Source organism: Hippopotamus amphibius, chromosome 1, assembly GCF_030028045.1.
Source record: "Hippopotamus amphibius kiboko isolate mHipAmp2 chromosome 1, mHipAmp2.hap2, whole genome shotgun sequence".
Lineage (NCBI taxonomy): Eukaryota > Metazoa > Chordata > Mammalia > Artiodactyla > Hippopotamidae > Hippopotamus > Hippopotamus amphibius.
The window spans coordinates 94958115-95201907 of NC_080186.1; the positions used below are offsets into that span (position 1 = coordinate 94958115).

The window sequence follows — 243793 nt, forward strand, 5'->3', positions numbered from 1 at the left end:
TTACTGACTGTGACCTTGAGAAAGTTGCTTACTCTCCCTGTGCCTCACTTTCTTCATCTGTAAAGTAGAAGAAAAATATCTACCTCATTGAATGATGAGGTTTAAATAAATGAATAAATGAAGGTGCTTAGACTGGAACAATGGCCACTACATAGTAAGTGCTCAATAAATGCTGATATTGTTATAGTGGAATTTTATTATTATGGAATAACTAATGATATCAGCAAATATATGGAATAAGAGAAATATAGATTCACAAAGCTTAAATTGATAAGGTAGAGAAAACAGACATTTTTCACATTACAAAGGAATTTTAAAAATCATAACCAGTAAACATGTTTTAGGATGAACAGCGCAGGACTTGACTACCTGACAGGTAAGAAGTAGCAGAGAAATTTAGAATTAAAGTCTTAGAAACCTCTGCCAATTAAAGATCAATCAGAAATGAAAGTAAAGGGATTCTGAAAATATAATATAGCCAGATTTGATTAACAACCAAAAAATCAGTTTATATACCACTTTTCAAGAAAACATCAGTGTAAAGTTAAAGCACATCTGTATTTTTCAATACCAAATGCCCATCTAATCAGCAAAGACACATGGGAGCCCTTTCCTCCTGTCTCTGTCCTTTCTCCACCACATAATCACCACATCCCCCTTTTACTGACAACTTCTATCTGGGAGTCAGCGACCTCACTCTTACTGTAGCCCAGGCTTATCAAATTAGTGCAAGGTCAATATATTTGGCCCCAAAAGGGTTTCCACAACTGCAGGTGCTTGATTAGCTAAGATATGTGTTAAGAAATCAAGTCTGTGCTAATGATAAACCCCAAAATTGAAGCAAATCACTGGATAATTTTGATAAAACTTGCTTTTAAATCAGTTGTTTGTGCATTTACCTCAGTTTCCTTTCTTATGTGTTATTGGAAAAAAAAATTTTTTTTCTTTTATTTTTTATCATTCACATTATTATTCTGTTTTTTTTCCTGTTTGTTTTTGTTTTGTTTTTTGGTTTTTTGTTCCATAGTAAAACCATCAGGATGAGATTTTAACACAGTCTCCTTTGGTCAAACTGACTTGTCATGTATGTTGTAGTCTTCTGGTTCCCACGAAGCAACTTCCCATCTTTTCTTAGCTAGTATTTTGAAGCGTGCCAAAGAAAGGAAATGATACTGGCTGTCTCAACATACCTTAAGTCTTGGCCCCCTTCCCTCTCAAAAACAAAAAAAGAAAAATAGGCTTTTTATAAAGATAGCTCTTAGGACTTAAAGGAGAATTTTAAATGAGTAAAGTTAAATGTAGTATTAAAATATCAGACTAAATGGGCCCACTGCATATTCCTACTGTACTCTTTTCAGTTTGAAAGTGAAAAACCATGGATATGGAGTAAGATTCTGCTTAGAACAATTTGTGTTCTAACAAACTCACTTTTTAATAACAGATCTTCCCTATCCACTTATTTAGGAAGTACTCTAGTAAAACAATTGTTAAACCCTTAAAAAATATTTTTTAATCTTAACCAATTCTACTGAAAACTGAATATTACTTCTTAGAAAGATTGTACAAATAAAAATTACACTTTCCAACTGGGAAATTATACTGGATTGCATTAGTCATGATAATGACAGTAATTGTCTATGGGCTATTTATTTTAAATATATTAACTACATCAGATTTAATCTAGAAAGCCCCTGAGTTTAAGTGTTCAAAGAATATGTAAGCTAAATGTTTACATCCAGTCCATCCACGGATGGATGCCTTTGTTGTTGTTAAAGATCTTTGTGCTATTTTAAGAATCTCCTTGGTTAAAGCTTTTGAACACATTGAAAAATCTATACGCCTCAGACACTTGGCTAACCAAGAAGGTCAGGTGAAGGTTACAAGAGGCATTTCTCCAACTCATCAGTCTGAGACCATAAATATACTTAAGTAAAAAAGGAAACAACATGACTATAAGTAAGCTGGACACTCATTGTTACCATAGTGCAAAATTCAAGGTGTCCCCTAGTACACTTCACATTTTCATCATTGGCATCACTTGAAGTGCATTGAATATATACGACAATGAGTCAAAAAGTATCTGCACCTGGCTGTAGATATAGTATAAATATATTTCTTCCCTACAAGAGCATATTTTCTATACGAATCTTAATCCTTCCTTCCCTAAATTTGCTTGAAGTACCACCATCCTCTCTGTCATGGAGGTTTAGAATATTGGAGTCTTTTTTTTTACTACTTTCCTTATTCCATCACCATATGCAATGAGTTGCCAAGGCCTATTGATTCTAGCTTTACCATAACCTCTTTTATGAGTCTTCTCTTCTCTAATGACTCTGCTAAAATACCAACTCAGAGCCTCATAACCTATTGTCTGCAGTGCTGTAATAACTAGCCTTCTAACTGGCCCCTGCATTAGCCTCTCCTTAGCCCAATCTCTCTTAAATATGCCTGTCAGATTAATGTTCCTAATGAACAACTCTGATTTTTCATTCCCTTGCTCAAATGCTTCACAATCTATGAAACAAAGTCTAGACTATCCAGCCTAGTATTTAAAACCAGGTTCTGGCCACAGTCTATGTTTCCAACCTGGTTTTTTTCTACTTCTTTTCATAGTTACTTTTCCCTTTGTTTCAACTCAGACTCTTCTCCTCCCTAACTTTGTGCTTTCCTGCCTCTCTCCCTTGGCTCAAGTCGGAAATGCCTTTCCTTCCTCCTCTGCATTTGCAGATCCTACGCTTCCTTCAAGGCTCAAGGTCTAGCTGGATGCTACATCCTCCACAAAGCCTTCTCTTAATGTCTCATCTGGAAGTAATTGCTTCCTCTGAGGTATACTGGTAGTTATGTAAATGCCTCTTTCTCAACTTTCTTCTGTTTTATTTTCCCTACTCTCAACTCCTTGAGAAGATCTAATTCATTTGCTTTTGTATCCTTTAATTGAATAGTTGCATAATGGTCAACTAAACAAATAAGAATTAAAGAAGAAAAAAGAAAGAAAAAGAAAGAAAGAAAGAAGAAAGGGAGGGCGGGAGGGAGAGAGGAAGGAGGAAATAAATCCAATAAACAAGAGATATTTAAAGCAAATACGAGTTTCATGTAAAAGAAAACATGACCTAATGCACAAAAAAATACTGAATGATATTATAGCTAGACACTAGAACATTGGAAAGGAATAAATATTTATATCTAGGTAATAATATAAAATAATTTTTCTGAAAAATATCTCCTCAAAGTATTTATTCTAACTGGTGCGAAATTTTATGAGGTGTTTTTAATGGACAAACATGTCTAATCCTTTCATTCCTACCTTCTTTATTATTAACACTAGCCAGTGCTGTTGATTTGGCTCTAGGTAGTTGAAATAACACTTGAAGCATTATCAATTCATATTTAGGCCAACAAGTATAAAATTGAATTTAACTGAAACACTGTCAATCCAAATATAACCAAACCCATCACCTGGTGATTTATTTCCTGAAAAAATAGAGTCAAAGTCTGTTTTTCTTGTACTCTAAACTTTTGAGATCACCTTTAAAACAGTATCAAACTGGGACTTACCTGGTGGCACAGTGGTTAAGAATCCACCTGCCAATGCAGGGGACATGGGTTCGAGCCCTGGTCTGGGAAGATCCCACATGCCATGGAGCAACTGAGCCCGCGCACCACAACTACCAAGCCTGCGCTCTAGAGCCTGTGAGCCACAACTATTGAGCCCATGTGCCACAACTACTGAAGCCTTTGCACCTAGAGTCTGTTGTCCTCAACAAGAGAAGCCACCACAATGAGAAGCCCGTGCACCACAACAAAGAGTAGCCCCCACTCACTGCAACGAGAGAAAGCCCATGTGAGCAGCAACAAAGACCCAACACAGCCAATAAATAAAAATAAATTTATAAAAAAAATCATCAAATTCATTTTTTTCACACATGCCCAGCAAAGAGAAACAGTCACTAACTATTGAATGAATGACTCTACAAAATAAGAGTGCTAATAGAATTTATCAGCAACTAACTCTGAGTGATAATGCTGTACTCAGAAATCAAACCAATAATGAGCTGGACAGAAAATAGGTGCTCAGTAAATATTTGTTTTGTTAAGTTTAATTAACATAATTTTAGAGCTGGAGAGGACCTTAGAGATGATTTGCCTTCTGGTAATTGCTCTTTCCTCTATGTGTGCATGGTGTTTTTGCATATGTTTATTGAAGCACAGTATTAGCAAGCATTTATTTAGCTTTCGTCCATGTGAACTTCTTGAAGGCAAAGACAGTGTGATGACCCACCTTCCCCAAGTAGCCTGATGTTTGGCAGATTGTAGGCACTCAAATGCTTGCTGAGTGAGTGAGAGAGCGAGTCTAGACCTTTGACAGCCAATGTGGCAGCCATTAGCCACACGTGGCTATTTAAATTACTTATAATTAAATCAAATTTAAAATTCATTTTCTTAAACCAGCCGTGTGTCAAGTGTTCAGTAACCACATGTGGCTAGTGACTACCGTATTGAACAGAGCAGAGAATATTTCCATCATTGCAGAAAGTTCTATCGGACTGTGCTGGTCTAGACTATTTCCCTCATTTTTCAGAAAAAAAATGAGCTCAGGGAAGTTGTCACCAGCTCAAAATTAAACCATCAGAAGCAGAACTGGGATTAAACCTTGGAACTCCTAAATCTGTGTTCCTTGTTGTTAAGTCATAATTCTGATTCATTCTAATTTTGGGGTAGTGATATTATGAGAAGTGTGGTCTTTATCTTATGATCGCCTTAGAAGCTATTTACGCTTTTGTATTGTAATTGGTCAATTTGCAGGTTTTATAAACAAAAATTGAAACTGGTAAAAAAAAAAATGTACCTGTAAGTTCTATGTACCTCTGGCATAAAGGAGAAAATAACACTAATTTAAAAAATGTTTTCCAGGTGCCTAGCTAAACAAAATATTTTAATATTCTGTTGCACCAACTTAATTAGAAAATGCATAAAATGGGTTCTGGTGTAATGGTTGCTTTTTGTCTTCATTTCTTTAAAGCATTCCTCTTTGGTTTACTAATTTATAAAAGTTATTTGGATCTAAATCAACAAATTAATAAGCTTTGTTCAAATTTGAGATTCAAGGTCGGTTTGGTTTGAATTCTTAGAAGATTTTCTCACCTGCTTTTCAGAGCATCAGTAATTTCTAAAATGCTTTTGGAGAAAGATCCTTATTTTCTACAACTTCCACAATGTGTTTGTTTATGAAATGAGTATTTAGTGTTCTCTGGAAAGAGAAATCTAGTACTGCCCAATAGAAATAATTACAAAGAAGTGAGGAAGTAATCATTCCCATGGCTATCCTAACATTAGACTATGAAGGAGACAAGGAAAGGAAGGACCAAATCAAAATTTAAGGATCCCCCAAATGCTATCAGTCAAGAGCACCTAGGCTATCACACTTGCTCAGTGAAAGAACCCTTCTTAATTCACTCTAGTTACATCCTAACTGGAAAGAAGTTGTTGGATAAGCATTGTGGTTTCTGATAGAAAAGTGTAAAATTTAGTGTTTGTTTTTAAGAACCACAAAGGCAATTTGCTATCTTTCCATAGAAATTTGAAAGAAGTAAAAAGAACTACTGGTGAGATCAAGTTCTAGAATTAAAGGAGGCACCTCAGAAAGTAATCTGGTTCTTGCATTGAAAGCTTTTATCTTTTCATCATACAGATTCGTATTCAAGACAATTACATGTCAGTACTTAGGTATCAATAACATCCTTATTCAATCACAGAACCAAAAAAGGAGAGTGTGTTTTTATTGCCATATTTCCTTTCATGTGAAATTAAAAAGATTTTGCTTGGCTGGGAATGTTATTATTCAAACTCCTGTGTCATTCTCCTGTAATCATTCCTCAACAATGCAAGTATAGTTTGGTTTTAGACAATGGAAAATCAAGGAAAGTATTTGATTTACCATTCTTAGAATATATGCTTTTGCAAACAACCTAATATAGGAGTGCTTCCCCAAAATGAATAACATATAGAAAAAAAATATATCATGAACTCCCAATGTTAATTTATTATATAAGATTTCATAAATGTATATTAAACATCAAATTAGATCTTATAACTTTTATATAACTATAAAACAATATAATTTACAAATTAAATGTATCATAATATTCTAAACAAACGTCTCAAATTAATGATAATAGTTGAATATTCATTCATTCAGCAAACATTTATTTGAGGATCTACTCTGTTCCAAGCACAGAGTATATAATACTAGCTGGTACAACAAACACATCCCAGATTTCAGTAGTTTTAAAAATTAAGTGCAGTGAAATAAGCCACTCACCAAAGGACAAATACTGTATGATTTCATTCACATGAGGTACCTAGAATAGTCAAATTTATAGATACAGAAAGTAGAATGGTGGTGGCCAGGGGCTGGGGGACAGGCACATAGGGAGATATTGTTTAATGGGTAAAGAGTTTCAGTTTGGGATGACAGAGAAGTTCTGTAGATGAATAGTGGTGATGGTTGTACAACAATGTGAATGTACTTCATATCACTAAACTGAACACTTAAAAATGATTAAGATGGTAAATGTTATGTTATATATATTTTACTACAATTTTAAAAAATAGTTTTTAAAATCACACACAAAAAATTAAATGCTAATTTCTCACTCACCTCACAGCCAATATCCTAGTCAGTAGGTTTGGGAGAGTGAGTGAGGGACTCTGCCATAAGCTACTAATAGAAACACCCAGGCTAATAGAGGCTTTCTCATCTTCAACACTTGGCTTTCAAAGTGATCTTAACATCAACATCCAGCCATCAGATGGGGGAAGAGTGAAAGAATCACACTCTTTCAGGAGGTTTGTATGGACCAGGCCTGGAAGATGCACGCATTTCATTGACTGGAACTCGGTCTTGTGGCTGCATCTAATTGCAAAGGAGATTGGAAAATACAATCTGTGTACTCAGGAAAAAGGGAAAACAGGTTTGGTAATGACCTAGCACTTTATGCCATAGTCCCACCATTCAGTCATAAAATATCCATTTTACCCTTTTTCCCCAAATAGATAATCCCCAAGAAAGATAATCTAAAATCTCACCTGGTTACTTCATCAAGTTCAAAGTACAGGATCTCCAAGTAATCACACGGGCTTCTCCATCAGACCTGGATATAATTCCACATTATCTTGTGACCTAGTGATTCTCAACCATGGAGGATACTGTCCCCCAGGAAACATTAGGCAAGTTCTAGAGAAATTTTTGATTGTCACAACTGGGAAGGAGGAAGATGCTACTAGCATCTAGTGGGTAAAGGCCAAGGATGCTACTAAACATTGTACCAGGCACAGGACAGTCCCATTCCCCACCCCAAAGAACTGTCTCATCCAACATGTCAATAGTGCCAAGGATGAGAAACTCATTGTGACCTATGGGCTAATAAGATATCTTCCCCAGCCACACCCAGTAAGTAATGATGGAACAAATGTATTGCAGTAAATACTTTCAGGTGGGACAGGGGAGAAAGGGAGACACTAGTCCCCTGCAAAGATGAACTTCTGCACGAGGCTTTGTGATGGCCCTGAACTGGCAGTTGGGTAAGCTCCTAGGCTAGACCATATTACTCTTTTCTGCAAGGAGCCCCACCCCTTTGTGCATTGTCCTCTGTGGTCACTGTCTCTGACCTCAGGAAGTTTTTCCTCTAAGCTCACATGTGACGTGGGTGTCAGGAATCATGACTTCCTTGTGAAAAGTACAGCTTTTAATACAGGCTCATGAATTTTTTAGCAATACAGTCTCTCAAAGATTGGAAGACTTCCAATCTATTTGCATCCAATCAGTTCCATAATGCCGATAACACTAAAGTTCTTCCCTAGAGATAATTCTTGATCCTAATTTATTTCCTTGCCTTTTCACCCCATGCTTCTTTTCATCTCAGCTTAAAACTCCGAGAGTTCTATGTGAAGGCCACACCCTCAATCTAATCTTTGCTTCATGGCTGAGTTTTAATGGGCCCTTGTTGCTCAAAAGCTTTTTCAATCTTGTTTCCTATTCTTTGAAGTACAGAGCAGTAGGTTTTTCCAATGCCTTGAGTCTCCAAATTGCTGTACTCTCTATATTCCTCTTTGGTTATGCTTGCAAAACTCCTTATTATTGCATGAGTTCATCTCATCTTTCTAATATCTTGCTAAATGCAGCCAGTAAACATAACCTACTAACATTCCATTTTCAACCTCTTCTAGAGCTATGGGCTTTGTAGGCACCTTACTTGCCTTCTGAATTATCACAGGCAACTCTTTCAGCAAATCTCTTGCCGTGGGTTTCCATTTTCCAGCTCCTAATAATAGTTTCCTTGTTGCCCAATGTCTGTCTGACTAGCTTTAGATTTCTATGACAGCACTCTACTTCTGAAACAACTTTTGAATTAAGGTAAAACTAGTTGTTATGGCAACCATACCTCAAAATCACAGTAAAACTTTGTTTTTTGGTCACATAACAGTCTAATGTTAGAATGTTAGTGTTCCTGGTTAGGTGTGGAGGAGCAAGAGAATAAAACTTTGCCATACAGTCATCTAGGGACCCAGGCTTATACAGGCTCTGTCATCTTCAACATGTAACTTCAGAAGTTTCCCTTAACATCAAATTCCAAACAGCAGATGCCAGAATAGAGGGACAATCACTTGTGGGAGGTTTTATGGGCCAGGCCTGGAATTGGTGCCCTCTCTTCTGATCACATTCCATTGGCCAATGGAATGTAAGTAAAAGCAGAGTGTGTATATTCCAGGAAGTATTCTTAAAGGGAGGGAGCATACCTCGCTTCCTTCTGAGCACGACTTTCTCCCTTCCATCTTCTTGCTGGCTGGAATGGACAAATGGCTGGAGCTTGAGCAGCCAACTGAGACCATGGTCTTCACCCTAGACTATAGTGTGAAGACCAGATGTTAAGGATGATGGAGCAAAAGAGCTTGGGTTTCTGATGATCATGGAGCTCTCCAACCAGCTCTGGACTGTTGACCTCCTGTCTTTATTTAAGAGAGAAATGAACTTCTGTCATATTTAAGCCACTGTTGTTTTGAGTTTTATTGGGAGCTGAATCTAACTTTAACTTACATAACTATTCTCTAACTGTTTGGTATGGTTACTTTTTCTTCTGCCCACTCCTTTTAGTTGGAGCCCACTAACACTTCCTTCTCACAGTAGAGGGTACTATAACATGTGTCAAATCTCTGATACGAGTAGTCTTAGCATATGTCTAGCACCTTTATTGTTTTACCTGAGAAGCAAAGCACTTAGGATTAGTCCATAAATTAGTATCATTTCAAGAAACACTTATTGAATATCCACTAATGCCAGGTATCAGGCTAGATACAAGAGATACAAAGATAATTAGAAAACCATCCATCCCTGTCTTTGAGGAAATTTATTGTAGGTATTGGGGTAGATACTTAGATCTGTTGCTTCAACTTCCCTTCCATTATTTCTATTTGAAGAAGTTGGAAAGCTAAAAATTACATTCCTCAGACTCCCTTGCCACTCAAATTCTAGGTACAACTAAGGTCTGCCAAATAGATGTACTTATGCAAAAAATAGGTGCAAGGGAAATTCAGGCTATCTTCCTGCTGCTGTGGCCACTTGCAAGCAAGGTGTGATGACATGTTTGTGGCATCTAGACTCTTCGTATGGACTCCATGGTGGCAGTAGCAGCAGCAGCAGCAGTGTCCTGTTGTCGGCTTCTCATCCCAGCTACATTCTAGCCTAATGCTGTAGTAACCAGAAACCCCCAAAACCTCAGTGCCTTAATACAGCTAAGTTTCTTTCTCACTGACAAAAGTTAACTGCATGTACAGCAAAGGAGACCATCAACAAAATGAAAAGGCAACCTATGGAATGGGAGAAAAGATTTGTAAATCATATATCTGATATGGTATCAATATCCAAAATATATAAAGAACTCATACAACTCAATAGCAAACAACAAAACAAAACAAAACAAATCCAATTTAAAAATGGGCAGAGGGGGATCTCCCTGGCAGTCCAGTGGTTAGGACTCAGCGCTTTCATTGCTGGGGCCCAAGTTCAATCACTGGTTAGAGAATTAAGATCCTGCAAGCCCCACTGCACTGCCAAAAAAAAAAAGTGGGCAGAGGAATCAAGTAGACATTTTTCCAAAGAAGACATACAGGTGGTCAATAGGTACATGAAAAGGTGCTCATCATCACTAAACATCAGGGAAATGCAAATTAAAGCCACAATGAAGGGACTTCCCTGGTGGCACAGTGGTTAAGAATCCACTTGCCAATTCAGGGGACACGGATTCGAGCCCTGGTCCGGGAAGATCCCACATGCTTTGGAGCAACAAAGCCCGTGTGCCATAACTACGAAGCCTGTGCTCTAGTGTGGGAAGACATTCTGGAACCTTTTTGAAGCATTGAAAGTGTTGAAGTATGTGGGCCGAGCGATGGGATTCAGAATGTCCTGCTTGAGCAGTGGAGGAGCTGAGGGTGCGGGGCGTGGAGACTAATATCACCCTGTTTGGTCCTGAGGGATGGCTGGTTAGCCAAAGACGGGTAAGATTCCTCAGAGGAGGAACAACCTAAGACAGGCACAGCCGCAGAGGGGCCAACAGGGTTGGTGCATAGAACCTTCCTTATATCACCGTGTTTGGCCCTGGAGGATGACTGGTTAGCGAGAGACGGGTAAGATTCCTCAAGGGAGGAACAACCTAAGACAGGCACAGTCGCAGAGGGGCCAACACGGATGGGGCACAGACCCTTAATCCTTTTGAGAGACGTCTCCTGCCCCCAGGGCTGTTTTGCTCTCCACCCCCAGCTCAAATCCACACCTGCTCAACTCAGACCCAGGAAGTAAACAAAGATAATTGCCTCAATCATGTGAGGCCTTTGACTGTTTATGAGTGTAACCTGAGAATGTTAGCCCACGAACTCAATAAAAGCAGCCTGGGTTGAGTCAGCGGGGCTCTTGATCCCAGAGGTCTTGAGCCCCCCGGTCCCACTTTTCTCTTCAGTCTGTGTCTGTGTCTTCTTCAAGCTTGCGGCACCCGTCACTCGCCTCGAGTCGCTGAGCTGGTCTCGGCACTCTAGAGCCCGTGAGCCACAACTACTGAGCCCATGCACCTAGAGCCCATCCTCCGCAACAGAGAAGCCACCGCAGTGAGAAGCCCGAGCACTGCAACAAAGAGTAGCCCCCGCTCAGCACAACTAAAGAAAGCCCGTGTGCAGTAACGAAGAGCCAACTCAGCCAATAAACAAATTAAGTAAATAAGGTAACTTAAGAAAAAAATCCACAATGAAATATCACCTCACAGTTATTAGAACGGCTATTATCAATAAGGAAAGAAATAACAAGTGCTGGTGAGGATGTAGAGAAAAGGGAACCCTTATACACAGTTGGTAGGAATGTAAATTGACACAGCCGCTTCAGAAAACAGTATGGAGGTTCCTCTAAAGATTAAAATTAGGTCTACCGTATGATCCAGCAAGCCCACTTCCGGGTATATACTCAAGGAAAGAAAATCACCATCCTGAAGAGATATAGGCACCCACATGTTCATTGTGGCATTATTTGTAACAGCCAACTCATAGAAAAAACTGTGTCCATCAATGGATGAATGGATAAAAAAAAATGTTTTATATATATATAAGATTCAATGTAAAAGAAGGACATTTTGCTATTTGCAACCACATGGATGAGCATTGAGGGCATTATGCTAAGTGAAATAAGTCAGACAGAGAAAGAAACATACCATATGATCTCACTTATATGTGGAAACTAAAAAAGAAAAAGCAAACTCACAAATACAGAGAACAGATTGGTAGTTCACAGAGGCAGGGGATGGAGGGCTAGGCGAAATGGGTGAGGGGGATCAAGAGGCACAAACTTCCACTTAAAAGATAAGTTATGGGGATGTGATATACAATATGGTGACTGTAGATTTACTGCATTGTGTGTTTAAAAGTTGCTAAGAAAGTAGATCTTAAAAGTTGTCATCATGAACACAAAATTTGTAACCACGTGAGATGATTGATGTTAACTAAACTTATAATGGTAATCCTTTCATAATGTATACCTATGTCAAGTCATTATGTTGTACATCCTGGACTAATACAGTGTTACATATTGAGAATTTCTCAATAAAACTGGGAGACAAAATTTATTGCTGGTGTGGGCAGTTGTTCTCCATATGCTGACTCAGTGATCTGGGCTGCTTCAATCTTGTGGCTACCACATCTTAACACAAGGTTTCCTCCATGACAACTGTAGCAGGGAAGAGAAAGTCTAGAGAATCACTCAAAAGCTTGTCACTGTCTCATCTTGGAAATGACATATTACATCTCACATTTTATTGGCTAGAGCTAGTCACATGGCCCTACTGAACTGCAAGGGGATTGGAACATGTAAACTCTCATATGCCCAAGAAGTAAAGAAGGACCAGATATTAGTGGCATCTGATAATATTTGCCACAAATGATGTCACTTGAATTCAATAGTCTGTTGACTTCTATTCCACCAGCCCTTCCAAGGGTTTCAGAAGCACTGAACTGCCTGACTGATATCCCTTTGTTTCAGGTTTCTACAGGGAACCCTGGCTGAATCAGGTGTGCACTGGTAGCTTTCTGTCCCCTAAACTCCATCACTCTCCACCCTTTTGTGCCTTACTCTGTGATTCAGGAGGCCACCCTCTACCAACTGCATCTTCCAGGTTCCTTTGCCCTGTCACTTTGGTTGGTTTTAGATTATGGGAGGTACCAGCAGGAGATCAGAAAGCAGGAGGTGAGAGAGGTCAGGATATTTATCCCCGCTCCTTTCAACTCCCCACCAGACTGTGGGTTCCTTACTCTGCAGTTCTGTAAAGAATCCTTTCATTAAAATTTCCTCATTTAAGTACTACGGGTATGATTCTGTTTCTTGCCTGGACTTTGACTCATACACGCTGTTTAACGATGAAACCATGAGTCTTAAAAAGAATACTAGACTCTCTTCCTTCTTTCAGTTTTACTAAAGCTGGAGATCTTTATATACTTCAAATCCATGTTTATATCATTCCATGTTTTAAAACTTCAATGGCTCCCTGTTATATTCCTGTCACCACACCCCACTCTAAGTTGCAACCAGACTGAACTATTTTCAGTTCCTCCTGGAACATGGTCTCTCTTCCTCTGAGCCTTTGCACATGCTGTACCTTCTTCCTGGAAACTGTCTCCACCCCCACTCTCACCATTCAGACATAAGCCCAGAAAGTTTTCCACAACCCTACTTATCCTAGTTAGATGTACTGTATTTCTGCAGCAGCCTCTATTCACTCACTGTCACAAAGAGACAGAATTCAATGATACATTGTACCACAACTGCCTGCTTACTTACCTGTGTCCTCCAGTAGATCCTAAGATTCAGAACAGAGACTGCATCTTGGATCTCTAGGACCTATCAAGGTGCTTGGCACATATCAGGCACTCAATAAATCTTGGGTAGTTCCTAAACGTCGTTGAAAAAGCTTGAACCCTCCTCCTCTAGCTACTGTCCTTTGTCTTTTCATTCACTGACAAAAACCAGAAAAAAATTTGTTTAGTTACCCCCTCATGACTACCGACCATTCACTTCCCAGACTGTTACCCCAAAACTGGGTTTGCCTCTTGGTGGGTGTCATGCCAGAAGGTGCAAAGAGAAGGAAGGATTTATTACTTGCAGCAAGTAAGGAGAATACTGGGGATCTTTCCCAAAGAAGTATCTCCCCAACAGCAAAACTGGAGAAGTTTTAAGCTAAGGGTACACACATATTCATGAAGGGGCTTGAGCAGAGGAGAATTCAGTGTAGGATTGTGGCAAAGGTGGATAGAGTCCAGGCTTTAGTTGGTTGAAGTCAGAAAAAGTGTACATCAGCATTCTTTAGGTTCTGATCAGTCTGGGGTCTCAGCATGTAGTTATTATTCTCCACCTGGGTGGGGGGGCCTTTGTTCCTGCCAAACTCAAAAATACATATCAGATTGTAATGTGTATCCTTGAGGAGGAACTGGGACTCTGTTTTATTGCTAAACTATTGTTTCTCAACCGCGTTCCCTCTGCTCCTGCATTCCCTCTCTTCCCTTAAGATCATTAATTACTGACACCTGTTCAAGGGCAGTTATTGCTGCCAGGCTTAGATCCCAAAAGGGCTTAAGCCAAAAATGGCTTCTCTTCTGTCAAGAAAACCATGCCTGGTTCTCTTTCTCCAGGGACCCCCCTACCCTATCTGCTTACCAGACCATTTTTATCTTACTTTGCCATCACCTTTTATGGAGGCTTCTCTTGCCAAGATTACCAGTGACCTCCTAGAACTTCAATTTCATAGATTCTTTTTAGTCCAAATCCTCCAGGATTGCTCTGAAGCACTATAGACTACCCTCCTCTACTCTCCACAGATCATAGACCTACCTCTCTCTCCCCCCTTCTCTAGTTGATCTACTTGTGTATCTGTATCATAAGCCCCTGTGTGTTTTGTTCATTTGTATCTCTAGTCCCTAGCACAGTGCCTGGCACACAGTAGGCCTTAATAAATACAAATGTTGGGACTTCCCTGTTGGTGCAGTGGTTAAGAATCTGCCTGCCAATGCAGGGGACATGGGTTTGATCCCTAGTCTGGGAAGATTCCACGTGCCACGGAGCAACTAAGCCCATGCACCACAACTACTGAGACTGTGCTCTAGGGCTCGCATGCCACAACTACTGAGCCCACATGCTGCAAGTACTGAAACCTGCACGCCTAGAGCCTGTGCTCTGCAACAAGAGAAGCCACCTTACTGAGAAGCCCACGCACTGCAACGAAGAGTAGCCCTCCCCACAACTGGAGAAAAGCCCACACACAGCACCGAAGACCCAATGCAGCTAAACAAAACAAAAAAACAAAACAAAAACCCAAATGTTAAATGATTAAAATTCTTTCTTGACTTCCAGGCCATTTATCTTCCTTGATCTCCTTTTTCTCTATTTGTTCTCAGGTGCCTTCACAAGCTCCTCTTCCTCCATCTACGCATTAAATATTCTTCAGAGTAACTCATTTTTATCCATTCTTGGGACTTCAGCCATCAGGGCATGCTCTAATTCCCAAATGCATATTTTCAGTCTTAACCTTTCCCCTGAGCTAAGGCTGCCCTTCTCTCTCTAAATGTCTCACAGTTCAAATAAAGACTCATTATCTCTTCCATTCCCAAGCTGCCCTCCTCCTGCTTCCAAAGCAGTCAACAGAACTAACATCCATCTAGTTTTCCAAGCTACAAACCTTAAAGTCTCTGTTAACTCTTCCCACTGCCTTTTCCCCTTGTCCTGCTGGCGAACCATCTATATTCACTACCAAACCCCCAGCCCCAAACTCCTAAACTCCAGGTGTTCCACCTGGAACGCCTCCCCTTCTCTCACACCCCACTTTGTCCCAAATCCTATTCATTCTTTGAAATTTAGAACACTGGTTAACTTCAATTAACTGCTTCCTCTTCTGAGCTCAAGACAAACTGCTTCTTTATTCTAAACAAACACACGCTAGGTTTTGTTTTTTAACGACAGATTTATATATGTCGCTCTCACTAAATCGTAAAACTCTCGAGGTCAGGTTTTTTGTGGTTTTTGTGGTTTTTTTTAAAATAAACCATTGGGCCTAGACAGTGACTAACATTTTAGGCGATTAAAAATATTTTTGCCTGAATGAATGCATGAATAAATGAGTGAATTGGGAACAAGCAACTCTTCAGTTGCAGCCTTTCAGAGAGATTACTGGCGAAGGTTATAACTCAGGCTGAAAACACGAACATTATGTAACCAAGCAGGAAAGATACATTGTAACAACATATACGTGCCTAAGGGGGCAGGTAATTGCTATGCATGTATGGAGATTTTTAGTTTTATGCTTTTCGGTTCTCGGCATGGACAGACACATTTTAGAAAGGAAAGTATTTTCATTCCTTCTGCACTCTTTTATCCTGGATGACAGGAATAAAAGAATAAACAAGAGAAAACGCCTGTAGCATTGCAGTGCCTGAGTCCTCAACACATTTTAATCCTTTCTTTTTTCTTCCTCGTTTTATATTAGAAGACTCCTGAATCTAGAGTACCTAAAAGAAATTTAAGTTTTAGGATTATCCATTTGACGAAAACAACGTCGTGGAGATTCTGATTAACCCTATTAACCCAGGACTCTCAAACCCAAGGGGGGTAAAATATCACTGGGGGGGGAGGGGGAGAAAGGAGGCGGAGCAAAAACTGAAAGAAAGGCCGAGAGGAAGCTGTAGAAGGAAGTTCCTTTTTGGTCGGATTTGTCTTTTTTTAACCCCAGAGAGGCGTGACGCCCTAACTGCCGTCGCGGGTCAGTTTCCCAGCGAGGCGCCCGCCCGCCCCGAATTTCCTCGCCGCCCTCCCGCTTCCGCCCGACCGTGCGCTGCTGGCCGCCGCCGCTGGGGGCGCCGCCGACGCTGTGGCGCTGAGGAGGCGGCGGCAGCGGCGGTTCTCTCGAGCTTCGCCTCTCCTCCTCCCAGACGGGCGGCGGCGGCGGCCAGCTGCACACCGAAAGGGTGCCCACCGCTCAGGCGAGCTGCAGCACGACCGCTCCCCGTGGGCGGGCGGGGTCCGCGCCGCGGCCGCCGCCGCGCTCCGGCCCGGACTGCGGCGAGAGGAGGAGGCGGCGGCGGCCCCGGCCCCGGCCAGCCCGTGGCGCCCCCCGGCCGCGCCCCCGCGCGCAGCTCGCGGCCCCGGCCATGGGGCTGGGCGGGCCCGGGGCTCGGCCGAGGTGAGGCGGAGGCGCCGGCCCGCGCGCCCCTGGGGGCCGCCCCCGCACCCCGCTCGCCGGCGTCTGGCTCTCACGATGATGAAGAAGAAGAAGTTTAAGTTTAAGGTGGACTTCGAGCTCGAGGAGCTCTCCTCGGTGCCCTTCGTCAACGGGGTCCTGTTCTGCAAGATGCGGCTGCTGGACGGCGGCAGCTTCACCGCCGAGTCCCCCAGGTAACGCGCCCGCCGCGCCGCCCGCTTCTCCGGAGCAGCGGCGCCCTCGCCTGCCCCGCAGGGGCTTGTTGGATGGGCAGCATCTCTTTCTGTGGCCCATCTGCTCCAGGAGGGCGGCGAGCCTCGTGAGTTCCTTCTCTAGGGACCTGTCTGAGGTCAGTCAGGAGTGTATCGATCTGCACAAAGTGCTTCGCAAATGTGTTCTCGGATGAGGTAGCCACCTGCGCTCGTGATTCCAGATGGTTCCTGGTATCTGCTCTTCCCTCCTGAATTCTTCAGCAATGGGAGCGATGGTCAGAAGGGAGAGGATGCTTCTGGTTTCTCTTCAGACCTTTCCATATTTGTGAGATGCAAAGTGAAACTTGAGCTGTTGTTAAAACAAAAATAACCCAAACTGCTCGAGTTCCAAGAGCACCCGCTCCGAACAGAAGCCTGTGCTTTTAGCCTTTCTCCTCCCTGTTAGTTACTGGAGGGTTCGGGAGCCCAGGATGCAGCCCGGGTAGGCCTGGTCAGGCTTGAGTCAAGTGTTCCCTGGCAGACAGGACAACAGTTTGTGCCTCGTCTCAGAGCTGCGTGTCCAGTTACGCCCTAACACTCACTGAATTACCCGTCTTGAAGTGGCCGCTAGCAGCTCTTGGTATGCAGGACTTAGAAGCAGGAGAGCCCAGACCCTGCTCTCATTTTGAAATGAGCCCCCGGGCACTCTCAGGGAGCGTCGTTGGCAGCTTACAGAATGAAATCAGGAGTGGTAGGGATCCTTGAGTAATTTCAGGGCTGTTTGTAGGTTGACAGATCTCCCCTAGGATGTGTTCCTTAAGAAAAGAGAAAATTTGCGGAATTTTTAAAAATGAACTTTTAAGTTCCTGAGATCAAGGAATAAGGCTCATAGTTAAATACTTATTTGCGTAAATATGCTGTTCATGGACTTTATTTTTACCCTAAAAAATATTCTGCTTTCCTCTTGTCTGTCATCCCTGTTAATAATGTAAAGGAAATAATGCCCATGGGTTGTGGAACTGGGATCAGAAAATTGTCCGCGGTGGCAGTATAGAAGCCTATGAAAGCCAAGAAATGCAAATGTCTAGTTGGCCAAAGCAAAGGAGGTATGAAGCAATATTCATTCTCAGAATTAAAAAAACAAAAACGAAAAAAACGATCAGCTGAGGATAGTTTTTTAAATTAAACTAAGATGGCACATCTACTACAGTCATTTTTAACACGCTGGTAAGAGAACAATGTAACTCAGAATGGTGGAACAAATATTATACCAGCTCTTAAGGTGTTGAAAGCCAAAGCCAATTCTTGAATGTTCTGTAGGTGCAAGTGACAGTGTTACCCTGTTCTGCGGCGAAGTCCCACCCGCCACTTCTGGCAGTTAGACCAGCTCTTCTGGGCCAGTGGTGACACCTGGTGGTCAGGGTACTTCTCTACTCCTTTCTCCCTTAGATGATTGGTTTGACTTGCTTATAAATCAGTTATTCCGGTGTTGCAGGCAGTCATTTATTCAGCAAATATGTATAGACTAAACCCTTTAGATATATCTTATTTAATTCTCACAGCAAGCCTATGAGGTCAGGATCCCCATTTTGTAGATGAATAAACTGAAACTTAGCATAACTGACTTTCCCAAGGTCCTCACATCTGGTAAGTGAAATGCCAAAATTATAATACAGGTCTATCTAATTTCAAGCAGATTGATGTCAGATAACGGAGAAAATTGTGTGCTGAATAGGGAGCTTCCTAGTGGTTTTAATAAGCAAGGGGTGTAATTTGATTTGGAATTTGCAAGATTGGAAAGGAAAAAACAGAATATCCTGGATTAAATTTACCCCTTTCTCTTCCAACTGAAATGTGAATTTAATCAAAGTCAGTTAGGTTAAGAATAGTGCTCTGCTATTTACAATAGCCAGGACATGGAAGCAACCTAAGTGCCCATCTACAGATGAATGGATAAAGATGTGGCACATATATATAATGGAATATTACTCAGCCATAAAAAGGAATGAAATTGAGCTATATGTAATGAGACCTAGAGACTGTCATACAGAGTGAAGTAAGCCAGAAAGAGAAAAACAAATACCTTATGCTAACGCATATATATGGAATCTAAAAAAATGGTACTGATGAACCCAGTGACAGGGCAAGAATAAAGATGCAGTTTTAGAGAACGGACTTGAGGACACAGAGGGTGGGGGGTGGGGGTGGTAAAGGGGAAGCTGGGACGAAGTGAGAGAGTAGCATTGACATATATACACTACCAAATGTAAAATAGATAGCTAGTGGGAAGCTGCTGCATAACACAGGGAGATGAACTCAATGGTGGGTGATGACTTAGAGGGCTGGGATAGGGAGGGCGGGAGGGAGTCGCAGGAGGGAGGGGATATGGGGATATATGTATAAATACAGCTGATTCACTTTGGTGTACAGCAAAAACTGGCAAAACAGTGTAAAGCAATTATATTCCAATAAAAAAAAAGAATAGTGCTCTGTATAACTAACCAAACAACACCCTTATAGTTTGGAGGGAAGTGATTCATAATAAGAAGCGTGTTCCTTATTGGGTAGAGGTAGTTGGTGTAAAGCTAAAACCAAGATTTTGGAGGCAGATCTGAACCTAAATCCTAGCTCCACCATGGCATACCTGGGTAAGTTACTTAGCCTCTCCAAGCTTGCATCTATAAGATAGAAACCATCACTGGCTTATGAGGATTTAGTAAGATGATGCATCTAAAACAGCTATCACAGTTCTCTGGCACCCAACCAACATTTAAAGAGAAGACAAGGAGATTGTTTGAGAGGATTTGTTTCCTTTAGGTGTTATACTTAATTCTTTTCTCCTGGCAAATTGAAAGCGTTGATTTGAAAAAGATACCTCATTTTAGAAAGAAGAAGAAAAAAAAAAAAACCAGAAATACCTAAGGATGTGAATTATTTAAAAATTGCAGAACTTTTCATTTTTGGATACCAGTCTAGGCAGTGCATTCTAAATAAATGCTGGGTTTTACTTTTTTAAAAAATCACCTGTGCCTCTCATAAATCAAATATACTTAACACTTAACATTTCTTCCATAAAATATGCAGTGAACTCATAGAAAAGGGTTAACTTAGCAAGCCCAAGACTGCTTTCCTTAGAAAGGCCTGCTTACAGTGTTTTTGCTGACATCTGGGAACCTGAATGTTCAGCAGTTACCGACCCTGACATCAGACTTTAGAGTGGCTCATTGTGCCTTGACTACAGTGTGATTTGTGCTGAATACATGCTGGGAGTCTGGGATTTTGGCCTGTGCTAGGCAGAGGGTGCCTATGTGACCAGCCTGGAAGTGGAAGTGGGGATGGGGAACCCTTAGGTACTTCATCTCTAATGAGCTTCCTTGGTAGACACATGTGTTGCCACAGTTTGATGATGAAGACATTGTGTTCTCTGGGTGACTCCACTGGAAGAGGACTCTTGGAAGCTTACACTTGGTTTCTCAGGACTTTGTTCCGTGCACCTTTCTCCTTTGCTGATTCTGTTTTGTATCCTTTTGCTATAGTACATCTTAGACATGAGTATGACTTTATGCTGAGTCCTGTGAGTCCTCCTAATGGATCACTGAACTGGGGGTGGTCCTGGGGACCCTTGATGCATGAACCTACATAAAATAATAATTCATTTTGTTAAAGAAAAGCCTTGGAGGTACATAGCAAATTATAAATATATTGAAATATATTTCATTTTATGCAGAAACTAAAGATGCAGGTCATTCATTGTTTACTAAATATTAATTGAGCATTTACCAAGTTTCTAGCTGTCTGTCAGGGGCTATGAAAAGTACAACAGATATAAAGTCCCATAAGGCAGTTACTTCTACTTAATGAAATTAGGTCATGCATGTATAATTGCTTGGTAGTAGGAGACTATGATTTAGTGCCTAATCAATGGGTCAGAAAATATGTGAGTATTGTTGAAATTCTGAAGGTAAAGAGTATTCACAGCTGTGAAGGTTACTGAAAACCACATCAGCTTTTCAGTTGTGCATGCTGGGAGGGTGGTTTGCATTGACAAGTGTGGGTGGGAAAACTGAGCAAGTTGGCGATAGGAGTTGGTGATAGTTCAGCCTGATTGCCAAGAGAATTCACATTAAACTTCTAGCAGAAGATAGAGACTTTGAATGCAAGAATTTACTTTCCACTGTTCATAGGATAAAAGCTAATCTAAGATTATCGCACTAGGTTGTAATGTGATTAAAGTGGTATTTAAGCTGGCTGGTGGGCTGATGCTCTTTGGATTCAAATGGGGATAGATTAGAAATGAGGAGACAAATTAGGAGTCTATTAAAATAACCCAGGCAGAAGTGAATAAGAACCTGAACTTGGAGGCTTCTCATGGAAGTGAGTGGTGAAATGATAATACTATGACAAATGCCTGGATGACAGGACAGAGTAAAGAAGTCAGGAAGAATCTTTGTTTTGTTTTGTTGAGGGGAATTTATCAATATATATTGTTGGGGATGATATGAGGAGGTCAGTTGTATGTTTAACATACTACATTCAATGACAGCCTGATAAGCAGTTGGAAACATATTTATTGTGGATTTCTTAGATTCTGGTCTGTTGTAAGTAAGCCTGCTTACTGAATTTTTCATCTAAAATTTTCCTGACACTGTTTTGCCGTTTTAAAGATTATTCGTGAAAATTAATCTTAGAAGGATCCAGTTCCTCCTGGGAAGGTGTATCCAGTGAAGAGGTTGGAAAAAAAATATAAAGACTAAAAGGTATTTATTTGTAATAAATGTTATTAAAATGGTCAGATTTTTACATACGATAGTTAATAAAATACTCAGAAAATACATTGTATGATTATACTAATCTAATAAACTGAAGCCAAATCATTGCCTAATAAAATAGTTTTGAAGACCTTTTAAAAAAGATGGACTATTACATTAAAATCTTTTCAGAGTGCTCTTCCTTTGTAAAAGCATTCAAATCACTTTTGAGGTTTCCTAAGACTATCAGAACAAGTTTAATAATTCCTGGTCTGCTTTAATAAAGATCTAATAAAAAATATTTCCATATTTTTTAAAATTTCCAAGTTTGCTTTGTTTTTTGGTTTTTTTTCCATCTTTTTTTTGTGTGTGTGTGCTCATGGCTAAATACTTTTCTAAGTTTCACATAAGCTTGTGGCAGAAAACCATGTGAATTCAGGGAGTGTCTGGGAAGCTAATATAATGAGCACATCTGTATTGGATTCTTTTACTCTGTAAACAAGTTGAAGGGATTTTTTTTCTCTTTGGCCAGAGTATATCTTCATGTTTTCAAGAATTTAGTTCACTGCACATTGTGTACTTCTTTTTAGTAACTTTTTTCTTTTTGCAAAATAACACATATTCATGTGGAAAACTTAGCAAATAGAAAAACAAAAACAAAAATTGCATGTAAATCAACCAACTAGAGATAATCACTGTTACTGGTATTTTGATGTATAACCTGGGAGTCTTTATTGATCCATATACACACACATATGTACACATGTACACCCTCCACACACACTTATCACATACTTTTTTTAAAAAACCAAAATGGGATCACACTGTACTTACATTTTTTTTTCTCATTTAGTGTATCTTCCCATATCATTAAGTATTCAATTACAGACTTATTTTTAATAGGTGCATACCATTCTGTTGTATGGATTTCCGTAGTTTGCTGAACAAAGCCCCTTTGAAATAGTCTTTCTTCTTTGTTTTTTATTAACATTTTTATAAGCACACTAAATTGAGCATCCTTAAAGTCAGATTTCATGCACATCATTGTTATTTTTTTAGGATTAACTCTTAGAAATAGAATTATTGAGTCAAAGGGCATTTTTAAGGCTTTTGATATATATATGTTATCAACTTGCCCTTTGATACCTTAAATTGACTTTTTTAAGATGAAAAAATTACTGATAAATAGCAAATACAAAAAATAATCAGTGTTAGAAAATGCTGTTTGACCATATGGCACAAAATTATTTATATCCTGACCAGAAATGAGGTCATCTATTCACGTTATTATAATAGCTGTAATAATGGTAGCTAACACTTAACTGAGCACTTTGCCCATGTGTCAGGAACTTTTCTAAGCCTTTATATCCTCAAAATAGTCCTAAGAGAAAGGTACTATTATTACATTTTTATTATTATTACTACTGCTATTACTCTCATTTTATACCTGAGGAAACAGAAGCACGAAGAGGTGCTGAAAGTTAACACAGCTAGTAAGTGACAGGGCAGGGAGGCAGTCTGGCTCCAGGGGATGTCTTAATCACAAAACTCTGCTGCCTCTCAAATTTTATGTTATATGTTTTCTCATTCTGATGTTTTAACAAAACAGTAGATAATATATATAGTATGACTTTTTCTGAATGCTAGTGTCAGAAAACTGGTTGCCATGCGTGACACCACTAAACAAGTCATTAGACCTGATCCCTTTAGATTTGCCCGAAGTTATTGTATACGAAAGATGAGAACCGTAGTACTCATGCACATACTGTTTTTTTTCAAGGTGTGACTTTCCAGTTGTAAGTCCTCAAAATTGTTTCATTACTTGATAGTTGCACCTCTTAAACTGTTATTAATACCATTTTACACCAGTAAGTTAATATTCACTATCGTATCACTAAGCCTTGCACACTAGGCAGTTTATAAATATTTATTGAAAGAATGCAGATATTTAGAGAAAGGATCTGTTGTGGCTTTGCTAAGGATGACAAATACATAGAGATTCCCAAATTAAATATATGGGGAAGTCATGTGGGGAAGTATAGGCTGTTCTTTGTACACAGCTTATAAAGAATTAATGTTCAATTTGGGGTGTCAGCCTTTGGGGGATATTATCAAGTAGAGATCCAGGGAACTGTACTAAGATTCTGAGGAATCCTGAATTGTGTTAATAACAGGAGACTGGGATGAGTCTCAAGGGAAGATGATGGTATTTAAATACTAAAAAATGAGCGTTATATATGTATATTTTACATTCCTAATTATTTATTACAAAATCCCTTTTATAGATGTGTTACCTCCTATTGGGTTAGAATATATATCAAGTTATGTAACATATATTTGAAAATTAGCAAATGCCTTAAACTAGATAGAAATTTATTTCTCTCACATATAAAATCCAAGCTGATGTGGTAGCTCTGATCCATCAAGTTATCAGGGGCCCTGACTCTTTGTCTGGTGCTCTGTTATGCCCAGGGTATTGTTCTCTTCCACAGGGACTAAGTTGGCTCACCCCTCATCCGAATTCCAGCCACTGGGAAGGAGGAAAGGGGAAGGGAAGGTCCTTTTTGCTCATAGCCCGTTGACGAGAACTTGAGCACGAGGATTCATCTAGCCCCAAGGAAAGTTGAGAAATGTCTTCTTTGCTGTGTGTCCATGTGCTCAGCAAAAGATTCAGTTATGGTAAAGAGAATGGGGAAGACGGTTATCAGAGGACAGTTAGCCTGTCTGCCACTTCTCTCTTTTAGAGAAGAGAAAGTTGATCTGCAGAAAAGCAAGATCACACATCAGTTTGTTCAAGATCACATGTCAATTAAATGAAAGATATTTGAAAGACTGTCCCATAAAGAGGGAATAGACTTATTCTGGGTACTTTAGAGGGAAGAACCAGAACCAGTGGGGAAATGTTAAAGATGACATGTTTCTATTCAATATAATAATAGAAAAAATAATCTCTAACATTTAAAAAGAATACAGTAGTTAGAGAATAGGCTACCTTGTCCATTTGTCAAGAGTGTTATCCTTGGACTTCCTAGGTGGCGCAGTGGTAAAGAATCCGCCTGCCAAGGCAGGAGACATGGGTTCGAGCCCTCCTCTGGGAAGATTCCACATGCCACGGAGCAACTAAGCCCGTGCGCCATTAAAAAAAAAAAAAAAAAAAAAAAAAGAGTGTTATCCTTTATTAGAAGGATGGGTGACCTAGATGATTCTTAAGGCCCTTTCTAACTCCAGGATTTCTATGATTAAGCTTTCAATTTTATTTCCTAATACTGCTCTTCCTAAACATCCCATTTTAGCCAAGACTGGTCAGTTTATATTAGTCAAATATGTGTGCATTTTTGTCTCCTTGGTACTCTCTCCTGTTTCCACCTCTTCTTTACCATTCTTTTTAGTTGATTGAAATTCCAAGCATTCTTCAAGATCTATATCAAATGTCTCATCAGCTTATGCCCACATCTGTCACAACCTACAGTCTACGCACTGCTTTCCTCCAACACTTACTTCACATACTGTGTCCTTAATAAATATTGGTTATTTGTTGAATGAATGAAGTTTTTTTCACCATCCGCACTATGATTTCACCTCTTACTCAGTTCCTGTAGTTCTTGTTTCTACCATTCATTTCACCCAAATTTGTTCTTTTAATTACCCATAAAAATTTTCCATGCAGTATAAAATTTACAGTAGTAGAAATAAATATAAGAAAAGGAAGGAAGAAGTGCTTAACTGAGTTGTTGTTTTTTGTTTTTGGGGTTTTTTTGACAAGGTGGGTTAGGGAAAGTGTCATGGAAGATCATTTTTTAGCAAGGTTTTGAAAAAAGTCTAGCTGGAGAAGGAAATGGAACAGTAGAAGGAACAGTACACACAGTGGCAAGAAACAGCAGCGTGATGTGTGCTGAAAGTACTGTGAGTATAGAGGTGTATTACTGCTGCCACATAAATAGCATTTCAAGGAGCCTGGGCTTGCTTGGATACTCTAGGGTCTAGGGAACCAAGACCAGAGGAGTGACTTATGCAAAGTTAGTGGGTTAGCTTAGGGCTGGAATTTAAGAGAATTCTCATCTGATGACCTTAGCTTTCTCAGTAGGAACCAAAAAAGATGAAGTGAGGGATATGAGGAAAATGACAAAAGATCAGAAAATCTTCTATAAAGAATGAGCGAGGCAGCTGACCAAAGACAAGGCCCAATTGAAATTTAGAACATGAATTTTAGTGATGGCAGCATGCATGTTCGTGCATCTTTCTCTAGAGAAAGTCTAGAGAGTGGGCGAGGTCCAGGGTATAGGTGTTACTGAAGTGATGTGAGGATAGGCATAGGGCAAGGAACTCTGGGTCTAGAATGTTAGGTTATTTGCATGGTGTTAAAATAGCCAGTATGATTGCAGGTGTTGGAGTGAAGCGGGGCGAGGGGAAGATACTTCTGTGTGACGTTAACTAGGAGAAGAGTGTGACATAGCCAGATGTCATGTGCCTCAAGCTGAAAGTAGAAGAGTTACAGCCTGTAAGTGGCACTGAGGAATTAGGAAAATGCTGGCACTGCCTCCTGTGGAAGGTGGGGATGGATAACACTACCCACTACAGGGCTTCAGCACAAGTAGTATGCTCACGAGATAGTCAGGTTTCAGTTAAGCACTGAGTGGGCTAAGTGAAGAGGTTGAGAGTGCAAGAGTTTGTTAATCCTGGAACCGGGGTTTCAGGTGGTGTGGTAGAATGAGTTGGGAAAGAGAGTAGCAACAGAAGAAAGAATCAGGGTAAGGAAGAAAAGAACTAGGAATGAGCAGCCTAGGGATTTAGGGAGAATAGGTGACCAGGACTTGCATTGTAGTCTTTTCCTGTGGATTACACGGATGAAAAGTATACATAGAACTGAAATGGCCTTAAGATTTTCAGTATGGATATAAAATAATTTAGTGTCATATCCAAGGCCCAGGTAATACAAGACAGGTTCTCTAGCTGCCACTTCTAGGAGAGTAAGAATGAGATCATGTTAAGTTATACCTTTCACTTCCTAGGAGTCCTTGCCTCCTTTTATTTTCTGTATCTTTGTCTTTCTGTTTCATACCCTCCACCTACAGATTTCATCTTCATTCTCACTAATCTTTTCACGCTCATTTCCGGGATCAAAATATTCTTTCTGTTCAGCGCCAGCCCGTTTCCGTATCTTTGATCCTATCTCCATCTAACTTCACTCTCTCTCTCCCTCTGTACGATTCTGATCCAAACTTCATGAAAGAATGATCTGCATTTGCTGTCTCTTAAGCATTCCTCCTCTCCTCTCAGACTCACACTCTGACTTCCATCCCAGCACTCAGCAGAAACTGTCCCCGCTCATATCATTAGCCATGTCTAATATCTAGTCATTATTTTCTCATTTGTGGCTTTGTGCTCTATTTAGAATTCTGTGATCATTACCTATTTCTTGAAACTTGAGTATCTTGACTTCCAAGAACCTTTTTCTCCACTTTAACCTCCCACTTCTCTGCTTCCTTCACTGAATTCTGAGGGCACTTCTTCTCTTCTCTCTCTCTCTCTCTCTCTAATAAACTTTACTTTTAGAGCACTATTAGCTTAGCAGTAAAACTGAATGAAAGCACAGAGTTCCCATGTACCCCCTGCTTGCGTTCCTGTGTACACACACACACACACACACACACAGAGCCTCCCCTGCTATTAACATCCCACACCAGAATGGTACATTTGCTACAATTGATGAACCTACATTGACACATCATCATCACCCAAAGTCTGTAGTTTGCATTAGGGTTCACTCTTGGGGTTGTATATCCTGTGGGCTGTGACAAATGTATAGTGATATGTACCCGCCATTATAGTGTCATACAGACTAGTTTCAGTGCCCTAAAAATCTGCTGGGTGCAACTCATTCTCCTTCCCTCCCCCTAACCCCAGGCAACCACTGTTCTTTTTACTGTCTCCATAGTTTTGCCTTTTTCACAATGTCATATAGTTAGAATCATACAGTAAGTAGCCATATTCAGTAGGTAGGCTTCTTTCACTTAGTAATATACACTTAAGTTTCTTCCATGTCTTCATAGCTTGATATTTCATTTCTTTTTCGCACTGAATAATATTCTGTTAGCTGGATGTACCACACTTTATCCATTCACCTACCATCCACTGTGTGATTCCACTTGTATGTCATACCTAGAGTGGTCAAATTCACAGAGACAGAAAGTAAAATGATGGTTGCCAGGGTCTGAGGGGAGGGAGGAATGGGGAGTTGTTGTTTAATGGGTATAGAGTTTCAGTCTTACAAAATGAAGGGGACTCTTGGAGATTTGGTGCACAACAATATGAATGTACTTGAAACTATTGAACTGTGCACTTAAAAATGGTTAAGATAGTAAATTTTGTTATATTTTTCCACAATTTTTAAAAATGAATAAATATCTTGTACCCTTCCCCCAAATTGTATTAGGCCAAGCCAATTATTTACCTGTTAGTATATTCAAGTAAAGTGAATTAGGATTAAAAAGAAAGTTTTCTCTTTTTCAAACTTCGTAATTTAGGGACATTTTGCCCGGAATTTTCTGCAATAGCATTGATGAGTCCATTTAGTCATTCTGCCAACTAATATGATTTAACAAAACATAGGCATATTGGCTTATTTGGTAATTAATTTTTATTTAACAGTTTTAGGAAATTCCCTCTTTTTTTTTTTCCCCTGCTTGTGTTTCTGCTTATTTAAGCCATTATTTTTGCTCATTATATGTCTTAAGATATATCTTATTTGTCGCTCATCAAGTATCAGCATTTATTGATAAAATTATCTAGTTTATCTTTTATCAAATATATTACCTTGCATGTAAGTGTCCTGTGAAATAGTATGTATGTTGCTTATTTTCATCTTTTGCATGAGCTCTTTTCATCATCTCAAATGATATTCTTCATAATAGTCATTACTGTAAATGTAGGTATAAAGTAGAATTTTTACCATCCAGGAACCTACAGTTGAGTGGGAGATACTGACACATATATTGTTAAATGCAATGTAGGGCAGAGTGACAAAGGCCATAGTAAGTGTACAAATAAAATTGTATGGCAGTTCAAAGGAGGAAGGGAGCTGTTAATTCTGAGAAAGTAGGGAAGACTCCTTAGAAGAGGCTGTATGTGAGCTGAGCTTTGAAAGATTAGTAAGATTTAACCAGTAGGGGGGAAATGGGATGAAAGTGTCAGACATTTTGACTCTAATAATATTTTGACTTGTGTTTATTATCAAAAACTTTATGAGTGGTACATCAATACTGAATTTTCATCAAGAAAGCATTTTCTAATGCAACTGCTTTAGAAAACAGACTGGCAATTCCTCAGATGTTAAACAGTTACCATATGATCTGGCAATTCCACTAATGTACTCCAAGAGAAATGAAAACATCAACACAAAAACTTGAACACTTAACACATGAATAACACAAGAGTGGCAGGGGGAGGATAGAAGCGCTTGGCTGACACACAGTGAGGGCAAACAAACTGAAAGGTCGGATTTTGGAGCAGAGAAAGTTTTATTGTAGGACCATTTATAGGCAGGGTGAGGGAGGGGCGTGTTTAGTTGTTGTGAACTTCTTGGTGTAGGAATCCTTTGTTCTTGCTGCTGTCCAAGTAGGTCAGGTCATGATGTTCCTGTAAACCTCCAACAAAACAAATGTTATTCTCTGTTTTACAACTTTTTATCTCTTTATGAATGGATTTTTAAAGGTCAGAACCTTGAGAATAGGCTATCCTGAATATTTCAGACTATATGCAACATCATTTTGCAAAAGGTAGAGAGCCAGCATGACTAGGCACAGGCAACAGAGCACAAAGCTTAAAGCAAAAAGAACAAATCTAATAAGGAATCAGGTTTGTTCTTCCCCATTACACACTGACCCTCCATGCAGTCAGGTCCACCTATCTTAATTGGCCCTCCTTATCTTCTGTATTTACAGTTCCACATTTGAGGATTCAACCAGCCACAGACTGTGGGGTACTGTGGTATTCACTATTGAAAAACATCCACGTATTAGTGGACCCATGTGGTTCAAAACCATGTTGTTCAAAATGTACATGAATTTTCATAGCATTACTTATAATAACCAAAAAGCGGAAACTACCCCACTGTCTGTAAACTGATGAATGGATAAATAAGATGTGGAATATCCATACAACGGAAAACTTTGGCAAAATACAAAGAAAGTACTGACACATGCTACAACATGGACCAAACTTTAAAACTTCATGTTAAGTGAAAGAAGCCAGTCACAAAAGACCACATATTTTATGATTCCATCTATATGAAATGTCCAGACTAGGCAAAGTCTACAGAGACAGAAAATAGATTACTTGTTGCCTAGGATTGGGAGGTTGGAGGGAAATGGGGAGTGACTACTGATGGGTATGAGGGGTTTTTTTTTGGAGGTGATGAAAATGTTCTAAAATTGATTGTGGTGGTGTTTTCACATTCTGTGAATATATTAAAAAACCATTGGAGTTGTACATTTTAACTGGGTGAATTGTATAGTATGTGAATTGTATTTCAATAAGGCTATTTAAAAAAGCATTTTCTGAAAAAACTGCATTAAGCCAATCTAACTCCTTGGATAATTTTCTATACCAGTTTATTGTTTTATTTAGCAGATATCTGTTGAGTGTCTACTATATGCCAGGCACTATTCCAGGCATTTGAACTAGTTGTTATTTTTCACTTCAATCTTTATTTTATGAAATTATTTTCCTTGATGTTTATTCTCTGTATATTTTACAATGAACATGAGTTATAAAACAAGTGTAAAGATTATAATATCTATCTTAATTTATATTAATCTGCCATAATCTGTATAGTGGCTATTATTTTTATAAAGTCCAAATTTTCAGTATCAGATTTTACATTATCTAAATTCTGTTAAGAATTCTTCATTTTTGTGGCAATTTATAGTCAAGAGCAGTCTTTATTGTGTGTTACTTTAGCCAGTGAGTTATTTTAGCTATTTTTATGTTTATTATTGCTACCATTAATATTCATTATGAGTTGGATAAAAGACTTGTAGAATTTTTCTTTCTTAATTTAATAGAACATTTTGAGCATTGCCTTCGCACTCTGTATTATGGTTTAGGGCTCAAAGATGTTCAGGGTCAATATGTCCTGCTTTGGGGTAGGAGAAAAACAGACCTGATAAACAGAAGCCCAGAACCATAAAAGTGGACAGTGTTGAGAACATGGTGGCTAGGTGGTAAAGCGGAACAGAATGTTCGGGGCCTGTAGTTAAGGACAAGGCTGCATTGGGGGCCAGATTTTGGCAGGCCTTGGATGCCATTCTGTAAAGACTAGATTTTATTTAGTAGGCAATATGACCTTGAATCCCTCTTTTTTTCTGATTCTAAAATTAATTCAAGATCACTGTAGAACATTTGGAAACTACATAAAATCACGAAGAAGAAAATGTTACCCATCAGAGATAATTACTGTTAACATTTTGAAATATACCTTTCCAGTTTCTTCCAGTTTACTTTTATCTTGCTTTTTTCTTTTACTGAACATTATGAAATAAGCATTTTCCATGTTATTAAACATTATAGCATGTTATTTTAATAATGCCTTACATACTGTTCTTTCATGAATGGACTATAAATTAACAATTCTTCTGTTTTGGATATTCCTATTTTTTTACAATTTATTCCTTCTCTTGCCAATACTGAACTCTTTTCTGTAAATATTTGAATGTGAGGTGCAAGCAAGGTCTGTGATGATGTGTGGTAGACAGCTGAGAGCTTATGTCTAAAACTGAGCATGGTAGTCAGGATTTCTTTCATACCTAAATCTTAAGATAATCCACATGGGCAAGATAATTAAAGCCCAAGATAGCATATAGAACAAAACCTGAGGGTCACAGGATAGAACCTTGGTAGAAGAAGACATAATTAAGAAAAATGAGACCAAAACATTGGAGAGGATTTGGCACCACAGAAGCTAAACAGAAAGAAAGAAACAAACAAAAACTTGAAGTAGGGTGTTCAGACCTACCCGAGTGGAGAGATGGAGTGGTGTGAGAGCTGCTCTCTTTATTTGACAATCAGCAACTCTTTGGTGAACTTTTTTTTTAATTATTGAGGTGTAATTGACTTGCAACATTATATTAGTTTTAGATGTACAACATAATGATTCGATATCTTTACCTGCTGCGAAATGATCACCACAATCAGTCTAGTTAACATCCGTCATCACACAGTTACAAAAAAATTTTTTTCTCGTGATGAGAACTTCTAAGATCTACTCTCTTAGTAGCTTTCAGATATGCAGTACAGTATTATTAACTACAGTCATCATGACCTCATGACTTATTTATTTTATAACTGGAAGTTTGTACCTTTTGACCCCCTTCACCCACCCATCACCCACGTATCAGTGAGATCATACACTGTTCATATGTCTCTGTCTGACTTACTTCACTTAGTATAATGCCCTTAAGTTCCATCCATGTGTCGAAAATGGCAATGTTCTTATTCATGAGTGGATAATATTGCAGTGCGTGTGTATCTCACATTTTTTTGTTCCATTCATCCATCGATGGATGCATAGCTTGCTTCCATATCTTGGCTATTGTAAATAATGCTGCATTGAACATGGAGCAGGGATGCAGATATCTTTTTAGAGTTAGTGTTTCCTTTTTTTCCCTCTCACCAGATAAATACCCAGAAATGGAATTGCTGGATCATATGGTAGTTCTATTTCTGATTTTTTTGAAGAACATCCTCAGTGTTTTCCCTAGTGACTCAACCAGTTTACATTCTCACCAACAGTACACAAGTGTTCTCTTTTCTCCACACTCTCACTGACATATGTTATTTCTTGTCTTTTTGATGATAGCCATTCTAACAGGCGTAAGGTGATATCTCATTGTGGTTTTGATTTGCATTTCCCTGATGATGAGTGATGTTGAGCTCCTTTTTGTGTGCCTGTTGGCCATCTGTATGTCTTTGGAAAAATGTCCATTGAGATCCTCTGCCCATTTTTTAATCAGATTGTTTGTTTTTGCTGTTGAGTTGTATGAGTTCTTAATAGATTTTGGATATCAACCCCTTATCAGATATATGACTTGCAAATACTTTCTCCCATTCAGTAGGTTGCTTTTTAATTTTGTTGATGGTTTCCTTTGCTGTGCAGAAGCTTTTTAGTTTGATTTAGTCCCACTTGCTTATTTTTGCTTTTGTTGCTGTTGCTTTTGGTGTTAAATCCAAAAAATCAGGGGCAAGACCAATGACAAGGAGTTTACCACCTATATTTTCCTCAGTAAGTTTTATGGTTTCAGGTCTTACATTCAGTTTAATCCAGTTTGAGTTCATTTTTGTGTATGGCGTAAGATAGTGGTCCAGTTTCATTCTTTTGCATGTGACTATCCATTGATGAACTTGAGAGAATAATTTCATTAGAGTCATAGGAGTAGAAACCAGTTTTCAAGGGGTTAGGGAGCGAACAGGTGGTAAAGCTGCAAAAGCATTGTGTGTAATTGTTCTTTTGCAAAGTTTGTTTATGAAGAGAAGGAAAAAAGTAGAATTAGGTAAAAGGGGGAAAACAGGAATAAACAATTTTATTTTATGTTTTTATTTTTAGGGTAGAGATTTGAACATGATTATAGGTTGGGGCAAAGGAATAGTGTAAGAGAAAAATAGGGATACAAATATTAAAAGGAAACTCATGGTTGAAAGTCTTTTCTTTTGTCTTAAAGAAGAATATTTTGTTCTGTCCTGAAACCTGTTTATTGGTTTCAGAAGAAATTCTTAGTCTTTTCCTAATCACATGCTGTTTCCAAGCATTGTGGCTTAGTATCTAGCTTACACTCGAGACTTACTTTATCTTAATGAAATGGGGAACTTCCCATAGTATTGATTTTGGACTTTACATGTTTACTTCATTTCATAATAGTGAGTCATCACTAACATAGCATTAGAGTGAACTCATTTAGTGACAATTTCTTTCTAGTTACAATTTTATATACTTCCTTGTTCATAGACTGCAGCCACATTTCAATAGCAGTTTCTGGGAATTGCTCTAGTGCTGGTGTTTAAACATAAAGTTATTAACATTTTATCTCCTATTGTTATCTTTTGAGGCCAATTCAGAGTCTTTTAAGGTATTTTTTTTATTATTACTTCTGAGTACCATCTGGACAAGAAGGTCTCCCCATTTTGGTCATTCCTTATGGTTAAGGAATGACTTCCAGAAAGCTCAAATGAGTATCTTATTAGGATTGTCCTGTGGACTTTACTGTTTACTGCATGTACAAAGCAGAAAAGGTTTTAGAAATAACAGCCCCAGGAAGGTAGTTAGAAAAGATTGTCCATAGTCCTTGCAGAAGTTGGTTCCAAAATTTTGCTTGTAGGCTAAATCAGTAAAGAATGTTTTATAAGCAACCATAAATTACCTTAATAATCTCTGTTAATGCATTTCTATTAATGGAAAAATAAACAATCATTGTTAGTAATACAGATAATATGGATTTGTAATTACATGCAGTTGAGAACTGTAAACTCTCTTATTATATTAATAAGACATAAGTTTTCCTGAAGCAACCAGGAACTCAGTAATAACTGCAGTATTAGCACTGGCTATTTCCTAATTTGAGAAACTGTAAGTCAGTACCAACTGATAGTAAGTCAAGAATCTGCTAAGATAACCCTTATAAAACCAGCACACAAAATAACTGAGAAGCTGTGTAAAATATTTATTGCAATTTCTCTAACGCAGCTACTCGGCTCCCACTGGGGTTTCCTTCCATGTGAGGAATGGTATCACACATGTCAAGTAATGCAATGTGATGCATAAACGTGTTTATACTGATTGTGATCAAAGTCAGCAGGAGATAGCTCAGCAGGTCTGTGCTACTCAAGAAATACCCCACCACATATTCTCAATACAGTCCTTTTATATACAACCTCCTTGTAATCTCGTTTCTTTGTTGCTGCACAGATCTCTTCCAGTCTGTTCCCCAGACGTTCCTTCAAGTGGAGTTAGCTAGAGTTAGTTAGCTGTGCCTTTGATTTTAATACTTCACTTGCATGAGTTTTTCCTCATTACTACATCATTATCATTATTTTAAGAGTAACCAAGATAGCCAGAGTAGAGCCTTCACAGTGCATCTTTAATATTATTTTGTCACATTCCTGCTGTGTCACTGGCTCATTTCACTCTGTATCTCAAGAATGTAAACATTCTGCAGTTTTCTCCTCCTCATCTATATCTCCAAATAGGTCTTGAAGGCCTATACATGTTCTTCAGAATCCACTATTTAGCATCACAGTACACTATAGAGTCCCCTTTCAGTAATTATACTTCTGCAAGTACCGAAGGAATACTTTTTTAACACACAGCAAAACTTGGTTAAAGTCCTATTTCTCTTGCTCTCAGTATCTTTCATTTGCAAGGCAGCTCCAGATGTGCATATAAATGTCCCAGGAGTTTATAGGAACAAGAGAATAATTTTGCCCAGGGGCTCAGGAAACATCACAGAAAAAGTTTTTGAGTGAAGTCTTGATTCGTAACATTTTGTAGTTCACACAGTGAGATATGTATATATACACACATACACATACAGTGATGTGATATATATATATATATATATATATATATACACACACATAGTGATGTATATATACAGTGATGTATGTATGTATATACATTTTTTAATTTTAAATTATCCTTTTTTTTTGAGTGGCTTAAACAATAGAAATTTATTTTTCACAGTTCTGGAGGCTAAATGTTCAAGATCAAGGTGTGGTCGAATTTGGTCCTGGTTTGCAGATCCCTGCCTTCTTGCTGTGCTCTCAGATGTCCTTTCTCTGTGTGCCTGCATCCTTTGTGTCTCTAAGTTACCCTTTACAGTAAGTTTTTATAGATTTTATAGATTCAGGAAACATGTTTACCAATTTATATAGTATATAAATATCTCTATATAATTTATACTAATGTGTTTAGCTGAATTCGAAGCATTTCATAAAAGAGAAAACTTACGTAAAGGAAGGTAATTTGTGCAACATGATTTAGTGTTGAAATTAGACTTGAGCCCAGGTCCTCTGAGTCTGTTTGTTGTCCTTTCTATATCATGTGGATGAAGTTGGGTTTTAGGAAAAGGATAGGAAGCAATTGGGAGGGCATCCAAAGGGAAAGAACTTCATGCAGGCAGATGTGAATAGAGCCTGAATAGGGAGTAATGGATAATTCAGTTTGGTGAGGTCAATGAAGGTAATCTGAGAGGATCATATTTCAGAGGCTGAGAGCAGACCTTGGAGGGGTAAATACTTAGTTGAAGAATTTGGCCTTTAGTCTTCAGACAGAAAGGAGCCATTCATTTCTTGATCTGGAAACTGGCTGATTGAATAAGTGATTGAAGAAACTGTTTTTAGCTATTATTTTCATACATGCCTTTAGACAATTCAGAAAGGAAAAAAAAACCTACTTGTTCAAAAGTAAAATATTTTTTAGTGAACAGGTAATCTGCTGAATTGAATTCTTGCCTTTTTTTGATTCTTAAGATCTAACTATTAATTCATTTTTCTTGTTCTTGCACAGTTCTTCAAGATCTTATTCAGAAAGGGTACCTGTGATAGTTTTTTGCTTTGCTTTGTTTAGTTTAGTCCTTGCATACCTAACAAAATATTTTTTTTTCCTTCACGCACAATACAGTTTTTGGCGAGATACGGAATCCATAGTTCACATCGGCTTCTGAGTTCTATAGTCAGTCTCTTGTCCCTTTGTTTTTAAGGGTGGTGGAGGACATATTTTCATTCCTATGTATATATAACCTGATTTTAATTTTTGATATCTTGAAGGACTTTTACCTGATGAAAATTGGGAAGTTTTGGGTAGTTTTCTTTTCATTAAAATTTCCTAGGGACTTCCTAGGTAGAGCGGTGGTTAAGAATCCACCTGCCAATGCAGGGCACGTGGGTTTGAACCCTGCTCCAGGAAGATCCCACATGCCTCAGAGCAACGAAGCCCGTATGCCACAACTGTTGAGACTGCGCTCTAGAGCCTGTGAGCCACAACTGTTGAGCCCATGTGCTGCAACTACTGAAGCCCACACACCTAGTGCCCGTGCTTCGCAACAAGAGAAGCCACCTCAATGAAGAGCCTGTGCACCACAATGAAGAGTAGCCCCTACTCTCTGCAACTAGAGAAAGCCCATGTGCAGCAACGAAGACCCAACACAGCCAATAAACAAATAAAATAAATAATAATAAATAAATTTATTAAAAAAAATTCCTAGACTATAACGTATAGTCTTAAAATTTTAGTATGGGTCTTGCCTTAAATTAGGATTTTTTTCCTATTATTTCATTTTTTATTGTGCCATTTTTGTCTTTACTGTCCTTTCTACAAAGTAAAGAAATGATGCTATGTAGAATGTGTATAGTTACAGAAAAATAAATGTCACAAATGATAAAATATTTGTCAGAAATATTCATTTTGATTCTACATAGCACCTAATTCAGCAGTTGTTTCTCAATGAGGAAGTTGAGGCCCAAACAGGTTAAATGACTTGTCCAAAGTCACTTATATGGTTTATACTAGAAAACATCTTGATTCTCAGTCCTTATCTCTTTCCATTATGCCATCGTGCTTTCCTTTTGGCTGGCTGATAAGCTGAAAAATTATGAATAGAAAACTATATGTTAGAGAACAGACTTGTGGTTACCAGTTTGGGGAGGGGCATTGTGGAAAATTAGGAGATTGGGATTAGCAGATGCAAACTATTGTATATAGAATGATAAACAACAAGGTTCTATTGTATAGCCCAGGGAACTATATTCAATGTCTTATAATAAACCATAATGGAAAAGAATATGAAAAAGTATATATATGACTGAATCACTTTCCTGTACACCAGAAGCTAACACAACATTGTAAATCAACTATACTTTAATTAAAAAAAAGAAAGAAAACTATATGTTAACTGACAGGTGACCGGGTGCTAGTCTTCCTTTTTTATTCTAATTGTATTAAATGTTTAGAAATGTGATCCAAAAGTATATAGAAAGAATGATCTGTGAGTATATATGAGGGAACTTAAAGAATACATGTCTCTTTAGGTAAACATAAATTTGTATTTGAGTTTAAACATTTTTACTCAAAATTATTATTAACTAGTCAATTATCATACTATAAAAATGGGCATAATTTTACATACTTTTTTAAAAATAAAATTTCTCATTAGGACATCTGCCAAGTCACTGAACGGCAGTCTTTCTGACATGAGCCTTCAAACATTTTTTTGTAATGTGTACAGCAGATTATTAACAAGCAAACATTTATTTGAGGACCTAGTATATACCAAGCAGTACTGTTTCTTATATGAAATTTCTTATTAGAACGCTTCTGGGCAATGAACAGTAAATCTGTTGACAAACTTACCTGCGCTGGAGCTTGTTCCTTTCTCTTCCCCTCCTCAGGATGCAAGAAGGAGCCCCTTCTGTCCAGGGCCTGTCCGCTCAGCTATTGTCTGAATCCCCCCATCTTAGCAGTGGGGTCCCCTCTGGCACCATCATTCATGCCCTCTCAGATATTTGACTTATTCTCTTTACTGGTTCTCTCCTATCACACTAAAGCATGTTAAAGTGAAATCCTCCCTCTACCCCATATCCCCATCTGGCTACCACCCTAATTTTTTCCACTTTATTACTAAAATACTTGATATTGATCGTCTGTGTTCCCTGTCTCTACTTTACATAGTAATCTGCCTTTGCCCCCACCTTTTCACCGAAACTGCATTTGTCAATGCTATCAGTGACTTCATTGTTGCTTGTTTTAATCTTACCTGACCTCTCTGCCTCATTTGATTTTGTTGAGCAATTCCTTCTTTAAAAATCTCTTGCTGATAACATGATCTCCTTTGTTTCTCTGTTGACACTTGAATTCCCTTTGCCTGCCCCCCTTCGTCTCCTATATCTTATGTATCAGTGTTCCAGTAGAGTTCCAGACTCTAGCATGGTGGCACATGGAAACATGCTGGTTCCCTGATGTGGAAGCTCTCAGGAAAAGGACCAAAAAGCTTTCCTTTTGGGTTTTTCTGAAGTCTTCATTATATAGTCTGGATTGTCTAAATCATTGGTCAATGGCTATTGATACAACCTTAAAGCGTCTCTCCCCTCCACAGAAATTAGGGAGTGAGACCGAAAGTTCCAGCCCTCTAATCACATGGTTGGTTCTCCTGGCTACCAGCCCCCAACCTCAGGCAGGATCCAAAAATCGCTTCATTCACGTAACCAAAAGACACTTTAATGAATATCAACAATTAGGACATTCCAAAGGTTTGGGGAGCTGTGAACCAGGAATAGTGGATGGATACCAAATATATATGAGAAATATATTTTGGTTATCTGAATGAACAAATATATATTTCTGACAAGTTATAATATCTCAGGGACTCTCAGGCTCCTCAACCTCAAGATGTCCAAAACTGGATTGTCTTTCCCTCACTAATACTACTAGCAGAATGAATGAATATATGATTGAGTGACTGCATGAATGAAAAAAGATCTTGTGTTCAGTTTTTTCCACTGAATGATGGTACTGTCCACTCAGTTCCTCAAGCCAGAACTACCACTGAGGTATGATTCACTGATCCTTAGTGTTGTATTTTAAAGCCACAGCTTTATAGATCTAATTTATCCTTGGAGTCTCAAAATATTGTTTTTGCCTCAGTTCAAAAAAGGTTCATTTTTTCAGGAATCTATATCTTTTATAAAATAGAAATCTCCATTAATGTTGAAGAAAATGCTCTACTCCTAAATTTAACCATTATTTCTCTCTGGAGGGCAAATGTCTAAGTGGACTTACAACTACTTATATCCTTGATTGTAACACTTTATAATATTTATTATTGAGGTCCATTATAAACCAGGCATTGCTCCAAATACTGAGTGTAATAATTCACTTGGTTTCCCCCAAATTCCCATGAGGTATAAGTACTGTTACCATCCCTGTTTCACAGAGGAGGAAACGGAAATGCAGAGAGTTTAAGGGTGACAACCAGCAAGTAGCAGAGATAGGATTTGAACCCAGGCAGACTGGCTCTGGATATGAGCTCTTAATGTGCATGCAATAATGCTGTCTGGCAAAACAGCTTGCATTCCTCATAGCAGTTTTTGGTCACTGTTTTTAACAAGTTAAAAATGCTTTAACTAGCACAACATTGTACAGCAACTATACTCCAATAAAAATTAATTTAAAAAATACTAAATAGAAAAAAGTCCAGGAAAAAAAAATTGAGTTACTAAGATATGGCATAATTTTGTATGTGCCTAGAGTATACATGTGCAAGTTATTCTTAGACTACTGAAGTCAAACTGTACACTTCAAATATATGCAGTTTATTGTATGTCAATTATATCTCAATAAAAGTTCTTTAAAAAAAGAATAGTAAGTAATGTGGTTTGCTGGTACAGTAACTAAGTAGTCATAAAAAAATGGATCCATAATTTTCATTTCATTTTATATTATTTTTATTTTTTAAGACTTTTTAGATTTTCTTTGACTCTTTTGAAGCATACACAATGGCCATAGCAACATTTATCTTCTGAGTCCCCTGCTTATATATTTCACAGTCAGCAACTTTATCATTTTATCTTACACATACTTGGCTTTCCACAGTATCAACACAAATCATTTTCTGTTGCTTTGTTTCCTGAAAATAGTTAAGCAACCGTATAAGACTCATAGGAAACTAATGAGTCACATAACGGAAAGCATTTACTAATGTGACTTTTGTCTCAGTTGCCAAGTAGTCTGAGTTTGTTTCCATGGTAACCCATCAGTATAACAAACTCACAAACTAACTTGGCCAATTTTTTTTGTTAGTTTGTGTAGTCTGGATAGCTTTCTGACAGCTCTGTGTGCGCATGTGTGTGTGTGCATTAAAGATTACCACAAAAAAATTCTGAGTAATTGCCTTAGGCACACAAAAATCTTTTTATTTGGATAAATTGTTTCAAACTCCAGGGCTATTATTTTGATAGTACAAAATCTAAATGAATATTTAAATTAACATTTATTTCTACTTGAGTTCCAGTTGAGAAAGAGCATAGTCAGGAATATCTTAGGCTTATAAATTTTAAAAATTCATTTACAATATTGGTCGTTTGAAATATGTATAATCATAGGAGAATCTGCTAGAAACAAGGCAAGGATAAATGAAATTAGGACCACATCCTGGGGGATGAGGACTGAATAAGATGATGGAGGAGGCCAACTCAGCCAGTTCCTGCCAGCCCCTTCCCTGGGTGGCAGTGCTCTAGGGCAGCGAATGGTGGACACTGACACTATTCAGGGGAACAAGTCAGGCCAGGTCATACATGATACCAGGCTTTCACCTGGAGGCTATCAGGGAAAGATTCCTAGAGGGGGTAATGACTAATCTAAATGCGTTAGAATTAAACTGGTGAATGTGGTAGTTGAAAGGGTGAGTAGATAGTATACGAGGGGAAAAAAACATCATGAACAAAGGCATACAAATGAGAAATAGTGTGAAGTAAATAGAGAATGACAATCAGTACGAGACAGAAAGGGTCAAGTGATGAGACTAAAGATAGGCACCTAATCATGCAGATGCTGTGTTAAGGAGATTAGACCTAATCTGAGATGGGAAAGCAGTGAAGGATTTTAAACAGAGGACCGACATTGCCAAATTTGTATTTCAGAAGGAGCTCTCTGGTAGCATGAGGAAGGTAGGTTTGAGTGGGGGCCATTTAGGAAACTGTTGCCATATTCCAGGGAAGAACTGTTGAGGGAAGGAATTAGCGTAGTGGAGCTAGACACAGGAAAGAGTTTGATTTATGAATAGTTGTGAAGTAATATAGGGCGGAATTGGTAGCTGGGACTGTTCATTTGTGGCCTATGAATTTATGTGTTCAGTCCACAAATATTTATTGAGTGTTTACTGTGGTTGACAGTGTATTGTCCAGAGTGTTATACAAGTTCTTATTCTCTGCCTTCATCATTTTGGGGTTTCTCCTCCAATAAGGATTCTTTATTGTGACACATTGTGAGTTAATAGATGAGTACACTTTTCATATCCCAGTTCATCCCAATCTGATCTCTTGGCTCATTAGACTTTCTTACTCTCACATAAGAACATGTTCCAGTCCTAGCTCATATGTCAGTCTGCTACTTGGGAGGCAATAGTCATGTGTCTAGACAGTCTCTTAATCCCTGGCAAGTAGGCCTTGAGTTTATTTGTGACTTCATTGGGTGAGACTATACAAGTCATGAAAAATATGATTAGGTTCCAAAGCATTTCATTCAAACAGTAATTTTTTTAGCTTTATTGAGGTATAATTGGCAAATTTAAATTTATATTTGAGGTGTACAACTTGATGTTTTGATATATGTATATGTTGTGAAGTGACTGCCATAATCAAGCTAATTAACATATCCATCACCTCACAGGTACACTTAAGATCTACTCTCTTAGCAGATTTCAAGTATACAGTATAGTAGCGTTAACTGTAGTCACCATGCTATATATTAGATCTCGAGAACTTATTTATCTTGCCTAACTGAAGTCTATATGCCTTGACCAACATTTTCCCATTTCCCCCACTTCCTAACCCTGGCAACCTCAATTCTACTCTGCTTCTGTGACTTTGACTGTTTTAGATTCCACATGTAAATGAGATCATGCAGTGTTTGTCTTTCTATGTCTAGCTTATTTCACTTTGTATAATGCCCTCCAGATCCATACATGGTATCACATTTCCTTTTTTATGATGGACTAATATTCATATGTATCTATATATGTATATATTTTTCACATTTTCTTATCCATTCATCTGTTGACAGACACTTAAGTTGTTTCTATATCTTGGCTGTTGTGAATAATGCTGCAGTAAACATGGGAATGCAGCTATGTCTTCAAGATACTGATTTCATTTCCTGTGCATGTATACCTAGAAGTGGGATTGCTGGATTGTATGATAATTCTGTTTTTTAAAATTAATTTTTATTGGAGTATAGTTGCTTTACAATGTTTTGTAAGTTTCTACTGTACAGCAAAATGAATCAGTTATGCATATACATATATCCCCTATACATATACATATATTTCATTCTTCTGCATTTGGATAACCAGTTTTGCCAGCACCACTCTCCTTTCTTCATGTGTGTTCTTGGCACCCTTGTCAAAAATCAGTTGAGTGTACATAGGTGGATTTATTTCTGGGCACTCTGTTCTGTTCAATTGGTCTATATTTGTTTGTATGCCAATACCATACTGTTCTGATTACTGTGGCTTTGTAATACATTTTATTTTATTTTTTGTTTGTTTTTCAAAACGACTTATTGTGTCATATTTGGTACCTTATATTTGACAACAAAAAGGAAATTACATCTGTAACTGCAGGAAAAAGAAGCTGGTCTGTTATTGAAAAAAAAAATCTTGGGCACTTTAAAAATTACAAAGTCTCGGGCTTGCCTGAAACAACTGAGCAAGAAATATATTCTTAGAAGTGTAGGGCTTCAAGTATTACGATACATCAGTAATACATTTTAAAATCAGGAAATGTGATGCCTCCAGCTTTGTTCTTCTTCCTCAAGATAGCTTTGGCTATTCAGGGTCTTTTGTGGTTACATGTGAATTTTAGGATTGTTTTTTCTGTTTCTGTAAAGAATGCCTTGGTATTTTTGTAGGATTGCATTGAATCTGTAGATCACTTTTGGAAGTACAGACATTTTAAGAATATTAATTCTTCCAGTCTATTAACACAGGCTATCTTTCCACTGTGTCTTCATTAATTTTCATTATCAATGTTTTGTAATTTACAGTTTAAAAAGTTTTTAACTTTTTGGTTAAGTTTATTCCTAAGTAGTTTATTCTTTTTGTTGCTATTGCAAATGAGATTGTTTCCTTAATTTCCTTTTTGGGTAGTTCATTGCTCGTGTGTAGAAAATACCCTGATTTTTTTTAATGTTGATTATTTATCCTGCACCTTCACTGAATCCATTTATTAGTTCTAATCTTTTTTTGTTGTTGAGTCTTCAGGGTTTTCTACACATGTGATCATGTCACCTGCAGGTAAAGATAATTCTACTTCTTCTTTCTAATTTGGGTGCTTTTTATTTCTTTTTCTTATCTAACTGCTCTGGCCAGGATTTCCAGTACTATGTTGAATAGAAGTGTTGAGAGTGAGCTTTCTGGCCTTGTAGTAGATCTTAGAGGAAAAGCTTTCAGTTTTTCCCCATTGATTATGATATTAGCTGTGGGCTTTTCATATATGGTCCTTACTGTGTTCAGGTAAGTTCCTGCTACACCTATTTTGTTGAGTCTTTATCATGAATAGATATTGAATTTTGTCAGATGCTTTTTCTGCATCTATTGAGATGGCCATGTGGTTTTTATCTTTCATTCTGTTACTGTGGTATATATATAACATTGATTTTGCATATGTTTATCCTTTTAATATTTTGTTAAATTCAGTTTGCTAGTATTTTATTGAGAATTTTTTGCATCTATCTTTGTTGGGGATATTGGCCTGCAATTTTATTTTCTTGTGGTATTTTTGTCTGGCTTTGGTATCAGGATGCTGCTGCTTATAAAATGAGTTTTAAAGTGTTCCCTCTTTTCTGTTTTTGGGAAAAGTTTAAGGATTGGTATTTTTTGAGCATTTGGCAGAATTCACCCGTGAAGCTAGCTGGTCCTGGGCTTTTTTTTTTTGTGGAGAGGTTTTTGATTACTGATTCAATCTCCTTATTTTTTATTGGTCTGTTCAGGTTTTCTTTTTCTTCTTGATTGTTTGGTAAGGAATTTATCGATTTCTTCTGGGTTGTCCAATATGTTGGCATGTGATTGCCATAATAGCCCCTTATGGTCCTTTTTATTTCTGAAGCATCTGTTGTAATATCTCTACTTGCATTCTGATTTTGAGTCTTCTCTCTTTTTTCAAATTTATCTAGCGAAGTGTTTGTTGATTTTGTTTACTTTTTAAATACCCAACTCTTGTTTTTGTTGATTTATTTCTATTGTTTTTCTATCCTTTATTTGATATATGTCCTCTGTAATCTTTATTATTTCCTTCACTCTTCTGATTTGGGGCTTAGTTTCTTCTTTTTCTAGTTTTGAGGTATACAGCTAGGTTTATTTGAGAGCTTTCTTTTGTAATGGAAGTGTTTATTGCTATAAACTTAGTATGCTTTTGGTGCAATCCATAAGTTTTAGTATGTTGTGGTTTTGTTTTTATTTGTCTTGAGATATTTTTATAATTCCATTTTGATTTCCTCTTTGAACTAATGGTTGTTCGGGAATATGTTGTATAGTTTCCACATATTTATGAATTTCTCCCAACTTCTTACTATTATTGGTATCTAGTTTCATGCCATTGTGGCTGGAAAAGAAATTTGGAGTGATTTAGATCTGATGAAATTTGTTGACTTCTTGATCCTGAGGAATGTTCTGTGTGTACTTGAGAAAAACATGCATTCTTCTGCTGATAGAAAGTTCTGTATATGTCTGCTGGGTTCATTAGGCCCATAATGTTGTCCAGTTCTGTTTCCTTACTGATTTTATGTCTAGATAATCTAATCATTATAGTGAGTGAAATATTGAAGTCTCCTGGCAGGAGAAGGCCTTTACCTGCCAAAACCAGTCTGTAAAGACTGGAAGAGGTGTATTCTCTTTCAGATGCACCATGCAAGGCTATGTGGATCACAAAGAATCAGGTAAACATGATATCACCAAAGGAACTTAATAAATCTAGTACCAACTGAGGTGCAGGCCTGCCTTCTCAAAGCAGCCCTCCTTAGTTTTGGGGCTCCATCAGAGTGCACAGCCTCCTACCTGGAACCCAGGACTCCCACAAAGCCACTTTTGTTTGTGAATGTCTGTTTCTGTGAAAGGATGAGGGCTAGGAACCTCTTACTCTGTCTCGCTTCATACAGTAATTTTAAATGAGGGGAACAGGACTCTGGGATTCCTGGAGCACTTACCATGATGTGAATAACATTAGAATTCTACAGATTCCTTTATTTGGGAGTGATTAGTCCTAGGCTGTATCAATTAGGATTTGGTTCAGTTGCATATAACAAAGCCCCAAATAAGCATTTTAAATAATAAGGTTTATATATTACTAATAAGAAAAAAAAATCAAATTGTACACTGTAAATGTATGCAGTTTGTTATATGTCAATTATATCTCAATAAAAGTTCTTGAAAATAAATAAATAAATAAGTTTTAAGTTTGGAGGAAGACAGGGCTACATGATTATTGGGACCCATCTTCTGTTTCTGTGCACCATCATCATCACATTGCTTTTCCTCAAGGTAGCTTTATGGTCCAAGGTGGCTATTGACACCCTAACCTTTGTCATTACAGTTTTCTAGGCAGAGGAAGGAAGAAACGAGAAAAGGTGAAAGTTCATGTCTTAGCTATCTTTCTTTTCTTGTGCCTTTCCAGAAGTCACACCGAATGACTTCCATTTATATCATTATTGTACTTAATCCTGTGGCCACCCCAAGCTGCAAGGAAGAATGGGAAAATGCAGCCTTTTAACTGTACACATTGCCATTCTGAATAAAATCAGGTTTCTATTTTTAAAGAAGAGAGGAGAGTGGATACTGGATAAGCAGCTGGCAATCTCTATCACATATGCACCTGGGCAATCCATTGACTAGTTTAGCTAACTAGGTAAGCTGTTGGGTAACCAGCCTACTGGTGAGTACCATTATGGACAGAGGTCAGAGGCCTAAAGCCTCTTCTAGAAACTACGAGTACTAGGTGGAGATTGCTAGTAAATTAGTAGATATATTGATTCAGTGACTAAAGCAGGAGACTTTACATTTATGTATTCTCGGTATATACATAGTAAAGGCCATAAAAGTAAAAAGAAAAGGAAACTAGGGACAGAGACATAGTCACAGAAGTAGAAAGGGACTAGAGTATTTCAAGAATGTATAAGAGGGACTTTCTAGGTGGCGCAGTGGTTGAGAATCCGCCTGCCAGTGCAGGGGACACGGGTTCGAGCCCTGCTCTGGGAAGATTCCACATGCCACGGAGCAACTAAGCCTGTGCGCCACAACTATTGAGCCTGTGCTCTGGAGCCCGTGAGCCACAACTATTGAGCCCGTGTGCCGCAACTATTGAGCCCGTGTGCCGCAACTATTGAAGCCCACGCGCCTAGAGCCTGTGCTCCACAATAAGAGAAGCCACTACAATGAGGAGCCTGCACAACTCAATGAAGAGTAGCCCCCACTCGCAGCAACTAGAGAAAGCCCATGTGCAGCAACAAAGACTCAACGCAGCCAATAAATAAAATAAATAAATTTATTTTTAAAAAAAAAAGAATGTATAAGAGGAGTTAACCACGATAATAAAAAAGAACTCATTGGATTTGGCAGTTAATTGCTCACTGGTAAGCAGTTTCATTGGCGTAGTGGAGGATAGAAGCCTGACTGAGGGCATGCAAAAGTAACTGAGAGGTGAGGAAATGGAAGGAAAATGTCTACACTGCAGACAGGTCTTCAAATTCCAGTTCCAAACAAGTCACTTACTTTCCACATTTCTTTTATCTATAAAATGGAGCTAATAGTACCTTCCTCATGAAGTTGTTTTGAGGACTGAGTTAATACATGTAAAGTATTTATAACAATGCCTGTTGTATAATAAGCACTCAGTAAATGCTGTCATTGTTGTCAACATCATCTTCAAAGAGCTTGGATCTGAAGGGAAAGAGAGTGCTAATAAGTAGATGGGAACATAGGGTTATAGAAGTGTATTCTTTTCCCTTAAGTTTTAACATCATACCCTTTATGAAAACTTATTCTTCACCTCTATTCTACACTATAATGTCAATTATCTACCTGTATTTGTAATGGTAAAGTTTTTTACTCTCTCGTTTCTTCCCAAGTCTACCAGACTTAATGTTGTCTTCCTCCACTCTCTAGCCAAACTAGATCAATGTTTCTGTAAATACTCCCTGCCTACTTGTGTATGTTTTTAAGAGAAACCACCCACATATGAAGTTTGTGTGGTTTCTTTTATTTTTATTACTCAGGCCAAAACTGCCCTCCATTTGTGGTAGTATATACCATTTGGTATATAAAGGCTGCTACATTATAGGGTGTTTTAAACTAGGTAAAAATCTAAAGATGCGTTTCTGTAATTAGTATTGCTGAGGAATTGTTTCACAAATGAATGAAAAGTAACAGAATACAAAGCAAAGTTTTAGGGTTTTGCACTGAGTATTAATGGATTTTTTTATACTTATGACATAATTTCTAGAATAATTGGCTGAAAAACATTTTAAGATACCATTTAATTTTCATGTATTAGCCAGTGAAGAAGGTTCTTGGGGTTTTTCTTAAGCAATTAGAAAAAAATGGCTTGCAATGTTGTATACTTTTGTTCCCATTTTCACATTATTCAATACTTGACAACTTTTTTAATTTGGTTTTTATTTTAACCAAGTTATAAATGCATATAGTTTATTTTTTTGTTTTGTTTTGCTTTTTTTTGGCCACACCTTGCAGCATGCAAGACCTTAGTTCCCTGACCAGGGATCGAACCCATGGCCCCCTGCATTGGGAGTGTGGAGTCTTAATCTCTGGACCACCAGGGAAGTCCCTAAATGCACATAGTTTAGAGTCTAAGTTCTACAAGGCATATTGTGGAAAACTTCAGCCCCCAACCACCTCCCTATTTTTCACATGGTCTGACAGGGAAGGAGCAAGGGAATAAATACACCAAATTCTCTCTTCTCCTGCCCTCCATCTTTCTATTGTTTGTCCCTTTAGCACATTCAGAGGCAGAGGGCAGGGGAGCCTGGTTGATATAGTCCATAAAGGCCAGCCTCCTGGGCCATGGCAAAGGGTAGAGTGGATCTGCAAGAACAGAGTATCAAGTCCAGTAGTTTTGATTTCCATGAGTACTTTTTAGTTTTCTGTATGTTCCTTTTTTGTTTGTTTGTTTGTTTTTAATTTAACAGCATCCTGTTCCTGTATGGTAGATATACTTTCTTTCTCTCTGAGAGTCTTTTCTTCTTCCAGCATAGACTTTGTTTCATTCAAGTTACTTTTTGCTATTCACTGGTCTCTTTCACTTTAAGAAACTTTCTTTGAGTGTCTGCTCATTTTAACTATGAAGCATTAAAAGTGGGTTAGAAGCTTTGTGCATATGGAGGGTGCACATTGACTCAGGTTTTCACTGTAGATTGTTTTGTTAGGAACCCTCGACATCCATCTCATTTTCTTTGGGGCTGGTTGGATTCCCCAGGGAATATTCTTTCCACATCTTGAAGAATATGCCCCTGGCTCCAGCATTCTGAGGAGCCAGGTTAAGGGAAGAAGACTGGAGGTCTCAGCATTCATTAAGTCATCTTTCATCCCCCTCCCCACAATATGGTCATGCTATCATGCCATTTTCAATACCTGCCCTCAGATCAGGTGTTTCAGAGATCCCTTTGTTTTTCCTTGTCAGGAGAATGACCTCAGTCTTCTGCAGGAGTCAGAGGATCTGAGGTTCTGTTTCTAAAACAGTGTTCAATCAATCTTTCTGCCTTTTGCCCTTCCTTCATTTTACTTCAAGATCAATTTTAGATTCCTGCTCTTGGTTTTCACTGTTACCAGCTTAAGGTTCAGCTTTCTTCAGTTTGCCTAATCAGTTATCACTTGTCTGTCACTGGACACTTTTTTTTTTTTTTTTTGGTCTTCTGTCTGGTTCTCTTTGTCCTTGTGTGACGGTGACTTTAAAATTTTTTTTTAATTTAGAAGGTTTTGGGGAGGGAGCAGAGGCTAATATAGGTACCCAAACTGCCATCCTTAATCAGAAGTTTTAATGTAATTTTATCATAAAAGTAAAATAACAGGTTTGTTTAATGTTATTTCTGGTTCTTGATCATTATATCAGTGGTCTCAGTGACAGGAACAACAAAGTGCCTTGAAGCTCAGCATACTCCTGAGGAGTCCAGGAGTACTGGGACATTGGTATATCTACATACCTTTTTTGGGAAGCTCCAGAGGCCACGGCTGACACCTTGATCAAGTCTTGAGGCCAAGAGATGTTGAGAGGAAAACAACAATAAAAAAAAATCTGGTTTTATTTTTTCTTGCTTGTTATTCTCATTATTATTCACTGATTTTTTTTTTAATTCGCTTATTTTTGAATATACAGGTTAGCTACTGCTCATCTTACTGTGAGTACCTCAGGTTGACTGACAAATTCCTTCAGACCTATCCTTTGCCAAACAACTCTCCATCTTCCTGTGTTGTGACTGCACAGATAAATTGCACCCCTGCTGGATTGCTAGGGAAACTCCCCTAAGAACACATATACATCCTCTTCATATCATAATTTCTTAAATGACCTAAAGCTTCCTAATAAAAAAAAGCAAAACAAAGTTATTACAGTTAAACCTATGATAAAATACATGCCTTCCTCTCTGTTTGCATGTCTCTTTATATGTGTATAAGTAAACATACATGCACTCACCACACACAAACACATACTTGGTTTTTTGGTTTTTTTGTTTTTTTTTAAGAACTTTTATTGAGATACAGTTAACAGACAATAAACAGCATATATTTAGAGTGTACAATTTGGTATCCCAATCTCCCAATTCATTCCCCCCCAACCCTCCCCACTTTCCCCACTTGGTGTCTATATGTTTGTTCTCTACATCCATGTCTCTATTTCTGCCTTGCATTTCCTCTTTCATAGTTGTTAGCATTTGCCTTATGTATTGAGGTGCTCCTATATTGGGTGCATAGATATTTATAATTGTTATCTCCTCTTCTTGGATTGATCCCTTGACCTTTATGTAATGTCCTTTCTTATCTCTTGTAATATTTTTTATTTTAAAGTCTATTTTATCTGATATGAGTATTGCTACTCCAGCTTTCTTTTGATTTTCATTTGCATGGAATATCTTTCTCCATCCCCTCACTTTCAGTCTGTATGTGTCCCTAGGTCTGAAGTGAGTCTCCTGTAAGCAGCATATATATGGGTCTCGTTTTTGTATCCATTCTGCCAGTCTGTGTCTTTTGGTTGGGGCATTTAGTTCATTTACATTCAAGGTAATTATCGATATGTATATTTCTAGTACCATTTTCTTAATTGTTTTGTTTTTGTTTTTGTAGGTTCTTTCCTTCTCTTAAGTTTCCCGCTTAGAGAAGTTCCCTTAGCATTTGTTGTAGGGCTGGTTTAGTGGTGCTGAATTCTCTTAGCTGTTGCTTATCTGTAAAGCTTTTGATTTCTCCATTGAATCTGAATGAGATCCTTGCTGGGTAGAGTATTCTTGGTTGTAGGTTCTTCCCTTTCATCACTTGAAATATATCGTGCCACTCCCTTCTGGCTTGCAGAGTTTCTGCTGAGAAATCAGCTGTTAACCTGATGGGAGTTCCCTTGTATGTTATTTGTTGTTTTTCCCTTGCTGCTTTTAATAACTTTTCTCTGTCTTTAATTTTTGTCAGTTTAACTACTATATGTCTTGGCGTGTTTCTCCTTGGGTTTATCCTGCCTGGGACTCTATGCGCTTCCTAGATTTGGGTAGCTATTTCCTTTCCCACGTTAGGGAAGTTTTCAACTATAATCTCTTCCAATATTTTCTCGGGTCCTTTCTCTCTCTCTTCTCCTTCTGGGACCCCTATAATGCGAGTGTTGGTGCGTTTAACATTGTCCCAGAGGTCTCTTAGGCTGTCTTCAGTTCTTTTCACTCTTTTTTCTATATTCTTTTCCACATCAGTGATTATCACCATTCTGTCTTCCAGGGCACTTATTCGCCCTTCTGCCTCAGTTAATCTGCTATTCGTTCCTTCTAGTGTATTTTTCATTTCAGTTATTGTGTTGCATATCTCTGTTTGTTTGCTCTTTAATTCTTCTAAGTCTTTGGTAAACTTTTCGATCTTTGCACCCAGTCTTTTTTCAAAGTCCTGGATCATCTTCACCATCATTATTCTGAATTCTTTTTCTGGAAGGGTGGTCTATCTCCTCTTCATTTACTTGTTTTTCTGGGGTTTTATCTTGTCCCTTCATCTGGTACAAAGTCCTCTGCTTTTTCATTTTCTCTATCTTTCTGTGGCTGTGGTTTTCAGTTCCACAAGAAGAAATACTGCTGATACTGCTTGGTACTGCTGTCTGCCCTCTTGTGGGGGAAGCTGTCTAGGAGGCTCGTGGGTGCTTCCTGATGGGAGGGACTGATGATGGGTAGGGCTGGGTGGGCGGAGCTCAATAAAACTTTAATCCGATTTGGTGGGTAGAGCTCAGTAAGACTTTAATCTGCTTGTCTGCTGATGGGTGGGGCTGTGTTCCCACCTTGTTGGTTGTTTGGCCTGAGGCTACCTAGCACTGGAGCTTACAGGCTCTTTGGTGGGGCTTATGGTGGACTCTGGGAGGGCTCACGCCAATGAGCACTTCCCAGAACCCCTGCCACCAGTGCCCCTGTCTCCTCGGTGAGCCACAGCTGCCCCCACCTCTGCAGGCAACCCTCCAACACCAGCAGGTAGGTCTGGTTCAGTCTCCTATGGGGTCACTGCTCCTTCCCCCTGGGTCCTGGTGAGCACACTTTTTTGTGTGCCCTCTGTTTCCCTCAGTCCTGTGGAGGCCCTGCAATCAAATCCCACTGGGTTTCAAAGTCTGATTCTCTGGGGGTTCCTCCTCCCATTGCTGGACCCCCAGGATGGGAAGCCTGACATGGGGCTCAGAACCCTCACTTTAGTGGGTGGGCTTCTGCAGTATAACTGTTCTCCAGCTTGTGAGTCACCCATCCAGCATTTATGGGATTTGATTTTAACACGATTGAGTCCCTCCTACCATCTCTTTGCGGCTTCTCCTTTGTCTCTGGATGTGGGGTGGCTTTTTTGGTGAGTTCCAGTGTCTTTCTGTTGATGATTGTTCAGCAGTTAGTTGTAATTCCGGTGCTCTTGCAAGAGGGAGTGAGCGCACGTCCTCCTATTCCACCATCTTGATCCTGTCTCCATACTTGGTTTTTAAATTATATTTGTATTTGCACTTCTTGTTCTTGGATTTCTGTGCAATGATGGAGAAATCCATAAAACCAATCCCCATCACATTCACTGTCCTCAGCCTTTATGTAAACTTACAACTTGCCCATCAACTACTATCATCCTATAGAAGTAACCTCATCTATTACTTTCCTGAGAAAATGAAAACTGTTTAACCTGGGCTCTCTTGCCTTTCCTTTTTGCTTTGTCCAGCTTTGTCTCTATTTTTGCCCACTGTCTTTCTTTTCTTCCAGTGTTAGAGGAATAATTATCCTTCCTTTCTGAGAGAATGGTAGAGGGAACAGCATGTACAGAGGCCTGGAAACTTGAAAGAGCAGAGTTGTTGGAAAAAATAGACAAGTGGACTTTTGAGTTAAATGAGCCTAGTTTGAATGCTAGTTATGCTACTTCCTACCTAAATGACCTAGAGTTAACTTCTCTTCTTGTACTTCAGTGTCCTTACCTATAAAGAGAGGATAATGCCAGCTACCTCCTAGCGTTGTTGTGACATTAAATAGCATGTGATAAACTATCCATAAATGGTAGCTGCTGTTGCTCTTATGGCTGAAATAGGAGTGAAACTATGACAGTAGTTCATTTTAGAATAAGCATTGTTTATATTTCTGTCTCTTACACTAACTACAAACTACAAGGGTGAGTCAAAAATTATCTGCACTCTGGCTGTAGAATTTATTTTAATTAACTTTTAGAAAAGACAAATACATCATTTTTCAACATAATCTCCTTGCTTTTCAATACACTTTGTCCACCTGTCAACAAGCTTTTGTATTCCCTCATTAAAAAATGTTTTAGGCTGAGCAATGAGCCACAAATGCATCGCTGTCTTCACTTCTTCATCAGAAATGAATCTTCGTCCCCGTAGGGCTGTTTTCAGGGGACCAAACAGGTGAAAGTGCGATGGAGCAGGAGGATGCTTTAACACCTCAAAACGAAGTTTTGCAGAATGTCGACAGTGTGGGCAGAAGTGTGAGGACGTGTATTGTCATGCAAGAACACAGCATCCTTGTATAGCAGCCCCCTGCATTTAATTCAAAGTTTAGGCTTCAGCACAAACTTTTTGAAACCTAAGTCTGTCATGGATTATTTCATAAGCAGAGCCATGGATGATTTGCAAATGATTTGCCACATAATCCACTGTCACTCTTCTGTTCGACAGAGTCATTTCACATGCATGCTCAATATTGTCATCAGCCGTGGATGTGGATGGGTATCTGGCTCCTTCTTGATGGCTAACACTTGTGTGACCTTCCCTGAACTTCTCTATCCATTCATACACACTTCTTCTCAACAAAACACTTTTCCATACTGCACACAAAGTCTTTGATAAATAACGGCACCAGGTACACCCTCAGGCTACAAAAAAATGAATCACTGCACACTGCTTTTCTTTCACACAAATCACAAGTGGGGCATCCATTTTTGCTCACACCACAGTTACAAATGAACTGATATAACACTTTCACACCTGCACAGCCGTGACTGGGGAGACAGTAGCCTTGCACGGAAAGCACTGATAAGACAGTGTGGCCAACAGAAGGTTTAATATAACCTGAGTACAGATGACTTTTGATTCACCCTCGTATAAGCGCTATAAGGTTAGAAACTGTCGTTCTGATCTTCATATTTTAATCACCTAGCACATTTCATCACATCTAATATAAACAAATCTCTATTGTGTGTTGCATGAATGAATAGTGAAGTGTCAGTTTACACTGATTAAATTGATAAGTAAATTCACTTTTTTTTCAGTTTCCTGTGGATAATCAAAACTTTCTAAAGATTTTCAGATCACATTGTTAGGAATTTGTTTTCTTCACGTTTCACTGTTTCCAAATACTGGCTTTTCACGTATCATGTTTGCATTATAATCTTGAGTGAAAGAGTGTATGTGCTCTTTAACATGTCATCAATACTAAATTAACTGGTTCTTTTTTTTTCCCCTTCAGGGAGGTGGTGCAAGCAAACTGTGTTCACTGGAGAAAGAAGTTCTCATTTATGTGCAAAATGAGTGCAAGTGCCACCACAGGCATCCTAGACCCTTGTATCTACAGAGTATCTGTGAGGAAGGTATAAAAACAGCCTATTGCTTCTCCCCTTTCAGAAACCATGATTGGTTCCATAGTCACTGACTCACTTTATTTAGCTCCACTTTATTGTTAGAACTGTTATATGTAATTTTGCTTCACACTTGCAGCAGAATTTAAATTACTATGACAGATGTGATGAGGAATCTGAAGTTATAAATTAAAATATTATTCAAGAACCTTCATCTCATCACTATACTTATAATTATTAATCTTATTTGTATTAGTTTGGGAGATATATGTCTATATCTCTTCTTTACTAGGCACTGTTTTCAGGGACTTTACATATTTTGTGTCTAATAACAACCTTGAAAATGTGTGTTATTTTTTCCATTTTCAGGAAAACCAAGGCTCAGAGAGGTTACTTGTCCAAATTCAATTAGCTAATAAATAACAAAGTAGGAACTCAAGCACAAATCTTTTTTTTTATATATTTCCTTTACACTTATTAAGTTGAAGCATATTACCAATAATCTAAAAAAATTGCAATCTCAGATTGTTTCAGATATATATATATATATATATGTATGATCCTATCTTTTCTGGGTGAAAAAGAGAAATCCATTAGGAATCCACTACTGGTAAATTAAACTACTGGCTTTAAAATGTCAACTTCATGTTTTACATTTTATATAAATTTTTTGAATTACCAAAATAATAACATATATATGTTAAGAAATTAAATAGAGAACTATTTAGAATGAAAAGCAAGAGTCCCTTGCCTCATTCTTTTCCACTACAGTTTTGCATCCTTCTCTATCGAATAAAAACTTGTATATTTAGCTTTTTTTGTTTTTTTTTTTAGTGAACTAATAGCACTCTGATGTATGTGATTATATTTTAGTTTCTCATATACTGCTTAATTTACTCAGTTAAAATATATCACAAGCACATACATACTGTGCTTTTATTTTAAGCCTTTAGTGGAAATAAACCTGTAAAATAGTCATTTGGAGCAGCAGTAGTTGAATTGAGCTTCTTTAAAGGAAGGATGGTGCTGTGAAGTGTACATGGCATCATATTGACCTGGGTTTGGATCCCAGATATATCATCTATTAACTGTGAAACCTTAGGCAGTTCTCCTGACTTTTAAAAAATCATTTTTCCTCATCCACATAAGGGTGTAATAACTTCCTTATGGAGTTATTGGGATTAGCCAAGATATAAGTAAATCATTCTGCCTTCTTCCCTTGCTACCTTAATTCCTGCTGTAGCTCTCATATTGCAACTTTTTCTAAATGGAGTTTAAACCATAATTTTTGAAAGATGATCTGTCTTTGAATTTTAAGAAAAAGAAAATATGTAACCAATTTATAGTAAAACATAGCTCAGATATCCTTTTTTTAACTTTTTTTTTTTTTTTTTTTTTTTTTTGCTGCTTAAGGTAGGGCTTATTCAACTGAAATAAACCAGTTCCTCAGACTATAATGGTTTGGTGTATTAGTTAAGGCATATATGATAAGCGGCTGAAACAGAGACCCAAATATATAATAGACAAAGGATCCAGAGCTGGTAGAGCAGCTCTGCCATGTTCACTGTATGGTGCCCATTTTTAGATCCAAGGAAGTTGCTCTAGTCTTGTTATATCTCCACCAGTGAGAAAGAAGAAAAAGCCACAAGCAAACAAATGCATTCCTTTTTAGAGTGTGACTCAAAAGTGGTGCTCATGGCTTTTGCTCATGTCCTACTGGTTAGAACTTAGTTACATGGTCACACCAAACTGAAAGAAAAGCTGTGAATGTAGTCTGTAGCTGAATGGCTGTCCGATTCCAACATTAAAGAAGGGGAAAATAGATATTGGTGAACCACTGGCATTCTTTTACCATGCTTGGTAAAGGGAAGTATTTACTGAACTTACTCTACCTTATCCTATGTAATTATTATTTAACAGTGAGAACCCATAAAGAAAAATTGGTAAAGACATCTGTATAAATATTTTCTGCATTGCAAAAAATACCTTAAGATAATAATGCTTAACCAAATATCTGGGCACCCCATGACCCAGTCAAGTTGACACAGAAAATTAACTCACAGACTTGAAAGTAAAAAAGCCCTTTGTTAGATTGCTAGGACTGCTGTAACAAAGCACCACATGCTGGGTGGCTTACAATAATTTATTGTCTCACAGTTCTGGAGGCCAGAAGTCCAAAATCAGGATGTCATCAGGGCCATGCTCCCTCTGAAGGCCATGTGTCTCTCCTAGTTTCCTAGCCTGAGACTTTCCTTGGCTTTAGCTGTCTCACTCCAGTTACAGGGCTGTCTTCTCCCCTTGAGTCTTTATATCATCTTCCCTCTGTGTGTATCTATGTTCAAATTTCCCATTTTTTATTAGGACACCAGTCATTTTGGATTAGGACTTAATTTTAACTTGATTACCTATGTGAAGACTCCCCTGTTTCCAAATAGGGCCATATTCTGAGATACTATGGGTTAAGATTACAGGCCCTAAGATTATAATAAACTGGGGGATTTATGCTTCTGAAATTAATGGACTGGCTAGTTACAGGCCAACCTTCCCTCTGAGAACAACCAGAAAAGCTAGACAAAATATTGAAAATAGCTGCTTGAAGGCATCAGAAGCTGCCTTCAGTAAGGATTTAAGAGGCTTAGAATCATAGTCCAGGGAATTGTAAAGAGATGAGCCTGACATTTGGCATTGCTCTTACCCTCAATGCATTTGCTAATTTGTAAGCAGTAGCTGGGGAGCTGAGCCAAAGCAGTGATGGAGAGGCTAAGAAGCTGAGCTGAGATTCTGGCAATTTTACAGGACTAAAGGGACAAAAATGGAGTCCAGGGCACACCAGCAGAAAGAGCCTTGGTAAATACCCCAAGCTTTTAGTTGGGGCTCCCTAAGAGTTTCAGCCTAGAAGGAGTATAGTAGCTATAGATTAACCCTTATAAAAACTGAAATTCAGCTTCTAGTCAGCTCAATCACTGCTTGGATGAAGGTTGGCTCAATCCCTGACCTTACTGTTTGCCAGAGGCAAATGTGTGTCTTCTCTGGAGAAGAATAACATTACTCTGAGCCTAAAATTATTTCCTCAAGTTGTCATGCACAAAAATTACCAAGCATACTAAAAGACATGACTACATGACCAAAAGGAAAAATAGATAATGAAAACAGACCCATGGAAGATATAGATTTGGAGAAGATCTAAGACAGACTTTTTATAGTAATGTAATTAGCTGCCAAATGGGAAATTAGAAAATTTGAAACTATTTAAAAAATCAAATTGAATTCTAGAACTGAAAAATACAGTAACTGAAATTTAAAGCTAAGTAGATGAAACTATATTTCAACAGATATATTTAGCAGCAGCTTTGTCACAACTGAAGAAAACTTTGGAAAATAAGACAAAAGAAAATATCCAGACTAAATCACGGAAAGAAAAAGGGTGGGTTACACAGAAAAGAGTGTAAGACATGGGAAACAGTGTAAAGGTCTGACACACATACATATATATATATATATATATATATATATATATATATATATATAATTGGAGCCCTAGAAGGAGAGGTGAGAGATTGAGAGATTGTGGCTGGGAATCTTCTAAAACTGATGAAAGATATGGAGCCACATATTCAAAAGTGCTGTGACCCTCATGCAGGATAAACAACAAATCTGGCATATTTAAAGATAGAAGACCAGCCTGGTTGGAACATGGGAAACATGGAAAGGGAAGTTCTTGATGATGAGGTTGGAGGCACTGGATCAGGTAGGGCCTTATAGGAGTTTAGATTTTATTCCAATTATATTTAGAATCCATTTGAGGATTTTAATAAGGAAAGACATGATCTTCTAAGATCACTTTTGCTGCTATGCGGAGGATGAATTGCAGAGACCACTTAAGTAATTGGGATAGTTCAGGTGAGGAATGCTTACGTTTTGGCATGGAATTATAATAGTGGAGGTGGTATGAATCAAGATGTATTTTGGAGGTAGACTTCCCACTAATAGATTGGATATGGTGAGTGTGGGAAACAAAATTGAGACTAACTCTTAGACCTTTTGCCTGAACATATGGGTAGATGATTGTGCTATTTATTGAAATGACAAAAACTCAAAGTGGAGCAATTTCAGGGACAGATAAATAGAGATCAGTAGGCCTGTTTCAGCCAAGTTAAATTTGAGATGTCTATGAGACATCAAGTGAACATGTCATGTAGGCATTTACAATACTAATCTGGAACTCAGGGGAGAAGTTTGGACTAGAGATAAAGATTTGAGAGTCATCAGCATACAATATTTTTTATTTCAAGCCATAGACCTGAATGGGATAAGCGAGAGAGAAAGTGTAGATAGAGAAGACAAGAGGCCCTAGATCAAACAGTTAGAGGTAGTATAAAATTACTTAGCAGGTACAAGAAAGGAGCAAGAATTCATATATATCACTTCTTATATAATTTTGGCGAGATCTTAATCATACTGCCATAGTACAAAAAAGAAAGTAAGAAATGTAGTCAATTACTTTATTTTGGGTAGCCAACACCCAACTAAAAATAGAGGAATAATAGTTGGTGTACAACTAGCATTCTTTCCACAGAGGTTGAATAAAGGAATAGGTCTTGCAAAGGAGAGCGTGGAACAGCCAGTGAGGTAGGAGTAAAAGTAGGCAATTGTGGCACCTTGGAAGTTTAAAGGAAAAAATTGTGTAAGGAAGGAGGCAGAGGGGCGAAGCCTATTCAGTGCTGTTGTGCAGTTAGGTGAAATGAAGACAAAAGCTTTGGCTGTAATAAAAATGGAGATCACTGTAATTCTCAGAGCCATTGCAAAGGGGAAATGAGGGCAAAAGCCCAATCAGAGTACATTAAATAGAGAGTAGGATACAGCAAATTTTGGTAAGTCTGTTGAAGAGTTTGGCTGTAGAGGAGAGTAAAGAAAAGAATTAGCTAGTAGAGACAAGGATCATCTGGAGAAAGTTTTGCTTTGTTTAATGAAAGGTGCTATTAAGGGTATGACAATGACTTAATAATGAAGGAAAATTTGGGAATTCATAATGGAGTAGATCTGGTGGCCTGGCCACCGCCTCACTAGGGATAGGGAAGGGGAGGGATAGCAAATATTCATGAAAAATAGAGTTTACCATAGATTATTTCTCAACTTACTTAAATTCACCTCTTTAAAGATGGAAATGGTAGATAATGCATTTGTACCTGGTTTATGAAAGAAAGATAAGAGACAACCCCATTCAGAAAACACATTTTTAAAAGTGAGTGAGGAGAGGAGAATTTGGCCCTAATTTTAATGGCAAACAGACAGAGAGAATACGTATATTGTATGCTAAGCAGCGTTCTAAGTGTTTTATGCTTAATTCTCACATCTCTGTGATGTCCTAAATCAAGGGATTTGGCAAATTAAAGTAGTTATAATTTTAAAGTAAAATGTTAAGACATCTTTTATTATTTTTCAATTTTGCCAGGCTTGTTCACCTTAGATAAGGCAGTTTCTACTATGTTACCATAGAACAATGCTATATATATTATGTGGAAAAAAGTAAGGTATAGAACAGTATGTGTAGTGTGCTATCATTTGAGTAAAGGGGGAATAGATACACACATCTTTTGGACAATTCCTAAAAATTGATAAGTGATTGTCTTTGGGGAGGGGATTTCAACTCTTGCTGAAATCTTTGCTTAATTAAGTAAGTAATTTAACCTTTCTTTGGTGACTTAGGGTCTTGCAGTATGTCCAGGACATTTTTTGGCAGTTTCTTCTTCAGCAAATAAATTAAATATTAGCTTTGTCTCCTTTGGATTTCAATTAAATTCTAAATAAAAATTCTGGTTGTTTGCAGGGGGTGGGGGGGCATCCGAATAGTTGGATTTAAGATCATCAGAAATTTAGTGTATACTTGCCAGCATGTAAATATCTACCTCATAATTATTTAATAATTATGATATCCTGTGATATCCTTATAGTGTTTTTTATCTTTGGCAGGAATTAAAAGGTGGTAAAGCTTATGCAAAGGTAAGTTGTTCTTTAACTCATTTGGAATTTGTATTATCACTTATTGCTATTTATAAGCTTAAAAATTAAATAGTTTGCTTTTCTAATTGCTCTTCAAGCTTGGCTCTTTCTAAATAAAGTAACTTGGAGATGGGTCCAACAATAAATTAGAGGCAATTTATTATTATTTATTCTTTCTAAATGCTGATTATAGGAAGTTATTCTTAAATTTCAGCTGCCTTACTAGAGGGCTATCTCTGGTTTATATTAAACAATAGCAACTGTTAATTCAGTTTCCCTTGGGAAGTATTGTCAGTCCCACCCAACCCCCAGTGAAATAGGACCTCTGTGCTCTCTTAACACCCTATATACTGTCCTTTTATACTTTCACTAGCTATATGGAATTACTGATGAATGTGCTCAGTTTTTTGCTGGATAGAAGGGATTAATAATTAATAATATTACCAGAAACCCACACACCCTCTTTTATTTCTAAACCTCTTTAATCTCTAAACCACATAGTCCTCTTTTTTTTTTTTGGCTGTGCCACACAGCTTGCAAGACCAGGAATTGAACCCAGGCCACAACAGTGAAAGCCCAGAATCCTAACCAGTAGGCCACCAGGGAACTCCCCACACACTCCTCTTTTTTTTAAAGAATATATTTTTTTAAATATTTATTTATTTGTTTATTTGGTCACACTGGGTCTTAGGTGCAGTTTGTGGGCTCCTTAGTTGCAGCATGCATGTGGGATCTAGTTCTCTGACCAGGGATCGAACCCAGGCCCCTCTACTGTGCCACTAGGGAAGTCCCCATACTCCTCTTTTATTTCCAGTCTCTGTGAAGTTATCTCCATCAATCCAGTCATCTAAGCCAAGAACCAGGGCACTAATTTCAACCATGAAATCTACCTAACTCCCTAAAACTAGTTGATTACAATGTCAGTTAGGATGCTCTTTGCTACAAGCAACAGAAAACCCTCCTCACCTAGAGATTTTTTTAATCTCGCAAAACAAGTAGGTATGAGATGGAGCTATATCTGTGAGATGGAGCTGCTCCAGGATTGGTTAATCCACTGACTAAAGAACATCATCAAGAAGCCATGTTACTTTTCTTTTTTTTTTCTTGTGTTCTCTATGTGATGGCTTTGTCCTTGGTGCGCACCCTTCATGGTAAGGAGCTGGCTAGCTGTTCAAGTTTTAGTCAACACTTTCACAGATGGCAAAACCCAGCTGCTTCTTATGACTTTTTTTGAGTGAGAAAACTTTTCCTGGATGGCCCCCAGAGGATTTCCCCATACCTTTGATCGGCTACAACTGGATCATATGCCCACTCCTAAACTAGTCATGGGCAATAGGAATGGATTGCCATGGTTAGCTTAGACTAATCACAATTTAACACTCAGCTGGAGATTGGGTTACTTTCCTTCTGCACGTGGATGAGCTAAGAGTAGACACATGAATAAAATCAGGACTTGTTAGCAAGGAACATCAGGGCATTGAATGGTGGGTGGGCAAAAAAACAAGGTCTGCTGTGACTGACAGATTTTCTTGATTTCTCCCTTCTAAAAACCTTTGGAAACCATTTCTTCTCTCCAGTCCCAAGACCACTGCCTTAGGTTATGCCTTCTTTATTTCTTACTTAAAACCTGCATTGGCCTCCTATCTTTTGTTCTCTGCCTCTGTTGTCTCCCTCCAGTTCACCCTCTATATTATTGCCAGAGGGATTGTTTTAAAATTCAAAGACAATCATATCCTCCCCCCATTTTTAGTCCTTCAGCCCCTCTCTATTGCCTGTAAAGGAAAATGAAATGAAATGTCTTTAACCTAGCATATTAGACCCATCTTAGTTTGCAAATCATCTGTCTGCACACACCACCTACACACACACTCACTCATCCTTATGCTTCAGACATACTGCCCTCAGAATCTTCCTGGAGTGTGTTGTGCTGTTCTAGCCTCATTGCCTTGTGACTTGATATTTTCCTTGCCATGCATGTGCTTCTGTCAACTCACGTATCATTAAAAACTCAGCTTAGTCATCCCTCCCCACTGAGAAATTTTCTTTCCCTCTCTTTCTTGTAATTGTGCCTTCCTTTATTACAGAACTTATACTTTTTATAGGAATTTGTTTCTTTTTTATCTTCCCTTATTAAAGTATGAGCTCCTGGAGAATTAGAGTAATATACATTCCTAATACCTAATATTATCTGGAGTGAAGATGCTCAAAATTATTTGCCAATCAAAGGAAGATCTGCCACAGTTATACCTAGAATTTATGTACATATGCCATTTTAATGAGACAGTTATCTCAGTGAAACCAAAGAGAAAATCATAAGGAAATATAGACTCTCTCGTACCATATTAGAATGTAAGCTCTTTCAAGACAGTTCTTATCTGTCGTGTTCATCACTGTTTTCCAGTCCCTAGAACGGGGCCTGGCACATAAAAGGTGCTTAGTAAATGTTGACCTTAGTGTGCTTTCTTAATGGGGACTGACCGGATTCTTTTTTTAAAAAACTTGCTTTATGCTTAAACTGTAATACCAGCATCCCAACAGTGGATGGTAAGTCAGAGGGCTGTTGATTATTCAAAAAATATGTATTAACTGCCTACCATGTGCCAAGCATTGTTCCTGCCACTGTTCTAAGTATTAGAGATACAGCAGTAAACAAAACAGACAAAAATCCCTGTCTTAGAGGAGCTTACATTCTAATGGAGGATTGAGGGAGGGGGACAGACAATAAACAAAATAAATATGAAGTGTGTATATATGTGATGTGATGATGACTACTAAGAAAAATAAAGCAGGTAAGGGGTGGAGGGTGACAGCTACAGGAGAGGGGAGGGAGGAGACAGGCATGCTTTCGAATGGTCAACGGAGGCCCCTTTAGAGAGATGACATTTGAACATAGACCCTAATGCAGTGAGGAAGAAAGCTATGAGAAGATCTAAGAGTCTATCAAGCAAAAGAACAGTAAGTGCTAAAGGCCTTGAGATGGTCTTGGCATTTTCAAGGAAAAGGACCTCGTGGCTGGAAGAGTAGATAGGAGGCAAGGAGGGAATGAAGTTAACAAGGTGGCTCTGGACAGAGGAAACACTGACAGTCAATACAGACAAGTCTTTCGAGGAGTTCTGCTCTAAAGGGGAGCAGAAGAATATTACAATAGACTGGAGAGAGATGTCAGGTGAGGTTTTGTTTTCTTTTGTTCTTTACGATGGGAGAAAATCCAGCATGTTTGTGTTCTGATGGGATTGATCCAGTAGAGAGGGAAGAATCCCTGAAGCGATGAACTTGAAAAGGCAGGAGGAGAGTGGATGGGAGCACAGCCAGCTCACTTACAGTAAGTGGGAAGGCGAATTCATGGGCACAGATGCAGGTGGGTGAGTGGATGTGGCTGGCAATAAGAGCTTGTGGAAGTTAAGTGCTCTTTTGATTGCTTTTATTTCTGAGTGAAATACGAAGCAAGGCATCAGCCAAGAGTATGGATGGAAAAGGTGTTGGAGGTTCAAAGAGAAAGGATAATGTGTGAAATAGGGCCTGTGGATGATGTGTGATCACACAGTCACAGGAGTCTCCCCATGTTCATTTGGATGTGGCTTTGCCCTGGACATATCCAGGCTTTTCACTGATCTCTTGGACCCCTAAAAGAGGCAGTAAGACCAAGAGTAATCATGTGAAGATTAGGTAGATGTTACCCGTGGCTTGATGTGTTCCTGACTTACTGCCTTTGGAGCTTGTGGCCCTACAACTGGTTTCTTAAGTTCTTATTCTTCATTCTTTTTATACCAATTAAAAACTACTAAAATAATACTCCAGCCTACAATTAAAATCTTCATTTTGAATGCCATTCATATGTGCTTCACTGAATGTTTTAAAGCATTAAAGCAGGCAGCTTAAACTCACAGCAGGGTTTGAAGTGTATAATACTTTTTATTATATTCAGGGAGATGTGCTTAATTTTTTGGGGGGTGGGGATTTATTTACTTATTTATTTTGGCCACGTTGGGTCTTTGCGGCAAGCAGGGGTTACTCTTTGTTGCAGTGTGCAGGCTTCTCATTGCAGTGGCTTCCCTTGTTGTAAAGCACAGGCTCTAGGCACATGGACTTCAGTAGTTGCAGCATATGGGCTCAGTAGTTGTGGCTCGCAGGCTCTAGAGCTCAGGCTCAGTAGTTGTGGTGCACAGGCTTAGTTGCTCCACGGCATGTGGAAATCTTCCTGGCCCAGGGATCAAACCCGTCCGTGTCCCCTGCATTGGCAGGTGGATTCTTAACCACTGTGCCACCAGGGAAGCCCGAGATGTGCTTAATTGCCACCTCAAAACATTTTTTTGTTAATAAGAGACTATATACACTTAATCATGTGGAATCAAGATATAATGATATAAGGGGGATGATTTTTTGTACCACTTGGAAATGAGAAATAGGGTTGAACAACAGAGGAAAGACCATAGGGTAATCTTTGGTAGCTGCAGAAAATGGGGACTGAACCTGGGTAGTAATAGGAGGGAGGAATGGGTTTGAGCAGAGCTTCTGGGTAACATCAGAGAAGGTTGGTGTGGGGCAGGAAGGAAGGAAGGAGGGATGGAGGGAGGAAGGAAGGAGTCTTCATAAAGAGAAATTTAGCTCAAGGGGGACCAGTGAAAGTGTGTGATATGCTTAAATCATTTCGCTCTTGGGTGGAAAGTGAGAACTTAATAATCTTCAACTGCCTGCAGTCACCAGTGGTTAACTGGGAAAAGAGCCAGACCAAAACAGGGAGAGGCAAGTCTGATCAGTTTTCGCTGTGGGTGTGCAAGTGACCATGTTGGTCTGCTGGTGTTTCCCATAGTGCGGTGTGAGCACCACTGCTATTAGCAGTGATTTCTATTGTTCAATATGCATTATTTTCATGTTAACAGTTATATATTTTAATGGGTACAGAAAAAATATATGTAGCAATCAAATCTGTGATTTCAGAGATCATATTGCTTAAGACAAGAGTAGAATAGGTAATACATTTTTACAAAAAGTGAGCCAACTTTTAAGACACATTAAACAAAGAATAGAACAGGTGTTGTTAAGTTTGCAAGAATTGCAAATAACTGAAGTTTGAGACAACTTGGCTAGAGCATGGGTTGAATGTTTATTTTAAAGAGAATATGATAGAAGCCTAGCAAATATTCAATTAATATAATTCTCTTTCTTTTCATAGCTGGGCTTTGCAGATCTCAACCTGGCAGAGTTCGCTGGATCAGGAAGTACTACTCGTCGCTGTTTACTGGAAGGCTATGATACCAAAAATACAAGACAGGATAATTCCATTCTTAAAGTAAGCACATTTCCAGATTTACATGTCAACAAATGAGATTCTCTGCCTTTAAATAAGCATAGGTATATACTGTCAAGGGCAAGATAGGAATCAATACTGAGATCACAAGCTGACCACATCACTGAAATACTCACCACCTAGGAGGAAAAACTATCCAAACCACAGAAGCCCTGAAAAATAACGAGTGTTCACGTTCGTGATCCTAAGGTGTTTCTCTCCAGTGCTGTGAACATTCAGGCACGAATACACACAATCACTACAGCATAAGGGCTCGTTGAGCAGAAGGCGCATCATAAATGAATACCTTACAATGTTCATAGCTCCCAAAAGGTGATTTCCAAAGCAGCTGTGGTGGGCACATGCGGTGTGTCTCAACAAGTGATAGGTGGAACTCACTTTGGGCATCTACCCCTCTGTTTCCAAGTACCTTTCAGGAGCCATGTAGTCTGGTGAACCCAGAGGGAACACACACTTCAGAGAGTTGGTGGGAGCATTAAATGAAACCAGTAGAGAAAATGTAAAGTAAAACTCATTGGATGAACCTTTTGCTGTATTTTAGTTGGGTTACCCCATTATGGTCAGTCCTCTAATGACAAGAAAGGAAAATAATCCTGAATAAAAACTGAATGGTCAAAAGTTAGTGGACAGAGAATTACCCTATACCTCACAGTTTTCGGACTCTCTTAGCTTATGCCTGGCACTTAATAGATTCTTAATTCATCATTGTTATTATTACCATTATCATTATTATTCCCAGAAGAGCATAATAAGATCCTATGGCTAGAGAGAAAAAGATGGCGGCGAAGTAGAGAGACGTGGAGTGCATCCCTCTCCACAGATGCATTGGGAATGCACGGAAGGACACAGTCATTCCCACAGAGAACCAGCTGAACACCAGCAGACGGCCTCGGACACCGGAAAGGGCTGCGGAGAACCTGACATAGCCGACTGAATATTCGTCTACTCCAATACTTGGACATTAGTCTGAGGCTTGGACAGTCTTCTATAAACACCTCTATCACCAGGACAAGCAACCCCAAAAGCTTGGACAACCATGAGGAAACAAAGAAACACCATGCAGGCAAAGGAGCAGGAAAAAAACCCACAAGACCAAATAAATGAGGAGGAAATAGGAAAAATGCCTGAAAAAGAATTTAGAGTAATGATAGTAAAAATGATACAAAATCTCGATAACAAATTAGAGAAAGTACAAGAAACAGTTCATAAGAACTCAGAAAAACAAACAGCAATGGATAACAAAATAACTGAAATTAAAAATACTCTAGATGCTCTAACCAGCAGAATGACTGAGGCAGAAGAACGAATAAGTGAGTTGGAAGATAGAATGGAAGAAATAAACGCCACAGAGCAGGAAAAAGATAAAAAAATAAAAAGACTAGAAGACAGCCTCAGAGACCTCAGTGATAACCTTAAACGTACCAACATTCGAATTATAGGCATCCCAGAAGAAGAAGAAAACAAGAAAGGGTCTGTGAAAATATTTGAAGAGGTTCTAGTGGAAAACTTCCCCAACATGGGAAAGGAAATAATTCACCAAGTCCAAGAAGCACAGAGAGTCCCATACAGAATAAACCCAAGGAGAAATACACCAAGACACATGTTAATCAAACTAACGACAATTCAACACAAAGAAAAAATATTAAAAGCAGCAAGAGAAAAGCAACAAACAACATATAAGGGAAAACCCATCAGGATAACAGCTGACCTTTCTACAGAAACTCTGCAGGCCAGAAGGGAATGGCAGGATATACTGAAAGTCCTGAAAGAGAGAAACCTACAGCCAAGAATACTTTACCCAGCAAGAATCTCATTCAGATTTGAGGGAGAAATCAAAAGCTTTCCAGACAAGCAAAAGTTAAGAGAATTCAGCACCACCAAACCAGCCTTACAACAAGTGCTAAAGGAACTTCTCTAAGTAGGAAACACAAGAAAAGGAAAACACCTACAAATACAAACCCAAAACAATTCAGAAAATGGTAATTGGAACACACATGTCAATAATCACTTTAAATGTAAATGGATTAAATGCTCCAACCAAAAGACACAGACTGGCTGAATGGATACAAAAACAAGACCCTTCTATATGCTGCCTACAAGAAACCCACTTCAGACCAAGGGATACATATAGACTGAAAGTGAAGGGATGGAAAAAGATATTCCATGCAAATGGAAGTCAAAAGAAAGCTGGAGTAGCAATACTCATATCAGACAAATTAGACTTGAAAGTAAAGACTATTAAAAGAGACAAGGAAGGGCACTACATAATGATCAAGGGATCCATCCAAGAAGAACATATCACAATGGTAAATATCTATGCCCCCAATATAGGAACACCTCAATACATAAGGCAAATGCTAACAGCTATAAAAGGGGACATCGACAGTAACACAATTATAGTGGGAGACTTGAACACCCCACTTACATCAATGGACAGATCATCCAAACAGAAAATAAATAAAGACACACAAGCTTTAAATGACACATTAGACCATCTCGACTTAATTGATATTTATAGGACATTCCATCCAAAAACGACAGACTACACGTTCTTCTCAAGTGCACACGGAACATTTTCCAGGATAGATCACATCTTGGGTCACAAATCAAACCTCAGCAAATTCAAGAAAATTGAAATCATATCAAGCATCTTCTCAGACCACAACGCCATGAGACTAGATATCAATTACAGGAAAAAAACTGCAAAAAATACAAACACATGGAGGCTAAACAATTCACTATTAAACAACCAAGGAATCACTACAGAAATCAAAGAGGAAATCAAAAAGTATCTAGAAACAAATGACAACGAAAACACAACAACCCAAAACCTATGGGACGCAGCAAAAGCAGTTCTAAGAGGGAAGTTTATAGCAATACAGTCCTACCTTAAGAAACAAGAAAATGATCGAATAAACAACCTAACCTTACACCTCAAACAACTAGAGAAAGAAGAACAAAGAAACCCCAAAGTGAGCAGAAGGAAAGAAATCGTAAAGATCAGAGCAGAAATAAATGAAAAAGAAAGGAAAGAAACCATAAGAAAAATAAATAAAACTAAAAGCTGGTTCTTTGAGAAGATTAACAAAATTGATAAACCATTAGCCAGACTCATCAAGAAAAAAAGGGAGAAGATGCAAATCAACAGAATTAGAAATGAAAAAGGAGAAGTCACAACGGACACCTCAGAAATACAAAACATCATGAGAGACTACTACAAGCAACTATATGCCAATCAATTGGATAACCTGGAAGAAATGGATACATTCTTAGAAAAATACAATCTTCCAAGACTGAACCAGGAAGAAATAGAAACCATGAACAGACCAATCACAAGTACAGAAATTGAGGCAGTGATTAAAAATCTCCCAACACACAAAAGCCCAGGACCAGATGGATTCACAGGCGAATTCTATCAAACATTTCGAGAAGAGTTAACACCTATCCTTCTCAAACTCTTCCAAAATATTGCAGAAGGCGGAGCACTCCCAAACTCATTCTATGAGGCTACCATCACCCTGATACCAAAACCAGGCAAAGATGTCACAAAAAAAGAAAACTACAGACCAATATCACTGATGAATATAGATGCAAAAATCCTCAACAAAATACTAGCTAACAGACTGCAACAGCACATTAAAAAAATCATACACCACGATCAAGTGGGGTTTATCCCTGGGATGCAAGGATTCTTCAATATACGCAAATCAATCAACGTGATACATCATATCAACAAATTGAAGGATAAAAACCATATGATCATTTCAATAGATGCAGAAAAAGCTTTTGACAAAGTTCAACATCCATTTATGATAAAAGCTCTCCAGAAAATGGGCATAGAAGGAAATTACCTCAACATCATAAAAGCCATATATGACAAACCAAAAGCCAACATTGTTCTCAATGGAGAAAAACTGGAAGAATTCCCTCTAAGAACAGGAACAAGACAAGGGTGTCCACTCTCACCACTGTTATTCAACATAGTTTTGGAAGTGTTAGCTACAGCAATCAGAGAAGAAAAAGAAATTAAAGGAATCCAAATTGGAAAAGAAGAAGTAAAATTGTCACTCTTTGCAGATGACATGATACTATATATAGAAAACCCTAAAGACTCTACCAGAAAACTGCTAGCACTCATTGATGAGTTTAGTAAAGTAGCAGGATACAAAATTAATGCACAGAAATCTCTTGCATTCCTATACACTAACAACGGAAGAGCAGAAAGAGAAATTAAGGAAACTCTCCCATTCACCATTGCAACCAAAAGAATAAAATACCTAGGAATAAACCTGCCTAAGGAGGCAAAAGATCTGTATGCAGAAAACTTTAAGACATTGATGAAAGAAATCAAAGATGACATAAACAGATGGAGGGATATACCATGTTCCTGGATTGGAAGAATCAACATCGTGAAAATGACTGTACTACCCAAAGCAATTTACAGATTTAATGCAATCCCGATCAGATTACCAATGGCATTTTTCACAGAACTAGAGCAAGAAATCTTACGATTTGTATGGAAACGCAAAAGACCCCGAATAGCCAAAGCAATCTTGAGAAGGAAAAATGGAGTTGGTGGAATCAGGCTTCCTGACTTCAAACTATACTACAAGGCCATAGTGATCAAGACAGTATGGTACTGGCACAAAAATAGAAAGGAAGATCAATGGAACAGAATAGAGAACTCAGAAGTAAGCCCAAACACATATGGGCACCTTATCTTTGACAAAGGAGGCACGAGTATACAATGGAAAAAAGACAGCCTCTTCAATAAGTGGTGCTGGGAAAATTGGACAGCAACATGTAAAAGAATGAAATTAGAACACTTCCTAACACCATACACAAAAATAAACTCCAAATGGATTAAAGACCTACATGTAAGGCCAGACACTATCAAACTCCTAGAGGAAAACATAGGCAGAACACTCTTTGACATACATCAAAGCAACATCCTTTTTGACCCACCTCCTAGAATCATGGAAATAAAATCAAGAATAAACGAATGGGACCTCATGAAACTTAAAAGCTTTTGCACAGCAAAAGAAACCATAAACAAGACTAAAAGGCAACCCTCAGAATGGGAAAAAATAATTGCCTATGAAACAACGGACAAAGGATTAACCTCCAAAATATACAAGCAGCTCATGCAGCTTCATACCAAAAAAGCAAATAACCCAATCCACAAATGGGCAGAAGACTTAAATAGACATTTCTCCAAAGAAGACATACAGATGGCCAACAAACACATGAAAAGATGCTCAACATCACTACTCATCAGAGAAATGCAAGTCAAAGCCACAATGAGGTATCACCTCACACCAATCAGAATGGCCATCATCACAAAGTCTGGAAACAACAAATGTTGGAGAGGGTGTGGAGAAAAGGGAACTCTCCTGCACTGTTGGTGGGACTGTAAGTTGGTACAGCCACTATGGAAAACAATTTGGAGGTTCCTTAAAAAACTACAAATAGAACTACCATATGATCCAGTAATCCCACTCCTGGGCATATACCCAAAGAAAACCATAATCCCAAAAGAAACTTGTACCATAATGTTTATTGCAGCACTCTTTACAATAGCCAGGACATGGAAGCAACCTAAATGCCCATCAACAAATGAATGGATACAGAAGATGTGGCATATATATACAATGGAATATTACTCAGCTATAAAAAGGGATGAGATGGAGCTATATGTAATGAGGTGGATAGAACTACAATCTGTCATACATAGTGAAGTAAGTCAGAAAGAGAAGGACAAATATTGTATGCTAACTCACATATATGGAATCTAAAAATGGTACTGATGAACTCAGTGACAAGAACAGGGAAGCAGATACAGGGAATGGACTGGAGAACTCGAGGTATGGGAGGGGGCGGGGGGTGAAGGGGAAACTGAGAAGAAGCGGGAGAGTAGTACAGACATATATATACTACCAGCTGTAAAATAGTCAGTGGGAAGTTGTTGTATAACAAAGGGAGTCCAACTTGAGGATGGAAGATGCCTTAGAGGACTGGGGCAGGGAGGGTGGGGGGGAATCAAGGGGGGGGCGTCAAGGAAGGGAGGGAATATGGGGATATGTGTATAAAAACAGTTGATTGAACCTGTTGTACCCCCAAAAAAAATAAAATAAAATAATAATAAAAAAAAAAAAAAAAAAAAAAAAAAAAAGATCCTATGGCTGATTCTTAAAAGGCAATCAGCACTAGAGAACAGCAGCATTTCAGAAAGCATTAGCAAAGCCTTAAATTCTGCTCCAACGAAAAACACCATTTCCAAATAATGGTACTCTGGGTATTCATTCATTCATTCAACGTTCAACCAGAATTTTTTGAGTAGCCATAGGTTTAGGGAGCTTAAGGAGCATAATCCCAGCCACGTGGCACGAGCATGGATTGTGACATCAGGGCTCTGTGTTTGTGCTTAGATTTCTGGAGCCCTGTGTAAGCATTTCACCTCTGCCCTGCTGTTTCCTCCTCTGTAAAAGGGGAATTTCAGTACTTGCCCCAGGGGGCTGTTCTTGAGGTCCGAATGAGTTACTGTATGTGATTTTGCCAGCACTCTTTAGTTGTATGGAATAGAAATCCCTCAGGTTAGTTCATGTCAAAGAGAACTTTAGTTCTAACACAGGAATGTTTCACAGAGCCCTAGGATGGAAAGTTGCAACCAGATGTGAACTCCCAGGAACTGAAGGAGCTTTCCAGGCCTCTCAGGGATTGTTCTTGGCTCTCTGCATTATCATTCTGTCTGCAGACCAGCTTCTTGTGCTTACTCACGGCTTCCCTGCCCTCCCTTAAACTTTACCTCTAAGTAGCATTGGCTTGCTATGACATCAGCAGAATCTGGGAGGCGGAGGAGGCTGTTTTTAGAGACCTTCTCTAAAATGTCTTGACCTGGTAGGTTGCCCAAAATGTGTTTGCAGTAGTATCCTCATAGTATATGTTGAGGCAGGGTAGATGTTTTACAGATGCTAAGTTTTCCTTCCCAGAAGGTGTCAAGAACATTAGTTAAAGTAACGTAGTACCTTGAGAGAGAGGCTGATCCATCTGGTAGGTAGAGAAGGGCATTGAGTACTTTTAAATTTTTATAGCTTTATTGAGCTATGATCCCCTTACCATACATTTCACCCAAAGTACACAATTTTAGTATATTCACAGGCATGTCCAACTATCGCCATAATCAATTTTAGAACATCTTCATTACCCCAGAAAAGAAACCTCGTATGTGCCCAAATGCAGTCACTTCCCACTTTCCCCCAACTCTCCTCCCTTTCCCCCAGCCCTAGGCAACCACTTATCTACTCTCTGTCTGTGGGTTTACCTATTCTGAACATTTCATATAAATGGGATTATAGAATAGTGTTTTTGTGTCTGGCTTCTTTTAACTTAGCATAATGTTTTCAAGGTTCACCCATGCTGTAGCATGCATGTATCACTACTTCATTCCTTTTTGTGAATAAATAATATTCCATTGTATGACTATACCACATGTTATTTATTCATTAGTTAATGGTCATTTGGGTTGTTTTAACCTTTTAGCTATTATGAACAGTGCTGCTGTGACCATTCACATACAAGTTTTGGTGTGGGCATATGTTTTCTTTTCTCTTGGGCATACATCCAAGAGTATGTACTCTTGGAGCAGAATTCTTGGGTCACATGGTAACTCTGCTTTTAACCTTTTGCAGAAGTACCTGACTGTTTTTCAAGTGGCTGAAATATTTTACATTCCCATTAGCAGAGTAAATGAGGGTTCAGACTTCTCCAGATATTGAGTCCTTTTATTTTTTAGCTTCTTAGAATGGGGAACTGCATAGATAACCCTGTGCTTTTCATATTTCAGATGCTGCTAATATGCATGTAGAGACTTGCATTAAGCATTTAGTCTTCAAGATAAATATGTATAGAGATCCTCCAGAGGAAATGCCTCTTACTGTGGGTGAAAGGCCTTGAATAGCTTGGGGTATCAGGAAGATCAGATATTTCTAAGCCTGACATAATGTACAAGCTTTACAAAATCATTGCTGCATGAATGAATAAAATCATGAATGACAAACAAAATCATTCATTCATTCATTCTGGTCCAAAGCTAGAGCAAAGGCCAGAAGCATTCTACTCTTACAGGCCTCCAGCCAGGCACCCCTGGAAGCATCATTATGGCCAACATGTTGGAAGAAAACATTCCAGACACTTAAACACCACAGGAATCTGGAAGGAAAGACAGATAAAATAGAGCAGGGCAGCGCACACCCAGAGGATTGTTACTGATGAGGCCCTTGCTTTTCCTTTCCATCTTTTCCACTCTTATTTTTGCAGTTACAAAGTTTTGAATGTTAAAAATTATTTTTGACCTGTGTATAAAGCAGCAATTCAGTATTGGATATAACCCAATTCAGTAATCATTTTATTTAATACTTTCAAAATAGGAAATACCGGACTAGGAACTGTGGAAGATGCATAGAGTAGCAGAATGTGGCTTCTCCTCTCGAGATTTTTATAATTACAATATTTCTTTTTCTTATGTTTAGGTTTTGATTAGTATGCAACTGATGTCTGGTGACCCGTGTTTTAAAACGTAAGTTGATGCTCAGTAAATGAGTTATTTATCTGAAAGTGCAATAGTGATTTATTTGTTTAAATTTTCACATTCATATTTTATAGTGTTTGTAGGCTAATACCAGTGAAGGAATAGTTCCTCTTTTAGGAAATGGAACTGACCCTCATAGAAGTTACTATTACTTAGTACCAAATATACTCTCCACAGTCTAAATTATTTAAGCTATGGGTCTTTTGTCATCTTCAGGTTTTGGGTGAAATTATACAAATTAAAATTTTTAATTTGACCTCTGTGGACTTATTTCTTCAATAAATACCTATTAACTGCCATGTGCTAGGCCCTAATCTAGACACTAGAGAAACAGCAGTGAAAAAAATAGATTAAGTCCCAGGCATCTTGGAGCTTATATTCTAAGACGAAAACAGACAACAAGCTAACAAGTAAATATATGATATAAAGATGGCTATGAGTACTTTGGAGAAAAATAAAGCAGGGTTGGAGGGCCATGGTGGGGAGAAGTATTGCTGTTTTATATAGGCAGGAGGTCCTTCCTGGTAAAGGTGATATTTGAGCAGAGACCTGAGGGAAGTGGGAAGCAAGCCATGCAGATATATGGGGAGAGAGCATTTGAAACAGAGGTGACAAGGACAGAGGCCTTGAGAGAGGAGTGTGTTTGGCAGTAACTGCCAGGAGACCAGTATGTCTCAACAGAGTGAACGAAGAAGTGGGTGATAGGAGACGAGACCAAATGATAAAGGGTCTTGTAGGCCATTATAATAATAGTCTCATAGGCCACTTATAATCTGAGTGAGATAAAAAGCTACCGGAGGGTTTAAAACAGGAGTAAAATTATCAGACTTACGGCTACTAGATAGAAAATAGACAATTGGTGGGAGCAACAAAGGGGCCAAGGGCAGAAATAGGTAGATGAGTTAGGAGGCTGTTTCTTAATCCAAGTTTGGGGCCTGAGTAACTAGAAGAATGGTGTAAATTTATTGAAATGTGAGAGCCTACAAAAGGAACAGGTTGGGAGCTTGGGTATTAGGTGTGTTAAGGTTGAGATCCCTATTTAACATCCAGCCAGCAATTTTAGGTAGGCAGTTGGATATATCAGTATAGGATTCAGTGGGGAGGCCCAGACCGGAGATATAAATTTGGAAGTCATGATATCATGAGCACATAGATACTAGTTAAAGCCGTGAGCTTTGGTTAAATGACCTAGACGAAATGGGTATAAGTAAAGAAAAAGACCACAGACTGAGGTGTGGGACACTCCTGCATGTTAGACGTTGAGGAGATAGGAAAAAACCAGCAAAGTAGCAACCAGTGAGACAGGAAGAGGGAACCAAAGGAGGGTACTGTCCCTAAACCAGGTGACTAGCGTGTTTCAAAAAGGAGGGAGTGATGAGTTGTATCACACACTACTGAAGTAGGCCATGGAAGATGAGGGCTGAGAATTGACCTTTGGATTTTGCAGTATAGAGACCATCGGTGACTCTGACAAGCACTCGTGGAATGTTTTTAGACTACAGCCACATTGGAGTGGGTTAAAGAAAGTTCTGGAGGAGAAAATTTGGAGATAGTGAGTATAAATAATTCTTAAGAGGACTTTTGCTGCAAAAAGGGAACAGGAAAATGGGGTCATAAGAGAATGTGGAATTAAGGGCAGCTGTTTGTTTGTTTGTTTGTTTTAAGATGGGAGATTGCACAGCATACTTGTATCCTGATACGAATGGTCCAGTAGACAAGGAGAAATGTGCAGAAGAGAAAAGGGACAATTGCTAGAATAGTGTCCTTGGAGTGTCAAGAGTAATGAAGGCAGAGAATATGGCTACAGATGCAGATATAGGAGAAGCAGTAACATGTAGAAGTTATTTTCAAATTGCTCCTGATTTCCTAGTGATATAGGAAACAAGGAAATCATTGAAGAGCAAGAATGGGAAAGATGGAGGTGGGGGTTTGAGGAAAGAGGAGGAGATGTGTAAAAGTCTTCTCAGAGAGTAGGTGAGTGGGCTGAATGGGAAAAGACAGTAGGATGCCTGTCAGCAATCTTGAAGACAGTAATTAAAAATGAAAGTTAATCGGTATCATTTAAATATCTGAGAAAAAATGTATTTAGAAAAGTAAACAATTACTTCCCTATGTATCAACTTCATGTTTTTAATAGCATCATCCATATAGTTCTCTACTTACATAGTGTTTTATAAAGATGAAAATATATATATTTAACACAAATGAATTCTTGATTAAAATTATGCATTTTCCTATAACTTAATCTTTATGTGCTGTTTTCTCTCAAACCATAATTTCCTGGCTTCTTTTTTTATTTCCCGCTCTTTTGGGACCAAACAATTTTTGGTTTCTTAGGTAACAATATGTTTTCCTAGTGGTGTCAGTTTAGGGTGAAAGAGAAAATGAGCAGCAAAACTTAGTAGAAGAAAATGCATTCATTCTTCCTTCTTAGGGCCTTTTTATGAGTGTTCCCTTTCTGGCCCTTTTTCTGCTGTTTTATCTCTCTATTTGTGAAATTCAGATACTGAAGAGCTCAAAGATAGATTATTTTATGTTCTGTATTACCTCCACACGTGTAATTCTGATAATCTAGAGTTTATATTTACAGAGAAAGACTTTTATAACTCTTGGAATAAACAAGCTTTACCTAATCCCAAGATACATAAGAGTATTTCTCAGGAGAATCAAACCCCCAATATTTGTTTTCTCTTTTGAGTATCTGAAATTGTGCAGCTATCAGTAGAAAAGGGACAGCTCTAACATATCCATACTGAGTATGGATCGAATAGAAAAATGTTTGAACTGCTGATGTGAAAAGGAAATTATTTTTACCAGGTTGTATTTGTGTATATCAAATATGTAAAATCACAATACTTCAGAGCTGAAAAGAGTGTTGGAAGTTGTCTAGTCTGATGACTTTGTTTCCAGAATATTTAGCCACAAAAATCCTTTGCACAAATATATTATGAATCCCATATATAACATTTTTCTATTGAGAGAAAAAAAGGTGCAGTGCCCTCCTACCCCCCCCCCCCCCACTTGAAGTCCCTAAGGGAGCTTCATGAAGCCAGTTTTAAAACTATGAGTATAATCCAAGTTCACTTTTTACCAATGAGGACCCTAAGGCACAGAGCAGTTGAGCGACTTGACTGAGTATTTGTCTGGAAGACAAAGATGTAAATAGCTGCCGGAGAGGGTCATTGTACTATTCTCTCTGCTTTTGTCTGTCTTTGAACTTTTCATGGTATAAGTTTTCAAAAACCTGCTAGAGAAGCAGACAAGAGTATAGCAGATTCTTAGTACTCCAAGTTAAATTCTAGTTTTGATATTATATGAGCAGAAGATCTGTGAATTAGATCAAACAGTTTTTCAGAAACACAAATTTTATGCTAAAGCCAGTACTTATGAAGAAGACAGCTGGTAAGTCAGCCTCTAAGCACTTGCCCTAAACTCTGTTTTGTAGTTCTCTACAACTCATCAAATATCCACCAGCTCTCTTAAAAGAATGAAGCTGACTCTGAAAAGAAAGCCAACTACTAATGCTGATGCAAAGGGTATTTTGAGAGAGACATTATATACTGTACTGGCATTTAATGATTTGGTGGCAAAGCAGATCTAGGGAAGATGTAACCCTCTTGAATAGCTAGGGTTCTGGAGCATTCTATATTCTAGAAGGAAGGAAATTACCACTTGTGAAAATGATGGCAAAATAATGAATATTACTGTCTCCCAATTTAATTCTTGAAACAACTCTGTGATGTATTATCAGCTCTGTAATGTGAGGACATTGAGACTCAGAGGTTAAGAAACTAATTTGTCCAGCGCCCCAGGATTCACTCATTCAGTACATGTGCATTGATTGCCTACCGTTTCTAACATTTACCAAACTCATTAAGACCAACCCCCTGCTCTGAAGGATTCACTATTTATATGGGAGACAAACAACATATCATGTTATTGAGGCATAGAAGATAGAGTCCTTAATTACTCTTCCTTGAAAGCCAGGAAAGTTGTCACTGAGGGGGTGACACTGAGCTAAGTTTTAAAGGATAAATAGGAAATAAGCAGGGGAGGTGGGTAGAAACATTCCAGGAAGAGAAAACAGCTTGCACGACTTTATAGCATTGTTACAGGGCATGGAGAGAATATTTATGAAATACCAAGTAGATAGTAATCTCATTTTTAGGAGGTCATTTTTCACATACTCGTAACATTACGTGAAATTAAAATAATCCCATCACTTTCATTCTGAAATTGAACTACATTAAACAATTTCTGATAGGAGATATAAAAGCATTTCAGAACAGAAGGGGTAATAGAATTAAAAAATGACACATGATAGGCACTCAGTGATTATTTATTCAACACAGCTTTGTCTAGGGAGACCTAGATTTCAAATTCTAAATTTGCTAAGGTTTTAGATTCTAGATTTGCCTTAATGTCAGTCCCTGTGGTTGATGAATTTTCTCCATAATGTTTAGTTGCCCCAGTATTAGAACAGTTAGTGCAGATGGCTGAAATTATCCAGGGTTGGGGTTCTTCAGATTTTTTGAGACTGCAGAACAAGGGGCACCAAACTGAAGGTATTGCTCAAAGTGTTATGGCCGTGAAGTCAGGCTGGACAGGAAAGAGTGGAGCCAGAGGGAGACTGATGGAGAGGGAGAAAGAGAAGAGGCCACACTGGGAGTTCTGAAGGGTTGTAAAGCAGGTCTAAGAGGTAGAGGGATGGAGACGCTGTAATCAGGCCACCTGTGAAAGGAAAAACAAAGGAACTGGCGTTGAAAAGATAAGAATTTAGGGAGTTCCCTGGTGGTCCAGTAGTTAGGACTTGGCGCTTTCACTGCTGTGGCCCTGGGTTCAGTCACTGCTCAGGGAACAAAGATCCCACAAGCCATGCAGCATGGCCATAAAAATAAAAATAAGAATTTAGACAGGCAGGCATTAGTCATCATCATTGATTACTGACTGTGACTACAGACTCCATTCTTTGTAAATGTATTTCTTTTTCATGTTAGTATTTCTTATAGAATATTGAATGCAGCAGGTTTTTTCACCAAGCTGTTTGACATTGTTTAAAAATACAGATTTTGGTCATTGAAGAGGCAGGTCTAGGCCAGACTGCAAGGGGCCTTGTATTGCCACTCTGAGGAGTTTGAGCTTTATCCCAAAGGAGCTATTGAAGTGTTTTAAATCAGAGAGTAACATGTTCATATGCACATTTCAGAAAGACCACAGTGAGAGTAGCATGGAATAAAGGTTGGCAGACTAGCTAAGAGACTCTTGCAGTTATCCAGGAAAAGGTGCAAAGGCCAAACTCAAGTATTTAGTGGAGGCGGAGAAGGGGTGAATAGGAAAAATATTAAGAGAGAATCTGTGGGGTTTGGAAATTGATTGGATATGAAGAAAAGTGAATAGGAAGGAGACAGAGGCAATATCTAGAATTCTGGTTTTGGTGACTGGTTTTTGTTTTGTTTTGTTTTTTGGGGTTTTTTTGGTCCATGCCATGTGGTTTGCAGGGCCATGGCAGTGAAAGCCTGAAATCCTAACCACTAGGCAACCAGGGAACTCCTTTTTTTTTTTTTAATTGAAGTAGAGCTGATTTACAATATTGTGTTAGTTTCAGGTTTACAGCAGAGTGACTCAGTTGTGTATATTTTTCATATTATTTTCCATTATGGGTTGTTACTAGATATTAAATATAATTCCCTGTGCTATGCAATAAAACCTTGATGCTTATCTATTTTATGTATAGTAATTTGTATCTGTTAATTCCATACTCCTAATTCATCCCTCCCTTTCCCCTTTGGTAACCATAAATTTGTTTTCTATGTCTGTGAGTCTGTTTCTGTTTTGTATATAGATTCATTGTATTAATTTTTGACTTCACATTTAAGTGATATCATATAACGTTTGTCTTTGTCTGACTTCACTAAGTGTAAATAATATCTCCAAGTTCATCCATGTTGCTGCAAATGGCAGTAGTTCATTTTTTATTTATTTATTTACTTATTTACTTATTTATTTATCTATCAGCTGCATTGGGTCTTCATTGCTGCATACGGGCTTTCTCTAGTTGCAGTGAGCGGGGGCTACTCTTCATTGTGGTGTGCATGCTCCTCATTGTGGTGGCTTCTCTTATTGAGGAGCATGGCCTCTAGGTGCGCAGGCTTCAGTAGTTGTAGCACACGGGCTCTAGAGTACAGGCTGATAGTGGTGGCACACAGGCTTAGTTGCTCCATGGCATGTGGGATCTTCCTGGAGCAAGGATTGAATCCGTGTCCCCTGGATTGGCAGGTGGATTCTTAACCACTGTGCCACCTAGGAAGTCCCAATATTTCATTTTTTTATGGCTGAGTAATATTCCATGTTCTTAAGCCAGTCATCTGTTGATGGGCACTTAGGTTGTTCCCATGTCTTAGCTATTGTGAGTAGTGCTGCTATGAACACTCGGGTGCTTATTATGTCAGAGAATGTTTTGTGTATGTTCTCTTCTAGGAGTTTTATGGCATCATGTCTTATATTTAGGTCTTTAAACCATTTCGAGCTTATTTTTGTATATGGTATGAGGGAGTATTCTAATTTCACTGAATTTCAACCACTTGTTGAAAGAACTGTCTTTTTTCCATCATATATTCTTGCCTCCTTTGTCATAGGTTAATTGACTATAAGTGTGTGGGTTTATTTCTGGGCTCTCCATTGTGTTCCATTAATCTATATATCTGTTTTTGTGCCAGTACCACACTGTTGTGATTACTGTAGCTTTGTAGTATAGTCTGAAGTCTGGCAGGATTATGCCTCCACCTTTGTTCTTTTTTCTAGGATCGCTTTGCCAGTGTGGGTCTTTGTGGTTCCATATAAGTTTTAGGAGTATTTGTTCTTGTTCTATGGAAAATGTCATGGGTATTTTGATAGGGATTGCTTTAAATCTGTAGATTGCTTTGGGTAGTATGGCCATCTTAACAGTATTCTTCCAACTCAAGAGCATGGGATAGCTTTCCTTTTCTTTGAATCATCTTCAGTTTCTTTTATCAGTATTTTATAGCTTTCAGCACATAAGTCTTTCACATCTTTGGTTAAATTTATTCTTAGGGTTGTTTGTTGTTTTGGAGTTTTTTACCCAATTTTAAACAGGATTGTTTTTTTTCACTTTCTCTGTCTTATATTCCATTGTTAGTGTAAAGAAATGCAACCGATTTTTGTATGTTAATCTTCTATCCTGCTGTGTTGTTGAGTTCATTTATTTGTTCTAATAGTTTTTGTGTAGAGACAGAGGCAATATCTAGGATTCTAGTTTTGGTGACTTTTGGATTATGATGGCATTCACAGAGATAGGGAATATAAGAAGAAAACAGGTTTGGGGAAAGAGTATGAGTTTTGTTGGACAAAAATTTGCAGGATAAATATTTTGTATATCTCAATAGGATATGCAGTTTTGAAATTTAGGAGATCCTGGGATAGGAATAATCTATGAATTAAATAGGTTTAATGTCAATATTAAATGTGTATATCCCCAAGGACCTGAACAGCCAGGATTGAACTAATACAGTAAGATTTTAAGAATTGCCATATAATGGGTCAACCTCATGATCCCCTTTCAACCACCTTCCTATTTTATTTCAAGTGACCAAGGGATAGTCTCTAGGAAGATGTGATTTTCCTCTTGATATCAACCTCAAAAGATTAGGGATGTTCTCTGGAGAAAAAAAACATTCTTATTATAACTCAGTCTTGCCCCTCCCTGCTTCATAGCTTCTACATGGAGATAGGAGCCTTGAATGAGCCAGTGAAAATATATCCATCATCTACTCCCAGAGAATCCAGCCCAAAATATCAAATCTAAGCAACTAGGGCTCTTTATAGATTCTCCCTGAGGCAGGTGGACTGTTTACAGGGAAGAAGGAAGAAAATAAAATTACGGATGATTTAAATTAATGGAGCCAACAAGAGATCTTAGGCACTGGAGCCCGAGGCATGACGTATCCCCTCCAAACTCAGCTACAAAGGGACTTGTGCCATCACCTCAACCTCACAGATACCTCCCTACCAGGCCTGGAAGTCGAACTGACAGTTGAAGCGCCCTCCACTGACACTGCTGAGAACATATCTCCTCTCTTTTCCCCGAAGCAGTTCCCTTTCTGGTCTCACTTTTTTTGTTGTGTAAAAACTGCTTTTTCCCCGGTGAATTTTATTCAGGTTTTGGGGATGCTCATACATTATTTGTTGATTTTTGTCACTTTCATCCTCAAGGAGGCAACATCACCAGGCACCTTACTAAGGCTGTATACTGACTACACAACCAATCACTAACAATATTTCAAACTTTCAGATTCACCATAAATCAAGTTCTGACCCTTAGAAATGTTTATTTACAGGCCTCCTTCTACATCAATGTCTATACCAATTGCTGGTGAATCTGAATCTCTGGAAGAAGATAGAAAAGGTGGAGAGACTCTCAAAATTCATCTTGGGATAGCAGGTATGGATGTGTCGCTTACTGGTTTTTCAGTTTGTGAGAAACAGTACTACCCTAAAAGATTCCCAAAATCCCTCCCAGATTTAAAATTCTGTGGGTATATATGACTTGAAATGGACCAATAATTATCAACAGTTTTAATTATTCAATTTTTGTTTAAGTCAGTGCTTCATTTTGTCTAAAGGGTGTGTTATCCTCTGACCGATTAAAAGCTAAATGTTGCAGTGACGCTCCCACCCGCACCGTTGTATGCCTCTACTCCCCACAGATACCACCGGACACTACAGGATTGTTCGCATTCCACATGCCCAGCAGCTTCTGCCAGTCACCTCTCAGGTGGTGCTTCTCTTCCATGAATCACGTACCCTCTGTCAGTGGTTCCCAAACATTAGTGCACATCAGAATCACCTGGTGGGCTTGTTAAACCATAGATTGCTGACACTGCAGCAGAGTTTTTGATTAATTAAGTCTAGGTTGAAGCCTGAAAACTGCATGCCTGTTTCCAGGTGATGCTGCTGCTGCTGCTGGGCCCCTGGCCACACCTTTAGAGCCACTTCTCCAGGCAAGCAGCTGCTCATAGGCTGCGCCCCAAGTTAAAAGCAGGTGGGGGAAATGTCAGGTTGGCTGGGTAAAAAGCACTTATGAGCTTCCTTTTTTCTCCCATGCCATTTGACCAGGGTTATTATTTGAAAGAATGAAAAGAAAGGTGTAGTGATGCAATTAACATTTTCACCACTTTTCAGATTACAAAGATAAGATTTCTTATATGTAATGAGGATTATAAAATTTCTTGATTTGGGGTCAGTGAATCCTTTGTGTACTTTTAACTCTTTCATTAGCTTCTTCTCTTCAATATTTAAATATTCTGAATTCTTTCTCATATTGGAAACCAAACACTCAGCCCTATACCCTTCTCTATCTACAGCTCTTCCATAGGCACTCTCCTTCCCCCCACCATCCCCCACCCTCTTTCTCTCACACTTTTTATAGCCAAACTTCTAGGAAGAGTATACTGCCCATTTATTCCTAAACACACGTGTGGTCTGGCTTCTACATTCTGCCCTCTCTTGATGATGTCTCCAAGAACATGACTGTTTGATTCTGTGGGCATCTCTTCTGCTCTCATCTGAAAAAATTGGCCATTTATTCTTTCTGGAAGCTTTTTATTCCCTTGGCTCCCACCTCTTTTCTCTAGCTTCTCAGAGGCTTCTTTATGTTCTTCCACCTTCCTCTTAAAATATTGATACTCCCCAGGGTTTGGTTCCCTCCATTCACTGTCCCTGTGCTGTCATCTGTACCTGGGATTTAACTATCACATAAACATAAATGTGATCATGTAAATATGAGTTAAAATGTTTGATTTATAAATCTGTGTTGCCTCCAGGCCTCCGTCCTGACTTTAGGCACATGTTTCCAAATGCCTTTTGGAAGCGTCCACATTATGTCACATTAGACTGAAACCCATCTGTCCGTCTTTTTTCTCAGCAAGCCTCCAGGTTCTTCATGATCAGATCTTAGTTTGTCTCCATATCAGCAGCGTAATGGCAGGGACACAGTAGAAATTCTGTGAATAGTGAATGGGTGTCCTCAGGCGTCTCAGAACACCACGCACCAGCACGTCCTCCTAACTCTTCCTGCTGCATTGCCTGTTGCAGTTATCCTGGACACACCTCTAGTTGGTAACTAGGCACCATCATCTGTGCCCGCCCAACATCTCTCAGCCGAATTATTATGAAAATCTTCACCCCCTGTTCATCCTGCTGCCAAAGAGATCTTCCCAAGATGTCAGTTTGGTCAAGTCACACCCTTGCTTAAAGCCACTGAATTATTTCCTTCCTTAAACTCATAGGAGAAGGTCTTTCATTAGCAGGCATCTGCTCATCTCTCTCTTTCCTTCAGTTATCTACACCACTACCCTTTATATGAACTTTACTAAACTATTTGCTTTGCTTTGCTTTTTTTTTTTTAAACTTACTATATATATGCAAGCAATCCTGAACTCTGCCTCCCTGGCATGACCAAAGCTAAAGCAGGGAAATTGCACAAAGGCTCTTTGAGCTGGTGGAAGAAAGTCCTAGGCACTGATTGGACACCCTTTGCTGAAGAATGATTCACTCTTAGCAACCCAGGAGGCCCCAGGGATCCTACAGCCCATATCCCAGCAGAGTCAATAAAACAGGTGTGAACTGTACTTGGCTGTGCAGCCAGCCTGAGCACCAGTTACCTGAGCTGCTTCCACGTCTGTTCCGATCCCAGCATGGATTCAAGAAAAGGTTTTAAAATATATTTCTTCTTGTACAATCAACATCCTAATAATTTGGCTAAGCTGGTATAGCTGGTGACTCAGAGGCAGCCCCCTCCCTCGGCCTCTGGGCTGCAGACCAGCTGCAAAGGCCCCTGGACCACTGGCCCAACCACCCCAAGGCTAAGAGGTGGCACTTTGAATGTCACATGTTGGAAAAGTCCCATCTTGATCACACTTTCTGGGAGAACTCAAGTCCTGGGAGGGGGGCCTGAAATTTTATAGGCAGCCCCTAGGGATGCGTGACACTGTTGATGTGGGTGATGCTGTTGATGTGGAGGCTGCTGATGGCATTCAGGAAGAAGAGGAAGGAGGCCGTGAACTCGCTCCAGAACATCAGGGTGAGGCCCATGAGCGTGACCTGGTTCCTGAGAAGCATCAGGAAGCTCAGGAGGCCTCCAAAGGAGAGGATGAATGACAGGAGGAAGAGGGCGGGGTCCACAGCCCACTTGTGCCAAGAGTGGGGGTCCTCACACACCTGGGACACCATGAGGAGCTCCAGGCCAAAGATGGCAGCCACCTCGGCCAAGGTGGCCATGCTGTGGGCCATGGCCATGCCCGAGCCCAGCCTGGGCATTGTGGGCCTGATTCAGGTCTCAGAGGCAGTGCAGCTCAGTCTGATTGGAGGTGGTGCAGAAGTGCCACAGCCCAAAGAGGCGGTCATCAGCCAGGAGCCAGTGACCATCACAGATGGAGATGGAGGAGAGGACCACGGCCAGGGAGGCACACAGGTTGATGAGGGCCCGGATGGAGGATTCAAAAAAGGGCGAGCAGGACCTCCTTTGGGCCAGCAGCTTCTGGGTCTGCACGCGGAGGGCTGTCATCCTGCACTGGGGCTCAGCTACGCAATCCCGACTGGCTCCCATCTGGTCCCCTCCAGGCTCCCTCACGTTGCTCTCTCTTTCTTTTTAAAAACAACAAGCCTTAAGGCATGCTTTTCCCTATGCTTTTCCCCACCTAGTCTAGCTCACAAATTCCTATACGTTGTTAAAGACCTAGAGTTAACCTCCTCTATGAGGACGTTCTTTCATTACCAGGTAGTGTTCGATGCATTTGTCCTTTGGAGTTGTTGATAGCTTCTTTTTGGTGTTTGTATTTTGGTACTTGCCACATTGTATTATAACTGCTTCTACCCTAGACTGTAAGCATATATTTTATCTTATTTATTTTGTACCCCTGTATCTTGCACAGTATTGGGCACTGACCTGGTAAGAGCTTAATAAATATTTATTGAATTTTGAAAACCAATAAGGAAATGGATGAATTAAGATCTGAGCCAACCCTAGGAGTAAAGTATATAATTCTTGATATGCACCAACTCTTTTAGTTCAGAATTTGCTGTAGCTAAACATTTGGGTTTAGGACTACTGTCAAGCAGGACTAGGGATGCTGGTTTGGATTTGTTCCTTACAGTCTGTCCAGAAATGAGAAACCCTGTGCAGAAGGGCCGGGTCACTCCTCTAGCTTGCTTATTTGGCAGCATTTGTTGGCCCATCTGTGTTCAATATCATTTATAGAACTGCCACTATAATTGCTGTGTTACTCAATTGGTTTCCTTTTGCCTCTAAGTGAAAAACAGTTCTTAGTTTCCAAATATTTCACCCTAATGAAAATGGTCACAGTTCTGCATTCTGTGGAAGAAGCCTAGTTCTGGACATACATAATTGGCATCCAGAATATGCACATTATTAGGGAAATAGTAGAAATGGCTTTGACGCTGCTTTTTTTGTACATTTACTTTGAAACTGAATACTGTAATCAGTTTCTGAAGAACCTTATCCTCAGTGCTACATCACATGCTGTGTTGATGTAAACCACATACATTTGTCCAAATTATAGCCTAGCGCTAGCATCACTAACGCAAAAGTGACAGAGTGCTCTTTAGTCTACCGTTCTGATGGATTTGGGGAGCAAGGTTTCCTCAAAAACCACACAAAAACCTGGCAGTTTTGTGAAAACTTATAAGAATTCATCTGATTCCCTTTTATTAGAGAAATACTAAATGTAAAAACTGAAATAGTTTTATTTAAGATAGAGTGCTGTTAAATCTTATGAAAAGTACTATAGCACTTCAGTAAACTGAGGTATTTAAATTCTTCGTACAGTATTTCTCACAGCACAGCTGTTTACATTGTACTGATTTAAAGGGATTTCTTTCACTCTGTAACTTGATAATGAGCTTAGCAGTGTCTGAAATCGGCAGCTTAGAATACAAATCGACCATTGACTTGTTGACAGTAATAGTAACATTATGTTATGATGTATTGCAGATCTCTCAGCAAAGAGTGCCTCTGTTCCAGATGAACTTGGTGCCTGTGGACATTCTAGAACATCAAGCTATGCAAGCCAGCAGTCAAAAGTATCAGGTAGAGGCTAAGAGTGAAGATGAATTGCCCTGAAGGGACTTGGAATTGCTATGGTGCGGGAGAAGAATGTTTGGTTGCAGTGTGTGTGATACTAGTGTTATTATATCCAGAGTGATTTTCTCTGACAGGGTATAGCTCCTGCCACTCCCGGTCATCTAGTTTCTCTGAGCTCTGCCACAGGAGAAATACCTCAGTGGGAAGTACATCAACAGGAATTGAAAGTATTCTTGAGCCATGTGATGAAATTGAGCAAAAGATAGTTGAACCAAATCTTGATACAGCTGATAAAGAAGATACAACTTCAGAAACACTCAACAGGTATCATTTTGGTCTCAGTTAAAATGAAAAAAAAAAAAGTTTTTTTTCATAACATAGTGATAAAAGGAGGAAATTTTTTTTAATTATTTTCAAAGATGCCCAGTGAAACAAGATTCTGTAGAATCTCAACTGAAGCGAGTTGATGACACCAGAGTGGATGCAGATGATATTGTAGAGAAAATATTGCAAAGTCAAGACTTCAGCCTAGATTCCAGTGCAGAAGGTGTGTAGATAACCGTTAAGTATGTGTGGATGTACGAGATCCAGGTTTGCATAATCCATGTGATCAGCAATAAAGAGGCAGTGATTATGATACTGAGTGTTGCATATTTGTAAAGTAAATTTCACATCCACAAAAATCTGAAAATAACTTTATAGTTCATTTGTTAATGGATATTAAATTTGGAAAAGAATTAACTTTAGTTTAAAATATCCAATTTAAAGAAAGCTGTTATTGTATTTTTTAACTATGCATCAGAGTCTGCCATGATTATGTACCTTATGATAGATGTCTGTATCTGCTTTGTCATAACTGGGCATAAGTACCTCAAGTCACTGTTGCCGTTTGGAAGGTTGGGTGGTGATCTTAAAATGATAGTGAGTAACAGAACCCCTCAGTCCCTCCTTAGCGTTTCCACTGAAACTGAAAATTTACATGCCACCAATTTGAAAGGTATAATTATTCATGCTGGTGTGAAAAGAGAGCAGTTAACAATGGACTTAGTTTCATTATGTAACTGGTTGTAAAGAGAAATAATTAAACCCTACTTGAGGAAATTTCTAGGAACAGCTGTCTTCTTTACTCGGCTTTAAGAAAAATAGCTTTAAGGAAGTTAAGGAGAAGTAACTATTAGGATATCTTTTAAACTGCCTGTTTTAAAACATGTGTGTAGCTCTTTTTTTTTTAAGTTTTTGTTTCTTTAACAGAACTGAAATGTAAACTGTGTATTATAATATGAAAATTATTCGACAATAATCTAATAATTGTACCTGAAACAAATATTGTAAATGTGTATTGCAGAAGAAGGACTGAGGTTATTTGTGGGTCCTGGAGGACGTACAACCTTTGGCAGTCATCATCTTCCAAACAGGTATGTAGTCCAAATAGTATCTTACTAAAATAAAGAGTAGACTGACTTTTTCTTTTAAATGCTCATGAGTGGAAGATGAAGGTTACAAAGTTTGTATTAGAATGCGGTTAGAAAGCACAATATTAGTAGATCCGTGAGAAAAACTACAGCTCTTAGTGTAGCTCTTAGTTTTCCTTATCCTGAATATGTTTGAAATTGTATTTTATAAGTTTATTTGTTGATTTCCTTAGATGTATTTTTAGAATGTATTATTAGAGAACTGGTAAAGCATTGGGCAAGCTGCATTATGAAAAGGACATTTAAAAAAGAGTTCTTAGTTTGGTATCTTAGAGCAAAGCAAAATTATATTTTCAGTCAGTGATCTTGTCTGTTATGAGCAGTTACACAACCAGTCAACAGCAGACACTGATATTAATCTTTTTTGTACTCTCTCTTCTCCACCGCACTAGGGTCTAACATACGTATTAAGAAAAATATGTATAAAAACAGATGATTGAACCTGGTGTACCCCCAAAAAAATAAAAAAAATAAAAAATAAAAAATAAAGAAAAAAAAATAAATTCAGAAAACTAACCTTCATGTGGGTAGTTATTTAGATTCAGATGAAGAAAAGGCACCTGCTAAACTTACCATTCTGGTTCCCCGCACTGCAGCAAATGATAGCACATATGCTGAGGACACCTTAGAAATTCTGATCACTTCACTGCTTCCCCACAGCCTGGTCCCTGTGTACCCGGAACTCAGTATTTCCATGTAGTATTTATGTAGAATTCCAGCACAACTACAGAATAAGTCAGAATTGCAGGGGGAGGGAGCCCCCTCGGTTCAAGACGGTTATTTTATTCTCTAACCCTCAAAACCAGGAAGAATGTTTAACTCATTTCTGCTACTCATACTCATTTTATTGAGTACCTCCTGTGTGTCCAGCACATTGCAGGGCCCAAAGGACACAAAGGAGGAAACACCTACATCAGCAGCTAACTACCATCAGATGTGATAGGTGGGAATAAAAAGATGCTATGGGGGAGTAGTTAATTTGAAAAGAGGTTTATAGAGGAGTAACACAATTTAGACCTTTTATAACTTTCATTGACTTATCCACTTATTAAATTTAGTAACAATTTATTGGGTCAACTTGTAGGTAAAGTTGCAAAGAGGAAAGACAGAGCTCTTTCTCTCAGCTAGATTATAGTCTTGCACGTGAGTTTGGAAAACTACAGCCCGTGGACCCTGTTGGCTCACTACCTGTTTTTGTAAATAAACTTCTACTGGAATACAGCCCGCCTGTTTATGTATTGTCTGTGGCTGCTTTGTGCTGCAATAGGAGCAGTGAGCAGTTTAACAGAGACTGTGTGGCCCACCAAGCCTAAGATATTTCTAGCAGGTGAGATAGACAAATAGACTAAATTTTACAATAGTATGATAAATTCTATAATATATAGAAGCAGAGGAAACTCTGAGAGAACAGAGGTGGGACTTCAGTCAGACAGAAAACTTCCTGGAAGAGTTGACACTTGAAGAGCATCTTTGGGAGAATAAAAGATAAGAGAGTGGTTGCCAGGGGGTATGTGGAAGACAAATATTCCTGGTAGTAGCAACAAATAGAAGGAACTTACAGACGTATAATTATAATATATAATTATATAATAGCGAGTATATAATGATAGGCATTACTTATTGAGCATTTATTAGTTATGTGCTGAGAACCATATGTATGTTTCATTCAATTCTTATCTCTTTCAACACTCAAAAAAATAGTAATATTAGTTTTTTAAAAGAGCCAATAAAGATAAAAAGAGGTTAAGGTGATTTACCCAAGGAAGGCCTTAGTAAGTGGTAAAACCAACATTCAAACCCATGTCTCTTTTGAGTCTAAAGCCCATTCATTGTACTTAACCATTTTAACTTACTGGCTTATGAATAACATCAGCTACTTAGAGAATTGCCAGTGAACAGGTTTTTCTAAGGAGGTGGGCATGTGAAACGGAGTCGTGGGACATGAGGCTGGGAAGTACGGTATCTTGACGACAGGTTGTAAAGGGCCTCTGTTGCCATGACGAAAAGTTTACCCTTTGTGTGTACACTGTGGAGTCATTGGTCTTCCTTTGGCAGGGAACTGACCTATCAGATGGTCATTTTAGAAAAATAACTGGCCATAATTTTGAGGGTAGATTGGAGCAAGGAGAGACTAGTAGCAGGGACCAGGTAGAACATCTATAAGGACAATGATATGCACGGTAGTGAAAATGTGTTTTTTGAGTTAAAGAGACAGGTTCACATCCTAACCAGATCACTTTGGAAGTAAATCATTTAACCTCAGTTGAACTTAACTCTGTTGAAAAATGTGATCATATGCCTACTTCATGGAGTTGTTTTAAAGTATAAATAACATGATATACTCAGTAAGCCCTAGCTGTTACTATTTTAGATGGACAATCAGCAAAAGATACAGTTCCAAACAAAAGGAACCAAAATAATAAATGCATGGGCTGTTTCATTAGACTGCAGGGTCCAGTCATAGTTCTTCCACTAATGACTTTACAGTGTTAGTAACCTCTCTGTAAACCTCATTTTCCTCACCTGTAAAATGGGAATGATAAATAAGTTACCTAACTCATAGGATTTTTTGTGAGGGTTAGGTTAGATCATTTATGTAAAATTATATAACACAGTACCTGGCACATAGAAAGTTCTCAATATATGCTGGCTATTTATGTTGTTACTGAGAGAAAAGAAAGATAATTTCTAGTTGAGAGAGAATCTAGAACCTAGGATATACAGGCATTTATGTAGTTAAAAATTCTCGTTCCCATCCGCCTTCAGTGAATGTCAGAAAAATCACCCAATAAACAAAAGCCTAAAGGGACAATTAGGGGTTGAAGTGGATTCATATTACATGCTGAAGAATGTCCAAAGCAGTGTGTCATGGTGAAAGGAGGATGGGCCATGGAGTCAGATATGGGTTCTGTTCCTGGCTTAGCCATAACTATGTAGCTTACCCATGATCTTGATATACTGCATCTCTCACTTGCTACCAAAAAGGCCACTGTACCCCTGGGAGAACAACACACACTCTGGAGTGGGCTGCCTAGATTCAGTCCCAAGCTCCCCCATTTATTAGCTGTGTGTCTTTGGTAAGTTACTTCGCTTCTCTCTGCCTCAGTGTCCTCACCTGTAAAATAGTGATGATAATAGAACCCACCTCATAAGAGTTATACTATTCAAATTAAATGAGGTAAGACATGGTAATGCTTAGGACAAAATCTGGCATGCAGTAAACACTCAAGTACTTTATATACACTAATTGAAGGTCTGTCTTTCAGAGTTATTATGACAGTTAATCTATGTGAACGGTCCAGCAAGCACTTGTACACATAGGCTCTGCATAAATAGTGGGTATTCATCAGAGAAGCTAGTGTGTTAGTGTTAGATCTATTATGTAAGATAAACTAGTAGCACAGGATGAAACCAGAATCATTTACCTAGGGCACAGAGGAGGCACAACAACCCTAGTTCTGAAAGGGAACCCGTGAGATTGAAGAGAACAGGGCAACAAGTGATAGAGACGTGGGGAGGGCTACCTGCAATAACCCATTTTAAGTCTAGCGGATACAGCCTGGCCGGCTCGGGGCTGCTTACAGAACCCTGCATGCACCTCCTTGCTTGCCTTTGGGAGATTTAATTTCTGACAGGTAGTCTGCTTTCATTTCTATTTTTATTCCTCTGTAATTTATTTTTCATCTCTGACTGCTTTTAAGCTTTTCTCTTTATCACTGGTTTTTAGCAGTTTGGTGATGATGTGCCTTGATGTGTTTTTCTTTGTGTTTATTCTGCTTGGGGTTCATTGAGCTCCTTGAATCTGTGGATTTACAATTTTCATCAAAATTGGAAATTCTCCAGCCATTATTTTCCTCCTCTCCTTCTGACATCTAGGACTTACAAGTTCTAGCTCCCAGCATCCCTGTGCTCTGACTCCTCCACTGATAGAGACCACCTAGCTGTATTAGGGTTCTCCCTCCCTGCACGTAGACTGGGAGGATCCAGAAGGAAAAGGCTTTAGGCAGCAAGCTGGGGCAGTTTGTCTGGCTTTCTTTATTTCCCTTATCTCAGGACCTGCCCCATGCTGCCTGTTGTCCAATGTGTGAAAACTGTTGTTTCATATGGTCTATCCAGTTTTCTAGTTATTGGAAGCAGGAGCGAAAGTCTGGTTGCTCTTACTCCATCACTGCCAGAAGCAGAACCATTTTAGGGCATCTAAAAGCCTACGTGCAGTGGTGCTCACCAAGGTTCCTTCAAATTCTGATTGTCTGCAGCTGTGAAAGTGTTCACTGGCGTTCTGTTGAGGATGCCCTATTTCTTCTTTAGAATGAATCTGTAAGAACAGAAGTTTCTGAGCAATCAACTGAGAATTCCACTTCAGTCCATGGTGGACTAGCAACCACTACCTTACTTCCATTTTTTAGAATTTCCTCTTAAAATTCTGTTAAGGGCAGAGACCAGTCATGGTGGTTGCTTCTGGTCTTACTGATCTCTGGCATACTCAGAGTGAAATGTCAGGTAGTAGCCCCTGACATCTTGACAGATGAGGAGATAGGTGCCTGGTGATAACTTTAAGCAATAATACTCTCCCTCTCACCACTTTAGCTTTCCTCCTAGTCCCTCAGGAAGGGTCAAGGAAAGGGTAGAAAGTGCGTCATCCAAAAATAAATCCAGCTCCATCAGAAAGACACTGGTGTGTTTACAAGCTTATAGAAAACCTTTATCAGCAGAGTTTGGGGTTTGTTTTGGTTTTGTTTGGTTTGGTTTGAGGTTTTTTGTTTTTTTGTTTTGTTTTGTTTTTTTGTTTTTGTCTTTGTTTTGGCTGTGCCACATAACTTGCAGGATCTTAGTTCCCCAACCAGGGATTGAAATTGAACCCATGCCCTTGGCAGCGAAAGCACGGAGTCCTAACCACTGGACTGCCAGGGAATTTCCAGTTTGGATGTTTTGAGTACTGCCTGCCTTGGACTCCTTGCTTAGTGCCCTGCAGTAAACACTGTACTTTCCTTCAGCACCAAAAAAAAAAAAAAAAAAAAAAAAAAAAACTTTATCCCCCCAGGCCTAGAAACAATAGAGGGAATGTGTTCATTCCATTGTAACTTAAGGCCAAGGTACCAGATGCATCAACAATAGCCAAAAAAACCCTGTTGATGAGGCCTTTACTTAATTTAAGTATTTCTAAATACTTTATTCACAAAGCTTGCAAATTTTAAGTCCTTTAGTGTTCTCCATATTTCATTAATAGAGGTCAGTTAGTACCTGGCATGTTAGGTACAAAGCCAGCCTGCAGGGACAGCTTTGCCCCAGAAGTGATTCATGGATGCAGGTACCTCCATTTTGTCCTCTACCATCCTCCCTGTGTTGTCAAGACGGCTACCAGTCCAAAGCAAGCAATTTCCCTTTAAGCAAGGGAGGCAGAAGTTGGCATGTCTCCATTCACATTCCCTGGGGGGAAACTTAGTCACAAGGCCACACCTGTAGACAGAGGAGTTCAAGACATGCCTCTAGCCAAGCAGCCTGTACCTAGCTAAAACCATGGAGAAGGGGAGAGCAGATACTGGGGGGACAACCCACAGCCTGACAAACCAAGCTTGTGAAGGAATAAAGCCCTCTTCAAGATCATTTTCCCTTTTAATCTGCACTAACATAGCTGTAATTTACATTACTGACCACTTCTAAAGACATGTGCATTTGACTGAAATAATTTTTGCGCTTCCTAGTTAAGTACGTTAAGACACCACACTACTAATCCAACTAAAAACTATCACGCATTCATTCAGCACAAGACCTGAACTGCCAGAGTCAATACATGCTCCTGGATAAAACCAATTTTAGGACTTATAAATAGACATGTTTGCCACAATGTGTTGGTAGCGTAAGAATTTGGAAACATGACTCGATCACTGTGGGAATAAGTAGGAGGTAATCGGGCACTAGACTAATCCCAGTGTACTGATTATAAGTATTTAATACTTCAAGTACTTTCTCTCTGTGATACCTAATATAAACCTTGTGGATGTCAAATCAAGTAGAAGATGCCTAATGCGCTATCTCCTTGGGGACAAGGTTAACTGGAACAATCTCAGTGCAGCTCACAAGTTTGAAATTTTGTTTTGTTTTTTTCCCCTACTTTTAGGGTGGGGTCTGGAGCTTATGAACAAGTTGTAATCAAACGCTAAAAGTCAAGCTGGTGAACTAAAGCTTCCCCTTGGGTTTAAGATGTGAGCAGTTGAGCTGTCAAGGCACTTTATTCAAGTACTTATGAGAAAATGAACCTATTAAGAAAAATGAAGCATGTTCATCCATCAAGAGGAAAGCCAACACTGATTGCTTCTCTGAAGGTGCCCACCACTCTCCTTTCTCACCTACGAACAGGGAACATCAGAATGGTCGTATCAGGGCAGTGTGCCACATGTGCGTATAGGTACACAGCTTCTGTGGTCACTGCACATAATAATGAAAAGCCTGCTTTTTCTTTCAAAATATCCAGTGAGAAAAACAGCACTATACTTCTGAGTATAGTTTTAGTGTTGAAGTGTAAAACCTGTGATAGAAGTGCTCGACAGATTTGGGCTCTAATTTTTTAACTTTATGTTTGATAGACAGTAAGTGAAAATAATTTAAACCCTATAAATTCTGCCAAGAATAGATATAATTCCTGTGAAGGAAATCTTCCATATTATACTACCTACAATAGTGTACTAAGTTCATTCACTCTTTTTGATGCAATAATTGATATAAAATGTGGGTGTTCATGCTTTGGGAAAGTGTTATACTACAATTTAAACGTGTAAAATGCTTAATTCTATACGTATCAGTCATAAATTGAAAAACACGTGTGAGTTATTTAAGCCTGAGATACGTGAATGGGTATAATGCCATTATTATGCAGTATGTATCATTACCTGTTAACATTAGACGAGCTACAGAACTCCCGCTAGCGCTGTATGAGAGGCTGAAGACAAGTTTAAGATTCAGTATGTTAGGCTTCCATCAGACACCCTAATGTAAGAGCTCTGTTCACTAGCAGAATAATACCTGCTGGTTTCAGGAGTCAAAATTTAGAACAACAGGAGGGAAACTGTGATATGGTTGGAAACAGAGCTGCCTTTTCTCTGTAAGTTCAGGCTTGTGTGAAGCTGAAAAGTATTCCAAGGAGGCAGTGCATAAAGGACAGGGGACAGCCACTTACCATCACTGACATGGACCCATGGTTTTCTGTTTTCTTCTTTACCGTATCAGAAATTCGTTATTTTGAGGCAAGAATAGAATATAACATACATCAAATACAGCTTTTAAAATAAGAATATCTGGTCTGGATCCAGTTAAATAGCACAGCAGATAAACCTAGAGTTTTTCTGGTCTTAAATGACAGTCTGTATGGAAAGATCTTAATTTTCTTGGAATCGCTCAGTCACTGAAGCAAAATGTTGATTCTATAGAACCAGTAATTCCCAGTCCTTACTTTCAAAACCATGTCCAAGAAATATAGTGTGTTAGAATTACTTTGGTCTAGTATTTCCATGTTGACAAAATAAGGGGGAAAAATACATTATTTTTTTAAGCAAATTTATTTTAATATCCAAATTTAGAAGTTTGAAAATTTTTGAATACTTCATGTTAGGGTTGTTTTTTTTTTTTAATATTTCAAGGATTGGGTATTCCAAATTAATTCAAAACTACTTTTATTAGTGGATTCTGGGTTTTTTTTAAAGAGATAACACCCCATTTTAGAATATTTCGAATGATGAAAGATAGGATTTTCTGACTCATTAGTTATACTCTTATTTTTTAAGATTTGTTTAGAAGAAAAAAATTGACCTCAACATTTTAGTCTAGCCAAGGAAAATACTACCTTAAGCGGTAAAGACTTGCTGTCTGCGAATAAACAGGTGAATTGATCCATTCATTATATATTACGGGAAGAAAAAAAATCAAAGAAAGTTTTTAATAGAGATGTGAAGATATTGTTTAGAGAGATTTATTATGACATCTTAAAAACATATTTTTCTATTTTCAAAGTATTATTTCTAGGCTGTATTTTTTATTGGCACTTCTGCAAATGATTTTGCAGTTTTGAAAGTGATAATAAAAACTAGATTGTAAGTTAGGTTCAGTCAGGACATTCTTCAGATATGTAAAAGATGCTGTGATTAGGGCACTGTCCCCATCTTACTTATCCTTGGCTGCCCTAGGCCCAAAACCTTTATACAAGACTGGCTGTTGGTATTTAAGATGATATAGAATTATTTTTTAAAAACAAAATGAGAGATTTTGAAAATTGTGCCTTTATAATTTGAGCAGCCACCAGATACATCTTGATTAATGTAGTAGTAAATATAACAAATATTTTGATAAGTAGAAACATTAGGAAGAGAAAAGATAATGGTGTCCTCTTTCATCAGTGAAAGTCTGGATTTATTTTATTCTATTTTGTGTTCCATCAGCATATTTGCAATCAGATTTCAATACAGTCCTTGCAAATATTTGTTAAAGGACCTAAATATCTTACTTTCTAGTTTTGCTTAGAGTGTGTACTATTAATATCTTAACCATGGAGCTATTGAAAAAACTCTGCTTAAATACCAAGTCCACTTTTGGTTCCATTTTGAGTTTAGAAGATAAATCTGAAAAATTAAATCTTAATAAGTCTTCAACTTTTAAATATTAAATATTTTATTTTTTTACTATTAAAGTCAAATTTTAAATCACCTAGTCCTGGAAAATTTGCAGATGTATAACATTTTCTTTTTCTAACCTTACCCTAGAGAAAAAGATTCATGGTATTTTAAAGCTAGGTATTTCTGATCAGATAATGAAGTATCTTAAATACCTTGTCGGGGGGTGGGGGGGAGTTCCACCGAGACCAGGAGACCACTTCCTGTGATTTGTGCTGGTGACCAAGACTAGAGAGGATGTGAAGGGTAGCAAAGGGCAGAGAAGGCCCTGGGCTATTCGTCTACGCTCTGATGCTTGACTTCCCTTTGCGATGGTAGTGGTGGTGAAGGCTTCTGTATACAACCAACTAATTTGGATTGGTACTTATAACCTGAGAAAGTCTTGACCAAGAATCCTAAAGTCCACTGGACCCAGCGAAATACTATCAGAGTAATGATGTCCAAACTAGATTCTTCTGTATGTGCTTTTTTTGTTTTTTAAATGGAAACCATGAGGCACAGAGGTCCACCACTTAGCCCATTTGTTGCTAGAAGGGAAAAAAATCTCCTACTAGCTTCCAGTCAACACATATTCAGGTATCAATGAGTTTTAATATATTAAAACATCCAGAATTTAAGATTTCCATGCTAACTAGACTACCTTACAAGTTCAGGCTGATGGTATTTAGTAAATACTTCATTGAAGTTCTCTGAAGTGTTAGGCTTCTATTATATATGATAATGCTCTGAAAGAGACTGGGCTCATATGACAGGGGTTGCATTTTATTTTAACAGATCTTTAACTGGGGCAGTTCAGAAATTATGCTTGGTCAGTTCTCTTGGATGGTACGTCATGTTAATATAACCTAGTACTGTAGTTGAAATTGTGTTATGCCGTTACCCATGTGTTGGCTTGGGTACTGTACATAGCCTTAATAGCTGAAATGTTAAAGAATATGAAGTCTAAAAATACAAAGGATGAAAATGCCTATGTTAACCTGTTTTAAGGCTGCATTAGATATAAAGGCCTTATTCCCTTATATATGTGACTTTTCAGAAGATAATATATACACAGTATATTTTAAATGGTCGTGTGTGTGGTCTCTAGCTACTCTCCATATGACAAAACTGGCAAAATTTTTAATTTACGTGGACAACAAACTCCACATTTACAAATGTTTATGTTCATCTTATGTGTATAACAAAGAATTCTTTTGCCAATATTCATCGACCAAATCCCACATACAGGAAGACATTTAAGGTATATTCAGTTTGTTTTTGAAAATACATCTTATTTGGGGTATCATCTTCCTCTTATACATTTATTTGGTCCTCTAGAGATTGATAGAGTTGTGGGTAATCATGTAAATGTTTATGAAAAATTTTTTATTGAAGTGATTCCATTAGTATTCTAATCTCTAATACATGGAGAATGACCTTCATATTTATATATTTCTTTGTTTTAACTGTCCAACTATTAATCCAGGATGTTTTCCTTTTTTATACCAAAATTAATTTTTTATTGTAAAATATTTAAGTAATGTAAAGGTGAATCTTATACATGTTCAATAAAAATCGCATCTTAAACTTTAGAATGTTGTTTATACTTTAAAATTTCAGTTAAGATTCTGTCAGAAATCTGTCAAGATTCTTGAAAGAAAACCAGAGGGAAAGGACCAGTGTGTAACTTCTTCCTGAGGGCGTCCCTTTATTTATGACCAGGTAGTACAGCAATTTACAGACTCGAACACCTCCACTGAAAGACATTCCTCTGAGGCCTGAGGCAGCCCCTACAGTGCTGTGGGCGTGGACTTTGGAGTAAGACAGACCTGAGTCTGAATGCAAACTCGCCCCGAACCTGTTTTCTAATCCAGGATGGAGATAATACCACCAACTCTTTTGGGTTGTAATGAAGAACACAAAAGCTGATGTTAGGGATATGCTGCTCAGTAGGCACTCAGTGTTTGACCAAGCTGAAATTTGTCTTTGTGTAGCATCTACATACATACCTTAATTCTAGTGTTAGATATACAGAAGATGGTCAATAAATGTGGCACTGTTAGAGGTTATAATCATGACTTAAATGATACTCATGGTCTCCGTATCCTTGTATAGACTGCTCTTCCTTTTAACTAGAATGTCCTCACAGGAAAAACAATGCCAACACATTCTCTCCGCTGATATCCAAATTATAACAGCAAGTTAAAGTTAATAAAGAACTATGGTTCAATATTAGTGTGAACCCAGATCTTTCTACGTAGACTGTCATGATTTCCCTGGACAGGGCAGATTATGGAAGGTTACAAAAGTTAAGGAGAAAGTGCCCTGCTTGCTGGCAGAAGCAGGGTGGGGTTATGGCCATTCTATGGGGAAACCCTCAAACCTCCTCCCCAGTACACAGGATCGTACAGGATCATCTGGGACAACTTTGTGCTGGTCACAGCAGAACCTGGCAGGCGCCTCTAATCTGTCCCCTCGGATTTTTTTTTTCAATACAGTTGTACAATATAATTTAAGTTACAGGTGTACAACATAGTGATTCACAATTTTTAAAGCTTATGCTCCATTTATAGTTATTATAAAATATTGGCTACTATATTCCCTGTGTTGTACAATATATCCTTCTAGTTTATTTTATACTTAATAGTTTGTATGTTTTAATCTCTACCCCTGTCTTGCCCCTCCCCCCTTTTCCTCTCCCCTCTGGTAACCACTAGTTTGTTCTCTATGTCTGTAAGTTTGTTTCTTTGTTATATTCACTAGTTTATTTTTTAGATTCCATATGTAAGTCATATCATACAGTATCCGTCTTTCTCTCTCTGACTTACTTCACCTGGCATGATACCCTCCAAGTCCATCCACGTTGTTGCAAATGGCAAAATTTCATTTTTCATGACTGAGTAGTATTCCACTGAATATATGTACCACATCTTCTTTATCCATTCATCTGTTAATGGGCACTTAGGCTGCTTCCATATCTAGGCAACTGTAAATAATGTTGCTGTGAACATTGGGATGCATTTTTCTTTTCAAATTAATGTTTTCATTTTTTTCAGTTATATACCCAAGAGTGGAATTGCTGGGTCATATGGTAGCTCTGTTTTTAGTTCTTTGAGAAACTGCCATACTGTTTCCCACTGTGGCTGCACTAATTTACACTCCCACCAACAGTGTACGAAGGTTCCCTTTTCTACATCCCCCAGCATTTGTTCTTTGTGTTCTTGATGATAGCCATTCTGACAAGTATGAGGTGGTATCTCGTGGTTCTGGTTTGCATTTCTCTGATGATTAACAATGTTGAGCATCTTTTCATGTGCCTTTTTTTTAAAAAAAACAGGGTAAGGAGTTCTGGCGAGGGGGTTTTAATTTATTTTTGTCTGCATTGGGTCTTTGTTGATGTGTGTGGGCTTTCTCTAGTTGTGGTGAGCAGGGGCTGCTCTTCCTTGCAGTGCTTGAGCTTCTTATTGCGGTGGCTTCTCTTGTTGCAGAGCACAGGCTCTAGACACGTGGGCTTCAGTAGTTGTGGCACACAGACTTAGTTGCTCTGCAGCATGTGGCTTCTCTTGTGGGGCACAGTAGTTGTGACTCTTGGGCTCTAGAGCTCAGGCTCAGTAGTTTTGGCGCAGGGGCTTAGTTGCCCTCATGGCACGTGGGATCTTCACGGGCCAGGGATCGAATCCGTGCCCCCTGCATTGGCAGGCGGATTCTTAACCACTGTGCCACCAGGGAAGTCCCTTCATGTGCCTCTTGATCATCTGTATGTCTTCTTTGGAAAAATATCTGTTCAGTTCTTCTGCCCATTATTTAATCAGGTTGTTTGGTTTTTTTGATGTTGAGTTTTATGACCTCTTTATATATGTTGGATATTAACCCCTTATCAGTCATATCATTTACAGATATTTTCTCCCATTCCACAGGTTGTCTTTTCATTGTTGGTTTCCTTTGCTGTGCATAAGCTTTTAACTTTAATTAGGTCCCGTTTATTTTTGCTTTTATTTCTATTGCCTTGGTAGACTGATCTAAGAAAACACTGCTATATGATTTATGTCAGAGAATGTTTTGTGTATGTTCTCTTCTAGGAGTTTTATAGCATCATGTCTTATATTTACGTCTTTAAACCATTTTGAGTTTATTTTTGTATATGGAGTGAGGGAGCTCTAATCTCATTGATTGATCGGTAGCTGTCCAGCTTGTCCAACACCACTTGTTGAAGAAACTTTTTCTCCATCATATATTCTTACCTCCTTTGTCACAGATTAATTGAGCATAGGTGTGTGGGTTTATTTCTGGGCTCTGTATTCTGTTCCATTAATCTGTTTGTCTGTTTTTGTGCCAATACCACACACTGTTTTGATTACTGTAGCTTTGTAGTATGGCCTGAAGTCTGAAAAGGTTATGCCTCCAGCTTCACTCTTTTTCCTCAGGATTGTTTTGGCAATTCTGGGTCTTTTGTGTTTCTGTACAGATTTTTAAATCTTTGTTCTAGTTTGGTGAATAATTTCCTTGGTTGTGTTTTTTTTTGGGGGGGGGGGACAGGAGGGTTCTTTGTTTTGTTTTGTTTGTTTTGGCTGTGCCACGCAGCATGGATCTTAGTTCTCTGACCAGGGATTGAACCCATGCCCCCTGCAGTTGAAGCACAGAGTCTTAACCACTGGGCTGCAGGGAAGTCCCTGTCCTTGGTATTTTGATAGGGATTGCATTGGATCTGCAGATTGCCTTGGGTAGTGTGGTCATTTTAACAGTATTAATTATTCCAGTCCATCTGTTTGTGTCCTGTCCCCTCAGACTTTTTTGCCCACACTCAGGCATGGGATACCCAGGCCCAGCCTTCTTATGACTTACCCCATCTTTCCTCAACACCTAGTGTTTTTTCTCCCTTCCTCCTTACATCTTCCGCCTTCCTTTACCTTATTTTACCTCTTCCTTCCTGTACATGCATAGCACATACCTGGTTGCAGCACATTTAAGGAAATGAAACCTTTCTTTCCATTTGCATGATATGAAATCTTTGGTGGAGCTAATCCATCCCACATTACACAAAATGTAACACAAACTTAGGAAACATAGAGAAAAAGCTTAAATTTAGACATTTCCTGAGTCAGTGATCTCTATTCTAGAGACCATGGAATAAGGAAATGTCAGAGACCATCCTGTATAATTAGTTTAGACCCCATTCTTATGCAATTACAGCTCAGCTCCTCAATCATTTCTCTTAAGAAACTGACTCCACCGCTAGATCTTTAAACCATGTCAGCAGTGATTTTCCTGAGTGTGCATGGCAAAGAGCTTCAAACCTCTAAAGAAAATGGGCATTTTTCTTGCATCTTATTTATATCAGGGAGTCCTCAAAGCAAATGAATGCATTTACTTTAAGTGGGAAAGTGTGCCACCTTCTGGTATTGAACTTCAATGATTCAGTTCAAATCTACCTCTCCCACATGATCCCGTGTCTAGCTCTCCTTTCCCCTATATTCTTTGGAATTAAGACCAAAGGGAAAACATCTTACATTTTTTCAGTACTAAATTTTAAAATTCTGAAATACATAAAAAGATTTTAAAGCATTGCGTACTTTGCTTAAATAAGGCAAAATTGGTTTTAGTATAGAATTAATGAAAGAGTCTGTAAGTTTGGTGACATGATGATTCCTCCTAGAAAAGACTGGGTGGTCAGCATGATAAAGGAATTCCAGGTAGAGGGACAAGGCTGGACAAAGACACAGCCATGGGAAAACATAGCCTATTCGATGAAAGCAAAGTATCTGAGTCAAGGATGAGGTGTGAATGTAGGGAGCAATGCAGCATTTCCGGGAAAGAATAGAATGACCAGAGTTTGATTTGACTAGTTTCAGGCAGGATCACAGCATACAGAATGAAATGGGGTAAGCAGCAATGCTGGCACAGAGTACATACAGGTTGACAGGATCTTAGAACCCAATAGATAAGTGGGCAAGAAGCCATTAACTTTCTAAAGACAGTTGCATAACTAGCCTGCAAAAGAGGTGAAATTAACATTTACTGTACAAACTTGACTTCCAGCTCCTACCAGCTGGCTTGCTAGATCTCACCAATACCCTTAAATGTTCCCTACTTCAGGAGATTCCCGAAGATGTGCACTGTATTCAACGATAAACCATATTGACCATAGTTAACACCTGCATCCTCTATAAAGGTATAATCAAGGTTCCACCATGGCACTGCTCAGCTCAGTCTCCACAGTACCAGCTATAATGAGGTGATTTTGTTGGCACCCAAACTCTAGCTGAGGGAGTTACTTTCATTTGGAATAACTTCCTGACAGAAATGAGCCCCAGGGGCTTGAGAGCAATACTTTAAAGAGAGCTGAACTGCTGGGTGTGCTGTAGACAAGGACAGTTAGAAAGGAAAGAGGGGGTGGGGGGTAAGAAGCTAAGGGAAGGATGCTGAGACTGGTGCTGTGTGCAAGTGCTCTGTGAGTCTTGTGGAGACAGCGAAGGGGTGTCACAGCTCAGCTGTGTGGCAACTGCACTAGAAGGAGTGCTGTGAGCGTCTCAGAAATTCTTAAAGGGGTTTTGGAGTTGCCCAGACCACGGAAATAGGAATTAGAGGCAATTCTTAGAACAAGGGCAAGGGAAGTTCCAACTAATACCTGGTAACACAAATTTCAACCTACTCTAGTGGATAGGCCATGGTGGTGGCAGTGGTGTAACGTTCTAACAAAAATCTGCAGACAAAACCCTGCCTCCTTACAGAACCACATTGTACATTGTCATAAAATGCACTTTAATTCCTTGGAGCAAAGTCTGCTATTCTTAAGGCCTTTATAGTTACAAAACTGTGGCCCATTCAAGTGGTTTTCCTAGAAAAAGGAACAACCTGCCCCCCAAAAGGCCACTAGTTCTTGCAGAATTGGAATTTACTTGTACTTAATTGGGAAGAAGAAACCTTTAATGGTTTTCTAGGGAGTGAAATGGAAGGGTTGGGGGCAAACTGTTGAGGGACATTTAATTTCTTCTTTACATCCTTATGAGCAGTCTGCGTTTCAGCATGAACTTGCGTCACTATTACTGTTTTATTAACAAGCTTATGTAATCATTAAAAAGAATGGAATACAAATAGATGGAAGTGAATTTATAAAATATATTACTAATGATAAAGCTGCATCAAAATGTATAATACCATTTATGTGAAATGATATCAGAATAGGTATTTTATCCACTGGAATTCTATGAGGAATGGTGGACTAAGAAAAGCAATGAATTTGAGAGGCAGGGAGTTCTCAGTGGTGTTCCCAATTGCAGGCATTAAGGAAAAAGTTTCAAGTCTACAATGTTTAGGGAATTCCCTGGCAGTCCAGTGGCTAGGACTCCATGCTCTCACTGCCAAGGGCCTGGGTTCGGTACCTGGTCGGGGAACTAAGATCCCACAAGCAGTGTGACGCGAAATTTAAATTCCATTAATGAAAAGATTTTTAAATCATATAAAACATTTCCCCAGATACAAAGGGCCTGCTAATATGCAGACCATCAAATTAGTAGGGGAGGGACCCACTCCCAGCAAGGCATGACTGTGAAATTTCAGATAAGGTTATGTCCCTTCTCAGGAACCTCCTGGCAAATTATCCTCAGAAACCCAGTAGTGATGAAAAGCCATAGGCCATCCAGCACTGCACCCTGGGGAGCTGGTTTCCATTGTGCTGGGGGAAGCCCTAGGAGTGGCAGTAAAGGGAGCAGGAGGCACATGTAACAGAGGCAGTGGCTGGAGGGGACTATACTGCATTTCAGCAGGTCCCCACGCTCCATGAATATCTGAGATACTTGAAATCTGGCTAGGTACTATACAACTCATTCTGTATACAGATATGGGTGGGGCTGCCAGCATTGTTTTCTTTAAATCAGGTATTTGATCATTTGGTCTCAGAAAGACTCTTGTATGCAGGATTACTGTGTTCACTTTTCCATTCAACTCCTGCAGTTGCAATGTTGAAAGTTACTCTGTCCTCACAGGAGCATTTGCTGACCCCCAGCTTAGAACCATTCGACATGCAAATAAAGGCCTGTATCAAGTTAGGGAGGTAAAGACAGAATAAGAAGAATGTAAGTGCAGGAGTGGCAGAGAGGTGGGGGAGCCCTGGGAGCATGGTCCCATCACCCATGGCAGTCATGAGCATTTAAACACGTCTGGGCGGTGATGAAGTCTGAACAGAGTTGATTTTTGGAGCCTTAGCTGGAAGATCTTGGCTCTAACAGAAGAGTAATGAGAAGGAAACCCGAGAAAGTTGCATAGGCCTAGAAAGGGGAGGACTGAGGGCGATTTGGGTAGGGTGGGGGGAGGGGTGCAAAACTCTAGACTGCATGCATTCAGGAGTAAAATCAGTGTAAGTACATACAGGGGATCTGATGGGGCAGTCTGATTAACACTGTTCTCTTCCAGAATCCCTTTTTTCTGCTCACCTCCCCTGGCCAAATCCACTTTCCATCAACTTACTTGTTAAACCTTCAAAACTCAGCTTGAGAATTACAGTCCCAAGGAGGCCCTTCCCAGGTACCCACTCTGCCCAGCCACAGCCAGTTTCAGGACGTTCCAACTGTGGCACGTTGGCACCACATCCTTCCTCCCCCTTCTGTTCTTTGGCAGAAGCCCACCAAATGGGCACGTGGCATCCCAGGATAAAAAAGTGCACTCCCCAGCATCCCTTGCTATAAGATATGGCCGTGAGGCTTCCATCTGCCCAGGATGCAGGACCAAGTGCAACAAGCCTACCAGGCAGCTGGCACGTGCCCTTTGTTCCTTCCCTTTTCTTTTCCACTGGTTTGGAATATGCAAGTGGTAGCTAAAGCTCAAACATCCATCTTTGTCCCCAAGATGCACGTGAAGTACAGTGGAACAGCAAGATGGACATATGGGTCCACGGGGGTTCCTGTGGTGGTACAGCTGCCGTACCTGGTCGGCTAACCGCTACACCCCCACGCCTTAGAAAGAAATGTCTTATTTGGACCACTTCTTCCCCCCATTACAAGAAGCTGTATTTCCCTCTCTCCTACTGCTACTGCCACTCCAATTCCAGCCAGTAAGCTCCCAGAGAGCAAAATTCAAAAACCGTGGGCAATGTTTTAATTATGAAGTTTTGTTCCCTTCAAATACCTGCATTCCTGTTTTATATGCGTTGGCTAAGTAATTACAGGTCAGAATTTAGCCCAAAGGAGGTAGAGGTTTTAAAGCTACTCTACCGCTGGGAAAAGATTTTAAACACTACTGGATAATTCAATTTTCTTTAAAACTCTTTAATGTCTTCAACATACAGACACACACACACCAAAAAACAAACAAAAAAAAACCCCACAAAAGTTAGGTGATTTTTAAATTAAAAATTACCTTCATTATGGCTGCACAAAGTTTAAATTCTAAATGAGCCCAATTATTGCTAAGACCCTGAATTTCAGGAAATAAGGATGGCTCAGTAGTCACCACAGTCATGCACGTCAACCTTCACTGCAGAACCATCGCAGTTCAGTTCTACTACGTCAGCAAGGAGCTCTCTCAGCTTCTCTATATTACCACATAAGTGCCCCAGCCTGGGGTAAGCAATGATTCTTTCCAGGGGTATGTAAAACTTATCTCCAATACAGAAAGGTTCGGGAGTCAACTCCATGGCTTTGTCAGCCTCTGTGACTATTGGAACTGGAAGGTCTGAGCTGAATTTTCTTGTTGGGTCGCCAGGTTCCAATTCATGCTGTCTCAGACTCGCTTGATAGCCCCGTCTCATTCTGTTCACCTCTCGGTACACGAGATAAATCACGACACGTTTTCGGTAATTTATTTGCTGTAAACTCGGGTATGAGGTCGTATAAACCTGAAGGGGGGATAAAATGCAAAAGACTTGGAATAGAATAAAATTTTCAAAACCACTAGTAACTTGCTACCACGTTAGAATTCGCTGTACATTCAGATTAAGCATATGTACATGTCAAACCCTACCCATTGTGAATGCCACAATTATGGGAGTCCAAGACTACTGACATAGACATTCTTCACCATATTCTTCATCATACATACCTTCTTAAACCAAAATGGTCTGACAAGCTTGGAGGCTCAAATTCACGTCATTTCCCAAACCAAGCTACAGAGAAAGCGATGCTGGTTTTCTTCCTTCCTAACAGATTACAAAAGCGAGGGGAGGTGCAGTTTGCTAGAGCAAACATCCTGCAAATATTTCTAAGACACCAGCAGATCGTTCTCTGTAACATGCTTTGAGACACTATGGGGCACAGGATTCTCCTCAAAAAGGCCATTTACACTTCTCTATAGTGGGGACTCATTTCACCTTCCCAATAAATGAACTTGCTCTGAGAGCTATGAAGAATACTCACAACTTCATAAACATGTTCACCATGGTGCCCAGAAATAGCAGATTCAGTTGCTTTTGCTTTTTTCTGGAAGACCCCTATCTGGGTACAATATCCAACATCCTCAGATCCTGCTGGTGGCTCTCCCACCCCAGTAAACTCCACAGAGTAATTGTAGCGATTTGCCAAATCTAAAGCCCTAAAGTCAAAACAAAGAGAAAAATCATTTTTCTTAATTATTGTGAAACAACCATTTTCAGTAGAATAGAACACGAAAAATACAAGCTAAAACAGGCTGCAATTCCTACAACACGACATAACGCCATATCATGGGATTTGCTTATTTCTGTTAAGAGCATTAAGGCAATGACAGTGTCAGTTTCCCAGTAACCACAGGAATATGGAGCAGCATGCAGGGATGAGCTATAATCCCAACTCCTAGTTGGGTCTGCAGTTATGCCAGAACATGACCATCTGTCGTGCCCCTGGGAGATAACTCCTGATACCTTCACAGGAAAGGTACCTGGTGCCCACACACCCTTTCCGCACTTGCCTTCCTGTGGGACCTAACAGAGAAAATAACGCCCAAATGTGGTGGTTCCTTAATGATTATATGCTAAGTTACATTTTGGGAAATCAATTTTATTGGAATAAGATAAGAAATAAATTATGGTAATTGTAGATACTAAGATTTACTTCATAGGGTTTAAAATTCCAACGCAGGGACTTCCCTAGTGGCACAGTGGTTAGGAATGCGCCTGCCAATGCAGGGGACACGGGTTCGATCCCTGTTCCCGGAAGATCCCACATGCTGCAGAGCAACTAAGCCCACAAGCCACAACTATTGAGCCCATGTGCCGCAACTACTGAAGCCCACACGCCTAGAGCCTGTGCTCCTCAACAAGAGAAGCCACCACAATGAGCCCGCGCCCCACAGTGAAGAGTAGCCCCCACTCACCATCACTAGAGAAAGCCCATGTGAAGCAATGAAGACCCAACGCAGCCAATAAATACATAAATACATTTATTTAAAAAAAAAAAAAAAACTCCAACACAGTCACAAAAAAAACAATCATACTTAAGAACTCACCAGGTCTGAAACTGCGTTCTGCTCCACTCAAATTTGTGATCTGAATCTCTAAAGACTTCGAATGGAAACAGGGAATTGAAATCAGAGTTCGGTGTGCTGATGACAATCAGGGCTGGAGACATGTACCCAAATACGACTTCAGGAAACTTCGCCAGATCTTCTGAATCAAAATGTTCTATTCTACAGAGGTAAGTGAGAAAGAGAGAATTAAACCTAGCTTCACTTGCAAGTAGTTTCCTAACTGATTTAGCAAAACAACTTCTAACCATGGACCTCTCAGACCAGATAAGAGAAATATGGTTCACCATTATTCACAACAGCCAAAAGCTGGCTATAAACAGACGAATGGATAAGCAAACTGGGATATATACAATGGAATATTCAGCCTTAAAAAGGGAATTCAGACCCAGGGTACACATGGATGACACTTAACATTGCTCCTTGGCTCTTCAACCAATGCTCTAATGTTCTCCATAAGTAATTTCAAACATTAGGAGCCTACTATGTGCCAGGCAACAGGAAATACAAAAGAAAAATACTCTGCGCTAGAGAACACATTACAAAAAACTGGAAATCTGAACACAACACCAGATAAACTGACCCCAAAATAAGACCCTTAACTACAGTTAAAAGGTCATTAAAGAGACATCTTGGTTTCTGAATACCATTTCCCATTAAAAGGTACCAAAAATGGCAGATTGGGAAGGAAAAGTAGACAACCAGCCTGGTACATCTTGCTATGCCAGAAATAAAGTGCTCAAAAAAGGACAGACATAGGAGCAGGAGGACACAGGAGCCAGCTTAGAGGGACCCCCACCGACCAATCTTAGGAAGATCTCAGCAACAAAATACAGTGTTACAAACCATTTGAAAAACAGGAATTCATGAGTTCATACCCATGATAAATAACTGAGGTAGGAGTGCTTTTGACTAGTAAATATAGAGAAGTGCTGAAATTGCAAGACAACATTTGCCACCATAAAGTATAGTGAAATTTGGGGGGGGGGGGGGACGAAATATGGATGAGTAACATGATATGTGCATGGTTTGCCGTCTCTAGGCTGCTTATCAGTTGGGGGGGGTGGGGAGGAAAAAGCAGTAATTATGCAGCTAAGCAACCATACCTTAACTGGGGAGATCAAAATGAACCTCCCCAAGGACAAACGGACATTGGTGCCCCCAGATGGAATGACCTGAGGACCCAAATAACATCTTCAGTGCTCTACTGTATTCCAGGAATACACAGTCAGAGTCTAATCATTAAGAACCAAAAATGAAAAAAGATTCTTATTAAAAATAAAGGGAACTGAGGAATTCCCTGGTGGTCCAGTGGTTAGCACTCCTTGCTCTCACTGCCATGGCCTGCATTTGATCCCTGGTCAGGGAACTAAGATCCCATAAGCCGCAAGTGCAGCCAAAAAAGAAAAAAAACAAAACAGGAACTGGTTATTTAACACTTAATTTATTAGAGGCAAAGGGTAAAACCTACCCTTAAATGGTTCAGGGAAAAAAAAATGTGTGTGGCAAGAGAGGGAAACTGAGGGAGACAGCAGGAGAGCACATACACACAAGATACAGAAAATAAGGAAAATGTTAATCCGTGAATCAGGATAAATGATATGAGTGTTCCTGGTACTATATACATTTTGCATCTTACCTATAAACTTGAAATCATTTCCAAACAAAAAGCCAGTCTCAACTGACAAGCAATTTTCTTTACAAATAACTCAGATTATGACAAATATTTAGGACACTACATTTACTGAGACTAATTCATTCAGATTTTTCAAGTGAATGTATACATTAAGAATCAGTTTAATACTTACAATTCAATACATGCTACCAAGTCAAATCCAAGCAAACGACAGTCTTTCTCCAAAACAGAGCCATGATACAAGGTAATAACTAAATCCAGCTCGCGAGGGTCCAGATGATCCCCCACGCACGGGGACAGCCTAGACCTGCAAAAGCATTATTGCAGAAGGAACATCTGAACACACATAATCTACTTAGACTATCTTACCAGCTACAGAAACTGGGATCCTCTGATAAATTACCTTCTGCTCACATTGGCAAGTCTGACAAGGCCTGTTTCCATGACTTGCTGTAGTAAGCACAAGGTCACAGGGTAACTGCCTCTCTCATAGGGCATTAAATGGCCAATGGGAACAGGATTTTTAATATTTGATACTGCTCTCATAATTAATACTTTTGGTTCTTTCACCTCACTTTGGATCAGTGATTTTCAATTTTTTGTTCTGTAGAAAAAAACCTTCTTTAAGATTGTGTTTCTGCAATCTGTGGAAGTCATATATGAGCGAGCTACTCGTTCAAAGTGAAGGAGGCCTCAGGGCTCTGTGGCAGTGCTGTGGCAATTGAAATCCTCCGCTGTAAGTCATCTCGGTGCTCAGCATTAGACCTTGCTGTTTGAAACTGAATTTGCAATACTTTGATTGCTATAATTACTGAATTAAGGCTATACTTTCTACATAGATGGAAGCAAAACTTCTAGGTATTATTTACAACATACAGCCAAATTAGTGTCATGGTAAAGGCATTATTCGGTGAGCCTGGGGCTCTCATAGTGCATCCTTTTAAACAAGTTGTGTAGAACTTGTATAAAGAACATTTCATCTGGGAACTCCCTGGCGATCCAGTGGTTAGGACTCTGAGCTTTCACTGCCAAGGGCCCAAGTTCACTCCCTGGTTGCGGAACTAAGATCCCATAAGCCGCATGGCGTGGCCAAAAAAAAAAAAACTACCCACTTCATCCAACTATAATTAATAGTGCCACTACTTTTACAACATTATAAAGCAACTATACTCCAATAAAAACTAATTTTAAAAACACAGTGCCACTAGTTTTAGATTAATGCATAATTATTTTAGAAACTCCGTATTACCCATTCCATTTAAGTCTCCCTTCATTGATATCTACTCCAACAAGCTCTTCAATGCACTTTTGGTATTTTAATATCGCTAGGAGGCAAACATCACCACATCCCAAGTCTGCAACCTGTAGATGAGAAAGAATGTTATTTCAAAGACATTATAGCCAGAAGTCACATATGATCAAACATCGTTTTTTTTTTCCAGAGGAGTAAGTATCAGAAAAATTATACAATATTTTTTTGGTAGAAAAAATATACAAAAAGGAAATTAACCTGGAACATTGTAAACTTTGGGGCAGAAAATCAGTCCTGTTAACTTTCCATGATCTACTAGAGTGTTTGGACAATAAACTAACTCAGGTATCAAGGTATCTCCTAGGAGCCTGGCACAGGAACAGCACACCTGACAGGCAAGTCAGTGCTAAGAGGAATCTGTGCCTTTGAGAAGCTTCAAGATTTCAAAAAAGGATGCTGACCATACATACCAGGATATAGCCTGATCTTGTTAATCTAATCCCCTTAATCTATATTCACACACATTCTTAAAGATTTTTATTAAATCTGATTTCTTAATCACACAATAGTCTTCACTAACCACAAGTGAGTTACCTATTTATTTCTGAACCCCACTTTAGGTGAAAAGGGCAAATGAAGATAACACATGACAGGCACTTAAAAGCACCCACACCCAAAAAGATGTGCAATCTAAGTTGCACCCATGGTTATTCAGTAATTTTCCTCTTTGAGGCAGGCACATTTATGGGTTGGTGGGAGAAGGGAAACACAGAATTGAAAAATGAAAATCTAGTTTCAGAAAGCAAATCATAGGAAGCAATGAACTGCACTAATTTTTAAACAGCATACCCAATTTTCTTCCAAGCAGGAACTGAGCCGAAACTATACTAAGGATGTATGGGCCCCATCACTATCTACAAACCACCTAGCAAAAATTCTTTAGCCTGTAACTGACCCTACAGACTTCAGGTGTTCACTGGGCTAGCCAGCTCCCTTGGCCGGATGAAATCCACACTGAAAGAGCTGGGAGGTGTGACCCAGACAGCATCCAGCACCAGCACTCATGAACCTTCGCTACAGAGGGAAAGTGGACGGATGCCAAGGGCTCCTTGCCTTTCCCCCACCATTATTATCTGATTAAAAAGAATCACAGTGCTTACGTCCACAAGACGCGTCTGCTTGGATGTTCAGACTAAATGCTCTAGAAATGCGGAACACATAAAGATCACATCCAATGGTGAAATGTCAAGATGTTCTTCACATCTGAAACTGGCAATGTTGAATTTTACCTGAGCTCTGTGCTCCTGGTAAACAGGTTAAAGGTATCTACCTATGCCTATATTTCCAGAGAGGACTTCTGGACGGTACCCTCTTCCCCCCCCCATTCACAGATGCTGCCTAGTGTTCCCATGCCTTGCCCTGAAGGATTACCTTGACTACTTGTCCCAAAATTCTCCCGCCTTCAGACCCCTGAACACTGGACTGTATTTACCTAAGGATCCCTCCCAGAAAATAGAATGGTTTCAGGGTTCACACATTCTACGACCCAATCATACCACCCCTTTATCCCACTTCCCCTCACCCTCCTCTCCATAAAAGAAAAATCCTTTTTGTCCATTAAGACAGGTGCTCTCCCTATGCAAACCCTTTCCCTCCTTGCAAAAGTCTTTTTGTATAGTCTCTGCTTACTTGCGAAGTCCTTACCAATGTATTTGACAAAGCATGTAATGCCTTATGTAATAAGGCATTATTAACAAATGTTTGGAAAGAGAAATACCTACCTTCTTGGGTTGATGTTGCTCCACTAAATTTTTAACGAATTGGTAACGCTGTCTGTATAACGGAGGATTAAACTTAATTATCTTCTTGTCAGGAACTTCCTCAACATTACCATCAACCACACTATTGCACTGAAAGTTTACAAACAACAACAAAAAAAAAGGTGGAGGGGAGTGTTCTAATCATGCAGAAAAAAGCTTTATTTCCCCCAACCACTTCATAGAACACATAGATCCCTGAACCATCTCAAGTCCTAAGATTAGGTGGCACTGTACTTCCTCCACACGTCATTTCACCTAAGTCTCCTCTCATATCTTTTAAGTGATTCTCAGGCTTTAATGCTCCCTATAGCCTAGAGTCAGCTGAAGGGAAAATTACTTATGAATAGATTTATTAAAACAACTGTAGGGGAATTCCTAGGTGGTGCAGTGGTTAAGAATCCACCTTCCAATGCAAGGGACACGGGTTCAATCCCTGCTCCAGGAAGATCCCACATGCCACGGAGCAACTAAGCCCGTGCACCACAACTATTGAGCCTATGCTCTAGAGCCCGTGAGCCACAACTATTGAGCCCATGTGCTGCAACTACTGAAGCTCACGAGCCTAGAGCTTGTGCTCCACAAGAGAAGCCACGGCAATGAGGAACCCACGCACCACAATGAAGAGTATTCCCCACTCACCGCAACTACAGAAAGCCCGTGTGCAGCAACAAAGAGCCAACACAGCAATAAATAAATAAATAAATAAATAAATAAATAAATAAATAAATAAATAAATAAAACCAAAAAATAAGTAAATAAAACAGCTGTAAGTCTCCCAGCCCCACGGGACTTTTAGTGGAGTGAACTGCCAAAGCCTGGGGTCCACGTTGGCAGGAGGCTAGAAGCTGTTTATAACTGACAAAGACTCTCCTTAACCAAACTGAAATCAGACTGAGCCCACCCCTCCTTTTTTGTAAAGTTTTATTGGAGTATTGTTGCTTACAATGTTGCATTAGTTTCTGCTATACAGCAAAACAAATCATAAGCCCTCTTTTGACTACACTACCTGGACCCTATCCTATCTTTGGCTGGCCTAGCCCAGTTTTAGCAAGAATCCTGCTAGGTCACCTGCACTATCTGACATCTAATCAAGCTGGCCCATCTTCAGAATCCTATCAAGTAGGTTTATCAAGAACCCCATACCCTTGATGGGGTTCTCCTGTCTATTGCATGGAGCTGGGCCCCACCTCTCTCTCCTACTGCAGTGCTCTTATTGCAAGAGTCCTAAGTAGTTTTCCTTTTTAATAGTCTTATGCGGAGCCTTCTCAAAATTTCCTTGACATGACCCCATTAGAAAAGAATGTCATCATGAATCCATAACTGCTGTTACTGCTGTTCCTAAATACTAGTCTTATAAAGGAATACAGTCCAAAAGGCACTAGAGCATTGCTGTCCAGCAGAAATACGCAAATATGCAACCTTCTCATAGCCTATTTTTAATGTTTTTAAGGTATAATTATATAACCAATATGTCTGAAATATTTCAAGATAAAATCTGAAATGCTTGATCTGTATTTGAATTTCAAAAAAAAAGGTACATTTAAAAAGATTCACATACCCAAGTTATTCCAAACATACTTAAATTTTTTCCAATAATGAAATATTTTTTAAACTAATTTTAAAGTCAAGTGAAGTTCCGTTCCTCAGTTGTTCAAGCCACATCTCAAGTACTCAATAACCATGTGTAATATAACTATTTTATATTGTAAAAAGGACTTCAGCATCTGCGAATTTTGGTGTGCATGGGGTGTCCTAGAACTAATACCCCGGGGATACCGAGGGAGGACGGTACGTCATAGTACACCGCAGGGATGACTCTTCCTAGTCATACAGCAGGTCACGAAGGGAAGCCTTACCTCTATGTTGTTTTCTGCCATTGTTTTCAAGTTTCGTTGAGACAAAATTGCAGATGTCTCCTTCAATCCCTAGGAATCAGCAACGACTAGGCTGTAAATACAATATATCAGTTTTTGTAGAAGAGAAGCCTAGACTGAACAGCTGCTTAGATCATCGGGAAGGAAAAGAGCGAGCTTTTTCCCTGCTCTTTACATTTAATCCACAGAATCTACCCAGGAAGTACTGTTTCAGACACTATCAATGAGGCTCAGGAAGACTAAGTAACCTTCCGCTACGCCAAACACATGCAATAACACCCATTCTTTACTTTTACTATTAGTTTGATACAAACTGAACAATTCTACCAGTTGTGACTATGTCATTAAAGCCCTTAACCTCACTCAAACTGCTTTCAACTACCCTTTCACATGTGGTCGAAATGAAATTTAAAGAGAAAAGTGTCCTAAGCAAGTGATAAACTAAAGATGCTCCAGCATATAGCCAGTTCACTACTGGCCTTAAATTTAAACTTGAGTTTTCTATTGCACATCTGCCTCTATCAACTGGAACGACGCCTAAAATGCAGACCTGTCAATCTAACTTTTGAGTTCTTCTCTAAATCTTAACTCCGAAACCCTCCTCAAGCGAGCCAGCGTCAGAGCATTTACAGAGCGTGAGTCAATGCAACTATTACCTTTGAGTAAGAAGCACCTCCACCTGGACAAGAAAAGCACGGCGGCGACCAGCGGATGATGCTCAGAGCCGCAGCCGCGGATAGCTCTAGGCCCCGCCCTTGACCCTGGCGCACACGCGGCCTCGCCACGTGACTTTACCCGCCCGCCGCCACACCTGCGCCGCCCACGGCCGCGCCAGCCGCCTGGGCTCCGGGGCTGCCTGCGCCTCCGCCGAGCCGTCCGGAGCCCGGCGCGGGGTCCAGCCCTATTCCCCTGGCCTGCCGGCTCCAAGACGTCGGTTCTGGGTCTCTTAACGACCGCCGTGGCGCATGCCCCAAAGCCACGTCTAAGTCTTCATCCGCACCTTGGCGGGGGGACCACGGTCTCGGCCACATTGCCCGCCCCGCGAGCGGCTGCGCCCCGGCCGGCCAGGACCCTCGACTGTTGGATGGAGGCGGCGCCTCGCTCGGCGTGTCCGCGGCCGCGAGCGGGGCGCCCGGCTCGGGCGGCTGTTGGTTGCGTGGCTCTCCCCGTGCGCGGCGAAGCGCGGAAAACGGTCCCGGCCAATGGAAAGTGCCAAGGGGAGCGACCGGGCTGAGCGCGAGCCGGGTGGCGGCTCGGGTCCGACCCAGCCAACACGTCTATCCCCAGGACAACCCACGAGGGCCTTGAAGGGGACCCTGGGCTCGCGGAAGTTGGGCCAGAAACATCTGACCTCAGGAAAACCTTCAAACCTCTCAGCCCGCTAACCTCCAGCCGGCGACCACCGCGTGCTGGGGACACGAGCATCTGATCTCTTAGAAGAGTTACTGCACCGTGTCCCCGTTCAGCTGCAGCGACTCAACCCACCACTTCATAAATAAGTTCTTTCTTTCTTGTATGGGAGAGAAGAGTTTAATGAGGAGAGGAGAAGCGAAGCTGCCTGTTATTTGGCGGCGGAGGGGTCGGGGGACGGGGCGGCACAGGGATTTAGTCCTATTTTAAAAGACTCCGTGTGGTTTTACTAATGAATAAGCCATTTACATACCATGAATAATGTATTGGGAAATAATGTATTTTCAAACACTTAATACCTACTATATGTAAAGCACAATGCTGACCCCTTTGGGGTACCACAAAGATATATTGCGGTTTTTATTTTTGATATTTTGAGGGATCTAGTCTCATAGGAAAAAGTTTGTAACTTAAGGGAAGCTTCCATGTTTGAGAGGTTCCTGTTGGCCCTAGGAAACAAAAGTTTTAACCAACAGCCTTCCTTGAAGGAGCATATTCCTTGTTACAGAATGTATAAACAGGACCTTTAAACGTTAGTAAGTCAATTCCACTTCTGTGTATTTTTTTACATATTTACTTATTTTGGCTGCACTGAGGCTTTGTTATAGCACACGGGATCTTCGTTGCAGCATGCAGGATCCTTCAGTTGCAGCATGTAGAATGCTCAGTTGCAGCATGCGAACTCTTAGTTGCGGCATGTATGTGGGACCTAGTTCCCAAACCAGGGATTGAACCCGGGCCCCCTGCATTGGGAGCACTGAGTCTTACCTGTTGGACCATCACGGAAGTCCCGACTTCTGTGTATTTTTAAATTAGCTAAATAAGGAGGCCATTAGACTGAGTTGGCTCCAATGCCCTGAAAAGCCTGTATAAGCAAACCAAAACCGAAGCGTGCAAATGCTTCAGTGTTAAGAAATGGAAACCAAAGGACAACCAATCATAAGTAAGTAGGCTTTCCCAAATAAGGCTCCAGCTTAAGCTTGTGAAAGGAAAAACCAAATGGTGTGGGTCTTGCTAGAGGGCTCTCTAAAATGGAGTCTGGAGGCCACTGAAGAAGTGTGACTAATGTACATCTCAGCCTGGGTGGAATCTGCACTTAGACCACTTATTGTCTTAACATGGGCAACCAGAACATCTGCCCGATGTTCCAGAAACTCAAGATATTTATTGGACCCTTACCCTGAAAGAACTCCTGACAGGATATCCCTTAAGGACAAGTATTTCCTTTCTTGTGTCCAGTCAATCGTAATTCTTGCCAGACAGCTTTAACAACCTTGTGGTTGTGTGTGACGTTTTGGTGACTTTCTCTTCCCCAAAACACTGGGTTTTATTCAAATCTTGTGTGTGTGTGTGTGTCTCTCTCTTTTTTTTTTTTCTGGCCATGCTGCTTGGGGGACCTCAGCTCACCAAGAGATTGAACCCAGGCCACGGCAGTGAAAGCCCGGAATCCTAACCACTAGGCCGCCTCCCAAATCTGTGTCTCCTGAGTTGCAATTCCTAAGACCCCAAACAAACTTTTATTTGCAGCCTTCTACATTTCTTTGTCACAAGCTATAGCCAATCAGGTAATTTCCTTGCTTTGCTTTGGCATCTTCCCTATAAAAGTCTTCTTTCTAGTTCCTGACAGAGATTAGGAGCTACCAGATTCAAAGTGATATTTGCTCAAATTCTTTTTTTTTTAATTGTTTGCTCATATTCTTAAAAATTCCAATGTGCCTCAGTTCATCTACTAACTATATACACAAAAGAATCGAAAGCAGAGACTGGAATAGATATTTGTACACCAGTGTTCACAGTAGCATTACTTAGAGTAGCAAAAGGTAGAAAAAATCCAAATGCTCATCAATGGATAAATGAATAAACAAGAGTGGTATATACAAACGATTAAATATTATTCAGCCTTTAATTCTGACATGCTACAACATGGATGAATCTTGAAGACATTATGCTAAGTGAAGGAAGCTGGTCACAAAAGGACAAGTATTGTGGGTGGGAAAGGAAAAATAATTTTCAGTAAAGCACTTTTATGGATACTGGATTCGTCTTGTTCATTGCCTTTGAGATTTTATCTACCTGCAAATTGGACTGGATCCTGAATTCTTCTAGTTTTCACCAATACCTGAGTCACTAAGCTAACATTTCCAAATTTCTCCCACTCTTCTGACTTGGAATCACTAAAAACAAAAACTGCCCTTTTCTGAAAGCTCTGAAAGCTGAAGCTAGACGTCTTGATACAAACTTCAGAGAAATTACCACAACAGCTCATGTCCAGACAAACTTTATGCTTTTTGTTTTGTGAGCCACTCAGAAAGTTCACTGGAACACCTTATGACATCAACCAGAGATAACAGGAAAATCTATCAGATTGCCACTGCCTCTTCTCACTCTTAGTGAAGATGCTTCAAGCTGAACATCTAGAAATCTTCTTGACTAACTACTCCTTGGACTCAAAACCTTTGTTTATAGTCTGTTCTAACCATTAGCCTTGTTTTTCTCTGTTTTCCATTGTGATGCCTCTTATTAAATACCTGTTTGCTTGCACCATATAGGCCTGACTTTGGGAGCCCCCCTACCTCACTGCCTCCTGAAATGGGATACAACTCTTTAACTGACCTGTTCTCAGGATTAAGAGACTAGTTCAATGAGATATGGAACAATCTACCAACTCAGCTTCTGGGGAAGTTTCAAAGGCAGGAATAAACTCTTGGGGAAGTTTCAAAGGCAGGAATAAACTCTTGGGGAAGTTTCAAAGACAGGAATAAACTCTTGGGGAGGTTTCAAAGGCAGGAATGAAGGGAAGCAGAATATGGCACCCTAAAATATGCCTCTTTGGCATAAGGACTGTTTTGAGCTGATTGTTTAAAAAAACAACAGACACAGGAGAATCTCTGAAAATATAGTAGAAGTTACCCTTTTGAAATGGAAATTTACATTTATAAAAGAAATCTCCATTTGTAAGGAAGTCTCCCTCTCTGTATCTGGCCGAGAAAGATGACTAAATCGCATTAAATCTCATCATTGGAGAAAGAAGACATTGAATTTATGGACTTCCCTGGCAGTCCAGTGGTTAAGACTCCACGCTTCCACCGCAAGGGGAGCAGGTTCAATCCATGGTTGGAGAACTAAAATCCTACATGTCTGGGGGTGGGGGTGGGGAAGACATTGATTTAAATCTGCAAAACAAACATTACCCGTTTTACAATGCTTTTCCTGGTAACCTCCTATAACTGGCCTCATTCCCACCCCCACCCCAACATCCTTCCTTTATCTTTATTGAAGACAGTATGTAAGATGGTAGCTTGGGCCTTCTGAGGAAGTAACTGATTGTTCTTGGGTATAGCCCATGTATACATGAGGTATACATGTTAATAAACTTCTGTTTTTCTCTTGTTTCTTTGTGTGTGTTTTTTAAAATAAATTTATTTATTTATTTTTGGCTGCAGTTGGTCTTCATTGCTGCACACGGACTTTCTCTATTTGTGGCAAGTGGGGGCTACTCTTCAATGTGGTGCGTGGGCTTCTCACTGTGGTGGCTTCTCTTGTTGCAGAGCACAGGCTCTAGGCACCCAGGCTTCAGTAGTTGTGGCACGCAGGCTCTAGAGCACAGGCTCAGTGGTTGTGGCGCCCAGGCGACACGTGGGATCTTTCTGGACCAGGGCTCGAACTCGTGTCCCCTGCATTGGCAGGCAGATTCTTAACCACTGCACCACCAGGAAAGTCCCTGGTTTTCTCTTGTTAATGCATCTTTTATTACAGGGACTCTCAGCCAAGAACTCAGAAGGGTGGAGGAAAAATTATTTTTCCTCCCCTTTGGTATGATTCCATTAATACAGGTTACCTAGAAATAGTCAGATTCATAGAGACAGAAAGCAGAATTGTCACCAGTGGAACGGCAATTCCCTCAGTTCTTGTCCTCTCAAGGGAAAGAATACAGATGAGAGACATAAAGCAGTTTTAAGCAGCAAGAGTTTTATTAAGCAAAGTGAAAGTATGCTCCCAAGAAAGGATGAGAGCAAACTGTCTGGAAACCAGAAGCAGCCCTACAGTGAGGGTAGCGTTGGTTTTTCAGAGTGGTGGAAAGTCCCTCCCTGTGTCCTGTGTCATTTGACTGACAAACTGATTGACAGCTATAGGTTATACAACGTTTCTCCTTGCATGCAGGTGCTTACCCATAAGCACCCAAGCGAAACTCCTGGTGGCAGGAGGGGGGAAAAACCGCAATGCTAATTTATCACAAATAAGGCATAATGAACCCCAGGTTACTTTGAGTCCCCTTTTAGGTCTTGAAGGGCCTGCGCCAACCTGTGCTGGAGGATTTTATCTAGCTTAGTCCTGATAAGGCTGGAAACTTAGCAGTCCTTGACCACAAAAGGGAGGATCTCTGGGCATGTTCTGGTCAGATGACTCTGTCCAGGACGGGGTGGGGACCCGCTTATGTCTGACTAGCTACCTAGCAGAATGGTAGTTGCCAGGGGCTGGAGAAGGGAATTGGAAGTTCTTGTTTAATGGGTACATAGTTTCAGTTTGGGATGATGGAAAAGTTATATAGATGGATGATGGGGATGGTTGCACAACACTGTTAGTGTACTTAATGCCACTGAAATATACACTTAAAAATGGTAAGTTTTACATGTATTTTACCACAATTTAAAAATATTTGAAGAAAAAATTTTTAGAAGTTAAATGATCTGTATAGGATTCCTGGATTTAGAATTTTTGCTTTGCCTGCTGGTTGGCTCATTTACAAAATTGAATTCTCATGTCCAGCTCCTGCTCCCTCTCCAAATTTGCCTATTTCATCATTCTCCTGGTCTCCTACTCTCTCAGAGCCTGAACATCATCATTGGCTCTATGCATTTCCACCCTTCCCACATTTGGACAATCACCAAATCTTGACCTCTTCAAGCTGTCAGTTGCATCTGTTCCTTCCCACAGCCAATACTGTAGCTTACCCTTTGTCATCTCATTTTCTCATTGTATCTAATCTTAGCTTTCTCCACTAGATTCTAAGTGCCACTGAGATACAGGCCATGTTATACATTTTCAGAATGAGTTTTAATTCAAATAGACCTTAAATCTTAATTTGACTATTACTCTCTAAACTTTGGCAATTTACTTACCTTCTCTGTCAATTCTTTCAGTTGAAAAATGAGAAATAAGTTTATATAGTGTACCTATTATGCACCAAGTACCGGTTTGAGTGAAAAAGACAGATAAAGGTCTCATGGTTCTTCTATTTCAGCAGGTGTCCGACATGAAATAAGTGACCAAAAGTTATCTTGGATGCCAGTTTGAGCCCGATGCTCAAAACAGGATGAAATACTTAAAAGAAGGCGGTTGTATTTTGCATGTAAAAGGAATACAAACAGTTTCCGGCTAGGAGGAAGATTATGACAGATTAAGATGTACAAAATTCTTTGACATGCCTATTGAGAAGTGAGGTCTATTCTTCTTTTGAATCTGAATGGGTTTTGTGATTTCAGCAATGAATGGAACACTGAAGTATCAGTTTCAAGCCCAGGTTTTAAGAAACTGGCAACTTCTACTTCCTGTTTCTTGGAACACTCACTCTTGGAATCCAGATGCCATGCTGAGGACAAACAGTCCTACTCCCTTGCATGGGGTCCTGCAATAAACTCTGTACTTTCCTTCACCATAACCTGGTATCAGTAGGTTGGTTTTGCTGCACTGAAGGTGAGTGGACTGACTTCAGTCCTGTAACATACACTATCTTCCTTAAAACCTTTTTAGAATAAGGAAGGGCCATGAGTACCACCATATGCTGAGTTCTGTGAGTGCTCCTAGTGAGTTACCCAACCTGAGGGGGATCTTGGGGACCCCAAACATACTACCTAAAACAACTTCTTTCCTTTGTGTCTCTTTGGAATGCACTCTTGCCCTTGGAGTCTGCTGACAGTTTCCAGGACACGAGGAGATAAAATGCCAATGTTTCTTTAAAAAGAAAAAGACATATAGGTCATGAGTGCAGAGAATTCTTTTTTACTCACCAATCCCAGAATTGTCCTGGGTGTTATTCAGACAGCCAGAATTCTATTTGTGTGGGAATCTCTAAGCACCACCTGCACCGCTCACAGGTCTATGAGAACACTTGGTGGTGACAGGATTGACCAAGTATCTTCCAGTGCGGTGCCCATCCCAGGTCAACAGGAATATATTAAGCTAAATGAGGGAAAGTTAAAACATTCCAACATAGGTGAAGGGTATGTCAGTCTTTTGAAAACACTGAGGTGGCCACACAACTCTTTGAGGAATTAAAAGCAAATGTCCTGTTTTACAAATATAGTCTTTATAGGGCCAGAGGTGTTGCTCCAGAAATAATCCAAAACCCACCAATCCTTTTACCACTCCCCAAACCTCCCCTATTAAGAGGCTTTTTAGGGCTTCCTAGGTGGTGCAGTGGTTAAGAACCTGCCCGACAATGCAGAGGTCACGGGTTTGATCCCAGCTCCAGGAAGATCCCACATGCCGCAGAGCAACTAAGCCCATGTGCCAAAAAAAAAAAAAAAGAGGCTTTTTACTTATATTTGTGTTCTGCAGGAACTAGGATACCCATCCAAGTGGAGGATGGTAACTGCATGCTGAGACTCCAGACCAATCAGAATCTAAGGAATGATATCACTTCATAGACCATTACCCAAAAACTGGGTTTGCCTCTTGGTGGTTGTTGAGCCAAAAGATGCAATGAACCCAAAGACTGGGAGAAGGAAGGATTTATTATTACTTGGAGAATACCAGGGATCTTTCCCAAAGCCATGTCTCCCCAAACTGCAAAGTTGGGGAAGTTTTAAGCTAAGGGTACATGCATATTCAGGAAGGGGCTTGAGCAGAGGAGAATTCAACATAGAATTGGGGCAAAGGTGAACAGCATCCAAGCTTTAGTTCATTAAAGTCAGGAGGTTCAACATCATCATCCCGTCCTCCACCTGGGTGAGAGGGGGCCTTAGTTCCTGCAGAACTCAAAGGCTGCATCAGATTGTAATGTGTGTCCTTGAGGAGGAACTAGGACTCTGTTTTATTCCTGAACTATTATCTCTTAACTGCTTTCCCTTTGCTCCTGCATTCCCTCACGGCCCTTAAGATCATTAATTACTGACACCTGTTCAAGGGCAAGTATTGTGGCCAGACTTAGACCCCAAAATGGCTTAGGCCAAAAATGGCTTCTTTTATGTTAAGAAAGTCATACCTCGTTCTCTTTCTCCAGGGACACCCTACCCTAAGTGCTTACATATGTGGTCTTTGTCAAGGGTTCCTGGCTCACAGTTCCCAAAACTCTAAGAATTTCTTGAACAATGGGAGCATCTTTTGTCATCATGAGACAGGAGGGAAGGAGGCAGAGCACAAACTTTAAAAGAATGACATAGCCTTTGAGGATACGACAAAAACTGCTTAAAATCGATTAGGCCCTGGAATTCCCTGGTGGCACAGTGGTTAAGAATCCGCCTGCCAATGAAGGGGACATGGATTGGATCCCTGGTCCGTGAAGATCCCACATGATGCAGAGCAACTAAGCTCAGGTGCCACACTACTGAGCCTATGTGCTGCAGCTACTGAAGCCCATATGCCAAGAGCTCATGCTCCGCGACAAGAGAAGCCACAGCTATGAGAAGCCCACACACTGCAATGAAGCATAGCCCCTGCTTGCTGAAGCTAGAGAAAGCGCGTGCTCTCCAACAAAGACCCAACTCAGCCAATAAAAAAAATAAATTAAAAAAAACAAACAAACAATTAGGCCCAAGATGGCAGAAGATTCGACTTCCAGTAGATCTCGAGTCTCATTGTATTGCTCAGTGTAATATATTAGCTGCATGACACACCCACAGGCACCGTGACAATTCTGAGGCTGACCATAAAAGGCCAAAAAAGTGGGCAATGGCCCAATTCCTGGGAACCCCCCCTTCTCCAAAATAGTTGGAATAAGCTTCCCATTCATTAGCCTATGAAATTACCCAGCCCATAAAAATTGACCACCCCCATATTTGGGGCCACTCTCAAGCCTTTAGAGATGGACCGCATTCTGTTGCAGGAAGGGGGACCCCTTCCAGGGCCTGAGAGTGGGCTGTTGTCTAACACTCAGAAATGAATTGTCCGTGGAGACACACGTGCTGACAAAGCAAGAGACTTTATTGGGAAGGGGCGTCCGGGCGGAGAGCAGGAGGGTAAGGGAGCCCAAGAGGACTGCTCTGCCACGTGGCTCAGCTCACAGTCTTGGGTTTTATGGTGATTGGATTAGTTTCCCGGTTGTCTCTGGCCAATCATTCTAACTTAGGCTCCTTCCTGATGGCTCACGCATCACTCAGCCAAGATTGATTCCAGCAAGAAGGATTCTGGAGTTGGTAGGACTTATGGACTGGTGTCTCCTCTCTCCTTTTGCTCTTTCCCAAATTCTTCTGGTTGGTGGTAGCTTATTAGTTCCACGTTCCTTACCAGGATGGTGGTAGCTTGTTAGTTCCACGTTCCTTACCAGGACCTCCTGTTGTAGGATAACTAATGCAAGTGGTTACTATCATGCCTGGCCAGGATGGGTGGTTTTGGTCAGTGGTTCCCCTAACAACTTTGTGGAATCTCCCAGGGCCTCTCGCCGTCTGAGGTGGCCCACACTCTGACTATTGAAGTGTGTATCTCCTTAAATAAACATGCTTTCCCACTTAGTTCTGGGGCAGAGCCTCTTGCATGGCCACTTGTATCCCTCACAAGCATCCTATGTTAATAAATCCACTTCCTACCTATCACTTTGCCTCTCGCTGAATTCCTTCTGCAATAAGACATAAAGAACCTGAACTTCAGTAAGTCCTGACATCAGGATTTTAATTAAAAGACAGTGGGTTCAAGGGAATTCCCTGGTGGTCCAGTGGTTATGAGGCAGGAGATAGTGGGCCCCAGGCTGAGCAGCTGGGGTTTGTCCCCTGTGAACTGATATTACAAGGTGAAGACAATAGCAGGAGAGAAGCTAAGCCCTGCCCAGGTAAGAGATAAAGAGACCACACACACACACACGCAAAAATATACATATATATATATTTTTTTAATTTTATTTTTTTTCTTTAGCTGCAATGCAGGGGATCTTAGTTCCCCGACCAGGGATTGAACCTGGGTCCTCTCCATTGGGAGCTCAGAGTCTTAACCACTGAACCACCAGGGAAGTCCCCAAAGTGCCATTTCTAAATAACGATGTTGACATTGGGGTTCAGAAAGTGAATGATTCTAATGACTAGATAAAAATTCCTTTTGTAAGTTTAGTGGTTTCCAATGTATTGCTTTCAACAAAGTAGGAGGAGGACGTAATCAAATTATCTGCTAAGAGATCATTAAAAATCACTTTTGATGAAAAATCAAGTCAATTTGGCATATAACTTGGAAGAAGTTCAAAGAATCAAGTTCCAATGCTGTAACAAAACTCCTTTCAGATCCATCTACTCATTTACATGAATGAAGTTTTTCAGCAATTATGTATATAAAAATGAAAAAAAAGCGGGTATTCCCTGGAGGTCCAGTGGTTAGGACTCAGTGCTTTCACTGTGGTGGGCCCAGTTGGGGAACTAAGATCATGAGTGGCGAGGCAAAAAAAAAAAAAGAAAAAGAAAAAAAGAAAAAAATATATATCTATAGATACTATTGATACTATACTGTGTCTTTTTTTTTTTTTTTCCCCCTTTGGCTGCAATGCGGGGGATCTTAGTTCCCTGACCAGGAATTGAACCCACACCCTCTGCAATGGGAGTGCAGACTCAGCCACTAGACCACCAGGGAAGTCCCCTGTGTCTCATCTTAGAAATCAGTAATATTCATAAACACTTATATGTACTTATTGTTAAAAAGATATATCTCATTAAAAGATGTATTTTCAATAAAATGTTACTTTTGTGTTTAATAATCATTTATCAATATTTATCATATATGCTATTTTGATCAGTTGTGCACTACTAGTAACTGTTAAAGCAGTCATATAAAAGAAAAAAGTTAATACTTAGAGCCTTATAATCCTAGGAAATAAAAAAATTATTTTCCTTAACATATACAGTTCTGTTTAGAGAGAAGTATGATAATGCGATCACTATGAGATGTGTGAACATAAAAGTATGTCATTCAGCAAAAATTTTATAAGTGGAATGAGGGACTTCCCTGGCAGTCCGGTGGTTAAGACTCCACGTGCTTCCACTACAGGGGCAGGGGTTCAACCCTTGGTCAGGGAAATAAGATCCCACATGCATGCCACAAGGTGGGGCCTGGAAAAAAAAAAAAGACTTGGAGCTTTTCACATGAGTGGAATGAAAATACTGGATGAAGGAGGAAAGAATAATATACAATTTCTCACTTTAAATGGAGATTTTTCATGTCTTTTTAAAATAACTAGCTATATCAGCTGTAGTATTAAATTTCACTGAATATTTTTTAAAAAGTGGTGTAAATATTATTTTCAAATGTCAATATTTATAATACATGGCAAATTACATCCATTACAACCACTTAAGCATTTGATGAAAATTTTGACATCAATTTAAAAATATGTGAGATCAAGAGAACAAGAAGACAAGCCAAAAACTTGGAAAAAATACCAGAAACATCTGATAAAGGACTGTTATCCAAAATATACAAAAAAGGGACTTCCCCGGTGGAGCAGTGGTTGAGTCCGCCTGCCAGTGCAGGAGACATGGGTTTGATCCCTGGTCTGGGAAGATCCCACATGCCGCAGAGCAACTAAGTCCATGTGCCACAACTACTGAGCCTGTACTCTAGAGCTCACGAGCCACAACTACTGAGCCTGCGCCACAACAACTGAAGCCCGTGCATCTAGAGCCTGTGCTCCACGACTAGAGAAGCCGCTGCAATGAGAAGCCCATGCACTGCAAAGAGTAGCCCCTGCTGGCTGCAACTAGAGAAAGTCTGCAGGCAGGAATGAAGACCCAACGCAGCGAAAAAATAATAAATAAATAAATAAGTAAATAAATAAATAAATAAAAATAAAATCTTTAAAAAAATATACAAAGAATGGAAAAGTCAGCAAGAAAATAAACAACCTGATTAAAAAATGAGCAAAAGGCCTAAACAGACACCTCACCAAAGCAGATATACAATGGCAAATAAACATGAAAAGACGTTCAACACGATGTCTTCAGAGAATTACAAAGTAAAACAATCAAATACCACTACACACCTATGAGAGTGGCCTAAACCCAGAACATTGACAACACCAGATACTGATGAGAATGAGAAGCAGGAACTCTCATTCATTGCTGATGGGAATGCGAAATGCTACAGCCACTTTGGAAGATAGTTTGGCAATTTCTTACAAAACTAAACATGCCTAAGGATTCTGATCACCCAGTACAATGTGTGTGGAGTGGATATTTCTCCACACCATCAAGCAATGCTCCAGACGCCAACTGGGTGTCTTACAATTCAAGTTAATTGTGACACTATCTACCTGGAGATAATGTCAGATCCCACAGGTTAAGGGCTTCGCCCTACAAGGCTGCCCACCCCCTCCCCTCAGTGTCGCTCGTCACAAGTCTAGGTTGTCCCCTGTGCTTCTGACTAACCAGCTATATAGATTGTAGGCTCCAATGACCCCCTCCTCAGGTTCTATTAATTTGCCATAGTGGCTCGCAGAACTCAGAGAAACATTTTACTTACTAGATTACTAGTTCATTACGAAAGAATAGAACCCAGGAACAGCCAGAAGGAAGAGTTGCATAGGTCAAGGTATGGGTAAAGGGCACAGAGTTCCACGCCCTCTCATAGTTCCCCAAGTCTCCTTGTGTTCAAGGAAACATGCCCTTTTGGGTTTTTATGGAAGCTTCATTACATAGGTATTTTGATTAAATCCTTGGCCACTGGAGATCAATACCGATTTCAGGCCCACTCCCCTCTCCCTGCGGTGGGTTGGAGGAGCTGAAAGTCCAAACCTTCTAATTACACTGTTGGCTCCCCAAGCAACCAGCCCCTATCCTTAGGTGCTTTGCAAAAATTATCTAATTAACATAAACCCAGCTTGTGTGGAAAGGGGCTTGTTATGAATAACAAGACATCCAATTCACCCTTATGGCTCTAAAGGGTTTTCAGGAACCGAAATACTACTGACCAAATATTACTGAAACCACACAACTCAGATGGGATTTGAACCCAGCCAAAACTCAGATTGGGACTCGAACCCACTATTTGTTTGTTTGTTTTTTGGCCACGCAGTGAGACTTGTAGGATCTTAGTTCCCCTACCAGGGAGAGTTCTAACTGATCTCTGGTGACCTTGGCCTGCAGGGGCTTGAAGCAGGATTTCCGTTCCCCGGCCAGAGATTGAAGTCAGGCCATGGCAGTGAGAGCGCAGAATCCTAGCGACTGGACCACCACGGCCAGTGGCCAGTGACAAGGCCCTGGCCTGTTGGCTTTGTAGAAATGAATTCCCACAAAGAGACAGAAAGTAGTGAAACAAGTTAAGTGTTTATTAGGAGGCTAAAGGGTATGTGTGAATAGACTCACATGGGTGGATTCAGAGAGAGAGTTGCACCCTCGTGGTAGCTGGAATCACTTATGTAGGGCATTTCTTCCGGGTTTCCTCTGGCCAATCATCTTACTTTGCCTGGCTTTGAGTCTGTATTTGGCGTATCTCAGGGTCCTCTCATGTGTGCACACACATCTCTCAGCCAAGATGGATTCTAGTGAAGAGGCCTATGGGTAGGTTGACATCACCTACTATGGGGTGGCCCCCCTCACTTTTTGACCTTTAGGGAGCCTTTCTGTGCATGTGTAGCCTGGAAGTTCTCCTTGACGAGGGATTGAACCCCGGCCCTGGCAGTGAAGACACCAAGTCCTAAGCACTTGCGCCACCAGGGAATTCCCCTACTGTACCTTTCTTCGGCAAACTGGGAGAAGAGTCCTATTGTGGAAGAGGAAGACAAGGGAACAGAGAACCAGTATTACACCACTGATCTCAGGCAGGTTGGTTTTAGCAAAGTACCGTTTACAGAAGCTGAGGATCTGGAAAGCAAATCCCTTAAAACAATACGAATGTCCTATATGCAGGCATACCTCACAAAACCATGGCTGAACAAACTTTTTGGCCAACCCAATATATTGTGTATTTACTGACTAAAGGGATTTTTAAAGAGTAATATTGATTATGCTGCATTTCCACGTTACACCCACTGGAGTACTTAATCTTTACCTCATAGGTCCTTGCTCATTCTTTGTTACTGCTCTCTCAGAATCTGACTATGAACTTGGGTGAGTCCACATGGCTCTTCCCCTATCTCATTCCATTCTTTTTCTTTAGTGTCTACCACTAACTGCTTGATTCCATGTTCCCCACTGAAATTCCTAGGAGGATCTGGAAGCCCCAGCTCATCTCACTCACAAGGAGCCATGTCATGGGTCAGTGGGTTGCATGTGGGTCGGTACCACCTCTAGTCCAAGTGGTTGTGGCCAGAGAGCCAGGGTGCTTGGTATAAATCATGGCCATGTATGGTTGCCCCATTATTGGCACTGTGAGTGAGACAATTTCACTTAGAAGGGGCAACATGTTTGCAAAGACCAAATAGAGAAAGGACTGATCCTGACAGTTAATTACCCTTTGTATGATTTTCAAAGGTTGGAGATAAAACCTAAATATTCCTTATTTCTTGTTAACAGCTTAAAACAAATCTGCTATCAACAAGTTTATGACCCATCTGCTGAGTAGATCACTGCCATCTGTAACCATGGCCATGCTATATGGCTGGCAGCCACTCAAAAATGTCTCTGGCAAAACATTGTAACAGAGTTTAGATTCCTAATGGGAAGTACCAAGTTAACTGTCAGAGACTTAGGAAGAAAGTAAGACTGCAAGAATATTTTGAAGGTGAATTTAGAATATTAAAAAAAACACTAATTAGAAAACAGCAATGGCAAACACTAATGCCACAGAATGTGCTATGGTTCCAAGTATTTACATAGATATCAAGAAATTTGATCCTCACATTACTGAATCACGTTCCGCTGCTCAACACAAAGTCAATACTCATAAGTGCTGATAAAAAGGAAAGTTGCCTTTAATCAGAATGCCAGCAATCTGGGGAGATGGAGGACTCAACATCTCCCAAAAACCACCTCCAGATGTTCTGCTCAGCCATGAAAGCTTTTAAAGGAAAACAGGGAGGTAATCTCAGTTAATCATTGAGATAGAGGGTCAGAGTCGTTGCCATCCCCCACTGTGTGCAGGCTTGTCGAGGCTTCTCTCTTTAGGTGTTAACTTGTTCACATAGTTTGTTCTTAAGCTTACTGAAGGGGAAGGTAGGGAAGAGATCTGGCCGTCTGTTAATTACTTATTCTTCATTTCTATTTCTTTGATCTACAGAAAGAACCAACAGGTGACAAAGGTGCTAAAGCAATTCAATAGAGAAAGAAGTCTTTTCAACAAATGGTGTTGGATCAACTGAGTATCTATGTGGGAAAAAAAAAAACTCTACCTCACGTCATAGACAAAAAATTAACTCAAAATGGATCACAAACCTAAGTGCCAAATCCCACACTATAGAACTATAGAACTTTTATAAAACATAAGAGAATATCAGTGTAACATTAAGGTTGGCAGTGCTTAAAACAAAAAAAGCACAAATCATAAGCAAAACAAAAATTTGATAACTTGGACTTCACTAAAATAAAAATCTGTTATTTGAAAGACAACATTAATAAAATTAAAAGGCAAGGCACAGACTGTGTGAAAACCCTTGCAACACATGTATCAAAGGACTTATATCCAGATCATGTAAAAAAATCTTCCAACTCAATAAGACAATCAACCACCTAAGGAAATGGGCAAAAGATTTGAAGTTACTTCACACCAGAAGATATACTAATGCCAATAAGCACCTGAAATGATGTTCAACATCATTAGCCATAAGGGAAATGTAAATTAAAACCACAGTGAGGTACCAGTACACACCCTTTAGAATGACTACAATTTAAAAAAAAAATTCAGGAAAGACAGGAGTTGGTGGAATTAGGCTTCCTGACTTCAAACTATACTACAAGACTACAGTGATCAAGACAGTATGGTACTGGCACAAAAATAGAAAGGAAGATCAGTGGAACAGAATAGAGAACCCAGAGGTAAACCCACGCACATATGGGCACTTTATCTTTGACAAAGGAGCCAAGAATATACAATAGAAAAAAGACAGCCTCTTCAATAAGTGGTGCTGGGAAAATTGGACAGCAACATGTAAAAGAATGAAATTAGAACACTTCCTAACACCATACACAAAAATAAACTCAAAATGGATTAAAGCCTAAATGTATGGCCAGACACTATAAAACTCTTAGAGGAATACATAGGTAGAACACTCTATGACATCCATCAAAGCAAGATCCTTTTTGACCCACCTCCTAGAATCATGGAAATAAAATCAAGAAGAAACAAATGGGACCTAATGAAACAAAAGCTTTTGCACAGCAAAAGAAACCATAAGTAAGACAAGAACACAACCCTCAGAATGGGAGAAAATACTTGCCAATGAAGCAATGGACAAAGGATTAATCTCCAAAATATACAAACAGCTCATGCAGCTTAATACCAAAAAAGCAAATAACCCAATCCACAAATGGGCGGAAGACCTAAATAGACATTTCTCTAAAGAAGACATACAGATGGCTAACAAACACCTAAAAAGATGCTCAACATCACTAATCATTAGAGAAATGCAAGTCAAAGCCACAATGAGGTATCACCTCACACTGGTCAGAATGGCCATCATCAAAAAATCTAGAAACAGTAAAGGTTGGAGAGGGTGTGGAGAAAAGGGAACTCTCCTGCACTGTTGGTGGGAATGTAAGTTGGTACAGCCACTAAGCAAAACAGTTTGGAGGTTCCTTAAAAAACTAAAAATGGAACTACCATATAACCCAGTAATCCCACTACCAGGCATATACCCAGAGAACACCATAATCCAAAAAGAAACATGTACCATAATGTCCATTGCAGCACTATTTACAATAGCCAGGACATGGAAGTAAACTAAATGCTCAACAGATGAAGGGATAAAGAAGATGTGGTACATACATACAATGGAATATTACTCAGCCATAAAAAGGAATGAAATGGAGCTATAGATAATGAGGTGGATAGACCTAGAGACTGTCATACAGAGCGAATTAAACCAGAAAGAGAAAAACAAATACTGTATGCTAACTCATAAATATGGAATCTAAAAAATGGTACTGATGAACCCAGTGACAGGGAAAAGATAAAGATGCAGTTGGAGAGAATGGACTTGAGGACACGGGGTTGGGGGCGTGGGGAGCGAAGGGGAAGCTGGGATGAAGTGAGAGAGTAGCATAGACACATATACACTACCAACTGTAAAATAGATAGCTAGTGGGAAGCTGCTGTATAACAAAGGGAGATCAACTCGATGATGGGTGATGCCTTAGAGGGCCAGGACAGGGAGGGTGGGAGGGAGTCGCGGGAGGGAGGGGATATGGGGATCTATGTATAAATACAGCTGATTCACTTCGGTGTACCTCAAAAGCTGGTACAAGAGTGTAAAGCAATTATATTCCAATAAAGACCTTAAAAATAAAAAAAAAAATTTTTTTTAAATCTTAATTACTGTAGTCACTCACAAATTTACCTTCTTAAGGCTACTACTATATACCATTTCCTCAATATATTGCATTGCTTGGTAATGCCAAGCTATTTGTTCAATTAATGAATAAACTAATCTCTGGTGAAACAAGGTAAACAAGGCAGACCTTCATACAGCCAAAGCCTTATATTTGGGGTATCATTTTCAAGATATGGCAGATAACATAGCAAGGATTTTTTCATTCTTCTCATGAAATAGAAATTTTAAGAAATTCACATGGAAATTTGCTAATAATAGTAATACGGTACCATTATATATTTCTTTGTTGTACTCAGAAGTTATATATTACTATTATCCTTATTTTATAGAGAAAGGAACCAAAACTTTTAAATATTTAAATTTTGTCAAAGTCACATAAATATTGTCAGAACCTGGATTTGAACCCAGTTCTGTAATGATCCAAAGTTCATACTGTTCAGCAGCACCAAAGTGCACCAACTCCTGTGCAACATAAAATGATTTTAAAACACGGTTATTACAAAGTATTTTAAAGCTCTGTTTTAATGATATTGCTAGCTTAACACATTTAGCTTCACTTTACAAGTATGCACTTAAAAGAAAATTAAGTCAAGTACCTCTTCTCATTTCTTAATCAATAAAAGGCTTATTTCTAATAGCATAAATGTTGGTCATTTTATTAAAGACTTATAATGTTTGAATTTCTTTTATATCTTTAAGCTGTAGTAATTTCAAAATGTATTTTGTGTGTTTATTTATCACGCTATAAAAAGTTAAATAAATCATATTTCAACAGTCAAAAAAAAATTCATCATACCAAGTGTTGAATGGGACATGGAACAACTGGAACGCTCATACATTGCTGGTGTGAATGTAAAATGGTGCAATCACCTTAGAAAACAGTTTGGCTGGTTCTTAAAAAGTTAAACATATACCTATCATATGTCTAGGTATTTAGCCTATGTCTAGGTATTTAGCCAAGAGAAACAAAAACATCTGCACAAAGACTAGTACACAAATGTTCATAGCAGCTTTATTTGTAATAGCCCAAAATTGGAAATCCAAATGCCTACCAGCAAATAACCGATAAACAAACAGTGGTAATTCCATGCAATGGAATACTACTCAGTAAAAACAACAACAACAAAAAAACCCAACACGTGTACAACCTGTTGATACAAGCAACAAGGATGAATATCAAAATTAGGATTCTGAGTCAAAGAAGCCAGGTAAAAAGGGAACCTAGTGCATAACTGCATTTATTTATTATAATTCAAGAAAATGAAAACTAATCTATATTGACAGAAATTGGTTGCTGGGGATGGAAATGGAGAGATTGGATTACAAATAGGCACAAGAGAAATTTTGGGGGTGATATATGATTGTTACTTTGATTGTGGTGATAGTTTAATGGGTACTGAGACAGACCTAGGAGTCCCCCTCAAAATTTTAACCCCTGAAGTTAGAATTTGAAACCCTAACCCCCAAAGAAGATGGTATGAGGAGGTGGGACCTCTGGGAAGTAGTTAAGTCATGAGGGTGGAGTCCTCAAGAACTGGGGATTGGTGTGTTCTCATAAAAGAAATCTCAGAGATCTTCCTCATCCCTACAATCTTGTGATTACACAGCTAGAAGGGACCAGCTATGAAGCAGGAAAAGGGTTGTCCCTTGGTTTTGGATGCTCCAGAACTTCAGAATTGTGAAAAATAAATTTCTGTTGTTAATAAGCTACCCAGTCTGTGGTATTTTGTCATAGCCGAAAAAGACTAAGACAATAAGGGTACATGTGTCAAAACAAAGCAAACCAAACTTTCCAGCTTTATCTATGTGCAGCGTAGTATTTCTAAGTTAAATATAACTTTTTTAATGGGGACAATAGTTATATATTCAGGCTGTTTGAGGGATTCATTGAATACATCACTTTATCCTAATACTTAGTTTAATACTTAGTTCCATACCACTGAAACTTTGATATCAAACTTCAACCTCTCTACTAAGCTTTTCACTCAGAGTCTAGGGGTAAATGAATTTTAAAAGATTTAGGCAATTAGTAGGACTTGGCAATTCGTGTCACTGGGTAAACTCAGTACAATTATTATCAAGGCAAAAAACACACATAAAGGAAGAAGAACTTGGTTCAAATTTTTTTCATGTATTTTTAACTTAGTAATTCATTAGAGGTTGGGATCATCTATTTTCCTTGGGAAGTAAGTTGGTATAAACTAATGTATAGAAAAACAAGATCTATTAGGAAGTTAAAAACCACTTCTGAAAGCTTTAGTTCTCCCATATAAAATAAAGGAACCAAACAGGATGATCACTTACGTACTGTCCAGCTATTGCACATACTGTCCAATCGTTCATTTCTCATTTATCTCTCCTTGAATTTTCATACCACTGTCTCCCGGTTTACCTCCCACCTCTCTGCTTTTCTCTCCTACTGGTTCAATACATCCAGATGTGGATTTCCCCTAAAGTTTCTGTCTTATCCTTTTCCCCTCCTCTGTGTATAAACCACTGAAATTAAGATTTCCACCCTCAAACTCCCTACTTCAACAGTTTCTAGGCAAGAGTAAGTGATTAAAAGTGCCACAATGAGAAATCAAATAGGATGGAGAATGGTAAATGTCATTGGCTTTTGGCAATTAGGATAACACCGAGTGAACCATCCAAGGTTTTGAGTAGGGAGTGCTGCACTTCTGGAACGATGATTCTGGCACACTCTGTGAAGAATGAATTGGAGCCAGAGAATATTATGAATATTAGTATCTTAAAGTGACTTTGAGGTCACAGACGTAACTGTTTGCTTTAAACGTCATTAAATTCCTGTTTCATCTTGGCATTCCAGGCACTTAGGTGGCCCAATTCCTATCTAGTCATTACTCCCCCATAGGTATATTTCCTGGCTCCTGTCAACCAGGCTATTTACCCTCAGACAAGCTTGATCTTCTCCGCTTCTATATATACTGAGGCTGCTTTCAGTCGATAAAACTGCTCAGCCCATGAATACCTGCAGAAACTTCAGTGCCCTTTGTAGCCTTCTCTTATCTCCCCAACACCATGAATCTTCTCTAGGTTAACAGCAGCTTTTGAGAGATGAGACCGATTCTGACTCATTCTCGCACCCACCACGTTCTTCCACCTCGTCACTCAGAGTGCACCCTCTGAACGGAAGTACTCGAGTAAGGAGGAAAGTAGTCATGTAACAAATGACGCCACAGTTACGGGAGCTCTTTTAATGCTAAATGCTTTTTTTTTTTCTTAACAGCCCAGCAAAATGTTATCCCGACCTTATTGCTGAATAAACTTAGGTTCAAATGATACCTTCGATTGGACACTACAGCCTGGCGGACAGAAAGACTTTGCACTGGAATCACGTGGAGTGACGTCCTATCATCCTTTCCAGAGAATACGAAAACTGTGAACTCGGGAGACTGGGAGTGACGAATTTGCAAGCACTCAGCCATGCGAAAGCCTTCCCGCTCGGCTTCCGAAAGGAGAAACCGGAGCCGCAGTCCAAATATTAAAACATACAAATTGGACCCACAACCTCCTCCCCCGACCCCCACATTCCCAGGGTAAATCTAACAGTTTGGCAGCGGAGGCCAGCGCCGCCACCGCAGCGTGCACAGAACGCGCGGAACTAGGAAGAGGAAGTTCCGGCCCACCCGGGCGTCTCTGATTGGCCGCCGGCTAAGCTTGGAACGCTGGGGCGCGTGGCGTCACATCCGCCGGGGCCGCCATCTTGTTCCCAGGGGCAGTTGGCGGAAGAGATCGCGCTTCTAGGCCGGCGGCTCGCTTTCTGCTCGGAGTTCTCGCAGCTCGCGATTCGGCCTCCGCTCTCGATCCGGGGTCCATTCGTCGGCGTCCCGGTTGCCCTCCCTCACCCGGCTGGGGCACAGCGAGGAGGCCCCCCTCTTCCGACGGCGTTCCATGGAGTAGGGTCCCGTACCGTTGTCCCGAAGAGCGAGATCGCGCTTGGCCCCCTCCCCCTCCCTTCTCCCTCCCTCCTTCCTTCCGCCGCAACATGGCTAACAACAGCCCGGCGCTGACAGGCAACTCTCAGCCGCAGCACCAGGCGGCCGCGGCCGCGGCCCAGCAGCAGCAGCAGTGCGGCGGCGGCGGCGCCACCAAGCCGGCGGTCTCGGGCAAGCAGGGCAACGTGCTGCCGCTGTGGGGCAACGAAAAGACTATGAACCTCAATCCCATGATCTTGACCAATATCCTGTCGTCGCCTTACTTCAAAGTGCAGCTCTACGAGCTCAAGACCTACCACGAGGTGGTGGACGAGATCTACTTTAAGGTGCGAAGCGACTAGACCTGGGGGTTGGGGGTTAAGTTCCGAGGAGGGGGTATGGAGGAAACGGGCGGAGGCGGCCCCCGAGGTCTGATCATTTGTCGGTGGGGGAAGGTTGGGCGGAGGGGGAACTGTGGCCAGCGGTCCGCCAGGGAGGGGTCACCCTGGGGCCGCCCTCTCCTTTCCTTTTCAGATTCTTAGGGCTGGGAGAGGTCGCCGCCATTGATCACTCTCCTCCCCCAACCTCCAGCCCGCCCCTGGGGGGAGTTGGACGGGAGGAGCGGGGTTGAGGAGAAACGAGTAACCGCAGCCTCTCCGGTTTACAGCTTTACATTTCTTTCTTTTGACGTGGATCTGCTCAGCGCCAACTTGTTGGTGCTTCTCCCGCTCACCCCGGGCCAGGGCGTGTATTGACTTCAGTGTTGGCCTCGTGTTGTTGGTATTCGGTATCCGATCCAGACAGGGAAATGGTCAGTGTGTGTGTCGGGAGGGGTGGGAGGGTTGAGGGTGGAGAGGTGCAAGCGGAAAAGATGTACCGAAGGCCTGGAAATTTTCGCAGCAGGCAGTCAGGAGTAAGTGGTCTCAGTCACCTGTGCATTGGGCTTATTTAGAATTATCTGGGCCCTGGGCTTCTGCGGCAGGGTCGGTGCTGGCTTGGCTGTGCTGGGGAGCTCACCTGGCGCCTCCTCACTGCACTCTTGTCTCAGTTCTTGTTTCGTTAGCAGGATTGACTCAGTCTTGCAGCGAGGCTCGGAGCAGCCCAGGGTCGCAGGTAGAGGTATGCATTATTAATCATGCTCAATCGCCATAAATGCATTTCCCTGGTTAAATGAACGGCTAATTAGATTTTTTTTTTTTTTTGGACCATTAATTTTGGTCTTTCCCTCACGAATTTGTAGGCTTTCTCTACTTAACCTGCAAATGATGTAGTTTTAAAAATATTTTCCAGGCCTCCTAAGGTAAATTTATATTTTAAAGAATAAGTTTTAACGATGTTTGAATACGTAAACTAGGACATCTGATATACAATCCATTTTGTCTGTGTTGACTGTTAAGAACACTTGACAGATCACATAAAGTATTTTCCGTGACCTGAACATATCTGTAGAGGTGTTAAGAGAAGGAAACTTTATTTGCTTTTAGGTTTTGTTTTGTCCACCTTTTCCCCAATTAAGGCTTATTGAAGGATTTTGAGATATTAGTTACTTTTGATAGAAGATCTTATTTTGTGAATACAGTTCAACTTTGGGTATAGAAAGTAGATTGAAATTTTGGTGTCCTCTTACAAGAGTATTGTAAGTAATTGTAATACTGTGAACTAGTTTTTTTAAAAGGTAAGACCTTTTTCAGCATGGATACAATATGGCGAATATTTGACCCTTAGCTTTACTTACGTAGTAAACTTCAATCAGTTGAAAATCGGGTTCCTGCTCTTTTTGTGGCAGGTTCTGTTTAATAATGTAGGCAGGTGTTAATTCGATAGAGGAAAGGCTTGTTTTCAGATTTCACATCCTGTGTTTTGAAACACTTGAGATTTTACTACAAATTACTTAAATTTAGTTATAAAACTAGAGACTCGGGTTTTGTTATCCAGATCAAATAATCATTGAAATATGTAGGCTTCCAGTTTTGTAAGTTGATTTTGTATGCCATCCACCCCTTTGGTTAGCCTTTAAGGAATTGAAACATCTTTTTTACAGCAAGCTGGAGGAAGGAAGTGAAACAGTAAAGCAGTGCAGCAGTGCATTGAGCAAAATAGTGTAGTGCTTACATTTAAATGCATGCTTTTCTGTCAAGCCACTGAAAAAGACTGATATGTAATCATGAGTGGGTGGAAATAAAGTTTTAGAAATACATAGTGAAATGAACAGGATTTCATTTTTGTTTTGTTTCAAGTGAAGAAACAAATATGCATCTTATCTTTCTAAAATACCTTCTTTGTTATATATGTTGTAGAGCTAATATTCTTTCTTTGCTGTCTTTAGGTGAAGTATGTGGTTTTTATAGGGTGCCCCACCTTAGCAAAGATCTGTATTTTTGAGAATACTCAATATGACAAGTCACACTTAGTTTTTGACACGGTTTATATTCTGGGAAAAAATCGAATTGGTTCATATAATTAGGCTGAAAATAAATTATACACTAACAAGAATGATCTGTGTGTAGATGTGGCCTTTGTAATTTCATATTCAGTCAGGATTGAACATAATGCCTGATCATCGTTTTATGTATGAATAAAGTTCCATGATTTTGCATCAGAAAAGTGTATGAATAAAGTCCCATGATTTTGCATCAGAAGTAATTTCTATTACTGTTTTAGCATACTTTCTTCAAGTTTCTTCCTTATAGTGTGGAATTTTAAATCACCATAAAATTGAAATATTAAGGGTATTTTAAAGGTTTTTTTGAAGTAAATGCTTAAACTTTAATACTTTTTGCTTTAAGTTGAAGCTTTAAATCCACTTTAAAATGGGAATTTTTATTTTTTTAAGCATAATAAAATACAAAATTGATCATTACTGTTTTTGGTTTTTTTTCCCCAACTGTATGAGACTAGAAATTTCCTCTCCACATGTGTCTGCTCTCTACTTTAATGGGATTTCTGCTATAAAGCTATTGAGGTTTTGTTAAGCCTTAGTAGCTTTATTGGTGCTATTTAAATATCTAAGCAATTTTCAAAGATGGTTTACATACTTAATTTGTGTAAGCAAAATATATAATTGTGTCGAAATACCCAACTTCCAAACTTTTGGAAGAGCTGCTCTATTATGGATTGGGGTTTACTTGAATCATACGTTCAAAAAAATTCGAAGTATGAATGTTTGTTGTGTTTCTCTTTTCTATTTTCAGGTCACACATGTTGAACCATGGGAGAAAGGAAGCAGGAAAACAGCTGGCCAAACAGGGATGTGCGGAGGGGTAAGTAGAAGTACGTGCATTTTTTCAGTTTTTCTGTGTCTGATAACTAAGTATACTTTGAAAACTAAAAGTTTGTTCGTTACATACAGTTTGTGTTTTTTAAAAATCTAAATTCAAGTGTTCCGTAGTGATAGAAAAACTTTTTTATGCTCTGTTCTCAATTATGGATTATATCTTGTTATTAAAAGCTAACAGGATTGATTAATGGGTGTTAAGTATCTTTGTTAATTATTTTACAGCCCTTCATTAATTCTTTCCCTTAAAGGTTCGAGGTGTTGGAACAGGAGGAATTGTTTCTACAGCTTTTTGCCTGTTATACAAATTGTTTACTCTGAAGTTAACTCGCAAGCAAGTGATGGGTCTTATAACACACACAGACTCTCCCTATATTAGAGCCCTAGGATTTATGTATATAAGGTGAGTGTGCATTTCTCTACATTTTCAATAAATGTGTCATTTTTATTGACTTAAGCCTAATCAGTCTTTTGCACTTCTAGGTACACACAGCCCCCTACAGATCTATGGGACTGGTTTGAATCCTTCCTTGATGATGAAGAGGTATGTCAACAAGGGTAATAATTAGTTTTCTTCTGATTGCTCTTTTTTTTTTTTTACTATTTTTATTTGTTGGTGGTTTAACATCTTCCAGAATTTTCTGTACTTAAATTTATTTCACTCACATACTTTTGGAATTAATGTCCTATTACTAAGATTGGGGTGGATTTTATATGTCTTAGGTTAAATTTCTTAAGTTTAATTTTCACATTTTAAAATTGTTTACATGTATTTTGGTCACTATTGAAAATTTTCTCTTCCTTGTGCTCTGTGTATTGTATTGCTTTCACTTGTACAGTTGATAGTGGCTTTTTAAAATTTACCATGCTCAGGATTGAGGTGGTAAGACATGCACATAGAATTGTTAATTACTGCTTATTTTCCTGAAACTTTTCAGTTCTTTACCCTATAACTTCATCCAAATATTAATATTTCCACTTGTGTAGAAGTGCAGAATTGAAGAGCTGGGTGGAACTTAAATAGACTGAGTGATTAGATGACTTTTTCAAAGTGATCAAAATATTTCAATTCCAGCTTTCTAATTCTTTTTATGCTATACATGTTTATAAAGTTAGAACCCTTCTTTTTAAATAAGTAGTGTAGAATTTTTTTCAAATTATGAAACTAGCTTGCCATTCAAGCTTAATAAGGTTGAGCTTGTTACATATGTTTAGAAAGTTACTTTAGGAAACATTACTGTGTCAGATTAAATCATACATGTATTAAAGTTCAGGATCTCAAAAGGATTTTAATAATGAGCACTGTTGTCCATGTATCTATCCCCACCACTACTTTATATTTTAAGGTTCATAAAGTAAACCGAGAGATGTTTTAGTAGTGCTACTTAAAACATTTATCCAAAGAATTGGTTGAATTAAAGGATACTTCTAATGGAAGATTTTTCTAATGTGTTCTTATTTTTACATGCACAGCTGAAAAAACCTCACTCATGTAGCCATGGAGAATTTTTCTCTGCATTTTTTTGGCCTATTTATGAGCTGTTTTATATCTCGGAAGAGGCCAAAAGTGTGTTAGGTGATAAATCTCAATCTAAAGTTTTTTTATTTTTAGATGAGATTTTCAAGGCTGAGGTGCTATTTAAAAAGCATGTCCCGCTTCATAATTGGTATTAGGCTTATTTCTGAATGCTTCTGTTTAATCTGTTTTTTATTGTGTTTACAAACCTGAGGCTCTCTATTTAAGCTAACTTATTGTTTTCTTCCTTAGATATCTGCAGCGATTATATTTGGAAATACTGTATATCTGAACACTTAAATGTGTGTGAGTGCAAGCAGTTTTACCTTTAGCTCTTGTTTTCCTGTTTAGATAACAAATCTCACTTTCCTTGTGTGCTTGCACTATAGGTTTGGGACTGACAATAGCTGACTAACATGTCCTGAGCTGTGAGAGGGCATAGCAAGAAGGCCTTCATGCGGTAATGACCCTTTTCAGAGACAATGGTCATCATGGATTATGCGTTTCCAATTATTTGTTCATTTATTTATTTTCTACATAACTCTAAATTAGAAACCTCACTGCTTCATGGCAGTTGGTTTGCTATTGCTTCCAGTTTTATTAGGGCTTCATTTTATATTAGAGCTGTTGAAAGATAATCTTTAGACAGGAATTGTTTGAAGTAGTTCATATGTAGCTAAGTTACACAGCTAGGAATGTGTGCAAACGTGTCCACAGAAGTAAAATGTATACTAAGTAGGTATGTGAAATGTAAATCGTTGATTGTTCCAAATAGCTTAGTAATGTAGGGGGGTGTTTCATATTCTCCTTAACTGAGTGGAGTCACTTCTCTTTCTGTCCGTGAGGCTGCAGGGTTTGTTCTCACCTGCATGCACACACTAAGCCCAGATATTTTTCTGTATCATTCATTACCAGATTAGAAAGGTACACAAATTAAAATTATTCTGTTAGAATTTTTTTGTATTTGAGATTCCAAAGATGGTTATATTTTTATAGTATTCTTGTGTTTATTGAATTAATTTTTTTGACGGCCAGGGTATCTTTTGTGTTTCTGTAGGACCTAGATGTGAAGGCTGGTGGAGGCTGTGTAATGACCATTGGAGAAATGCTACGGTCTTTTCTCACAAAACTGGAGTGGTTTTCTACCTTGTTTCCAAGAATTCCGGTTCCAGTTCAGAAGAATATTGACCAACAGATTAAAACCCGGCCAAGAAAAATCAAGAAAGATGGAAAGGAAGGCACTGAGGAAATAGACAGACATGTTGAACGCAGACGTTCAAGGTAATGTGACTCTTGAGTTACGCCTATTTTTATAACACACCTTACAGAGGTTCTTGGAAATCAGTGTCACATCTGAGGAAATTCTGTTTATGTTGTTTTATTTGTCACCTTTTCCCCATTTTCTGCCCTTCAGGGCAGTTTCAACAAAATTAAGCATCTGTAAATGAGAACAGGCAAATATTTTGCCTTAATTATTCCTGACATGTAACACTGATAGAAGTTAGAGTTTTGTGATATGTTGTATTCATTTATGTTTTTTTTCTCCCCCTCCCCCCCATTTCTTAAATGTCAGGTCTCCAAGGAGATCACTGAGTCCACGGAGGTCCCCAAGAAGATCCAGAAGTAGGAGCCATCATCGGGAGGGCCATGGGTCTTCTAGTTTTGACCGAGAATTAGAAAGAGAGAAAGAACGCCAGCGACTAGAACGTGAAGCCAAAGAAAGGGAAAAAGAAAGGCGAAGATCCCGAAGTATTGATCGGGGGCTAGAACGCAGGCATAGCAGGAGTAGGGAAAGACATAGAAGCCGTAGTCGAAGTCGTGATAGGAAAGGGGATAGAAGGGACAGGGATCGGGAAAGAGAGAAAGAAAATGAGAGAGGTAGAAGACGAGATCGTGACTATGATAAGGAAAGAGGTAATGACCGAGAAAAGGAGAGGTCAAGAGAAAGGTCCAAGGAACGGAGAAGTAGGGGTGAGGTAGAAGAAAAGAAACATAAAGAAGACAAAGATGATAGGCGGCATAGAGATGACAAAAAAGATTCCAAGAAAGAGAAAAAACATAGTAGAAGTAGAAGCAGAGAAAGAAAACATAGAAGTAGGAGTAGAAGTAGAAATGCAGGGAAACGAAGTAGAAGCAGGAGCAAAGAGAAATCAAGTAAACATAAAAATGAAAGTAAAGAAAAATCAAATAAACGGAGTAGAAGTGGCAGTCAAGGAAGAACTGACAGTGTTGAAAAATCGAGAAAACGGGAACATAGCCCCAGCAAAGAAAAATCTAGGAAGCGTAGCAGAAGCAAAGAACGTTCCCACAAACGAGATCACAGTGATAGTAAGGACCAGTCTGACAAACATGATCGACGAAGGAGCCAAAGTACGGAACCAGAGAGCCAAGAAAAACAGCATAAAAACAAAGAGGAGACTGTGTGAAAATTTTTTGTAAAAGTGGATCACATTGAATCCTATAAATGTTGGATTAAATCTGCTTTTTTTTCCTCCCAAATTGAGATTGTGCAGTAGTTACGCACTCTTCAAGCTCCCTGTAGGCTGCATTTTCATTTCCTCTTCTGTGTAGGGAAGTGCCTTTGTAATCCCATTTATTGCATTGATGTTTTCACCCAGTTGTTGAGTTTGATACATGATGCACAGATTGTTCTTGCATTTTATTGTTTAATTGTTTTTGAGATGTACAGTCTGTACATATGTCCTGAAAATGTTCTAATTCCTTTGGCATGGTTGCCATGTTGGTTAAATTTGTATAAGGCAATAAACTGCCACTAATTCTATTTTTGTTTTGTAGGTGTGGGATTATGGTTTGTGTACTGAAGTTAGCATGGCTGTGCTTTTCGTAATAGAATGCTAAAAACTTTGAAAATGGATCTTGGATGTCTATTATAGGAGAATTATGTGCTTTCAGTGTACATGAAGGCAGCAATTGTAGGATTAACATTCTTGTCCACTGTATTTTATCTTGGAAGGCTCTTGTTAATATGTTAAACCTAATATTCTCCACAGTTAACCTTAGAGAGAATTTATGAGAAGTTTCTGATGCAGAGGTTTCAATTAGGCTGTGATTTGATCAAAAGTCCTTTTAGCATTCTACCTCAAAGGGACACTGTTAGTATGCCTAAAATTAATTCACCTAGTTTTCCTTTTTTTATTTGAAAAAATACATGACATGTAATCTTTTTCTTGAATTTTTCAGATTTTAAAGTACTATATTAAAGGAGAAATTAATGTCTATCTAAAGCCTAGCATTCTTGCAGCAACCCTATACTAACGAGAAATTGGGAGAGAGTGAGGCAGATGAGTAGAGAAATAGATGTAAGCCTCAAGCTTCCAAAGCATTTTTATAAATGGAAAATACTTAAATTATGAAACAGCTTGATATAGTGTCCTTTTTTTAAATTCAGAACTTTTTTTATTGATAATGAAGATTGCTGTTTGAGTTTTTAAACTTAATCTAGAACAGAAGTATTAAAAGTAATGCTGTGCTGCATTATTTAAGATTATCAGCAAATTATTTGATAGATTGTTCTTATGACTTGTATTCTGATTACAGAGAACGATCACGAGTGTGGAATAAATACTGGATTAAATCCTTTATCCTGGCTTTTGGCTTTCCCCCATTTGTTAACATTTTTTTAAGTATTTTTGTTATGGAAATAGATACAATGTTAGTAGAGTCACACTTTGTGTAGCAGGATATCTTAGTGCCCAGATGACAAGTGAATTTTAAATGTGTAGATAGAATTGGAAATATGTGATAGCCAGTAATCCTTACTAGAGTTCTTAATGGCAGTTCCCTTTGTCCTTGGGTGTTATGTGTGTTGCTAGATTGTTCTTTGGATTGGGTGATTACTTAGTTTCACATCAGAGGTCTTTATTGGGAACTTAGCAGTTGGATTCCATATTAGAATCACTTAAAATTTGGACTTGGAGGAACTTTTAAAAGATAAAACTCATCCAGTTCTTTCTAGAACAGAGAAATAGAGGTCCAGAGTGATTTGTTCAGTCGTTGCCAGGACTAAAAGTGAGTCTTCCTGACAGATATAGTAATATTTGTTTTATCTCACTGTTCATATTGGCCAGTTGATGGGCACCCAGAAGCCACCTTGCAGAAAGTGTTAAATGGAACAAAGGAGTACATTTGGGAAAGTCCTTCATGTGTGGGCTTAACATTTGTACCTACCTAATTCCAGAAAAATCTCATTAAATGAAGGAATTCCTCTATGAAAATGCTGTTTTTTTCTTTTAAGAGTAGAGTATTTAATCCTTTCATTTTTTAAACTGAGCCCCAAGTGACTTAGCACTACACATGTAGAAATTAGAAAACTATTCCGGAGTGATGAAAGCCAAGATTTAGCTTACATTGAAAATTTTAGCATACTTGAATGAATGGTGCTACTTCTTTGAATTCCACCTGAAATATAGTTAATTTGGTGGTGTATTTTGGTAAAACATGGGAAGAATTTATTTCAAATACAAGTGAAGATATTATCACACAGCAGTTGATTTCCTGTGTTTTTTTTTTTTAAGTTCGTTTTTGAGGAGCGTTTTGATATATAGGACATGTAAATAATACTAGTAAATGCCAGATATGCATGACTCAGTTTGGAGAGTAGCCTTCTAAAAGACTGTGAAAACAAGTGGCTCTGAAAGACATCTCAGGATTGTTTGTTACAATTTGAGAAAACTTAAAATGCTTTTGATAGAGCTTAATATAACTAGCAGCCTCCATCCAATTTTCTCAGCTTACTAAAATTATTTCAGCTTTCCATGTATTAGTATTTTTTATCTGTTTTCTAATGTTTAACTTGCAATTAAATCTAGTATTAAAGCTAGTATATTATCAGTCTTGAGATTTTAATACAAAATTTCCATTTTAATACACCCCAATTTGTAATCTATTAGTTGGATTTAGTTCTAAGGCAGTGGTTCTTAACCTGAGTTATAGGCCCCTATGTAGAATCTAATTAAAGCTACAAATTATGTCTAGAAAAATTAAGTATTCTAAAATTCACATGCGATTTCAAAAGAAAGAAATTGCTCCATGGCTTTTGTGCGGTTTCCTTATTGGTTTTTTTTTCTTTTAAAGCTGTGATTAGGTATATAGTTGGGAATGAACAGCAAATTTGAGACCTGAGAGTGTCCCAACAGTAATAGCTACTGGGGTATTTTTTACTTAAAAGATGAAAGTGGGGGGAAAAGCTAATGGAAGTCACTTAATTCCCTTCCCCCTGAAAATTATTTTCTGTGAATATAAGTAGTTTTTAGTTTGAACAGTTAGACACTGGCAGTTTTAAAGCTTTTCAGCTGATTTCCTGTATGCAGCCTTGATTATAAACGCCGACTAGTTGGTCAGTTCTCGCTGGTTATATTGGCCAATTGATGGACTTAAAGTCAGTTGGTTCTGGTCCTGATCTGATTCTATCATCTTGTTAGTGTTGGATTCTGCCTTGAATGGATAACCGCATGATAGCATCTCAGGTAGCGCTGATTTTATGGAGAAGGAAAATTTCCTGACAGTCTCTGAAATTCCTTCATCATCTATGAAATCTCCCTGAACCTTGCAGATAGTTCTGAAGTGGCATTTTTCACTTTAGGATCATTGGCCATCAACATTTGTTACTGTAGGAAACGTGCCAGCATGAATACAATCAACTGGAAAACGTTACCATTATAGCTGACTTCAAGTCCATTATTCTGTTTCTCAGAGCATTGATAGTTGAATTTCTGTTACCTAATCATGATCCATAATGTGTTGCTCAGGCAAAATATATTCAGGTTCCCCGGGGTGGGGGCAGTGTCTTTTCAGCCTATTGGAAAAATGAGTTATACTTGTTCAAGTTGAACAGCTGACCTTTTTTTGCATTTCATGTACAAGCCATGATGTTGTATTACAAGAACTAGGAAAAGCAGGGAATTCCCTGGCAATCCAGTGGTTAGGACTCCACACTAATTGCTGAGGGCCCGGTTGCAATCCTGGTCGGGGAGCTAAGCTTCCACAAGCCACACGATGAGGCCAAAAAAAAAAAAAAAAAAAAAAGTAAAAGTAAAACTATTTCAAGGAAATCCTCACGTAACCTTCCCTGATGTTCAAATACCTAAAGTCCCATTAATCCATAAAGCTTGTTTTCCTTTGTTAGTACTTTTTCTAGCCATTCCGAAGCTGAATTATTTCTCTGTTGAGTCAGTGGGCTTAGCCATCACCCACAAATAAATTCCTAACATTTTGAGTAAACTAAGTGAAAACAAAAAACGACAGAGCTTGCCAAGCAAATGCAAGAGAAGTACTCTTACCCTCTCTCCTTCCCTCTTAATTAGAAATTCTGAAATCACCAGTGTCCTTGATATTCAATAGTACTGAAAGAGGACATTTCTTAGATTCTGTACTCATCCAGCCAATCCAAGTACTGATTTAGTGAACATTTCCTGAATGTAGTGGTGTATCTCTGACCTCTATTCTGGGAAATTTAGTTATAGAAAGTCTTGTGTAGGGACCACCGCTGGTTTGTGCATGTGCCAGTTACCTATTTCTTAGCTCCTAAGTCCACCCTTCATTGCTCTGCTTTGTGATAGAGGAGCTGAGCCCTTTTAATATTTCCCTTATGCTTGGTGGCAAGTTTTGTTAAGTTTGTCAGTAGAGGATGCTGGAGGGATGCTGCAGAAGACAGGAGCTTCTCTTCCTGGTTCTGGTGTGTTTTCTTGCTTTCTTGCTTTTGCAGTTTGTAGGGCCCAGTGGCATGTAGGATGCCCAGTGGCACCTCACAAGAGGGTGTTTTCCAGCAAGTCCACTGGTCCCCCTGCCAGCTTACCAGCATGTCTTGCTGGTGCTCCAGCCGGCAGCTTCCCAGCAACTCGGCACACCCAGTGGGGTGGCTTCCTAACTAGTTTTGTTGACACCCCCTCCTCTCCGGCCCTGGGCTTCAGTGGGTCATAGCCGCACCCTCTCCAGCAAAATCTGAATCTCAGCCCTGCAATGGAAACTCTTCAGAATTTGCTCTTTCATTGGGTCCTCTGCCTCAGCCCTAGAGGTAGTGGCTGCTCCTATAGCCACTATTCCTGTAGTCTTAAGAGCTTTCTTTACCCTTAGTAATTAATCCCCTGTTACTGGTTAGTAATACTTCATATAAAATTTTCCTTATTCAAATTACTTTGTATTCTCTGTCTCCCGATTAGACCTGACTGATAAAGTAGATTAAGATACCAGTCATAAGGGACCCACTTCATTGGGTGGGTTGATAACCCCTGATGTAGTCCAGTATAAAAGACTCAACCCAATAAGTTTGTTGAGAATTATGTAAGTGAATCAGACTGGCTCCTTTTAGAATTTTGACTGAGAACTAAGAATTGTCCAGTCCTTAGAAGAATGGTTAAGACTTGTATAGCTGTGATACGAAGATGCTCACATGAAAGAGCCACCATGATAAATACCCAGAAGCTTCCTCACTTCTTGCTTGCTTTCTAGTGTTTTTTGTTTTCCGGTACGGTCAGTAGATATTCTTGCAATTTCTCTGTTCCCCCTAAAATGGCCTGAGTTTCTCTTCCTTGGAACCCATGAGCCTAACACTAGTTTGTTTTATTGTAACCACCAGGGGTCCCTGATCAGTGAAGGTCTTCCTGTCAACTTCCTTGATATTTAATTCTTACCTGTCTGTGCTCGGCACCAGTAAGAAAATGTCATCTACTTGATTGGACTTGGCAATGAAGTCAAAAAAGAAGTGCCAGGTACAATTCCTTTTCCTTGGTAGAAATGGTCTCCTCAAAAGCAAAAGGGGGGGGGGAGGTGCAGGTATAGTGGAAGAGTGGAGTATGACTGAGGGCAACCATAAATCTCATAGTGTCCAGTCTTTTCCTGGACAATCAGTTCTACTCTGTATTCCTTCTATATCGTTAAACAATTCTTTTTATTTCCCCTACAATAGGTATTTCAAATCTTCACTAGTTTCTTAAGTCTCCTACTCCACCTCCACACTCATTCTCACTTCACGCAGAGACTATCAGGTGAAAAGGCCCTATACTTGCTGCCTTCTCTTTCCCAAACTATAAGATTAGCTGCAGTCACATCTATCTTGTTTTATTTTTTCTTTTTCTTTTTTTTAGAACTTTATTTTTTTGACTGTATTGGGTCTTTGTTGCTACACACGGCCTTTCTATTGTTGCAGAGAGCGGGGCTACTCTTCGTTGCAGTGCATGGGCTTCTTATTGTGGTGGCTTCTCTTGTTGCAGAGCACGGGCTCTAGGCACATGGGCTTCAATAGTTGTGGCATGCAGGGTCAGTAGTTGTGGCTCATGGGCTCTAGAGCGCAGACTCAGCAGTTGTGGCGCACAGGCTTTGTTGCTCCATGGCATGTGGGATCTTCCGGACCAGGGCTTGAACCTGTGTCCCCTGCACTGGCAGGCAGATTCCCAACCACTGTGCCACCAGGGAAGTCTCTATCTTGTTTTCCTCCTTACTCCTCTCTCTTTATCCTTTTGTTAAATGTTGCAAATTCTGCCCTAAGCTTATGCCTTATACCTATTTGTGCTTTCTTGTGGCAGAGACTGCCCACTGTCCAATATCCATTCTTCCCTTCTTCCTTAGCAATAGAATTTTTTGACTGTGTATGCCTTTTTTTTTCTTTCAGCTCAGTTGACATAGCCATGAGAGCAACTTCTGACCAACAGGATGTAAGTGGCAGGAGGAACATTTCTTAAGAACTTACTGGCATATAGTTCATCTTTTCTTTTCCCTCTCGCCTTACTTAATTCTGCTGCATGGAACTTTGATATGATAGCTGGAGCTTTATCTTGGACCAATAAAAAGAAGGCCTCATTCTAGGGATGGCCAACTAAAAAATTGAAAGGAGGCTGGGTCTCTGACATCATGGACTAGAATTGCCATATGGCTCCTGGATTCTCTGCTCCAATATTTTACATCAGAAAGAAACTTCTGTGTAAGTCACTCTCAGCAAAATGAAAATTTGGAATTGTATACTAAGTAACAAAACCTGAAATATTTAACTTTAGCTTAGCGAAGGAGTTTGGATGTCAAGAAACATGGACACAGGTATTGTGGGCTAGAAAGCTGATGACTTTTTCTTATACAGCATCCTAACATTTTCTTTCATTCCAGCTCTGTGTCTTTATCTTTTATTTTCAGCTCTTCTCTTGGCCTTTGGATGATTGACTCATCTTGATTTCCCTAGTGTTACCCTATTAGTACATGAAGAATGTTTAAACAGACTCACTCTTTTTATTTTTTTTAATTTTTAATTTTATTTTATTATTTAATTAATTAATTTACTTATTTTTGGCCACGCCATGCAGCTTGCAGGATCTTAGTTCCCCTGCCAGGGATTGAAGCTGGCCCCGTCAGTGAAAGCACTGAGTCCTAACCACTGGACTGCCAGGGAGTCCCTTAAACAGACTCATTCTTTTCATTGCTTCCCTCTTCATCATCTTAGTTCCGTACCCTGCAGGACCTAAACTCAAGCACTTATTGCTTTGTGGAAACCCATTCATGAAAGGAGAATTGTAGACAATTGGTAAAGTTAGTAATTCAATTGTTTGTTTGTTTTTGGCTGCGTTGAGTCTTTGATGCTGCACACAGGCTTTCTCTAGTTGTGGCGAGCAGGGGCTACTCTTTGTTGCAGTGAGCTGACTCTAGTCGAGCAGGCTTCAGTAGTTGCAGTGCATGGGCTCAGTAGTTGTGGCACATGGGCTCTAGAGCACAGGCTCAGTGGTTGTGGCGCACGGGCTTAGTTGCTCCACAGCATGTGGGATCTTCCTGGACCAGAGCTTGAACCTCTGTCCCCTGCATTGGCAGACGGAATCTTAACCACTGCACCACCAGGGAAGTCCCGAGTAATTCAAAATTTTAAAGTAAATTTATGTTACAAAACAACTGCTTTATATGCGTTGTTTCCCAATGGAACTGCTCAGCAATAACACTCATAACCTGTTTGACAACAAATAAGAAGTTGACATTAGCCAGACATCAGTTGTTAACATAAAATCATTGTACTTCTAGATCATTGTTTCTTCTTTTTTCTCTGACTTTCCAGCTCCTCTAAAGTTCATGTCATCAGATTATACCATCCATTATTCCTTAGCTGTTCATGTCATCCGCAGACCTCAAAAGATACTCCCATAGTATTTTAATACTTAGAGTTTAACAAATGTCTCAATACCTGTTTCCTCACTACTGCCAGAATTCTTAGTAATTCCAGTACCCATTGAACAGTCTTTCCAATTCTCAGACCTCTCAATTTCTTGATCGCCTGTCCTCCAATGACTTTTTTCTTGCACCTGACCTCAACTGCCATTTCCCATGGTTACATCCTAGAACTGGCCCATCACCAATATCTGAAACTTCTCCACAGTTTCCATTTTAAATATCCCATTCCCTACTCACCAACTCCTCTAGTTTTTGCTTACTTCCCTCTCATATCCTTTCCAACAATTCTTTAACCCCACTGGGTCCTTCAATCTATTGTTCCTGCCGACTCTTCACTCTCCACTGCAGTCCCCTCTGCCTCTGTGGTAGCGAGGCACGGCAGCAAGCCTCACTTCCTTGCCCACCCAGCCTAGTTTCCACAGTCCAATATTATAAATCACTTCCTTGTAAACACTCTCAGTTCCCTTGCAGCAGTCTCCCTCCATCATACTTGCCTAGTAATACCCTTGTCCTACTTAAATGCAATTCTCAGCCTCCTCTGTGCTTGAACATGACCAGAAAAAATACGCAATCACGCTGACTGGCATCTCTAAATTCATGACCACAAAACTATGGAACTCTGGGCTTGTGTGAACCTGAGAGTGGTGCCTCCTTAAATTTTGCTCCCTAGGTTCCTCTTTCGTCTCACCCCCACCTGACCCTGGTAGATGCCATAGTGCACCATTCAGATCTCCCCTCCTGAAATCAGGCAAGGGGAAACTGTATTTGTTCATCTCCCAGTCTTTGGCTGTGGCTGCCCCAGGGAAGAGGGGTGGCAAGCCCGAGACTCGGCTGGAGTGTCAGCCCCACCACTGCGGCGCTAGGGGGTGTCAGTGCTCATGTCGCTCTGGCCAAGCCTTGTTGCTCCTCGGGGCCTCTGCCCTTCCTCTACCCTCTGCCTGGCACGCTCTCTCCCTAGGTTTCCAAGGGGCTCATCCTCACTTCCCTGACGCCCATGCTCAAGCACCTCATTGCTGGAGAAGTCCTCTCTGACAGTGGAATATAAGCTAAACTCCATCCCTCAATAGTCTCTGCTGTGACTCTGCTTTATTTTTCTCCATGACATTTAGCAACACATTAGATAGTTCTAACATTAGCAGGTTCTTTCGGCCTTCCTCCACTACAGTGTTTGCTCCATGAGCGCAGAACTCTGGTTTACTTTTGTTTATATCACAATGCCTGGTATACAGTAGGTATTCCATATATAAGTGTTAAATGCACAAATGAAAATGCCTCACATTCATAGTAGTCAACTTACAGAAGACAGAGTGGTTTAGTGGAAGGATCTTAGAGCGGTGACTTTCATTTTTTTAAACAACTTCAGTGATATAAAACTGACATACCATAAATTGCACATATTTATAATATAAACTCAATGTTTTGACGTGTATACACACATGAAACCATTACCATAATTCAAATAAAGAACATATGCTTCATCCTCACTTTTGTAATCCCTTTTGTAAATGGCAGGGTGGTACTAGGGATGGATGAATTCAATGTGCTCCTTAAGGACCTCCCACTGTCTTTCTTAGCACAGGGACATGATCCTGCCCTTTGTTTTCCTCCCTCCCTCCCTCCTCCCCCCCCTTCTTTCTTTCTTTCTTTTTTGAATATGTGACACTGTCAAGTTTGAGGTATAAGTTTGAGGTGTACATGTGTTAGTTTGATACATTTATATATTGTAATGTGATTACTACAGTAGCATTAACTAATACCTATATGGCACTGCATAATTATCATTTCTTTTTTATGTTGAGAACAGTTAAGATTTAGTCTCTTAGCAACTTTGAAGTTTATGATACAGTATTAACTGTAATCACCATGTTGTCCATTAGATTCCCAGAGCTTATTTATCTACTAGTTTTAAGTTTGTACCCTTAAACAAATCTCTCCAATCCCCCCATACCATCAGACGGCAGAACTGATCACTTTGTACTGAAACAACAATAAGAACAACAAATAAAGGTGAAAAAGAATAAATAAAACTGGTCAGGATCCCCAAGTTTAAAATGATCATTCCACTATGTCAATAATTTCTATACAGCTTCGTAAAATTTTTATTTAGAAAAAAAATTTTTAATAGGAAAGGAGAGCATTGTACACATCACCTTGAAACCCAGTTACAGTAACCTTTTGACCAGCTTGGCATGGCTTTTTTCCACTCTCTTCTTTTTTTCAGTCTTTGCAATACCTGTACCTGCCAGTCTCCAAGTGCCCCTAGTTACAAGTCAGCTCCACACAGAAGGGGAGGAGCTACTTCCCAGGATCTGTTCCCAGCATCACAACCGAACATCCCAGTGACCAACAGTGCTGCCCACCTGGGGACCAAAGACAACCTGGCCCACTTTGTTGTGTGGTGTGTGAGTGCTCAGTCCAACAGGATGGCTGGTAGACGGGTGAAATGTTTGTCTGTGATTGGATTCGGTCTTATCTGCCTTAAAATGGTGAGTTCACCATTCCGACCTACCTGAAGCTATTTAGGGGGGAGGAAAAAAATACCTTCAATATATTTCTCTTTTTTTTTGAGGGCCTCAGGGTTGGGGAGATAGAAATCAAAGTGATTTGGAGCCATACCAAGATTGTATATGTTTGTGTGTTTGAAATTTAATGCAATTTACTAGTGAAAGAAAACAAGAATATCATTATGTCTTAAGAACAAAGATTTCTGAAAAATCTGTCAGCAGCTACTGAGTTAGTTCAATAGGCAGATTCAGGGAGAAAAATGAAATAGTAACGTGATCTGCCTCCAGCCTCTCAATTCTATTTAGCATTGCTTTGTGGTAGATTTGAGTGTTGGGAAATAATTTGTGCAAATAAATACTGTGTGTGGATTGGAAGATTGCTCACATTATGTATAAACATGCTGTGATAAGTATATTACTGCTCTGATTTAGGTTTTACATTTCCCCAAATGGTGTTTTTCTTTATGGTTCTAATTTTCTAAACTTTTCTTTTCAGGTTGCTTCAACAAAAACAGGTAACATTCTCTGAAATGCAAGTTTACCCTCCCCATATTTGATTTTAGTTTCCTTTGTTAATTCTTGGGCTACCCTGAAGTATGAAGGCTATACCAGGAAAAGTATTCAACATTTTCTTTTATTTATTTATTTATTTATTTATTTATTTATTTATTTATTTATTTATCTATTTTATTGGCTGTGTTAGGTCTTCGTTGCTACACACGGGCTTTCTCTAGTTGCAGCGAGCGGGGTCTACTTTTCCTTGTGGCGCACGGGCTTCTCATTGTGGTGGCCTCTCTTGTTGCAGAGCATGGGCTCTAGGCACGTGGGCTTCAGTAGTTGTGGCACATGGGCTCAACAGTTGTGGCTCACGGGCTCTAGAGCGCAGGCTCAGTAGTTGTGGCACACAGGCTTAGTCGTTCCTCGGCATGTGGGATCTTCCTGGGGCAGGGATCAAACCTGTGTGCCCTGCATTGGCAGGTGTATTCTTACCCACTGTACCACCTAGGAAGTCCAGCATTCAACATTTTCTGAGCACTCACACTGTGAGTGTAAATGGTAAGACAAATATATGGATCAAAATTTAAAGATACATCCTCATAAGATAATCTCCTTGAGCACTGAGATGTATAGAGTCATGCAGTCATAGATTTTTCTCAAACACAGCCATTAGTAAAGTATTACAATGATCATCAGTCTAGTCAAAGAAACAAAATTTTAGTGAAGAGCCTAATTTATATAACTTTTCTTATTTGTCTTCTAAATAATTAGAGGAGAAAACTAGAAACAGTTTGATCAAAATTTCAAGACTCTCTAATAAAAAAAAGATTTTGTACTTCTAGTATTGCATCCTTAAAATATAGACAATGAATTCCTAGAGCTGGAAAAAGCCTTTCTTTTAAGAGATTTTATCACCATTTTTCTTGAATAAATGACTGAAGACAAGGATAATCTCTCTATAAGCTCTACACTCTAGAAATTTAAGTCCCTGGGATGGAAATTTATGTTCAACGGAATTTAGATTATCTGAAAGAACAAAACAATATCAATTATACCACCAATAAACTCTCTTAGCAGTTCAGCACAAATAAGAATAATGTTCATTTATTATTTTGTATCTACCACAGAAAAGGAAATGTAAATAAGGCAATTAAAATGTTTGATATAGGTTTTTGGCTGAGCTATAAAATCCATGCTTATACAATAGGTTTTTAAAAATCATTATTTCCTGCTTTATTCTTACTCACTTATTCTTGAGACACCCTCAGGATTGACCAGGGAGCTGCGAGAAGGATTGTTTGGCCATATATTGAATTGGCCCAAAAGTTCATTTGGGTTTTTCTGTAATAGCATATGGAAAAACCCGAACGAACTTTTTGGCCAACCCAAACAAAGGGATTAAAAAAAAAATAAGTGGCTTTTTGACTGGATAAAATCTACTGTCTCTTAGAGGGTCCCAGGACCACAGGCCCACTGAGCCATCAGAACAGGCTCCTTTTCAGTCCCACGCTATCCACACAATTTGAAAGAATGAGGCAGACCGAGATACTGATGATGTTGTTAATTGATTCATCCCGTCTTTTCAATAGATGCAATGTGTTTTACTGATACTCTAGAGGGGGTTTTATTTTGGGTGTGTGTATTTCGATTCTCTTTGGGCTCTGGCATCAGCTGTTTGTGTGTGGCCACTGGGGCCACATGGGCTGAATTAGATCTCTAGGTTGGTAGAATGCACAGATGCTGAGACTCAAAGTGGTTCACTTTTGACTAATCAGAGTGGTTAATTGAAAATCTAGGGAATAAAATGTTCTCTTTCATCAATGCAGTAAGTGGGCCAAATATAGAACTAAGAACGAGTGAAGAACCACTGCTAATGTATGGAGACTTATATGTCCTACTCAATCTTCTCATCTCTTTAAGGGAAACATAGTATGGAGGTGTTGATCTTTTTTCATTGCTGTTACTGGTCAGATGCTGCTCTAGAACCATGTGTAAACAGGCATTCTGTTTCTCCAGCCTGTGCTTACGCCAGACTCTCCAGAATCCCACCTTCCCTGGAAGCACCTCCTCCGTGGCAATGCCATGCAGTCTGGCTTTTCCATACCCCAAATGTGCTCATCCGGGTTCTCTCTCGCTCTCTGTCTCTCACACACACACACACACATGCATACACACTAAACCTTCCTACCTTTCTTTCAGTATTTCACTTAATCTTTACAATCTTTAGACTTCCCTGGTGGCGCAGTGGTTAAGAATCCGCCTGCCAATGCAGGGGACACGGGTTCAAGCCCTGGTCCGGGAAGATCCCATGTGCCTCAGAGCAAATAAGCCCATATGCCACAACTATTGAGCCTGTGCTCTAGAACCTGAGAGCCACAACTACTGAGCCTGTATGCTGCAACTACTGAAGCCACTGTGCCTAGAGCCCCACAATAAGAGAAGCCACCAGAGAGAGGCCCGTGCACCACAATGAAGAGTCCCCTGCTCGCTGCAACTAGAAAAAGCCTGCGTGCAGCAGACCCAATGCAGCCAAAACAAAACAAAACAAAAAAAACTTTACAGTCTTAAGATGTAGATATTTTACATTTCAAAGTAAAGTCAAAGATGTAAGTTATTAATATTCTATGTACTCAAGGGAGAAAACTGAGACTAGAATAGGTTAAATCACTTGTACACATTTGTAGACAGAAGTAAATGGCAGAGCCAGGGCTCAAATCCAATATTCTTAAATCCAAATCTTTTGCTATTTTCCCACCATGAAGCCCTGTGTTTCATCCTGCTGATATTGGCTTCATGCACTACTGTCCTGACAAGTGTGCCCCTCCCAGCTCAGTTCAATGGGACAAATTTTGTGGCATCCTCAGGCCCCTTGACAAGCCTGTGGGGAGATAGCCTGTGTCACGCCAGCCTTTTATTTTATTTTATTTTTTGTGGCGCACGGGCTTAGTTGTTCCGTGGCATGTGGAATCTTCCCAGGGCAGGGCTCGAACCCGTGTCCCCTGCATTGGCAGGCGGATTCTTTACCACTGCGCCACCTAGGAAGTCCATGCCAGCCTTTTAGATGTCTTGCAAACCACTCCACGAAGGCACTGTCATGACAATGTCTAGTTTGATGGTCATTTGTCCAGGAAATTAGTCCATTCCAATGAGCAGGACTGGCTAACAGGAGATAAGATGAACAACGAGGACAAAGGAAGCAGCAGGGGTTGAGAGATACTACAAAGTTAGAGGACAGAAGGCCCTAACAGAGAACAAATAACTGGGGGGAGCAGGAAAGGGGTGATGCGTGTGTAGGAGGGATGAATGTGACCCCCCTGCAGGGGCTTTCTATCCTGCAGTGGGAAGGGGACATAGGCACTTCTTGCAGAGTCAGCTTCTGCAGGCAAATGGCTAAGATGAGCCCTTGCAACTTTTCACCAGCGTATAGAACCATCGTAGTTTTCTTTTAATGGCAAAGGAGACCGTCCTGGGTGATGTTCAAGGAATGTCTGGCCAGTGCACAGTGGACTCTTTGTTCAATTTTGCAGCGTGATTATTTCTGAGATGCTGCCAAAGCCAACTCTCTGGGCTATGGGTACAGAGAGAGAAGGTCATCTGTATCATGCACATGGGGGTTTGGCAGGCGGGGATCTGCTGGAGGGAGGGAGTTAATACTGGCAAATCACACCTTTGGACTGTGTTTACTTCTCCTCTGCCCCAGAGTTTTGTTTTGCCCTTCAGTTTTGAATTTGGCATGTAGTGATTTAACCCAGCAAATGCAATACGTTAAATATAAAAGACCAATTGCCAGCTTCAAACCTAAAACCCAGCTATTCTTGCTTGACCTTTTCTTGCACTTGGACCTCCTACACCCAGGACATTTCTGTGCCCATGGAGTTTTGCAGAGTAGTAAATCTGATTACCATGTTGTGTCTCCTACCCCAAACCCAAAGCATAGGAATGCCTTGTGTAAATTCATGACATAAGCATTCACAGCCTCCTGGCAAACCAGGACCAGGCCGGGTGAGGAGGGACCATAGCATCTCATTCTTATGCTGGGGCAGAGGTTTTGGTAGAGAAGGAGAGAATAGAGTTTATTTTTATTTTATACAGAAGAATATGAAAATCATTACACTCTGATAATATTAAAGACAGTGTGATGGAGCAATTATAAAACAAAGAAATCAATTCTCCCTCTTCCTCCATTAGATTAAATGCCACTTGGGAAATATGCAAAGTGCATGAATGGAAATCACAGCCTTGGCAGAGGTGGGGGATGGAGGTGGACCCTTGCTGGATGCAACAGAGCATAGTGGTGTGGCAGGGAGGGGAGATCAGTGACAAAGCAGGCTGGGGGATTCACAGGATGCCAAACTGGAGTAGAATCCTCCAGAATGAAGCCCCTCAATTACTCTCCCTCCCCTCAGAGTTCTTTCCCTAAATCACTCCCCATTCTTAGTTAACTCTTCTTTTTTTTTTTTTTCTTTTGGCTGCTTTAGGTCTTCGTTGTTGCATATGGGCTTTCTTCCTCTAGCTGCTGGCATGTGGGATCTTCCCGGACCAGGGCTTGAACCCGTGTCCCCTGCACTGGCAGGCAGATTCTTAACCACTGTGCCACCAGAGAAGTCCCCTCTTAGTTAACTCTTTTAAAAGTACAAAAAGTGCAAGTTATCCCAGAAGCAACTGGAAAAAACCTCTTTGAAGTCCCATTCCTAAATGGGAGGTTTGAGCTTTCTGGCTGTCTTCTGGAGAATAGCTTTGCCTTTCTTTTCCTCTTTTTTTTTTTCTTGATCTGGAAAATAAGGGCAAAGTTTATGTCTGAAGGATGGCATGAGAATGACTTAGTTTGAAAAGTAAAATGATGAAAGAAATAATCTTTATAGATACCCTAGCTAATGTACACCTTCAAAATCTCTTTCAGCTCCCGAAATACCCGCTATTGATCAGGCATATTCAAAAATCAGCAACAGTATCACTGTGGAATGGGCTACAGTGCCAGGGGCCACCAGTTACCTCCTCACGGCCAAAGATGGGAACACTGTCATAGAAACCATGGTGGCTAATTCCCCAGGCACTGTGACGGGCCTGAAGGCTGCAACCTCGTACCAGATCACCGTCAGATCCATCAGTCCCACTGGAAGAAGTCAGGCATCACCTCCAAAACAGGCAAAGACAGGTAGCTGGATGCTCATCCTCTGTTGAGCAATTGCTTGTGACCTGGATCAATTATACTGAGGCTGCAAATGTATGATGTAATTTTGTGTCATGGGAATGCCTATGACTCAGGGCCCAGAAGTGAAAGCCACCAAGTGACATCTTTTTGGAATTCAAATATCTGTGGAGGAGGTGGTATTTAAATTCCAGATGCTTTGGAAAATAAACCCATTTCTGGGCATCTTTAAAAGCATCTCTGCTTTTACATCTCTGAAAAAGGGATTTCTGTTTTTAACTTCAGTTATCAATAAAGACCACATGGAATAAAAAACAGAGAAGCGATTTTGCTGCACTTTGACTTGGAAATAAAACCATTTAGAGTCTGTCATCAGCATGACAAATTGATTTGTTAAAGCTGTACCTCGCCATGTTTCTGAAAGGTTGTATGCACGTTAAAATAGCATAAACTATCATTCCCCCCATTCATTTATATTGTGATTACAAGGAGGTTTTATCTAATTTCTTACTAACTTCCACTTGAAGTTATGCCTAACATTAGAATTTCTCTGTTCTGCATTCCTCTGCTGAGTCATTTGTAATTAATGCACTTTTTTTAAGCTCTTTATTGGAATATAATTGCTTTATACTTTTGTACCAGCTTTTGAGGTACACCAAAGTGAATCAGCTGTATTTATACATATATCCCCATATCCCTTCCCTCCTGAGACTCCCACCCACCCTCCCTGTCCTGGCCCTCAAAGGCATCACCTGTCATCGAGCTGATCTCCCTTTGTTATACAGCAACTTCCCACTAGCTATCTATTTTACAGTTGGTATTGTATATATGTCTATGCTACTCTCTCACTTCATCCCAGCTTCCCCTTCACCCCCCGCCCCCCAACCCTGTGTTCTCCAGTCCATCCTCTGCATCTGCATCCTTATCCTTGCCCTGTCACTGGGTTCATCGGTACCTTTTTTTTTTTTTTAGATTCCGTATATATGAGTTAATATACAGTATTTGTTTTTCTCTTTCTGGCTTACTTCACTCTGTATGACAGACTCTAGGTCTATCCACCTCATTACATATAGCTCCATTTCATTCCTTTTCATGGCTGAGTAATATTCCATTGTATATATGTGCCACATCTTCTTTATCCATTCATCTGTTGATGGGCATTTAGGTTGTTCCATGTCCTGGCTATTGTAAATAGTGCTGCAGTGAACATTATGGTACATGTTTCTTTTTGGATTATGGTTTTCTTTGGGTATATGCCCAGTGGTGGGATTACTGGATCATATGGTAGTTCCATTTTTAGTTTTTTAAGGAACCTCCCAACTGTTTTCCATAGTGACTGTACCAACTTACATTCCCATAAACAGTGCAGGAGAGTTCCCTTTTCTCCACACCCTCTTCAACATTTATTGTTTCCAGATCTTTTGATGCTGGCCATTCTGACCGCTGTGAGGTGATACCTCATTGTGACTTTGACTTGCATTTCTCTAATGATTAGTGATGTTGAACATCTTTTTATGTGTTTGTTAGCCATCTGCATGTCTTCTTTGGAGATATGTCTATATAGGCCTTCTTCCCATTTGTGGATTGGGTTATTTGTTTTTTTGGTATAAACCTGCATGAGCTGCTTATATATTTTGGAGATTGATCCTTTGTCTGTTGCTTCGTTGGCAAGTGTTTTCTCCCGTTCTGAGGGGTATCTTCTAGTCTTGTTTATGCTTTCTTTCACTGTGCAAAAACTTTTGTCTCATTAGGTCCCATTTGTTTATTCTTGATTTTATTTCCATTATTCGAGGAGGTGGGTCAAAAAGGATCTTGCTTTGATGTGTGTCATTAGAGTGTTCTGCCTATGTTTCCTCTAGGAGTTTTATAGTGTCTGGCCTTACATGTAGGTCTTTAATCCATTTTGAATTTATTTTTGTGTATGGTGTTAGGAAGTGTTCTAATTTCATTCTTTTACATGTAGCTGTCCAATTTTCCCAGCACCACTTATTGAAGAGGCTGTCTTTTTTCCATTGTATATTCATGCCTCCTTTGTCAAAGATAAGGTGCCTATGTGTGTGTGGGTATACCTCTGGGTTCTCTAGTCTATTGCATTGATCTACATTTCTGTTTTTGTGCCAGTACCATACTGATCACTGTGGCATTGTAGTATAATTTGAAGTCAGGAAGCCTAATTCCACCAACTCCATCTTTCCTTCTCAAGATTGCTTTGGCTATTTGGGGTCTTTTGTGTTTCCATACAAATCGTAACATTTCTTGTTCTAGTTCTGTGAAAAATGTCATTGGTAATTTGATAGGGATTGTGTTGAATCTGTAAATTGCTTTGAGTAGGATAGTCATTTTCACTATGTTGATTCTTCCAATCCAAGAACATGGTATGTCTCTCCATCTATTTGTATCGTCTTTGATTTCTTTCCTCAGTGTCTTATAGTTTTCTGCATACGAGTCTTTTGCCTCCTTAGGCAGGTTTATTCCTAGGTATTTTATTCTTTTTGTTGCAATGGTAAGTGGGAGAGTTTCCTTATTTTCTCTTTCTCCTTTTTCGTTGTTAGTGTATAGGAATGCAAGAGATTTCTGTGCATTAATTTTGTATTCTGCTACTTTAATAAATTCATTGATTAGTGCTGGCAGTTTTCTGGTAGAGTCTTTAGGGTTTTCTATGTATAATATCATGTCATCTGCAAAGAGTGACAATTTTACTACTTTTCCAATTTGGATTCCTTTTATTTCATTTTCTTCTCTGAATGCTGTGGCTAAAACTTCCAATACTATGTTAAATAATAATGGTGAGAGTGGACACCCTTGTCTTGTTCCTGTTCTTAGAAGGAATTCTTTCAGTTTTTCACCATTTAGAGCGATGTTGGCTTTTGGTTTCTCATATATGGCTTTTATTATGTTGAGGTAATTTCTTTCTATGCCCATTTTCTGGAGTGTTTTTATCATAAATGGATGTTGTATTTTGTCAAAAGCTTTTTCTGCATCTATTGAGATTACCATATGGTTTTTATCCTTCAGTTTGTTGATATGATGTATCACGTTGATTGATTTGCATATTTTGAAGAATCCTTGTATCCCAGGAATAAACCCCACTTGATCATGGTGTATGATCTTCTTAATGTGCTGTTGGATTCTGTTTGCTAGTATTTTGTTGAGGATTTTTGCATCTATATTCATCAGTGATATTGGCCTGTAATTTTCTTTTTTTTGCGACATCTTTGCCTGGTTTTGGTATCAGGGTGATGGTGGCCTCTTAGAATGAGTTTGGGAGTGTTCCTCCTTCTGCTATATTTTGGAAGAGTTTGAGAAGGACAGGTGTTAGCTCTTCTCTAAATGTTTGATAGAATTCGCCTTTGAACCCATCTGGCCCTGGGCTTTTGTTTGTTGGGAGATTTTTAACCACAGCCTCAATTTCTGTACTTGTGATTGGTCTATTCATATTTTCTATTTCCTCCTGGTTCAGTCTTGGAAGATTGTACTTTTCTAAGAATGTATCCATTTCTTCCAGGTTATCCAGTTTATTGGCACGTAGTTGTTTGCAGTAGTCTCTCATGATCTTTTGTATTTCTGTGGTGTCTGTTGTTACTTCTTTTTCATTTCTAATTCTGTTGATTTGCATCTTCTCCCATTTTTTGCTGATGAGTCTGGCTAATGGTTTATCAATTTTATTCATCTTCTCAAAGAACCAGCTTTTAGTTTCATTGATCTTTGCTATTGTTTCCTTCCTTTCTTTTTCATTTATTTCTGATCTGATCTTTATGATTTCTTTCCTTCTGCTCACTTTGGGGTTTTTTTGTTCTTTCTCTGTTTTAGGTGTAGGGTTAGGTTTTTTATTTGATATTTTTCTTGTTTTTTGAGATAGGATTGTATTGCTATAAACTTCCCTCTTAGACTGCTTTTGCTGCGTCCCATAGGTTTTGGGTTGTTGTGTTTTCATTGTCATTTGTTTCTAGACATTTTTTTGATTTCCTCTTTGATTTCTTTAATGATTGCTTGGTTGTTTAATAGCATATTGTTTAGCCTCCGTGTGGTTGTACTTTTTACAGTTTTTTTCCTGTAATTGATATCTAGTCTCATGGCATTGTGGTCAGAGAAGATGCTTGATATAATTTCAATTTTCTTGAATTTACTTGATTTGTGACCCAAGATGTGATCTATCCTGGAAAATGTTCCGTGTGCACTTGAGAAGAAAGTGTATTCTGTAGTTTTTGGGTGGAATGTGCTATAAATATCAATTAAGTCGAGATGGTCTAATGTGTCATTTAAAGCTTGTGTGTCCTTATTTATTTTCTGTTTGCATGATCTGTCCATTGATGTAAGTGGGGCGTTCAAGTCTCCTACTATTATTGTGTTACTGTCGATTTCCCCTTTTATGGCTGTTAGCATTTGCCTTATGTATTGAGGTGCTCCTATGTTGGGTGCATAGATATTTACAATCATTATATGTTCTTCTTGGATGGATCCCTTGATCATTATGTAACGTCCTTCCTTGTCTCTTGTAATAGTCTTTACTTTCAAGTCTAATTTGTCTGATATGAGTATTGCTACTCCAGCTTTCTTTTGGCTTCCATTTGCATGGAATATCTTTTTCTATCCCTTTACTTTCAGTCTATATGGGTCCCTTGGTCTGAAGTGGGTTTCTTGTAGACAGCATATAGAAGGGCCTAGTTTTTGTATCCATTCAGCCAGTCTGTGTCTTTTGGTTGGAGCATTTAATCCTCTTACACTTAAGGTGATTATTGACATGTGTGTTCCTATTACCATTTTCTTAATTGTTTTGGGTTTGTTTTTTATAGGTCTTTTCCTTCTCTTGTGTTTCCTGCTTAGAGAAGTTCCTTTAGCAATTGTTGTAAAGCTGGTTTGGTGGTGCTGAGTTCTCTTAACTTTTGCTTGTCTGGAAAGCTTTTGATTTCTCCCTCAAATCTGAATGAGATTCTTGCTGGGTAGAGTGTTCCTGGCTGTAGGTTTTTCTCTTTCAGGACTTTCAGTATATCCTTCCATTCCCTTCTGGGCTGCAGAGTTTCTGCAGAAAGGTCAGTTGTTATCCTGATGGGTTTTCCCTTATATGTTATTTGTTGCTTTTCTCTTGCTGCTTTTAATATTTTTTCTTTGTGTTTAATTTTCATTAGTTTGATTAATATGTTCCTTGGTGTATTTCTCCTTGGGTTTATTCTGTATGGGACTTTCTGAACTTCTTGGACTTGGTTAATTATTTACTTTCCCGTGTTGGGGAAGTTTTCCACTATAATCTCTTCAAATATTTTCTCAGAGCCTTTCTTTTCTTCTTCTTCTTCTGGGATGCCTATGATTCAAATGTTGGTGCGCTTAATGTTGTTACCAAGGTCTCTGAGACTGTCTCCCATTCTTTTTATTCTTTTTTCTCTTTCCCACTCTGTGGCAGTTATTTCCCCCATTCTTTCTTCCAACTCACTTATTCGTTCTTCTGCCTCAGTTAGTCTGCTGTTTATACATCTATAGTATTTTTAATTTCAGTTATTTTGTTGTCCATTACTGTTTGTTTGCTCTTTAGTTCTTCTGAGTCCTTATGAACTGTTTCTTGTATTTTCCCTATTTTGTTGTCCATTACTGTTTGTTTGCTCTTTGGTTCTTCTGAGTCCTTATGAACTGTTTCTTGTATTTTCTCTATTTTGTTGTCAAGATTTTGGATCATCTTTACTATCATTATTCTGAATTCTTTTTTAGGCAGTTTTCCTATTTCCTCTTCATTTATTTGGTCTTGTGGGTTTTTTCCCTGCTCCTTTGCCTGCATGGTATTTCTTTGTTTTCTCATTTTGTCTAATTTACAGGATTTGCTGTCTCCTTTCCCTATGCTGCCTAGTAGTAATTCCTCTCGTTTCTGCCCTTTGCCCCCTGTGGTGGGGTTTGTCCAGTGTCTTGAGTAGGCTTCCTGGTGGGGGGGTCTGGTGTCTGCTCTCCTGTGTGTGGCTCTGTGTGTTTTCTCTCTGATGAGCAGGGCCATGTCAGGTGGTGTGTTTTAGGGTATCTGTGAGGTTAATATGGCTTTAGGTAGTCTGTGCTGATGGGTGGATTTGTGTTCCTGTCGTGTTTGTAGTTTGGTGTGAGGTGTCCAGCACTGGCAGTTGCAGACAGTCAGACGAAGCTGGGTCTTAGACTCGATACAGGGCTCCGTGAGAGTTCTCTGCAGTTAATCTTCCCTATTAATGCACATTTAAATAATAATTATTTAATGGGACTCTGCCATGGATCCTATTGCAAAGCAAATGTTTTTTTCATAATATGGATAATCAACCTCAAATTACCTATTCCTAAATTCGAATTAGCCTCTTTTGCACTTTCATAACGCAAATGCACATGTTTTTGTCTTTGTAGTGCTGGCTGCACCAATTCTACAAGTGAGCTCTCCAAGTCCAGACTCTATACTTGTGCAGTGGGAAGCCGTATATATGGCAATTGGATTCTCAGTGTCCATTGTGCGAGCTAACGGTTTGGGTAGAATATGGAAAGAGAATACCACCAACACCGCCTTGACATTCACCAGTTTAGACGCCGGGACTCTCTACACCATAAAGGCCTATGCGTGGAATGCCAATGGAACGCCTGGGGATGACTCCACCTGCAATCAGAGAACAAGTAAGGACTTCTCCATTCAGCCTCAGACAGTCTCCTTTTTGAGTAACGAGAAGGGCTGTGCATTGCAGCCGTTGAGAGCAGTGTTAAATAATAAGTACAGAGCAGCTGACAGCAGCTATTTAAGTTTATTATGAGCTTATTTACAGTCTTGACTATTCCTCCTCGGTAGTGTAAATGCTTACTGCCTGTGTAAAAACATGCTGCTCAGACTACACAGAGCATGGTACCCCCACGCCACCCCCCCTCCCCCCAGCGGCCAGCTTATTTTCAGCTTACATGTTCAGTATCACACAGCAGGAGATAATTGTTGTTAGATTTACCAGTCACCTCTTATGCCTTCCTAGGTTCTGACCAAGAAGATAGACAAAAAGAATTGGGCCAGACAAGAATTTATTCAGCAGACATTTAATGAATATGTCCCAACTTTGAGCTGGCATGGCTCTGGAGACACAGCAGCAAACAAAACAAACTTCCTGTTAGGGCACTTTATGCCGTGGTGGGAATCAATATCAGATATATTTCCCAAAGTCCTCAACGTGGGCCTGAGATCAACGTGGGGCTACCCACCACCTCTCCTGCAGCTGTAGGCTGAGAAGCTGGAGCATGGTGTGTGTCCTCACAATCGCCACTGCAGGAATACCTGATCAGGGCATCCTACTGCATGATAACTGGAAGCCCAAACTGAGCTGCTGCCGTGAGCCAAAAGAATGGGAGAGAGGGAAGGAGAGAGATTTTTCTTCCTCTTGAGGCAGAGTGAGTCATCCTCTGACAATATAGCCTAATAGATGCTGGACTCACCAAGCAGATTAGCCGTTTCATCTCTTGGGAGGACCAAGGAGAAGGTGGAAAGAAACCAGAAATGTTCTCTTCAACAATCCCTAGTTTGGAGGGGAGTGGAAGCCCCATTGTCTATGGGCTGAAGCAGAAATGTAGGGAAAAGAGAACGGTTTGCCTTTTATATTACTTCTCTAGATAGAAATCAGAGCAAGGTGGCCCTAAGGTGATTCATGATGGGCCTGGTGAGTCAGGATGTCTGTGACAAATCAGTCTCCCTGGGCCTCTTCCAAGGCATTCACTCATTCTTTCTTTCCACAGGCATTTATTGAGGGCTTTAAGCTTTTTTAGGAGGATAACCCTGAGGAAAGGAAGGCATATTTCTAAGAAGGCAGAGGAAATCATTTTGGAGACGCTAAAAAACTGCCTTCCTGTGTGACCGTCACACTTGATACTTTCCTGTTTTCCCTTTGATTTAGAGTAGGAAGTCTGCTCTTCTGTAAACAGCTGTGACCTAAAAGCTCTTACATCTCTTACCATGTGTCAAAAGTAAAGAAGGAATGCTGTTGAAACTAATTTGTTTAACTTTATCAATCCATAAGAGAGTATTTGACCTACCACTTCATAACATACCCACATGGCCCTCTTAGCCCTTCACATTTATAATTTCATTTAATCATTTAAATCACTTATCAAATTGTGCATTCACTCATTCATTCATTCAAAATATGTTTATTTAGCATCTATATATGCTAGGGACTGATCTTATTAGATCTATTTTACAGATGAGAAAAATAAATAACAGAAAGATTAAATAACATGGCCAAAGTCACATAGCTAGTTATGAGTTTGCATAGTTAATGTCAGATGTGTTACCAGTTCTCAGGTACCCTAAATCCCAATTTTATTGTTTGTACACTTACAAGTATCCTATGATTGGAGTAACTCATCCTCCATGCTCTGCAATATTGTTAGGCCAAATCTTACTTGGGTTCTTGAGGCTATTGAGAGAACCTTAATTGTTTCTCAAAAATGTAGGTCCTCGTGCTCCTGCCAATATTCAAGTCTCTTTTGACAGTGGTGCTCTGAAAGCGTCTGTTTCTTGGGCACCAACAGAAGGAGCTTTCAACTATACTGTGATGGCTTTGAGTGACTTTTCTAAGCTGAGCTGTAGTACAACTTTCAGTTCCTGCACCATCTCCTCTCTCCAGTGTGGAACCGAGTACCTGATTTCAGTTTTAGCAAGTAATGATGCCGGATCTAGCGGATCAACTTCAGCAGTGACCCTGAAAACTGGTATGTAAACAAGAGTGAGATCACTGGGGGGGTTGGCAAGCCAAAGTGACTGCCATTAGGGAAACAAATAATCACATGACGATGTTCCAGAATGCTCTAGAACAAGCAAAAATGAAAGCCTGGTCTAAATGAAAGCATAGAGTTGAACATTCTGATGAGTTTGAATACTGTTGATAGTAAACCAGATCTTGTGCATTGGAAAAAACACTTTGAAAATTAGGAGGCCTGGTTCCTATTCCAGACCTTTCACTAATTAGTTTATTTTCTTTTGCATTTGTAAAGTTGTAAATATTCTAAGATCCAGTTTGAGTGATACACAGCTCTAGCTGTGCAGTACAGATAATGGCCTGGTGGGAGCTATTTTTTTAAGATAAAGATGGAATGTCTACAGTTTGGAATATGTATTTAGATATCTTCCCACTTTCATTCTTATCAAAGAGATAAAGACACATATGTAAAGGTCTATACTTCAATTTAGAAATATCTGTGTGTTTGGGGGATAAGAACTGACATTTAGTGAAGAGCTACTATGCAAAGATGCAAAGAAAATCTCTTGCAGTACTCTCAAAACTTTATTTTTTATTTATTGGCTGCATTGGGTCTTCGTTGCTATGCTCAGACTTTCTGTAGCTGTGGAGAGCAGGGGCTACTCTTCATTGCAGTGCACGGGCTTCTTATTGCAATGGCTTCTCTTGTTGCGGATCACAGGCTCTAGGCTCGCAGACTTCAGTAGCTGCAGTGCATGGGCTCAGTGGTTGTGGCTCATGGGCTCTAGAGCACAGGCTCAGTAGTTGTGGCTCATGGTCTCTAGAGTACAGGCTCAGCAGTTGTGGTGCACGGGCTTAGTTGCTCCACGGCATGTGGGAGCTTCCCGGACCAGGGCTCGAACCCCTGTCCCCTGCGTTGGCAGGCAGATTCTTAACCACTGCGCCATCAGGGAAGCCCCTCACAACTGTTTATTATTTATCATTTCCTAGTTGCTTGCGCACCTGGAGGAGTGACGATCCAAGAAGCGCCCCCTGGCCACCTGTCTGTGGCTTGGTCCAGTGTGGATCTGGGTGATTACTACGTGGCCTTTGTGAAGAGTGACGATGGCTTGGAAGTACACTGCAACACCTCCCTCACCCAGTGCAATTTCTTATCTGAGTGTGGCTTCACTTACTTTATTAGTGTTTTTGCCTATAACAAGGCAGGGCAGAGTCCTTTGGGGGATGTGTTTAATTATACCACAGGTGAGTTGCCCTTGATGCTTATAGCGGGAGTTCTGAGTTCACTACACTCAGCAGCAGAATGGATCACCCATGGCACTTATTGACTCACATAGACCACCTGGGAGCCATTCTAGGGCCCAGAATGAAAGTGAATCTCTTCTTTCACATTCATTCCAGACTAGGGAATTTAAACTTCTCAGACTCAAGCTTAACAAGAATGCAAGGTTTAGGAGTGAAAAGAAGGGAAAGAATGTTGTTATTCAAGCTTGCTCTGAAAAGTTGAACCCTCCACCAAGACCTACTCAGTGTTCAGCCCTGAGCTGAATGCTGAAGGGGAGGTAATCCTTAGGTCTCAGAGTTCACTCTTTCCCCAAGCCCAGAAAACAGAAATGCAAAGATGCTACATGCTGTGGAAGGCTTTGGAGTAGGACCTCTGGGTTTAAGTCCTAACTTGACCACCAACTCATTTGTAAAATGGGAATGATGACGTCCACCTTGCTAAATAAGTGCCTAGTATCTGCCACTGCAAAATGGGACAAATAATAATGAGAACATGAATATGAAAAGGTCTTTGTATGTGAGAAAAGCACAATGCAAATATTTTTATTAGCATCGTAATTACTGTAATGATTATTCTCCACTAGCCTTGGGTCTTCAAAGGGCTGGGAGTATGTTTTATTTATCTGTTCATCCTGAATGCTTATCCTAGTGTGACTGGCATATAGGAGATGCTCGATTTTTAAAGAATGAATGGAGTAGCTTAAAATTAACTATATTTACAAACAAGAACACTATAATATAATTATATAAATAAAAATACAAGCTGGATTACAATACCTTTTTACCAGGATGAGGGAATCAAATAATTGGTACCTTTGGAATTTGGAGTAAGAGGCTATCAATAATGTCTCAAGAGCACGGGAGGGCCATCCAGAGGGAGTGGCCTTGAACTGTATTCTTAAGGATGGATGGAATGTAGGTGGGGCAAGAGCATTCCAAAGAAACCCCATGTGAGTTGGACATTTGTCAGAATTTGTCCGTAAGGTAATGTAGGGCCTCTTCTAAATTCTACTAATACAATGCTTCCTCCCCTCCTCCTTCCCCCAGTTTTATCTAGTTTAGTGTCTGGAAAGACTGATAGGATCTGGAAGTTAGACTAAACATGATTTTGTCAGGCAGAAGAACGGAACCTCATTCTAGTAGTGTGGACACAGTCTTTGAGGCATAGGGAAATAAAGTTATGTGTGGGGTGAGGTATTGAGGAGTCTGGTGAGTCAGAGGATGTGGGGAGGGGCAGCTGGACATGTAGACTGGGTAGAGCTTGTGATAACATTGAATGTCGTGCATAGAGAATTTATCCTCTATTTAGTGTGTGTTAGGCCAGGATGGGAGCTGGCCAGCCTGTAGGAGATTCTTATTTATTTTTGGCAGCAGTGCTTGGCATGTGTTCCCCGACCAGGGATCAAACCCACGCTCCCTGCAGTGGAAGTATGGAGTCTTAACCACTGGACCGCCAAGGAAGTCCCTGTAGGAGATTCTTGCAGTGACTTAAGAGGATAGCACAGAGGCTCTAGGCTCCGGGACACCAGGACTCAATATCCCCCTCTGACAGTGGCTCCTGTACTGACCTCCATTCTCTCTGCTCCTGCTTTCAGCTCCCTGTTGTCCCAGTGACATTAACCCTGTGCTGGTGTCCAGTGACACAGTAGAGATCATCTGGTCTCCGGTCCGTGGTGCTGAACTTTATGAAACCAAGGCTGTGGATGGGTTCAAGGTGGTTGAGTGCAATGACACTGCTCCGGCTTGCACCCTTTCTGCTCTAGAGTGTGACACCAAGTACAACATCACAGTGTATTCCTTCAGCGAAGTCCGGGGCAGCAATACATCGTGTACTTCCCGATTTATAACCACAGGTATGGATTTCTTTCACTGATGTCTGAACAGCTCCCCCCAGCTGTGTCCCTCAGGAAGCGCATTCAGCAAGAACAGTAAAAAGGCTAACTGCTATTAGCCACCCTGTGTGGGGACCCTGAGAGCCCCTGTCTTACTAAGGAGAAGCAGAAGAGAAGGTGGAAGAGGGAAAGAGGACAAAAAGGAAACAGGAGACCATGGGGAGAGTGAAAGCTTTTGCCAGTGATTACCTCAGCCATTTACTGCCTCCTGTCTTTGGGGTTCCTGCCTGTATTCACACCATGGAAGTTAAGACCACAAATGTTTGTCTTAATTGTTTTCACTTTTGGAGTTCAAATGGCTCCTGAACGTTTTCCAGTTAGTCCGATGCTATGGGAACCCAATACCATGTGTCCACGTCAACAAGGCTTCCACATGAAAGCTCTATGAATTTGGCCTACATACATGGTATGGTAGAAAGTAATGATCTCATTTGGGGGGAAAAAGTCAGTTTTAGACCAAATGGCACGTGTGATATTTTTGACTCTGACTGTTTCAGTGCATAATCTAAAATCTCTTAGCTCCTTGCAGTCCTGAAATCAAAAATGTTTCGAAGGATGCCTTTCCCATGATTAACGTGCACTGGCGACCCACTAATGATGAGGCCACTTACACGGTGACTGCCCGGGGAGAGAAAGGGCTGCACCAGTGCAGCAGCACGGGGGACTCCTGCACTCTGGGGGCCTTGCCCTGCGGCGCAGTGTTCTCCGTCACCGCTGTGGCCGAAACCCCAGCAGGACGGAGCCTGCCCAGCTACAGTGTGCCCCTGGAAACGGGTATGTAGCAACCACAGTCCGAACCGCGACTTCAGTGGGGTCCTTAGGAATGGTTTTAGGACAAGAACTTTCTTATTTGGTTTACCCTAAGTGTGATAGAAATACCTTAAACTCAGAGAGCCTTTCAAAGAGCCCCAGTCTTAGAAAACTTTCAACGCAGGTTCTGTAAAAGTATCATATGAAGGCTCTAATTTATTCAAACACCGACATCAAAGGAGGAATACATTGACTCTGCAAAAACATTTATTTGACTTCATATTCCCCCATGACACAATCCACTAAAACAACTAGCAAGGGACCAAGTGAGATGGTTATTATTTATTTCTTTGGTTCCGTCCTTTCAAACCTTTCTCTAAAAAATGTTTTCTGAGTTTGTTTCCTAATTGGAGGAAGGGGATAATGGCGTCATCAGGTGGTTGAGAATATTACGTTGTTTGTGCTGCTCAGCACTTAGCAAGGTGCCCGGTGCACAGTAAGAGCTTTAGAAAAGAAAGCTGTTATTGCTTCATAGCATTGTGTGTGAATGAAATTTAGCAAATTACTTAAAGCCTTTGGACATTATTTTCTCATATACAATGATAGATGGCACTTTAGATAAGTTGAAACATAAAAAGCAGCAGAATAGAGACGATGCCAAATATGCAGGAAGATTCCAGATATTCTACATCCTACATAATGGATTTTTGAAACGTTGAGAATTGGTTGTGGTGTTCTTAGCTGGCTAAGAATAGTTTGAGTTTTACATTAACTATGTACTATGAAATGCATGAATAAGGCAAAACAAACTTGATGTACCTCAAAAAAATAAATAATAAAAGAGAGTTAAGAGAAAAAAAAAAGCTTAAAAAAAAAAAGTAAGATATATTGGGAGAAGAAATGAATGCAATCGTTGCTTTAAAATTTGCAACTGGAATTGTTCAAGTTGGAGAACAGCAAAGGGTTTCTTTCTTATTCTGAAAAAAATTGGGGAGAATCTCACATTACCCACAGCCAGTTATTGCACTGCATTCTTGGGAAAAGCACCCGCTATATAGAGTGATGTTAAGTAATGTATCAGAGGGAATGTGCCTTTACTTCACAAAAGGAAATTTTTGAATTTTTTTTTTTAATATTTATTTATTTGGTTATGCCAAGTCTTAGTTGCGACAGGCAGGCTCCTTAGTTGCGGCTCCAGGGCTCCTTAGTTGTGACATGCAAACTCAGTTGTAGCATGCATGTGGGATCTAGTTCCCTGACCAGGGGTTGAACTCCGGCCCTTGTATTGGGAGCTCAGAGTCTTATCCACTGCCCCACCAGGAAAGTCCCTAAAGTTTTTTTAACTTATCTTTTTCTGAAGTACAGTTGATGTACAATGTTATATAAGTTACAATACAGTGATTCACAATTTTTAAAGATTATATTCCATTTACAGTTATTAAGGACTTTTTTTTTAAAAAATTTATTTATTTATTTATCAGCTGCATTGGGTCTTTGTTGCTGCACACGGGCTTTCTCTAGTTGCTGAGAGCAGGGGCTACTCTTCATTGTGGTGCGCAAGCTCCTCATTGTAGTGGCTTCTCTTGTTGTGGAGCATGGGCCCTAGGCACATGGGCTTCAATAGTTGCGGCACGTGGGCTCAATAGTTGTGGCACACAGGCTTAGTTGCTCCATGGCATGTGGAATCTTCCCAGAGCAGGGCTCGAACCTGTGTCCCCTGCATTGGCAGGCAGATTCTTTAGCACTGCGCCACCTAGGAAGTCCCTATTAAGGACATTTTGATTAACAGTTGAATGTTTGCAAAGTTTAGGATATTGAATGCAACATAAGCAAAATACCATACTTGGTTATTTTTCACAAATAACCCTCAGTGGAAATAAATCCCCAATTTTTTCTCTTTCCCCATTTAAGTGCCGTGCTGTCCAGCTGGTCTGACAGTAACTCAGGTCACCCAATCCGTAATCAACGTTAGCTGGACTGTTGGGACCGGCGCCCAAACCTATGTGACAGTTCTGGAGTCACACACTGGACAGTCTAAGTGTCACACCCATCAAAACCACTGCCTCCTGGGATGCATCACATGCGGCATCAATTACACAGTGGCATTAAAAGCAATTAGTGCCACTGGGTTGACTGCGGACTGCGCCTACCAAAGTTATTCCTCTAGTAAGTGAATTCCAAACTCTAGCTTTAGAGCAGGGGTCCCCAACCCCCGGGCTGAGGACCGGTACTGGTCCAAGGCCTGTTAGGAACTGGGCTGCGCAGCAGGCAGTGAGCGGCGGGGTAGCGTGTGAAGCTTCATCTGCCGCTCCCCATCACTCCCCCTCGCTCTCATTACCACCTGCACCATCACTCCCATTACTGCCTGAATCATATTCCCCCCCTCCCCCGTGGAAAAATTGTCTTCCATGAAACCAGTCCCTGGTGCCAAAGAGGTTGGGGACTGCTGCTCTAGTGTATCAACAAGGACTTTGACTATTATAGATCCAGACATAGCCTTTCCGTCTCATTTAAAAAGATGCTCCATCTCCACCAAGCTTGCATGGTAAGTTCAGATTAGTTTTTTAAATGTTTACAGTTTTCCTCTTGATTTAGAAGCTTCCTCAAAGCTTCAGAGGCTTCTGTTAGTAGTTGGTGAATTAACTTCCCTGGTAACAAGGTTCAGGTGTACTTTTTCTGAAAGTAGGATAGGTTTTTATATGACCCAGCTACCTGCAGCACAGCACAACACAGTCTGGCAGAGTTTACAGAAAGCATTTAGATCACACATTCTATTTGGCTTGAAATTTTTTCTTTCTCATTATTATTATGCTACTATCTCTCTCTTCTAAACCACTCCAGCTTCTTCTATGGTTTCTTATTTCAACAGGCTGAAAGAGCACAGTATTTCATCTTGTTTTTCACAAAGACCAAACCATTAGGGAATAGCGGGGGAAGTAGGGAGTGGTACAGGGTTAGAAAATAAGATTTCTCTGGTGTGATTCTAGTCCACTGAAGTGGCTGCTTGGAGCACTGTTTCGGAAAAAACTCTGGAGGATGCCTTGCAGGCTTAATAGGAAAGAGTACAATGACCAGTTAGCTGTATCTGCCCCGGGGCATGGGGTGGGAGAGTTGAAATATAATTTTGGCATCCCAAAGGTAGTAGAGTGAGTCTTCAATCAGGAGTCTAAAGACATGGCTTCTTAAGCTGTGCTGCCTTGTCTTATTCTCTGGTTCTGTTTCCTCATTGGTAAGAGAAATAGGAATGACCATGATGTGAAAGCATTTAAAATGTGCTACACGTACATAAGTGGTTTATGAGTTGACCCATTAGCTTTCATTAGACTTGCTGCCTAATTTCTCACCATGATATCCAGTTCTGGAAATATGGCCCACTGCTTATCTCTACTTCTAAATAAACCTTTTTTTTTTGAAAGACTAAATCAAAGGAGCCTAATTATCTATAACTGAAATTTTAATTCTTATATGATAGCACCTTCATTTTAGTTACTGAGGAATCTACCAATTGACACCTAATACGTGGTTTGTTCAAGGTATTCAGGAAAAGAGAAAGGAAACATACCCAGTCAGCTAGCACGGATGAAGTGTGGACCCGTGACAGACGTCACGCTACTCAGCTCAGCCAAATAGGTCTTTTCAGTTAAAGCTGAAAGCAGTTAATTATATTTAAATTGAATCCCACTAAAATCATATGAAAGTAGGGCAGCATGAGGAATCTTGACAAGAATTCTATGCATTTGACTCATAAAGTTTGAGTCACATACACTCCGTATCTGCCAACCATGGACTCTTGGACCCACCATTGTTCTCTGTTAGAAACTCATGCCTCACCTCACCCTCATACACGGATTTCTAATCATGTGGCCCACCACAGAAAGAAACTGAGTACACCCTCAAATCTTGCTCTGATCATTTATTATTTAGAGTAGGCTACTTATGTTGTTTCCCCATAGTAACAAAGGCCAGGTTTGTGGTAACAGTGGAATAGTGATATGCCTGTTTGTGTTTGTTTTATCCTTCAGGTGCCTGTTGCCCTTTGGGGGTGAAATTATATAGGCTGGGCCCGAATGGCATCCGGATCTACTGGCAGGCCTCCAGGGGCTCTGCCAATTACAGCACTGACCTCTATGGTTCCAAAGGCATTTTCATGTGTGCCCCAAGCGCTGGCCTCAGTTTCTGTGATGTCACTGAGATACCCTGTGGGGATGTATATACGGTGATGGTCTCACCAGTTGCTGAGACAGGACTGAAGCTTACTTTCTGTCCAAAAAAAATATATTCAGGTAGGGCAAGTTATGACCCTTTATTTAAAACTAACCCTCAACTTAAACTGTGAATTAAGACTCAGAGTATTCACACTTATTTGCTATGTAGGAAGGTCAAAGAAGGCATGACATTTCTACATCCTGCAGGCAGATTCTGGTGACTAGGGACCCCAAGCTTCTTTGGAATTATGATACTTTATTATCATTTGATTTGGAGATATCAAATCTCTCTCATCCCTCTCTCTCTCTTCTCCTTCAGAAAAAGGACCAGAGGCTTGCTGCTTAAACAGCAAAGCAGACTTTAAAATGATTTTCTGCTTTGAGATTTGCGGAGAGATTTGTAACATAGCATTAGAGATGATGACAGACAAACTTGAATGTTTGAAATTAAGAGACTTGAACCTTTATTTGCACAGATTCACACTTATGACTGAGGGAGAGCTGGGGGATCAGAAAACAACAAATTTATAAATCATAAGCTAGGTTTGGAAATATGAGTGAGCAGACAGTCTGTGATCACAAAACATGACTGTCAGCCACTGCCATCTCACTAGAGCTGGCAGAAAAGCATTAGCAATTCTCCTTCTCTGTATTCCAGCACCTTCTGCTACCTTGCCCAGAGCATATGCGCGTATTTTTCATGTATTTCTAAAGTAAAATAAAATAAAATAGACGATGAAGCCCTAGAGCTTTGCAGGTGAACACAGGAAGAGGAATAAATATTGGCTTAGAAAACTTTACTAATAACCAGAATTTAAAATTTCCAGTTATGGGTTGGTGACCAGAAGGTTCAAGATGGCTCACGGTGATGGAACCAGGCCAGGTCCTCTTCAGGGAGTGTTTGCACTGTCCTTGGCTGTCATGCTCTGACTCCTTGCTTTTTCATTATCTTGTCCAGAGAACAAGCTGGCCCAAAGCATGGCTGATATGGAAAGGGACAGGAACAGGTTGTTGGGGTGAGGATGGGCTCTTAGGAAGAAGAGCCTACAGCTCAATAATAATACTTCATTATATTTGCATAATGTTCTGAAATTTATCAAGTGTTTTCATATTCAATATTTCACTGAATGCTCAAAATAACTCTATGAGTTAGGGTCCACAGATTTTATTATCTCCAATTTATAAATGAGAAAACTAAGGTTCAGAGGCTCCCAAATCTCCAAACATTTTATCTCTACTGAGAGATATGACCCAGGCCTTTCAACTCCTCAGGGCCACAGGGAATTTCTGATCTTCTGCAGTTTCTGATCTTCTGTCATCCTTATTTCAAGTATTCAAGCTGAAAATCCTGGAATCAGCTTCCCTCTCCCTCACCCTCCATGTCTTAGTAGTCTCCCAACCCTGTCCCGTTCACTCCATGATGGTTTCTAAATCCAACTTTTCATTCCTATAGCTACTTCAGTATTTCAGGGTCTCATTACCTCTCCCCTCTACTGCTACACTGGTTTTTTCCTCCTGCCCTCTTGTCAGTCTTCATACTATCACCAGAGTTGACATTCCAGGACACTGACCCAATTGTCTTTCTTTCATGCTTCAAAATCCTCGGAAATTTTCTATTGCCCCATGGAATAAAATTCAATCCTCTGAGCATGGCATTTAAGGTGCCTTACCATCTGTCTTTCTACACCTGCACTATCCAATAGAAATTTAAAGCAAGTTTGAAAAATTTTTAATTTCTAGTGGCCACGTTAAAGCAGCAAAAAGAAATAGGTGAAATTAGTTTAACAGTATATTTTAGTTAATTCCAATATATCCAGAATATTCTAATTTTCAACATGGAATCAATATAAAACTTTTGTATATTTTTTCCATACTAAGTCTTCAAAATCTTGTGTGTGTTTATTTAACACAGCGCCTCTCAGTTCAGACTAGCCACATTTGGAATGCTCATAGCTACATGTGGTGGGTGGCTACTGTATTGGACAGTACAATTCTAGGCTCATTCCACAACATCCCTCCTGAGAAGACTCCATTCTCTAGTCTAGTCACATGCAATCATTCACACACACCTGCCCTTGCCACACACGCATAGCATGCCACACACGCATAGCATGCCACATCATGCTTTTGAACTAATGCAGCACTCCTCTCTTTGCCTGGAATTCCACTCCACCTCAACCAAGGGAACTCCACCAGCCCAAATACCCCCCCGCTGAAGTCTTCTCCAATTCTCATAGTCTGGGTTCATCTTTTCCCTCCCTGCTTTATGACTCCACATCATCCTTATCTTCACTACACCGTTATTACTGAGTTGGATGTGTGTTACTTCTGCTAAATGGTAATCTCGCTGTCTCTCAGCACTTTGCGTGTAACAGTTGCCCAATATATTTTAAGTTAAAAAAAGAACGAATGAGTTTATGTGTTTATCTATGATCATACAGCCAGTAAGTGAGTGCTGGAAGTCTTTGTTCTTTCTCCTACTTCATACTCAATTCAACCCTTAGAGAGTCATTTCTCTGATGGTTCATTAGTTGGAACTCTGATACCCTTTGGTGGGGTGCCATCTCAAGCCTGTAGCCATTTCACTCTAGTAAGGGCTGGGTGTTTAGACTCAAGTTAGGGAATCTACCTTTGCTCTAACTCACTGGTATAAACCATGCACTTAGGGGAAGATTTTTGTTTTGGGGGTTTTTTTCCCCAATGTCAGTGATGCCTTACTTTTATAATTAGGATGATATTGTAAATGATAATAACGATAATATTTATTGAGTGCCGTGCGCCAGACACTGTTCTAAGGGCTTTATGTGTATTAACTCTATTGATCCTTAAAACAACCCTATGGGGTTGTCATTCTTATTCTTACCACTTAACAGATAAACTGAGGTACAGAAAAGTGAAATAACTTGTCTGAGTTCATACTGTTAACAGGTATCTCCTTCTGTTACCACCCAAGCTGGTTCTTACTCATCCTTTGGTTAAATTTCCTATTATTCTTTCTTAAATTAAATCTTCACCATCTCAAATACAACAATAAATATATTTTAATTATTTTTTAAAAAATTAATTTATCAAGTAATTTATTTTTTTATTGGCTGTGTTGGGTCTTCATTGCTGTGTCTGGGCTTCCTCTAGTTGGGTGAGCGGGGGCTACTCTTCGTTGTGGTGCGTGGGCTTCTCACTGCAGTGGCTTTTCTTGTTGCAGAGCATGGGCTCTAGGTGTGTGGGCTCCAGTAGTTGTGGCACTCAGGCTCAGTAGTTGTGGCACGTGGGCTTAGTTGCTCCACTGGCATGTGGGATCTTCCCAGACTAGGGCTCACACCCGTGTCCCCTGAATTGGCAGGCAGATTCTTAACCACTGCGCCATCAAGGAAGTCCAATAAATATATTTTAAATGCTTGTGTTTTTATTTGTTATAGTAACCTGCTCTGGAAGTACACTTGGAATGGGTAAGTCGTTTTTCTCATGAATACAACACAAAGGAATTTTTGTTGTTGCTCTTTAGGGTGACAAGTCAGGATCAAAGCTGACTCAAATTAGAAAGGCAAATACTTTCTGTGATGCAAGGGGTTCTTGCCTCTCCCATAAGTTTTTCTCCCCTATTAGATTCCACCAGTGGAGATGAACTCCTTTGGATTCTGAATTTTTTTTCAGTCTTCCAAGGTCCCACAGGAAAATGTAAATATATTTCAGAGAGGCAGCAGCTTCATCCCTCACTTCAGAGAGTGGTTCCCAGCCCTGCTGTACACTGAGTCACTTTGAGAGCTTAAAAGAAATTGATGCCTGGGCTCTATCCCCAGAAAGTCTGATTTAATTAGTCTGGGGTAAAGTCTGGGCATCAGGATTTTTAAAAGCTCCTTGGGTGATTCTAAAGCTCCAAGGCTAAGAACTGCTGCTTGAGAGCAGACCTTCTCAAACCTTATTGTGCATACAAATCACCTGGGGTTTTGTTAAAACCAGATTCTGATTTAGTAGGTGTAGGGAAGATCTGAGACGCTGTACTTCTAACAAGGTCCAGGTGATGCTGGTGACTGCTGCTGCTGTTCTGACCACACTTTCCATAGCCGGGCGTTAGAATCTCTTAACGGCCTGTAGAGAGCTAGGGTGTCTGTTTCTGTTTGCATGGGTGGATATGGCCAGCCGAGGAAAAGCAGTGCTGAAAGGGCAGCTGGAATAAGGATAACCTTCACTGCCACTCAGGTGTGCTCGGGGCTGATCCTGTCTAAGCTATTCTGGGGGCCCCACGGAGGCTATTCTTGGCTGGGGCTGCAGAGATAGTCACACAGAGCTGTGTGTGCCCACCCAGGAAGTAGCATGTGCTGCTTCACCAGGAGTCTTTGCTACACTCTTCTAGGAGGCCTGCTTGATTTGCGGTCTTGGGAAAACCCAAGGGAATATGATCAACCCCAAAGTACAGACAGGACATGTACACACACACACACACACACACACACACACAATCAGACATGGCTGACTTCAGAGAGTGTGAGTGGAAATGAAGCCTTCCTACCAGTAAACCCCACCAGACAGCCTACCAGCCTGGGCCAGCTCCCCTCCAACACTTCCTTCCACTGGCAGGACACATGCTTCTCTTCGCTGCCTGTTCTCTATTTCCTCTCCTAGTCCAGTACTTCCCTGAGCACAGCAGGACACATGCTTTCTAATAATTGCCCCACCTGCAGGTCTGAAATACGAATAATCCCTATTAATTTTTAAAGAGTTTCTGTTTCCAGTGACTACAGGGAAACAGACCTGGCTTATTAAAAACAAACCGTGAGGAAAGTTCTAAATTATAAAAAATTACTTTTAAAAACTCCCAAAGTACTAATGACTGTAAGCCCTGGTCTTATGTACATGGGCCTGGGTCTGCATTCTTGGAAACTATTTCCAGTATTATGGCCATTTTAAATCAGTGTTTCCCCTGAGCCATAGAAGGGTATGTAGAAGTGTCTTGAGGGCCCCTCGGAGGCGAGGAGTGGTATATTATATACTGGTCTTTCCTAAGATTTTGTTTTGTTGTTGTTGTTGTTGTTGGCCATGCCATGCTGCATGCAGAATCCTAGTTCCCTGAGCAGGGATTGAACTCATGCCCCCTGCATTGGGAGCATAGAGTCTTAACCACTGGACTGCCAGGGAAGTCCCTTTCCTAAGATTTTGTTAGAGAAAGAGTTGCAATACTTTTTTCTTAAAATGCTTGAAAACCATCACTCTTAGACCTTGCTATTCATCAGCATCACCAAGAAAGCTTGTTCAAAATGCACAATCTTAGGCCCCACCCAGATTTCCTAAATCCCCAGGTGATTGACATGCATATTCAAGTTTGAGGATCACTGCTTAGGTATCAGCGCTCAAACTGTGGTGTGTATCAGAATCTTTTGGAGAGATGATAAAGGATGTAGAGGCCTAGGCCTGCTGAAGTGGGTAAGACCTGGGCCTCCGTAGTTCTATCAGGTTCCCAGGTGATTCTGACACTCTCCAAGTTTGAGAAGCACTGCTCCAGGTCACTACTCTCCCCTTCCTCTGTCCCTCTGGGCTGGCCCTGATCATTGCTTCTCCCTTCCTCAGCAAGTTTCAGTCTTCAACCTGAAGAGATCTGACCCTCCCTTTAAGGAGATCCTTCTAGAAATCCTGCAAGACTTTCAAAAATGAGAGTATTTGGGGGCCACATCATAGGGAATTCACTACATTAAAGGAGAAATTCTAAACTGCTGTCCAATTTCAGCATCTCTCCTCTCTGTACACAGGACTAGTCAGATTAGGTCCCTGGCTAACATGGGGCCTCCAGATATGCTAAGGGAAGCCTTGGGAATCTTGTTGCTCTAAGACTTTTGGTCTTTCTTGACTCTTGGATTATCCTAAAGCTTTTCAACAGCATGAACGGATCTTTTAAGAGATAGATCTGGATTCAATCCTGCCACTATCCCATACCCTGAGGCAAGTTGCTTCAATTCTACGTGTGGTTTGCCTTATCTGAAAATTGGAACAAACTCCTCATAAGATGTTATGAAGATTAGAGGAGACATAAATTGTTGGACACAACAACAGGCCCAAAGTAAGCTCAATTAATAAAGGCCTGGGGGTAGAGAGGAAAGTTCTTTGTCCTGGGTCAGTAGTCTGAGCTCAAAGAGACTCTGGGGGAGGATTCATTTCAAGAAGCAGGAGAGAGAACACCCTGGTTAGTCAGAACCTGCTGATCAGTTTCTTTTTGCCCTTTGAACAGTTCAGATTATCTTAATTTTCTGCTTACTTGCTGTGAAGTGCTGCAGAAATAGAATTTCAAATTGAAAATGCTAATCTGAACCTCAGAGACATTTGAGGGCTTTTTAATTTAAGAAAATGTCTGAATATTTAATGCATTTTGTGGCTTCTTCCCTTCTTTGCCTTTTCAGTGATTTACAGAGGGAAGAGAAACGCAGAATGATATAGTGAGCCACGGATAAAAACAGAGACTTGACTAGTGAGTAATTTAAATTGAAATGGTATGATTCAAAGACAAAGGTTTTTTTCTTTGCTTTAAAAAAATTCTTCCCATATCTTTTGCAGAGTTTCCTTAATCGTTAGTGTGATTAGAGATGGAAAAGATCTATTAGAATCTATCTCTAGGATAGGACAAGCTCTTTTGGCCTTTAGAAGAACCACTCTGACTCTACTTTCTGAGGGCAAGGTCAGGTATGTCCTCACCTGCACAGGAGTTCAAGATCTGCTGCAGAGAGGCCTCAGGAGAGAAATGAATCCAGAAAGTCCTCTGGAAGCCTGCCAGAGTGAGCCAGCACACTGGGAAAGTTCTGGAAATGTGAAAGGTCTCTTAGCAGAAATTCTTTGAGATTTCACATCCAGACATACTACAGACTTCAACACATCCACTTCACGAGTGTTTCATCCACCCCAGCATCTGCCATGCAGCCCTCTAACCATTCAAGAGTTGGAAGCGTCCATTCCCAGAGAAGTTCACTTACCCAGGATGAACCTCCACCAGGACTTCGGCTGAGGTTGGATGGCAGCAGCTGCCAGGGCCACCTGTAGTAACAAACACCTCATCTCACGTTAGGAGGGAGCTGAACCACTTGCAGGCTGTGCCAAGCCTAAGCATAGTGTGATGAGACCTCTGTGTGGGTGTGTGGGAAAGCAGAGCTGTTGGTCTGTTGCGGAAAGGATTGCGGTCATGGTTTGAATGAGCAAAGACTTCAGATGGAGGGACAGCCAGGACCAGAACCTCAGATTGTGGCAGAGTGACATGTGCATCACTGGGGGAAGGACCATCAATCTTGTTGACTGTATCCCCCACTCACACGCTAACTGCTTTTTTATATGTCTTTGGAGAAAAAAGGCAACGATATATAATATAAATCTGTTGTACCTAAAAAAATTTTGTCCTTCGAGCGCCAGTAACCTTATTAAAAGGTAGTGAGAGTAGGACTCGTATAACACACACATAACTAAAGCGTTTACTCTGCAGAAGCATAGCTGTGGAACTAAGCATGTCCGTAGTTAGGAACAACCATAAAACTCTGCCCAGGGGGAAGTGGAGCGTGGAATTAGGCTTGAGGTACACTGGGAGGGAGCAGCAAACGTCCTTTTCTGTGTCTGCTTTCCCTTTCTGTGTAAGACGGATGAGAGATACTCCCCAGAGCACCTGCACTTGAAAAGGACAGAGACAAAGACATAGATCCCGAAAAATGGAATTTGCTGTGTCAGAGAGCAAACCCAGAGGAGGGTCGAGCTTAGTTCACTTTTGTTCCCAGTTACCAGAGGATGAGCAGGAGTCGGGCTAGGTGCATCGACATCAACTGGGGAACTCATTACTTAATGTAGATTTCCTGGTTTCAGCCCTGGAGGTTCTAACTCAGCAGGTTTGGGACCAGGCCTGGGAATCTATACTTTTAACAAACTCACCAAGTGATTCTGACATATGGCCAGATTTGGGAACCTTAAAAGGCTTGCCTTGGTACGTTCCTCCTTGAAGCAAAATTTCAGTGATGGGAAGCTGAGACATGTTAAAAGATAAACTGAGGCATATTAAAACTTTTTTAAGAGTTTACTTGAGCAGGAATTGATTCAAATTCAGCAGCACCGAATCAGAAATGGTTAGGAGCGCTCCCCTGACAGGTACTGGGGGCGGGGATTGGTGGCGGGAAGGCTTTTATTGAAAAGAGGTGGAAGCACACCAAGGGTATTATTTGATAGACTATAAAGCTATCTCCGATAGCTATATAGCTATAGTGGTTGCCTTATTTGGGAAACCCTAGTTGGCTGTTTGTGATTGGTTGTCCTTAGGTTTTGATTTCTTAACCTTGAGACACTTACAGACGTAGGTTTTGGTTTGCCTACAAAGGTGGCTAAGGTATCAGAACCACCTCAGTCTGATGGCCTCCTTGTTTAATTAATTTAGCAGAAGATAGAGGGCTGTGGCATGTGAGGAAAGATTGGTGAGGAGATCTGGAGGGTTCAGAGTGGGTCCATGCCCTGTGAGGACAACCATGACCTGGGGCAGCGTTCTGGGCTGTGGTTCAGAGCCCGTGTGAGACTGCCTGCCAAGCCCAGTTGCTGGCAGGGGTGCACTCTAAAAAGAGTAGTGTCCATGGCTGACTGCAACAGCCAAAGAGCCAAGGGCAAAGGCCAAATGGAAGGCCAGGACCCCTGGTCCTAGAACACTAGGGGGCTAGGGCCAGTACACTCAAACCCTAAAAATACCAGAACACAGAAAATGAAATGGCCATCTACTTAGCTAGGCATCTAAGTCTGGGTGGATTTGGTCAGAATTTCACAGAAGACAATGTGGTCTACACTGGGTGAACATAAAACTAAAACATCGATTTAGCTCATACTACATGCTTCTAAGTGCTTTTCACATACTCATTTCATTCTCATAATAACACTGTGAGCTAGGTAATAATAGTATTCTTTATACATATAACAAAAAAAGGTCAAGGAATTCATCCATGTTGTCACAGCTGAAACACAAATTATCAGGGGGCCAAGTAAGTATGAAGCATTGATCAGACCAGCTAATCTAGGATATATTTTTATGGAAAATATTTTTCTAGGTTATCATGATTAAGTGATAAATTATTAGAGAAGAAGACCTGGGAATAGGATGGTGAGTGAGTGATCTGCCCTAACCCAAGAGCTTTTACATTCAGTCCTTGGAAGTTTTTTTTTTTTTCAAGCTCTTTATTGGAGTATAATTGCTTTACACTGTTGTGCCAGTTTTTGCTGTACAACAAAGTGAATCAGCTGTATTTATACATATATCCCCATATCCCCTACCTCCCACAACTGCCTCCCACCCTCCCTATCCCAGCCCTCTAAGTCATCACCCATCATTGAGTTGAGCTCCCTGTTTTATGCAGCAGCTTCGCACTAGCCGTCCTTGGTTATTTTAGATATTTATCTGCTCTACAAATTATGTAAAGCAGATCTCTGACCAGCATTGCAGGATTTTACCTTCCATTCTGCTGTGTCATGTTCAGGGAATTCAAATTCTTTGTTCAATCTGTTTAGGCAAACCAACCAGCGGAGACTAGAGAGGCAGCTCAGGGAGGTTATGTGAACCTAGGGGAGCAAGCGAGGGTAGGCAATATGGTGCAATGGAAAGGGCAAGGGTCTTGGAGACATCTTGAGGTCTTATGTGATTTAACTTCTCTGAATCTCAGTTTTCACATCTGTAAAATGGCAATAAAGGTTATACTGTTGGGTTGTTGTGAAGTCTGCTTTGTTATATTCAACACATAAATGCAATGACACTGAAGTGTTTCAAGTCTCACTACTAATAAGAAACAAAGCCAGCATTTGTGGACCCATGTCTATATGCTGCTAACGACCACATTTGCTCCACTACTCCACACTGCCACCATGGAATCTGGCCTTCAGGGGCAGCAATCACAGCTATACCTCATGTGACCCAAGACAAACTTCCAACCCAGAAGGGGCTTTTTGTGTCATTCCCTGGCACCTGGTCATTCTCCTCAAGGGTAGGGGATGGAGGCACTTCTGCCCACCTCACTCCTCTGTCTTGGTTTGACCCTCTAGGGCAAGGAGCTGCATTTTAGAAGGGTGAGTCTGTACTACATCTTTTCCTTAGAGCTGGGGGATCAACCCTGCTATACTAAGCAGAATCCGATTTAAAATTGAAACAGGAGGGGAATATAATGCGTGCAACTGATAAAATTCTGAGCAGTTAAGTCCAATTAAAGCGGGGCTGAAAGAGGCCAGAGCTCCACCGTGGTCCATATAAGCCTTGCACGGTAAAACCACTCATGTTGTAGGTTTTGCTAGAACCCATTTTATGGCTGTTTTGCTTTCTGTGTAGCTCAAGCCTGATTCCCATTCCTTCCCACTGCACCGCTAGCTGTGCATCCTTGGCAAGTTAGTTAACTTCACTAAGCCTCAGGTTCCTTGTCTGGAAGGGTTGCTTTGAGGATCAATGAGATGATCCACTTAGCATGGTGCCTCGCATATAGTAAGCCCTCAGTAGATGTTAGCCCTTATTGTTACTAGTAGTAACTAACCACTTCCACTTCCCTATATGACCAACTTGATTTAAGACCATTGATTCTTTGCAAATCAGTGTGGGAAACCTTAGTTTCTGCCAGTGTATATGATCGTTATGTTACAAGTGGGGGTCTCAGCAACTCAGCTGTTTCAATTCATGATTGATTACTTGTTTTTTTTTTTTGTTTTGTTGTTGTTTGTTTTGTTTTTTGGCCACGCAGCTTGCGAGATCGTAGTTCCCCGACCAGGGAAAGCACGGACTGGACCACCAGGGAATTCCGTGGAGTACTTGGATTTCAAGTCTCAAAAGAACCATCTCAGAAAACAGATCTCTGCCTAAACTTTCTAAGTCTGAGCTCAAATCATCTCCTTTGTGAATCAGCAATAATTCCCTTCTCTTAAATCCTAAAGCATTGATGGCTCCCCCACATGAATTTTTTTCATTGAATAAGTAACTATTGTTTTATTGGTTCATTTATGTATATTGTCATCATTAGGACATTCGCTATTTCAACCAATTTTTGACTGCCTTCAGCATGCCAGGAGCTTCGCTATCTAATTAGATTTTAAATTCTTCAGAAGTGGGTCTATCCTTTCTTTGACTTTCCTGAAAGTCCTGTACAGTTCTGGGCACAGTGGATGGCACCTCATAGTTCTACACAATTATTATGTCGTTGAAAAATGAATAAAATAAACTTTTTGGAGGTTAAATTTTCTATTCGGTACCTGACTGAGTGAAGTCTATTATAAATCGCTTTTCAAAGTGAAGAACTCTTTTGTAAAGCGAAGGATCCCTCCCTTTTTCATGAATCAATGCTTGAATTCGGAATTTCTTAGATGGTACTAGCTCACAATCCATTGGTACGGTTTCGCTTTCTGACATCCCAGGACTTCGAAAATCGGCACACAGCCTCCCGCTAGACGGCGCGCAACCGCCCACGGAGACGCCACCCGCACTGCGCAGCCTCAATCCAGGGGTGGGCGGCAATCCCCTTGCAGGCGCCGTGACGCCCCGGAGGGCGCGGCCCGCGGGTGTGGGCGGGGCGTTCCCCGCAGTGAGGGGCGGGGCCCGCCCGAACTCTCACGCAGATGAAGTAGGTTGCGAGCGGGAGGCGGCGGCTGCTCCTCCGCAGTGTCTGGGAAGATGGCGCCGCCGGTGACGGAACGGGGGCTGAAAAGCGTCGTGTGGCAGAGTGAGTGCGGTGGGGCAGGGGCTGAGTGGGGGAAGGCCAGGAGGCCGCGGCGCCGGGGCCTGCTTTCCTGCCCCAGACCGGCAGTCTCTTGGGGAGCCGCCGCGAGCAGTTGTTGCTTTGCCTCCCGCTTCCCTGTTAGGACTTCTTCCTGCTCTCCTTCGCAGTCCTGCTTCTGGCGGCGCCGGGGATGGGCGGGGTGCGGGAGGACGCGGCCTTCTCGCCGGCGTCCGGCACGGTCTGGGCTGGGCTCTGCCCGGCCTTGGCCCCGAAGCCCCGCCCTGCGCGAGCGGCCCCCGACCCGGCTTTTTCTCCCGGGGCCCCTGCGCGGATCCGCAGCAGCGCTGCCGCCGGGGCCCCGCCAGTCGGCGACGTCTCTCCATCCGAGGCAATCTGAGCACTGTGGTTCTCCATCCCGCCCCTTCCCTTCTCCCTGCACTTGAGTTTCGGGAGACTGCTTATTCTGTGTATTCATCTTAGTATCAGGGAGGGTTTCACAACCGTACTTCACAATGCCTGTCCTTTAAAAAAACAAAAACGAAACCTCGCTGTTAAACAGACGCCTCGTCCCTTCTGGAGGAACCCACTTTCTAAAGAGTTCTTGAGAAGGGACCATCGGAATGATTAAATCTCGGGGCGAAGCTGCACCTTCACCGCCTCCTTTACACTCTGGAAGCCACTCCCTTCTACTAGGACTGTACTGTAATACTTATGGGTTACTGATATCCTGCCATTCTGCTGTATCATCTACGACTGTCATAAATATCACCCCAAACCTAGGTCTGCCAGCTTAGAGAAGGAGTGGAACCGCCAAACAGGAAGAACCATTAATTTGTTTGGCATTGCTGGGCTCAAAGTAATTATGGTCTAGTAGTGGGAAGGGGTAACATCTAATTAGTATTTCTGGCCCCGGCTTGTTGAGCAAGAAACAGAAATAGTGACTGAGTTAACAAAATTCTGGGAGTTACAGGGTTCCTTGTGTAAAATTAAAACTCCAGATCAGTAACTGGCATAGTGCTTAACATATCGGGTACTAAAAACAAGTGTATAAATAGAAGGCGAAAAAAAGCTATCAAAGTATTTTTTAAATTGCATAATTATAAGGTTAGCATTTTGTTTTTTAAAATGTACATGGGTCACTTTTAAGATTTGGTAATGTTTTAAAATCACAGTGGCATTTGAATACATTTATATGAAAATGGGTAATGAATTGTATTATATAAATAATTTCCAAGACGGTCCTTAACATCATTATTTATCAGAAAAAAAAGGTTAATGATAGTAAAGTTGGTGTTGATAACATGGAAACTAGGCAAGAGGGAGTGTTTACAGATAACAAAATTTCCATCTTGTGCTGTTAATTTGAGGTAGCACCAGGATAGCCACATGGAGTGTAAGGTAAAGAAGAGGGGACACTGAATGGAAAGAAAGTGTTATAAGGATTAAAAAAAAATAGTTCTTCGAATTTTTGTGCAAATAGGAACATAACTAAAAGACAAGAGGGTATTCATTCAATATTGAGTAAGTAGAGCGAGAGAGAGAAGCGGGAGCCTCTGAGTTCTATTAGCAAAAGATGACAGAGTCTGAAAGAAATGATGAAGGAATCTCCTCAGAGGTAGGAGAATCATATATTTGACTGGGAAAAGGTTTTGCTAGGTTGAAGGTAGTATGGTTAGGTCAGGATAGAAAGATAAATAACTTAAACTTCAATTTACCTGCAAAGTAGGGAGAAGGGAATTAATATTTTTTGAGCATTACTCTGTGCCAGGCACTATTCTTTACAAATATTAAAACTTAATAGGAATTATTATCTAACAGATGTTAAAGCTGATATACCTATTCTCATAGCTGTGTTATTCTTAATAGACAAAAAGTCAGAACAACCCAAATGCCCGTGGACTGGTGAATGGATAAATAACATGTGCTATGTCCATACAGTGGGATATTATTGGGCAGTAAAAAAGATGGAAATACGGATATTGATGATCCTTGGAAAAGTAATGCCAAATGAAAAAAAGCCGGTTATAAAGAACCACATATGGTATGACTCCATTCATATTAAATGTCCAGAATGGGCAAATCTATAGAGATTAGTAGAAAGTAGATTCGTGGTTGCCATGTCTAGGGAGGATAGGGAGATTCAGGGATGATGGCTAAGGAGACTGGTTTCCTTTTGAAGTAATGAAAATGTTCTAAAATTGATTATGGTTATGAGTGCCCAACTCTGAATATACTGAAAGCCATTTCATTGTACACTTTGGATGAATTATATGATATGTAAATCATATCTCAATAAAGCTATTTTTTAAAAGCCTGATATAACAATTAACTATAGACTCAGTATTCCAACCCAGATCTTTCTGGCTGCAGAGTTAATGTATGACCTGCCCGTGACTTTCTTTTTCTGTTTCTTTAAAGTCTTTATTGAATTTGTTACAATGTTGCTTCTGTTTTATGTTTTGGTTTTTTGGCTGCTTAGGCATGTGGGATTTTAGGCCCCCGGCCAGGGATTGAACCCGCACCCGCTGCATTGGAAGGCTGAGTCTTAACCACGGGAAGTCTCTGTTTTGTGACTTTCTATAATGTTTCAACCTTAGTTCAGAGCCTTATCTTTTGTCCAGACCGTTTGAGTAGCTTCCAAGCCCTTGTTCTTTCTCACTCCAGTTCATCTGGCCAGAATGGTTTTCCTGTAATGGTATTGTGCTGTCATCATGTGGATCTCCTGCTTGAAAAGACCTGCAGAGAGAGACCCTGCCCTGTTGCCTAAAGATGGTTTCAAACACAGTCTCTCTCCCTCTCTCTTCTTTTTTTTTTTAGTTGGCTGCACTGGGTCCTCATTGCTTCACGCAGGCTTTCTGTAGTTGCAGAAGTGGGGTCTGCTCTTTGTTGCGGTGCTCGGGCTTCTCGCTGGCGTTCCTTCTTTTGTTGCAGAGCATGGTATCTAGGCGCACAGGCTTCAGTAGTTGTGGCTCTTGGGCTCTAGAGCGCAGGCTCAGTAGTTGTGGTGCATGGGCTTAGTTGCTCCTCCGCAAGTAGGATCTTCCCCGGACCAGGGCCCAAACCCGTGTTCCCTGCATTAGCAGGCGGATTCCTAACCACTGACCCACCGGGGCAGCCTCACTTACTCTGCTTTTGAATACTTATAACCTGGCTCCAACCTACCTTGTTATCTGCTTTTCCTAGTATAATATTGATGTTCAACTATTCGATACTGTTGACTTCTCACAATCTTCTACCTCCACAACTTGATACTAATTCCACTGTGTAGAATGCTGCTCTTACCCCTATTCTTCACCTATCCAAATTTTAGCCAACCTTCAAGTCTCAGCTCAAACAAGGCAGCTACCTCCATAGCAGGCCTTTCATTTTAATCCAGCATCTTATATTTCTGTAGCATTTAGTTTATCCTTTGCAAGTGGCACGTCTCACTGCTGCCTAATGTGACTCTTGATAAGCTTCTTGAAGGTAGGTCCACTATTGTCTTCTGGAGCTTTAAATTCCAAACAGGCCCTAGCAGAATGTAGTGGATTAGAATGCTTGTTAGCAGTAAACAGTGGGGGGCAGGGGGGGGGGAGTAAACATGGATCAGTTTTATACTTTTCCCCATTTATTCAATAAATATTATTGAATTCCTATGGGAACACAGCAACAGAAAGCAGACAAGTTGCCAGCCTTCTTGAAGCTTGCATTCAAGTGGGGAATAATAGAAAATAAGTATGTAAACAAAGAATAAATGTGATTATTTCAGTCTATGATATCTATATATAGAAAGAGACTGTGCTACGTAGGTGGATTAGGAAAGGTTTCTCTGAGTAGGTGACATTTGAGCTGAGCCCTAAAACATGAGAAGGAATCGGTCTTTAGGGACTACATTAAAGCCACCACCCCCCTTTTTTTTTACATTTTGGCCTTGCCAGCATGTGGGACCCTAATTTCCCCACCAGAGATCAAACCTGTGTCCCCTGTAGTAGAAGCACGGAGTTTTAACCACTGGACTGCCAGAAAAGTCCAAAAATCCCTTTCAAAATTTAATATTTTAAGTGTAAAGGGCTACATTTATTTACAAAACTATTTCCCTTACTTAAAATCAGTAAGTTTATAGTACTTGGTATTTCTCATTTGCCACTTTTTGCTCTAGAGGAGTGGTATTAAAAATATCACTGATAAAAGATATTAAATAAAAATTTGGTGAAGTTCATTTGAAAAACACACAGCAAAACAATAGTAATTAAATCAACCATAAAGCATGTTGAAGGTAATTATGGCGTTTTTTCCCTTATTCAGTACAGCCTATTTTCTTTCGTCTGTAAACAATAGCCTAATGTCTGTAATTCACCTTGTATATTTTAGAGGGAATGTTAGAGAAAATGAACCTAGAAAATTACAAATAAAAGTAATCAGAATGTGTTTATTTGAGCCAAATCTTTACACATTAAATCATAAGCTTTTTGGGTTTTTTTTTCACATTTTTCTTCTAGTCCTTATATAGCTTCAGATATGTTTTTTATTATTTGTCGTTTTGTAACTTGCTTTTTTTAAACACTTAACATTGACATCTTTTTCTTGCTCCGTAATCTTTGTGAGTTAACATTTTTAATCATTCTTTAATACCTTGATGTGGCAAAAAATTTTGATAACAGAAAAGATTGTAAAATAAAATTAATCTTCATCCTTACCCAGACCCCAGACTCCTTGTCCAGAGACAACCACTCAGGTTTCTTATAAATTCCTTGAGGACTTATTTATGCAAATATAGGCATGTATGAAATGTATTTTTGTTTTTGTTTAAATTATGTATCTTTGTTTTATCTTTCTTCATTCTCGTCACTTCTGTAAGTTTATCTAGTTGAGCAAAATTTTCTTCTGCAGTCATGTATTCATTTAAATCAATATTTATTGAGTACCCTGTGCCGCCCACTATTGTAGGTGCATATTCCTTGACCTCCTGTAATTCACAATTCAGTTGGAGGAGACAGGTACACAGATACTGAGTGCTATATTAGCAGCATGAAGTTTCATGGGAGAAGAGAAGGGAAAGGAATTATTTCCTCTCTGGGAGCGGATCAGGGAAGACTCCAAATAGGAGGTAACATTGAAAGGTAGTAGGATTTTGTCAGACAGGTAAGTCTGAGCCAAGACTCAGAGGTGTGAAAGTATGTGATTGTTTATGGAAGAGGGAATAATTCCTTTTGTTTGAGTACTGAGTATTTGTTGCAGGGAATAGGAGGAGGAAGACTAAAAGGTAGGTTGGAGCTAAATTATTTAGATATGCTCTAGTGGTGGGGAGCCATTGAAAATGAAAGGTTTTTTTTCCCTCCTCAAACAGCAGTCATCAGCATTTTAAGGACTTATTAGAACATTGCTGAAAGCAAGTCATTTTCTTGTTCCTAAAGTTTTCATTAACTATAATGCTAATGTAAAGTGCACTAATGCTAAATGTACAGCTGGATAAATTTTTGTTCACGTAACTACAACCTAGATTGAGGTATGGAATGTTTCCAAGCACCCCATAACCCTTCTGAGGCCAAATTCCACCCTTTCCCCCAGAGTAACTACTGTTCTGACTTATATTGCCCATCAAGCAGTTTTCCAGTGGTGGCTTTTTAACTTTACACCCTGATATTTAAGAGAGGAACCCTTCAGACTTTTAATTGTAAAGTATTTATTTGAAGAGTAAATATAGAATTTACTAAATTTCTACCTAGAAATAATTGCTTCAGTATTTGCCTCTGTATATATTTAGTTGGTCTTATGATAGTCCTCAGTTTTCATATTGTTCGTATTGTTTCACACAATTTTTTTTTTTTTTTTTTTTTTGGGGGTACACCAGGTTCAATCATCTGTTTTAATACATATATCCCCGTATTCCCTCCCTTCCTTGACTCGCCCCCCTCGAGTCCCCCCCACCCTCCCCGCCCCAGTCCTCTAAGGCATCTTCCATCCTCGAGTTGGACTCCCTTTGTTATACAACTTCCCACTGACTATTTTACAGTTGGTAGTATATATATATCTGTGCTACTCTCTCGCTTTGTCTCAGTTTCCCCTTCACCCCCCGCCCCCTCCCATACCTCGAGTTCTCCAGTCCATTTTCTGTATCTGCATCCTTGTTCTTGTCACTGAGTTCATCAGTACCATTTTTAGATTCCGTATATGTGAGTTAGCATACAATATTTGTCCTTCTCTTTCTGACTTACTTCACTCTGTATGACAGATTGTAGTTCTATCCACTTCATGACATATAGCTCCATCTCATCCCTTTTTATAGCTGAGTAATATTCCATTGTATATATATGTCACATCTTCTTTATCCATTCATTTGTTGATGGGCATTTAGGTTGCTTCCATGTCCTGGCTATTGTAAATAGTGCTGCAATAAACATTATGGTACAAGTTTCTTTTGGGATTATGGTTTTCTTTGGGTATATGCCCAGGAGTGGGATTACTGGATCATATGGTAGTTCTATTTGTAGTTTTTTAAGGAACCTCCAAATTGTTTTCCATAGTGGCTGTACCAACTTACATTCCCACCAACTTTCACACAATTTTTAAACAGTAAACCTTGAAAGCCCTAAGTGGTCTTTCCCATGCAAATTCAATCTGTTTTTATTCAGCTGGTGATGAGCATTACCTTTGCCTCTGCCCCAGGCCCCTGGGATTACCTTTATAAACATTCTTACCTGTTCATTTCCTGTTTTCCAGACAAATTAGTTTTTCTTGCATTGTTAGTATCAGGTTTATGAGTTTCTCTGTGGTTTAAGATAGTTGCGCAAGTATACCTTTGGCATTGCTGATGCTACACAGTACTTTGTTAGGTCTCCCTTCTTCCTTCCCTTCAATGTTTTCATATCTTCTTCGGTGTTACAGTTTTAAATACATTTCCTTTTAGATATAAGAGAAACAGAAGGAGCAAAGATAGTGTAATTGGTATGAATAGCTCATTAATTGGTTACTATTTGGACTGGTGAAAGACTAATTTAGAGATTAGGTGGAGGATGTTGAATAGTAGAGCCTAGATTTTATTCTGTAGGTAACAGTGAGCATTTGAGAGGATTTTGAGGTGGGTATTGACGTAACAGGGCTGTGCTTCAGGAAGACAACTCTGATAGCAGTGTGAAAAATGGATTGGTGAAGGTAAAGGGGTTGGAGGTAGAAAGCAGGCAATCCAGATAAGAGATCATTGCAGTAATTCAGTGAGAGATGATGAGAATCAAGGCAATGATGGTGACAGTGGCAGTCACCAGAGAGAACAATCAGTACTGCCCAGTGATTAGAAGTGGAGGAAGGAGGAAGTAGCCAAAGACTATGACTAAGAAGATGACAATAAAACTCATAGAAATGGAGAAGTCTAGAGCAGTTTTTAGGGCATTTAATCTCAGCTTGAGGCATGTAGGTGCTAAACCTGTGTTGTGTAACTGAGAGAAGTCCAAGGAGAGATGAGGGTTTGTGGAACATTGAAGGATTGCTAGGGGTTAGCGGGAAATAGGGAGAAGTTGGTCAAAGAGTACAAACTTCCAGTTAGAAGATGAATGAGTTCTGGGGATCTAATGCACAGCATTGTGATTATAGATAACGGTGCTGTACTATATAATTGAAAGTTGCTAAGAGAGTAGATCTTAAATGTTCCCACCCGAAAAAAGAAATGGTAATTATGTGATGTGATTGGAGGTGTTAATTACCACTACAGTGGTAATTATATTGCAATATATGTGTATCAGATCAACACATAGTATACCTTAAAACTATACAATGTTATATGTCAATTATATCTCAAAGTTGGGGGAAAATTTGAAGGACTGATCTGATAGGTGAAGCTTTGATGATGAATATGGTCTCTGAGGAAGAGTATAGAGTAAGCAGAGCAAAAGTAAGAGAATTATATCTTGGGATGCATCCATATTTAGGATGCTAGAGAAATGGATTATAAGGTTAAATAATTTTCATTAATAGAGTAAATACCTTTTTAGTTCTGTAATATTAGTTGATGCAGTTTCCTTTGATTCATCCAAACATGTTTTACCTGTAACCACATCACTTTTCATGGATGATGATTAGGGAATCTCTGTCCACAAAACTAGTTATCTCTTTTTCATTGATTTCTGAGATGCTAACACTGACTGGCTTGGTATCCTCAGATTCTCAGGTAGCAATATCTAGTTAGAAATAAAAGGCAAGCCACATATGTTACTTAAAATTTTCTAATAGCCAAATTTAAAAAAATAAAAAAGGTAAGAAGAAACAGGTGAAATTAATTTTTAAAATATATTTTTAACCCAGTTACCCAAAATGTTATCATTTAAACACGTAATCAACATAAAAATATTTTAAATTTCTGTTTTTGTACGAAGTCTTTGAAATCTGTTGTGTATTTTATACTTGCAGGACATCCCAGTTCGGGCTAGCCACATTTTAAGTGCTCAGTAGCCACATGTGACTAGTTTCTGCCATGTACGACAGTACAGTTTCTAAGGTGTTGAAAACTGGAATGAGTTCTGCTAACTGTTCACTCTGCTCCATCATAAATTCCATCACATTCATTTCTTAAGAGAAAGACAATTTTGCAGAAATTAGCATAATGTCTTTGATTTTCAGCATGTTTTAGGTATGCAGGAATAAAGCAAGCTTAGGGAAGTACCATAATGTTTCAGTGTCTCAGTGCTACCTGAGAAAATCCTTCCTCTCTGCCTGTAGAATACCAGAAACCACTACTTTAGGCTTAAATTATGGTTAAATACTTTAGGCTTTTGCCATAAATCTCATATAACATCATAATCTTCCCAGCAAACGTATATAAGCCCCTTAACTAATACATTTTAACGCTTTCAAACCTTCCCAATCAGAATAAAACCTTTCAGATCACAGTTCTTACAATGAGCATCAGTAACCCTTATTAAATATACCCTCGGCTTGGATGTGTCATTTTTTAACATGATGCCAAAAACTTGATGGTAAATTTCCAGAAGCATTAACTTAAATATAAAATAAGAAATAGAAAAGTTTAAATGAATTATATAAATATCTCATTATTAAGAATTAATGAAAAACAGGAGAGTTACTATAATTTACATTTAATTATACTTATGTTACATACTACATATTACTACAGTTTTCAAAATTAATTGAGAATTAATAAAACATTAAATGTGGGAGATTTTTATCTTACAGAGTAGAATAACAGGTATTTGTGTGAATTGCCTTTATTTTATTTAATGATTTAAAATATGTTTAGATTAATTTTGAAAATCATTGCAAGCAACACAATAATATTGATTATAAATAAATTCTGAATATTTATATCTTAATGCTGTGACAGATTTCTGAAAATTGTAATGTAGTAAATCAGGAAGAAACTTACCTAGTTTTGATTGTCAGATGTAATTTAGCAATGGGCTAGCTAGGGATTTTCCTGTGGGTTTTTTTGGTTTTGTTTTTTTGTTTTTTTGGCCGGACCATGGCAGCATGTGGGATATTAGTTCCCTGACCAGGAATGGAACCCGACCAGGGATGGAAACCCCGTGCCCCCTGCAGGGGAAGTGCAGTCTTAAGCACTGGACTGGCAGGGAAGCCCTGGTTTCTTGTTTTCGTCTTGCTTACTTAGGATTTAAGTAGAATAGGAAAAACCAAGTCAGATAATACTTCAGAAATATTTTCCAGATATGTTTATGTAATTAAATATATTAGCCTTTTTATAATGTTTTTATTCTCAAAACATTAAAACTATATTACAGTTTAAATGTACCATATAGGTTAAGTATTAAAGAGAACTGGATTTTTACTTAGAGTTTAACAAGTGTGTGTACTTTTTATGTAGTTGAGCAATTCCAGTTGTTATTTCCCCAGCCATCTTGGACCTTTTGAGTAGTTATTCTAACTGTTGATTAAGATTCCTAAATAGTTCTCTTTTTCTTTGCAGAGATAAAAGCAACAGTGTTTGATGACTGCAAGAAAGAAGGCGAATGGAAGGTAGAATTTGCATATTCACATAGAATTTGCATAAAGCTAGAAGCCTTTATTGAGGACTTCTATATATTTTACTTATTATACTTCTGTAAAAGATAGGATCTAGAACCATACTGCTTGCATTCAAATCCTAGCTTCACCCTGTTAGCTGTGGCTTCTTGAGCATATTACTTGACATCTCTGTGCCTCTGTTTCCTTATCTGTAAAATGGGGATGGTAGTACCTCTTAGGATAGTTGTAAATATTAAATGAATTAATCCATGTAAAATGCTTAAAATGGTGCCTAGAACAATTATTATTCTACAAGTGAAATTTTATAATTTTAAGAAAATTTGATGTTAAACATAAGATACATTTAAAGTGAACAAGTTCTGTTTCAAAATGAAAATACATGTACTTCTATTTGCTTACTTATGTATATTATATGTACATATATTGAGAAAATAAATTTCCAGGTTATGCAAGCTAAATGAGTTGAGATAATTTTGCCTACTGTCCTAATATTTTAATTTTATGTTATAAAAAGTTTATAAGTTTGAGTAGGTTTAATGCATTAAAATCTGTCTTTTGTGAATTTTTGGCAGTCAAGTGTTTATACTATTTCTTAATTTATATTCATTTTAAGATAATGCTCCTGGATGAATTTACCACTAAGCTTTTGGCATCGTGTTGCAAAATGACAGATCTTCTAGCAGAGGGTATAACTGGTAAGTATTACAAATACTCATCATGAAAAACTTTTTTTTATGATTGGGATAGTTTGAAGTATTAATAAATTTTAGTTAGTAATTATGTTTCTCAGGGGGTTATTTCTTATTTTTTTAGTAACTCTAGCCGTAATAATTACACTGGACATTCTTTTCTTTGTGAATCTTCAGAATAGCCTCTGTCAGTCAGGGTTTTTTCCCTCAGCTGAAACATATGTAATTAAGCGCCCCTAACCAAGACTTAAGTCAGTTGCCTTGTTGAGTTTGTTCTTCAAATTTTTTACTCTTATGTATTTGTTATAGTTTTGTATGTTGATACACTCGGTTTACCTCAGTATTTTGATCAATATTTCTGGTTTTCATGTATTGCTTTTAAATGAATAGTGAGATTTGTCACAAAATCAACTTTTGTACGGATTTACAAGTGTGTAATACTGACCTTTTAAGTTTCTCTTTATTACCTAGAAATGAGGCAATTAATTGTAAATTTAAATCAGCTTTAGTGTGGGATTATGAAAAAAATCACACTGCCACAGTTGCTGTCTTCTACTAGGCAGGATTGTGTTAACAAGATTTTAATTTCTCTTACATTTTGGGGAAAATACCAATCTCTTATAACATCATAATCATATCATCGTCTATAACTCATCATCCTTTAACTAATTTATTTAAATTTGCTCTTCATAACAGCCCTTTAAAGACAGATATTAAATACGTCGATTTGTAATGTGAAAACCGAGACTCAAAGTCAAATATAATTCTTTTATATTTTGGATCCTAGTATAGTAACTGTATCCTTTATCACTCCTAACTTGTGAGGTTCAAAAGTATACCCAGTATTCAAGAAAGCGTGAGTATTGTGTGCAGTAAGAGGATTACCTAAAAAGTTTAGCAATGTTTACTTTTTGATATTTATTAATAAAATAAAATAATCTTTTATTGTTGATTACATATTCAGCTTGTGGTCTTTATGACTTTCATTAGAAAATTAAGCTCTGAACTAGAAATTAAAAGGTGAAAGCCTTGGTTTTTCTACTAACTGAATAAGTGTAATATTGATTAAGCCACTTAAGTTCTTTTAAGTTCCCAGAGGTCTCTGTGATATGCAGTTAGAGAACCATTGATAATATATATGGCAGCATAGGAAGCTACAGAACCATTTTGCACTGTAAGGAGGCTTTATTGAATTTTTATAGACCATTGTTCCTTACTGTGCGTTCAGTGTTGATACTCTTCAAGGAAAGGACTCTGTGGCCAAGTTAGTTGGGGAAACAGCGTTAAACAAAGCTAAACAGGTTTCTTTAGGACTTTTTGGAGTTTTTTACATACTAGCGGGTATGTGGATCCCCTGTGTATAGGTATAGTATTCAGTTTTCTAAACTTATTTGACCACAGAAAGGTTTTTTGGAAAGTGTTATGTAGGACTGTATATCATGGAGCATATTGTTATGGGTTGTTCTCAATATCCTCCAGAGTCACCTAGGTTTGCTCTGATTTAATCATAAGTATATCTACTGACTTGAACATGTCACATTTCTTTTGAGTTCCACGTCAGCTCTCCTGCATTTGCAGTTCAGTGATCAGACTTTCTGTCTGCATTCAAGTCATTTGTGAAAATATTCAGTGTGTCTTGGAACTTTTAAAAAACATGAGACAAAAATACACTTGTGATGCTACTTAAGTGTCTCTGTTGAAGTCAAGTAAAAACCTTTAAAAAAAAATAGACTGGGAATTAGATTATTCCTTTGTCACTAGTATAGGAATAATCATAAAAACCTTTTATTTTAAAATTTTTGTATACATCCTTATTGGAGTATAATTGCTTTACAGTGTTGTGTTAGTTTCTGCTGTACAACAAAGTGAATCAGTTATATGTATACATATATCCCCATATCCCCTCCCTTTTGAGCCTCCCTCCCACCTTCCCTATCCCACCCCTCTAGGTTGTCACAAAGCACTGAGCTGATCTCCCTGTGCTATGCAGCAGCTTCCCACTAGCTATGTATTTTACATTAGGTAGTATATATATGTTAATGCTACTCTCTCACTATGTCCCAGCCTCCCCTTCCCTGCTATGTCCTCAAGTCTGTTTTCTACATCTTTATTCCTGCCCTGCCACTAGGTTCATCAGTACCAGTCTTCTGTATTCCATATATATGTGTTAGCATACCGTATTTGTTTTTCCCTTTCTGACTTACTTCACTCTGTATGACAGTCTCTAGGTCCATCCACCTCACTACAAATAATTCAGTTTTGTTCCTTTTTATGGCTGAGTAATATTCTATTGTATATATATGCCATATCTTCTTTACCCATTCACCTGTTGATGGACATTTAGGTTGTTTCCATGTCCTGTCTATTGTAAATAGTGCTGCAGTGAACATTATGGTTTTCTCAGGGTATATGCCCAGTAGTGGGATTGCTGGGTCATATGGTAGTTGTATTTTTAGTTTTTTAAGGAATCTCTATACTGATACCCGTAGTGGTTGTATCAGTTTGCATTCCCACCAACAGTGCAGGAGGGTTCCCTTTTCTTCACACCCTCTCCAGCATTTATTGTTTCTAGATTTTTTGATGATGGCCATTCTGACTGGTGTGAGGTGATACCTCATTGTGGCTTTGACTTGCATTTCTATAATGATTAGTGATGTTGAGCATCTTTTCATGTGTTTGTTGGCCATATTGTATACCTTTTTAGGTCTATTTAGGAGAAATGGCTCTTTAGGTCTTCCACCCATTTTTGGATTGGGTTGTTTGTTTTTTTTTTGATATTGAGCAGCATGAGCTGTTTGTATATTTTGGAGATTAATCCTTTGTCGGTTGCTTTGTTTGCAAATATTTTCTCCCATTCTGAGGGTTGTCTTTTCATTTCTTTTTTGTTGTTGTCTTTTTGTTTCTTTTTTGTTGTTGTTTGTTTCTTGTTTTGTTTGTCATTTAATGAATATCCACTTTTCAGTGAATTGAAGAAGTGGCACCTTCTGCTATTGATAACCAGACATTTCAAAATCTTTTTCAAAGTCTGTTCTAAATCATATTACAAGATTTTTACAACATTTTAACATGTACATTATTCACCAAACATAGTACATAGTATGTACAGCATAAGATGACTGTAAGACACTTTATTTTGGACACTAAGCAATAAAAGTAAGTTAACACAGATTTAACCATAGTCTTTTAAATGTGAAATTACAACTGCTGGGAGTGGAGATAGAAATAAAATTAAATATTTCCTTGGAAATCTTATTTGATATGCTCTCTAACAGAAGCTGTGATAAACCTATACTATGCTAGTATAAATTTAGGGATGAGAAAATGAATCATAGTATTTAAAGGAGAAGTCCAACAGTAGCCTTCCTTGCATGTCAAGTTAATGTTTTAAATTCTTTCTAGGCACTTGGTCAGCGTGAATCTTGAAAGATGGTTCTCTTGATTTGTAGAATGATACTTTAAGTTAGTTTTTTTTTAATATAGCCTTCATAGTTAATTTGACAATTTAGAGCATAGTAGTTTTAAATTCACTTTCTTTTATATTAGTTATTTTATAGTCTTAATTTTAATAATAAAAATATAATTGAGTAAATTGTGATATTTCATTATTGAAAAATGATTTATAAATATTAATGTGTGGTTTTAAAAGAAAAAGAGTTAATTGGCAGTTTATTTAAAGAATGTTATAGTGGTTAAAAACTTAGACTCTGGACTTGGACAGATGTGGGTTGGAATCCTGTCTCCTCTTCTTACTGTGTAACTTGGATAAGTTACTTAACTTTTTTAAGCCTCAGTTTCCTCATTTGTAAAATACATATAGGGTTATTATGAGGTTTAACAGATAATTCATGTAAAGTACTTAGCCTGGTTTCTTATATTTTCTATTATTATGGTAGAATATTTTTGAAAAGAATACATATTTTAATTTTAAATGCATTTTCTTTGTTTCTTCATGACATGTTAATTGCTTATGCTGGTAGACCTAACTATCAAATAACTGCTTTATGTTTTTTCTCATGATGAGCACTTAGCCCAGAGTTTAGGGAAGACACATTTTCAGGACTTTTTAATTTTTCAACTGAAGACAAAGAAAATGTTAAGCCCAGGATATATAATTGTGTTCCCATATTATTATAAATAAGTACAGTAAATTTCATTTGAAAATTATTTCAAGTGTGTAAATGTTTCGTTATATAAAATGATTTTTTTTGTTGTTAGTTGTGGAGAATATTTATAAGAATCGAGAACCTGTCAGACAAATGAAAGCTCTTTATTTTATCTCTCCAACATCAAAGGTGAGTGTTTTGAATCTTTAAAAAGTACATTCTTCAAAATTTTCACCATTGACATGATTTTCTCTTAGAAAATTCAAAGCAATAAAATGTCCTTTGTTAGAAAAATAGTGCTAAAAACTAGTTTGCTTAGGAAAGTCTTTCGTATTAGAAGATTGTTTCCAATAGTTTTAGAATAAGAATCTGAATGTGGCAATTCCAGTTTCATTTCTTCTAACTTTAGCAGATAGTAGGGAAAAACCCAGATATTTACTATGTAGTCTCTACATATTGGTGGATTTTAATGACATTTTATATCTTATCTGTAATATAATTTTATAAGATAAAGTTCATGATCAGAAAAAGAAGTTAAAAGCACCGTTTTTACCTTCTAAATTGGCTGAGGGATTAAAAACAAAGTGTGTATAGTTAGACATTTATTTATTTATCTATGTATAGTGTTCTAGCTATTAATGTCCATTATCAATGGTTAATGGAGCAGAAACTGCAATACTGTATACTGCTAGTGAGAGTATAGATTAATATAGCCTTTTTTGGAAAATAATTTGCCATATCAAGAACCTTAAAACATTCTGAATCTTGGAATTTATTGTAAAAAAAAATCAAATAAATGATCAAACTAAATTCCAAAAGCAATAAAGATATCCAAATAAATTCTTAGCATTAACAAATAATGGTATGAAAGACCATGTAAACATTGAAAAATGAGGTCTCTAGAAAATTTTAATGATCTATGTAAATGTTCTTTTTTAATGTAAGTGACAAAAGCAGGATACAGAATTATATATTCAGTAAAGGATCAAAGGATTCAGAGAAAATGGTACCTGAATGTGACTCCTTTATCTACCACAGCCAACTCCAGTTTCTCTTACTGTCCTGAATCAATTACCTCTGGGTGCCTATGAGGCCTTGGGCTCCTCAGGCACTTGTAGAGAAACTTGGTGTGAGATGTCCTTCCTCGGGATGGGGCACCTGGAGATCAGCATCAGAGAGTTCCCAGGCAAGGGTCAAAATGACAGATTTCAGGAAGTTTGCCTATAAGAGATCTTTGAACCCTAGGGAAAGGTCAGTTCGGCAGTTTGTTTGCTGTCATACCTACAGCCCTCAGGAGGAGAAATCTCTTTGCCTTCTTCTTCTCACGGTGCTGCCTCTGTTTAGGATACTCCAACAACTAAACCGAAGCCACAAGTGAGCTGACAAAGAGAAGTAACCACACATCTTAGTGGGTCACGTGGCCATAGAGAGAAGGTTTAGTAAGAATGAGAAAAGGGCACATCTAGCAAAATATAGAGGATTGGAGAGAGGGTTGATAACCTGGACAGAAAAATAGTACACTTAAGAAGAGTCTGGTATAGTGTGTAAAAAGCTTTCTGAAGCTCAGAAGTGTATTTTCTCAGTTAAATATTTAATTGAAGAAGAAGATAATTACTATGGAAATTTGGATTGAGAGTCTAGAAGATAAAAATAGAGTTATCTCAAAGCAAAAAAAAAGCAATCATGGGAGGAAGATAAGAGACTTGCAGGATAGATTCATAGGCTGTAACAGAAATATACTAGTTCTAGGAGTTGCAGGAAGAGAAAAAGGAACAGATGGGTGAGAGAAAATTCAATTGTTGGTTCTTCATTTTTGCTTTCAGACTATCATATCTTTAAAACTACCAACATAGAGGCAAATACTACTAGACTATATTATCTACTCTCCCTACTCCTCGCAGTCTAACCTTTGGGTCATCCATTCTAATCCCCCTTGACAATTTTAGCTCCTAGCTCACTGTCAGTCTCTTCAACACTTCTCCAGTCATAGTCTCCATGGTTCATTATTTGTGTAGGTAATACTTCCAGTACATTCATTGGTTTCTCAATTCCTTGATCTGTTATCTTTCAGTGGTTTTGTATTCTCTTTTAATTAATTAATTTATTTTTGGCTGCGTTGGGTCTTCATTGCTATGCGTGGGCTTTCTCTAGTTGCATTGAGTGGGGGGCTGCTCTTCATTGGGGTGCGAGGGCTTCTCATTGCGGTGGCTTCTCTTGTTGCAAAGCACAGGCTCTAGGTGTGAGGGCTTCAGTAGTTGTGGCACGCGGGTTTAGTAGTTGTGGCACGTGGGCTTAGTAGTTGTGGCTTGCGGGCTTTAGAGCACAAGCTCACTAGTTGTGGCGCATGGGCTTAGTTGCTCCGCAGCTAAGATGTGGGCTCTTCCCAGACCAGGGATTGAACCTGTGTCCCCTGCATTGGCAGGTGGATTTTTAACCACTGCACCACCAGGGAAGTCCCTGGTCTTATCTTCTATGTTGCTTCAGCTTCTCGGTCACTTGGCCATTCCTAGATCTCCTCATCACCAAAGCGGCACGCAGTTCATACATTTTACCTTGCTGCTTACTATGCTTCTAACTATAACTGGCTAGACAACATAGCGTCTTAAAAAATCAGTTTATAAATTAAACTTTTGACAGCTAAGGTTTTACTTTATCATCAAAATAAAGTAATCTTAGCTGTTTCAAACACTAGCATATTTAAATTAGTATTTGATAAAATGTATATTAACATCTAACCTTTTTTTAAGTCTGTAGAATGTTTTTTACGTGATTTTGGAAGTAAATCGGAGAACAGATATAAAGCAGCATATATCTACTTCACTGACTGTAAGTAGCTTTGTAAAAATTATTGCTTTATTATTTCAAATCCTATTAATCATGAAATATTATAATACCAGTGACTTTCTGTTTATTGATTGTTCTAATTAGGTTAGAAAGAATCTAAAAGCATAAGATTCTTTCTATCCTAATTCATGGTAAGGCAATAGAAAAATAAATCATTCCAAACTAATTTCAAAAGACAGTCACTTTTGCTGGTATACAGGGATGAGGGAGTTAATGGGGAGGGCTATCCCCTCAAATTCTGTGCCGATAACAGGAAGAATTCTTCTTTAAATCAAAGTTTCAACTGGGGATTTGATTATATAATTAAAAATAAGACCCTTTAGGAGATGCACTGAAGAAACTGCCATCTGTTTGCTAATACTAAAGGAGAAAACCTATCACATTTCTTTTTCTATGCTGTACAAATAGAAAGCAGCTTTCCTGTAAATATTTTTCCTGTAAATTATTATTTATCTCATACCTACTAGTAGTTTGCATTTTTAAAAATGCCACATAAGTATTTGTCATTTAAGTAACCTTATTATTCACAAATTCATGTGTATGGAATTGATAAAATTTAATGAATGTGAAGCCTTTTTTAATTTAAGCAATCTCGAGGCTAAAGAACATCATGTTAAAAGATAGTAGAAACCAATGTTTGATACTCCAACCTAGATTTAGTGAAACTATAAGCAGTTAGGTAAAAGGAGGGGAAAGACGGGCTTTAAGGTCCAGAACTTACTACTTTAGAGGCTTAGAATTTCCTGACATTAGAGAAAGTCTTGTAATTCAAGGAAAAATTTAAAATTTATGTGGTGTGGCTACAATTAGTGGCAGATTTAGAAAAGTACTGTAAATTCCTGAGGAGTTCTGAAAGTCCTACAGAAGTTTACTAAGTCCTTAGTTTGGACTTGATTTTCCTTCCTAACAATTTTAGTTTGCTGTGTTAACTGTTCTCTAAGGAAATATGTCTTAGGTTGTAGTGGCTACGAATGAGGAAAATGAAATTTCTGTTACAGCCCTTGTTACTAGAATGCATCTGCTCTGTAAAGTGAAAAACAGTATTTACATATTATCTCCATCCTCATAGTAAATTACTTTGTGAAAGTCAGTAATTATATATAAAAAATAAATATTCTTGGATGTTGGAATGATTTATTCAAAAGAATGAAAATTTAGATGCAATTATATGCTTTGAATTTTTTTTTCCCTCTCAGTTTGCCCTGATAATCTCTTCAACAAAATTAAGGCTTCTTGCTCCAAGTCAATAAGAAGATGTAAAGAAATAAATATTTCCTTCATTCCACTTGAATCTCAGGTACTATTTTAACTTTTTTTAATTAATTAAAAAAAGAATATTTATTTATTTATTTGGCTGTGCCGGGTCTTCGTTGCCACATGCAAGATCTTCAGTTCTGGCACATAGGATCTTTAGTCATGGCATGCGAACTCTCAGTTGTGGCATGTGGGATCTAGTCCTCTGGCCAGGGATTGAACACTGGTCCCCTGCATTGGGAGCATGGAGTCTTAGCCACTGGACTACTGGGGAAGTCTTTAAATTTATTTTTTACTGAAAAAAAATTTTTTTTGAGTAGAGAAGGGTTTATTAGAAGGGTCAAGCAAGGAGAATGGGCATCTTGTGCTCAGAAGATCCAGACTCCTTTTATTTTTAACTTTAGTTCATAGTGGATTTTAAAATTCAGTTTTATGACCTTAGTTGTTAATAAGGTTTATCCTGAATGTAAATTGGTACAGCTACTATGGAAAACAGTATGGAGGTTCCTTAAAAAACTAAAAATGGAACCACCATATGGCCTAGCAATCCCACTACTGGGTGTATACCCAGAGAAAACCATAATCCAAAAAGAAACATGTACCACAATGTTCATTGCAGCACTATTTACAATTGCCAGGACATGGAAGCAACCCAAATGCCCATCAACAGATGAATGGATAAAGAAGATGTGGCACATATATACAATGGAATATTACTCAGCCATAAAAAGGAATGAAATTGAGTTATTTGTAGTGAGGTGGATGGACCTAGGGACTGTCATACAGAGCGAAGTAAGCCAAAAAGGGAAAAACAAATACCGTATGCTAACTTATATATATGGAATCTAAAAACAATGGTACTGAACAACCCAGTGACAGGGCAAGAATAAAGATGGAGATGTGGAGAATGGGCTTGAGGACATGGGGTGGGGGGGGGGGGGGGCGAAGGAGAAGCTGGGACAAAGTGAGAAAGTAGCATCGCCATATATACGCTACCAAATGTAAAAGATAGCTAGTGGGAAGTTGCTGCATAACAGAGGGAAATTAACTCAATGATGGGTGATGACTTAGAGGGGTGGGATAAGGAGGGTGGGAGGGAGGACCTTTGGGGATATATGTATAAATACTGCTGATTCACTTTGGAGTACAGAAGAAACTGGCATAACAGTGTAAAGCAATTATATTCCCATAGAGCTTAAAAAAATTATACCAAAATCTTAATGATGAAATAAATAATTCCTCATTCAGGAAAAAAAAAATAAGGTTTATCCTAAACGTGTTTTATATGTTATGTATTTGGTGAATTTTGAACAATCCACAAATGAACATTTCCTCTGATGAAGGGAGGAACATGAGTACTAAATTGGAATATAACATTTATAATGAAAGTGAACTTAAATTTAACATCTCCCACTAAGTCCTGTGTGTGTCATGGTTTACAGCCCTAGCAGATTATGAAATCAAAAAATTTTGAGCATAATCTTTGTTAAATGACTCCAAAGAAATAAATACTTTCAGCTTCTGTACCATTTGTGATATTAAAACAAAGTTCTTTAGTAAACTTTTTACATAACATTATATAAACTATCATTTAATTTATAAAATGGATTTTTGTAGATTTGTTTTGCTTTTAGAATAGTTAATGAGACTTCAATTAGTAATAATAATTGCAAACACATAGTACTCTCTCTCTGTCAGACACTTTCCTAAGTGTTTTACATGAATGTATTCATGTAATCTTCACAATAGCCCTGTTTATAGATGGTATGTCTATCTCCATTTTAAAGATAGGGAAGTTGAAGAGGTTAAGTAACTTGCCCTAATCACACAGCTAGTGCATTGTTTAGCTCTGTTCTCTGTGTTTGGAGTCTAACATTTTATAGAATTGAAATAGTTTGCTGTTTTTTGGAACTATTATTTTAAGAAATAGAAAGGTCCTGGATAACAAATTTTTATTTTAAGCTGATGCTGTTTTTGACAAAGAAAGACCATAATCAAATTTGTAAAATTTTAAGGTATCTGCTTAACACTAAACTGTTTTCCTTTAGGTTTATTCCTTTTGATAGGATATGTAAGTTTAGTGTAGGGTGAAAATGGGCTTCCTAAAATGATGTGAGATATAAATAGTGCTGTGATAAATATTACAAACATGTCCAGAGCATCTTGCTGCACAGAAGATTAATATGGTTTTAGCCTCAGAATTCAGTAAAATCAGTAATTGCTATATTTGAAGGAGAGGTTTGTATAGCTATCTGACTAATTTGATGGCTGTTGGAAATTACTTGTCTTTGTGTGTATAGACAAATCTCGTGAGAATCTTCTAGTTACTAGTCTTTGCAAAATGTCGTGATTACTTAAGGTCCTATTTGCTATATGTTTTTCCCCTAAGAAGTTTTTTCTTTTAATTTGCTTTCTTAATAAACATCTTAAGGGAGTTTACTTAATGAATTTAACTGTTATGGGGAAATTACAGTGAAAATTGTAATTTTCTCAATTTTGTATTGTGACCTTTTGTTTGTTTGCAAGTGAAGATATAAATGAAATACTGCTAACTGCTTTGAGCTGTGAGCAAAGGCTTATGTGAGCATTTATCAAGATCATGCACTGTGGACACTGTCTTCTAGATGCAAAACAGTATGCTATGAAAAGATGAGCAAGATATATGCCCCATCCTCATCTGAGTGCTGTAAAAGAGATACAAAGTGTTATGCATCTTCAAAATGATATCAGTTAAGATTAGGTTCAACTGCATATAACAGCACAACTTAAACTTCCAGTGCTTAACCAAGTTGGAAATTTATTTCTTGCTAATATAAAAGAAGTCAGGAAGTAGTTTATGTAAGGCCAGTGTGCTGGCTCTACAGAATTTGTCAGGGCCTTGTTCTCCTACGCATGGCCCTCATGGTCCAAGATGACTGCAGAATTATTACATTCTCACTTAAGGAAGGAAGATGGAGAGAAAGAAGGAAGTACATTTTCATTTGTATCTTATTAGCTAAAATTTAGTCACATGGCGATACCCAAGTGCATGGAAAACAGAAATGTAGTCTTTTAGCTGGGCATGTGGCTGCTTCCTCCAAATAATTGGTATGATTACTGAAAAGTAAGGAAACAATGGTTTTTGAGGAGGCAGCTCATGATTTGCCACAAGAGGAGATTAGTTCTTACTAGGAAAATGAGAAAACATTTAAAAAATAGAATTTCATAAGGTAGTAATGAGGGAAGGAATATTCTAGAAAGTGAGAATAGCCTGAGTGTGAAGATACAGAAGCAGAAAAGTGCAGGGGAGCAGCAGGAATATGGATTATAAGGGGTGACGGTATGATAGATAAGACTATGTCTGTAGGTAGGTTGGGACCAGGTTGTAGGAGGCACCAGGTTCCACCAATAATGATGGCAGCAAATGGGCTGGTTAAGAAAAGTCCTGAGGTCTTTAAGGAAAAGTGGAAGTCAGGAGATCATTGAGGAGAAATTGGTGAAGTCAGATGTGATAGTCTTCCAAAGAAGAGAAGTTGGACATTCAACATACTTAGAAGTTGCATAGGGAAGAAAGTAGTTAACTTTTCCTGAATCCATGAGTCAAGGGATAAAGAAAGCTCTCTCTTTCCCTTTCAAAGGGTTTAAGGTAATTAATGCTATCACATATCACATATTAGGGCAATCAGATGGAAAGCATTAAAGAATATAAAGGAGCTTAGGGAGTACAAAAAGTCTGGTATAGTTAGTGGAGAGGGTGCTAGATTGTGTCTAGATAGACATAGAGCTAAGCTAGTTATAGTTTAGTAAGAAAAGTAGATGGAGGTTGCGGGTGGGGGTGTGGGGGTAGAGTTCCTGTATTTAAGGAGCTGATTGTGGGTCATGGAGATGAAGAAAGCATTTAGTAATAGTCTAAAGGAACATGTCATGGTGGTGATGGAAAATTGGGGGAGGAGAAGGAAGGAAAGGGAAGATGTGAGTGTAGAATGAAAACCAGCTCCAAAATTCTATTTAGTTCACTGAAGTATTAGGTAATAGCTTAGATTAATTTGAGCTGTAGTAACAACTCCCCAAATCTCAGTGCATTACAGCAACAGAGTTTATTTCTCACTCATGTTATTGTCCATTGTGGTTTGACTGGGGCTTTGTTCTATATCCTCTTCATTCTGGAACTTAGGCTGAAGGAGTAGCCCTTGTGTGGGACATAGCAGAGAGAAGAGAGAAATGGTGGAGCCATACAATGGTTTTTAAAGCTTCTGTGGGGAAGTGGCACATGTCACTTCTACTCACATTCCAATGACGGTAGCAAGTCTGATATCAATGAGTGGGAAGTATACTCCCATAGGGAGAGGCCCTGTAGGGAGGGGCAATAAATACTTTTGAACAGATATTATCTACTACAGTGGGATAGAATACTATGAGAAAGCCGCAGTCCAGCTATAGGGTACTTGCTGGCAGTTAATATAGCAACTAAGACTTTGAGTAGCACAGACATAAGTGGATTACTTTCAGCTGAATCTCAGTCTGTGTTCAGGCTGCTGCTGTTAGTGATGGGTTATGTTCAGAGAAACATTACTTTGTGTGAAAGGAAATGGGGGAAGTTTGTTCATAATTCATTAGTTAACCCACAATGTCTATTACATGTCTACTTTTACACTCAATACATTATCCTAGGCTGAGAGAGATTACTACCATTGTTTAAAAAACTGTATTAAAATTAATGGGGAACTCTCAACTCCAATTAGAGAGCTTTATCTTTTGTATTCCTCAAATAACACAATAATAGTAAATCTGTAATCCAGTTCTTTGCATGTAAGTAAATACTTTTGTTAGTCGAAAAATGTCTGTGAGGTTTCATTGTGTATATTCATAAGACCAATACTATGTCTGGCACAATGCTGTGTCTTTTGGGGAAGTATATATTTTAAGGACATTAAGAGTATAAGGTAAAGAATTGAAGATATATATCAACTTCGGAAAATGTCTAGGTTATTCTCTAATGGGTTAAGATTTTAATGTATGTCAAATATATAAACCAGTTTTGGCTTTATTTCTTTGTGCCAGGTGTTAGATTTTTATTTCAGTTTGACTACCTCTGATTCCTTCATCTGCTGCACGGGTAGAGAAAATCAAACCGTACAATCTATGTATGAAACAAGAGGTGAAGGAGAGAGGTAGATTAAGCAGGAAAGGAGAGTGAGAAAAGATATAAAGAATGAAATCAAGATGACAGAAAATGAGATTTGATTAAGGTAAAGACACAGTTGTTTCAGGAAACAGCATGGTTAGTGCAAGTATTTACTTTAGAATCCCAAAGAACAGCTGTGTTTTTCTTGATATGTATTTTTAATCAAGTTTCTAAATTGACAGTGTGACTTTTTTTGGCCTAACTTAGGTATATACTCTTGATGTACCAGATGCATTCTATTACTGTTACAGTCCAGACCCTAGTAGTGCAAATGGAAAAGATACCATCATGGAAGCCATGGCTGAGCAGATAGTTACTGTATGTGCTACCCTGGATGAAAATCCTGGAGTAAGATATAAAAGGTAAGACACTCAGTGGTGTCTTTATATGTTATGCTGTCTGTTTGCTCTTTGGCATGGAGGTAAGTAATGTCCCTGTGCTTTTGTGTTTTGGTTTGCAGAATTTATTTTCTTTATAAAATTATGCTATACATATAGGAGATTTAAAGTTTAATGGTTAAATTTCAGAGTAACTAATAGCCCCTGTTACTGAATTTCAGAGCTTAAATTTGGTGTGATTTACATGTATATTTTTCATGAGTTTAAGGAATGTCTTTGTTGTCCTGTGGGGAATACCATCTTACATTTAATGTTTTATTAAATTTTCACCAAATTTAAATAGTCATAGTATCTGGATATTGGTTATAGTGTCTAAATATCTATGGTATCTAATTCCAGTGGCCATTTTAAACAGATTTTTGGAGTTTTTTAAAAGTTAAAGTTTGACTTCAGTACTATGTATCTTTACTTATTTGCTTCTTATTAAAAGTACAGTTTACTGTAAAGTGCATAAATTATATTTATATGGCTTGATAAATCATTCCAAATTAGGCATACCCGTCTAACTCCACCAAGGTCAAGAAATAGAATACTAAGAGCATTTCAGAGGCCCCCCTCATGATCCCTGCTAGTCATCACCCCCTGTCTCCTCCCCAAAGATAACTACTATCCTGACTTCTAACACATATTTTAGTTTTGCCTGATTTTGAACTTTGTATAAATAGGGTTATATTTTTTATTTCTGGCCTTGTTCAATATTATGTTCTTAGACAATTATGTTGTACTATATAGCCAGACAGCTTGGATTTTAATCGGGTGTTTACTGGCTGTGTAATCCTTCTGCCTTCAGTTTTTTATCTATGAAATGAGAAAACTAATAGTTTTCACCTTTATAAGGTTGTTTTTAGAATTAAATGACTTAATATCTGTAAAGCACTCAAAGTAGTGCATGGCACTAATAAAATGGTAGAGATAAATATACTGTACTACTATTACTACTACTGCTACTACTACTACTAAGTATTATCACTCGTTTCTGTTTTAAATGGTCCTTTAATTTAAACATTGACATTTGTCAGGGTAGTTGGCTGAGTTGTTTAATTTCAGATTCATGTAGTATTTTATATTTCTTTCATTATTCTTAACCATTAAAAAAAAATCTTCTGTTAATTACTTAGAAAAAATATGGTAAGTCTCCTTAATTCAGATGTGACCAAACAGGCTCTTTACTCATACCTCAGGTGTTAGAAACATTGTTTTTCTTATGGGTGATATGCTAATTACATTCTGAACAAAGTGGTTCATCTTGTGCTAGAGTTCAGTCTCTGTTTAAGCTTCTGCTCTCTGTGTTTGGCTCTGTTTAGGGAAATGAGAATGTAATACAGTCGGCCGTCTGTGTCCACAGGTTCCACATCCTCAGATTCAACCAATTGTGGATTGAAAATATTAAAAAAATAAAATTCCAGGAAGTTCCATAAAGCAAAACTTGAATTTGCTACATACAGACAACTAGTTACATAACATTTACATTGTATTTATGACTATTTACATAACATTTACATTGTATTAGTGTTATAAGTAATCCAGAGATGATTTAAGTATATGGGGGATGTGCATAGGTTATACGCAAATACTACACCATTTTATATAAGGGCATCCATGGATTTTGATATCTCAGTGAGGTCCTGGAACCAATCACCTGTGGATACTGAGGGATAACTGTAGCTAGTTTATAATTTTAACAGCTCACCTGTGGACCCGTTTTGAGTTATCGTAATAGTTAAGTAATAATCCAGGCTTTTAAAATCCTACCTGTTCTTTCAGAAAGTATTCTTTTATGCCTTATGGACTTTTCAAGTATAATTCTAACAGGAAATTATTTCCTTTTGAAAATATTTTAAACCAAAATATGTAATAAATTATTCTTTATAGTTGCTGCTTTATTTACTTTTGAGGTATAAAACCTAAAGGTCCTTTACAAGGAGGTTCTCCATTTTCGAGGCTGGTGTGCTAATTGAAGACCCTTTTCCAACATTTTTCTTGTAGACTCGGAAGTTATACTAATGTCACTGGTCATGAAGTTACAATTTAGAGTATGAGTTTATCATTTTAGAAGACAGTAATATTATAAGATTTTATGCAAAAGACTGTATTGGAAAGTTGACTAAAGGTTAGAGAGCGTGTAGGGAAATCTCATACTGCTAGTGGGAGAGATAATTGGTCAAGTAATTTGGAGAGTCATATAATATGTGGAAAAATTGAAAATGTACATATTTGTATGACCCAGCAATTATATTTTTAGAAATAATATATCTAGAGAAACGTGTACATGGAGATAAATGTACAAAGATATTTGTCTCAGTGTTCTTTGCAATAGTGTAAAATTGAGAATGACTTAAATGTCAATTTTTAGAGGTATCAATGCATAGAATCCAGTATAATCATATGATGGAATACTGTATAGAACTAAAATGATTAAATTTGATATGTGTGTCAACATAGATAGATCTCAAACATATATATAACAGTAAAAACATGTACTGTTAAAACACATATAAAACAGTAAATATACGTATAATTGTAATGACAAGAAGAATATACATCAAATTCATGATAGTTGCCTTGGAGTTGGGTGGCTAGGGGTAGGGAAAAGACCAGGAATTGGGAGGGGAATAAAGAACCTGCAGTTTTATTTATAATATTTCCTTCATATGATAAAAATCTGAAGCACATATGATAAGGTTTACATTGATAAAATGCAGACGAATTGATATAGCATTATATTTGTTATATTATCTGAACTTCTCCATGTTTGTAAAATCTTTTAAATTAATAAATTTATGGTTTAATTTTAGAATTCAACTTGATATTGTAAAATGTGTCTTGAAAGAAAGATAATTGTTTGAACATTTTTCCATTTCTAGTAAACCTCTAGATAATGCCAGTAAGCTTGCTCAGCTTGTTGAAAAAAAACTTGAAAACTACTACAAGATTGATGAAAAGAGCCCAATAAAGGTAACATATAAAAGACAAACAGTGGTTATGCATAAAGTCTGTCTTATTTTTTTATAAACTAAGGAAACTGTTGTTCATTCATTTTCCAGTATTGATTTGAGAATCATTAACACATCTCCAGTTTTGATTTGGGAATGATTGATATAAGTGGGAGTAGAGGTGTTAAACAGGGTGGTTTAGTGGGGAAGATAAGGGTGTAGAGGTAAGCACTTTGTCTACATCCTGGCTCTGCCATTTAATTCATAAATGTGTCAATTAGCAAATTATGTAACTTCTCTGTGCCTAAGTTTTCTTATCTATAAAATGGGGATAATAAGAGAATACCTATTTTATAAAATAGAGGATTAAATGAGTTAATACATAAAAAGTTTTTAGAATAATACTTGTCACTGAGTAAACATTTAGTAAACATAGTTTTTCCTGTTATCACCAGCTCTGTGTTCTTGGATGTATTATTTACTCTGAGTTGTATTTTCATCTGTTTAAGTGGATCAGATGATATGTACCTTGCTTGGTTGGTATGAAGGTTAGGCAGATTAGCATGTGTTTGGCACATATAGGAATTTAATAAATGACAGCTGTTACTGTCTTATCAAGATACTATAAAGTAATTGAAGACTAAGATTGGAACCTGGGGAATTCCAGCATTTGGGCTTGGGTTGGAGAGTGAAGAGCCTAAGTAGACTGACGGAGGTGGTGCCAGAGGGCTAGGAAGCCATATTAGAGTAGCTGAAGAAAAGAAGGAACTGTTGATAATTTAGTAGAGGAGATGGGCAAGGAAACCACCAATTATAGTGCTGTGTAGTAAGAGAAATGAGAGAAGAGTACATGGAATGTAATGGGAACACAGGCTGGGCTTAATCTTACTCTAACTGGAGTCTTGGAAGGCAGGCTAGAGGAAGAGGCCCTTGAGCTTGAAGAATGAACATAATATAATAGAAGAGGGAGTTTCTTACTTGGATAACAGATTGTTTGGGCAGAGAGAGGCCAAGAGAAAAAGGCAAAATTCACAATCAGACAACTTGGCTAGAATGAAGGGTATAAGATTACATGTAATGTTGGTTTAGAACTTTAAATGGTTTGTAGGACTAGTGAAATCTGTTGTCCTGGTTGTAGTTAAGAAGATAATGGCTCAGTATGCATAGTATACTAGGTAGTCAATAAATGTTTATTGAATGAGGAAAGAGATAAACGATCATTATATTAGTAAATATCCCTTTAGTCTTTCATGATTTCAGTGAGAAAAAGGCAAAATCCACAGAAACCAAACATGTCCTTTCCATTCTTTCTGCCTCGGAAATTATACATCCTTCAAATGCTTGATACCTTTTCTTCATGCAGGGACCTGAGAAAGTGTCACCTCCTTTTTGAAGTCTTTCCTCACTCTTCAGGTCAAGTGATTCTTCCTCTCACGTACTTTCATAACCCCAAGCCCTGATATAGCACTTATATTGCACAGTCCTTTTTCTGTTCATGTTTCTGAAGACTCATAATTCACACGTATTGAGGGCTTACTAAGTGCCAGGCACTGTGCTAAGTGTTCTATGGTATTATTACATTTAATCTTTACAGTAATCTTATAGGGCAGAGGTTCTGATTAAATATATATATATATATTTGTTTTTTTAATGAGAATACTGAGATATTAACAAGTTAAGCAATTTGTCCAAAGTTGTACAGCAAGAAAGTGGTCAAGGCTGGGAATTCCCTGGCAGTTCAGTGGTTAGGACTCCACACTCTCACTGCCAAGGGCCCAGGTTCGATTCCTGGTCAGGGAACTAAAATCCCAAAAGCTGCATGGCATGGCCAAAAAAAAAAATTTCTAATTAAAAGAAAAAAAGAAAGTGGTCTAGGCTGGATTCAAATGCAGATCTACCTGATTGCAAAGGCTGTGTTCTTAATCACTATACCATACTGTCTCAAGGTTTATCTAAATGAGTGAATGGTTAATTTAAAAAATTTGTATAAGATCTATTCTATATAGCTTACCTTTGCTGTAAATAAATAAATGAGAAACATTTATCTAATGAGTTGTAGTTATCTCTTACTGCTCTGAATAATAATCCAAAGAATTTATTACTTTTTGAAATGGAATATGGAAGATACTGATATTAACAATGATTTTTCCCAGCACTATTATTCACTGTTTAGTGCTGTTTGTAAGTTAATGCTAACAAAGCTTTCATTGTGATTTATCATCTTAGCTGGCATCAGTATAATCTTTTAAAATGCATAATGCATAATGGTTAAGAGTGCAGGCTATGGAGTGAAGCTGACCTGGTTTTGAATCTCATTTCTACCACATACTAGCCTAGCTCTGTGATTTGGGCAAGTTACTAAATTTTAAGCCTAATGTCCCCATTGTCAAATGAAGTTACTAATCCCTGTCTCATAGAGTTGCTATAAGAATTAAATAGTATGGATGTTTCACATGTTTAGCACAATGTGTAGCATAAAGAGCTCAAGTAATAACTACTATTCATAATTTATATCTGTTTTAGTGTTTATGGAGCTGAATTCCTAAGGAAACAGATTTAGTGCAAGCCAAATGGTACTTTTTTTTAAAGGAATTTTCACGGGGCTTCCTAGGTGGCGCAGTGGTTAAGAACTCGCCTGACAATGCAGAGGTCATGGGTTCGATCCCAGCTCCAGGAAGATCCCACATGCCACGGGGCAACTAAGCCCGTGTGCCAAAAAAAAATAATAAAATAAAGGAATTTTCACAATATTGTATTATTGAGTATAACCTCTTAATCTAATTATGAAAGCTTTTGCTTTTGTAGTCTTTTTTTCCCCTCTTATGCCATTCAGATTTTTCTGTTTTAATATAACTTCTCATTCTTAAGAATGTGGCAGAACTTAGGACAAGCGTGCTTTTGTTTTCTAAGATATTAAAAATGTGTTCACACAAAGAAATTGAAGTTTCTTAAGGTAATTTTATCTTGTTATTCCAGGGTAAAACTCATTCCCAGCTCATAATAATTGATCGTGGCTTTGATCCTGTGTCCACTGTCCTGCATGAACTGACCTTTCAGGCAATGGCATATGATCTACTGCCGATTGAAAATGATACATACAAGCAAGTATAACTTGAAGGGAATATATAGGGCATATACAAACAGGATAGGATGTTAGTATTTAATGATTCGTGTAGGCACCGGAAATCTAAAGCCCCTGTAACCTTTTTTATTCAGAAACTTTATCCTTCTCTGACGCTGTAATCATAATCTATTAAAAATATATTGACCTTGTTAGTTAATGGGTAGTTTAACTGCTTTGAAGCTTTTTCAATGTATTTGCTTCCTTAACTATGTTTACAACAAAGATAGATTTTAAACAGCTGGAATTTGTACTTTTCAGTAAATACCAGGCCCACTACTATGTTTATTGAAGTGGAAACCATATTCAGAGTGGTTAGGCTGTGATTATTCTGAATCACACATCCAAAAGTATCTATATGTGTCTTGTCAACATAGTTTATTTAAAAAGATTAGAAAACTAAATAGGATGGTTGTTGAGAATAGATACAGTTTTACCAATTTGGTACCTATTATTGACCTAACTCTGATATAAGCATATTAATTTTAAAAGTAATATCAAATAGCTAAATGAAAAATGAAATTGCTTTTCTATTAAGGAACCATTTTATTGTACCTTTGTGTATCATCTATTAGTGTGTGTGCATACACACACACGCATACATACATATATATAACATGTTATTTGATATCATAATTTCTAAATCCAAATTGGCATTTTTTTAGCTAGGATTTGCTGCTTTGAGCATAGTGATAAATTGAAAATTAGTTTTCTGAAATTTTATGCTTAATTTAGTAATTTTAATAGATTAAAAAGATCCAAAAACTGGTGCTAATTATAATGCTTAATATTTTTTTTAAACTAAATATTGTTTAATTTTGTATTTTCTATTGTATTTTTATTTGCATTCTGGTCAAATCCTGGCTTCTGAGTTTTTCTTTGTTATTTATATTAATGTTAGATGACATAAATCAACATAGCTATTTTTCTAGTATAAAAGTAGTTTCAAGCAGTTTATTCAGAATTTTCAGAAAGGGTGTTATTTACGTCTCTTATCCTTTAGGTGTCTGAACCTGCATTGCTCAAGAGATTTAGAAATGACTTAAACTGATGGACACTAGAGGATTGACTATTGAAATAAGTTTCAGACATTTCTAACCTAGTACTTAAAATATTTATCTCGCTAGGTTTTCTGGCAAGCAAAGCAAGGTTTAATTTTTTTAAGAGTAGTGGAGAGACTTATTTAAAAACAAAAACAAAAAAGTCAGAGATATTCTTTTTTTTATGAATCAAAGCCCAGGGGTAAGACTAGATGGAAGCACGAACTCCCTGTGGATTGTGCTCCATCACAGTTTTTAATAGAAATAATACAGAGCAGAAGCTTCTAAGTATGCCGATGGTGTTGTTCATCTTGGTGACGTCTTTAAATGCACTCTTAAAATAGGATTGTCATCATCTTTTAGTGTTGTCAGGCCTGCCACCTTAATCTTTGTTTATAAGTACAGAGTGGCATTTTAAATGACAAAAGGGCCTCTCTCCTTAGTGAAGTCTTGTGCTTAAGCTCAACAGTTCTACCTTTGGGCATCTGTAATTGAGACCACATAGGTAGACCACATGGTTTTATAAGTGGGGGCCTGAAATTTGGGGGATTGTGGAAATGCTTATACTCATACAGCAGAAATCTACATTTATTGTCTACTCTTCAGTGCTAGGAAAACTCAATGCTGTCCATTTTAATCTTGGCTCAGGTAGTTGACCCAAGGATGATTGAGTTTTCCAGCCCCACAAATGGAAGGAGACTGGCTATCTGCATAAAAAGAGAAGCAAGAAATTACATTTGGGGAGGCAGTCAGGAAGTCCATTTTGAGTAATTTCATGAACTTCTTGAATTTCCGCTCACTTCAGTGGAACTCATTAAAGCAATCAGAGTTTTTAATGGCTACATTAGTTTTTCTCTCATTTCCTTTCCCATTCTTTAAAGGAGATGTGGTTGTAGGGTTAGGGAAGAATATAGAATCAGCTGACATGTTTGTGAATTTTGTACCAACTCTGAAACACCTTCAGTACTTAATAGACTACATTAGGGGGTGACATTTCTTTTCTGAATGGATGTGTGATAGTTGTGTTGATGGTTATTAGTACATCAAAGTAGTGTTTTAAGCGATTAGAACACACATTATTAGTGTATTCACTCTTGTTCTTAAAGTTGACTGTGGAACGTTGAATTTTTGTTTCTAAGATACCATTTTGCTGAGATAAAACTGTAATAATGACAGCTAAACCTTATATTTGAAAGTAAAAAGGTCTTGGTAGGCATAGCACTTTGGTTTTTCCTATATGGATAGCAATATTAGTTTTGAGTAGGTATACATTATCCCCCTAAAATAGTGGATGTACTCTTCAGTTTCTTGTCTTAAAATTATTCTTTATAAAAATGTATTACTCATAAAAATGTTTCTTTCACTTTATTGGGGGAAAAATAATCCGAAAGTTTCATACTTTTCTCTACTTGTAGATACAAAACAGATGGCAAAGAAAAGGAGGCAATCCTTGAAGAAGATGATGACCTCTGGGTCAGAATTCGACATCGGCATATTGCAGTTGTATTAGAGTATGTGAACTCATTTTAATTTTTATTCCATATTTTTAAAACACTAAATACATGATAGTACATTTTGTAATCTTAAAATATTTTTGTAAAGAATTACACCTTAGAAATTTAAAGAATTCTCTCACAATTTGACAGGGAAATTCCGAAGCTTATGAAGGAAATTTCATCAACAAAGAAAGCAACAGAAGGAAAGGTAAGAGTGTTATTTAACTTTCAAGATAACGATGAAGGTGATGTATGATAAAGTTTGTGTAAATTTTTTTATCTATTTAACTTTCCACTTGGGGAAATTTCTAACATACACAAAAGTAGAGAAAATAAGTTTTCATGTACCCACTACCTAGCCTTAACAGTTAGCAACATTTATCTGTTTTGCTCCATTAAAGTTTTTTTGTTTTTTTTTAATTTGTTTTGGCCCTGCCACGAGGCATGTGGGATCTTATTTCCCTCACCAGGGATCGAACCCGATAGCCCCCTGCAGTGGAAGCGCAGAGTCTTAACCACTGGACTGCCAGGGAAGTCCCTAAAGTTTATTTTAAAAGGCCATTTAGCCAGTTGCATTAATGCATTCTTGTTAGGTTTTTTATACTGAGGTATAATTTATCGAAGTAAAGTACACAAATCTTAAGTGTATACTGAATAACTTTTTACATATGTATATGTATGCATGCACACACAACTATGACCTAAATCAAAGTATAGGACATTTCTATCATTTCAGAAAGTTGCACGATAATATCTGTGAATAAAGAAAATTTAGCCTGATCCTTTCGGATCTGTATACATTTTAAACTAATTTTCTTAGTAGTTAATACCTCCTAGCTGTATAATGTAAAATAGAACCGGTGACAGGATACCGTTGTCTCATTCTCTGTCTTAGGGGAAACATGTTTGATATTTCATCATTGAGTGTTGTGGTAGCTTTAGGTTATTTTACATACATCCTTTGTCAGCTTAAGAAGTTCCCTTCTATTCCATATTTGCCACCAGGTTTTTTTTTTAGTTTTTTTTTTTTAAATCAGCAGTGGGTGTTAGATTTCATCAAATGCTTTCTCAGCACCTTCTGAAATTCTTTTTCTTCTTTTATTCTGTCAATGTGATGAGTTCCATTCATTGATTCTCTAACATTAAACCAACCATGCTTTCTTGGAATTAGCTGCACTTAGTCATGATACATTATCCTTTTGTTATATCACTGGATTCTATTTGCTAATATTTTGCTTAGAATGTTTACTTGTAGGTTTATGAGCTATAGTATTTCCCTATAATAATTCTTTGTGTGTGGGGTGGGGGGGTAATGTTCTTTTCAGGTTTTGGTAGCAAAATTATATTGGTCTTTAAATTAGTTGTAATGGTTTCCCTCTCATATTATTCTCTGGAAATGTTTGTGTAACATTGTTATTACTTGTCTCATCATTGCTTGAAAAGACTTCACAACTGAAGCAGTTTGGGCATGGAGTTTTCTTTATGGGGAAGTCTTTAATTATAAGTACTTTAATACGTGCAGAGCTATTCAGATTTTAAATTTTTTCTTATATAAGTTTTGGGATATTATGTTTTTAAGGGATTTGTCTATCACATCTACATTTTCAATCCTCTTACTATCTTTTCAGTGTCTGTAGAACCTGGAGCTATGTTCTATTTTTTCAATCCTAATATTGTTAAATTGTGTTTTAGCCTATATACCATTAATATCCCCTATATACAAGGGTGAGTCAGAAATTATCCTCACTCTGGCTATATAATTTATTTTAATTAACTTTTAAAAAAGATAAATACATCATTTTTTGACATAATCTCCTTGATTTTTCAATACACTTTGTCCCTCTGTCAACAAGCTTTCATGTTGCCTCATTAAAGATGTTTTAGGCTGAGCTGCGAGCCACAAATGCACTGCTGTCTTCACTTCTTCATCAGAGGTGAATCTTCATCCTCATAGGGCTGCTTTCAGGAGACCAAACAGGTCAAAGTCCGATAGATCAGGACCACAGGGAAGATGCTTTAACACCCCAAAATGAAGTTTTTGCAGAGTGTCGACAGTGTGGGCAGAAGTTTGCGGACATACATTGTCATGCAAGATCACAGTACCCTTGGATAGCAGTCCTCTGCGTTTAATCTGAAGTTTAGGCTTCAGCACAAACTTTTTGAAACCTGAGTCTGTCGTGGATTATTTCATAGGAAGAACCATGGCTGATTTGCAAATGATTTGCCACATAATCCACTGTCACTCAGCTATTCGACAGAATCATTTCACATGTACACTCAATGTTGTCATGAGTGCTGGACGTGGACAGACATCCAGCTCCTTTTTCATGCCTAACACTTGTGTGACCTTCCTTGAACTTCTCTATTCATTCATACACACTTCTTCTCAACAAAGCACTTTTCCATACTGCACACAAAGTCTTCAGTAAATAACGGCACCAGGTACACCCTCAGACCACAAAAAATGAATCACTGCACACTGCTCTTCTTTCGCGCAAATCACAAGTGGGGCATCCATTTTCGCTCGCACCGCAGTTACAAATGAACTGACATAACACGTTCACACCTGCACAGCAGTGACTGGGGAGACAGTGGCCTTGAACGGAAAGAGCTGATAAGACAGTGCGGCCAACAGAAGTTTTTTTATAACCAGAGTGTGGATAATTTCTGACTCACCCTTGTATATTATTAATATTTCAGAGAACCAACTTTTGGCTTTGCTGATTTCTCTACATTAGTTTTATAATGAATTGATTTCCACTCATTTTTATTTCCTACCTTTAACTTTCTTTGGCTTGTTTTTCTAACTTCTTGAGTTGGATGTTTAGGATATTGACTTTCAACCTTTTTTCTCTCCTACTCTATATATTTAGTTATTTCCTTCTTGACATTGTTGTAGCTGCATTCCTGAAGTTTTGGATAATCTATTTTTATTTAAATTCAGCTCAAAATATTTTCTGACTCTCATTGTGATATGGTCTTTGACTCATGTGTTATATAGGAATACTTTTTTTAATTTCAAAGAATTGAGGAATTTTCTACTTATCTTTCTGTTACTGAGTTGTAATTTAATTATATAATGGTCAGAGAATGTGCACTGTGTGATTTCAGTCCTTGAAATTTGTTCAGACTTGGCTTGTGACCTATCATATGATCTATTGTGGTATTGATAAATATCCTACATGTACTTGAAAAGCATACAAATTCTTTGTGTGTCAAATCAAGTAGGTTCATCCTGTTATTCAAATATCCTATTTCTTTACTGATTTTTTATCTGCTTTTTATGTCAGTTACCAAGAATGATATAGCCTATGACTGTGAATTAGTCTTTTTTTATAATCTTGTCAGTTTTCAAAGCTATATCAACTGATGAAGCCATGGTAATTAGAGTCTATAAATTTAAGATAGTTATGTTCCTTTTGAATTTATCTTTTATCAATATAAAATGTCATTTTGCTTTTCACTTGCAGTATTTTTTGCCTTAAGCTTTACTTTGTCTGATTTTAATATTGCCATACATGCTTTATTTTGGCTAGTGTTTACGTGGTATGTCTTTTCTCAGTCTTTATCTTCACCAGTTTGTGCCTTTATGTTTAAAGTGTGCTTCTTAAAAAGAGCGTGTAGATGAGATTTGTTTGTTTATTCAATCTGATGATCTTTATCTTTTAATTAGAACATTTAAGTCCATCTGTATTTCATATAATTATTGATATAGTTGACTTTGTTACCATCTTATTTGTTTTCTATTATTTTATCCTCTTTCTTTTCTGCCTTCTTTATATATGGGCTTTTTTTTTCTTTAAACTGTTCCTTTTTATCTCCAATATAAACTTTTGTTTTACCTTTTGATATCCTTCTTATAGTCATCATGTTGGGTATTACAAGATATATCCTTACATTATCACAGTGTGCCTTAAAGTATACTTTTGCCGGGTCCTAAACCAGTGGTCCCCAACCTTTTGGGCACCAGGGACCTGTTTCGTGGAAGACAGTTTTTCCATGGCCCGGGAGAGCAGGGGATGGTTCAGGCAGTAATGCGAGTTATGGGGAGCGGCAGATAAAGCTTGGCCTGCTGGCCCACTGCTCACCTGCTGCTGTGCAGTCCAGTTCCTGATGGGGGTTAAGGGACCCCTGTCCTAAACAATTCAGGAACCTTACAATAGTTTAATTCCATTTACCCTCACTTCCTCTTTTGTGCTATTGTTATCATATATTTTACTTTAACATATGTTATAAAGTCAAGATGCTATTTTTGTTTGAAATTCTCAGTAGACTTTTATATTATCCACATAAATTTGAAATCTGTTATTTATTCCTTATTGCTCTTCAGTGATTCCATCTGGGCTGGGTGAATTCTCTCAACTTTTGTTTTTATCTAAGGCTATCTGTGTTTTATAAGTTTTTCAGAGACACTTGCTGCATTTAAAATTCAAAGTTGGCAGTTCTTTTCCTCTCAGCAATTTAAAGATTTCAATACATCACCTTCTGGCTACCATAATTTCTGTTAAAGAAGTCAGCTGTCATGTTATTGTTAATTTCCTGAAGATAAAGTGTTTTTTTAAAGATTTTCCTCTTTATCTTTTATTTTTAGCAATGTGACCATAATATGCCTTACTATGTGTTATTGTTGGTATTTATCCTGCTTGGGTTTATTGAGCTTCTTGAATCACAGGGTTGGTAACTTTCATCATATTTGTAAAATTCTTGGCCATTTTTTCCTCACATCTTTATTTTGTCCTGATCTGTCTTTCTTCTCCTTCTAGGACTCCATTCACTTGTGTTTTAGATTTTTGGACCATATTCTACATCTCTTCTATTCTGTTCCTTTTTTTCCCCCATTTTTTCCTTCTCTGTGCTTTAATTAAATATTTTCTATTAACCTGACTTTGAGTCCCCGCTTTTGTCTATTCTATCCAGTCTGCTGTTGAACCCATTCAACATATTGTTTTTTAAACTGAGTTAGAAACTAAAGTTCCCCCTTTATAGTATACAATTCTATGAGTTTTGACAAATGTATACTCTCATATAACCACCAAGATATAGGACAGTTCCAGCAACACCCCTCCACCCAATTGCCTTGTGCCACTTTGTAGGGAACCTCTCCACCCAACTCTGATCCCCTTAGAACCACTGATCTATTTTCTGTTCCTGTAGTTTTGCCTTTTCCAGAATGACAGCTAAATGGAATAATACAGTATGACTTTTTCATTTAATATAATGCACTTGACGTTCATCCATGTGACATATAACAGTAGCTTCAACACTTTTTATTGCTGAGTAGTATTCCACTATGTGGATGTACTACATTTTATCTGTTTACCAGTTGCAGAACATCTAGGTTTTTTCCAAGTTATTGGCAATTATGAATAAAGCCACCATGAACATTCAGGTTTTGTGTGGACAGATGTTTTTATTCACTTGGATAAATAAGAGTGGGATTGCTGTGTCATATGGTAAATGTATATTTAATTTTATAGGAAACTTGCAAACTGTTTTCCTAATTTGCTGTACCATTTTACAGTCTCACCAACAATGTATGAGTCATTCACTGTGTTTTTAATTTCAAAGATTGCATTTAATTCTAGGACATCCATTGAATTTTTGTAATAAAGTCTAATTCTCTTTTGAAATACTCCATCTTTTCATCTATTTAGTTTTTTTCCCATTTTTTTTTTTTAACATAAATATGTTTTTTTAAAGTCCTTGTCTGCTAACTCCAGTATCTGGATTATCTTGGGTCTGCTTTTATTGACTGTTTTATCACTTGAATATCAATCACTTTTTCCTGTTTTACATGTCCAGTAATGTATTATTGTATGTTAGACATTGTGGATGCTATATTGCAGAGGCTCTTAATGATGTTCTCTCTACAAAGAGTATTGAGTTCTGTTCTGACAGGCAATTAATTTGCTGGTGAATAACCTTGATTCTCTTGAGACTTCATGTCAGGCTTTCATTATGTTGAATATATTTCACTTTTGCATTTAGTCCAAAGATGTAGTCCTTCCAGGACTAAATGTCTGAGATGTTCAATTAGAACTCTCTACTTTGTCTGAATCAGAAAATGCCAATATTGTCTTAGCATTAAGACCCCTCTGAAATCTCTGCAGTTGTTCTCTGCTAGGCCTTTAAGAGTTATGCCCTGTACATGGGCAGCTTAGTATTTGGCCAGGAATCCTAAGGCAACCCCTCTGCACATCCTTGAGTTACATTGTCACTGGCTCTTTGCTCTCTAGTACTCTGGATCCCAAACCCTGCCTCAGTAGCCCCAAACTCTGATCTCTTTTTCCTCTGCCCAGAGAGACTTGCTTTCTACTTAAATTCTACTTCCTTTCACTGTGTTTTGGAAAATGTTTCAGGGAAGAGTCAGGATGAGTGTAGGGATCACCTCCTATGCTTTCCTTTGTTCAAGTAACCTAGCTTTGAGCTATTTTTAAAAAATCCTTTGCCTGAAAGCGGTTGTCTTTTTTATTTTGTCCGATTTTGTTTTTGCTTATGGAGGGAGAATAATTTTTATAGCAGCTACTTTATCATGACTGCAACTGGAAACATTTTGAATTTGTTTTCTTTTAAAAATTGCCAGATCTTTAATAAATTAATAAATATTTAAAACTACAGGATTTTAAAGTTGTTACATAAAATAACTGAATCATAAGTTTGTTTTTAAAAATGTTTGATTTTTCCTAGACATCACTTAGTGCTCTTGCCCAACTGATGAAAAAGATGCCCCATTTCCGTAAACAGATTACTAAGGTAAGCAGTATCATATATAAGATGTCTTATCATTTTTAGTTTATTAGTCCATCCAGTTCTGTAGCCAATTTTAGCAGTGGGTGTCATGGACTACTTGGTATTAGTCCTCTGAAACCTCTGAAACCTTACTTTAGGTCTGAGAAATATCCCAAATATCTAAGCTCCCCAATAGAGTTCACTATATATATACTTTAGATTTATTCAAATCCAGCTTAAACTTTTTTGTATCTTTGTCTTGAACAGCCAGAGAAAGTTTAGTATTTATCAACTTAATAAGAAAATTCAACATTGGATTGACAAGTTGTTATTATACTTGGTTCTTTGAATTAATAGTTATGTTTTAGTAGATTTAAGAGCAATTAAAACTGTGTGGGCAGGTAAACTTTTTTTTTTCTTTTCTTTTTTTTTTTTTTTAGCTGTCCCAGTCCTTGTTACAAGTCATTATCAGAGTAATATTTACATATTTTTTTTATCATATTGCTCCCTAATCAAGAATCAGTAACATAAATTCAAACTTTTTCTGCTTAACTTTAGGGACTTTGCTATTTTTTTCTCACCTTATTTTTCACTGCTCATAAGCCCAACACAAACTGAACCCTTCCATTTTATTTTTTGTGGTCTGTTGATTATCCTCTGTAGATCATGGTAATTTTCACTTTTTTCCTTTCTTGAGCTATTTCCCTTGATTTACATGGTACTGCCTTCCCACCTAAGCCCATACTTTCCTTCAGGCCCATCTCAAAAGTTTAATATTATCAGTTACACAGAAAGAAATGAAAATGCTTTAAATGATTGATTTCTTCTGGTTTTCAGCAAGTTGTTCATCTTAACTTAGCAGAAGATTGCATGAGTAAGTTCAAGTCTAACATAGAAAAGCTGTGCAAAACTGAACAGGTATGTGCAGAGTGGGAAATACCTGTGTTCAAGATAGATTTCCAGAATTAACTTTGTAAGGTAAAGCCTAACTTTTTGCTCAGTGCAGTGCACTAAACCACAGAACCTCTTTTATAAGGAGACTCACCCACTTGGTACTGAATACATCATTCCTTACCAACACTAACAAGTAGCTATACAGTGTCATAGTAAGCAGTCCCTCCTAATCTCTGATTATGCATTTTTGGTTGAGTGGGATGATTTAAGTGTTTGGAGCATTAATTCGGGGTAGCATTGTTGGCAGGCTTTTTTCAGTGGGTGCAGCATTTAAGGTAGCATCTGGCAGGTTACTGTGTAGGCACATTTAATTAAAGGTTCCTCTGTAATGCCAAAACTATTTAGATCAGTGCTAACAGAAATAGAATGCAAGTCATAAGTAATTTTAAATATTCTAGTAGTCACATTAAAAAGGTAAAAAGAAGTGTGTGGTTAATTTTAATATTTGATTTAACCCAGTACATTCAAAATATTATTTCAACATGTAATCAGTATAAAAAATTATTGAAATATTTTATGTTCTTTTTTTCACTCACAAGTCCTCAAAATCTGGTGTTTTAACTTATAGCACATCTCAATTCAGACTAGGCACATTTCAAGTGCTCAGTAGCCACACGTGGTTCATGTCTGCCATATTAGCAAAGGTTTAGATTAATGATTTTTTTTCTTCTTTGAATTTTTCTTTTTGGCTTTTTACATTTTATACAATAATAGTTTACAAGTGATGTTCACATTTTCCTGCAAAACGTCATGAGTGTTCCATTAAAATTTGGCAAGTTTTAGTAGTAGATTTTTTAAATTAACTTATTTATTTTGGCTGCACTGGGTCTTCGTTGCAACACACGGGCTTCTCTAGTTGCAGCTCAAGGGCTCAGTAGTTGCAGTATGTGGGATCTGAGTTCCCCGACCAGGGATGGAACCCGGGCCCCCTGCATTAGGAGCACAGAGTCTTAACCACTGGATCATCAGGGAAGTCCCAATAATAGATTTTTTGACTGAAAAATGAATTTGGATCATAGACCACTGACTATATTTTATTTTCGTTAAGGATCTGGCACTTGGAACTGATGCAGAAGGACAGAAAGTCAAAGATGCTATGAGAGTACTCCTTCCAGTTCTACTCAACAAAAATCATGATAATTATGATAAAATAAGAGCAATCCTACTTTATATCTTCAGTATTAATGGTAATGCAGACTGTTTATTTTTATGAATATATTAAAATACCCAGCTCTAAAATCATTTTACACTAAATGGTTTACTATTGGTTATAAGAGAATCTTAGAAAATTCAAAAGTAGTGGCTAAAGTTGGTTAAGATAAATAAGGAGAAAAATGTGAAATTGGGAGCAGACTGAAGGGTATATAATTTAAATTTTTGCCTTTTTTTAAAAAAGTTGTATTCTTGGGTACCTAAAACCTAGAAATGATTATGGTGGCAATTACTTAACTGTGCACTGATGTTTTTACTTATCAAAGGAACTACGGAAGAAAACTTGGACAGGTTGATCCAGAACGTAAAGATAGAAGATGAAAGTGACATGATTCGCAACTGGAGTTACCTTGGGGTTCCCATTGTCCCTCCAGTAAGAAATTTTACATTCTGAATATCTTTAAGCATATGCATGTGCGATCGTTTGCATTGAGTATGTTCTCATATGTGGGAATCCATGTGGACAGTCCTAATTTTACTCCATAGATTTGGTAAGTAAAATATTAAAAATTTTATTTTCTTTTCCATATGTGAGTAATTTGGACAAATACATTTTTTAGTGACTTGATATCTTATAGCTTCTATTGTTATTTTGCTATTTATGCTTTTTTTTACGACTCATTTATAGCAAAATTTAAAGAACTCCATGTAGAATCTCACTCTTTCCCATCAAGTTTATGTAAGCACTTTGCAGTAAACATATTTTCTGGTGCTATAATAAATTTTAGCATTAATGCACAGAATACTGTGAAGTTATGTGGCCACACCTATTCAGCTTTTTTGAGTAGGCTCTTCTACTCTTAAGTCAGATGAAACATAGTATTTGTTGTAAATTGAACATCTTGTTAGAAAACTTGAGAATATCACTAAATAAAATTAATTGATTTTTAATTTTTTTCCTCTATATTAGGCTCAACAAGGCAAACCGTTAAGAAAGGATCGGTCTGCAGAAGAAACTTTTCAACTCTCTCGATGGACACCTTTTATCAAAGATATTTTGGAGGTAATATTCATTAAATTTTATTTATATCCTGAGTGCCCTTCTGTAGAATATTTTTTACTCTGTATGTTTATCCATCAGTCTGAGCATATCTATGGGTCAGGAATTATCTGCAGTCCTGGGAGGGTTCACAAAAGAAGGTTGTATCTGGTGCCAAGGGAGGAGAGGAAACTCTTGAAGATTCTCTCCTTAAAGACTGCAAATTCATACGACTGACTGCCTCTAAAATAAATTTTAAAAATAAGCATACACATGCTTTATGAAAAAAACTGTTGTTTGAAATAGCTATATGTAGCAGAAATATAAATAATTTAGTTGAATGAAAGTTCAACAAAATAACATTTGTTTATGACCACTATTAGACTCCAGTATTCTTAGAAATGTATTTGTGATTAAAATGTAAACCTCACTATAATTTGCTTTTATAGTCAACAGATGGCTGATGCCTTTAGTACCGTTTGCTTTTAGAAAATAATATTCAATTATAGGAACTTAGACAGTGAACTAATAAAAATCACACTATGAGCTCAATAAAGTCATGACTGATTCTTCAGTCATAATCAGATAGTTCTATTTATTCCAATTTGCCTTTAACATTAAATTTCTACTTTCCTTTGGAAACTAATTGGGTACAGTTTATTTCTATGATTTTTCTGTTTTGCTTGACTAATTCTGTGTCATTCACACATGCTTAATATAGATGAAAAGTTTAAAGAATTTAGACATTTTTTTCTGCAACATAAGATTTTTTTTTTTCCTGATCGATAACAAGGATGTAGAACTAAGTAGCTTTTCTTTGCTAGTATTTTAAAAATAAGAATTGACCTTCTCAAACCCTTTAACAAGGATTTGCATGTTAAATTCAGAAAATCTTTTTTTACCTCAGTGGCAACCTAAGGCCTTCAGGGTTTCTCCTAAAACTTGGTTTCTTTGCATCTTGCAGTCTTATTGAAATATTCTAGGACTAAGTACCTTGTGCCCATTCCTACTTATTGATACTGTTTGTACAACCATGCTCTAAAGCAGTGGTCTCCAGACTTTTTTGCTCATGCACACTTAACCATAATAAATGTGATCAGGAGCCTACAGTATAACTATTTATTTATAAACTATATAAATGGCATACTGATAAAACACTGTGTGTACAATATATATACACACATAAATATATCATAAAATGTTAACCCTAAAAAGGTAAAAATTTTTTAAATGAAATGAAAAGGAAAGCTTCTCTCATCCCATTGCATTGTCTTGAATAAACTTAGGCCAGGATGCACATTCTATTTTAGAACCTCTGCTATGAAGGGCAAGGCCTAGCCTCTGGTAGCCTAAGAGGTCTGTCAGGATTAAGATGGTATTTAGAAACCGCTAGCACTCTAGAGTTAAAGGTCCTGATAAGGGACCTGGAATTCTCACACCAAAGTGGGAACCCTCCAGAAGAAGACATGTAGGCATGCAGTAAATATTGGTTTAATAAGTAAATGATTGCATTAATTTTTGTAGCAAGTAAGGTTTGTGAGTTTCAAAAAGAGGGCTAACCGTATTTTATTAAATATATATCCTTATGTTCCTTAATTGTAAACACAAGTTTTGAGTTTTATGTCAAACAAAATCCTGGAATTTACAATGCTTTCTTGATGGTTTTAATTCTTTTCTTCCCTAGGATGCCATTGATAATAGACTAGATTCAAAAGAGTGGCCATACTGTTCCCAGTGTCCAGCAGTATGGAATGGCTCAGGAGCTGTAAGGTAAAACCTATCAATGAGAGTCAGTGAAATTTTCACTATGATATTACAGACTAATAATTGAAACGGTACACAGGTATTTCTGTACTGCTAACTCCTTGAAGCATATAGTCACTATTTTAAATGAAAAACCGCCTTTTTTCTTTCTGTTCTTCAGATATGCTAATATCTGTTGATCCATCTTCAGTTCTTTGATTCTTCCTTCTGACATCTGAAATCTATTGAGCCCATCTGGTGAATTTTTCATGTCAGTTATTGTACTTTTCACATTTTGAATTTCCATTTGCTTCTTTTTTAGTTCCCATTTCTCTCTCTCTCTTTTTAAATTTATTTGTTTATTGATTGCATTTGGTCTTCATTGTTGCACACGGGCTTTCTCTAGTTGCAATGAGCAGGGGCTACTCTTCATTGCAGTGTGCAGGCTTCTCGTTGCAGAGCACGGGCTCTAGCTGTGCAGGCTTCAGTAGTTGTGGCATGTAAGTTTAACAGTTGTGGCCGCAGGCTCTAGAGTGCAGCCTCAGTAGTTGTGGTGCACGGGCTCAGTTGCTCTATGGCATGTGGGATCTTCCTGGACCAGGGAATCGAACCCATGTTCCCTCCATTGGCAGGCGGTTGCTTAACCAGTGCACCACCAGGGAAGTCCCTCCATTTTTCTTTTGAAATTCCCCATTGATTAACATATTGTAAGCGTGGTTTTCTTTAATTATTTGATCATATTTATAATAGCTTCTTTGAAGTCTGCTAAATCCAACATCTGGATTCCCTCATGGTCATTTTCTGTTGGTGGCTTTTTTTTTCCAACATGTGGGTTGCAGTTTACTGTTTTCTTATGTATCTACTAGTTTTTGGTTGAAAATTGGATCTTTTAGATACTGTGTTGTAGCAACTCTAAATTGTTTTTTGTTCTAGTAACTTGTATGGACTTAAGCTGTGGGATCACTGCCCCCTGCAGTGTAGCAACTGATGTCATTGCAAAGGTTTTTTTTTTAATTTTAAATTTAATTTTTTGGCTTGGTTCCTAGTGGTTGCCCTATGTCTGAATAGTTTAAAGGTTGCCAGTTATCTGGGCAGAGGTTGGGTTTAGACACCTCAACCCTATAAACCTTCCATTCTCTGCTGATCAATCTGAGTGTGGGTTAAGAACTGCATGAAAAGTCACAGTCAGTTCTTGAGTCTTCCCCCCACTACCCACTTTCTTTTTTCCCCTGTTTTTTTCCCTGGGCTGTCTCTGGCTTGCCCTGGCACAGGCATAATTTGGCAGTCAGCTGCGGATGTGGGGAGAGTTTGTCTTCTTTGGCTTTCTTACTTTCAGGATTTTCCCATTAAATTTCTGGCAGATATGTTACCTATCCCATACTGGGACCAAGATGTTGTGCTACCAAACCTGCGGGACTTCCTGCTCTAAACCAGGTCCGCCATTTTTAACTAGCAAAGCTGCAGGATTTTGTACTCCTTTTGCTCCCTACCTTGAGTCAAGTCTTCCACCTCAGGCAGTAAAGTTGGTGGTTCTCTCAGCCAGCCTCAGGTCCATAAAGCTACAGTTTTTGCTGACTGAGTTGGAAGAACAATGCGGGTTGGGTGCAGCCTCAACCTAGAAGGTCTCATAGTCACCACCACCATTCTTACCTATATGCTAGCATATTTTTTAAGAGTAAATGCTTCTCAATTTGTTGTTTGCCCATAGTTGATTTCCACGTGTCTTGAAATGGGTCCTGCAGCCCCCGCCCGGCCCCAGTTTCTTCCAGGTTTATATTTGTTTTCATGGAGGGCAATCTTCTGACCATCTTATTCCACCATGAACACAAGTTGTCTGATTGTGTTTTTAATCTTAATATAAATGGTGTCATGTTGTATGTGTCCTCCTGCAACTTGCTTTTTAAATTTCCCTCAACATTATGTTTGTGAAATTTATCCCAAATTGATACATATATAAATTTTCACTGCTGGTTGATGTATTCTTGTATGAGTATCACAATTTATTCATGTATTTTCTACACAGTGGAAATTTAGGCTGTGTCAAAACTAGCACTATTACAAACAATATGCAAAATGAGCATTCTTGTACATTTGCATGTGTTTGAGTATTTTTCTAGAGTGATTGTCTTGGTCTGAGGACTTTTTCTTTAGTTTTATTTTTCCCTTTCTCCTGGTTTGGAAGTTATATACTCTATTTGTACTTTTGTATCAGTTATCCTTAGAGTTTTAGTACACTTCTTTGACTCAACAAAGTGTGAGATTAGGGTCTTTGCCCTCCTTATGAACAATACAGAGCCTTAGAACAACTTAATTCAAAATACGCACCCCTTAAATGTTCTCTTAATTATTGTTTTTACCTTATATCTTATTTCCCAAATTAATGGTGAGCATTATTATTTTTTTAGTTGTGTGTGTGTATTAACCAGTTATAGTGCATACCATTTTACTTGCATCCTGTTTTTTGGGCTCGAGTTCTTTTCTTTTCTGAAATATATCCTTTAGAAGTTTCTTCAGTATGGGTCTGTTGATGCTAGGGTCGCTATGGTTTTGTCTGTCTGAAAATGTCTTCATTATATTGTTGTTCTTACATAATAGCTTTGATTTCTAGGCTCATGGTAATTTTCACTCAACACTTTGAGATGTTATTCTGCTGTTTCTTGGTTTCCATTTTAGCTCTTGGGAAGGTGTGTATATGGGGGTAAGGTGTTTTCTGTCAGTTTTGTCTTACTTTTATAGGTAATTTGCCTTTTCTTTCTGGTTGCTTTTTGTCTTGGTATTCTGTACATTCCCTATGCTGTGTTTACCTGACAGTTTATTTTTATTTCTTTCCTTGGGATTCAGTGTGTTTCCTAAAATCTGAGGTTTCATATCTTTCATAAATTCTTCAAATATTGCCACTTCTCCAGTCTTGGTTTTATTCTAACATCTCATTTTATCGTCATGCCTTATAATCTCTCAAGTTTCAATATTGCTTTTACTTTTTGTGTTTCATTTTGGAAATTTTTCTTTGGGTTTAGTTTTCAGTTCTTTGGTTCTCTTAAATTTGTGCCTAATCTACTGAGTAAGCTATATATATATATTTTTTTTTTTTTTTTTTCCTATGTTCATTGACTTTTCCTTTATTTTAGAAGTTCTCCTTGTTTCAAGTGCTTGGACTTCTTTGTTCTTATCTTGTCATGCTTTCTGTTCTACTTTATTGTCATTTATCATTTTCAGGATACTTAATTTTAGTCTATTTTTTTTTTTTTACCAAATTCAACATCTGACATTCTTTACGGCTTTTCATTTCTGTAGACACTTATGGTTGCGTATTTCCTCATGCGTTTCATAATTTTGGATTCTGAGCTTATTTCAGTAGGCAGAGTTGAGAATAGAGACTTTTTCTATTGTGTATTAATTTCTCAGTTGGGGTTCCCCAGCCTATGAAGGTAGTATAAATTAGGACTCTCACAAGGCAGGCCTATGTTGAATTATCAGACAAGAAGCTTCTTTGTCATCTCCCCTTGCTTTTGAATGTGTCCTGACCTTATACAGGGGGTCAGCTCCCCATGTCTACCTTGCATAATACCTAAGGCTTTGTCTTCTGTGTTCATTAAACAGGGAAACCAGACCCCTTGTTTGCTAAGATTAGACTAACACTCCGTAAAGCAGAGCAAGCCTCAACTCAGTTTACCACTCTAGTTTTTAGTTTCCTTTTTACTGCTGCTGGTCCTTGAGATTGCTCTTACTTGTTTACTTTCAGCTAGATGTTTGTTCTTATTTTAACTAATGCTTCTAGGTGCTTTCTAGGGTGAGATTTTCAGGATATAGGGATTTAATCACTATTTGTCTTTCAGAATGTAAAACACTAGCACAATGTCTTACACATTTATGTGAAACAAATTAAATGTATTCCTATTGTCCTAAAATTTCTATTAAGGAGTTTAAAAATTATTACAATCACATAATCATTTTGAGCAATATTATTTCCTTTTCTTTTGCTTTCTTACTTTATTTTACTCTCTTTTGAGAGTTTTTAAACCAAAGTTGTACTTTTAGTATGTCCTTGATTTATTTTGTATGGGAACCAAGAGTGTATCTTGTTCCTGTTTCATCTTTCAAAACCAGCTGCTAAGTCTCTACTTTTTTTGTTGTTTACTACCTCATCATTCGTTAAGGTGGCAGGAGGAAATTACCATCTGAAATGCTAGACTGAAAACATTTATTAAAAGTTTACCATGATACCCTACATTACAGGGGTCATCTTAGGGGTCATCTAGAATATGGTTTCCAAAGTGGGTAATAAAATGATCTATTGGGTATTATTTTTACACTAGAAAAAGGAGAAATTAAGCTTTATTAGAATTAACTTTATTAGAATTTACACATAATTTATAAACTAATATATATTTTTAATAGCTGTACATAAATGTTTGTTTTAAAATATTTACTTTTCAAATAAAAGCTCAGAATTTTTACTGGTGGAGTATGGGAACAAAAATAGTGATTTCTATGACCTAGAGCAGCGCTACCCAATAGAACTTTATTGCAATGATGAAAATGTCCTGTATCTGCAGTGTCCTATATGATAACCACTAGCCACATGTAACTGTTGAACACTTGATATGTGGCTAGTGTGACTGAGAAATTGAATTTTTAATTTTAGTTAATTTAAATTTAAATAGCCTCATGTGGCTAGTGGCTACTATCTCTGCCAGGGCAGATCTAGAGCCGTCTAAGGGGGGATGTGGTAGAAATGATAGCATCTGTTTATTTAGTGCTTTCCTGCTACCAGATTCCATACTTGGTGTATTCTGTACATTATTTCATTTAATCTTGAAAACAACCCTTGAGGTTTAGAGAGAGATTAAGTAACTTGTTAAAAATCATACAGAATTAAAAAGAAGCAGAGAAAAAGAAAAAGAAGCAGAATCAGAGTTGAAACCCAGGTTGCTCTCTTTTTTTTTTTTAAACAGCATTATTGAGGTATAATTGACTTCATAACATTGTATATTTTTAAGGTATGTGAAATCACCACAAACTAGTTAATATGTCCATCACCTCCACACACACATAGTTACCATTTTCTTCCCCCCTCCCTCCCTTCCTTCCCTGCACATCATGTGAAATCTTAGATCCCTGACCAAGGAGCCAACCCACATCCCCTGCAGTGGAAGCGTGGAGTCTCAACCACTGGACCGCCAGAGAAATCCCTTTTCTTTCTTTTTTTTGTGGCAAGAAGACTTAATTTAAGATCTATCTTCTTACCATATTTCAAATATACAGTGCAGTTTTGTTAACTGTAGTCACCATGTTATACGTTAAATCTCTAGCACTTACTCATCTTGCATAGTTGAAACTTTGTGCCCTTTGATCAACATTGCCTTATTTTCCTCTCCCCCCATTCCCTGGCAACCAACATTCTATTCTCTGCTTCTATGAGTTTGACTATTTGAGATCTACATATAAGTGAGATCATGCAGTCTTTGTGAATCTGACTTATTTCACTTAGCGTAATGTCCTCCAGGTCATTCATGTTGTTGCAAATGGAAGAATTTGCTTCTTTTTTTAAAGCTGAATAATATTCTACTGTATATATACACCATTTTCTTTATCCATTTGTTCATTGATGGACATTTAGGTTGTTTTCATATCTTGACTATTGCAATTAATACTGCAGCGAACCCAGGAGTGCAAATATATGTTCCATTTCTCCTATAATCATACTTTACTGAGTTCCAGCAAGGGATGTTCCTACCACATGAGCTCCAAATCAGTACCTGGTGTCTCCCCCGCCGCCCTCTATGTCTTTAAAACCCTATTTTCTCGATCCTTTTTTTTCTTTTTTAAACTTCAGGAAGTCGTAGACTTTTTAGGTATACTATGTCTTTATCTGAAATAAATATGACATGGCCTTAGCTCTATTTTATAGGTAAAAGTGCTGAGCTAGACTGTGAGTCATTTGTTCAAACTCTCTATCAGATCAAAATTGAACTTAAAGTGGGGCTGTCCTGCCTAGCTTTTGGTGCTCCAGTCATACCATGTTAAGTCAGTTCCTTAAAAATCAATGCAGTTGGTGCCAAATTTGAGTTTCATTGAGTTGTTAGGCTCTTTTAAAAGACTACAAGCAGTATGGCTTTGAAAATGTTTTTAATGTGTTTGTGTGTATTTTTTAGTGCTCGGCAGAAACCCAGAGCTAATTATTTAGAGGATCGAAAAAATGGGTCTAAGCTGATTGTTTTTGTAATTGGAGGAATTACATACTCTGAAATGCGTTGTGCTTATGAAGTTTCTCAGGCATATAAATCCTGTGAAGTTATTATTGGTAAGACTTGTATTTTCCTCTTTTCTGTTTTTTTAAAACAAACTCTAAATGCAAAAATATATATGTAGAACTTTATAATTTACATTTAGAACTAAATTGTTGAGTGCAAAAAAAATTTTTTTAAATCATAGTGTGTTTGATGTACCAGAGTTTTTTCCTGGTTGACCTTTTTGATAGTTTTTTTTTAATTAAAATTCTGATTTTGAGAGAATGAGCTTCAGAAAGGTATTCTTTAAATATTATTAAATATATCCTTTATTACATCCTATCCTTTTCTTGCTCTCACAGTTAAATAATTTTTGAAACATACGTTTCTACTGCAGAAATATTTTGAAAGTTTTTGTGGCTGTGGACCTGACATTGGCCAGGCCTGTATGGAATTTAGTTTTAAGAATTTCAGCCACAGACATTGATACGTAAACTCTCCTGACCCGTGGAGGTGCAGCATTTGTATACCAAGCCTCGATCTGTGGCACTGCTTAATAGTGCTCACAGTGACTGTTGCTGTTCTATCAGGAGGACAGACTGACCTCCAGTTTTGCTCTTCAGTATGTCAGTCTGTAGCACAAAGTGAACAGAGCACTAGGAGTGGGCAGTTTCTTTGAAGGGTTACTGAGTGTGCTCAGTGAAGAGGAAGGATTGAAATACTGTCGTTCAGGCAGATTTCAGGAAGGCATCCTCTAGAAATTTTAAGTTGCCCCAGGCTACTGCACTTTGCATATTTGAAGAACAGGACAGTATTGCTAGCCAAGGAAAATTGATTTGACTGCTGGCCTCTGAAAATTTTTCTTTTCCTCTACCAGGTTCCACACATATATTAACACCCAAAAAACTGTTGGATGATATAAAGATGCTGAATAAACCCAAGGATAAAGCCTCCTTTATTAAAGATGAATAGCATTTTGGGGGGGAGGGATTTGGAGATTCTTATTAATTTGCTCAACTAAAATAGATCGAGACGTTGCTATCATGTAATTTAAACAATGTAAATATTTTAAGGATTAATGACTTTTCAAATGTATTTCTTAAGAGACTGTTTATGATTACATATCATTGGATTTGCCATTTTTAATTTAAATATTGTTGCTGCTTTGTAGATGATGAGAGGAAATGTTAAAATGCTTTCTAAAAGGAAATATTTTCAGCTTTGAAACAGAATATATTACAGTTGTGGGTAATTTTTCACAGCCACCTATGTACATACTAAATACTTATTAAGTTACTTATCTGCCTTATGCTGAAGTATAGTTTTTTGGGAAAGAATGATTTTAAATGAAAAGGTTGTAAAAATAAAAACTGTAAATTGGTATGTATGATAGAATGATTTCCTATAAGTACAGTTTTTCTTTTAACTGAATTTCATAACTTCTTTTATATGTAAAATAATTGTCATTAATAGAAATAGAATGATTTCACAACATATACTGTCTTACTAGATACTTCTAAAGAACACAATTTTGTATAAATTTGAAATAATGTATGTTTAAATTAGCAAACAAAAATAATCATGAATGTTCTAAGAGAAAATAAATATATACTTACAAAACTTATCTTTGTTTTTTGGCGGGGTGGAAAGGGGAGGGAAAGTTGGGAAGTTTTAAAGTTTAACTCTGAGAGTTACAAAGAAGAAAAAGAATGCATCATAATCTTCCCACCAAGATAATTCCTTTTGACTTAAAAAAAAAAGTGCTAATCTTTGTATAAGATTGGATAACGTGAGGATATATGTGCACATGTGTTACACAAATGGAACACCTTCATTTCAAATCTCTCTTTTTGCCTGGCCTCATAGTATTCTGTTGTAATTTTATATATCACTCATCTTCAGAGTTTTGCTCTTACAAATAATGCTGTATTTTTTACATACATACCTTCGTAAACTTACACAAATATTTCTATAATACAGTAAAACCTTGAATTGCGAGTAACTTGTTCTGCGAGTGTTCTGCAAGATGAGCAAACATTTCCAATAAATTTTATTTAATTTATTTATTTATTGTCTGTGTTGGGTCTTCGTTGCTACAGGCAGGCTTTCTCTAGTTACGATGAGCGGGGACTACTCTTCATTATGGTGCACAGACTCCTCATTGCCGTGGCTTCTCTTGTTGCAGAGCACGGGCTCTAGGCGCGTGGGATTCAGTAGTTGCAGCGCACAGGCTCAGTAGTTGTGGCACTCGGGCTTAGTTGCTCCATGGCATGTGGGATCTTCCTGGAGTAGGGATCCAACCTGTGTCTCCTGCATTGCAGACGGATTCTTATCTACTGTGCCATCTAGGAAGCCCTCTAATAAATTTTAACTTGATAAACGAGCAGTGTCTTGCAATACGAGTAGTACGTGATGCCAAACGTCACATCATCACAACTGAGCCAGTGAAGCTGACCACCAGCAAGCTGATGGATCTGCATTGGGAGCAACAGCAAGATCTCGTCAGCAGAGGAGGAGGAGAAAAAGGCGGAGGAATCCTTCACTTCAAATGAGATTAGGGAGATGTGTAAAATGTGGGAAACAGTGCAAAATTTTGTAGAAAAGCACCACCCAAATAAGGCTGTAGCAGTGTGAACAATGCATCTGTTTAACGACAACACAACGTCACATTTCTGTGAAATCCTCAAAAGGAGGCAAAAGCCTGTGTCGTTGGGTAGGTTCCTTGTTAAAGTTGTATGAAAAGAAAAAGATTCCATTGAGCCAATAGACAGCAGTGATTCTGTTAATGATAGTGAAAGTCGGCCTACACGATAACCCTCCTCTCTCTTGTCTCCCTCCCACCAGTCGTGAAGGTTTTAAAAGGTAAGTGCAGGTTAGTTTGTTTATTTTTCTTTATATTATTTTATATTATATTACTGTATTGTAATCATTTTTATATGAACATTTTTGGGTTGTGGAACGAATCATCTGAGTTTCCATTTCTTATGGGGAAATTCGCTTTGATATACAAGTGCTTTGGATTACAAGCATGTTTCTGGAACGAATTATGCTCACAAACCAAGGTTTTACTATATAAATTTCTAGCGAGGACATAGCTGTGAAAGTATTTGTGCATTTAAAATCCTGATAGATATCACCGTTTAAAATTGTTATGCAGGGACTTCCCTGGCTGTCCAGTGGCTAAGGCACTGCGCTCCCAATGCAGGGGGCCCAGGTTCGATCTAGGGAACTAGATCCTACATGCATGCTGCAACTAAGAGTTCTCATGCTGCAGCTAAAGATCCCACATGCTGCAACTAAAAGATTCCATGTGCCACAACTAAGACCCGATGCAGCCAAATAAATAAATAAAATAAAACTTTTATGTAGATAAATCCATTACTTTTCCTGTATGGCTTCCAAATTTATGTTGTACTTAGAAATATCTTTGCACCCAAGATGGTCAATTCATCCATTGACCTTCTAGAGCATTTTGATAGGTTCATTTTATTTCTTCCAGGTAACTCTTTCATCC

General features: G+C 38.9%; 5 protein-coding genes and 1 pseudogene across 17 annotated transcripts; 4 read left to right on the forward strand and 2 right to left on the reverse strand.

Moving 5' to 3' along the window:
• Positions 1-16721: 16721 nt before the first annotated feature.
• On the forward strand, positions 16722-99375 carry EEIG2 (EEIG family member 2). 2 transcript variants are annotated; one of them, XM_057721727.1, is made up of 11 exons: positions 16722-16966; positions 54644-54764; positions 60723-60752; positions 65926-66042; positions 74589-74635; positions 83002-83105; positions 87675-87770; positions 87899-88088; positions 88184-88311; positions 89110-89179; positions 95355-99375. In XM_057721727.1, the coding sequence occupies exons 1-11, from the start codon at positions 16830-16832 to the stop codon at positions 95395-95397; spliced, it is 1083 nt and encodes a 360-aa protein (XP_057577710.1). In that variant the 5' UTR covers positions 16722-16829; the 3' UTR covers positions 95398-99375. The 2 variants fall into 2 exon arrangements, with proteins under 2 accessions (XP_057577710.1, XP_057577802.1); XM_057721819.1 differs by lacking the exon at positions 16722-16966 and adding an exon at positions 21678-21720.
• LOC130858700 (voltage-dependent calcium channel gamma-like subunit) lies at positions 85577-86228 on the reverse strand (annotated as a pseudogene).
• Positions 99376-107244: 7869 nt separating the features above from the next.
• On the reverse strand, positions 107245-137510 carry HENMT1 (HEN methyltransferase 1). Of its 4 annotated transcripts, none has more exons than XM_057746540.1 (8): positions 137216-137510; positions 115870-115938; positions 113975-114103; positions 112191-112303; positions 111114-111248; positions 109288-109467; positions 108222-108396; positions 107245-107704 (listed from the first exon to the last, which is right to left on the reverse strand). In XM_057746540.1, exons 2-8 carry the CDS (start codon positions 115888-115890, stop codon positions 107309-107311), a joined length of 1149 nt encoding a protein of 382 aa, XP_057602523.1. In that variant the 5' UTR covers positions 115891-115938; positions 137216-137510; the 3' UTR covers positions 107245-107308. The 4 variants fall into 4 exon arrangements, with proteins under 4 accessions (XP_057602523.1, XP_057602506.1, XP_057602513.1 ...); XM_057746523.1 differs by having other exon boundaries at positions 115870-115960; XM_057746530.1 differs by lacking the exon at positions 137216-137510 and adding an exon at positions 136902-137196 and having other exon boundaries at positions 115870-115960.
• Positions 137511-137640: 130 nt separating this feature from the next.
• Positions 137641-145419, forward strand: PRPF38B (pre-mRNA processing factor 38B). The gene is made up of 6 exons (XM_057722682.1): positions 137641-138194; positions 141039-141107; positions 141373-141524; positions 141605-141665; positions 143695-143918; positions 144211-145419. Exons 1-6 carry the CDS (start codon positions 137919-137921, stop codon positions 145061-145063), a joined length of 1635 nt encoding a protein of 544 aa, XP_057578665.1. The 5' UTR covers positions 137641-137918; the 3' UTR covers positions 145064-145419.
• Positions 145420-145569: 150 nt separating this feature from the next.
• On the forward strand, positions 145570-188854 carry FNDC7 (fibronectin type III domain containing 7). Of its 8 annotated transcripts, none has more exons than XM_057722301.1 (15): positions 145570-150364; positions 151264-151572; positions 155017-155281; positions 155796-155814; positions 160698-160952; positions 167295-167555; positions 169368-169625; positions 170603-170857; positions 172492-172749; positions 173308-173562; positions 175450-175704; positions 177561-177821; positions 181160-181189; positions 184130-184197; positions 188453-188854. In XM_057722301.1, exons 3-14 carry the CDS (start codon positions 155219-155221, stop codon positions 184159-184161), a joined length of 2202 nt encoding a protein of 733 aa, XP_057578284.1. In that variant the 5' UTR covers positions 145570-150364; positions 151264-151572; positions 155017-155218; the 3' UTR covers positions 184162-184197; positions 188453-188854. The 8 variants fall into 8 exon arrangements, with proteins under 8 accessions (XP_057578284.1, XP_057577939.1, XP_057578371.1 ...); XM_057721956.1 differs by lacking the exon at positions 188453-188854 and adding an exon at positions 184284-187428; XM_057722388.1 differs by lacking the exon at positions 188453-188854 and adding an exon at positions 184284-187428 and having other exon boundaries at positions 169446-169625.
• A 434-nt stretch (positions 188855-189288) lies between these two features.
• STXBP3 (syntaxin binding protein 3) lies at positions 189289-241899 on the forward strand. Of its 2 annotated transcripts, XM_057722815.1 has the most exons (19): positions 189290-189424; positions 199332-199381; positions 200004-200085; positions 204295-204371; positions 206930-207008; positions 208223-208323; positions 213652-213806; positions 216707-216797; positions 219752-219876; positions 222352-222447; positions 222583-222640; positions 229120-229185; positions 229999-230079; positions 231164-231302; positions 231594-231700; positions 232238-232330; positions 233991-234076; positions 240205-240353; positions 241157-241899. In XM_057722815.1, the coding sequence occupies exons 1-19, from the start codon at positions 189376-189378 to the stop codon at positions 241249-241251; spliced, it is 1779 nt and encodes a 592-aa protein (XP_057578798.1). In that variant the 5' UTR covers positions 189290-189375; the 3' UTR covers positions 241252-241899. The 2 variants fall into 2 exon arrangements, with proteins under 2 accessions (XP_057578888.1, XP_057578798.1); XM_057722905.1 differs by lacking the exon at positions 229999-230079 and having other exon boundaries at positions 189289-189424.
• Positions 241900-243793: the final 1894 nt, after the last annotated feature.

Coding starts and splice junctions, on each gene's coding strand:
- EEIG2 (XM_057721727.1), top strand. CDS start 16,830: ATGATGAAGAAGAAGAAGTTTAAGTTTAAGGTGGACTTCGAGCTCGAG. Junction 16,967..54,643: donor TTCACCGCCGAGTCCCCCAG/GTAACGCGCCCG, acceptor TTTCCCCTTCAG/GGAGGTGGTGCAAGCAAACT. Junction 88,089..88,183: donor ACTTCAGAAACACTCAACAG/GTATCATTTTGG, acceptor TTATTTTCAAAG/ATGCCCAGTGAAACAAGATT.
- STXBP3 (XM_057722815.1), top strand. CDS start 189,376: ATGGCGCCGCCGGTGACGGAACGGGGGCTGAAAAGCGTCGTGTGGCAG. Junction 189,425..199,331: donor GAAAAGCGTCGTGTGGCAGA/GTGAGTGCGGTG, acceptor TTTTCTTTGCAG/AGATAAAAGCAACAGTGTTT. Junction 204,372..206,929: donor TTATCTCTCCAACATCAAAG/GTGAGTGTTTTG, acceptor CCTTTTTTTAAG/TCTGTAGAATGTTTTTTACG.
- HENMT1 (XM_057746540.1), bottom strand. CDS start 115,890: ATGGCAGAAAACAACATAGAG. Junction 114,104..115,869: donor TGGCAGAAAACAACATAGAG/GTAAGGCTTCCC, acceptor GTAAACTTTCAG/TGCAATAGTGTGGTTGATGG. Junction 112,304..113,974: donor AGCAACATCAACCCAAGAAG/GTAGGTATTTCT, acceptor TCTCATCTACAG/GTTGCAGACTTGGGATGTGG.
- PRPF38B (XM_057722682.1), top strand. CDS start 137,919: ATGGCTAACAACAGCCCGGCGCTGACAGGCAACTCTCAGCCGCAGCAC. Junction 141,108..141,372: donor AAACAGGGATGTGCGGAGGG/GTAAGTAGAAGT, acceptor TTTCCCTTAAAG/GTTCGAGGTGTTGGAACAGG. Junction 141,525..141,604: donor CTAGGATTTATGTATATAAG/GTGAGTGTGCAT, acceptor TTGCACTTCTAG/GTACACACAGCCCCCTACAG.
- FNDC7 (XM_057722301.1), top strand. CDS start 155,219: ATGGCTGGTAGACGGGTGAAATGTTTGTCTGTGATTGGATTCGGTCTT. Junction 160,953..167,294: donor TCCAAAACAGGCAAAGACAG/GTAGCTGGATGC, acceptor TTGTCTTTGTAG/TGCTGGCTGCACCAATTCTA. Junction 177,822..181,159: donor TCCAAAAAAAATATATTCAG/GTAGGGCAAGTT, acceptor TATTTGTTATAG/TAACCTGCTCTGGAAGTACA.